Below are 243,729 nucleotides of genomic sequence, written 5' to 3'. Positions count from 1 at the left end.
GAATATGAAAAAGTTATGGATTAGGATTTGGATTTGAAGGTTAGGATTTGGATTGGATTAAAACATAGAAATTTCAAATCCGCTCATCTCTGCTATACATCACGTTGCAGCAGCGAGCGGCGCATCCTCACCTCAGCAGCAGTTTTGTGGCCAGTTGACAAAATGACGTCATGCACTCCCGTCTCCCGACATGGTGTGCTTCACTCATCAATTCATTTATTGTTATTTATCAATTTTACTTGGGTGATATCGTAGGGTCATCATACGTCATATCATACCTCGTTATGATACGAGAATTTGTCCACTTTTTTGAGAATTTTGGTTAAATTACGCGGAAATAGAACTGAGAAATTAGAAATCAGCGGCCAAGTCACAATCCGACGTGCATTTCGGGACTTGAGCCAGAAAAATTACCCTTTTTTAATCGACCAACGGAAAACCTGTTGGGTATTTCAGGAGTTGAGCTGGAAAGTTGACCTTTTTTTAGTCAACCGGCCAACAAGTCGAGAAAAATTTACCATTTTCTCAAGATTTGACTCACTGAGCTATAGAACACTCCACTATTGTGAGTATGAACATTTTTTCAGATTCCCACGATATGGTAACCCTATGATATGGAATTCTTCGTCATCATAATAATGTTATTTTTTCACTTTTTACCATGTGTATTCCAGAGGTGGTCAGTAACGAAGTACTTCTACTTTTTCGAAGTACTCAAGTAGTTTTCCTCTACTTCTGGTACTTACTCAAATAGATATAATTTTCGTTACTTCTACTTCGTGATATTTGTATTCTACTTACTTACCTTTCGCTATTTTCAGTTTGTCAAGTAGAAGTATTGTAACCCTCCAATAAGAAAAAAAACTGGGGAATTTTCGAACTGTTATCACAGAGCTCTAACTTTCAGTTTTAAGAAAATCCAAGTCAAACCCAGAATTTCCGTCGCGCCTCACACAAAGCAGATATGGAGTTACAAACATGTTTTCACGAAAGTGAATATTATTTAGGTAGCAGGTTGTGTGGCCGCTTTCGTGCCACATTGTCGCCCATATCAGTGGTTCTCAACCGCCGGTCCACGACAACTTTCCTGTCAGTCGATCCGCCAGATATATTACAATTTTATACCTTAATTCCAAAATGCAATGTATGTTGAAGACTTTGTCCATGGATAAAATATATAAAACATCGAATTCCAAACTGATTCAGAACTTCGTGAGGTAACTAGGGCGGGGAAAAATCGAGTACCTGAGTGCAGGGCCGTAACAGCACTTCGTCAGCCCCCCCCCATAAAACGTTGGTCTGGGGCCCCCCGTAGGGTGATAAACCTAACTTCTGGGGGGCGAAGCCCCCCAGACCCCCCTCCCACTTTTCCCTGTTTATACCTACTTATCATCTACATGGTGGGGGGTTTAGTGAGTCAGCTGTTGTTGCCTAAGCGCGCCAAGCGCGAAAAATTTCTAGAATTCGTGATTGAATCGGTCAGTATGATCGGGAAATGCATATATATTGTTATCAATTTTTATCTTCTCTCTCCTCACGTAATCAGATTTGACGGTAGAGCTGAGTGACGTGAGTTCGAAAAGGTAGGACCACTCAATAATAATTAAACATCTTCGGGCGTATACCCGTTGGCAGGAACGAAACAGCACCTCGTCAGGAACCCAAAAACTTGGGTCTTGGGCTCCCATAGGATGATAAAACGACCCCTCCCCAATCACGTTGTTCGCGTTTGTTACGCAATGAGCTGTGCTGTATAGTGAGCCAGCGCGAAGCGCGAAAATTTTCGGTAATTTATGCTAAAATCGGTCAATCAGATCGGCAGTTGCATATATATTGCTATCACTTTCTTGTCCTCTCTACCAGGGTTGTAATGACTCGAGTCATGACTCGACTCGAGTCAGACTCGAGTCACGATTTTTTGTGACTCGACTTGACTCGAGTCATTTTCTTGAAATGGGAAAATGACTCGACTCGACTCGAGTCCATATTTGGATTGACTCGACTTGTACTCGAGTCATTACGCATGACTCGACTCAAGTCATTGACTCGGCTTATTTTATATGACTTGAAGGTGAAGAAATTTGCGAACCACAATGGTTAGATCAACGCATGTGACGAATTCGGTCGACATCGCTATTTGTCACCACTGCTTTCGTTGCACTCGTCTGATATCAGATATGCCGCCGTAAAAACAAAAGACAATGGTACAGTAGCAAAGAGCAATGCATTGTACAAAATCATCCAGTAATGAAGAGGTAATAGATTCTCCGCCATCAAAGTACTCAAGAATTTTCAATTATACAAGCAAACAATCGAAGCAAAGTCCAATTAAAGCCAATGAAATGACTCAGATGGTCAAGTAGCCTACTTGGAAGAGACTGATATGATCATATGTAGATCTGAAGGCGATGATTCTTTGCATTTTCGGGCGACTAGAATGGATGAGTATCTAATGCTCTTCAGTGTGGTTTAAAATTCCTGCATCAAATGCACCAGTGGAACGTGTATCCAGTGGATGTGGATTATTCTAAGGCCATGCCGCCTCAACATATATAAGAATCTCCTTTCCACTTTAGTATTTTTCAAGTGTAACTCATTGATTTGATCTGCTGTCTGTCAAAACACACAATACCCTCCGTCCATTTGACGTTTTGTTAGGTATGTGCATTGTGCACGTGAGTAATAATGAATGGCTAATGTTGCGTGATGTTTGTACAATAGGGCCGATCAAAAATAACTTTTTTTATTATACTGGGTGGCTTTGATAAAATTGTTACGTCGCATAAAAAGAACACTGAATCTGGCTTAATTTTAAAATGTGGAATCAATGATATGAGAGGAGAAAATTTTGGATTTGGAAATACACGGAGTATTTTTAGTGAGAAATGATTTCATATAATATAATTACATACTAGTTGTAAGTCGACTATTTTTTCATATCCAAAATATTCCACTCTAATAACTTCGCTTCTTCTAGTTGGAATTGAGCCAAATCTGCTATGAATCATATTTTTACACAATCTAACAATATCATGAGGTAGCCGGTAAAATCCGAAAGTCTCTATTTGTAATTAACAGTGTTGGGATCAAGTCACTACCTTCGAGTCACGAGTCATTTCGAGTCATTGCACATTTTGACTCGAGTCAAGTCAAGTCACTAAAATTTTGGAGGTGACTCGAGTCAAGTCGAGTCAACTCAAGTCAAGTCACGAGTCAAGTCACAATTCAAGTCAAGTTGCTTTTTCGAAATATGAGGCATGCTTAGATCATTGCATTTTGCTAGCTGTCTGAAATACAGATTGAGTGGATATTGATTCTGGACCTATGAACGAATATAGAGTTGAATATAAACGCAAGAAGGCGCTTCATTGCTCACATATACGTAGAAATGCTTAACTACCTAAGTAATTGCATATAGCCTCTGATTATAGTCACCAGCCAAAATAGAGAATTGAGAAACGAATTGATAAGATGCAATACATTACTCATTTACAACTTGATATGATACAATTCCAGCCTGCGCCGATGGTTGAGGACTCTATAAATTATATTGGAATTCGATTTCAATAAAACAAGAGGTTTGGTCAAGTTAAGAACAGAGAACAGAAATAGACATTTTGCTATTAAATTGCTTTACTATACTAGTTTACGACGACATAAGCTGTAAGCTTCGATCACTTCGTTTGCGATCAATTTATTTGTGAGAGAACAATGGAGGGTCAGTAAAACGCACGATCATTGAATGATTGGTCGCTCTCATCGTTTACACCCGCGTTTCGCGAACAATCCGAACATATGCAAGATACAATGATTTTTATCAACATTGACTGCTTGATGACTCGAAATTGACTCGTGAATTTTGCTCCGAGTCACGAGTCAATCCACATTTCTGATACGCCGAGTCAAGTCAAGTCAAGTCATTTTAGCAAAGTGACTCGAGTCAAGTCAAGTCATACGAAAAAGGTGACTCGAGTCTGACTCGAGTCAAGTCATGACTCGAGTCATCCCAACACTGGTAATTAATCCAAAATATTTTCTCTTAACATTGCTTTCTACTGGTTGGAATTGAGCCAAATTTAAGTTATTTTAGATCATCTAACAATTTTAAGAAGTAGCCTCCTTTTTGAGATTCTGTCCTCATTTTTGAGAATTTTTTTGGTAAATGTAGGGCAAATTCGACTAAGATAACAGTAAATCAGCACTAAAGTAACGCTCCGGCGACTATTTCGGGAGCTGAGCAGGAAAGTTGACCTTTTTCTGGTCAACCACCTGATATAATGTGAAAGCAAAACTGTACCTCAACATAAACGTTTATCTGTCGACTCTTTACCAGCTTGTATCTAGCTAGACGTGTAATTCGTAGGTTCTCTATCAGATAGTATGTAGACGTGAATTCGTTAATTCTCTATAAGCTATTTGTGAGCCGTCGGCGATGTGCTCGTAATAAAAACTGAATGCTTGTATTTGTGATATATCAGACTGACAAGACAGATATTTGATTTAAAGTTCTAAGATTAGTAAATTTATCGTATTGGCGGCCTGTCTCGTTTATCTTTAGCATCGGTAAATGAGGCCAGGAACTGTCTGTTATCTGCCTAAATAAATATGTGCCAAGACTATGATAGGGACAAAATAAGCATGTTTGGCAAGCAAGGAATTCGATATCACCCAAGCAGAATTGAAAACATAAGTTCAACATGACTTCAATACTGTGACTTGGACTCGACTCGAGTCAAAACACTATGACTCGGACTTGACCCTTAAAACGGTGACTTGGACTCGGACTCGAGTCGGTGATGAATTGAACATGACTCGACTCGACTCGAGTCAAAACCACAAAAGTCAGATTGACTCGTGACTCGGAACCATGTGACTTGGTTACAACCCTGCGTCTCTACTCACGTAATTAGATTTACCGGTAGAGCTCAGTGAAGTGTCTTGAAGACGGGAGGGCCCGTAAATAATAATTGAACATCTTCGGGCGGGCGGACCCGTTGATATGACTTCGTTACATGATGTTATTTCGTGACTTCCAGTCTGCTAAATCAAAAAATATAGAATCGCATGAACGTACTAAACTGAAAGACGCACACAATTTCAAATTGGTATTTCTTCACTGGCGTAAAACTTTTCTCAGCGGGATGGTATTTGTCTTGTGAGGTTCAGATTTCCAAGACGGGAACATTCGGCGCCAGTCATTTAGGCGCCTATGGACAATTAAACCTATATGTATTTTGTATATATAACGAAGTCTTCGGTCAGCATAACGGCATAGTCCTTTTCGGCAAAGGTTTTCTCGCTGCCGATCGTTCTGGCACACTTCTTATAGTCTCATGTCATATGGCTTAAAACTTGATTGCATGTCTTGGTGGGTCGTGGCGCGGTAATGGCCCAATACCCAATAATAAAGATAAATGGCATCTTGAATTCGAAAATAATTGCATAAATTTTGAAAAAAATACTCTATAATTTATGCTAATTCACGAAATAATTTTGGGCCCCCTTCGAGCTCGCCCCCCCCAGTTGGGGGGTTTGGGGTGCGGCAGTTACGGTGCTGCCTGAGTGATTCGATTCTGAATCACGTTTACGCTTCGAGTTGAGTATTCGAGTATCACTCATTATGACGTCATAATATAATGTAATATGTTTTTTGTTTTGTTTTTGGGGTATTCATGGTGTTTGTCGACTACTATGGTCATTTACACCAGGCCGATATTCTTTTTTATTTTCCGTAACTGCCGACTTATAGCACGGCCCACCTCTAGGCTTTTGTAAGACACCGCATACACGGATGAGGTGACGAGGAGGAGCCTAGGTAAACCTCCAACACTTAGGTATCGGAATACGGAAGTCGACCTCGGTCGGACTCGAACCCGCACCTATTGGTGTTGCAGCCGCGGATTATACCACTGCGCTATCTCGCCACAATGTAATATGTTAAAGTTCAAGTACCTTTTATGCCAGCACAAAGAACATAATGCTTGTTATCTGTCACATTAAAGATAATTTGGTATATTTTTTGACTATACCAGGGGCGGGCAACTTCTCCAGCCGGCGGGCCGGATATAGGAAAATTATGTACTTGGCGGGCCGGATTGCTGAATCGATGCATTATTCGTCCATTTATCCACATATACAAGGTGTAAATCGCATTTATTGAATGTATTTAACGACAGCAATGTCACTTCAAAGCCATTTCTCTCTGATAATGACGAAGACAATGTGAATTTGAGAACAGCATTAACATACAGGCGCCGCCATGTCTGCTTCTCTCTGAACAATCAACACACAATAGGTGACGTGATAGCGTCGTTGTTCAACTGTGTGGCCTATTTTATGGCGATATTGAATTCATGCGGATCGCGGCTTCTACGACATTTGAAAAGTGGCCCGCGACCCGGCTACGGAATCAAAAATAAGGAATATCGGGCTGGTGTAAATGACCATTGTAGTCGACAAACACCAAGATTACCACAAACGATATTAGGGTTGAGTACATCGTAACTGCCGATAATGCAGCTCTTCCCGTTTCGACGAACTTAAGCGTAAACTCCATTCTCGCACGATGCGCAGTGCGCTCGCATGTATTATATATAATAACATACAGTCACTAAAATTTGACGCAGTAAGCAAGTAGCGGGGAATCTCGGCAGACTGTAGCCGCGGGCCGCATCATACAAGACGGAAAACTGTCCGCGGGCCGGACAAAATCCCTTCGCGGGCCGGATCCGGCCCGCGGGCCGTATGTTGCCCACCCCTGGACTATACCGATCTCATTGCACTTCTTGACAATGTTGTGGGGTGATCATGACTTCAGAAATGTGTTATTTCCGGTAACGTTCTTAGCTTTGTAGTAGAATGTCTCGTATGTTGCGACCCGGTCAATTAAGGTTTCGGGGCTTCCTTACTTGAAAATTATAATTCTCGTAAGCAGATTAATTTTCATTTGCGAGGAGCGTATTGATGACTATAATGCCGAATCTCGCTGTCCTGACAATCTGTACCCCACAGGACAAATGCCATCCCAAAGAAAAAAATTATTTGTCAGTGAATAAATCCGAATTTGGAATCGTCTGCGGGTTTTAGTTTAGTAAGCATGGGCGATTTCAATATTTATTCAATATATAAGAGACAGTAGGTCACGAAGTATAGACATGCTACGAAGTTACTATTTCAAAAAGCCCGTAAGAATATGGAACAAAGACGACAGCTCTGCCGCAAAATCTGACATTTCTGATGTGAGGATAAAAACTAATAGCAATATAGGCTATACATGCAATTACCATATTGACCGATTCAGTCATGAATGATCGAAAATTTTCGCTATTGGCGCGATTAGGTTACATAAACTCTCTGTTTATACTGAGTTGAATGAATGTGCTCATAAGTACTGGTTAAAAATCCATCCCCCTGTGGAGTCTGGGCAGGGCCGTAACTGCCGCACCCCAAACCCCCCAATTGGGGGGCGAGCTCGAAGTGGGCCCAAAATTATATCGTAAATTAGCATAAATTATGGAGTATTTTTTGTAAAATTTATGCAACTTTTTCAAAAATTTTTCGCGCTTTGCGCGATTTCTAATTGCCAAGTATCCCGCACGGAAGAATAATATGCCAGTGAAGAAATACCAATTCGTCTTTTAGTTTAGTAGCCTATACGTTTGGGCGATTCCATATTTTTTGATATAGCAGACTGGATCGAGGTCACGAAATATCATCATGTTACGGAGACACCTCACTCAGCTCTTCTGGTAAATCTGATTACGTGAGCAGAGAGAGGATAAAAATTGATAGCAATATGTATGCAAATTGCCGATCATATTGACCGATTCAATCATGAATTATATAAATTTTTCGCGCTTCGCGCGTTTAGGCGAGAAGTTCGGGTTATCATCATATGGGGGGCCCAAGGTCAACGTTTTTTTTTTTGGGGGGGGGCTGACGAAGGGCTGTTACGGCCCTGGGTCTAGGGGTATGAATGTCGTATGAATATCGTCGGCCCCGGGCGCATTGTATTTGTTAGTAGTCAGGGTAGCCTACGTCTGGTGGTAGTGGGCAATGAGCAAGGTAGCACGATAAGGTGCTTGGTTCGACTCCGAAACGCTTCTTCTGTCGATATTGTCAAAGAGAAAAATATTATTCGAGTTGACGTGGTCGGATAAACCCACGGCCTTCGGCGCGAAATACTGTAACCATAGGGGTCGGCAAACCCCGGCACGCGAGATGATTTGTCATGGCACGTCAAATGATTTGATGAACTTGACATATTCATAACCATGTTTTGATGCAAAACATAAGATTTCAAAATGGAAAAAGCGAAAATTATTTGATATATCATCATAATACAGAGCCTTTTTGGGGCAGATTTTAGGTATCCTGAACATTTTTTCACGCTCCGCGCGATTTCCCGTTACTCAAGTTTTTGTTTCGGAGAATCAACAGGCAACCGCAATCGTATGAAACCATTTGGATGCTTTAGTCTAGGAGTGTGCAATGTGCAGCCTGTGGGACCGCGCATATTTTATATGAACCAGCATTTTGGCACTGTGCATTTTCACCCTAGGAGACACACGTTTCGGCAACATGCGAATCCGTAGGCTGTGTGGGTGGCCAAAATGATTTGGGCGATAAAACATTTAAATTCAATAACTGCTGCTTGTCGGCCAACACGTTCGACATTGATATGTCCATTTGGTGGTAACATGTTGTGATCAGTTGACTGGTCCGGCCCGCAAGCTATCTACAGGATTGAATCTGGACCGCCACTCCAGTTTAGTTCGACACCCCTGACGTAAACCTTTAATAAAAATTTTACCTTCTGCATTCAAAGACCAAGTCCTACCCTTACAGATCAAGGAAAGGCTGGTAACGTGTGATCACACTTGACCCAAGCGACTATAGAAATTACATACACCCGCCATCAACAGCGCAACGTGTCTCTGGAGCCCTACACAACAAGCGGGCTAAGCCAATCGATATTACAATAATCTGACATAACCAATCAGATGTATACAGCTACCTAGACGAAAAGATTTCTGTAAGTTGAAGGAGAATGCGCAAAAATTCGCATTTCCCTAATGCATTCTGTGGACCAAGTTCTACCCTTACAAGTCAAGGAAAAGCTAGTAAGGTGTACTCGCTTTTACCGAAGCGCCTATAGAAAGTATCAACAGCGCAACGATTCTCTGCGACGCGATTGCACTTCGAAACACAAGGATACTCAAAGGATCGGCAATAACAAACCCGACTTCGATAAAGAAATTACTGCCTTGATCATCAAGTGACGACCTTGAAGCTTGACACAGTATTACATGATATCATGAATATATAGCCTACCATACGAAATCTTGTCACCCATCTCAATATGAAACATCGTTAAAATCAACACTTATAGCCTACCAATACCGGCTTTTCCATTGAATCAGTGCTGAAGACGGACAGAAAATAACAATGTAGACTATACCTAATTGAAGCGTGAACGTAAGTTGTAAATACATTGAGTAACAATCCTTCACTTTTTTTTCTCTCTGTCGGTCACTTTAGACGAGACAATTTCATGAAAGATCAAGGGGTAGGAGCATAAAAAGGGTTAAGAAACACAGGAATAAAGAAAATATATTTAAATGGATATGCATTTGAAATTGACGACTCGTTTATTGCTATTTGTGCGCCTTGTTGATTTCGTTGATAACCGTTAATCGAGTTAATAATTCTTTATTTTATCATTGTATCGTATTTTCGCGGTTAAATATGATGATACAAACGTGCAACACAGTGCATGTGATGAGATTATGATAAATAATGTCCAGTTACTCAAGTGTCAATGTTATTGCACAATAATTGAATCATACAATTCCCCAAAAAGTCAGATGACATAATTTATACAAAAACTAGCAAGAAAGACAGCAAATCCACTTGATCGTAAATTAGAATGCTGTAGGCTAGCATTAAGAAAAGTAAGAGTGAGCTCATCGTATTACCAGAAATTCCATAGCCACGAGTTTGAGTAACAACCCCAGGGCAAATCTGCAAAATGTTCAATGTCTATGAATAGCTGCCAAGAATCATGGCTGCGGTCTTCTCTCCAATCATATAACATGTTGCTTGAAGCGGGCCGGAGATAATATGAGGCATCACGGATGCGTCTGCAAGGCGTAAGCCATCTACTCCATAAACCCTAAAAAGAGTACAATTCAACTTCCATAGGTCGAAAAGACCTACTAGAAATAGAAACGAAAAAATCTACTCGAGTACGAGTGGAAGTACTTCTTCTATAAGCCACCTAACACTACTTGAAGTAGAAGTAGAATTGACTGACTTTAAATCTACTCAAGTAAGTAGATTTGAAAACAGTCTTAATTCGTTCGCATGGACTGTCAAAAGCTGCGAACTGAGCTATATGGAAGGTGCAGAGAGCTTGATTCGCATTGATTCATCCCAGGAGGTATCAATTTTCGACAGAATAAGCATTCTTTTGTATCATGTGACGCAAATTATAGTATTGATATGAAAATGCGATATTAACCCTTTGTTTACTAGATAACCCCATTTTAGAGAATATCATGGCATGGCGCCCTACCCCATATTATAAGGCCCCAAGTTTAGGCAAAGAGCAATACGCAGAAGTTGTATCAGATACGGTTTCATCACTTTGAGCGATTAGTAAACGATAATAACAAATATTGTAGATCGTAAAAGTTAGATTTATTGTAGCTTTATTTTCGGAAAATTGATGCATTACTACACTTGCTTCCATGCTTCAACATGTATGATCATATGATACTCGGAATTGAAAGTGAAATACGAAATTTCTGGGTTTGACTTGACTTTTATGAATATTAAATGTTGGTACTCCGTGAAAACAGCCCTGCAATTCCTCAGGCTATCTTTCGTATTGGGGGATTGAACTGCTTCTAAGTATGTAAGTAGATCACAAAATATTACGAAGTAGTAGAAGTAGAGAAAATCAGATCTACTTGAGCAAGTACCAGAAGTAGAGGAAAACTACTTGAGTACTACCAAAAAGTAGAAGTACTTCGGTACTGACCACCTATGCAGGCTACTATATGTTAGTCAAACTATAACTTGTTATTGTCATGGGAAAATGTATTAAGAAAAAGTATTGCCAAGTTGCTGCATAAATTACATTTTTATTACGCCGTATATTTTATTGAGGCTTTCGCGGGCCGCACAAAACGGTGTTCCGAGTCACATGCTAAGCTATCAAAGGTGATCCTGTATGATATGTTACATAAATGCCATGACGCTGCCCGCCATGACCAAACACAAGCTGCCAAAGTCTTATACGATACCTTCCTGTTGGTAAAATAACTCTTCAACCTTCATTTCATAAGCAACTTGATCAACACTTGTCTATATCATGTGTTGCAACTTTTTGGATTGATGTTGATATTAGAAAACCTGTACTATTAGGAATTGGATACTTCGAGATAGCAAGCAGGTAACCAATTCATCAAAAAACAGTAACAAGCAAATGACGAGGAGGCTTCTGTCAGTGTTGAGATGACTCGAGTCACATTTATCGCATGACTTCACTTGACTCAAGTCACTGCCCTAAAATTACGTCACTGGAGTCAGAATCGCCATATGCAAAATATGGATTTACTTGTGAACGGGGTAGATTTTTAAGTCATTGAATTTTTTACCTTGGAAAGCATTCTAACCTTTCAGTCACACTACAACATAACTATCTGACTACTAATTTGGAGTACTTAGTGAGATTTGCATACTTCTGTTACATACTCCGTTAATGTTTTTAGACTAGAACTAGTTCCGTTCTACCTTGAATATTTTTGGAGCCAAGGAAGAAAGGAGACATACCAAGCAAGAAGCTGGATGCTCCACCATTACGCTATCTAATAACCAACAATAACTACTTTTACTATCTCTGGTAACCTCAACGAGTGGTAAAATCAATTCGACAGTGAGACTATGTAGACACAATTTGAATAGGACAGTGGTAATGCCAACCTTAGTTGAGGATCTACAACTGCCAACTTGTCTTCTTGTTTGCCAACTTTTGCTGTGCAGCAGCCATGATACAGCTGTGATTCGCTCATTACAAGACACTTGTAAAAGCTGTCGCTAAATCGAAGAAAATTGATCAGATCGTAATCTCAAAAGAATGTGCAGAATGATTTGAATTTACTCTTTCATAGTCGCATTACATTGCTTAACGATGTTAACAAACTTCGCTTTCTTCAACTTGAAGGATGGTGTATTTTCCGCCCCGATGATCCACTTTATTCCTGAAATCGAAATATGTACAATCAATGTCTAGGTACTGAAAGTTACAGAATAGCGACACACCTACCTGCTATCATGGTTTTCAAATCTTCTGGGTTGGAATACAGATTTGGATCAATCAGTGGTGGATCAAATGGATTCGGCGATCTGAGTGTCACTGTCCCAGAACTTTTGGGATGAAGTAATATGGAGTAGATGAAAAATGAAAACAAAACCCCGTCTCTGTCAGAGTATGCACTTTCGTAATCGAAGACCTGGAAAAATCGTATCGCTACGAACCAAGCAATATTTGTACCAGCAAAACAGCACTCACATCTGATGAGTAACTATATGAGTGTGTAACAATCCTATGCAGTAATGGGCCACTTTCGGCAGGCAGAAGTAAGGCCTGGATATCAGGCAAAGATGTAGTTCTGAAAAAACATTCTTGTTCGTTAAGAAGATATGACAATATTAGGGTCAAATTAGTACTCACTTGGGTGTTTTAGGAACCATGAAATTAGCTGCTGCCATGCCCATAGTGCCTAGAGGCCCACGGCCATTAAGAATCCAATCAGGAAAACTAAATAATATCTGAAATACAAGCCATCTTATTTATTATGTTGCAAAATGTTCTTGGTTAGATCACGGCTTGCCCTTACTTCTTTGAATGATGCGGTATCTCCATAAGTAAGATTACGAGCATGAAAATTTACTGGGAAGAATATGTGATCTTGATAATTTCGTCCAACTCCAGGTAGATGGTGGACGACGTTAATCTGTCAATAAAGTATGAAACAGACAATAAAAAGAAAACTTAACACAATCCAATATATATATTTATACATGTAAATTACCCCATGTTTTTGCAACTCCACTCTATCTCCAATCCCGGACAGCATTAAAATCTGGGGAGTTCCAAAAGTACCTTGGGGCAATCACATCGAATGGTAGAAATGATATGGATTTGTATCTTAAAACGTACACACCAGCACTGAGTATCACTTCCTTTCTTGCTGTAATGTTACGTACGATTCCATTTTTCGTAAATTCCACGCCAGTTGCGATTTTCTGACCCGACGGTCCGGTTTTGAAATTGATTCGCATAAGATGTGCATTGACTACAATATGCAAATGCTGTTTTCTTTAAAAGGATTACGAAACTATATTGTTTTCATCTATTCATAAGGTATTGATGACTTACCTTGAGCGAGCAACAGGGTAAAGAAAGGCCTTATCTGAACTTTGACGCATACCTCTGTGTACTGTTGTTTGCTGTGGCGAAACGCCGACAATACTTTGTGAGTTATGATCTTTGATACTGGATAGACCTGAAATGATTTCCAGTATTCGTTTCAGAATGACATATAATAATACTGGGACAAAACACTGGTGTACATGACGATCAATATTTTGCGGATTAGTTGGATTGAATTAAATACAACCTAACTGTTCAGCTGCGGAAATAAATGCTTCAGTAAGTCCCATTTTTTCCATGTGATTGACTTTTAGCGGCCCGTCATTTCCATGATAATAATCCTCGACGGGGTAGATGTGATGACTTTTTTCAGACTTCTTAAAGAAAGGCAGTACACTGTGATAGTCCCATCCTTCTGCTCCATGACGTGACCAGGAATCGTAATCCTCAGGGCTTCCTCGTGAATATAATTGATAATTGATGGCACTGCTCCCTCCCAAAACTTTTCCTCTGCTGATATCGCATGCCTGTAAAGTTGGGAGACGTAACTCAGAATCAAGAATTGGGTGGAAAATTTGACATTATTACATTGTCCTTCATGATATTCGAGTACGGTTTCGTGCTTTCCGTTTTGAAAAGCCAGTCAACCCATCGGCCACGATTCAGCAATGTCAAAAGTGGAATGTTTACAAAGGGATCGTGCATGTATTCCGAACCAGCTTCAAGTAACAGAACTCTAACGTAAGCAATTACAAGTGGTTAACAACTAAATCAAGATAGCCTACACTTGATGTTATAATGTTGAGTCTATTCACAAGACAAGTTAATCCTCTCACTTGAAAATATTTGTTTCTGTCAAACGTCTGGCTACAACCGATCCTGTTGTCCCGCCCCCAACTGCAACAAAAAATATTTATTTTCATGATACACGACAGCAGTACAGTGCTTTCATGCTTAATACTATACCCACCAATAATAAAGTCGTATACATCATCAGGTTCGTCAACGACAATGCTTAAATATTGTGCATGCATATCAAGTAAAGCAAATCCGATGATTGGCACAAGAAGAAATGAAGACTTTTTCATTTTTCTGAAAGATCAGAAGTCCTGCTTTAATTGATTGGAAAAATCTATAGAATTGTAATACCAGAAATATAGTCCGCTAAATCAATATTTTCATGTTTAGTCAAGGCATGGCTGTCCTTGGTATGTTGCAGATTGGACAGATTCCCAAACGTTTTAACATTTGCACGGTAGGCTATTTGTGTACCAACTACATACAAACATCGTCAGATGCTGCAACATGAATACACAAAATAAATCGATATCTTTAAATCTAGTCAGGCTTACATACTATATAAAAACATGTTTGTGGCCAGTGGCCATGGTGGCTTTAAATCGCACGAAACACATGAAAAAATTGGGGATATTTTATTATGCTGGTATAAAATAAGATAAAGGCTATTAATATTGTGGAAGTTTGTATCCGTGCTTGTTTGCCACAAAATTTCCGTTCTGTGGTGGAACACTATTACGGTACTGCTGTTTCATGACTAGCTTGATAACCATGAGCCATCATCGACAAACGATCCAAACCCTGCCAAACTTAAGGTGAAATTTCACAATGTAACAAAGTGCGCACTGCACAGGCCTAAACAGGTAAACTATTAATTTACTTTTCTCAGTCAAGTGGGGTATGACGAAAATCAACGATATAACTTGGCTATTGAGTGTTGCGTTACTCGCATAGCAACTGAGAAATTCTAATAGCTTGGGAACCACTGCTGTGATAAATACAATGTTGATACACACAGATTTGATTTGATTACTCAAATCCATAGTGCATCCAGATTGATGTTACAAATTACTGCAACTTCAATTCAACATGAATAGGCATACAAATAATTTTCAGTTCAGTATTTCAATCCCCATATATAGATGAGTAGTTCCATCTGATACATTTACAAGCAATAGCTTCAAGAATCAAACAATTTTTCTGCTGAAGAAGAAATACTCATTGATTTATGAAACTAACCCTTTATTCAAAGAGGTTCCAGCTGTCTGCTTCCAAATCCTATTCCATGATCAATGGAAAACCACACAAAAGTTTAGTAACAATGTGAACTTGTATTTTCTGTTTTAACTAAAACTGAAAGCTGTAAACGAGTGAGACTTCTTGGAATTGACGACAAAATACTGGTATGTTTCTTAACAATGCAACCTCGTTTAAGTCGTACATTAACACCTGAATAAAATTTTTAAGCAACTATTCTTCTCTTGTAAGAGTGCCACTACTGTGCCCCTAGCTTAGTTTGGGAACCACTGCTTCAAGCACATCGAAGGTGTTCACAAAAATGAACTGCTTTCCTCCTTCCATAAACTGATGAATCATAACAGGCTTGATTCTTATGCACAAAACCACCTAGCGAAATTCAAATGGCACAATGAATTGCCAAGGAGCATTTTACTATAGTGGGAGAATAATAACACTGGTCAACAAAGTAAAAAATTTAGGCAGAACATCTGAGAGCAGTTTCTGGGTTTTTTGAGGTTGCTGATAACGAAAATCACATTAGTTTTGTCAGATTGGCTTTTTGTCAGAAGATATTTATACTCCTAAAAAAGCCTAAAATTACTGTATTTACCCTTAAATATTTCACTTGGTTGGAAGAAAATCGTAGTTTTTTCTAATTTTATACTGCGCATAAAAAGATAATTGACTATGAAGAACCCTCATGTCGTTCTCAGTCATTCTATCAATATTAACATGACATGATGCGAAATATTTGTTTGTCAAAAAAGCAGTTTGTCAAATTGTACTTTGCACAACTGAAATACATATTCTCCTGTATCAATTGGTCATTCTACCAAGATTAAAGAGGAGTGTAAAACTATAAAATTTGTACTTGAAATTCTTAACAACAATACTCATAAGCATTTCATTTCTTTTGACTGGTAAATGGATAATTTTCCGCTGAGTCAACAAAGTGGGTATAGCTAGTAACCGACAAGATAGCGTAATGGTGAAGCGTCCGGCTTCTTGATCTGTAGGTCGTGGGTTCAATCCCCGGCCGGGTCAGACCAAAGACCTGGTTAGTAACACTGGTATCCATGACTTCCCTGCTTGGCGCTCATGCATTACTGGGATAGCTAGGGGCGGTGCAAGACTTAGAAAGCCGTACAAGGCTATATCTGTACCTTCCTTGTCCAGCGGCATATGCACATCAGGCACTCATGGTATACATATGCATAGATCGTATGTATGTCTATCATGAGTCAGTGTATATGCCACAAAAACATCAATGACAAAAATAAGCTACGTCCTTTCCTTCCTTCCTTTCCAATCCTACCAAACGAGAAGCTTCAATCTAGTATCTGGTATATTAGAATACCGGTGAAAGATTCCAATTTCACATTAGGAAGTAGTTCATTGTATGTTATTTCTCCCAAAATGTAGTAAATAAAACATTTAGATGAACACAAAGCACCCAACTAGAAACAGTTGTTCCGAAAATTCGTATCTGCATATCGAAAATTTGAGCACAAACATGAGCATAAAAGTTCACTTCCTGTTCAGTCATCTTGATATATTTCCTGATCATCTTGTTGATTAGCAAGGGGAGAGGTTCTAGCAAGACATCAGAACAACAAAAGAAAGATATCAGGGTAGACGAGATGAACAATTGAACATATAATGGCGGACCATTGCCGGAACCTTTCAAGAAACTGCACTAAATAGCTTACAGGCGAAAATCGTACAAAAAACAATTGTGCTTTAAAATAAATTGATATTATTATTATTAATAATATTACATTCCAACTGATTATTTTAAATTTACAATAGGTGGTTGACGTAAATCTGATTGAATTAGTGCCACGTTATTTGAGTATCTAGTTAAATACTTATATATATGACTGGATTTCATTTATGTACAATTGTACATGAAATCCGTGAAAGTCTGTAACTATGATAAATCTATTGCCCCTAAATATAGTGCTTTTGCTGTATTTTGATTTAAAAGAGTCTTCTGTGTGTAAAAATAACAAATAGATTGAATTTCTAAACTTTATAGTACGACTGAGCCGATTTTATATCTATAGTCATTACCAGGAAAATGGGAGATTTTGGTCGAAATAGCCCCATGGGTTATCTCCACAACAAGAGCCAATTTGAAAAAAACCAAGGTCATATTCGGAATCAGTGCCCTTCAGAACCCCCAAAACCACTCTTAATTTGTCTGCCTAAAAATATGTGATGACCAGTGTAATGATCTATTTCAATTGGATTTGCTAGGGAAAAAATAAAAAATATTCTCTGCGAGGTAGAAAAGGAGCAGTCACAGGCTATATGATAAGATGAGAACTGAGAAGGCTGCATCGTCAGCCAGTAACTACCTGTAATCTTATAGCTGGCAACACAAGTACAAAGATAGATTTGATAGATTTCCTGAAGCATTTTGCAACTATTCATCAAATTGTATCGCAATATTGTGATGCTCAATCAATCAATCAGGTTTATTAATATTTTAATCGTTTCAAAAACATCACAAGACTGCGATGCAATGAAAAGATAGGAAGGTGTCGAAACAACTTGGAGTAGCCTTTAAGATCAGACACCCACCTTAGCCTAGGCGAAGTAAATAAGAGGCATGCACTGCACACTGAATGAAAAGTAATGCAGAGAATATAAGGCTTTCAATTGAAATATTAGGCCTACATGCAATCTGCATCTTATTAGCCACATGTTAACGGTAATACCTATGACGAACATGTACAGTAGCTGCACAGTCATAATCATAATATTAAACAATCATCCTGGGTACCAAAGAAAGATCAGCAGCAGCACCGGCTTCACCGCCACATTAAAAAGCCTGAACAGTACCCGCTTCACCACAACATTCCGTGGCTACTATTCTGCACGCATGGATGCTCATTGCTCGAAGTTGTGATCGGCAAGCGGCAACCGAGCAGCAGCAAATGCACGTCTTGCCATTTTATAGAAAAATGCACCGCACCATAGCCTTCATTTACGATGAAATCATATAAAGCAGTGCTTTTCAACCTTTTTTGTCGTGGTAGATCCTTTTAATTGTAATTCAAAACTCGTACACCCCTGACCACATAATACACCGATTCCGTAGCCTTATCCGATGGTGAACAACCTTCTTGCTTGCGGCCGCATTTCGATTATTACAGCATGCGGCCGCATTCCAGTAGATAGCCGCAGCGTGAACTTCGCGCCGCGGAGAGACCTTGTGCTGCATTGTGTCATTACTGCTTTGTTGAGATATACCTTGCGTTTGCGTATTTGAGTTTCTTATTGTGGAAGCAGAACGCACCGACAGGCATACTAGTTACTTATATATCAGTGGTAATGAACCTTTTTTGTCCGAAGAGCCATATAGGCCCTATCTTTTCCATCTCAACTTCCAAAGAGCCATACATGCCAATCAACTGTTACGTCAAAATTGAAAATTCGTGACGTCATGGCAGCACTAATTCGAACTCACTGGACGGGATTCCTCGTGTACGCCATATTTTCTCTGTAAAAACTGGTATGTATTGTTCGAAAATAAAGCTCGGAACGAGAGGTAAGGCACAGATGAGACGGGCCAAGCCTCACCATTGATTACGCAATGCATCGTAACTAGCTTCGAATTTATTATAACTGATAATAAACGAATGTGACTGTCACACTGATTCCGAAAATCTAAATGCTTATCGACTTCTCAATTCTCAAAGTATTCGGCGGTAACATGACGTTGCGCCACACGCATACATTTTATCGCCGGTACTACACAGAGCTATATACATATACTTACCAATCAAGAAAGTAGATAGCTATGGCGTTGTTTGTAATTCGAGTTTGTAATTTGTTAATGTCACATCCACTGATCCACAACAGTTCATTTTTCACCGTAGATCAAGAAGACAATGTGTATTTGAGACAAAAGCGCACAAGTACAGCACACGCGCGTCATCGAAGAACAACTACCATATGATCAGGACTGAATACAAGAAAACGCATTGCTCTATCATGCCGGACCCCAATTGTGGAACAGCATCTCGCCGGCTATCCGACAGTCGTCGAGCATGTCCGTATTCAAGTCGAAATACAAGCAATTCCTTCTAAATCAATACTAGCCAGTGTTCAGGATTACCGGACCACGACCTAACATCGACCTCGCCCTCCGCCACATGCCACCTCATTTTGTCGCTTGCGTCTTATATTCTCTGCATTACTTTTCATTCAGTGTGCATGCCTCTTATTTACTTCGCCTAGGCTGAGGTGGATGTCTGATCTTAATGGCTACTCCACGTTGTTTCGATACCTTCCTATCTTTTCATTGTATTGTCTTGTGATGTTTTGAAACGATGAAAATATTAATAAACCTGATTGATTGACTGAAAACTGCGTTTTTAAATGGGCGTCGTCATGTCTGCTATGCTCTTTGATTAATCAACGTGTCGTACAATTCAAGATTTCGAGTCGGGTGCATAGAATTCGCGAGTGATATTGGCCGCCGGCGTGACAGTAACTTAGATTTAATGATTTTGAAAATAGGAGGTCCGAGCCCCTAAACCTGAGGACGACATTGTCATTACCTCTCAAAGACATGTTTATTGTTTATACTGCCACGAGAATAATTATTCTGGCCGTGATGAAAATTTATCAACTAGTCGCTGCAATATCGATCAATTCAGTACAAAAATAAATATTTGGCAAAGAGCCATATCTTATACCCAAAAGAGCCATATATGGCTCGCGAGTCATAGGTTCCCGACCACTGCTATATATGCACCTAAATCGCAAGCATTATTGTTAGAAAAAGAGACTGGGTGTCTTCGAAAATTTTGGTTCAGATCAAAAGCAACTTTATGGCCATTTTTGACCACTTGCCGAGCGCTAAATTCGATAAAACGGGTATCGATGGAAAGCTGCTGCATTACTGATTACGAAAATATAAATTTTATTCTGCTCACGGTCCTGGAACTCCCCAAAACCAAAGAATATATTCTTTGCTCAAAACGAGCCTCGAATTTTGCATTGTGATCGAGTTCTTTATTGTGACGCAACAAAGCTGTCTGGCTCATCTTTGCTTCACTATCGTTTTGTCAGACAGAATTGTTTCGTGACAATGAGACATGGGGTAATCGCGATTAGTAATCGTAATCGATTACGACGATTATGGCATTTTCAAGTAATCGTAATCGCAATCGATTACATTCGAAAAAAATCCGAAGTAATCGTAATCGACTACTTCACATATTTAATCGATTTCTTTGTGAAAGAACGATTACTTTTATTTGTGCAAGGACTACGAAATAAAATGAACATTCATGAACCAGAAAGAGATATTATATCAGATTATAGTGACAGCACAAACGTCTGATATTCAAACGCCACTGCTCATTATTACGTCATAAGTATTAGCTTTGCTGTTCCTTGCGTAAGAAGTAAATAGATATTTGATGAACATTGTAGTGTGATTCTAAGAGCACCCGCCATGTTATATATCAGGTCATCAATACTCTCCTGACGCCACTGCCTCGCAGCAGGATAATAATCACCACTTTGCCTAGTTTCAAATAGTAACTTATATATTGATGTTTGATTATGCTTAGTTCAGCGTAGTTTGACTGTTACTGCTTGGCGAGCAGTAGGCCTATATACGTACGTTATACCTACGTACACCGGACAAAGATGTGTGTAGGCCTACTCGTCAAACGAAACATTACGATTTCCTCAACGAAGCATTAAAAATCGACAGCTGCTGATATATATCAGAACTGGGCCGGTATATGCCATTTATCTTAGCGGCTGCTTGCAGTATCTGTATCAAGTATCTTATTCTCATATGACTCGAAACAGGCACCAATCGCGATTCTTTACTCAACATTGGGACTTGTCGCCAAAGCCTACCGCTTATGCACCATGCTAGCGTGGGTTGTAGCTTGAACTAGGACGAAAAAAGCAATTAATACCCCACTCCAAACGTAGGTCTAGGGCCACCATAGCGTGGTCAATTTTCCAGTTGATGACTGAATTTCGTCAAGAATATCGATAATTGCATTATATTGCTATTCAATTTTAATATTCTCTCATCTCCCAATGGTAGGCGAGGCCAAACGTAGGAGACTAAAAAAAAATTTCATGAGGTGCACACAGAAATTGTCTTGTCTTCAATGCTCTGTGGGTACCCCCGGTGGAATTTGCATTGCGAGGCTCAGATTGGAAGGACATGACTATTCGTGACGCCCCCTAGCGCGGGCATTGGCAATGGACACATACACAAAGTCTCGGTCAAGGTCATTCTTTAGTAGCACACTTCGTGAAGTTGCGTGTTGGCCGAAACTGCATATATCTTTTAGTATGTCGTGGCGCGGTAATGACCGACACCGAAATTAATATTCTCATATATTATGCATGCTTTTTTAGGGGAGAAGTATGCATTTCAAAATCAAGCTATCTAGAGCAATTGTTCTAAAACTTTTTTCGGCACGCCCCTCTTTATGACAGACAAAAATTTCGCACCTCCTAATCGTTATATAAAAAAATAATAAAAAGAGCAATCCGCATGCTAGCAATCCCAACGGATAGTTGGGTGGCATTGAAGGCAGTGGCTGTGGATGGGAGAATTCCTAAATACGAAATTTAGACAATATACCAAGCAATACCCATGCAGTGAGGGTAAATAGCGCACAGCACGAAATTTTCTAAAGTTAACTGCGGCTTCGCGCCTCCCTTCAGAGCAGGGGTGGGCACACTACGGCCCACGGGTCACATGCTGCCCGCAACGACGTTCTGTGCGGCCTGCGAGAGTTTAAAGAAACTTATTAAAATCGAACAATCGCTACAATCGAATTAATGCAGAGACTTGATGAAAATTTTTCTTAGCATATTTCTCCATGATAATTCTAAGGCAGTAGTTGTCAGACTGAGGGCGGGCCCCCATTGGGGCGTGAAAGCATCTGAAGGGGGCGCGAAGCTGAGCTCAATTGAAATTTTTTTGGGCTCCACGCGATTTATATAAATTCAGAATTCTTGTTCTGTAAATAGTCTGAATTACTTATTTGAAAATCTCTCATCCACAGTCGTAACCAAGCTTCCATGCCATCAAACTACCCGTTAAGTTTTCTAGCAACCTGGTTGCGTTTTGTGATATGACGATAAGGGTGTGTGGGGGGGGTGGGGTGGGGGGGGGGGCGAAATCCTTCACCAACATAAGGCGGGGGACGTGTCCTATAAACAGTTTGAGAACCACTGTTCTAGAGTAAATACTTTTTATGTTCAATTTCTGGCACGACAGCCCGATCTCAAGGCCCACGCAGTTTGAAAGGTTTCAACTGCTAAACAGCACAGAAATCCTAAACGAGATTGACATAATTCGGATCACGAGTGTGATTTCAGATCGGCCACTCCAGTTTTCATTATTTCAGTGATGTGCTTATAAAAACGATTCGCGCGTGTCTTCGTTCTCGGTATGCGTAGAATTAGGGTATTTATATTTTATCTACCCATAGTAGAAGCGTGTTTGAAGCTAACATGGTTATAATGCTGTCAGCATTGTGTGTCCTGGAACTGTGCGAAAGTAGAATTAGTAAATATATGAACAGATCGCTGCTCACAGATTCAAATTTCAATCCTGTTCTAAGAATCGGGACAACCGACTTTCATCTCTATATAGTTTTGACAAATTGGTACGATATCATCAAAGCAATATTTGGTTTGTTTTAAATAAGCATATCTCCATTTTATCACTATATAATCAAATACCAATATTGCGTTTTGGTTAATAATCCCAATTTTATAAGTGCGAATGGATTCAGATCTTGAATGCGGCCCTTGAGCTCAAAAGTTTGCCCACCCCTGCTTCAGAGGCTGTCACGCCCTCCGGTTCGAGAACCACTGATCTAGAGACAATAAATCGCGAAGCTCGAAGAAAATTTTCAAGTTAATCGAATCTCTCGAAAATACTCTATAATTTATGTTGATTTACGATATACTTTTTTCAGACCCCTTCGAGATCGCTGCCAACCCTACTGGGGGGTTTGGGGTGCGGCAGTAACGGGCCTGTCAAGAGAGTAAATTGCCGGGAGCAATAAATCGTCCCCTATAAAGTTGGACAGTGGGTTCATTAGGACATAACGAGCAAATGAAGTATCACTCATAAAGAAAGCTGTGTTCTCATTAGGCCTTTACATCGCAATCCTTATATTGTCTACCAATATAGCTTATATGAGTATAGTTCTAGGAAGCAAAATAAATGTAATCGTGAGTAATCGTGATTACTTTTCCAATCTAATCGTAATCGTAATCGACTACATCCTTATTTTGCTGTAATTGTAATCGTAATCGTAATCGCAATCGATTACATTCATGATGTAATCACCCCATGTCTGGTCACAATGTCAAAACTAGATCACGATGCAATTTTTGAGGCTGATTTTGGGAGGTTCCAGGACCGTGAGCAGAATAACATTTATATTTTCGTAATCGGTAGAGCAGCAGCTTTCCATTGATACCCGCTTTATCGAATTTAGCGCTCGGCAAGCCGGTCAAAAATGGCTGTAAAGTTGCCTTTGACCAAATAGAAAGTGTGACGTAGACCAATTTCACTGAGCCGTGAGATTTGCTGGTGTCCACACCAGGGTTGTAACCAAGTCACAAGGCTCCAAGTCACAAGTCAATCTCACTTTTATATTTTTGACTCGAGTCAAGTCGAGTCATTTTCAATTCCCACCGAGTCAAGTCCGAGTCCAAGTCAGCGAACAGAGGATCGAGTCCGAGTCATGGTATTATGACTCGAGTCCGAGTCCAAGTCATTGTGTTGACTGCTCAGTTTCCAGTTATAGTCTTCCTAAACCCACTTTTTTAACTCTGTTTGGTGATATTGAATGGTTCGCATTTATAATATATCAATTTTCCTCACTTTTAGCAGTTTCTGGTCGCACTTTCAAGCACCAGTACCAACAAACGAAATCCCAATAATGTGTTGGCTTCGAAATTACAATGAAATGTTGGTCTTGGCCGTCTGAATCTCGAGTCAATGACTTGCTTCGAGTCATGCGCAATGACTCGAGTCCAAGTCGAGTCAATACACAGATTGACTCGAGTCGAGTCGAGTCATTTCCGTATTTTGAGAAAATGACTCGAGTCGAGTCGAGTCATCCGAAAATCGTGACTCGAGTCTGACTCGAGTCGAGTCATGACTCGAGTCATTACAACCCTGGTCCACACCATATAGAACACTATGGTTAAATGATGAGGAGAAACATTTGCTGATGACATCACAAAAGGAATGGAATTTCTAAACTGCTAAGGCCTACAGTTGATACGAATATTGTAAGATATTGTCTTTATATAGCTCAGTGGATATTGCACATCCGGTCAACCTGTTGTGAAGCATGAACTTGCGTATTTATTGTGATAGCTAGTTATAGGTCCATTGCAATGCAAATATGGTACACCCCAGTACACCACATTCCAGTGGTACGCCCTTTAAACATTTTAGTAAGCTACACCCGGTTGAAGAGCCCTGATATAAGGCTATGGTGAAATCATAGCATAATTGGCTATATAGTTATGAAAAAAAATCAGTGCATAATATGACACTTTTCAAAAATCCTGAAAACTGGTGATATTGGAAATTTATCGACCGTTAAATTATAGAGGCGTCGTGGTATAGAGGCGTCGTGGTGAGCGGACGCGTTTTCAGCGCTCCCGTAATGTAGCTATGATAATTGTCGAAAATCCAGGATTCTAGAAGATAAGAAGTCGATTTATCTAGTTAGATAGACAGAATTTTCACCAACCAAATTGATACACCAACGATACAGCAAGAAAATCGGTTGAAGACGCAAAAAGTTTGATGAACTGGATATATCATTTGGAAATGGATATCAAGACTGAACAGAACTGTGGTTGCTACATCGGGAAATTTGCCATTGGCTGCAATACTTCACCAACCGTCAGACAATCAATACCGATTTGAACCCAGCTTCGCCAACCGTTGGACAAAATACATAGCAATTTTGAACCGAAACTCTACTTGATATTATTCATCCAAAGGTTTGGTGCTAATATATTTCGATATATGCTACTGTAAAATCGCTATTTGTAGCGCTATTGTAGCGCTCTTCGCCCACATAATTGGATTAAGCCAGTGTGGCGTGACGCGAATCGAACTGCGCGAACGCATAAGTATCTCCATTCGCTGACAAGCTAAAATGGAAATTTGGGTCAACTCGGAATCTAATTCCCACCATGATGAGTTAAAAGACCTTATCGTTGACCTGAAGTCACCTACCCTCGTAGCAATTTCAGAAATAAACTTTTCAACCAAACCCACGCAAAACGTTGATATATCGGGCTACAACTTCGAGTATACTCCGGCACCGAAGTCAAAGAAATCTTACGGAGGTGTTGGTCTTTACATTGAAGAAAAAATTCCTTACGAAATTTGCACGGACTACGATCTGAATGTCAAAGATTGCGAAGAGCTATGGCTGGAAGTTGATCACCCAATTGGAATTCACAAATCTTTTCTTGTGGCCGTATTATACCGTCATCCCACGAAAAACATGAACCAATTCGCAAAAGCGTTGGAGCGCTCACTGGACAAAGTCAACAGCGACAAAAAGATGTGTTTCATTGCGGGAGATATTAACATAAACCTTCTAAAACACAAAGGCAACGCATACTCCAACGCCGTCAAATCCGCCGGTCTCTACCAAATGATCACCGAGCCTACACGCATAACCGAAAAGTCAAGGACTTTGATCGACCACATATATACCAACTCGCGCGACATGGAAATCATTCCATTTGTCATTTCGGCAAAAATCAGTGACCACAACCATATTGGTTTTCTATCACAAGAACAACAAAGGACACCCCCCGAAACATATCACCTCTGCAGACGACGAGAGTTAGTGGACGAAGAAGCGCTCGATGATGCCGCATTCAATCAATTTAAAACATCAGCCATCCCCCACATCTCCGTAAACAACTTTGACGAAAAATTTGTAGAGTTTATGTCTGCTATCAAATCACTGCTGGAACAATTTGCGCCTCTACAGCGCCTTTCGAGAAGTCAAAGAAAATTGAAGCGAAATCCGTGGATGACCACAAAGCTGATTCAACTTATCCGTAAACGTAACCGGTGGCATAACCGAAGAGACACCAAGAACTGCCCAGAACATGAACGAGAAAGATTTCGACGTTTCAGGAATCGCACCGTGCATCTCATTTCCAAGGCAAAAGCAAAGTACAATGAGAGATTTTTCAACAGACACATAAAGGACACTCGAAAAACATGGTCAGGACTTAACTCTCTCCTACATCGAAAACAAGGCCATAAGTCTGTTTCGGAAATTGTGAATTCGGATACCGGAAACAAACTTTCAGACCCGGCGGCCATCGCGAATCACTTCAATGAATATTTTTGTAACGTAGGCCCAAATATTGCTTCTTCTATTACAAAACCTGTGTCGGCCAGGTCAGAGGTGAGATCGATATCCCAGTCAATTGTGCTTGAACCTACGACCAAATACGAAGTAGAAGTAGCCATCCACAAACTGAAATCGCACAAGGCCGACGGCTATGACCAAATCCCATCATGGTTTTTAAAAATGATAAGCCTGCATATCGGTCAATATATGGCCCATTTTTTCAACTTCATGATAGAAAATGGAGTCTACCCAAGCTATCTAAAAAAAGCCAGAGTAGTCCCTGTACACAAAGCTGGGGATAGAACTAATGTCACCAACTACCGTCCGATATTCGTTCTCCCATGCATCGGGATTGTATTCGAAAAGTTGCTCCTCTCCCGCCTGTCCTCATTCCTCGCCAAAATGTCTGTCATTTCCCCTCAACAATTTGGCTTCCGAAACAAACACCAAACCGCTCATGCCCTCCTAACAGTGGCCGAACAGTACTATGATATCTCAGAGAAGCGAAATGTGGGATGTAGCATTTTTCTCGACCTAAAAAAAGCGTTTGACTGCGTAGATCATAAAATTCTCATCTCGAAATTGGCGCGTTACGGACTTCGGGGCCCACAACTTGAGCTCATGAAAAGTTACCTCACTGGACGCCAACAAATGGTTGCGATCTCAGACACCTTGTCCTCTCCTCACCCGGTGACCTGTGGTGTGCCCCAGGGCTCAGTACTTGGACCAGTCCTTTTAACCTTATATGTCAACGACATTTTTGAAACCTCCTCATTGAACACCACACTGTTCGCTGATGATACTCATCTCCTCTCTTCCGCATCTTCGACGGCAGAGCTGGATGCCCTGACTGGTGACCAAATGCCCAAAGTCCATGAGTGGACGGCCCAGAACAACCTTTGCATAAACGCCTCGAAATCGCAATTGCTGACAGTAAATTCAAAAAATAACCTAACCGGTAATATCGCTGGTCAGCCCGTTTCCAACACAGATAATGCCAAATATCTCGGAGTTTTACTGGACTCGAACATGTCCTGGAAGAGTCATATTCAGTCCCTAGATTGCTGGGCAGTAAATTCCGCCGGGCAAGCAAGCGTGACGACGGGTGTTGCGTATCTATCCGTAGGTTGGTTATCTATAGATATATAGTATTGTGTTGACTAAAAAAAAGTCATGCCTTCGGCTCGACTCCAGCTTTAATAAAAATAAAGACTCTCTCTCTCTCTCTCTCTCCCTCTCTCTCTCTCTCTCTCTCTCTCTCTCTCTCTCTCTCTCTCTCTCTCTCTCTCTCTCTCTCTCTCTCTCTCTCTCTGAAAGGGAAAATAGTTCGCGGAACCCTAGCACTTCGAAGTTCGAATACCATGATTGAGAGATTTGGGAAGCCGATGACGAAATAAAAGGTCATCAACCTACGCCAGGTGTGTCAAACTCAACTGGTGTCGCGGGCCGGACTCAAACCTTCAGATCGCTCGAGGGCCGGACCAGTCAAATGATTATAAAATGATACCTCAACTCCATGTTCTTGTTTTCCATTAGAATGCTTAGTTATCAAGCCGATATATACAATAATATATTACATTCTATTACGGATCTTGGCGGTTCTGTTACAGCACCACCTTTATTCGCAAACAATGGAATTGGCAAAAATGCGATGATTGAAATTGCAAGGCAAGGCCAACGTTTTTCAGGGCTGTCGAAGTGCTGTTTTCGTTCTGCCCCAATAGAATAGTCTCGCCGCGCCCAGTCTCGCAACAGGGGTTAAACCCGCTCAGACGCCAACCCGCCACACGCCAAACGCCGCTCTGCGGCTGAGTCACTACGTGGCGTCTGGTGTGTGAACGAATTGAAACGCAGACTGGCGGCTGAATTGCGACATGGCGTCTGACGTGTGAATGGGTTGAAACGAAGAGTGGCGGCTAATTTGCTATATGGCGTACAGAAGTGAACCAGAATTTTGTATTTCTTTGTAATTCGTAATTTAATTCAATTTCCAATCTTTTGCGAAATCAGTAATTCTAATATAATTTTTTAAAAACTGCGTAGCATCATTCAAATTTGGACGATGTTATTTCGATTGCCGACCTTTGACTAGTATCGGCGTTTAGTCTCTCCTTCCCCTCTTTACACTTGCAGCTAGGGTTACATTTAAATCAAATAGTTGTTTAAAACACTTTGTTTAAAACATGTTTTAAACAGTGCTTTGAACAAAGGCCTTTTTAAAATAAACAATTTTTTTTCAAGTTGTAAATACGTTCCAAAAACATGTTGTATGAGCCTATATACTCTATAGTATAGAGTATATAGACAATCACCACCCGATATAGCCGACGTATACGATATGGGATGGTTGGAAACCTCAAAATAGTCTGTTCAACAGCTATAGTACGTAGATATTTCGTCCAAGGAGCTATATTTACCCTATCTTTTCAATTGGCAATGTCAATCCACTATGACGTCACAATTGAATATCTGTGACGTCATGGCTTAAAAAATAAAAAACATGTTTTAAACAAGGGCCTTGTTTTAAACATGTTTGCTTTAATTAATTTTTGTTTTAAATGCAACCCTACTCGCAACTATCTCACACCTAAGACTGCATATACATGGAAATGAATGACAAAGTAAGTAACTTTATTCAGATTATTCTCCAGTCTAACGAGCACAATAAAAATGACCAGGAGGTAGCTCTTGCCCTGGGTAACAACAATCCTTGTGTGTCCGCCGGTCACAGCCGCCACCGATAAAATACTTGGATCATCATACCGGACAAATCAACTTTGCAATTCCATACCCAATCCGTTATCATTGCTTTCGGCTTTTTACTATTGCATTTATTGCAATAATTTGCTGATTCCCCCTCATCTGTGAAGAAAATAGTTCAATATTAGAGTTTTTTTGCCTGATTCACATCAATGTGACATGGAGTAACATACCAGTCCCACCAAGTAGAAGTTGGCCGTAGTAATTTCGGTCGCCTTCACAACCTCGTGCAGGATGGTCGAATTGTAGATATACATCAGGATTTTTGTCATCGAGGGTTGCGAAAATTGATATGCAATCTTTGTCCTCACACCCAATAATCTCTTTTATCGAATGTTTTGTAACATGTAATGGAGCAACCGAGCCCGATGATACATGAGAAACCCTTAAAACACCATTTGTTGGATCAATTCAGATAGGAAGGGTTGCTATAGAAGTTTGTGGGCATCTCGCCAATGTCTAGTTAAGCAGTAAGATCGGGAAATGTTTTCTGGCATTCTTTGCATTGCTTTTTACTTTTGCGATCCGCCGGTACATTGAAATTAGGAGTCTTGCTCTCCATGCGCGAAGTGGCGGATTGCTAAAGAAATTAGCTAAAAAAACCTGAAATGATACGCGACGCCCAAGAAGTTTAATGCAGTGGTAGTGACTTCTGTGTTATGTCACGCGTTGCATACACTTCAATCGACATGATACAATGTAGCCTGGAAAACAGAAGCATGTATGATAAATGGGAAGTGGGAACTTGGTTCAGAAAGCAGTCCTAAAATAATTCAGCTGTATCGATTGACAACACTTTCTTTGTCTGACAATGATATATATATATCTACAAATTACAATGTCATTCTATAATATTACAATGTCAAACTCGAGAATTGAGAGGGCAAAGGTGCCCCTGAATTTGTATTTCACTTAGGCATCGTGATGCGAATACATTTACAATTATCTTAGGAAGATGGATTTTAAACGGAGAATTGAATAAATTGCATTTTGTAATTGAGATATAAAATTCGAAAATATTTGGCAGACTAGAAGGAAACTTGCCTCGGACCGGCATCGGTCTGCGGACCGGTGTTTGAGATGAGTAAGAACCACTGGTATAGTGGATACTGGATATCAGGTTAGCACGGGGTGTATCTAATTTGTAGATGTCGACGTCTGGCGTCGGATATATCAGCTACCAAGACGCCACGGGCTGCATCTAATTTGTGCATGTCGATTGTCGCAGTTTGGCGTCTGGATGGATATATCGACTATCAAGACGCCACCAAATGCCTCTAATTTATATATTCCGCCGTTTTGCGTCTGATATATCCACTATCCAGACGCCATGGGGTGCATCTAACTTGTATATGTCGACATATGGCGTCGGATATATCAGCTATCAGGACGCCACTGGCTGCATCTCATTTGTAGCCTACATGTCGACGTTTTTCGTATGGATATATGTCGGCTATGCCGTAACTACGTCCAACTTAGTTGGTGGACAGCAAGCGCTAGCTCCGTCATACGAGGATGAATGAATAGGCTAGTTCGAAGAAGTCCGAAGGACGGTATGCAAGTAGTCTATGTAAAAATCTGGACAAACCTTCTAATTCTGGGCTGACGTCGTGTTCTACACGGTTAGTCCAGTGTACCACCTCAACATGATCATGTAGCTTTCAAAACTGATGTCGCATAGACTGCAACTATTTTCTTCAGCTGTAACGATTTTAAGAAGGTGCGTAAAGTCCTCAGCTGAAGTCATTGCACCCAATGCTACAAGGGAGCTCGAGCAGAAATCCAACAAATAACTGCAGCAGACATTATTCCTCTATCGACGAAGATAATAATGCAACCATCCCTTCCATCTCGATAAGTAACTTTGCCTATAAATCAAATCCTATACACCAGGCGCTGTGTAACTGGCTAGTTACCAGTGATGAGCGGATATTGATTTCTGAGAATCCGAACCCGTCCGACAGCTCGAGTCTCTTAGGTACCATCCGTCCGAATCCGAGCAATCACAACCAAAAATCCATGCGAATCCGAATAATGCCTGCCAGAATCCGAAAATTCCGAATCGAATAACCTTTTCGAAGAATCCTATCTATTATCATCCGAGCAGAGTAGTCTCTACAATGGCTAAGGTTAGGGTTAGCTGAGTTATATTTGCTTGGACCTTAGACAGAACAAATTTAGAGTGCTACCAGTTCTATCAGAACTCGTTTGCCGTTCGTTTACCGTCCGCGTTTACCGTCCGCGGTTATCGAGCGGACGATTTTTCTCTTTTGACTAGAAATCCACTATCCAAAAACATCCGATGCAGAAGTTACAACTATCTGAAAATATCCGAAACAAAATCTGCAATAGAATCCGAATCCGATCTGACTGTCTTAAAATTGTGCAAAATCCGGTCTAAATACTATATCCGAGTCCGTCCGATGCTCATCACTGCTAGTTACACACGTCTCAAAATTACAGACGCCCTGTGGCTGCACGGCAGAGGTCGGCTGCCTTTTGCTAGTCACTGGCCAAACATCGAGTATACGACTCTTTGGCGGGCCAGAATTTTCATTTTTACTATAACTCACACTCACTTTAGTATATTACGCTACATTGCTCTAATCTCAATCGTACCAATCACAAAAAGAGCAAAATATATTCTCTGCATTACTTTTCATTCAGTGTGCAGTGCATCCCTCTTATTTATTTCGCCTAGGCTAAGGTGGGTGTCTGATCTTAACGGCTACTCCAAGTTGTTTCGACACCTTCCTATCTTTTCATTGTATCGCAGTCTTGTGATGTTTTGAAATGATGAAAATATTAATAAACCTGATTGATTGATTGATATGTAGTCACACTTTAACAACACCGCATTAATGGGACACTTGATGCTGCTTGCTTTGTGAAGGTTTTTAACATCTAGTAACAAGTCAGATGAAGCAATAAACAGAACATTTTCTTAATGGGCGTCGAAAATGCATGATCTTAGCTTGCTTTTCGTAAAATGTTGGACGCCAGATGCCATGTAGCAATTCATCCGCCAGTCTGCGTTTCAACCCGTTCACACGCCAAACGCCAGCATGTAGCAATTCAGCCGCCAGTCTGCGTTTCGACCCATTTACACGCCACACGCCACGTAGTGACTCAGCCACAGGGTGGCGTTTGGCGTGTGGCGGGTTGGCGTCTAGCGGGTTTAACCCCGTCTCAAATTCTTCCTTAATGTCCAACACATGAATCTTCTCAACATACATGTGGCATCCATTAACATTCGAGGACCGATATGGATTCATGTGTGTAAGACTGCTGGCAATTGCTACAAAATCTCTACAACATATATAAATAATACTCTATATATGCTGGACATATATTTCGATGCCAATGATTGCCAATCGAATCTATAAATCTAGGGGAGATAAAGTATAAATCCATTGCTTTCAGCGGATTGCGCCAACCTCGACAAAACCTCGACCTGAAGCAACAATTGCAATTCACTCGTCGAGTTTACAATATATATAACATATTATTTATTCGTACCCTCACGGCAGTAATCACATTATAGGTATGTTAGGCTACATACAGCGTATATATGTTTCGCGCTTTATGCTTCATTCGTAAATTATTTCGTGTATGCAATAAGGTGTTCCGGCATACGATATATTCTTGAAGGTGTCGGCTCTTATTCAGCCCAGTCTTGTTTGATCATATCAGCAGCCTTCTCTGCAATCATGTAGCAAGTGCCTTGCGGATTCCCACTTATCTCATGTGGCATAACTGAAGCGTCTGCGATCCTCAGGTGTTTGACATTTCGCACTCTGTCAGCAAAATATAGATTCTGACTACGAATCTCAAAATGATGTTTTCTAATCGACAAAGTTCTATATGATTTTGTATATACACAAACCGAGGAGGCGAGGCGAAGTAATTTAAAAATAGACGGAGAGAATATGCGATTTAGGAGATTTGGCCTGCGCGAAATGTTTCAATTAGTAACAACCGATCTACTTCTACCAATCTAGTTACTTGAGTGTTCGCACTATGCCAATGCTTCTTGATCGGTGTTCCATGGAACATTGTTGGGGGTTCCGTGAGCCTGTCTCAGGGGTTCCCCGGGGTTCAAGACACACACTCAACACATATTATACGTATATGATTTGTGGGTAGGCCTACGTCCCTTGGACATTATTGGTTGCAGGTAAAGTCCCGATCAGTAGCCGAATTGAGACTGTTGTGGCGGTAAGTCGTGTACATATCGTACTCAGGGGAGATTGGGATTCGCAATCGAACCCCCGTCCTTCTGAAAAGCCAATTTTATCTCCAATATTTATAATCTCATTTGTAATTAAGCAATTGGTATCGTGCTGCGGCTTTAAGACCGAACAATACGGTGAAAATTTACAAGGTGAAGCCTCACATTTCTGAACAGTATCTTAAGGAGAACAGAAGAAGTCACACTGATTTGCAATAAATATTCATTATGATGTTTTCGTTTTGCTTGAAAATTATATTTTAATGGTTTTGTTCTTTTACACACTGTTGATGCACAGTTCATTTTGAACACCATTAATCTATTCTCTAATAATTTATCAGATGCGTAGTTAGATGTGGCAGACGTTCGTTTTTATAACTCTAGAAAAATTTGGGGTCTCATGGAGGCTGGCAGATTAACGTACGTGTTCCGCAGCCGTTGCTAAAGGTTAAGAACCACTGCACTATATGCGTTTCCTATTAAAACTTCAATAGTTTGCCATGTCTTAAAAATCGCTACTTCTAACTGATTGTAGTGGAGTAGAAATGTAGGCTACGGCAATGCTTCTGCTTGTATACTTGAGTATCGTCGATGAGTACTTTGCCCATCTACGGTACATGACTAACACTATCAGGACTTTTTATGCATGTGGTGCTTTGAGCATTTGACCAATACAGTAGACCTCATGGAGCATTCAATATTCCAAAACACGAATTCTCTTCCCAAGATTTGACGTTATTAAATTGTTATGCCACGATACATTGCGCAACCTGATGATTTATCACCCAACAAATGTTCATTCAAGGTATACGATCCAAGATATAAAGGCGGAAGGTTTAATTAAATTTTGAGTAAAGAATGTCGAGATACCGATTTCTGATCGGTCTATAGCAGAATACAACATAATGAACAAAAAATAACGGTCATCCCATAACGGTTAATGCTTGCCGTAACGTAACACACGTATGTTAGCCAACGTCGGACACCTAAAATCCTCAAAATACGGATATCGGGAGCATGTGCATTGTGCAACCAACAATTCGTTACTCAAAAGATTTAGTGTCATAGCTAGATATATGATATATGATACATTTTTCATTTTAATGAAACAAGCTTTATTAGTATTTATTATATAGGTTATACCTCAGACGCTCATCAACCACAGCGCTAGGGTCGGACTCTCTGCCAATTTTTGCAGTGCCGCATGGGTGATATTCCGACGTAGCGACTTGTCGTAGCCAGCATTCCAAGTACTCAGTGGATCTGTAAAATGATCACCTCGATGGTTGCTGCTTCGAGTCGCGACCCTGCCAAGTTTCTATGTGTCGGAGGTTTATCTGGGCTCCTTATCGCTAACCCCACTTCCATAGCAGTGATTCAAAAAGCCCATACTGATGGTGAACCGAGCCAAAAATTTCGACAGTTAGGATCGAGTTACGGGCGCATTGAAAACGAGAGACACTGATGGTGGGAGAGCGCGAGCATGGAAGTCGTCCGTAATATGACAAAGACCTAAAATACACTGATGTTACTGAAATTACTGTGCGTGGCGCAAATGACCATATCTAGGCGATAAGCACCAATGATGTGTTAATAAAACAAACAAAGAAACTTCAACTTGAATCAACCTAAAAGTTTGATTCTTCTACCTATAAGACCCATCATGCATGCATACCTTGGCGGCTCATTTCCAAATTCGTTGCAGTAAGGTTGGAAGACATGTTTCACGTTGAGTTCTTTAAATTTTTCAGTTTCGAGCAAATTCTCAACAAATCGGAGTCCTTTAAAGAATCAAGCAACACAATACCGCGGTAATTGTACAGCTGATTACATGAAACGGTAATAAATGACATAAATTTAAAAATATTCGGAGCGGTAGAATCCGCACATTACGCAATCTTGATCCTATTGCAGAGACACGCCGCTCCTACCCAAGGAAACTATAAAATAAAATAAATGACATTACCTTCTACGTAAACTCGAACGTCATCTTCATTTGAAAAGAAGGCGGGGTCTATTAGGGGAGGTTGCAGTGGATCGCTGGACTGCAGCGTGATACTTCCCGAGGATTTGGCATGCTGCAGCCCTACTACCATAATCAAGTTCGTGAGAACACCATTTCTCTCAATTAAAGCCTTTCGTACTTCATCAGCGTAGTCCTGGTCAAAAACGCCAGCGATGTGTTACTTGTACTTACGATATAATACATATACATAATTGCATGTATAAAATGCCGCCAAAGAACTGAAATTTTGAGGTAACAACAACGTTTCATAAATTGCGTCATCCGGTCAATATAATCTAACAATGTCGCATATACGTAGTAGCGTCCCTTCACTTTCGTAGACCGCGGTCCATTTTGTGTGCAATTTGCGCGCTGCATATCTATTCATTTGCATTACAGCACCATTATGAGTGACCACCTATCACTTCGAATACCGGCACCGTTCAGTCTAGGGTTGCATTTAAAACAAAAATCAATTTAAAACAAACATGTTTAAAACAAGGCCGTAATTTAAAACATGCAATTGTGACGCCATAGTGAACTGACATTGACAATTAAAAGTATATGGTAAATATATCTGCACTATTAATGTTGAACCGACTATTTTGAGGGTTTCAACCATCCCATATAGATATACGTCGGCTTTATCGGGTGGTAATTGTCCGTAGCCTCATACAACATGCTTTTTGGAAAGTATTTACACAATTATGGCATGATTTTACAACTTAAAAAACACATTTTTTTAAAGGCCTTCATTGAAAACACTGTTTTAAACATGTTTTAAACAAAGTGTTTTAAAACACCGTTTGTTTTAAATGCAACCCTAGTTCAGTCACGTCAGCGAATGTGGGCTACAGCATCAGTAGTACAACTGTAACTGCAGAGCAGTAGTTCTACTCTTGTCTAAATCGATTAGTATTAGAATTCTTTTAATAGGCACTCGCAGTTACAGGTGGGAGTACGACCATCCTGCGCCGTATTTCTTCATTTTCGTGACACCTTTACAATGAAGATTACCATTTCCTCTCTAGAACGCGACACCCCGCACACGCTCACAATCAGGGTTGCATTTAAAACAAATGCCTTTAAAAAATTGTTTTTTTTTCAGACATTGTATAATTATGCCATAATTGTGTAAATACTTTCGAAAAACGGACGATTCGCACCCACGACGTATACGTATACGGACCCCCGCGGACTCCTCCCCCCCCCCCCGACACACAAGTTTTAGTTCAAATTTAGCTCCATTATCGCGCAACCGTCATATATCTTGTGCAAATATTAACTGTAGTCTGGTGATAAACAGCAACAAAATGACTTTTCTTGAAAATAACATCACACTATTTATGTAAAAATTGGGTAGACTTTTATTACTTCGAAGCGAATTCTGAATCTTCATTTCTTCAAATACGTGTTCGTGTCTTGAAAATTCGCACCTTGGATTCGATATAAACGAGTGCCCAAAATCCATTTCCATCAAGATAGGTGGTGGCGAATGTAATAATAACGGGTAACGCTTTCGACGACACCTTTCGGTAAAATCGCAACATATCTGGCACCAAGATTGAGAAGCAGGTTTTTAATGAACCCAAAACGTCCAGCCTAGTCATTTCTATCTAGCAGTTCATCCCCTGATTGATCTTACTACTCCAACTTTTTTCCAACAAACCGCAACAAATCATCTCTAAACGGAGATTGATTTTATCATTAGGCAATTTCGCGATTAAAATGAGTTTGGGCAGTAGGATATTTCATCTCAAACGGCCACTTTGTCGATGTCAGTCATGAAGTTTTAGCAGTGATGAAGCAAAACTGACTAGTGATTTCCTTTATTTAAAAAAAGAAATTAGTTTATCAACCATTTCGCGGACCCCCCGAAAAGGCTTCGAGGAGCCCCGGTTGAGAACCACTGCCTTAAACGATTCATCGTCAGCTACGAGGATTATTTTCAGAGTTGTTGTTGTTGTTTGAGGTATATTCATGGTGTTTGTCGACTACAATGGTTATTCACACCAGCCGTGATAGCTGCCGACTGTAGCACGGCCCACTTCTAGACTTTTTAAGACACTGCTTACCTGGATCGGACGGCGAGACTTTCAGAGTTAAACTCGATCGCCCGTTGGAAAGAGTGCCATTATCAAATCCGACAGTGACACGGTTACGGTTTCATTTGAAACAAAATCAATTTAAAATAAACATGTTAAAACATGGCCCTTGCTTAAAACATGTTTATTTTAGCCATGGCGTCACGGATCTTTAATCGTGACGTTACGGCGGATTGGCATTCACAATTAAAAAAAGGGTAAATTTGGCCCCTTGGACGGAAAGGGCTTCCGACCCCTGTCATAAACAAACAAATATATCTTTAACAAGGACTGCATTGTTTTGCAGCATATTTACGGTCGGCGGTCATCATCCTCAGAACACCCATTCTGCAACAATTTTCTATATCTACTTGTTCGAACTGTTGAACCGACGACGAATTCGAGCGTTCCAGCCTCTCCATATCGTGTACTTCGACTATATTGGTTGCAAATCGTCCGTAGGCTCATAATACATGTTTTTAGAAAGTATTTAAACAATTATGGCATAATTATAAAACGTTAACAAAAATTTTTGATTTGTAAGCCATTTGGATAAATCACTGTTTAAATCATGTTTTAAACAAAGTTTTTTAAAACACCGTTTGTTTTAAATGCAACCCTAGCCACGGTACACCAATATAGAAAGCTTTAGACTCACTTGCAAATAACTGCACAGAAGTTAAAAATTTCATGTGAATGAATATTAAAGATATTATGAAGATTCTTACCGAGATCTTATATGTCGTTGCATCGTAGACTGTGCTAAAATCTGAGAGTTGCACTTTCATGGGGTGTATTCCTATTTGAATTTCCGGAAATGGTCTATTTCTATAAAATATAAATGTTATGTTCGCTTAATAGGCGGGGTAACATCCTGGTGCATTTTCACGAAGATCTCACTTAGTGCTCGCACTGTAGGGCGTGCCTGATAGATTTGTACGGAAGTGAATGTAAGAAGTAAATCTGGTATTGAGCAGAGGTCCTAGTCCCATGAGTATATATTCATCATCAGCTTCATCAATCTATGTTTGAAATAGGTGTCGGATCTCTGTTTACCTCGAAACATATTCTATACCTCGTTGCGGGACATCGAATAATCTTCTGGAAATTTGTCAGAGTACAAATAATATTGCATGCGAACGTGATCTTTCAGATTCGATCCAACTCCTGGTGAATTCACTATCACCGGAATCTGTAACGAGATTAATTTTTGAGTCAACTCCTTAGAATAGAAACAACACCTCTTACATCATGCTCATTTAAATGTTCCTCCGGTCCAATGCCAGATAGCAGCAGTAAATGCGGAGTTCCTATCACCCCAGCCGACAAAATAACTTCTTTTCGCGCATACGCTTGACGAGTTTCGCCATCTTTTATGTATTCGACGCCGGCAGCAACCGGACCATTTTTCGTGATGTTAAAAAGTACTTTTGTGGCAAGTGATTCACACAGTACATGAAGTCGATCTTTCCTAAATTACATATCAAAGTGTTACGTTACTCCTTGCGTAATATTTATAGGCCTTCACAGTACCTCTTATTATAATTGGTATTTGTTTGTTATATTCATGGTGTTTTCGACTGTAATGGTCACTTACAGTATGGACAAATATTATTTAATATGATTCCGTAGCTGCTATTAATAATAATTGGCTACAACATACGCCAGTGGGACCCTTCGCTTCACTTTTCGTTGGACAGTATTTCTGTAAAGCAGGGGTTCTTCAGTATGGGTCGCGACTCAAACACGGGTCGCCGAGGGTATAATTTTGGGTCGCGACGACACCAGAGCGATCTAATATGTATGCAATGTTTGTTGAAATTCTTGCAACGAAAAATTTCTTCGTGCTTCGCGCGTTTTCCTGTGTATAGTTCGTAGTATAATCCGAGGTCACTGTGTTGGGTACTATAGCCAATAAGCGATAGTGTGGAGCATGGACCGGAGCCGGATTGGATATCCGGCCGTTTTTTTTTCAATTTTGGCCGGACCGGATCGGAGCCGGATCAGTACTTTTTTGATAAGGCCAAAATCTTTACGGATAAGCATGACGTTTTCAACTAAATAACTACCAACTACCGCCAAGCCAGTGCGAAAATAAACGAGTCATATTTATAAATTCACGGAACCACCGTACCGTGTTGGGCCGGATTTCCGGCCGGGCTTTTTCATTTTTGGCCGGAGCCGGATCAGTACTTTTTCCGGATACGACCGGAGCCGGATCGGAGCCGGACCAGAGAATTGCAAAACCGGATCGGAGTCGGACCAGAGAATTTGTCGATCCGCTCCGCACTAATAAGCGAGATATGCAGAAAAGTCGTCACTACAATATGACTTATTGATTGTGAAAATACGTCGACCTTTGTAGTACATAAATTGGTTTGAATTCATGGCAAGATTTGTCTGACGTTGGATTCTCTCGAACAAACAGTCGGAGACCGCTGGGATAATTTAGTGTAGGGCAGTGCAACGATTGGATGCAGAACTATGAGACACAGGTATTTCGAGAGCCACCCGCCTTCCGCGCCGGAACACACGGAGACGTGAAGTTTTGGCCAACATACGGATGGCAAAAGTGCGGTGCCTACAAGATTTGCGGCGATGAAACGTTGGCCAAAAATTACCGTCGCTGGTTGACCAAAACCTTCGATATTTATATGTTCGCTCGTCGAAATGGTACAGTCCCGACCTCACAATATGAGTAGATAGTAGTAGAAATAATAGATGAGCGTATATTGATTTCTGAGAATCCGAATCCGTCCGACAGCTCGAGTCTCTGCAGAGGAACTATCCGTCCGAATCCTAACAATCCAAACTAAAAATCCACGCTAATCCGAATAATGTCGTCCAAAATCGGAATCGAATAACTATATTCCGAAGATTCCTTTTTTGTAGATCTGAGCAGAGTAATCTTTTCAAAGGCTAAGGTTAGGGTTAGCTGATATATATTTGCTTGGACCTTTGACAGAACAACTTTAGAGTGCTACCAGTGCTATCAGAACGTGTTTAATGTCCGTATTTAGTTGTCGAAAGGACGATTTTCTCTTTTGATTTGAATTCAAAAGTCATGTCTGGTTAGAATTATACAAAAATATCCGAAGCAGAAGTTACAAATATCCGAAAATATCCGAAACGAAATCGGCAATAGAATTCAAATCCGATCCGACTGTATGAAAATTGTGCGAATTCTAGTCCTAACGCTATCCGAGTCCGTCCTATGATCATCACTGGACTAGAAATGCGACCCACAGAGGATAATAATGCACCCCAATTTCAAATCGCGTGTGACAAAAATGTTTCAAAGAGCTGTGTTGCTTACAACTGTCGTCTGCGCGTTCGCTATATCACACATGCCCGTAAAACGTGTAGCATACTAATGGAGGTTTTAGGTCGCGAGATGCCATTCAACTCAGATTTGGGTCGGGGCCTAAAAAGTCTAAGAACCACTGCTGTTAGGCCTAGCGTTCATAACTGCTGTGGTCCTCTCCGCTACTCTTCTGTCTCTCGCTGACCCAGACATCAATCTCCACATATGTTATTGGATGTCCAGTGTCCACCGGTTTATAAGGCCAGATAAACCTTCAACACACAGAATGAGATTGCAAAAGAGACCCAGATTCACGTCCAACGGTACTGTAATGGTGGCCCCGGTTATATAATATATCCGTGGCTTTAATGGTTTTAATCGTGGTTAGGGCTGGGCACAATGATTCGGGTACTTGAATCTGAATCGAGAGAGAGAGAGAGAGAGAGAGTTAGAGGAGAATTATAGTCTCGATACCATTTTCAACTTTGGAGCCATGAGACTTCGGGTGGTGGTATCACAGCATACGAAAGAGTACAAAGCTACGCACGTTAGCAGAAATGACATAACTGTTAATGCGTGATCGACCCACAATGGTAGAAAAACTACCAAATTACCTTTAAGGTGAATTAGAACTGGCACCGTATTCTTTGATGTCCACGCTATTCATACTGTTTGACATCATAATGACCGATACTCGACTTGAACCGAGATAAATACTCGATTCAAAATCGAATCACTCAGGTACTCGACTTTGACCACCCCTAATTGTGATACACTGGTTGTCTATGGTACAAAAACGCACACAACGCAACACAGGCTGCACAGAGGCTATTTGCGTTAAGGCCTTTAGATTTAGAACGAATACATGGAACCATTATTGTTGAACAATATGACCAATTGACCATCTCTGTTCGCTTCGAGAGCGTCACTTTAGTAGGTATCCTGGTTTATATTCGGTAGGTCGGGGCCGAACATTGTAGGCCCCGGGCAGGTCTTTATTACCTGTGACCCTACCTGTCGGGGAAATGATCCCGCAAATATGCTTCGATCGAGTTAATACGAAGTCCACGGTAGATCGTCGCTACCAACTTAGAAAATCCTTCGAGGCTCTCAATGTAGTCCGTTGTATTGATCCCTTGCAGAAATATAGATGATTCAACGAAAATGCAAACAATTTGCATTGCACACTTGTTTGTTCGCTTTACACAAACTCCTTCCAATTCTTGATCACAATTTTATCAAAAGAGTTAATGAAAGTCTATATTTTCAAAAAGCCTTATTTTTGGTATTTTCAAAATTTTAAGTTTGTCAGTTTTGGAATCTGGTTCCCGAAATGCCAAAAATAATCATGCCTGGATTGCCCTTACTATTGCTGGCCATTGTCAATAATGCCGAACGAGGGGTCACCTGATGTCACTGACACTTTTAGGGAAAGCATGCGTGCCAAAAGTACGAACGAAAGGACTGTAACCTATGAACAGTCTAAAATATATAGAGGTTGATTAATGAACAGAGCTGTATGCAATATGCATATTGCTGTCATGTATTTCTTAACCTATCTTATAGCAGTGATTTCCATCATACCGGGTAGAGTAAGCGGTTCACTACGTATATTACCCAATTCTCGTGCGGCATCCTCGATTATATGATCTACTATTGGTCGATCGTAGGCTTTGGTCAATTTCAACGGCCCATTTCGCCCTAGCTTTGGAGACAATCTGGGATCTTGAGAGCCTTCCGCCTTCACGAAGTATTTTTCAACGTTTCCCCAATTCCATCCTTTAGCTCCCTGATCTTCCCACGAGTCAAAATCGTGAGGACTGCCCCGATGATAAATCATGTGGTTCATTGAACTTGTTCCACCTAATATCTTCCCTCTTGGCCATCTTTCCGTCTATTAATACATAAGTCACAGATTATATAATGCCAGAGTTGTTGTTGTTGTTGTTGTTTAGTATTAATGGTTGTGGTCACAGTCACCTTAAAACATACCGATATTCCTTAATACAATTCCCGAGCTGGTACTTAGCATGACTCAAATTCGTTGTAGACTTTTTTTAAGATACTGCATATTACGAGGATCGGATGGCAATGAGTGACATATATAAACCTCCAACGATGAGAAAGCCGTTCTATAGTTCGGACTCGAACCTGCAACCTATTGATATTGCCGTATTGAAGCAATGAAACGTACCACCACGCTACTCGCCAAAAGAAAATATCATATAGACCTTTTTCGACTAATCGCCCCCTTTATCAAGCTCGACTCAAATCTTACCCAGCCCATATTTACGGATGCGAGAAATATGACATATAAACGGGAATAATTTATTCACCCAACTCTGATCGCCGGTGAATTGACTAGAAAAGGTCATTTTTCCGAAATGGTATCCGGAAAACCGGTTCCCGCGACTACTTTCCTTTGGGTTTACCTTTATTTTTTTAGTCAACGTTCGCGTAATATGCAGAATGAGACGTCTTCACGTACATTTTTGGCCGTGTTAATTAAATATATCTCGCTGGATGTTATAACATTTTCTCGCCCTATCGCCCCCCAATCGCCCACCGATCGCCCCTTCGGTATCCCCCTCCTTGCTTCTGAAAATCGCCCACGTTGGGAACCACTGATATATGGTAACGGTCACAGCTAAATTAAAGCTTTCTACAGTTTTCTATGATACAATTTGTGAATTATTATGAAAGGATTATATCAGTTGATGTATCATACTCTTCTTGTGGAATAATTTTATCCGATGTTAAGATGGCTCAAAAGTGGGCATATATGTGCATGTTTTTCAAACCGACCTTGTTGACAAGAGCTTGACCAGCCACTTTCTGCGGAACAGTTCGAAAGTCCCAATTAGCGTCAGAAAACATCAAACTTTCGAATTCAGGAACTCTGATCTTCGGGTATGCTTCATCCGATTTCCCGGCCTCGATAACCAGGATTCTGTTAGTCGTGTAGAAACCTATATTATATCTATAACTGGAGCTATATCTACCAATATATCTGTATATGTATAATTACTTAACATTGGGATTTTCCGAAAGTCTTCCTGCAACAGCAGCACCTGTTGTTCCACCTCCAACTGAAAGAAAATATACCGTATATCACATTGTGCAATATCCCCGTTCGGCGTTTTTGTTGTTAGAGAACCTGATATATGGTATCCAATAACATAATATCAGATTTTTGAAAGTTATTCATCCAAAATGGTTTAATCATAGGCAGTGGTGGCCCTACGATTGGGGGGCCCCTGGGCGAGACTTCCGGGGGGGGGGGGCTATAAGTATGTAATGGCAGCTTCTGGGGGGCTTGGCCCCCCAGACTCCCCATTCGCCCACCAACTTAAAAGGCATGCAAACTTGCAAAGACTTGATGATTCTCGTGATGTGGGACTTTTTACTCATCTGAACGCAATCATCTTCTTGATTGGTACAAGGATTTCCCCGTCTTTCCGCTACAAACCCTTGAAAAAAGCGCTAAAACCAAAGAGGGGGGCCCTTCGACCAGGGTGGGCCCCGGGCGACCGCCCACCTCGCCCACCCCAAAAGCCACCGCTGATCATAGTGTCCTATATGGTGTCGACACAAGCAAATCTCACGGCGCAGTGAAATTGGTCAACCTCACAATTACCATTTTGCTACAGGCAATTTGACGGTCAATTTTGACCGGCTTGCCGAGCATTAAATTTGGTGTAAACGGGTATCAATCGAAAGCTGACTCTGCACTGATTACGAAAATATAAATTTTGTTCCGCTCATGGCCCTGGAACCCCCACAATCAGCCTCTATTTTTCATTGTTACGGAAATTGGCATTGGGACGCAACAATGCTGTCTGGCGAAACGAAAGAGTAGTTCAAGAATAGTTCAAGGAGCGGCTGCGCGGCGAGAGTTGGAGTGTAACGATTGCCGATTGAGAAAACAACGTTTTGAAACTTTTGACGCCATTCACAATGATAATGAAAATGATATATACAACTCGGTGATGATTTGTCACCTGTCTCAAACTGCGTTTGACGAACAAGCATAACCAAACTCCAATAATTCCGATAATATGCGAAAAAGAGTAATTATCATCATATCTACGAGCTAGCGGTGGCGGTATCTGTTGATGACCAGACAAGGTCGACATATACGACGGTGTACTTTATCAATCATACTACTACTACATCGGATAGCTGAATGCCGACTATACGTGTGGATAGTTCGTTACTTACGGTGAATTACAGCTGATACTTTGAACAATATGCGGTTTAGTTTACAAATCCTACGTTTGTACTGTGAATAACTTTCAACAACAAACTATCTTTTGTTCTAAAATTTTCCGTTTACCTGACATTGACCTATAGTTATGAGGAGTAGGTAGTATAGACCAGTGGGCTGGGCCAAGTCGAGAACTTGAGTGATTCTGAATAGAGTATGAGGCATCGCGTCGACGCTATAGTATTCGAGTGAATATGGCGACATACCTAAGGTCGCATTATACTATTGAGCAAATTCACGTACTCGAATCATTGCGCCCAGCCCTTATGCCCATATGGCCTATAGAAATTTCATATAGGCCTACTCGGTAGTTCCCTTCCGAACTTACCAACAATATAATCATACTCTGCATCGGCCACGCTTGTCACGATTGATCTTCGTATCCTGTCGTGACATATTATCAGCAGCAAAAGCAAGATCGAGCCTTTTAGAATCATATCCCTACCACGGCGACAGTCGACTCCAACTATAGAGCGTAGACCTATTGCTTGAGTTATACTGTCGTTTCGATTTCACTTGACACCAGTCAGCACATCCGCTATCATTATGTTATTTATTACAGATCAACATGTTAAGTATCGACGAAAACGACTTACCCCCAAGCTATATTCGCAAGATACCGCGATTTTAGATACGCCGAATTATTTTGTTTGAATTTGGTATCACGAAACGTATATGGCAGAGCTTCTTAAATTTTTGTTAACTGGGGAATACGCTATACTCTGCAAATCTTCGAAGACCTCAAATATTCGCTAAATCATAAAAACAAAAATATACCACAATAAACTTACACATCTAATACATTTAGTATAGATTACTGGAGCACAGAATGAACTATGCACCTACAGAGTGCTAAAAGAAGAAGAAAACATTATAATATGATTTTGACACAAATCGAAAACATTATAATGGATATTTATTGCAATCAGTGTGACTTCTCATGTTTCTTTTCAGACACCAGTTCAGAGATGCGAGTCATGTGAGCTTACGAATATTGGAGATATAATTTGCATTTCAGAAGGACGGGATTCAGATTTAGTACCCCAACCTCTCATATGCCATACATACGCCACTGCACACGGCGCACCGCCACAACAACAGTCACTGTCACTATACTGATTAGGCCTGCAACCAATGATGGCTAAGACTTTATACCAACTATATCCCAAATCTAGTTAGTTGAGGGTTAACTATAGTTACTGTCTTTGAGTAGTTCTAGTTCTAGTTCAGAATTTTGAAATGTGTGTAGTTCTAGTTTTAGTTGTGTGATGTTCTTGCGGCCATTGCTAGGGCTAGCTCAGTCATTACTACGAACGCTGGCGTAGCCAGGGTGGAGTTAGGGAGTTGAAAGCCTTCCCATTTCCAACTCGAAACCCCGTCCTTTTGAAATGACGAATACATCTACAATATTTCTAAGCTAATTTACAATGTAGTAATTCGTATTATCAGTTTTTATTAGCTGGTTAGTAGGGGTAAAGGTCATTAGTTCTAGTTCATGTTCTGTTGCGAGTTCTTGAAAAGTGAGTATAGTTATAGTTCTAATTCTAGTCGCATATGTTGGTAATCCAGCTGTCGTAGCAGTAAGGATTAGTAGACCGTACCGTAATTATCTATAAACAAATGTGGTACATGGTCAAATAAGTAGCGGGAGGTAGCCCATGTAATCGCAATCGCAATATTTAGGACTCGCGATCTTCTGTGGATACTTTGAACGCACCATCTAGGCCTATATTTCCAAGTTTACTATGTTGGGTACAATAGCCAATAAGTGACAAGCGCGGGAACGTTGTTGTGGTAATGTGTCTTCATTATGAAAAAAGATGCCCATTCCAACCGCTGTGAGCCTATAATACACAAGTCAGATTAATTAGTCTGGCATTTGGTTGGTATGGCTCTTGACGATATAACATGGCTCTTTGATAAGTTCTTAATTCGCCACTCAATTCGCATCTTAGCTATCAATTTGCTGAATTCATTTAGTAAATTTTCATAACCATCGGAATAATTATGCTTTTGGTAGCTGAGACAAGTCTTTATAGGGTCTTAAGGTGGCATATCTAGGTGGTGTTAGGGGCTCGGAAAGTCCCGTTTCAAAAATCTTAAAATTTATATCCAATATTGCCGGCTGATGACTGCTTAAATCCATATTGGATTTTTCCCCATAACGGTGAAAGCACCTATTCATCGGAAAGATCTAATCCATCGAGCTTAATACAAAATTTGTTTAGACGCAAAATCAAAGTTGCCATCGCGCAGGCAACCATGCCATCTCATAATTTGTTGTACCTAACATCGCACGCCGTGAAATCCTGGCTGACACAATGCGTTGCCGTTGATTAATGAAAGAGAAAAGCTAACTTGGCGTCGTTGGCGACGCCTTTATAACAATGCTATTTTCAAATCCACATTGTCTTCCTGATCATCGGCGAGAAATAGACTCTTGGAAATTGCATTGTTGGATACAAATTCATCTTACTAATATAATCATCCAAAATCGCGATTTTTCGGTAGCTTGCTCGCAACGGCGTTAGAATGTAGGGTTGTAGCGCAACGTTATGTTACCGCCGAAGAATTTGAGAATTGACTGGTTAAGTTAACCAAATGATATCGGTTAACAATGATATCCAACGCTGAAGATCTTCTCTCGGCTTGGAGAAACTCATTGAACAGGGCGTCACTTTCAGTAGAACAAATGAGGTGTGGCTACCCTCGCGCGTTCAGGCACGGATTCCGTAGAAATTTGTGTTACTGAAGAATACGCAGTAGATTTGCACGTGTACTGTTGTCTAAAATTGTTTGTTTTGCTTTTAAAATGCACATCTTAACTGTATTAGGTTTCGAGAAAGAAATATCACGTGGTTCTAACGCAGGGGTCGGCAATTATGTTTCCCGGCGGGCCAATTGAGAAGCAAAAATACTTTGACATAACTAGACGAAAGTTGAGCTATTTTCTACGGTGTATTAGTTTTATTTATTTTTTAAATTGGAACTGTTAAATGACTTTGTGAAGACAAGCGGCTAACTAGATGTGTTAAGTAATGAGAAAGTGGGGGTTAATTCACAAACAAAAATTATACAGTGTCATTACAAAATTACGAAATGGTAAGTGTGAACAGTTTCGAATTAATCACACTAAGCCCCGGAAAGGTCTTTCCATAAGGACACCAGAATGTATTTCAAATATCATGACCAAGATATATCATATTATGATTGTCTAACGGCCACATAGTGCAGACAAAAATTAAAAGGAACTCATACGTTGGTGTTATCCAGTCTTAGTTCTTTAGTGTGAGAAATCTAGCCTCTACCGAGCTTTAACAAGTGAATCAAAGTTAGGTTGAAATTTGAAATTGAGATGCAAAGCAGAGCCGACAGATGGTTATCAGTATGAGGGGGTCTTACGTAGGCCACTTCCACACGGTACATAAACAAACACGCTTCATTAAGACATATTTCCGCTTCAGTTTATACAGCCGATGGTTTTATTTTATCTTTTAATATTTAAAAGTATGCCTCGTGTTCTAAATTCCAAGCAACTTGTCGAGGGCCGCTCAGAATCACGTCACGGGCCGCAGTTTGCCCAGGTGTGATCTAGTGGAAATAAAAATGTAACTTTCAAAAGGTTACCGAACCATATGGCAGACTTGGACAACTAGACAATTCTAGTTGTCTAATTTCACTAAATTAGAGCGAAATGCAAGTAATCTAATTCTAATCTAATTTGTGAAATGTTTCTGTGCTCTAATTCTAATTCTAATCTAATTTGTGAATTGTTCCTATACTCTAATTTTAATTCTAATCTGACTTATTGTTTTCCTTAAAATGCCTCTTTGTCCGAGTCATTTTGCAGCTAGTTAACAAGAATATCCCTCTCGCGCAGGAAAATCCAGTGCCTAACCGCCATGGCTTTACTTACACCGTACGGGCATGGTAGTTATTGTGACGAATAATAGCCATATTGGCATAGTAACTTGTAGTCTGCGAACAACATTCTAGTTTTGATCACAAGTGGAAGTGGAAAAGGAAGTGGAAAAATATTTCGAAGCAGAGAGTGAGAGCATGGACTGTGAATCTGTGATGTTTTGAGTTACTGGAAAAGACAAAATCGTTTTCCTCGCCTCAAGGTTGCTGCCCGAGAACTAGTAAACATGACTGGAACATCAGCTCCATCGGAAAGAGTTTTCAGCCATGGGGGATAACTCTATAGTGCAGGGGTCGCCAACTCAAAACGAATTGCGGGTCACTTTTCAAATTTCGTAGAGGCCACGGGCGCAAGAATGCAATATCGAGACAAAGTAGGCCACACAGTTGCGCAACCACGTTTTTAAAACTTTACGTTAGTACAACGCCATGCTCACTAACATGGGCGATGGGCATGGTTACCACAAAAGAAGTAATATTATAAAGTAGTACAAATGCAACAAGAAATATCATGATCATAAACCTCATTATATTTTGAACTATGAGCTGCGCACGATACCGGACCTGTGACCACGCTTACAAATCAATTTCAGCATTTCAAATGCTTTACTTCGCGATCTTCGAAAATCACAAATCAGATCACCGGCGCATGTGGCACTCGCGTTGGTGACCGCTGGTATAGTGCAAAACGAGCCAAGCTTGGTGTAAAGACGGTAACCACCATCATGCTTGTGGGAATGCACTGTGATTCGATATGAACTGAACTTCCGTTTGGCTGTAAATATATTTCTCATTTAAAATTTCATTCAAATGCAAAGTTTTTGCGAATTCAGTAATTCTAATTCTAATTCTAATCTAATTTGGAAAAGAACTGAGTAGGTCTAATTCTAATTCTAATCTAATTTGGAAAAAGCTGTGTAGCTCTAATTCTAATTCTATTCTAATTTGGAAAAATGTGTTGCTCTAATTCTAGTTCTAATCTAATTTGGAAAAAATTGCGCAGCTCTAATTCTAATTCTAATTTAATTTGGAAAAGCTGAAAATTTTTTGGTTGTCCAAGTCTGCCATATGGCGAGGGTAAAGTGTGACATGCTCATTTTCTCAACTGTCATTTTCTTTTGTGTCGGATGCTCAAATGTAACGGAGTCGACTTGATTAGTCCGCGCATTTTAACATCTCACCAGTGTTAAGTCGATGAATCCGATGTAGTTACCTTTAATTTCGTACCCAAATGACGTCTCGAATATTCGATTGTGTCGTAACAGTTGGCACTGAAGTATAGCTCTTTCAGAATTACAATTGAAAATTTCGGGTCGATATGGCTCTTTTGTCAAAAAAGGTTCCCTGCTCTACAACATGTAAATATGAGGCATGTACACTGGATTTAAAAAAGGGTAAAATAAAAGGAAGCGACGAAAATGAATGCGGCATGTGTCGGTAGGCGAGGTCGATATGTCAGATTGTGGTCCTGTAATCTTGAGGGCTGACTAGTATTTAGTAGAAATTGCATGAATTTCGACTTGAATGTGGACATGCTCGACGAATGTCGGGTATCCGGCGAGATGATGTTCCACACTTCAGGTCCGGCATACTTGATAGGGCGATGCGTTTTCTTATATTCCGTCTCGATCATATGGTTATTGTTCTTCGAGGACGCGCGTGTTTTGTACTTGTGCGCTTTTGATTCCGAAGTGAATTAGTCGTTGAATTTGTGGGACAGTGACTGCAACGGAACTGATACGAGGAGATATAGTCTTTCAGCTAGTACCGTGTCTCGATAACCCCATTATTGCTTCCTTGGTCGCTGAAAAGTGTTGCCAGCTATCGTGCGAAGTTAATAGTTAAAAATGAAATGAATTTGATGATGATGATATTTTTTGCTGTATATTTGTACTTCTTTAATAAAAATTACTTCTTTTGTGGTAACTATGCTCGTCGCCCATGTTAGAGAGGACAGCGTTGTACTGACGTAAAGTTTATAAAAAACGTGGTTTCTAATCTGTGTGTCCTATAATGTCGTCATCATCATACCGCCGGTCCCAGCAGTCAATACCACTAAATCACTGTTTTTTTGTTTGTTTGTTAAATGCTGCATATTTATACGTGTTCTATTTGTTTTGGCGTCATCGGTTGACGAAATATTTATCTCTCTGTACTAGTTTGTCTCTATATTGCATTCGTGCGTCCGCGGCCTCTACGAAATTTGAAAAGTGTCCCGTGACCCGTTGTTGTTGTTTGAGGTATTCAGGGTGGTTGTCGACTACCGTGTTACTCGTGACCCTCAATCGATGCAAGTTGATGACTCTTGTTACGAATAACCGTGCTACACGAGAAACAGACAGACATAAAAAAATCATCGCACTTACAGATATCAGAAATCACTCGCACTTGGAGGGCGCCGATACACGTATGCTCGAATATAATATCAACCCAATTGGGTTAAGGGGCAGAACGAAGCGAGATTAAACAAATACGTGCTTTATGGGCAGGGTAACAATATAGTTCGGGTACCAACTGTCAGGACAGAGCAGATTATATTGTCAAGCGCTTCACTTATTACAATTTCAATCAAGATCTATTTATCTATTTATTTATTGAATGAATGGATATATTCGCGATATTCGGATTTATATTCGCGATACTTGACTCTTGCGTAAGTCATAACGATTTACCTTGTAAATCGGAAACTCATATACGCGATTGATAGATAAAGACCACGGCGATCTCCGATGGACTTTGCCATTTAGCCTTCATCGGATGCCACGTCTTTTGTCGCGAGTATTTAGTGATCGTAGGCAAAACGAGATTAAGACGCAATTATTCCTGGAAACTTTCTCTTGAAGCGATAAGTTCCATCAGCACAAAATTTTCGTTCCACGCGATACGTATGACTCACTTTAACAGGAAGCGATGAACAAACGCGTAAAAATATCTCGACCGACAACCGCACATCCAGCGCGCCCGAATTTAGCTGAAACGAACGTCTTTCTTCGTCATCAGCCGACATAAGCTTCCTTTCACGTAACCCGTAATTTGCGGGCCGCAAAACCAGAAACAATTATCATAAATTGATCTCATTAGACGTGGTTTTGGAGAAGTTCTGAAGACGATAGCGGCGCGGACAAGTACATTCTTGGTCATTGATATCGCTAAACGTTAGTAACATCATCTCTGACTCTACGAGGGATATTTCATGTTTTACCATACACGATACGTAATCGAAATGGAGGTATACAGCACCAGGCCACGGAATAATGTCTCTCTCCTCCGCGCCTTATGAACCTTCGCCGCTAATACTTATTTCGTCTATTTCGATCTAATAACTCACGTACGATTGATCGAACATCTGCTGAAAAGCTAGAATTTTACGCGGAAATAGATTATATCGGGTTAATCAAGAACTATTGGGAAGCGTAAACAAACGAATCAAATGCCTTACAACTGGAAAATGTGATCGAAGCTTTCTCTCGCGTCACCAGCTAGGGTTTTTATTGGTTACCGTTACGCAATCGCAACGTAAAACTCAACAGCAGTGCCGGTAAAAATGACGCAGTTGCTAATTCGTTGCCTTGACGACAAAAGTCGGGGATCGTGACCGGACGACACTGAGTATAATCCTACAATTCCACTACAAACAAAAACCAGAATATGGCAACAGTCTGTGGAAAACAAAACGGATATTGTACGTTTGGGGTAGGTTTCGGCGGGCGTCAACAAGCCACGACAGCTCATAATATTGAATATTGACGGCTATACATGAGCAATGAGCATCGAGCATGAGTTCGCAAGTAATAGGCACTATAGGCAAGATTTAACATATTGTAGAAACCAGTGAGCATCAGGCGATAGCCCTAAAACCTATTTTCGTTATAAATGGTGTACTTTAATCACTTCGAAGACGTAACAATCACCTCATGGCGTATTTTAGTGTGAGTTATTTTCAATAATAACCTAATGCCGGCAGATCAGTCGCCCATTATTTGATCGACTATAAGCCGGAATTATTCACCTCGCGGATGCTCAGAAACCGATAGGCGAATCATCAAACTAGTATAGATCGTAAAATGTATTCGAAATAAAACTGAACCAATATGCCTACTGTCTGAGTCCAACATTCGTGACAATGTCAAGTAACTTTAGCATTGTATTTCAATGAGCCTGTGAGCTCTGCCGTCGACGATTCAAGTAACCACGCACGTGGTCTTGGTGCGAAATGCTAATCAAGTGTCGTGTCGTCATGTTAGTGTTTACTTACTCAGGTAAGCTCATCAACACGACGCTTAAAGCGAGCTATATGCTAATCGATCTTAATCAAAGCGTGCAGGTTTTCCTTAGAAGAATAACGGTTAAATAAATGAATGAAGCAGGGTATCCCTTCTAGAAGATGAATCAGAATAATTGAGCGATATCGTATTTATCAAGTCAAGGCGCCATAACATGGTTGTATAGGTTCGTGGTTCTGGTGAAAATCGCATCACAGTGCGCCACTCACAGTCGATCCTCGCAATGGAAAGTGATGAAGAGCCATCACCGACCATGAATCATTATCCATATAATTTAGAAGGCGGAATCTGACATTGTACATTGAGCTGTAATTCTGCCTGAACCCGGACGATGATGTTGCAGGCTTGCAGCCTGATCTGAACCCGCAAAGTTGTAAAATTGCATATTGTTGATTAGTTGAGAAATTGCCCAATATCCCATCGCGAAGTCTAACATTCCGCGTATTGATGGTTTGTTTATTTCATACATAAAAGTTGTGATTATCGCCTATTAAGGTCACGTGCTCCACGATAATGATTTGGTAATGTCCAGTATCTTTATTTTCGTAATCATCCAGACGACTTCCGCACTCTCGCTCTTCCAACATCAGTCTCTCTCGTTTTGCGTGCGCCCGTAACTATATCTTAGCTGCCGACTTCCTTGGCTCGGCTCACCATCTCAATCTGGGCTTTTTGAAACACTGCTATGACAGTGGGGTTAGCTAAGGTTGCCATACGTGTTGGCCTCCTCCTCGCCACCCCATCCGCGTAAGCGGTGTCTTGCAAAAAGCTTAGAGGTGGGCCGTGCTGTAAGTCGGTAGTTACGGAAAATAATGAAGAATATCGGCCTGGTGTAAATGACCATAGAAGTCGACAAACACCATGAATACCACAAAACAAACAAACGTCCTCTTTTTTTTTACTTTTCTGAAAGTGACATCGGAGGATGCCCAAATATCCTCTTTTTAAGATGTTGTCCTCTTTTTGAGAAATTTAGTTCAATATAGGATAAAATTCGACTGAGTTACAGAAAATCAGCACTGAAGTAACGATCCGGCGGCTTTTTCGGGAGCTGAGCCGGAAAGTTGACCTTTATTTAGTCAACCAACCAACCACAAAGTCGGGAAAAATTTACCATTTTTTCCAGATTTTACTCCAGTATTGTAAGTCTGCAAATTTTGAAAAAGTGTCCTCTTTTCAAATTTCCAAAATATGGTAACCCTAGGTTAGCGATGAGGAGCCCAGAGAAGCCTTCGACACGTAGAAGTTGGTCAGAACCGGATTCGAACCCACTTCCATTGGTGTCGTGACTGCAATGCCACTGCGCCATTCGCTTTCCCTACATTCCGCACATGAAACACGTACGCCTTTATAATTATAGTGGCGGGTCTCATCGTGTAAATCATATACTTTACCTTCATAGCATAACATCCTGGACATTATATGGCGGTAGCAACAGCTCACAAAATAACGTCGGCGATGCAGAGCAATATGTTGAATGTTATCGAGCAGGAGTTCTTAAACTGCGCATGAGTGCGCAAATCAAACGGGCAATGTTGAAACTACACCTATAAACTATATTTTCCTTGTTTATAAGACCTGCGCATATTTTTGTCATATGTCCATTCTATATTTTCAGTGCTCGCAATAAGCCACAATAGCCGTGGCAATACGAGCACCGTGGGACGATTATGTGATGACCCCGCAAGCACTTGCACTCCAAGTAGTAGCCATAGGCCGTGACGGACCGAGAGAAAGTGATGACATTCTTTAGTTACCAGCTTCCCGAGTTTCGTGACAGCGGCGCTGGTTAAACATTTCTAATATTTTCCCGTATTACGTCACAATACGGGTATCCACGCAATCCCCCCTGAAAATGCAAGACTCCGCGCTCAAAGAAGTTTGAGGCCGCCTGTTTTAGAGGAATTTCGCACAATCACTTTATAAATAAGTATCAGCACGGACCGATATTTGCCATGTATCACCTCGCGTGTTGGAAACACCTGCTTGCCCGTTCGATACAATCACCAAATTTTTGGACGTGTAAATGACTGTTCACTGTGTTCATCTTCAAGTGTTCAGTCGTTTTGTTTGATTTATTGAAACCATCAACGTCACTGCAATCCCGAGATACTGATTCGATCTGTATAAACATATCAACCGCGGACATTTTATTGCCATTTATCAGCATCCATCAATCACAGTCTAAAATTGAAATAATAGCATTCATACGACAGAACGATTCGCGATATCTCTTATTAACCAAACGTTAGAATAGCATAGATTTTATTATATAACGTACCGTACCATGCCTTATTTATACGCAGGGATAGTCACAACGATTTTAGTATTCGAACTGAGTATTAATTGCAATGATTAGAGTCGAGAGATCTATTCTTTCAATACTTTCTACACACTGCGCGAGCCTTGAAATTATGTACGATTATATTCGTATCACAGCATCCAAAATATTTAGTACAGGGGTCGTCAACTCAAAACGGGTCGCGGAGCACTTTTTAAAATTCGAAGAGGCCGCAGGCAGCATGACTTCAATATCGAGATGAAAATAGGCAACGCAGTTTAGCAACCACGTTTTGATACAGTACAACGCTGTGCTCTCTAACATGGGTGACGGGCATAGTTACACCACAAAAGAAATATTATTTTATTGAAGAAATACAAATACAACATCATCACTTTCATTCTATTTTGAACTATGAGCTGCGCACGATACCTGACAACACTCTTCAGCAACTAAAGCAGGGGTGGCTAAACTTTTTGCTATTCACGGCCGTACTTTGATTACTTATGTAGCTGGCCGAGGGTTGCATTCCAGTGCATGGTCGTAATGAACTAACTGGAGGCCATATACACGTTAACTGCCAGTGTCCATTTGTCCACTCGACCATTGACCGTGAACTCTGGACTAATCTATTTACTCATATCGGCTTACGATGCCCACGGAAATCGTGAGCAGTCGTGTTATGAATAGCCACAGGGATATCTATAGTAGTCGCGCTAAGCGCGAAAAATTTTCCATATTCATGAGATAATTTTGTCATTAATATTAGTATGGTTTCACATATTGCTATCAAATAGTTTTCCTTTCTGACCCATGTGATCAGATTCACCGGTAGACCTCATGCAGGGGGTGTTGTCGAAAATTTAGCGAAGTTGATAATTCTGTGCTGCATCTTTGGTGGACCAATTGTTATTAGTCTGCTTTGTTGCTTGCTGTTATTTCTTGGATTGTCGGTATGGTATATGGTAGAAATATATTGGATTCGCCCAAACGTAGAACTACCAGAAACAAATTTCCTTCGTGATTAGGAGAACACGATTACAAATTGGTGTTTCTTTATGGGGCGTATCATCTTCCTCTGCTGTTCGCATCCGTACTGTGGGGCTCATATTACAAAGGACACTACCATATTAAAATTGAAAACCAACTCACATTGAAAGGCGCGTAGCGCGGAGAAAATTTCTAGAATAATTGAACCCTCTCCTTAATTAGGGAGTCAATTCGTAAATTCAATTTGCATATTGACGGCCGCCAACACATCCTAATTGAATTAAGTGTCGACGGCCGCATAATTTTCCTTCTACTGCCGCAGAGTGGCCACCCCTGGACTAAAGAATCGACATCGGGGTTGGCTATAGACGGTATTTACTGGAAAACTATCTCCTGGTAAATCCTGGCCTTTTGCGGAGCCCGGAGTCGTTTTCTAAGCGTCTCGGTCTTGGCAGAGGTGGGCCATTGCACGTCAAGGCAATGCCCATTTATATCAGCAAATTCTTACTCCATGGAATGATATTACCATCACCGAATAAGCCGTATCAGCTGGTGAGGAATAGTGATATTGGCCCAGGAGAATAGCTTGCTTTGAACAACAAGAACAATATGTTTAAACTGAAATAAATTTCAGCATTTCAAAATGCTTTACTAAGCTTTCTTCCGAAATTTCAAATCAGGTCGCGGGTCGCAAAATATGACCTCGCGGGCCGCGTGTAGTGACCCCTGATTTAGCACAAGGAAACGACCGTTCTATGAAGTACACTGTGATCGACCAACCGACAGCAGCACTTTCTCAAAGCGCTATGAATGGTCGTGGTCAAAATATATCACATTAGTTGTAGCCTATATGGTGTAATAGGCATTATTGTCTTCGTGGTTGCGTGATAGGTACAAATTTGAACTCTGAAAGTCTTTCTGATGCTGCTTTCTTACTCCTTACAATGTGTTTATCGCGTCCCTGGATCTGCTATTACGCAACAAAGCTTCGCGACGATAAACCCACTGACGGCATATTGCTGATTTTTACCTACATCGCTGCATGTTCACTATGGGAACAGTGCAGTTGCGCATAGGATGGATGGGATGTTAGTTCCAATCGTAAACGTCACTGGCCTGAGCAGTGGATGGAAGCGATCTATTTATCGTTGCGTATTCGAGACATCGTGAGGACGTGAGCTACTGCGAAAGTTTATATTTGTTTCATGCTCTGTCAACGTCAACATTGGATGTGCCGAGAAAAAAATCGATTTGGCACAAAACTCTCATTCAAATATAGAAGGTCGAGTTTCGCTTTTGCGTCTAAAATTACCCCGTTTAAATTGATTACGGTATCGCGGTCGCAATTGTTTCGTATATCCCGTAGACTACAGCAAACGCTTACGATCGAAACCATGCACTGCACATATATACCGATATGAAGATAAATGAAATGTTAAGGAAATGTTGACGAGGAATGTACGCGACACAACAGAAAGGAGAGATTTTCTGGAGTGTCGGGATATTTATAAATTCAGTGACGAAACTATCGTATTTGCAATGTCAGTTGCGCTATCGGTCTGGTAAAATGCGAAACCTCGATTGAGGTATGGATCTCGAAACTAGAGTGGATATTCTGTTATCTGCGTGAATAAAGCAAACAAACAGGGATGGATATTTCGACCCTTAATTAGATCAGGCCTTTAAATATAACTTTGCGATTATAGAATCACTTGATTCGATTCGGATAGAATCAACAGGTGTTTTTACAGGGCAGATATTTTGATCTACGATAACTGTGCGAAATGCCATTGATTGGCAGTTCAAATAAGATGATGACAACACGACCAAGTAACGTTTCTCAATATTGCATCCTCCTGGCCATAGTGCCCGATGTGACATTGTTCGATATTGATCTTCTGGCTGCATTGTCTTTAGACGCTCTTACTTGCTCTTTTCGTTCGATTCCTTGCATACGTCCTTCATCGGGTCTTTCTCTGGGCTTCTTTTGCCACTGAGAGTTTCAATTACTATAAGAGTATTTAAAAATAGTTTATCATTTCAATTCGAATGAGTATTTTGAAATTAGATTCCAAATGAGCGTGGTTTTATTTTTCCTACCTCTAAAAGAGGTATTGGGCAAATACAACACAAATAGGCCTGCTATTATGGTCGATACGGCACTCAAAATTCGTCAAGGCGAGTCATTGGTAAAGTTATATTTTTGTATACTAAATTACCATACACTAAGATTCTCGAACCAATATCTACAGTACACGCGATGAGGCCACAAGATATGAGTGTGAGTATGTTATACGCTAACAGCTAACTACCTAATTATATGACGAGACCAAATAGGCCCCGCGATGCACTGAAATCATTTGATCATAATAAGTCCCTCACGATTCAACGCCTAATTTCGGTCACTCGGTAATACCCCAATTACTTGTACAACTACAACTACTTGTAAAATCTTATCCATTTCGAGGATATCTTGGTATTCGGCGTAAAACGCTTAACACGAATGGACTCCAGAGATTCTGGAAGTACATACCTATGAAATTAAGCATGCGTTCTCTCTCACAGTAAACCACGTACATTGTCACCCTAACCGCACAATCCTGCATCAAGTCGTGTCACAAATACACCAATCAATCACAGTAATGCCAACACAGATGAGAGTATAGGGCACAGAGTAGAGGTGAGATAATGTCGATTCCTTAGACAGGATCAAATCAAATATCATGAATTCTCTCTCGCAGGCTTGGCTATTAGGGGAGACGAAAAAAGGAACTAGCCGTTCATTTAAAAGCGTCGCGGCGGAGCTTGGCTTCACTCCTCCGGAATTTTAAACTTGAAGGTGGAAGTTGCCAAGGGATAGAGAACGAGGAGACGAGGCAGCTCAAATTAACTGAATCCTGCAAAGCGAGGATTGTGATTGATAGAAACAGAAAGAAAGATATAAAGCAACTTACACAGTGAATGATTCAGAGGATACACAACAAATCTATTCGGTAAGAATCCAATCTAATTTCGGTATTCAATCCGTAAATTCAATGAAGAAGTAATTGTACGAATGTTGTCGTGGGACAATTGCACCACAATGACGCAGGGATGCTATTGGGGATCGATACGATCTGAAAGGGTAGTTAATCGATGCGAAATTGCTCTTAAAAAAATTTGCGCGACGCTCTCGAGATATGTGCATTGCAAAATTTGCAAATTATTGCATTGCTTTGAGCATTGTAATGAACGTGAATGCAGAGCGTATCCGATCCAACCAGTAAACAGTGTGGGCGAGTGATTTGGTTTACCATGAAATAAACATGGCTGGAATTTACATTTCATGGCGAATTCCGTGCGAGTGGAATTGAATTGTCTTCTTCTGATGACTTTATGTAGTATTATATTATAATAATATTAACAAATAGCCTTTCGCCTAAGTTATATTTAATAAGTGCGCTTGTCTCTTTGTCTATATTTTGACCCTAACTCATATTGATGCGTTATTACTTTAACCTTCGACGACACATGTTTGTTTTACATACTCCGAAACAGAGATTGCTAGCACTATCGCAGATGTATCGGTGACCGGTACGGTTAGCATCAAATACGTTGAGACAAACGATTTCGCGGACTGATTGTCGCGCCCTAAGGCGTTGAGAACCGCTTCTATCTAGAAGTTAGACACCGCTCTCTTTTGTAAATCGTAGACCTTGCTCTAATAAACTTAACTAATGATCGGTCACACTATTCTGCGTTTATGACAGACACGAATCAACATGTGGATTACTCGACTAAAAGATTTACTGTTGGAATTACCAGCGAGGTCGTCACGCTCTCACAAAATGACTCGTAACACGTATACTAATCACCTGTATCCGATATGAACTTCGCAGGGTTACACGCTCTCACCAAATATGATGTGATTAAAGTGTCAAATGCGTCTGTCGCTTCTGCCTCCACGAGGAGTCTGAAAAAGCTACCCGAGTTTTGATCTATGTAGGGTATGTTTGCCGATCTTCAACCGGTCGGCTCGAATTTCATCATTCGATTAAAATTGCCACCAGGATTATTGCGTACCGCTTAACAATATTTACCACGATTACATGCATGCATGTAATAAATGAATACGGAACCAGTAAGTTTCTTGCAATTTGGGACAATAGGTTCCATACACTGAAGTGTTACATTGAATCAAAAAGTTCGGGGTTATCCGAGCAAAATTGCAATGGCGGCATAGCCGTATAATTCCTTTTCGCATTTGCGTAGGTGTAAATAAGTAATATAATGCGATAGTACCAGAGAAAACTCACATTGTATAACCAATAAACCAGATTGGCACTTATGTTATAATCACCCGCCCAAAGCAATATTTTTAATTTCAGTTTGTATATGAGATTAGAGAATCTCAAATAAAATAGTCGAGTTAGTTGTACATTTTAATTCAACATTTCAACGAAAAACTAAGATAAGAAATCGCTCGCATTACGATACCAAACTCCATTCCGCGGCGTCTGAGGGTATGAACAATCGGATTCTCTCGCAACAAAAAAAAAACATAAATGTTCGGAGGTAAAGAATTCGTTATCTTCTTGATCTTTGAACATTTACGGTTTAAAAATTTTGCTATGTACATTGTACAAATTGTATACACGTCGTATACATACACTATCTTGACCTGTAGCTTCAATATCGCGCTTCCTAGTACATTTCAATAAATTCTATTTGATTTAATCTTGACGAAATCGGATTGGGTTCAAATTCTTTGTTCGATGGATTAGGCCCGATTTTTTCAAATCGCGACGTCGGATACAAACTCATATACATTGACAACATAAACAATGAATGATTACAATTTACCATAGTTCGGGAGATGAATGGATATATAGCCAGCCGCATATATAATGCCTCAACATAGGGATGATGTGGTTTTGTCGTTTCGCTTCCAGTGAAAATGTTTCGCACAAATTGAGAAATAATTGAAAATTGCATGGTATTTATTCCAGGGCACTTGAACAACTAAGTTTCTTGTAGGGATCAACCGACCGACCTTGACATTTGAAAAGCACCGCAATATCATGGATTTCTTTCACGAATTGTCATATTTATGTGTCCCAGACAGAAAAATGTGGCGTTGTGTCGCAATCATGAACGATGATGACCAATTGGATGCGCCAATTCGCTGCTAAATACGTTACATGACGCCTGTAAGGATGTCGGCACCTTTGATTCTCTCGTCAACGAATCGTTAAGCGTCCAATCACCGCGACGCAATAATTGAAGATATTTTCCGCGATTGGTCTTTGAATAGAATGCAATTAATTCATTTCGTATGTCGTCAACGCATCGAAATGATGGAGGTAGGAAAATTCCTATTCCACATACTCCTCACGAGCAGTGAACGATTTAAGTTTGCGAATTTTTTTATGGACTAGAATTTTTCGTACATATTTGCCTGTATCCCTTGAAATTCTTCTTTAATGCTAATTATGTTTGATCTCACGGGCAGTAAGTCGTTATGCACTCTAAGCGGAGTGTGTATTTCCACCCGTGAACCAGCCCTGATATACGGGTGTGAATATACACCCATGGCGCACGAAACTAGAACCCAACTCAGACTTATACCGCGGTATAAATCGTGCACAACATTTTAATCCAAATCCTCAATTTTCAAACATGTGACGCATGAAATTGTGTTCAGGAGGATAGGCGTCCTATCTAAAAGCATGGCGACGCTGCGGCACGTAGCGGCGACGTTACAGTTCGTCCTGTTCGTGTCATCGGTATCGGGAGATAAAGTCGAAAGCCTCGCCGATAAAAAGCCAGAGGTGAGAACAATGTTTTGCATCGCTACTAAAATCAACCGTTAAGTTGACCGAATCATGTCAGTATTGGATGTCGTTATTACCCAAGTATATCCAGATGTCCTGCACTGTATTGAATCAGCCACATAGTATAAAACAGTCCAGACAATAATTGCTGGCAGTCATCCCCTAGCACATCTCTCCAAACTCCCAAATATGGAAGACTAAAAACCGAGAGTTGGTGCAACTCGCACATGGTGCACTATTTCATTCTTACATTAGTGGCCTGACTGTCAGACAAAATTCAGATGTCACCTGAAAGCTACCCTTGTTATAATAAATGAACTGACAGGGTGGATCCTATGCGGATTTTTTATGCCACGCGATCTAAGAAATATTACTATTACGATACTACTACTTTTGTGATTGACCGGTATATAGCGATCGAAGTAATTAGCACTTATGCTGTAGACGTAACGATTGGATGGCGTAGGACGTGATCAACTCTATAAGGTTCAGGCGAAGGCCAAGGTCACTCAAGTCCGAACGAGGATTGAGACCGAGGCCTAATGTAGAAAGATATTTGGGAAAAACCAGCTCTAGGCTATATCCAACTCTCATTACACAAGAGTTGGAATTTAATTCAAACATTCGCTTCGATTTTCGACGTTTCAACCACAACCATTTCCTTTTAACTCTCATATATATAATGTAATATGGGTCGGGTAACGCTTATTCCTTCCCTGTTTCTCACCCCTTGCCCGCCTATATAAGCATTCGAATCCCTCTTGGTTCGTTAACACTAGCATTTGATCAAATCTGTATTCTGTTGCAGTTCGACAATTCCGCAACTTCAGTATCGTTGGACCATGTCAGTTATAGCAAGTCATAGTCAAATATGTTAGGGAAGTGCGGGGAATGGGGCTACCCCGAAAACCGTATTTTGCGATACACTAGAACACCGTGTTAATCAACGCAGCCGAACAGTTTCTCTCAGTCCATTGTTATGTAGCGAATTTCATCCGTATTAGTTCAGGCGCTTGGGGACACACCGGACACAATGTCTGACGTATTGTCGGATGATGCTTCAGCCCACATGACCAGTTATTTTATCTGGTGCTGTCTCAAATTTTTGATGAATTCCCACGTTGAAGCCGTAGCACCCATGAACGTGAAATCTTGATATCGATCTACTCTACAATGATATATATAGCCCTTGGAGGAGGGGTGGCCATTGTCCAACCTTTTTTAGGTGAACCTAAGCCTCACCTTATTGTTAGAAAATTGCCGCCTCCCCTTCTCTCAATCTGCTGAGGCCAAATCAGTGGCATGTGTCCTGTTAGTTTTGAGTCTGTAAACATACTTAACATGGTCGTCCTTCGGATGGTACTGGAATATAGCCTACACATCGTTTTGAATGATGTTAGAAATTGCCTTATTGGGGCAACTTCGCACATTTGATAGCATTTTGAACGTTCGTCTACCAGATGTAGTGCGTTTAGCTGAAAAAGTCTTGCGGCGTTTTGAGACGAAAACTGATGACCTTGGTTATGATGCTGTTCAGGACCGCAACTGCCGCAACACAAAACCCCCAATTGGAGGGGGGAGCGAGATCGAAGGGGGCCCAAAATTATTCAATTATTCCGTAAATTAACATAAATTATAGTGTATTTTTTAAAAATTTATGCAACTTTATTCAATTTTTTTTCGTGATTTAATGTTACCAAATCACTTCATTATTGGGTACCCGTCCCCCAAGAAAAAATGCGCATGATGTATAGAAATTGGCATTTCTGCGTCGGCCATTACCGCTCCGCGACGCATCAAGACATGAAGTTTTAGGCCGTGTAACATGCGACTACGAAAAGTCTGCCAGAACGATTGGTAGCGAGAAAACCTTGGACGAAAAGGATTGCCCTTATGCTGATCGAAAATTTCGATGTGTATACAATATACTAACATATATTTTCAATTGTCCGTAAGAGCCTATAAATGGCTAGCGCCAAATGTTTCTGTCTTGGCAATCTACAAGACAAATGCCATCCCGCAGAGAAAAACTATCTCCCAGTGAAGAAATACAATTTGAAATCGTGTACGTCTTTTAGTTTAGTACGTTTGGGCGATTTTAATATCTTATGACAACATTACAGACAGGAAGTCACGAGATAACATCATGTAACGATGTCATTATACCAAAGGGCCCACCCGAATATGTTTAATTATTATTTACGGGCCCTTATTTTCCAAGGCCACACCTCACTCAGCGCTACCGGTATTTATAGCTATATATATGCAAGTTCCGATATTACTGACCGATTCAATCATGAATTAGGCTATATAATATTTTCGCGCCTCGCGCGATAATGACACTGAAAGTTACTCACTAACGAGCATAAGAAATATCGCTTACACGTATCGGTGAAAACGTATATCCTGACGGGGGCAAGGGAGTCTGGGGGGGGGGGGAGAAGCCTCCCATAAGTTAGGTCTATCGCCATATATATGGGGTGGGAGGATGACGAAGTGCTGTTTCGGCCCTGATGCTATAGCTTATGGTTATGTTTCCCTCTACCATAAAATATATATGTGATTTACTACACTCGCGAACTATTTCGCCATATATATGATATGTATTGAATTGTTTAATGTTTATTCATCCGTTCTCAGATTGTCGAGTTTAAAAAGGAGTACCCGAACGAACTGGTTCTAGCAACTTTTGAAAACATCACAACATGTCATTTGGACGACGAATTCAAGACGCGATGTAAAGACAAAGACGGTACTGATTTTTTTGGATCTATTCTAAACGAATTCACCTATTGTTCCACGCCGTTTCATGACAATTAAGTAATTGCCTAACAGAAAATTCTAAACTTGAAGAAGAGGAATTGAATATGCTCACATATGAATCTATAATGTCTAGCGTTCTCCAATACGAGTTATGAGTTTACGATATCTGTAGCCTGACACGTTCGCTTTATGCTTCCCCGATGGCGCCTGATAACGCTAAACGCGGTAAATTCACACGATGAAACTAGCAACTTCATAATTTTGGGGGACGCATACGTGCGATGCGTGTGAAACATATAAACATACTGTCCTATATGATATAACTATAGTATCCTATATGGTGTGGACACAAACAAATCTCACGGCTCAGTGAAATTGGTCTACGTCACACTTTCCATTTGGCTGAAGGCAATTTTACGGTAATTTTTCACCGGCTTGCCTACCGCGAAATTTGATAAAACGGGTATCAATCGAAAGCTACCGCGGTACCGATTGCAAATGGCTCGTGGCCGATCAGCCTCCCATGTTGCATTGTAACGGAACTTGGTATTGTGACGCAACAATACCGTCTAGGAGCAGGTAACGAGCAGCGCGAACCGCAAGTGTATTGGTCATTGCTGCGCAACTGATTGAGCATTCACACTCTCACTCTCGTGCGCACTTGCTCCTGAGCTGCTCAGACGGTATTGTTGCATCACTATACCAAACTCCGTTACAATGCGACATTCGAGGCTGATTTTGAGGTGTTCCAGGGCCACGAGCAAAATAAAATTTATTATTTCGCAATCAATACCGCGGTAGCTTTCGATTGATACCCGTTTTATCAAATTTCGCGCTAGGCAAATCGGTCAAAAATTACCTTCAAATTGCCTTTAGTCAAATGGAAAGTGTGACGTAGACCAATTTCACTGAGCCGTGAGATTTGCTTGTTTCGACATCATATTATAGGACAGAGATCACTGAGCTAATGAGCGAATTTGTGAAATTTTCATGTCCTAATCAAATCCAAATCCGAAGCTTCAAATCCTAATCCAAGTTCTAATCCAGAAATTTTGTATATTCCAATCCTCTCGTAATAATACTCGTAATCATCGTAATAATCGTCGGATTATATTTTCGTCCGCCCAATACACACACACACAAATTGTACTATGCGATATACAAGACACACAATGCGTTGTAATGAACAGATAGGGGGATGCCGATTGCCGAACACGCAACCAGTTGGGGTCTCTTTAACTGGCCTCCCCCTGTATCTAGTGCGCGATGTCACAGTCTTCTTTCTTGGTCTCTTTTATAAGGTTTTTCTTGCTCTTTTTCTTTCTTTATCAAGTCTTTTTATCTTGGCCTTTTCGTCGTAAGAACAGCAACATGGGGGACGAGGAGCCCAGAATAACCCCCAACGGTGGCAATTGAACCCAGGCCGTCCGTGTAGATGGCGCCGACGCTCACCACTACGCTATCCCCCTTAATCCTAATCCTAATCCTAATCCGATATAAAATTAGAATACCTATAGCCTACATCTTATGCCTATAGTTCTGTAAAAAGAAATAAAACGCCTAATCATGAGTGCCGAAGTAGGCCTGCATGAAGTTACTTTAATAGGACGAAAAACTTTGTCGCCATTCGCCACTGGACGTCAATATCCTCGAAATTCGGAAAATCCAATCCTAATCCTAATCCATTTAAAAAAATCTGAAATCCGTATTCATTTTTTCCCAAAACTTAATCCTAATCCATGCCCATTGCTCATCCCTGATATAGGACAACATGATATGAATATAGAATGTAAACATTCTATAATATGAACAAAACCAAAGTCACTCAACTATGTCATAGTTGAGTGACTTATGGATCATCAAATGCAGTGTTACGTCATTGACGTCACCACATCGAGCCCCAGCCTCAAGCCCTTATTCAGTTACCGCGGTTAGAGTGGAGTCAGTGGACAGTGCGGTGCGAATAGGCCATAGAGAGCTGCCAGGGTTTGCAGGATAATCCGCATTTTGCTTCGATTCCCATTCTTGCTGTGACAACATACCGTGGTCAATTGAAGAATTTAACGTGTAGTTCATTGTCCACAGTACCTATTGCTATGAATCTATGATGATGTCAATAATGGAATATCATATTGGCATGATACCAGTATGCTATAGGCCAGTGATTCCCAAGCGCGGCCCCCAGATAGCCTTCTTGCGGCCCCCAAAATATAATAAGAAATCGATTTATGACAAAAAATAAAATTTATATTTATAAAATACTATTGCTTAGCTTGGCCTCTGTAGTTTTTAATTATAGAATTGCAGGAAAGTTGTGAGTATAGACTGCTAACATTACGTCACTGCTGTTTTAATGCAATGTGCCCTAACTTTCCAGTTGATCGAGCAGTAGCTATAGATATAAATAGGTATTGATAACTTTCAAAACTGGAGGAAAATCCTGAAAAAATGGTAATTTTTCCCACTTCGTGGTCGCTTGACTAAAAAGGAAAGAGGCTCAACCCCCGGAAAATACAGTTTTTCTTTCACATTAACAGAAATTAAACATTAACGAAATAGCCGCTTTAGCTTTCCTACAGTGCTGACTTAATGTATATCAGTCGAATTTGGCCCTATATGTAACCAAAATCCTCAAAAAAGAAGACAAAATCTCAAAAAAGAAGACATTTGGGCGTCCTCCGAGGGCACTTTGAAAAAATAAAAAAAGAGGACAAATCATTTTAAAAGAGGACGTATGGTAACCCTATGATAACTAGATGTGCAACACGTGACTCACGGTTGAATACGCCGAGATGCATACTGCTTAGCCGGCTAAAAAAAGCATAATTGGTAGTCCTATAGTCAGGGCCGTAACTGCCGCACCGCAAACCCCCCAATTGAGGGGGGCCGAGCTCGAAGGGGGCCCAAAATTATTTCGTGAATTAGCATGAATTATAGAGTATTTTTTGAAAATTTATGCAACTTTTTCAAAAATTTTTCGCGCTGGGCGCGATTTCAATTCGCCACATATCTTGAATATCGGGTACTCTTCCCCAAGAAAAAATACGCAAGATTTATAGAAATGGGCATATTAGCGTTGGCCATGACCGCACCACAACGCACCAAGACATATAAAGTTTTAGGCCATGTAATATGTGACTCCAAGAAGTGTGTCAAAACGATCGGCAGCGAGAAAGCCATTGGCCGTAAAGGACTGCTTTTATGCTGACCAAAAACTTCGTTATATATACAAAATACATATAGGTTTAATTGTCCATATAGGCGCCTAAATGACTGGCGCCAAATGTTCTTGTCTTGGCAATCTGAACCTCACAAGACAAACACCATCCTGCAGGAAAGAAAATTATATGCCAGTGAAGAAATACCAATCTGAAATCGTGTGATCTTTCAGTTTAGTAGGTTTGGGCAATTCTACATTTTTTGATATAGCGGACAGGAGGTCACGAAATAACATCATGTAAAGAAGTCATACCTAGGGGTCCGCCCGCCCGAAGATGTTTAATTTTACGGGGTCTGCAGTCTCAAAGATACCTCCCACTCAGCTCTACCGGTAAATCTGATTACATGGGCAAAGAGGACAACCGTGCAATTCCCGATCTTATTGACCGATTTTATCATGAATTATCGAAATATTCGCGCGTCGCGCTGTCTCACTACAACTTTAATTTCGTGGCAAAAGCGAACAACGTGATGCGGGGTCAGTTTATCACCCTATGGGAGTCCGGGGTCCTGACGAAGTGCTGTTACGTTCCTGCCAACGGGGACCCCATGCCAACGTATACCCCCGGAGATGTTTAATCAGGCTACTATTGAGGGGGCCTGTACCTTTTCAGACACACCTCACTCAGCTCTACCGGTAAATCAGATTATGTGAACAGAGACAGGATGAAAATTGATAGCATTAGCCTACATGCAATTCCCGATCATATTAACCGAATCAGTCATGAAAATACAGAAATTTCTCGCGCTTCGCGCGTTTAGGCGAGAAGATCTGATTCACTCAACGGACACCCAATGCAGCAGATAAGTAGCGGTAAACAGTGTACACTAGTTTTGAAATCTCGCCAGGGCAATAAAACTACTCCGAAATAGCCATGATGACTGTTTTGGTCCGTTTCATAGCCGTAGTATTCGTGCGGCCCCGACTGTACTCTGAAATTCTAAATTTGACCCTCACTCCGAAAAAGTTTGGGAACCACTGCTATAGGCCGACTTGTTACTCAGTGGCGTTATCACAGGGTTAAGGGGTCGGAAGCAGCGCTTTTCAAATTCTTAAAATATATGCGAAACATTACCTGCTACAGTTTTTTATAGTAGCGTTCTCTATTATGGGAGATGTGGTATTTCTAGTTACTTTGACCACTCTGTGATTTCGAAGAAGCTACAAGGCATTTGTTCGCCGTCTCACGATTTGTAACACAGTTCAGGGTTCATTAGTAGGTCTGGGCTACATTATGTGTCTCCAAATCGAGCATTAAGCTCCCGTGTATGGTCGGATGGATATTAAGAAGCTCTCCTGTAATTACTAATCGACACTGTTCACAGTGATTTCCTAAACTCTATCAATGTACATTGCCGACTGTGGTTAGGGTTAGGGGATAGCATACCTATGTGTTGCAGTGTACGTGTGGCTTCCACTATGCTCTGCTCCCTAGACACATACCCCTGACTTAGGCTAACCCTAAAGAGGGTTAGCATTGCGTATTGACTGACTGTCATTCAAAACACGGTGTTGATCAGCTGTCAAGGAAATGACTTATCGGTATTGTGTGTATACTGTACTTCCTATATCAAAGTGCCGGGATTTGATGTGAGCATCGTCAAATTTTGAGTGTTAGCAATATGAATAAATAGAATCATTCTTTCCATTGTTTCATAGTCAGTATTTGACACTTCCAAACATTTAATCTCATTGGTTGTGATTTATAATAATAAATGGTGATTTCTTTCATGCAGGTAAAAACTTCACGTCAAGTAACTCTACAGCATGTGTTGAACTTGGCTGTTGTTACTGGGGCTACACGAAGGATGAAAATTACGTACGTACCTTCAATAAACACGATTTTGAAATATGATGCCAAAGCTGACTGAATTTATCATTCAGCCTCACTGTTACATGCGGCGAGCAGTGGTTGGAAGGAATCGCAACAATGATGGCGGCTATTATGTCATAGGGAACAGGCCACAGCTAGGGCCAGGGTATGGATATCCTCCTAATACGATTCCAGGACCTGTTACCAAACCTGAGGAACATACTACTGCCAAGCCAACTATTTCAGTACTGAAGCCAACAGGTAGATTTATTTGTATATTTAACACGTAGTCTGCTAAGGTAGTTGGTATTACAGCTGTTACTCAAGTAGAAGTATCGGGATTATGTTGTACTGAATTATCAGATAAATTACCACCACATTTTATTGAATACACAGTAGCCTGCTATAAAGTTGTCGACCATGATGCCTCTTTTGACGCGGATATACCATGGGATTCATTTCAACTTCATTTGCGTGACCATTATGTACGAATATATTTATGTTTTTGCGTTCTCTGTGTAATGCACACTGCGCAAAGTGTGTAACTGTACAATTAAGCATGCTTCCTCAATTTCATTGTTACCATTGCTATGGTAGTCCAAGGTAGATAAAATTGAATACTCTTACTCTTCAAAATTGCATAATATGATTAGCATCTGAAAAAATACGAGTTGCTAAAAGGAGTGTTGGGTTTGAAAACTCTCAGAAGTGATTCACACATTTCCATAAAAGTGATAGGGGCTGCCGTATTCTCTCAGTTATTTAAATAGCTGGTTCGTTTTAGGCCCGATGCACACTGGCCTCGCGTCGCGAGTTACGAGTCGTAAGTCGCAATGCACACTGCTGTGGGATGAGAACTCTGAAGTGCCCACTAGCGGCGACTACATTCCTTGTGGTTACTGCCCGCAATATCGATATGGATACACCACACAGCTCCTAAGACACCACAAAATGAATATTTCGTGAATGAATTAGCTGGCGTCATGTGTACAAACACTTTTTCGTAAGCAACCAATCTCGTATTTCAATGCTGAAAACACCGAATTTGCGGGAGACAGTTGCTGGGGGCCATTTCCAGTTACTGATTGAGATTTCTAGAACTCCAGGTGTACTATGCTACACCTTAACTTTCTGTTTTCGATGGCCTCAGTGATTGCATCAACGGTGATCACTCGTACATGAATTTCGCCACAAGGTAGACAACAACATTCAAATGCATTCAAATTTTATTTTAAATGAAAAACATCCTAACAATATTCAAAGATAGACTCTGGGAGTTGTGCAACCCTGTTGCAGACGGCATGTTGCGAGTTAACAGCCACTTCTGTGTGCATGGCCAAGTCGCAGACAGGCACTATTCACTCGTTTTGCCGGGTCGCGAGCTCAGTGTTCATCGGGCTTTATAGAACTTGAACATTCCTTTCATTACAATATCCATTACAAAAATACATGATATTATAGTCCTAACTCGAAGAGTTTTCGAATTACCAATATATATTGCGACTTACCCTTGTCCCATTTTGTTCCAGTCAAAGTACACAGATTCCGGTGGCGCGATTACACTTTCTCCTTCTTCAAAATGGGCCGGACTTACGGCGAAGCCATGCAAGAATGCCAGAAGGAATCTACACCGTCAATTCCCAGTAGTCTGTTGGAAGTATCCAACGGACAAATGTCCGATTACATTACCGGCATTATAAGATCATGGGAGAAAGAAGTTCCGATGGCTTCCGGCTGTCAAGAATGCATGGGATACTGGATCGGCGGTAACGATAAGAGTGGCCGATGGGTATGATGTCCCCGTGATTGTTCGACAAATATTGCCACAACGTGGCTTGGTATTTTCAGAGATGGGAAAGCGGAAACAACCTCAATTTACCTTCCCAAGGCGGGTACCAAAATTGGTATCGATCTGGTAGTTACCAGGAGCCCAACAGACGAAACGCGAAGAGCTGCTTGACGATTGCCGCCAGCGATCGCATTTCGACGTATCAGGGAACAGTTGGAAGATGGTTTGACGCGGACTGCAACACTCGCAGGCACTTCATTTGCATGAGGGGCTCAACTGTTAAGAGTACAGTGTGTAAGTAAACGGATTTCGTGCGTTTGAATATCGAATATGCGAGCTGCGATGTTGTCAAGGGATATGAAATTGGTGGCTATGACCATCTTACAATTCTAATTACATTTATATTGCTCCGCCTCCCAGTCGCACCAGAAATTTGACCGCTTTTGAGTTTGAGAGAAATCATATAGGATTAGATATTGATTAGATGCAAATTCGATCGATAGAGAAAGGTAGTCATTACTGTTTCTTGAAATGAAGTGCGCGCTACAGCATATTTATCACGAGGTAAAAATATTGTTTCAGTCTCCACCGGAAGTTTGATTTGCGCTCCTGGATCCTGTTTGAACGGCGGCGAGTGTTTTCCATTTTCGACGAATGGAGGGTTCCAATGTCGCTGCAACAATGGGTATACAGGAGACAGATGCCAAATTGGTGAGAATATGTACACATCGCAGCGTTAATATTTCATTAGTATTGATTTTGATATCCCATCTGCGACTGTCCCATAAAAACCCAGCCATTGGTGATCACACATACATTCCGGTGTCCGATCGCAAGCCCGGACATATAGGCAGAGCTGCGGTTGATCCACTATGGCCACCCCTACACGTCATGAGATGATTGAAGAAGAAAAACAATATATTTTACTATCTATATTTTAAGCATGGTCAATATTTTTGGAATACATTTTCGGAGTCATACATTCCTCTATAAATATAGTCCTACATGATTGGTTCACCCATTAGCATGACAATGGTCAGTGTTTTTTCAATAACAGATTGTTTTTTCCAGTTTCAAGTAACTGATGGATAGTCACTACTATTAAATACTAACACCCTTTTGAAAATATCTTAGGAGCATGTGAATTCTTTAATGAGTACATATGTGTCACGCTCCACAAGGAGATTATTACTATATGTCTTTTATCAATCGTGAATAGCAGTATTAACTCAATACCTGTGCTATTTCAGCTCCAAGAGCCACCGTACCGCCAACTCAGGTATGTGTGAAGTTAAAATTATCTCAAGTGTTTTCTGAATTTATTTAGTCACACTAAATGGAATATGATTAATGCAATCAATGGCAGTATTAATTGAATTTTAGATGACTCAATTCACATTTGAAAAAATTCGATAAGTAGCCAAACTGGGAATTAGTGGCAATGCCTCGATAAGTTGTTATTGTGGGTAGGACTTTATATTGACAGGCATATGAGGTATACCTGTCCATCAAAAGATTTGTATACAAACATTTCTTTTGCTTGTAATAAACAGGATTTTGGTTGACAACCAGAAACAAGTTGAGTTCATATTTTCAAATCTAAATCCTTAAATCCCTTGCAGGTGGTTACGACGAGTTCATGTTGCGCAGTCAACTCTTACCGCACGTGAGAATTCTACAATGCAATGGTATCGATTTCAATTTTACCTAACACATTGATTGTTTAGAACTCCGTGCGGGCCCAGGGGCATTCCATCCAATTTATGCAGATTTCAATTAGGGTGCTGTTACAACGAAGTGACGAAGTCATGCTATCATAGAGCTCGTGAGTATTCTGTTGCAGACACTTCAACTTTACTGCTGGAATAGGGTTGCTTGTGCTTGAGGATTTTACTCTTACAATGCTATTTCGCAGTTTATGCGATTAAAACACTTGCCGTATGTATATGCAAGATTTTACTAGGGTGCTAGTTTCGCTGTGAAATGCGTGATAGAATATCAGCCATTTAGGATGAGTATCTATATGGAAATTCAATTTTTAAGGCTACTCAAGCATACGAAGTACGAGCAATGTTGATGGATACCAGGGTTGTAACCAAGTCACAAGGCGCCGAGTCACAAGTCAATCTCACTTTTATAGTTTTGACTCGAGTCAAGTCGAGTCATTTTTAATTCACTACCGAGTCAAGTCCAAGTCAGCCAGCAGAGGACTGCTGAGTTTCCCGTTAAAGTCTTGTTAAACCTGCATTTTATAATTCTGTTCGGTGATATCGAATAATATACTAATTTTCCTCACTTTCGCATTTTCAAGTACTAGTATAGGGTTACCATATTTCAGCAACCCAAATTCCGGACACTCTTTAGCGCCCACTAGTGGATTTCAAAATGAGTTATGACGTCACACCAGCAAAGCTTTGCTCATAGACCAGTGTCGCTGTGTATAGGTATCAGACAACTGTGTATTTCACGCCCATATTAGCATATGACGTAGACTTCCTATTGCGATTATGTCGAGCGTATATAAGCTCGTGCGAGGGCTAAAACGAGAGGAGACTTATGCTACCTACTGAAAATACGTGTGATAAACTGTGTATGAACAATATATCTTTACGAAGAATTCACGAATACAACGCAGGACATTCTCTCAGTTAAGTACCAGACAGTTACAGCCTATACGCGGGACATCTACTTGTCTGAGTTCTACTTACAGAGACATAACCTTATAGGTTGTTGCACCAGAGGTGGTCACGGTCCGGTTCAGGAGTTTGTGGCTGTGTGTTGTGTAACCATGACCGAAAGCACATGTTTTCAGCCCCCTCCCGCCCAAATAACCAATGATTTTGACCCCACACTATAGGGTAATCGATGCAACTTCTGAAGGGGTGGTGCTTGCTATATGAATCTGGTTTCTATATGCATCTGGTCGTTAAATTATTTGAATGAATTCTGTCAATAATATTGGTCGTTCCAATGGATGCTTCCATATATTACTATATAGATACTACTCTGCGCCCATATGATGAGAGTTAGCGGTAGTGCTGGTCGAGGATGATGAGTTCGAAAATACTGGGAGCGTAATTGCACATCGTTAAGTCATGTTCATGTCCTACCGATAAGATTGTTAATCTGCCTTATGTCGGTGCGCACCACGGAGCTATATAAACACCCAACATCCAGTGGTTTCCAACCTTTTATGGTCGCGAATCCATCTCCAATTCAAAAATGTTCCCTGGCGCAGATCAAAATTGAACGAGCTGATTACTAAAAGAAGTCAGCACCTTTGCCCAGACTTACTCACGGGCTATTTTGAATCCTGATTACGTTCAATATATTCGTCAACCCCAGAATAAAGGCAAACGACCCCCCCTCCCCGTTCGGAACCACTTCTTTTTGAATAAAGCATTTAAACGGCCTTAACGATCTCTGGGAATATACCGTTCTCCTATAATTGCGATTTCAATTTGACTTATTCCAGTAAATGAAGGTCGTTTTTATTTATATTTTATGGCAGTTTTTGCGAGGGTGGTATAGTCTCCATATTAAAATCAATAAATGTGATAGTAAATCGCGCGCAGCGCGAAGAAAATACGATACATCAGCATAAATATTCTCAAACAATATTGTTTTTACGCTGATTTACGAAAAAAATATGAGCATACGTCAAAATTCCGGACATTTGGCATATTTTAGAAATTCCTCCCGGACGCTAGTTTGAACAAAGAAATTCCGGACATGTCCGGGAAATTCCGGACGTATGGCAACCCTATACTAGTACCAATAGAGGAAATCCCAATAGTGTGGTTACTTCACTATTCTTCGAAATTACAACGAAATGTCGGTCTTGGCTGTCTCGAGTCATATGACTTGATTCGAGTCGTGCGCAATGACTCGAGTCCAAGTCGAGTCAATACACAGATTGACTCAAGTCGAGTCATTTCCGTATTTTAGGAAACGACTCGAGTCAAGTCGAGTCATCAGAAAATCGTGACTCGAGTCGGACTCGAGTCAAGTCGTTACAACCCTGATGGATACATTTACTTGCTCTTTGTTCTTATTCTTAATCTGGAGTCGATAGTAGCACAACTGTGAGAAGTGTTGGTGTCTAATTTCTGAACCTCTTTATTTTCATTTTCATTTTTTTCATCTTTTATTTTTTTTCAGTTGGATGTACCGGTCCCACTAGAACGACTACGACACTCCGACCAACCACACCGCCCACAACCAAGACAAGTATTGTCCGTCTTCTGTTTAATTTATGAAGTGCTATCAGATTCAATATTGCAGGTATGGCATACTGGTTGAAATGGAGCGGCTGGTCGCAGTGCAGCAGATCGTGTGGACAAGGACGCTGGACGCGTATAAGGGGCTGCATGGGCGGTCTGCCAGGACAAGGAGGATGCATTGGCGAAGCGACACAGGTAATAGTCCGTCGTTTGCATGTTAATGTTCGATTTTGCAACATTATCGTTCAGACCACTGACTGCAATGAGGGACCGTGCGTGGTCGCCGTTTGGACAAGCTGGAATCAGTGGTCGGCTTGTCCTGTGTCGTGTGGCGCTGGGCGCGTGTCGCGGGTCCGTGTGTGCCAGAGTGGCGGTAAGCCTGCCGCTTCTTGCCCAGGGTTGGGACGGCAGGAAAAATCGTGTTCGAAGCCCTGTCCGGCTTGGTCCGATTGGGGCGGGTTCGGAGAGTGCAGTGTGACATGCGGTAGCGGGTTTTATAGTAGGAAAAGGTGAGTTATCGGTGAAGGGTGTGCGTGGTAGCTTCGAGCTATTTAACATTTTTTGTAGCATTTTTAGAGCGTTTTATAGTCAGCATGTGGTGAGTGTGATGCATAGAGATGACTTGATTGTCGTTTCTTTTGTGGAAATGTATTGCTGCTTTTACCCGACTCGTTACACTACATTGGTGTTATTCATATGTAACTATCTGCATGCTTAGTGGGACTAGTGTGACATTTGAATCAACGAAAATATGATATTGGGCATTCGGAAGCTTTGAAGTCGAATGCCTCAACCGCAATTGTAACTTCACAACGGAGACAATAAAGAGACCTTCGTAACACACTAACGACACCTGCATGAATGTTAACGCGTAACAAGATCAAGCTTGCTGGATGAAAATCGAAAGGAAATTTGAGCTAACAAGAGTCCGCTACGCAAATTCATGCTGGAACGCTATCATGCATTCGAACTCACTAAAGAAAAGTACTAACCCATGGACAACGCGACTAGTGACTGAAAGCGACTCCGCCATGCAGGTCTTGCGTTGGAGGCGACAGTTGTCCTGGCGACTCGGAGCAAACTAGAAGCTGCACTCTACAGCCATGCCCAGTAGGAGTGTGGAGTGAATGGTCCGTGTTCCAAGCGTGTACCGCTAGCTGCGGCGGCGGAACCTTGACCAGAGCGAGGTATGACTGGGACACGACATTATATTACGGACAATGTAACGAATGCATGTATCTTTTATCGCAGAGTTTGTAGAGGCGGTGTGCAAGGTGGATCTGGTTGTCCTGGTCTGGCTAGAGTCACGGTAGATTGCAACACACAAATCTGCATCGGCTGGGGTCAATGGGGACAGTACGGTGCTTGTACGAGACCCTGTGGAGGCGGTACCAGACGACGCTCCAGGTAATGTCCTGAAAATTCGGCTGTTAAAGATTCGTGTATCTAATACGTAATATCACGTGTTTCTCGATGGTGGTGTATCTTGATCACGAAATGCTAAGTGATAGGTAACGGTGGAAAATTCTAGTTACAGAATTGTCAAAAGTCGTAAAATTGCTAAAGCTAAAGTTTGATCTATTTTGTACAATTCTAAATCTACTTGGGCAAACGTATGATCGAGACACAAGCTTACACGGGAATTCATTGTCAAAGTTGATTTGGGAGGGTGTAGTAGCGACTTGTAGTAGTCTGTTAATCAGACACACACATCTTGACCTAGAGAATGTAAATATGAGGCATACACACTGGGTGAAAAGGTACGCACTGGCTGACCGGTATTTATTCAGTAGAAACTGCTTTTATTTCAACTGGAATGTGGACGCTGGACATGCCTGACTATTGTCAGACAGCCGTCAAAATACCGTAGATCCTATCACACTTGTGGTTCGGCATTATTGACAAAGTGTCACTTTGGTCAGTCGGTCGGTGCCCGATTACGGTGCAATCAACAGTAGGACCTGTTTTGTTACAGAACTTGCAACGGGGGAAGACCCGGGCAACCTGGCTGTGCCGGAGAAGCCACCATGTTCGAAGACTGCAACACTGGCGCTTGTGACTCTTGGTCTTCGTGGACCAACGTGGGCACGTGCACCGCGACTTGCGACAGTGGCAGGGTGACCCGGACCAGGACGTGCTTCGGTGGAAATTGCGTAGGAGCCAAGTCCGGCACGGTACCGTGCAACACGTTGCCGTGCAGCTACTGGAGTGGTTGGACTGAATACGGAGACTGTAGCGTGACGTGCGGCTCTGGAGAGCGGCTACGTACGCGGGAGTGCCAGGGTGGATTTCCCGGCGACCGGGGCTGTCAGGGTCTGTTTCGGCAGACTGTGCCTTGCACGGCGCCAAATCCATTTTGCGTGGTAATCCAGTGGGGTCAATGGACTCAGACTGGCGAATGCTCCAAAGAGTGCGGAGGCGGAAAAATTAAACGGGTCCGGGCATGCATCGGTGGTACGGCCGGTCAGGCTGGATGTCAGGGTTCGGCTAATGATGAGATTTCGTGTAATCTTACACCGTGCGGCAGATGGGAGCCTTGGGGGATGTGGTCTGCGTGCTCTCTTCCTGCTTTGTCGGGACGAAGATATAGAACAAGGTTCGCATTTCCTGTTTCTTTCTCGGTCATTTATTGGTATTTTCATCGCTTCGAAACAACAAGATTGGGTTGGAATGAAAAGATAGGAAGATGTCGAAACGAATTGGATTAGTCTTTCAATCAGGCACCCACCTTGATCTAGAGTGGTTCCCAAACTTTTTGAGTCATCTCCCCCTTACCAAGCTCAACATATCTATATTGCCAATCAGTAACGAAGTACTTTTACTTTTCTGCAATACTCAAGAAGATTTTAGCCATTTGTTTCGTTGCTCAAATAGTATGGTACTTCTACTTTTTTGCCTACTTATTATTGGCGAGTGAAATGTAGTATTTGGATTCACTTCAACAGCATGTTGCTTCGAAGCTGACAGAATTCATAAGCAATTTCAATTGGTTTAATGTGAAGCAAGTTTCCACGATTCAAACCTTTTCACATTTTGCGGGCCGGGATGAGTCGAGCATTGAGTCCCTTTTCTATCAACATCCATCGATTATACATTGAACTCTGCCAGAAACCAGACTGGAAATCAAATTGACTGAACGTTCTAACATTTTGCCCCCTATTTCCCCTTCAAATGTTTTCACCCCCAGCATACCTTTGTTATTTTCCCCCGCTCTCCGGGGGCAATATCACCAACTTCGGGAACCACTGTTGTAGGGCATGTGGTAGGATTGTTCAAGAATGACTTTTTTCCGGATTTCTGAGATTCACTGATAAAATTGTTAGGTTGCCTAAAAAAGGCTGTACGTCAAATTTGGCTCAATCGCAAGGTAATTACTCGGTAGAAACAGCTTTTATTGTTATGTATATAGTATTGCTTGTGTTGTCCAACTATTTTAGTGACATTGTTAAACGTATTGCAGGGTGTGCACTGGCGGCAACCCCGGCAGTCCTGGCTGCCCTGGCTCAAGAATTGGGACAGAAGAATGCGACGAAATAAAATGGTCCCAATGGAGCGAATGGAGTGATTGTAGTGAGACGTGTGGTTCTGGCACAATGTCACGATTCAGGTTTGAAAAAATGTAATGTGATCTCGTGTAACTTGCTGATTGGTGTGTTTTTCTCACTACAGACGTTGCTTAAAGAGCTCAGGTGAAGTCGCAATAGGCCAGTGCGACGGACAACCCGTAATGACAATGTCATGCCGCACCGGCGTGCCATGCGATGGCTGGTCTACCTGGGCCGAATCGCGGTGCTCTGTTACCTGCGGCGTAGGGTTGATTTTAAAACGGAGGTAGCGGAAAATTTTGACAACGCTGCTGCTACTAACCCAGTTTGCTGGAAAGAAACTCAGAAGAAAGATCGTCGACAATACTAACTCTTTGCATGCAAACTTTTTACGTAGACTGTAGATAATTAGCATGCATGGTTTGAGTAGAAATCTATAGTCGTGTGCTACATCTGTATATCCTTACATGCGTAACTTCACAGGACCTGCATTGGCGGGATAGCTGGCCAAGGAAATTGTATAGGTGCAGAACAGGATACGATGCAATGCCGTGCTGCTGTACCCGAATGTATTACGATATCCTGGGGCCCGTGGGAGAACTGGGCTTCTTGCTCCGTTACGTGTGGAAAAGGTGATAATCTATCGTTAATCAGCGTGTGTCAGCGGATTCTAATAAATTGCCGTCCTTCATAAGGTATTATTCGCCGTACTCGTCGATGCAATTTCGGCAACATTGGTGACCCCGGATGTAGCCCTGCGTCTGGTGCGGAGATGATGCAGGAATGTACGGCAGCTGTTAAAGTATGTTCGTATTATGGGGAATGGTCTCCGTACGGCCAGTGCTCGCAAACGTGCGGTGGTGGAAGACAAACAAGAACGAGGTGATTCAGCGTGCTATTGTAATGTTCTTTAAAATTCTCTACTACTGACAATTACCATTGACTAGTGTCGGCCAGACATATCCGGATTTATTTCAATAAATGTATTATTCAATTGTATATTGTAGTATTGCAAGTGCACCGTGGTGTGGTTGTAACATCTTGTAAATTGTAAATCGTGTTATTTGACATAGAGCCAATATATATGAGCACAGCGGTATGTACGAGCGGGATTGTCTGATTGTGCATTGTGCCCCTGGTTATTGTGGTAGAATTTCGAAATATTAGTGACAACAGTCGTAAACGGATATTGCCCTATGTAATAATCGTGAGGACCCATCCAAATTGCTGCTTGGTGTGGGTATAAATCAACAGTCAACACGCAACCACTCACACAGAAATTTTCGAAGTCCTCAAATCAAGGCCCATTTTCCAACATAATGGTTTTGAGAAGAATATGCATTTTGAATGGCTGGAAATCATTGATTCCTCGGTATATGTTGCTTTCAGTCCAATGTGTGTTTGTTAGTCTGGTTTGATTTTGCATGATCTTGCTGTTTCTGCTATACGGGATATTGCGAGTAGTATCTGTGGGTGCATGAATTAGAGCGTAGCGCATTTGGGTAGAGATGTCATGCATAATGAGTGTGTGTGTATTAAATGTGGGATAATGCCGTGTACATTGCACCCGATTACGAACCTGGTATCAGTGCGAACCCAAAGGCCGGTATTGCAGTCTGATTTGAACTCTATCTGAGCCCGAAAAGACATACTAATTTTATATCGTTGATGAATTAGGTTGGTATTCTGCTCAATTTAAGCCTGAATCAATATCCGAAGTCGAGCGTGAACCCAGCTAGTCTTGAAGTCAAAAGCCAGTCCTAACACCCACCTCTGGCGTGTGGCCACGATCAATCTTTACGCGAGCCTCATGCACAGTTATCAATTTCAGAACGTGCATCGGCGGGACACAGTGCGTGGGCCCAAGTTCTGAATCTGTAATGTGCAACAATCAAGAATGCTCCACGTGGGGAGAGTGGGAGTCGTGGTCTCAATGCTCACAAGAGTGCGGCACCGGGGTTGCGAAACGCGTCCGCAGATGCATCGGCGGCGAAGTTGGCGGTCCGGGTTGCATGGGACGAAGCTCGGAAGTAAGTAGCATTCCGGTCCGATGTATTTACAAAGCTTATTTTGGTATCATTGTAGGAGTCGTCTTGCAACACCCTATCGTGCCCTACCTGGAGCTCCTGGTCTGATTATACACAGTGCGATAGAACGTGTGGCACGGGTGCCACTACGAGAACGCGTACCTGCTTGAACGGACAAATCGGCCAAACGGGATGCGAAGGCCGAAGCCTGGACAGCAAAGACTGTAACACGACTCCATGCGAATCATGGAGCGAATGGGACTCGTGGACCACCTGCTCCGCGCCATGTGGCGGAGGCGTCACGACCAGGACCAGGACTTGCCTATGTATGCGGTGTTGAGATTTTTATTTTTTAACGATTTAGCACTGTGGTGGTCAAAGTATTCAGCTTGCTACTCAAGTTGAAGTAGAATAGAAGCTAATAATTGCAATTACAAGTAGATATTCCAAAATTACCAAGATTACAAATCGAAACAGTAGATTTAGCCGAGGGGTTGCATATCGCATGGTTTTAGCAGTGAATCAGAGCGGGATTCTTTGAAGATTGCAATTCACGACCAATGCAAAATGATTGATTGATGACACCACAAATGGGTAGAATATTCGGAAATAGATTTGAGTTACTGTGATCCGGGACTACTCCATGCTGTTTTATGGCGATTTCACTCATAAAATATATGCAAACATATCAAAAAAACTACTTTCTACTTCTCAAAATCTGAAGTGTAAAAAGTAGGTAATTCAGTTTGCAAAAACTTAAAAGTGGGAGTAGTTCCAGTATCAGTTGAATGATATTTTCATCTTTTCAAAACACCACAAGACTGCAATACAATGAAAAGATAGGAAAGTGTCGAAGCGACTTGAAGTAGTCTTTGAAATCAGACACCCACCTGGGGCTAGGCGATATAAAACCGAGGCATGCACCACTCTGGATGGAAGGAACTAAGGGATAACATAAAACGACTAGTGATCAAAAGAAATGATGCACGTGTCGATAGACGAGGTTCATATGTCGGATCAAGTTCCAGTAATCTCGAAGGCTGACTAGTTAAGTAGGCAAAAACGTATTCTGAAAACCCCCGAAAGAGTAGAACTACTTGGTTACTAAACGCCCCTGTTTCGCAGTCGGCGTGCCTGGAGTGGGAGCGTGCCGGGGCAATACACAGCAGTTGGAAACGTGTAACGAGGAGGCCTGCTCCGAATGGGGGCCTTGGGTCGAATCAAAATGCAGCGTTACTTGCGGCGTTGGCGTCGTTGAGAGCAGACGAGAATGCGTCGGCGGAATTGCCGGCGTCAGCGAAGGATGCTTAGGATCGGCCGAGATGGTGGAACAGTGTAACGCTGGCGTAAGTTTGCCTTAGGCCTGGTTTAGTAGGTGCTCGGTGTGGTTAGGGACAGGTTCAGGCTCGCGGCTGAAACAGAAGACTTTGAAGCATCTCAAGAGCTTGGGAAAGTCTCGCAAGGACAGAGATGGCGCGCGGCGAATTTGCTGAAAAAAAGATGATTCACAGGAATACTTTACAGGAATGCGAAAGCTGGTCCGATTGGGCTCCGTGGTCGACCTGCTCGAGATCGTGCGGCGAGGGCACGGTCACCCGGATGCGAGAATGCCGGTTTGGAACAAGGGGCATGCCCGGTTGCATCGGACCATTGTTGGAAAGGAAGGAATGCGATCCAGATACAGTCATTCCGTGTCCCACTTGGGGCGAATGGGAGGCTTACTCTGAATGCAGGTACGTTTTCTGTTGCACGAAGCCGGTTGGCAATGTGCTAGAACGTTTTTGCCATCAACATTGGGACCATTGAAAGGAAGAGCGCTTCCAAAGAACGCATATCTGCAATAAGTCACGTTGGATGGGCAATTGAATAGTGCGTTTTTTTGTTTTATGGCTTCGAAAGGTTTGAAGCAAGGCAAAAATCGATGTGTTCGAAATTACACATTTGTCCCATTTCAACAGCCAATATTGAAATAACGAAACATCAAAATGCTGTAAACTGTAAAAGAGTGTAAACTGCTCATTGTGGCCTAATTTGCTGTTGCCTTTTGTTGACTGCATTTCACAATTTCGAAAAATTAGCTTATTTAGTTTCTTTCGTATATCAACTGTACCTACTGTCTGTAGCGAATCATGTGGAACTGGCACCAGGATGCGAACCCGCATTTGCTTATTCGGCGTGCAAGGGGAATCCAGCTGCGCCGGATCGGCCACGTTTTCAGAAAACTGCAACACCCAACCGTGCCCGTCCTGGACACAATGGGGCGAATGGGGCCAGTGCACCGCACCGTGTAACGGCGGAACTCAGGTACGCAGCCGTGACATTAAGCTTTTACAATAATGCAAACATCAGTGTTATGGTGCGCAGAACCGTATTCGATCGTGCACCTACGGGCTGGCCGGTCAAAACGGATGTCTGGGACCCCCGACCGAAACTCGCGATTGTAACGAGCGTGTTTGCGCCGCCTGGTCAGAATGGAGCGAATTTGGGAGATGCACGGAGTCGTGCGGCACCGGCACGCACATAAGGTCGCGAGAATGCATCGGGGCCTCGGCAGGTATGAGTGTCTGTTATCAGAGGTGGTCAGTAACGAAGTAACTCTACTTCTCACTTTGGATTTTGACAAGTGGAAATTTTATGAGCGAGATGGTCATGAGAACCACATGAAATAGCCTGTGCATCACATTAACTGAATGAAATGCCTTCGAAGATTGTACCTATTTGTAGTGCCGTTAGTCATTTTGTGTTATTCTCGAATATAATTTTTTCCATGTTGAGAGTAGCTACCTCCGATTACCTGCTAAAAGGGTGCCACCGCTCGTCTGAATGTATTTTTTGAAACTACTTAAGTACTTTTCAGTCATTTTAATTTCTACTTCCACTCAAAGTGTTCTTGGCATGTCTTCAAATCACTACTTCTATTTGAGTAGCAACAATGAGCAGTTTGATCACCTCTTGTCTGTAACGAATTACTTCTACTTTTTTACTGCACTCAAGTAGGTTACTTGCACTACTTTGTTAGGTGGTATAGTCCAGTTCTACTTCACAGTTTTCAGTTTTTTGGACAAAATTAGGTCTCAAATATTTACCTTTTTCTCTCCTTCTATATCCCTACTTCTGCTTGTAATTGAGTCAAAATTGACAGTGTATCTTCTACTACTTGAGTAGTATTGCTGACTACTTTGACTACCTATGTCTGTATATATGGACTGTTATGGTGACTCATCTGCGTCTGCGTATAATTAAGGAGACCCAGGCTGCGAAGGGTCAGCCACGGACGAAAACATCTGCAACGATTTCGATTGCCCCGGATGGGGCGCTTGGGGCGAGTACTCCACTTGCACAGTGACCTGCGGCAGCGGAGTACGTACTCGAGTTCGGACATGTGTCAATGGTTTGGTAAGATACCCGTTGTGCTTGGTGGGGGTAGGCTATAGTAATGCTTGTGTGATGTCCGGTGCAGATCGGCCAGGAAGGCTGTCCGCTCGATGAAGACGAAGAAACGATAGAATGCAATCCGCAAAACTGCCCGAGATTCGATGAGTGGAGCGGTTGGAGCAGCTGTAGCGTGTCGTGCGGTGGTGGAGAGCAAGCGAGAATGAGAACGTGCCTGTATGGGGCAGCGGGTGACTTGGGGTGCCAAGGGCTCGTGGATGAAACGAGATTTTGCAACGGACAGGTATGTACAAGTGATTTTAACTATGTTCTGTGGAGTTGCCGTGGGTTACTAAAATAGGTCATATATTTTTTTAAAGTAAATGGTGACCGACAGGTCTCTCATGCCAGGGCACATTAGCTAGATTGTATGAGTTTGACTGGATTTTGAAATACTATAATAAGATTGGTTTTGTTAACTGGCTGAGAACCTTTTGCAAAATCAGTACTTATAAAGCTAAAATACATGCAAATATTCTTTTCTTTTGCAATAATTTGATTGTAGAAATGCAAATCTTTGTGTCATTTGCTCTGGATTCTTTTGAAGCCATTCTTTTTCCCCGGTCCCTAATAGTACAAGAAGCACGTGCCAAGTCTTGCATTCGGACAGAATTTTACGCAGTTACATCTTTTGACGTGTGGTCGGAATTCCTAGGGTGTAAATTTTATGAAACATATGATCTCTGACAGACGTGTCCAACATGGACGCAATGGAATCCTTGGACCAGCTGCCAATACACGTGCGGCAGCGATGGTACGCGAAGGCGTAGCAGAACGTGTTCCTTTGGAGAAATCGGCGTGCTCGGCTGCGATGGACTTGAAAGCGAAGTTGAAGCATGCAATAGAGTACCATGTCGTAAGTCTACCATCGAGTTATTTGCGTAAGCCTGACTCTTTAAGTGTATCTTTATCGCGAAGCTCGTTTTGTGGAATGGACTCAATGGTCGAGTTGCAGCGCCACATGTAACGGAGGTATAAGGTCTAGGAGCAGAGAATGCCTTTACGGAGTGTGGAGGGAAGACGTCGGCTGCATCGGTGCTGTAAACGAACAAGAAGACTGTAACATCGAGGTACGGAAAATGTAGCTTATGATATCTCGATCTGTGATCTGGAGAGTGTCAGGAATTTAGCAGCTTTTGATCCGTGACAAAATATTTCTTCTTTTTCGGAGTACTCAAGTAGGTTTTGCCTGCGTAGTTATGTTTTTCAATATTTCCATTTCTACTTGAACAGTTATTTAGGCAAAACTTATCATTTTTTCATTTTGTATTTTAAAAAGTAGATTTTGGATAAGTTTGCATCACCGGGATAAGGGATGTTGTCAATAAAACTTCTTGAAATAGCCCAGGTATTGCGATTGCTGAATATATTTTAAAAAATTAGACCAATATGTATTGTCATTAGTCATTTGCATTAGTCTGTAGGTTATGTTTTTCATTACGAAAGTAGCTACCTTCTATTAAGTTCTAAAAGTATGCGACGCCTTGATCAAATTAACTCTTTGAAACTCCCTACTCGACTATACTTCAGACTTTTCACCATCTACATGCACTTGATGCAGTTTTGACAAGACTTAGAAATTTCTTCATCTACTATATCTTGCACTTCTAATTGAGCGGCAGCGCTTGACTACGTTGACCATCTCTGTAATTCAGCCATGTCGCTCGTGGACCCCGTGGAGTGTTGTGGAGCAGTGCAGTGTTACGTGCGGCATCGGCATGCAAAACCGTTTCCGATTATGCATCGGTGGATCACCGGGAGAGCCAGGATGTTCGGGACTTGATAAGGACGTCGTGTCGTGTGACACTGGCGCCTGTCCGTCGTGGGGATTGTGGGGATCGTGGAGCACTTGCTCCGCTACATGTAACGGCGGATTTCAAGTAAGCGTCTACTCGCCAATTTCAAATTTTTTGTTGAATTGCTGTGTCTCAATCGCTATCGATTTCAGGAACGTGCACGATCATGTGTCAACGGTGAAATTGGCGACATGGGGTGCGTTGGTGAAGAATCGGCGGTTCGCGATTGTAACGAATATGATTGCGGTAAGATTCCTATCATCTCTATTGCAAGGATGCCAAACTGATTTTCACCATGGGTCACTTGATATGGAGCAACTTCTATGTGTTGGCAAATCTACTAATTCAATTTGAAATGTGGTATCCATCGCTTATGCATTGCTTTTTGTGATTCTGTGATTCGCCGCAATCACTTGAACATCTTCAGGCCCTTGCGTTAAGCATCTTGAGTTCAATTTGAAGTTCTCCCATTATTTCCCCATATCTAATATTAAGTCTCAACTGATTTTTAATGCTTTACAGATGAAGAAGAAAGGGGTGAGTTCGGTTTAACTTTTATAATAGTCTCGTCGTAGATGGTGTTATAGTGGAATAACTTGTCAGAATATGTTACTTTATCCCATCATTTTATGATCAATATCAATCCTCAAGTATAGTCAATTCCTCTCAATTTGTGCTTTAGCGTCAATAACATTCCATTTTGACTTTAACATAGCTATGAAGTGTAACTGCTGCAGTTTGCGTATCATTTCATCACACTAAAAATTGGTTGTTGGTATTGATTTGAAATTAAAATGTGTTCAAAGTGATGATCGTGTAAATGCGATGTACATGTTTTTAGCGTGTAAGTTGACCTTGATTCTGTAAGAAAAATAAATATCGCGACTCTCGAAATTAGTTTCAGCACAAGCATACCGAAAAGATATGCTAGTAATACTGTTACTTGTAAGCTATCGTTGTTTTGCTGTCAAGTCGGAAAGACAAGGTTAAAGTCGAATAAAATCATATCACATAAAGCATATTAACGAGCAATGCCTCAGTTGAAATACTATGCAATGTCGCTTAGTAAACGAGACAAACCCTCAAAGTGAAGTACCCTTTCTATGTCACAGACTGCGATCTTCTCGACCTGGCTCTTATCATCGATTCGAGCAGTAGTATTCGGGAGAAGAACTTCAATACTGTGCGAAGATTCTTACAAGGCATCGTCCGGCAACTTCGTCTCGGGGGCGACCACACAAGGGTTGGTTGTTGATCACTTTTTGTCGCCACCACAACTTTGCCTCATCGGTCGTAAATTTTGTAGCTTGCTGCCATTCGATACAACCGGAACGTGGAATTACTTTTTAATTTCGCCGATAATTTGAACACGGAACAAGCGCTGACCGCTATTTCCAACATGGTGTACGACGGCAGTGGCACGTTTACGGGTCAAGCTCTCGAGTATGCCGCCAATAATATTTTCGGCGATCGCGACCAGGACAGGAACGACGTTCCGAACTTGGCGATTGTGCTTACTGACGGTAAAGCGCAGGACCAACCCGAATCCAAAGTACAGGTATTTCATACAGTTTTTAATGGTGTCGAGCGCAAGCGCCATTTTGAAAAACCAGCATCTGCCCTTCATACGTATGTAGTGTGGCATTTATGACAGTGGAAATTTCAATGCCCGATGGATTGATTTGGTAATATGAGCAATGAGCATTAAGCATATATGTCAAGTTTTAGAATACTATTCATATATGACTTTAGTAGCCAAACTTGGATGATGACACCTGTTATGAATCTATCGTGCATTAATACACAACACGAGGTCATGAATGCTCCCCATCCCCAACGCTGATTCTTCAACTCTTTCGCCAATAACCATTTCAACTATTAATTACATTGTACAAAACCATGAGGTAATCCTGCCTTCTTGAAAGTCTCTGTCAAAATATGTTAGCGACTGCTAGTGAAAGGAATTGAGTGCTTGCATGTAGTTCATACCGCGAACTGGTTCACAATATGTTATTGAATATCTCGCCACAGGATATATCGAGTCAGGTTCTGCAACTGACGTCTCAGACCGACTAACAGTAGATTTATCTTGATGAATCTGGGCAGAGTCACCAGTGAATCGATCTGTATTTACCTAACATGACGTTTTGAGTCGGTAACTATTACGGAAAATATTTTTTTTCATATTTTGTGATGGCTGTCGAAATACTTCTTAGGCATTGAAGAACCTTGGAGTGAAGGTCGTTGTTATTGGTATCACCGATCGAATTGTCGAATCCGAGTTGAACGCTATCGCCACCGATCCTGACTCGGAAAACGTGCTTCTTGTCGGCGAATTCTCGGCTCTTCTTGACATCGTCTCCGACATCACCGACTTCGCTTGTAGAACAGGTATTTGAAATATTGACCTTAAGTTTAAATCGCACCTGAAGCCTAATGATTGTACCTCTCAAGTCCGAGTGAAGTCCCCTTTTAGATTGCGGCCTGAGTGATTACCGGTTTCACTTGACTCACCTGAGATGTTATTCATCAAATTGAATGATTGTATCACCGCAATCAGACATGAGTAATCGTAATCCACTTGATTGAAGTGTGTTGCTGGCCGCTAATCCTACCCGATTACATCTCAAGTAGTTGATGATTGATCATAATCAACTACATGCTAAATGGGATCAGAATATCCTTAAAATTACGAATGACTCACCTCCCTTCGTACAGTGTATAATTGTTTTGATCGAGACGAGTGTGGAATTACTTGCGATGGTGATCAGAACACGTATATAACATTGAATTCCGATTCTGTATCTGTTCCATTGCGTTTAAACTGCCCACAAGCGTGCGGTAAGCGTTATGTAGCCCAAACATTTCTTTTATGGATACCTTTGGATAATAATAGAAACACTTTGTAATATTTGAGGAGGGAGGGGGGGGGTGCAGAGGTCAATTCTAAATTACGGTGCCCAGAGGTTATCAAAGTAATCATTGCTGGTACATGAGTAGAAGTAGAAGTAGCATTGTAAATTTCGACTCAAGTACAAGTTAAACTAATGATTTCCAAGTAGGTAAAAAAATGAGTATTCTTGGCCTAGTTTTGTGTGAAACAAAAACTGTTAAGTAGAACTGTAAGTAATCCAATATCATAACTACTTTAGGAAGTGGTAGTAGGAGAAAAAATTTAATTGAATACTTTAAAATGTTACTGGCAACGTTTAACGTCATCTGAGTAGGAAGGGACTAGATTGTTATTTTGTGTTTGACCTGTGCCATATGAGAAGACATTGATATTAATTAACTAAATATTAATCATCGATTTTAACTGTGATCAAAATCGTCCTCAAATATCATCGCGAGTACTGACTCTACACACTCCGCGTGTCATTTCAGCCAAATGGTCGGAATGGAGCGAATACACTCAATGCGACGCGGCGTGCGGAAGAGGAACTCAAACCAGACGCCGGGTGTGCACCGACGGTTTCCAAACCCTCGACGATTGTGAAGGCCCGGCTGTTGAAGTTAAGGTACGTAGCCTGAGGCGAGGTGTGCGAAACGGTGTGTTATTCTGTGGTCCTTCCAGGCTTGCAGTGCTGGACCTTGCGCGACCTGGTCCGAGTGGATCTACACCGGTCCGTGCCCGGTGACCTGCGGCGGGGGACGCATCACCCGCACTCGGGTTTGTCTGAACGGACTGGCGGGCGAAGCTGGCTGTACAGGTGTCGCTGAGGAAGACGAAGACTGTAACACAGAGGTGACGTTGTTACGATATTTCTAGATATTTTTACCGATTTTAGCATCTAGGCCAGGTTCTCAGCCATCGGTAAGCGTTATCTGTTGTGCAATCCATATGTTGATTGCAATATTGCGAGATGTCCATCAATAAGGAATAAAACTACGAAATTTCTGATCAATTGAGAACTGCAGCTGTTCTGTAATTTGCGTCAGTGTGCAGTCAATTCCACGTCATTTTTGGACTATGTCCTGTTGCAAGTGTTGTGCCCAACTGCTTGAAGGTCCACTACAACTCGTTTTAGGCCAGTTATATGTGATCACGGGAAAGACTTCTAAACTAGATATACCAATATTTGACAGTGTAATGAATTCTAGTACAGTGTGAATTTTGTTCAAAAGATACCCGATAGTAAAAATGAAGTAAGTTGTTCTGTTGACAGTGGACAAAATTACTGTACTTCAGGTTTGCATCATAGCTTGAAACGGCAGCGCGAACAGACGAGTTAGTGCTGAAGTCAGTGTTTGTAGATATTCTCTAGAACCACGTCTAACCTAACTCGTATGATATCAAAGCAGCAGAAGCGATTTTCTCATAAATTTAATGTTGCTTTCTTTGCTTTTAGGTTGTAAACTTTTGTCGTAATTACATATTGTTTTGATTTTGATTTTCAAGGTTCACCTTCCACCGAATTCCTTTCCAAATTTTACTTGTCCCAATCTGTAAAGGTTTGGAACCACCACTGATCCAGGCGTCGGGCCCATGTATTGTCTAAAAGACTTGGATAGTCGCATACCAATATGATTTCTACATAGTACAGGGTCAATGAATCGATGCTAAAATAACCCCAATAAATACGTCTAGCTTTGTCTGATTCATGGGACGTGCCATTCCAGGCTTGTCCAACCTGGGAACTCTGGACGCAATGGACCGTCTGCGACCGCCAGTGCGGTGGTGGATCTCAAAGACGTTCGCGGGACTGCAGATTTGGAAGCGCCGGCTTCAATGGCTGCTACGGATCTACCGTACTGAGTCGTTTCTGTAACAACGAGGTATAATACAATAAATACAGTGCGTGCAAATCAACGTGAATCACTTATTCAACGATTTTGATTTATTAAAGCCCTGTCCCACCTGGGTCCAGTGGAGCCACTGGGGTGTCTGTTCCGAGTCGTGCGGAGGCGGCGTTCAAGCGCGCGGTCGTGTTTGTCTCTACGGGACTGCTGGCGAGGAAGGATGCGACGGCTCTGAGACGGACCTGCGTCGATGCGCATCCAACGTTAGTGTGCCTACGGGAAAGACCGCTTTCTTCAGCCAGACGCTTGCTTGCAATGGGACTTGCTTACTAACAAAACGCTCCTTTCTGCAGTCTTGACTGATATGTAGAATTGAGTATTGGTGATTCTGTTTTGCAAGGCTTTGCTTCTTGCTTCTCTATTACAAGAGGTTGTCGGTAACAAAGTACTGCTACTTTACCGTCGTACTCAAGTAGTCATGTTTTCAGAATGCTTCCGCTTGTACTTCTTTTGAAGCAAAACTACTTTTTTACTTGGAAATTTCTGCTTCTCACTTGTACTCGAGGGGATATATGATATTGCTTCTACTTGAGTAGCGTTGACCACCTTACTGTACTGCTTTGAATATGTTTCTTTGTTGTCATTTCGCATGAGATGCACTTTTACAAATACTATTGCCGTATGCACTTTTTTCTTTCAACAACAAGCGAGAATGCTTCTCTAAAGTGTCACACTGCTACATGCATGCAATCTTTCACTATTTCCTTTTTATTTGATCACTGCGAGTATAACTTTGTCCGTCCTTTTTTCTGCTTACACTTGCTAACACTGGTGAAATTCGAATTTTCGAAATTGTTGCTTCGTCCATCTTTTTTCGCTTTACATTTGCTAACACTGGTGAAATTTGAATTTTCAAATTTGTCTGCTGCTAAAAAATGGGTGAATCTTTTATTTATTCCTGAAAAGGGATATGACAAATAGTGAGACTAACATGGTGGTGGTTTTTTTAGCAGCCTGATGATAGTTTATAATCAGTTCTATAGATGGTTAGGTGGTTCTAGAGTAGCACTCGAGTAGAAGTTCAATTTATGAGATATGGATGCTGCTTATGCATGTAGAATGAGATGAGTTATCCAACTGCTCGCATCAGTTGTATCAATACAGAGGCAGGGGTATAACTGTGCTGAATATTCCTTATGTTATTCCTTCCTAACTCTCACAACGCACCTCTACATATGTAATGATGTAACATTCTTATAAGACCTAAAACAACTGCTTAAATGTCATGAAAATGAATTGTATTCAAGAATATTTCATGCAGAACCAGTGTGATACTGAGCAGACTTGAGTTTACAACAAGGTATATTACAGCACTCGACTATTGAACATATCTAAATGTAACATTGATTGAATGCTACTGGCAATTGCAGTAAATGGCAGTAGACCTCATCTAGTATCTTGCAAAAACTCCCATTTGTGGGAAAACCTCAGCCGAAAATCTTGTCCTACCACTACATACACTACTACTTTGTCAAGCCATAGGCTATAGTGGCATATAAGTTAAAATAATACTTGGAGCTAAGTTAACATCCTCAATATTTGATGTCATATATAGGTTTTCCACGACTTTATAATCTATAAAGTGTTATGGTTATAAAGGTATTGGCCAAGATAGAAACAGTGGAAAATAGTAGTGGGCAATGGCTTTTAAATTATGTTACATGATTGTCACACAAAAATTAGTCTTGTTTTTTCTGCTACATTTCGATAAAGATGTATTGGTAGCACGTAAAATCAGAAACAAAGAGGTGTTTTGCAACTTAGTTCACAAAACAGCCCGGAGTGTCAGTAACATGTCTTAGTCTCCTTGCTAAGTAAGTGGGACGTTTAAAATACAGTGCTTAGACTTCAGTTCTGTTCAGCATGGTAATCATATCATCCTTTCATAACATCACATAAAATGAAAAGATAGGAAGCAGTCAAAATTGAGAGTAGTTTTTCAATCAAGCACCCATCTTGGACCCAAGACATCTAATAAGAAGCATGTACAATTGTACAGTGTACACTGAATTAAAAGCAATGGAAGATTTGAGATTTCAATAGACTGACATATTCATGTGCACGACACACTTCTGATATCACAGTCAGTATGTATGTGCCATATTTCTCTTTGAACACATTTAAATTTAGCCGTGCGTCACTGTAACACCGTGGTCACCATGGGGTGAATGTTCAACGTCATGCGGCGGTGGAGTCCACCGAAGAAGTCGATCGTGCGTTGGGGGTGATTTCGGCGATGTTGGATGTACTGGGCGTGATTTTGAGGAAAAGAACTGTAATGATCATGTGAGTATATGAGATAATAACGGGATCCGCCAATAGTTCATGGGTATCTGATTCTGCGACAGGTTTGCCCAAGCTGGTCATTCTGGCTGTCCTGGTCGTCATGCTCTGTTCGATGTGGGGATGGTGCAAGAACAAGGACGAGACGTTGCTTAAACGGCGAGCTTGGTGACTTCGGCTGCATTGGCGACATGAGCGAATCGGAATCGTGCAATGGCAATGTATGGCAGTCCTTGTTTCATCTTGTTCCATATTGCAAATATTCACTCTACGCAGCAATGCGCTACCTGGGGAACATGGTCAAGGTCGTGGAGTGTTTGCTCCACGTCTTGCGGCGGTGGCATCCAGTTTAAGCAAAGATTCTGCATCAACGGTGCGACTGGCGACTCTGGTTGCGAAGGCGATGATCAACTTAGTCAACAATGCAATACCCAGGTAATCTGACAATGATTATAATGTTTGCTTAACTTAACTTGTCATACTAAATGTAAGTTTTCGACAAAGTCTCCAAATACTGGTCAATTTGCCTATAGTCAAATCAACGGCATGACATTTATTTTGCAATGAAATATATCTGTGAGTCAAAGTTTATTTGTTAGCATCATGTCAGGGTTCATGACAGTGAACTTGTTAGCATCATGTCAGTGCCTATTTTTTCTAAAATCATAGAAAAATTAATACTAAAAAGGCTAACTTGCTTCGTTGAGAAATTTAGCATAATATCAAGAAAACAATGTGGTTTCAGAGAGCGACACTCAACCCAGCATGCAGTTATAGATAGTATAAATAACATCTCTAAAAACCTTTTCAGTAATCTATCCACCATCTGCATCTTTCTAGATCTTAAAAAGGCATTTGATACAGTGGATAGATCAATACTCTTGGAGAAATTATCTCACTATGGAGTTAGGGGTAACAGGTATAAGCTACTACAGTCCTATTTACGTAATAGATGGCAATTTGTTAAAAATGGTGAAGTCTCAACAGATAAGCTCGAAATTGAAATGGGTGTACCTTCAAGGATCAGTTCTGGGTCCTTTCCTATTTTTAATATATATTAATGATATGGACAATGTAACGGACTTCACAATTCAACTGTTTGCAGATGATACATCACTCATGCTCTCATCTTGTAACACAGCTGACCTTGAGTATTCATGTAATTTAAATCTAATAAAAATATATGACTGGATGTGTAGCAATAGACTAACAATAAATACTTCAAAAACACACTGTATGTTCTTTGGTAAAGGTACTCCAAAAGACATAGTACTGAAGCTCAATAATGAAAGACCTACTTTCCAGACGTCTCTATCCTATCTAGGCATAATTATAGATAATAAGCTATCATGGGGTGATCACATTAATTCAATTTGCATTAAACTATCGAAAGCAATAGGAATCTTAAGAAAAGTTCGTTTCCTCTTACCATTTTCCACACGACTAACAATATATCACACACTCTTCCACTCGCACTTGACTTATGGGGTCGTATTGTGGGGTTCAGCTAAAGCCAAATACTTGAATCGGATTAAAAGCCTGCAGAATAAAGCGATTAAATTGACTTGTCTCGCCAATCGCAGAGATAGTGTAAATCCTTTATATAGTCGCTTGAACATCTTAAAAGTTGAAGATACCCACTTATATGAAATAGGTAAGCTCATGCATGGCTACTACAATGAGAGCCTACCAGAAATCTTCCTAGACTATTTCACTCATCTCACCAGTCACCATTCACACAATACCCGAGGCTCTTCTATGAATCTATTCCTACCCCGAGAACATCTTAAGACTATCAGTTTCCAAGGTCCTCGTATATGGAACTCCATTCCGCCCCATATTAAAGATATACCACTCCATATCTTTAAACAAATGTTTCACGAATATCTTGCAGGAAATTATGAACATTCTTTATAAATTTGTCAATCAGTATCTCTTTGCCTAGTTTGTGTTCCTGTAGCCAGTGCCATTGTGTTATCTCGTCTATTTAGGTTACCTACTGTGATCCCACTTAGTTTTTCATCTGTTTCTGATACATTGCGAATATGTTATATTTTTTGCTTGCAAATGTGTTATATTATGTTATAAGTTTCATATTACAACCACCCTTTCAGGCTGTAGCTGACTTGATGATCTCCCGATCCCTTCGCTAGAGCCTGGTTCTGAATTATATATACTTTGCTTTGTATTTATCTATCTGTGTATTATCAATGTTCATGGACCGAATAAATTCTCTCTCTCTCTCTCTCTCTCATGTTCATTCATTAGAAAGTGCAATTTATCATTTCGAATCTATCGTAGAACTGCCCATCATGGAGTATATGGGGCCAGTGGACTCTATGCAGCTCGGACTGTGGACTTGGGGTTCAAACTCGTTTGAGGTCATGCATGGACGGTAACATTGGGGACAGAGGATGCATCGGCATCTCTCTCGAAGAAACTCAATGCAACAGACAGGTATTGTGCATCACAACCTGACAATACCAGTGAACGAGTACAAACTACTTTATCATCCGCAGAACTGCGCGTATTGGTCTTCATGGGACTCATATTCGGCTTGCACGGAAACTTGCGGAGGAGGTTCAAGGCTGCGTTCAAGAGTATGCGTCAACGGGAACCCAGGAGACGAGGGTTGTGAGGGATCACAAGATTCACTGGAGGCTTGCGCCACAAATGTATGTTTTGACATTGTCTAATGACAAAGATTTGAGTGATCTCATTTCGAGTCGGGTGTCGATGACAATGACTTGAATGTTCCCGGTTGATTTTTGTTGAGCACGGACTAAAAGTATTTCATGACCTATTGTGCTATCGCTTGCATTAGGTAGGACGATTTCAAATCAAAATTTTGTCCTGGATTGAAGCTTCACGCTCCATATAAAATCCCTAATTGATTCTCTGTTGTGGTAAAACCGAAGCGGAGATCAGATGCCCACTCAAATTCATTCAAAAGCTGTGACAAAAAAATTATTCACAAAGTATGAAGATTCAAAATTGCTCCAAATGACATCCAATAATAGTTCAGCATTATTTGGTCTATTATCATTGATAGTCTTTTGCCTGTATGTCATGTGTTCTAGTTCGACGAAAAAATAAAGACTCTATCGTATCTTCCCAACTCAGCTTCATCCGGCAATTTAATTTTGCCCACCTCTCAAATTCACGATTTATTTAGGATTGTGAAACCTGGGGCGATTGGTCTTCGTGGACCGGGTGTTCGGTGACCTGCGGAGGCGGAAGCCGCACCCATGCCAGGGAATGCATTGGCGGCACTGTCGGAATGCAAGGTTGCTCGGGAAGTCCCATTGAATCGGAGTACTGCAGTGGAGAGGTACAGATTGATATACTGTTAAGCGTTCTACAGAGGTGCTGACACATCGCCGCTTTTGAAGGCATGCCCATACTTTTCGGACTGGACACCCTGGGGAGGTTGTTCTCGTACATGCGGCGGCGGCTCTTCAGTCAGAACAAGGATATGTGTTAATGGCGTCGATAATATGGTGGGGTGCATTGGAAGTACAGAAGACTCGAGGGACTGTAACGATAAGGTATGTTTCTGGCAGAGGTTGTCAAAGTAGTCAGCGTTGCTACTCAAGCAGAAGTAGATGCAATGCCAGAAATTTCCACTCAAGTACATGTAAAAGTTGCAATTTCAAAGGCATGTCAAAATTACTGTACTTCAAGTTGAGCAAATAATACAAGCAGGTAAAACCTACTTCCGTACTCAAAAAAGTAATAGTTTGTTGCCGACCACATCTGGTTACTGGTGCTTTTCATGAAATCGACAACTATAAACGATCTTGTCTGATCAGGAATGCACTGAATGGGAGAGATGGTCGTCTTGGTCAGAGTGCAGCTCATCGTGCGGTCCAGGTATCACAGCCAGGACAAGAGGATGCAGCGGCGACGAATGCTTTGGACCGCGGCGAGAAGCCAAATCTTGCCAGAATGCAGTAAGTCATATAGAGTCACAATCGTTTTATTTACACGTGCATTCCAACTACAGTAGTGTTTGTTTGTTCTTTCCTTACCACTATGCACTCCGTCTTTTGAGCATATTGTTATACTTTATATATTTAATTGCCTTTGTGGACAGCGCCCTATTGTAGGGGTGATATATTGCTATGTTCGGATATCTATAAATGATTATCATCATTATTCAATGTATAACTGCTAAATGAAAACACAATCCGGGAGGTAACCTGCCCCCTAAGGAAAACGGCAATATTGAAGTAAACCTTTAAAATTTTAGAAAAGTCAAAGTGTTGTTCCTGTGCTATGCATGAAGTGGTTAGATTACAGAATTGTGGCGATTGTTTTAGAGGTAGAGATAATTGAAAAGGAAGAATCGTAATTAGAGAAGTTGTGCTAATATTTTTGAGTCCAACTGTAAATTAGTTCAATGGTGAGTGCAAGGTTTTGTTTGTTTTTGGGGTATTCATGGTGTTTGTCGACTACTATGGTCATTTACACCAGGCCGATATTCTTCTTATTTTCCGTAACTGACGACTTATAGCACGGCCCACCTCTAGGCTTTTGTAAGACACCGCTGACGCGGAGTGCAAGGTTTTCTGTAAAATATGCACAGTTGCAATTAAAGTGATCTGATGTGAGTCTTACGTTTCCCGGGATCTTATTGGTATGCTTCATCAGTTTTTTTGGCTACAGCCGTTGCAGTGCCGAAGACTACCAGAACAATGAGTGTATATTCATTTTCTCATATAATGACTATTTTGATTGTTTTTCCGATTCATTAAACACCCAGAAAAAAATTGTGTGTCACCATCGAACATACTAATTTAGGAATGCCCTGAATGGAGTGAATGGTCAGAATATGGCACATGCAGTGAAGAGTGCGGAGCGGGTATCTCGGTTCGGACAAGAGTGTGCACTCCTGGCGGAGAAGGATGCCCGGGAAGTGCAGTAGAGCAAACAGCTTGCAACGAAGAGGTATCAATGACAAATGTCACGTGCGATTACTTCTAAGGCTTTAACTATGTATATTTTCTCGCTAGCCTTGCGCAGAATGGTCGAAGTGGGGCAGATGGTCGACTTGCTCCTTCACTTGCGGCGGCGGTGTCTCGAGCCGGACTCGTATTTGTCAAAATAGCAACGCGCGGAACACTTGCGAAGGGCCTGCGGAGCAGACGCAATCTTGCAATGAGAAGGTGAGTTTTCGTACTTTTAAAAAATGGAAAATGCCGTGCACATTAGGGCTGTTCAAAAATAACCTTTTTTCCTGAATCTTGCGGGTTACTTGATTAAATCGTTAGGTTGCCTTAAAAAATGACGCACACCGAATTTGAATTCATTCCAACCAATATTCGCGGATTTCGTAGAGTTTGAAAATTTTGAATTTGCCTAAAAATGCAAAAAAAAATTTTTTTCCAATTTTCCTTCCAACCTTATGAAATTGTTGCTCTGTCTTCAAAAACGATGCAAAACAAATTTGACTCGATTCCAAGCTGCAGAAGCCCAGTTATTCAAGTTTTTTGATGATAATTCTGGGATGATCCCCCAATCAAGGATAATCCCAGAATTATCTAAGAAAAACTGAAATAACTCCACTTCTACGGCTTCGAATTGAGTCAAATTTGTTTTGCATTGTTTTTGAAGACAGCCCAACAATTTCATGGGGTTGGCAGAAAAATTTGAAAAAATATTTTTTTTGCATTTCTAGGCAAATTCAAAATTTTCAAACTCTACGAAATCCGCGAATATTGGTTGGAATGAATTCAAATTTGGTGTGCGTCATTTTTTAAGGCAACCTAACGATTTAATCAAGTAACCCGCAAGATTCAGAAAAAAAAGTTATTTTTGAACAGCCCTAGTGCACATGGTCTCTTTCAGAAATTTTAGATGTTCAAACTTAAACTGGTTCCATATGACTTTCTATATTACCCAACCCATAAGCGATACGTTAACAATGTGAGGCATCTAAACTCCTTGCGCCTCTGTCTTCAAGGTCATCACGATCTAAGAGTAACTTAAGTTATATCCCACACAATTTGCAGTTGTGTCCGTCGTTTACAAACTGGAGCTCGTGGGGCGATTGTTCTGCCACTTGCGGTGGAGGCGTGCGAAGACAGAGTCGTACCTGCAACAACGGGTACTTTGGTGAGCCCGGCTGTATCGGCGATCAACATGAAGAACAAGACTGCAATGAATTGGTATGAGTATTTCGGCGCGATGATATACTTCATCTACGAATTCACGGTTTGTTTTCTTTATCAGCCTTGTCCTTCTTGGAACCAATGGAGCGAGTATACCCAATGTAGCGTTTCGTGCGGCTATGGCATGAGATCACGCTTCCGCACATGCAACAACGGGAATCAAGGGGATATGGGCTGTGAAGGACCAATTCGAGAGGAAACGTCCTGCTCCAGTGATAGGGTAAGTGTATTTTGTCGCAGTTATGGCTGGGCTCGATGATTTGAGTACTCAAACTCAATTCTAGTATTAATTGTAACGAGTGAGCAGTGAGAGACGACTTTTTCAAGTATTTGTACGATAGTGTGAGGAGAAATGAAGAAGTATTATTCTGCTCTCACTTGAACTGGGGGCTGTATGTAAACGTTCCTGCATTCAGTCAAATCTGCAAGTCTCACGATTCAGTTGAACCTGGATGATAGTTAGATAGAATAACGACCGAACAGCTACAATCCCCCTGTCACTACGAATTAATTTTATAAAGTAGAATTTTAGTTTCCATACTTTCCTCTTGCCGTGGAAGCCTTGAAACCATCCCTGCATCCAATCATGTAACATAAGGCTGCGCACCATGGCTGAAGCGATAGTTCTGTGAAATAATGATTTACCTGCGGCATTTTCATAAAAGCACTATGAAATAGATATGGTTGAAGCTTAGCAAATTACCTTCAATGTAATGTAACTGTACGTAACGCACATGGTTGAACTTGACAGATAACATCATCATTACTTGAATACTCGTCTCGACACTTAATACCCGATTCGTTATCGAATCACTCGTACTGGATTTTCCATCGTTCCAGGCTACTATCTGTTCTATTTCACAATTTAGTGTCATCTCTTTCGTTCCAAATTTTGTGTGAACAAATTAAACTGGCAGAATATTTGAATGCCTTACACTACTACCGTGTTGTTATAGGCGTGTGCGTTCTGGTCAACTTGGTCGCAATGGGCCCAATGCAGTTCCCCATGCGGCGGTGGCGTAACAAATAGAACAAGACTATGCATAAACGGAGAGCCAGGCGACCCAGGTTGTCGCGGCGCTGGGGCTGTAGCGGAGAGAGAATGTAATCCCGAAGTGAGTGGGTCAAGCTTTTCGTGAAAGGCGGGGTAGTAAGCGCATTGACTTACAGGACTGTCCACAATGGTCGCAATGGTTCGAATGGGGATTATGCAGCAGGCAATGCGGATTCGGACTTCAAACTAGGGAGAGACTTTGCATCGGCGGAGAAGCCGGCTTTTACGGCTGTTTCGGACTGCCCCAGGACAGGAGGCGCTGCAGAGGAAATGTAATAGGATCCATGACACCCTACAAGCTCTTTTCGATAATATTGGGTATTTTTAGACATGTGCCCAATGGTCGGAATGGGGAGACTGGTCTAGGTGTTCTGTGACTTGTGGATATGGTATACGCACCCATTTCCGTACCTGTAACGGTGGAAGACCGGGCGATCGGGGCTGCGAAGGGTCCGACGAGGAGGAAAACTTGTGTTTTGGATCGGTAATGAAATTTCTTTTCTAGTAATGTGTCCTTTCAAATTCAGCATACTGCTCTAAAGACTACATTCATTGCAACATAATTCTCGAAGAATTTTTCATTGATATATATTGCTATATGTTTGTTAAACGTCTCTCTGTGTATTGTATATTTCTCTGTTATGACTACAGCATAGTTACCGGTACAGCTGACTTCATCATGCCTTCTTTTTCATGTCATACTTTGCCAAATAGGTTATCATTTGAAACTATGTTGATATCATTGTCATCGTGGCGTTATCTTTTAACAAGGGACATACGAAAAGTCTTTGAGTTATTATGCTGCAATGGATTTAGTCTTGAAAGTAACATTCAATTTTACTACCAACAGTCGTCTAATTGAGAATATTATGCGTAGATATGCCCACATTTGTCTGAGTGGGCGCAATGGTCTCAATGCTCGAAGGAATGTGGTGGCGGTGTCACGACCAGGACTCGATTATGCATCAATGGCGACAACAACGACCCAGAATGCCGGGGAGAAACAGAGGAAACTTTGCCCTGCAACTCGAACGTAATTTTCCCCCTTTTCACAATATCGCATTCGAAATAACCAATGATTTTTATCAAAGGCATGCCCGCAATGGGCGGTGTGGGGCGACTGGTCCCAATGCTCTGAATCTTGCGGTGGCGGAGTCTATCAGCGTTTGAGGACGTGCCTGAACGGAGAAATTGGCCACAGAGGATGTAGCGGGTCACGAATCCAGATGGGATTCTGTAACGCGCAAGCATGCCCGTACTATTCAGTGTGGGGCGAATGGGGACCATGTTCCAGAACGTGTGGGGGCGGGTCTCGCTCGCACAGACGCACTTGCTTGAACGGGGGAGAAGATGACTGTGATGGTCCGAATGAGGAAGAACAGCTCTGCAATCAACAGGTTCGTGTCTGTATTTGTGTGTGTGTGTAAATGTTTGTAGTGCATGTAAAATATGCAGAATCTGTATACAAGACAATGTGTGTAAGAGGCTATGTGTAAATTACAATGTTTGAAAAATTTCAGCCGTGTCCAAACTGGACAGAATGGGAAGAGTGGTCGGAGTGCTCTCGCACTTGCGGAGGCGGCCGGGCGCGACGAGTGAGATCATGTCTCAACGGTATCCAAGGCGATGAAGGCTGCGACGGTAACTACCGACAAGATCGGGAATGTAACATCATGGTAAGTATTTTGCGATTTTGTGTGTAAATATTCCATATAAAACACATTCCATTCAAGTCATGCCCGTACTGGGACGCTTGGACCGAATTCAGCCAGTGTACTGCTCTGTGTGATGGCGGCACGACATTTAGGACAAGGATTTGTGTTAATGGCGCCCCTGGCGATATCGGTTGTCGAGGTTTGACGCGTCAAGCGCAATCCTGCGGTCAAGAGGTAATGATTTTACCTACCCGGACACGTGAGCGATTCTCGAATCAAAATATTTGCAGGCTTGCCCGTCCTGGTCGGAATGGGGAAGCTGGGGCGTTTGCTCCATGTCTTGCGATGGAGGTAGCAGGCGCCGATTCCGGTATTGCGTTAATGGAGTGGTCGGCGAATTCGGGTGCGAAGAAGGAGATACTTTCGAAGTCGACGAGTGCAATATTAATAAGGTAATTTAAACGCACCGCAACGTTACTATGACTGGCCACAATGAATTAGTACTCGAACACAAATCGAGTATTCATTGTGATGATTGGTGTCGATTCGAGTCGAGAGAGACGATTTTATACTAAAATTATGCACATCTTTCCAGTAAGAAGTATCTTGTTATTGATATTTATCGATTAGATATTTTTCCCCATTCTGGAAGCCTTGAATCCTCAATTGATCGTATCGCAACATCAAAAATATGTAGTAGGAATCCATTCTCATTAGTGGAAATGACAATCGTGAAATTGCGATCAAATTCTATTTTGTAAGTACAGTCTTAGAACTACTAAATTATAGTCAATGCGTTGTGAAAGTGGCAATATTTTCTAGGTTATGTAATAGAAGTGGTCTGAAATCATTTACACTCAAGTAATTAGTCAAGTAGGCAAAACTATTTGAGTGATGCTCGAGTATAAGTGTTACGAATACTCGACTTGAAGCCTAATACTCATATCTGATTCCGATATGTATATCTATTATTTCAAAACACCGCAAGATGGTGATACAATGAAAAGATAGGAACGTGTATTTTAATGAGCTCTGTTCGCCCAACCTACATTTTCAAATTTAAAAACAGGCTTGCCCGACGTGGTCGCAATGGTCTTCCTTCACGGAATGCACGGTGCTGTGCGGTGGCGGTACGCAAACACACGAGCGTACTTGCAACAACGGTGTAGTCGGTATGAAGGGCTGCGCTGGACCTGCTATCGAGGAGATTTACTGCAACGGCGACGTAAGTCATTCGGCTAGGTACGCTTTGATTGTCACTGATGAAATTCTTTGATTACAGCCGTGTCCATACTGGTCGACGTGGGGCAGCTGGCGAGAATGCTCCCAGACTTGTGGTGGCGGAGTACGTTCTCGTGTTAGGAATTGCATAAACGGCGAAGCAGGCGGATTCGGATGTGACGGATCGGACACGGAAGCGCTACCATGCAGTTCGCAAGTATGTAGACTTGGTCTTCTGACGCTAATAGACGCAGCACACTATATGACGTGGTATAAAATAAAAGTTGGAACTGTGAAATAGATTTTAGTAGCAGAAATTTTGCAGTCCTGTTAGTCTTCGTGAATCTCTGTGGTATAGATCTGTAATGAGAGTCTTTGATGTTGCATCCCGTATAAGCATTATGGGTAATGCTTTATGCATATTTTCAACGTAGTTCCTAAAAAAGTGTGACTATGAGACGGAGGTTGTGCCGAGAAAGTGACACTCCGAAGGAATGCGTGCCATAGATATCGCAAAGGGTTATGAAGCCTTGACGTGTGATCTCAATAACACAGCGATAGTTAATGTGTAATAAGAACATTCATTAAAACTTTTAGCTGCGGTTCGAATACAGTGCCTTTCTAATGAATATGGCTGCGGCTCACAATATTCTCACACCTCAAACTTCAATTTGAGACCGTATCATATTTAGAGCGTGCCCCTTTAAATTCGGGATCATAACATAATCTTATTCACAGCCATGCCCGAGATGGCAACAATGGGGCGAATGGTCTCAATGCAGCGCTTCTTGCGGCAGAGGACTTATCTCCAGGGTGCGTACTTGCATTGGTGGAGTACCTGGAAAAGACGGATGTGACGGAATCCGAAGAGAGGAAGAATTTTGTTCCGTCACGGTACGAGGTGCATCTACTTTCGTTGTGACGTTTGGTTGACGTCTCACCGATTACTTCCAGGAATGTCCGAGATACGCGGAATGGACCGACTGGACCTTCTGCTCGGTCACTTGCGGCAGAGGTGTGCGGTCGCGCGGACGTACGTGTCTCAACAGCGGCGGAGAACTGGCGGAAGGATGTTTCGGCCGGGACTTTGAATCGGTGTCTTGCATCAATGGCGAGTGTCCCTACTGGGGCGACTGGACGTCCTGGACGCTTTGCGAAGGACCGTGCGGGTCTCTAACGCAACGGACACGCAGCAAGATATGCGTTAACGGTATTGCTGGAGACGAGGGGTGCGTTGGAAACGATGCAGAAAGCGACGATTGCGACGTAGAGGTATGATGATTGAATTGAATTAAGTTTGTGCGCTGCGATGTGCGATCTTGTGCAACCCAATCTATTTAATTGACGGTCAATTGACTACTGGTTTTTTGAGTAGTTGTAGTTGTATTTCCAGCACTAGTTCTGGTTGCAGATTTTCAAAAGTGTGTAGTTCTAGTTCTAGTACAAAAAAAAATTCGTTGCCGATCAACTAGAAAATTTGTGTCGTCGTTTGCGGTGTATCGTGATCCCAGCGTTCTGCTGTGTGATGTTCTTGCAGCCATTGCTAGCTCAGATTCATCACTACCAACAGTAGCATAGCCAGGGGTGGGTTTTGAAGGTTGAAACTCCTACTATTTTAAACTAGTACCGATGTTCATGTGAAGAGCCTATTCTGATAAGATTACAATGAATGAGTTGCTTCGGAATTGGATATAGTTTTGTTTTAGTTAGTTAGTTGGGGATTGGTATAGGTTGTTTGTTGTAGTTCTTGTTCTAGTTGCGAGTTTTGAAGAGCCAGTAGTTCATCCAAGTCTGATTGAGCCACGCTCCGTTATGCATGATTGTATCATTGATACTTTTTGTCGCAGGAGTGTCCGTTCTGGGGAGTGTGGACCAGCTGGACAAGCTGCACAGCCTCGTGCGGCGGTGGCTTGCGACGCCACTCAAGAGTTTGCGTGAACGGCAACCCCGGCGATTTCGGTTGTCAGGGGCCACAGTCAGAGCAGAGCAGCTGCGGACATGACGTAAGGCTTGTGATTTATTTGCTTTCGCACTGCAGTCCTGTTGTTCTCCACTTTTTTGACCCCGCATACCTTCTGAAAGGGATAAGTAGTCAGCGCCACCCTAGCACTTATAGTACCCTGAGTGCGAGATTTGAGATATTAATGGAAAGCTGATGACTAAAAATGAAAAAAGAGTCATCACCTAGCACGCTAATGATTGTAGCACCCTACGTGCTGACGCCTCGTTGCCAATTGGAGAGTTGGATTATTGATTACCGTTGTTTTCAATCATCAGCTTCCTGAATGCCATTGAATTCAGATGTCCATTTTTGTTATAAGTCCCTCCTTACCTCATTATCTTGCGGCACCCGGCTTAGAAACACTGCCATAATCTGCAATTGGATAATATATAGATATCGAAATCAAGACAAATATTTTCGGCTGAAAATCGATAGAGGTAATCGTCAGGAAGTTGTATAGATTACAAAAGAACTTTGTCTATCAACAGTTGTATGAACATTGAACAAATATGATGTCACAGGCATAAGAATATTTGAATAATCGAGGTGAACGGATGGCATAAATCCAATTGAATAATAGTCTACCTTCATACTGAAATAAACCCGAATAATTCGGCTGAGACAGGAGTAATTGTTAGCAGCAGTTAGAGATTGAAAAAAGACTTTGTAAATTAATATTCGTATCAGTCGTAACTGCCATAATGGATTGTTGCGTTGTCCTTTGTAGCCGTGCCCGTTCTTCACCCAATGGTCGAGCTGGGGCGCATGTACCGAATCGTGCGGCGGCGGCACCAGAACCCGCAGTAGATTGTGCGTCAATGAAAGAAATTCGGACGATTGTGATGGCGAAAGAATAATGGACGAAGAATGTAATACTCAGGTAAGAAGTTGTGTTTTCGCACGATTTCACCGCTTAATACAATCCTACTGACTTGCATTCGTAGAGATGCCCGGTACTGGACGAGTGGGCGCAATGGACCCAATGCAGTGTTACTTGCGGTGGTGGAGTGTTGAGGCGGTACAGGACCTGCCAGGTCCCGGAAGGTGCTGGCGGTTTCTGCGACGCACCGTTGAGCGAGGAAGCCAACTGTAACAGCGCTGTAAGATTTAGAAAATTGTTGCCTCCTTGTGGACCAGTGGTTCTCGTACTAAAACATATTTTTGGGACCGTGAAGCACTTACAACACACCATATTTCCGAATCCAATTTTATATAGGCTATTTCACATGTAGCCTTGCGAGAGCGTTGTGTGTTTTAATAAAGCTTACGACACCTGCCATCTAACCAAAAGTTCGAAATATATGCAAGAACCAATATTATTGACCAAATCCATTCATTAACTTTAAAATGGCGACTAGCAAATAAATACACACTGATCTCTTATAATATTAGTAATTGAGATATTGGTGCGTAGCAAGAACATAGACATAAACAGATACGACTCGTGTATAAAGGGTAGTGATATAATCCCGTGTAGAAGAATGGGGTCTAGAAGGCCAAGCCCCCAACAAGTATGTTTTAAGCACAACAATTACGGAAGTGCAAGACCAAACTGGGAATATGAGACATATAATAATTGTTTAGGAGACCGAAGTGTGATTTGAGAACCACTAGTGTAAACAATCATTGTCAATTTTTTCAGCCTTGCGAGTCATGGGCTCCTTGGGCTCTTTGGAGCGGGTGTAGCGCTACTTGCGGACTCGGTGTCCGCAGTAGAACTCGTACCTGCTTCGGAGGTTCCCCCGGCGATTCTGGCTGCCAGGGCAGTGGCACGGACGAGAGGGAATGCGTGGAAGGGGTAATATTTGTGACGTCATGCTTTCGCGTGGAAATGATTGACAATTTTCTTGATGTGTTACCAGAACTGCGCATACTGGACCACTTGGACGTCCTACAGCCAGTGTGATGTCACTTGTGGTGGTGGTACGAGGCAGAGAAAGAGAGAATGTATTAACGGTGACGCTGGTGATGTTGGTTGCCAAGGCAGCGCCACTCAAATCACGTCGTGTGGAGAATCGGTGAGTTTGTCAGAAGTAGGCACAAATTTTGTAATTTGCTATCCCTATCAGCTGCAGTATGCTAGATGATGACCACCAGATCACTTTGCTGCTGTTTTAACTTGGAAATTCTTTAAATTTTATCATATATAACAACAAATTCTCACACAAACTTTCTTTTGTGCACTGCATCCAATCAATCTTTGTGTCATATAGTAGTTGAATTTAATGTTTGAATTATTTGCAATGATGAAGAAACTCTCCGTCAACAGGATTGTCCGTTCTGGTCGAACTGGAGCGATTTCACGCAATGCAGCGTTACGTGCAACGGCGGCCTGCAATTCAGAAACAGGGTTTGTGTGAATGGCGAAGGCGGAGAAATTGGTTGCGAAGGCTCTACGGAAGAAGAAAGATTTTGTAACGGAGACGTAAGAGTTCTTTTAAGATTCTATGTGACTACTACCTACAATAATATCGATCTTTTGTTGCAATTTTACCAAGGTAAACACACCATTCATTGATTTGAATGTTGATTTGCCAACAATAGTTGTTCTTCGACCACAATATGTTGAAAAATACCCTTTTTTAAAAATGGTGCTTGACAAAATGAAGTAATGAGTCGAGGTTGAAATGCCGAAAATTCGATTTTCTTTTATTTCATTACATGCTTTGCCATGAAGGGATTCGAGGTATCCCTTCATGTATCGGACCTGAGAGAGATTATATATCAATCTCCTGCTTCAATTTTACTAAAGAAAAGCACAACTTGCAGATCTCAGTGTTGATTTGCCAACGAATTTAGCTTTTCTACCACGAGATGTTGAAAAATACCCTTTTTAATAATCTTACTTGACAAATTAGAATATTGAATTGAGGATTCAGTTGAAATTCCGAAAATAGGATTTTCTTTCATTTTATTACGTGTACTGCCATGTAGCATATGGAAGCATCTCTTTATGTATGCGACTTGCGAGTGAAATCTAAAAGTTCGTGATATTTTCGTAAGCACTCGCGTTTCTACACAGGGATGTCCTTACTGGTCGGAATGGAGTCAGTACGGCCCGTGTTCCGTTACGTGCGGAGGTGGGTCCAGAATGAAAGGCCGCTTGTGTGTCAATGGAGAACCAGGCGTGCCAGGCTGCTTCGGAAGTGACACTGAAGACGAAGTGTGCAACCTAGAGGTATTTTCAATTGGATCTAGCTTTGTCGGACCAGTTTTGTATGGAAATCTGTGCGTTCTGCAGGTGTGCCCAGAGTGGGGATTCTGGACCGCATGGTCCGACTGCAGCGTGTCTTGCAACGGTGGTGTTGTACGTAGAACGAGACAATGCATCAACGGAGTAAATGGCATGCCCGGATGTATCGGTGATGATGACGAAGTCCAGGAATGCAATGCACAAGTAGAATTTTCCTTTTATATCTATCTTCCTTATAACTCCTAGTGCCGCAAAGTCTGATAAGTTTCCCTGTGTATGTAGACTGGATTTTATGTAGTAGCATAAGTATATATCATTGAAGTAGCAGATTGGTTTCTTCACTTATGCTCAGAATTGACACAATATCGTAGTAGATTGAACAAGATCGATAAATATAGTGTGGGCCATCCGTTGGATCGCCTTATACGCGACCCATGCAGAAGTATGTCATCTAGCATATGCAATTAAAGCTCCCAAACTATCGAACACGAAAAACACGAAATGTCCACTTGTCCACAGTAGCACTACATGCTTTACCGTTGAATGTTTAGGCTTGTCCCTTCCTGGAAGATTGGACCAGCTGGTCTGCTTGCTCTGTGACGTGTGGATTGGGTAGCCGATCTAAGAGCAGACGGTGTGTCGGCGGTATCTTCGGACAGGACGGATGCTACGGCCCTGCGGAAGAACAAACTGATTGCGTGGAAGGGGTATGTCTCCTGGAAAATGGTCGCTTTAGACTGCTTTACTCAAATTGTTACTGTATCAAGCTCACACTGTCAACATAGGAAGTCATTTTACCTGATTCTAGCGTTTCTTTCTGATATCTAGTTGCTTTTGTGCTCACTTCTTTGCTCGTTATATTTTCCTACTTGACTGAAGGTAGAATTTGGTTGTTACATCAAGTAGGTACAGGTTTAAAGACAGTTATTTTGGTACCCCTGTCAATATCATGTAATATCTGTTTGACATCATGACTTGCATGGTTATTAACATTTCGTTTTGTATTTCATTGTTGATGAAATACACTATCTCTCTTGTAAATGACCTCTGTGCTGTGTGAGGTAATATCGTTGTTTTTCCTTTTCAACAGGACTGTGCCTTCTTCTCTCAATGGGGAAATTGGACAGATTGCAGTGCCACATGTGGTACTGCAACACGCAGACGTTCAAGATATTGCGTCAACGGCGTGCGCGGTGACGTCGGCTGTATCGGACGAGTGGAAGATATTGACTCATGCGATCTTGGGGTAAATTATGCTTCTTTCATAACATGTATAGTATGATAATAATCAAAATGGTTTGGTAGAACTGTCCGTTTTGGTCGGATTGGACCAACTGGGCCCAGTGTAGCGTACCGTGCGGTGGTGGCAGTCGATCTCATTCGAGGATTTGCGTCGATGGCGAGGAAGGTGACATCGGGTGTCAGGGACCAACGTTGGAAGAAGAATTTTGCAATGGACATGTAAGTGATAACGGTTAACAGTACAAAGCATCCATTTTTCTGCCCGGGGCTGAATTATTAGAACTAAATCAACACGGGCTAAAAGAGTGGGCCAACCTAAACGGAAAGTGACTGAAATAATTCCCTGTCCTTTAAAATTGGATAAAATGAATGCAATATGATTCTTGATGATTTGAAAAATAAAATTTACCTGTGGCAGATGCCAAATCATTGTGAGACTCAAGATGCAGACAGATTTGGTTGAAGTGGTCAGCGTTGGTTCTCAGATAGAAGTAAAGTAGTGATGTACATTTCTAGTGAATTATAACCAGAAGTAGCGATTTTCAACAACTGCTTCAAGTGGCAGTAGGGAATGAATATCCGAAAGGTACTTGTTCAAGTAGTTTCGAAAAAGTAGGTTTGGTCAAAGGGTCGCATGCTGGTAATCATAGCTGGTGCATATTTGCGACTAACACATAGCAACAAATAACTCTGCAAATAGGTGCAATTTTCGAGAATATTCTCCGTTACCTTGATACAGTTGTTAGTTATGACAGTTTCACTCATAAAAGTGTAACAAACATCTATTAATACTACATTTTACGTCCAAAACACAAAGTTAAATAGTATATTCATATTGAAATGAACCCGAATATTTTCGGCTGACACTCGTCAGGGGTAATCGTCAGCAACTAGTAGAGAATTCAAAAGAACAGCGTATATCAACAATCGTAACACAAATTCTCTGCTAGTTGCTGACGATTACCCCTGACGAGTGTCAGCCGAAAATATTCGGGTTCATTTCAATATGAATATACCATTCAATTGTATATTGAAGTTTTGTACCTCCAAGAAGCTGTTAAAATACACAGTGTATAAAGAATGCAATTTGTCTACAAAAAATGTTATGTAGAAGTGAATGTAGTGTAAAAATCAAAACCTGTCGAGTGCAGACGAGTCATGCATTAAAATCAATGCCAATTATTTGTACTGTCAGGCTTGCCCCTACTACTCGGAATGGTCATCGTACGGCGCTTGTTCCGTGTCTTGCGGAGCGGGAATACAGACAAGAAACCGCGAGTGTTTGAACGAAATTCGCGACAGAGGCCTCACATGCGAAGGTGCCGACGAAGACAGCCAAGTCTGCAATACACAGGTTCTGGCATCTGTACGCTAACTGACTATGGTCAATGTTGATGTGAGCATTGTTTCCGAACAGAGATGCGCATCGTGGGATGAGTGGAGCGATTGGACGGACTGCAGTCAAGATTGCGGGTCCGGGTTCCAGTCGCGTAGACGCACCTGTCAGGGCGGTCAGCAAGGTTCTGCCGGTTGTCAAGGCATGTCGAGACAGGAGCAACGTTGTAATACAGCCGTAAGATTTGCTGTTTGGATGTTAAGAAAATCTACTATGCTTGAGCCACGATATCAGTGTGAGCTATGCACGCTGTTACTGTTTTACTTGCTCAATCCACTTCGTTTACATATCAGTGAAAGGTTTACGATTGAATTTGAAACGAAAAAATCTTGGCATATCTCTATTACCCATATCACCTGACCAAATTACATCCAGATGTGGTCAAAATAGTCAGTGTTGCTACTCGATTACAATTAGGAGCGGTTTCCATTATTACTACTTCCACTGGAAGTCTGAAATAAAAGGTCGGAAAAGAACTGAACTAACTAGTTTCATAAAGTAAATTCGGTGGTGTACTTTTAGCATTTACTGGCAACATTAGAAATTGCAAGATACTTCTTCGCAAATTCAAAATACTCACACTACAGGTAGGTGGAATATCCGAAAAGACTTTCAGTAACTGTGATACTGGGGATATTTCACACAGTTTTCATGATAACTTCACTGATAGAACTGCTTTCTACTTTTCAAAATCCAAAGTGTAAAAAGTACTCAGTTTTACGTAAAAATGTTCACGTAGAAGTGAAGTGAAGTAGAAGGGGCGCAAGTAAGGTAATCCTTGACGCGAGTACTCTGAAAAAGAAGCAGTACTTTGTTACTGACCAACTCTGATTATATCTGTTTGCCGGGAAGAAGTAGCAAGGCACAAACACATTTGCATATGAACTGCAGCCATTGTCAAAAGTCTGTTAGTTTAGTTAGACAATAAACTCATTCAAAGGCGCTGTGCCATGGCGTAAATTCGTAGTGCACTCCTGACCGTTTGTGTGAACTCTTCTGTAGGCATGTCCGGAATATGATGATTGGTCGAACTGGTCAGCGTGCAGTGTCTCGTGCGGCAGAGGCACCAGAAGTAGAGATCGCATATGCCAGGGTCGTCGACGTGGCTTGACATGTGAAGGTGACTCGGAGCAAGTCGAATCATGCGTGCGAGGGGTAAGGTCTATTTGTTATTTACGTAACGACTCGAGGTTATCCCTTTTGTGATCTCAGTTCTGCTCATATTACGACGAATGGGGACCTTGGCTTCCATGCAGTCAGACTTGCGGCGGTGGTGTAAGCGAATCGACGCGAATCTGTATAGGAACCGGTCTGACTGGCTGTGAAGGAGAAAGCGTGCGGACGCAGCTATGCAATTCTGTTGTAAGTTGCTATTTTACATTTGTATTTTTTGTGTTGTCGTTAGTTCATCCTTTGTTGGTGAATTTGTTTCTTCAGTTATTAGTTTTGAGTGTAACGACTTCTGTTAGGGCAGCGGTTTCTCTGAATATGGTAAGCTGATTATAAAATATAGACCCGCCCTTCAATCTGATTACTAATACAATGGTAACGACCTACTCCACCACCTCACAGCCTGTTTGGAAAGCTGATTACTCAAAAAAGGGACAGCACGTTCGCGATATTCAGTAAAAGCACTAAAACCCACAGATTCAAACCACTGTGTTAGTGAGATGGGTGACTTGTATTTCATGATAATGTTATATCTAGCCAACCATCTACTTGACTGCTTTTTTGTTATGTATGCTGTTGATTTACATGTTTTACCAATAAAAGATTCATTACTGTTCCAATAACTAATGGACTTGCGACTTTACTACTTTTCAGCCGTGTCCAGGATGGGACTTCTGGTCAGCATGGTCCGACTGCACCGTATCATGCGGTGGCGGTCTTCGAAGCCGACAGCGTACGTGTCTTGCTGGAGTGCCTGGCGTGTCCGGATGCGAGGGCGATACTAGGGAGGACGAATTTTGTAATAGTTTGGTAGGAATCCATCGAGCATCTGCCATACAGATTTCTGTTTAACATTTTGCTACCAATGATTAGGCCTGCTCTTACTGGTCCTCGTGGGGACCGTACGAAGACTGCTCGGTACGTTGCGGCGGTGGACTTCAACAGAAAACAAGACGGTGCATCACGCCGGAAGGGGGACGGGCCACATGTACGGGAGAAGGCGTTTTGTCCAGACGTTGTAACATTCAGGTATGTGTTCAGCGGTGGTCAAAGTTGTCACAGTTGGTACCAGGGTTGTAATGACCCGAGTCTCGACTCGATTTGAGCCAATTTGTGCGTTGACTCGACCTGTACTCGAGTCATTGCACTTAACTTGACCAGGGCATATGATTTGAGACATTCTATATGACTTTATTCGACTCTCATGTATCAGGACCGATACTTGAAATATAGGCCTAGGACCTCTCTTTTATCTCTTCGAGTAAACATGCTAAAAAGTAAGTATTCTAGGCGTAACTTGTCTAAAAAAAACGAAAATTGGGAAATAGATTTGCAAGTAGTCTAATATTATAACCACTGGAATAGGTTGTGCAAGTGCACAAATCCAACCTGAGTGGTCTAAAATACTCTGAAAATAACCCTGAACGAGTAGAAGAAACTCTGAAGGAGTGGAAAGGAACTCTAAAGTAGAAGTATTTTGTTACCGACCAACACTAGGTGAACTTAAAAAATTACTTACGCGCATTCTAATATGTCCAATTACCCGGGAATGCAGGCGTGTCCGTCGTGGACACAGTGGAGCGACTGGGGACGGTGCAGCCTGTCTTGTGGCGGAGGCATTCGCCTGAGAGAGAGATTCTGCCAGGGTGGCTACGCAGGCGAGGAAGGCTGCGAGGGTCTGGCCAGAGACATCGGAAGCTGTTCGAGCAATGTGAGTCGTGATGGATGATCCCGAAACGCTTTGTCGTTCATTGTTTTGTCTCTGCGTTCAGCCGTGCGTGTCGTGGACCGAATGGTCGATTTGGAGTGTTTGCAGCGCCGAATGCGGTCAGGGAACCCGCGAGCGTACGAGGGTATGCTCTAACGGTCAGCCTGGGTCTCCCGGCTGTAGTGGATCGGAGATGGAAGAAGATGTTTGCGTTGTCGGTGTAAGTAGCTGTTATAAAGTACTGGTGTGTGAGGCTGTGCAACTCTGAATGATTCTGTTACGAGACTAGTATGAAGCTCTAGGTTGATTCATTATGACGTCATGACAGTGAGTGGATCTTGAAATGCCCAAATGCCTACCACAGATTAAATAATGCAAATTTTCTGATTATATTATACGAACTCGATTTCAGACAATAATGCAGGTCAGGAAATACTGTGCAGAAATGCTGTTGCAAGGAACATGGGCAGTAGGCCATGCCTTTTGTATGCATTAAAGGATATGCTACCTCATATTCAGGTTTTAAGGCTCTCGTAGGTGCAAGAAAGTTTTGCAACAACAATTTTCGTTCATATAATAATAAGGACGTATAGTTTTGATACTCGAAAACGTTGGATTTCTCTACTCGACTCGATTCATCAAAATATGTGCTTGGTCTGCATTTGAGTAGTCAGATGACAATGCCCAGTGTTACGAGTTGATCAATCCACATTTTGGATTGGAATTTTATTTTGGATTTGATGTTTTGGTTACACGGAAATGGCAGTACATACCTTGTTGACGCAGTTCATCAATCCTGCCGTTATTTCTAGGACTGTGCTTTCTGGAGTCAGTGGAGACAGTGGTCTTCGTGCTCCCGCTCTTGCGGTGGCGGACAATACACCAGGTCCAGAGAGTGTGTCAACGGTGTGGCGGGCGACGAAGGATGTATAGGACAATTCCTAAATACAGACTCCTGCAACAGTCAGGTATGTTTTGAACATTCAGATTGAATGAAATATGAAATGAAATTATCATGGTCGACTAAAATCTGTCTTTCTAAATTGTTAAACGCTTGCCCAATTTGACTACTGTACTGTATGTCTGTCAATAATTTTCTGGATCAGTGGTCTTGAAATCGGTGTCAGCGCGCCCTGTGGGTTTTAGCGACCGGGAAGGGTGCACTCGCTACAAACTGGGTGATTGGGAGGCACCGAGAGTAAATGTGGGCATCATGCACCATAGTAATTGGTTTGGCGACTTGTTAGCTGTATTTCGTCACAAAGAACATTCTACACGGATATTCAATGTTATGCAACTGATGTCATTTGAGGAAAGTTATAAATACATGTGCTACGAAGATGAGGAAGCTTAAAGTGCTTGTATCACCACCAAGAGCACCAGCTTAATTTGCGTGTGCAATAAGCAAAATAAGGTTTTGTCTGTGTTACTGAGTAGGGAGCGATTGGTACCTTAGTCGGTATCCAGAGGGCATGTTGTGTAAAACGTTTGGGAAACACTGTGTTGGATGGTTACCTACAGGAGTCTTGGAGACTATAGGACCAGTGGCGCTTGTTTGAAAACGTAGTCAATATATCCTAATTCTTGTTGGGCTTATATTTCGATTTTCACTAATTGTCGACACTAAGAAATTCATTCTGCAAAGGCATGTCCACGATGGTCCGAATGGAGCGAATACACCTCCTGTAGCGTCAGCTGCGGTGGTGGCATCCGCGGACGTACGCGCACCTGCATAAACGGCGACGCTGGCGATTTTGGATGTACAGGACCCACCAGAGACCAAGAATACTGCAATGGACAGGTATGTAGTAGGGATGGTGTGAACTTGAGGTTCACGTTCGCGTTCTGTGTGTGAACCTCGGAAATTTAGAGGTTCGCGTTCACAACAGAACCTTGGTAGGTTCTGCACTGTGAACCTTTTTCATATATTACAATTTTCACTTCAATATGATATTTTTGGTTCGAATTTATTGCATTTCAACTGCGGGCCACTCTATGCATGACGCTGGCAGCATAAAAAATCAACACAAAACGAGCATGCACCTTGACAATCTAAAAGATTTTACTGGCTTTGTTACAAAAGTTTGCACGAAATATCCAGCTTCCCGTTTATGAATATTTAGTGACTCTCTGCTGTGAGCTTGACCCGCAATCACACAACATCACGAGCGACATGCAGTACCTGTAGTCAGCGAATGATGCTTATTCAACCAATCAATGAGATTGATATCGCTTTCTGATGTGATAAATCTAGCTGTCAATCTTGACTTCATATGTTTACTGTATCATTAAAACAAAATCCGTGCGATTGAGGTGTTGGCTACAGTTGTATCACTTGTGGGGTAGCCTAATATCGGTGCCAAATATGGAAACATGTTTTACGCTCTGCCCAATGTAGCAATAGTCAGCCGCCGAATACATTGTCCGGTCTGGTGAAGACCGTTAAGGCGTAAGCTTATATTCACTGGCAACTCCTCGTCGAAATTGTCGGCAAAGTCACGGATGATATTGATTTTATGGGAGTATCATATCATTTGACTGCCTCAGTTGATACATATAGCGAGGTTTCAAACGCCAATATGTGTTTAAGCATTGTGTCATTATGTGGCCCGAGTTGTCGCTAGGTATCGTGCATACTAATATAGGCTATCACTTAATTGAAATGTAGGGTTGGAATTAGCAATATGACGTCACGTGACGTCATGAGGTTCACGTTCGCGTTCACACAGAACCTTTTAAAAAGGTTCGCGTTCACACGAACCTGAACCTTTCAGAGGTTCACACCATCCCTAGTATGTAGTTAACGACTCATTCTCAAGTGCCAAGCTGAAAGACACTCTCATACGTAGCCTATAGCCTTTGAACTCATAACATGGTCGTTTTAGGTGCATATAGCATAACAATAGATGGATATTGAAAATTTCAGTGTGTCAGGCAAGCTACGCTCCATTACTTATCCAATCATGTTCCCGGGTACGACTGTACAAGTGTTTGTATTATATGTTATTGTAACAATGTGAGGGCTACACCTTCCTTTGTTGTACATCGTATTTCCGTCAATTGCAATTTTCTAATGTAAGATACTGATTTGCATGGTCGACAAATAAAGATCATCTCTTCTTCTGGTTCTGTATGTAAAGCCAATTCTATGTCGCAATTTCTTCTCTCTTTCAGGCTTGTCCTTATTTGAGCACGTGGTCAGCGTACGGCGCTTGTGACAGATCATGCGGAGGCGGTATCAGAATTAGAAACCGCGAGTGTATTTACGGGCAAACTGGTGAACCAGGCTGCGAAGGCGATGTTATCGACACTGCGCCATGCAATGAACAAGTCCGTGACCTTGGTTTGCGATTTCAAATCTTCGACTAAACTTTTCGCTTGATATCCAGAACTGCCCAGGATGGCAACTATGGACACAATGGACAGTCTGCGACGTGCCATGCGGAGGTGGCACCCGTACCCGTCAACGAGTTTGCGCCAACGGCAAGCCGGGAGAAGCTGGTTGCGAAGGTGCTACCACGGAGACAGATGTCTGTAATGTGGACGCGTGCCCAGGTTGGGCACGGTGGTCTGAATGGTCGGATTGCGACAAGCAGTGCGGCAGTGGTCTGCGTAGACGCGAAAGAGAATGTGTCACCGACGCTAGATTCTGCCCTGGTTCAAGCATGCACGAAGCGTCCTGCAATGTTTTCGTGAGTTGATACTCTTTTTAATATTATAGATAAAAACAGTCTGTAGAGTGACACCTACGCGCCACAGACAGAGATGAGTTGATGATAAAGTGCATCCATTATTTATCATGGAAATATCATGCGACACATGTGCATATAAACAACATTTATAGGTTTTGTAACATCCTTTCCATTCATATAACATATTCAACTACATCTTGCAATATTTTTGGATTGGTATGTAGACTATGGATATGAATAGTTATATTATTTACCTCTACATGGTGTCATAAGCACTCTCTTCGGTGAAACGGGTAATGCGATAAATGAAGTGATTGAAGTGACATTGAATTTGGTTGCAGGACTGTCCTGCGTGGTCAGTGTGGGGACACTGGACTCAGTGTTCGGAATCTTGCGGTGGCGGCGTGGCTACCAGGTTGAGGATTTGCTTGAATCAAATGGACTCTCTGACTTGCGAAGGCGAAGCTACCGAAAACACTCCATGCAATTCGGAGGTATGTTTGAGAAAATATATCGAACTTCAATTATGTAGAATTCATTTCTCTGATGATGGATGTGGTAACACTGCACTAGCCTTCGACAAAGTATTGTGTTTGCAAAGCGATTCTCGATTTTGATGGGAGCAGACACTGATTCTACAATATGCAATTGAATAACATATTTGTACTGAACCAAAGCCGGACATTTTCTGCTGATACTTGACAGAGGTCATCGTCAGCAACTAGTAGACAATTGAAAAATGCATATCACCACTCACCAGTCATATCATCAAATATGGCTCTAATGAGTATCCCGACGGGTGTCAGCCGAAAATAATCAGGCTATTTCATATGTAATATTCACTTGTATATTGAAGTTTTCTGCCTCCAAGAGTCTTTCCAATCTGTAATTATCAATAGGAAATACTGTTCGTCGTGCATATAACAACCTTTATGCAAACAAGGTTGTATTGATCAATATAGTTTTTGTCTATTTCAAGATACTACAAGAATTCGAATACAATAGATAGAAAGTAATAAGTGGAAATGCTTTGAAATCAATCAATCAAACTACTGTCATGGCCTACTAATAGATTTCTCTCTTCACTCTTAAGTATGCGTTAAAAAAAGCTGTCCAACACTTGCAGGCATGTCCAAGATGGTCTCTATGGGAAGACTGGTCGGATTGCACCCGCACGTGCGGCGGCGGTTTTAGAACTTCTCTTCGCGAATGCATCAACGGGTTCGCCGGGAAGGATTGTCGTGGCAGACGCCGAAGGAGAGAGGAATGCAATATGATGGATTGCCCGGTGTGGTTGCCGTGGACGACGTGGAGCTCGTGCAGTACCACTTGCGGAAAGGGCAATCGCCAGAGGTCGAGAATCTGCTCGGTTATAGACCAGGGATTGTTCTTGTGCGAGGGAGATTCGGTCGAGAATGTTATGTGCATTGAAGGGGTAAGTTTGTTTGGCCCTGGCACAAATTCAATAGAATCCAATGATTTTTATTGATACAGACTGTTCCCCCCAAATCTAAAATATTAGTTTATAGGTTTCAATAAATGAATGAAATTATATGTTAAATATATTATTTTAGACTTGTTCAACTTGATCAAATTTGTATTTTTCACTTGTTCCGAGATAAGCCTATTGATTGAATCTCGTACAGCGCAAACCCCAACTATGTGACATATCGTTTGGAAAGATTGACTAAGGCAACTTCTTTGTCAAATTGGTTTTAGGTTACAATCTGTCTGAACTACAATTCGAATTGAGATATTGTGTCCAAAAGAGTGGGATTTCCTTACAACTATGCAGTCAGCCTTTTATGCATATGAATTTACTTTTTATATTATCTAGCTCTTGTATGGGAAATTGAGGATGATATATTACTATATTCGGTGTTCTATAAATTATTATAATAAATATTATACTATTATTATTATCATGGTTTGATTATAAAAGCTTGACTAGTTCCTGTATTTGTCAAGTAGAATTGGAAGTCATACAATGTGTGCCTCAGGACTCTCCACTTCTGACTCATCTTTTTGTATGCAGAACTGCGCCTACTACACAGAATGGACCGCGTGGAGCAATTGTGACGCGACATGCGGCGGCGGGTCTAGACGTCGCGACCGGGTCTGCGTCAGCGGCAACGAGGGCGAGCCCGGATGCGAAGGCGAACCCACGGAGCTCACGACGTGCTCCACCAACGTACTCGATTATTTCACGTAGCTTGAGTGGCACTTTCAATGCATAATCTATAACAGAGCTGTCCGGAGTATGGATTGTGGGGTGCGTGGGGATCTTGCACAGCTGATTGTAACGGCGGCGTACGTTCGCGAACTAGAGTGTGTCTGGCTGACGGAAGAGCAGCGGAAGGTTGCAGAGGTATCGATACAATGGGCGAACTATGTAACCAACAAGTAAGTGGCAGAGATATGTAATTGCGATCTGTATTCTCAATCGATTATTTTATACATATGACTCTATATTTGTGAACAAGGAATACTGCAACCTCATATTTGTTACACTGCTCATCATTAAACCCCAAGTATTGGCTATGCAAGTCATTACGTTGTGGGTTATCCTCACGTAGCTGGTAGATATAAGGTGTAGTAGTATTCAAAAATCATTCAAAGCTGAAGTAAAAGGAAGCAAAAGGAATGCAATCATGAACAATCTTGATTTCATTTTCCCATAATCATAGAATTCGCTCTAATCGCAATCGATTACATTGATGCCGTTATCGCTCCATGTCTTGCAAGTCAGCGCAAGTTACGTCAATAACTTGAACACTGCACTACTTTGGAAATCAATCTTCAGTGAAAATGGTGCAACTATATCACGAGTTAATCTTGAGTGCATATCGATTCACTGAAACTTCAATATCATGACAGGATAAAATTTCGTCCACTGTGATGCCATATTTGGTTTAGCTTGTTCAGTGTATCGCTGTCAAAATAGTCATAATCGTAATTCCACACTATTGAGCGGGCTAAGAATATGATTGTTTTCAACACTTTATCTTTAGCCAAGTCAGGCATGTCATTATTGAGGAGTATTGTACTCCTATGTCGAGTAAATTGAACAAATCTATGTTGGTAAATTCTAAGAAAATCCTTATGCACAGTAGCTTTGTAGTTTTGGTGAATATACAAATGAGGCTCTATTCTTACTGCAATCTACAGAATGTATAGAATGTAGTCTAGGGTTGAGATAGAGTCCCAATGTTTGGTAATAAGACTCGCTCATTTTGATGTCACTTTAAAGCTATGCCCTCGCTGGTCGGAATGGTCCGAATTCGGAATGTGCAGTGAAACATGCGGCGGTGGCTTACGAATCCGATACAGACGCTGCATCAACGGAGACGCTGGCGACTCTGGATGTCCAGGCGAAACTACCGAGACACAAAGTTGCAATCAAAACGTAAGTTCTTCCATGGTTTTGTGACTTTTTCACTATCCAAAAATCTTGTGTGTTTCACAGACATGTCCGTCGTTCACGCAATGGACAGCCTGGGGACAATGCAGCGTGTCGTGCAATGGAGGATTACAAGTTAGCACTCGTCAATGTGTCAACGGTGACGTCGGTGTCTCAGGATGCTTCGGTGCCACTGTTCGGCAGAGAGCGTGTAACCTCATGGTAAGACACGTTCTGTTAGGTCAGTTGACATAGGAGCATATGACTCAATAACATGCAACGCTTGAGAATGTGGTGAAAAGTTATCGCTAGGGTTAGATTTAGGCTTAAGTTATGGTTAGGATAGGAGTTTGGGTTATTTAGGTAGTAAACAAGTCGCATGCCGACTGCCTCTGGTCGCATGCTCAAATGATGAGCAACCATTCTCGCTGTCTTCGAATGCAACTATCATCCTCTGGATTGCTTTTGTAGAGCTGCCCATATTGGTCTGCGTGGGGCGACTGGGGCGCGTGTAATGTGACATGTGGCGACGGATCCAGGCAGCGTCAACGTCTGTGTATCAATGGCGAAATGGGATCTGACGGATGTTTTGGATCTGACACGGACGAAACCCTGTGCGATTTACCGGTACGTTGTAAACAAATCTTTGATAGAAATTATTTTATGTTGATATTGAGATAAACCCGAATATTTTCGGCTGACACTCACTTGTCTGTCGTAATTTTAGCAACTAGTAGAGATTTGAAAAGAACCTTGTATGTCAACAGTTGCATCACCATATATGATGGATCAAAGTTGTCAGCAAGTTCTTTGAATTCTGGCTGCATGTCGTATGTAGAAACCCTTAGTAACGACTGCACGTGAACACCAGTTATATTGGAACACGGCCTTGTCTCGTTAATGTGCAACGTGCATATGGTCGAAAATGCTTGTAGACCCGAACAGAGATAGTAGTTTCATGATTATCTTTCTCGGGTTGGCAAACTTTTGTCAGTACTTTCAGATTAGAATTTCACCATCAGGACAGAAACTCTTTGCGAGTCGTATGTTGCCCATCCCTGGCTTAGGCTCTATGTACTGTACTATTTTTAGATTATTGGCACAAGGATTTTGTGTGTAATCTAAAAATAGTTCATCGAGCCTAAACCACCTGTTCGTCTCGATTGTTCAACTTTTTTTTTATGCCAGTGGCGTCATATTTGGTGATACAACTGTTGATGTACAAGGTTCTTTTGCAGTCTATAATAGTTGTTGCCAATTACCCCTGATAAGTAAGTGTCAGCCAAAAATATTTGGGTATGTTTCAATATCAATATATCTTCATTCGTATATTGAAGTTCAGTACCTCCGAGAGTCTCTCGGAATTATTTTCTCACAAATGAAACTCGTCTTCAGCCTTGCGCTTCGTGGACTCCTTGGGGAGAATATGACGATTGTCCGGTGACGTGCGGTGGTTCTGTTCGTATGAGGAGACGTACGTGTCTTGACGGCATCGCAGGCGCCAACGGGTGTGAAGGCCCCGCGAATATGGTGATGGCTTGCAACATCGTGGTGAGTATTTTGTAAATTGTAAATTTGATAAGGACCGAATCTAACTCATTCTTATGTCGTCTGTAGCCGTGCCCGGCTTGGACATTGTGGGCAGCGTGGAGCGAGTGCTCCGCCATTTGCGGAAGTGGAAGAAGGCAGAGACAACGTGTGTGTCAAGATGGCTCGGTCGGCGATCGTGGATGCACGGAGGGTGGAACCGTGGAATATCTATCTTGCAACACAGAGGTGAGACGCGTAGCAGTCACTGCAATTGTTGAGAGAGATTTTGTAGATTTTCACACTTTTTCTGCAGAGGTGGTCAGCGACGGAATACTTCTACTTTTTTCCAGTGCTAAAGTGTGTTTTGCATACTTGCACTGCTTACACAAGTGGCCATGTTTTAGTGTACTTATAGTTCCACTTGACAGTATTTTAAGGAAAACTACTGACTTTTTATACTTTGGAATATGCTTGCATCACTTTAATGACTTGAATTGTCGTTAGCAAAAGAGTGGTAATTGAATCTGTTTTAGAAAGTTGCACGTCTAAAGTGTCACTGGTTTTTTTTTGTCGGTGGCAAAGATGCGAACTGTCATTTCAAAAGTAGCCGCCTACGAGTAACTGCTAAAAGTATAGATCCGATGATGCCCATCGACTACAAGCAGAATTGACTTTTTGAGACGACTTACTGAAGTAGCTTATACTTTGCTTATACTTATAGCTTTGCTTATACTTGTAGTAATTTTGACGTGTCTTTAGAATTGCTACTTCTACATGTGATCAAGTCAAAATTTACGCTGTTACTTCCAGTTCTGCTTGAGTAACAACGCTGACAACTTCGATCATGTCGGATTTTCAGTTACCAAGCGATTCCAGTAGTGTTGATTGCTTGATTTCCATCTGTTTTGCCCGCATTCGTTTCAATTCACACACTCATGAAACGAAAAAGCGCGTGTCGAAGAATGTATAGTGATCATACACTATTTTCAGGACTGTCCAACCTGGTCTACTTGGGGATCGTGGAGTCAGTGCAGCGCCACCTGCGGACAAGGACGTAGGTCTCGCGACCGAACTTGTATCTACACCGGGGCGTTTGATATCGATTGCATCGGCCCCTCGGCCGACAGTCAAACATGCGTCGAAGGAGTAAGAAGCACGTCTATTTCAAATTGCAGCAAATTTTTAAATTTTGGTAACCACCCAGTTTTGCCCGTTCTACGGCGAATGGGAGTCGTGGTCGGAATGCTCGGCTACTTGTGATGGCGGGTCTAGGACTAGGTACAGACGATGCATCAATGGGGACACCGGTGACGTCGGTTGCTTGGAAGAATCTTCGCAGACCGCTGCGTGCAGGAATAACGTAAGTTTCATTTGTACCTGGTCGGATTTATTAACATAATCGCTTCAAACTTCTTATTGTATTGATGTAACTCAATTCAGGTCAGTTTATGGATGTGCTGCATAACTCACCCTGTAACGGTAGATAGTTTATTTTATCCAATAATAATACTGGATTATCAAAGCAGGCTGAAAACCGTAATCTTATTGACATGCTATCTGTCCATTAAACTGTTACCACATTCATAAACCTTGCTGATTTGGTCCACTGTTGGGTCACCTGGGAGTTATTTTGAAAATTAGGTTTTCATTAGTTAATATTATATTTCTGTCATTTGAAAACGTCACGAAATTGCAAGAAAATGAAAAGATAAGGAGGAGATGAAACGATTTGTAGTGGTCTTTTGATCAAACGCCCAACTTGACCTAGAATACGTAAAATAAGAGGTATGCACAATTGAACACTGAATCCAAAGTATATTCAGCTAATAAGAAAGTGGAAAAGCAAAAAAAGTAGAATCTGAAGCGCTCTCAAATAGGTCTGTTTTCGCAACGTTTGAGTATACAATTTTTATTGTAGCCGTGCCCGCGCTACTCTGAATGGGGAGAATGGGGCAGCTGCTCTGTCACATGCGGTGGCGGTCTCGAAATGAGATCGCGTATCTGTCTGTCACTGGACAACGACGGAAACGAAATCTGCCGAGGCTCCAGGACGGATGAACGGTATTGTCAAGGCCAAGTAAGCATCGAAACACCGTAGTTTTGGTCAGAATCGTGACGATAATCTCATTCAGGCATGTCCGTACTTGTCACAATGGACAAGATGGACTCAGTGTAGCGCTCCGTGCGGTGGAGGCATTACTTCCAGAACGAGATCATGTATCAACGGAGATGTGGGAATGGCTGGTTGCACGGATATCACCGAAACCACCAGGGAATGTAATACTCAGGTCGGTCCCAATCTTTTAGATCATCTAGGCACTGATGCTACTCGTGTGAAAGTGCAATTGCATTTAAATCTTCAAGTATAAGTACAGTCACTGCTTGTCAAGCCACACCTAACACTGGTAATTAGTCATGTAACTGGTGATGGTTCTAAAAGCGCACAGAACAATCGCAACTCACATCAGATTAATGCGGGATTGGGTTTAGAGGCGCAAAATAATTGATAGCACTTGTTATGCTTGAAATATGCCGCGTATTGGCTGTTGCTGTGTTACTCGTAAAAACGATTCATCTATCAATGCAGCAATTGACACTTGATTGAAATTCTATAAATTTGATTATAACTCGAAGCCCTTGTCATGCTGGATGCATGTTACATATTGATTGTTGCGGTTTTACTCATAAAAACAATGCATCTATCAATGAACCAATTACTACTTGATTGCTAATTACATTCTTAAATTGGTAAGACAACTGCGTGAATTAGTAGGAAGCTATGTTGAAAAAAAATTCCACTTTAGAAAACTCTCTTGAGTAGTCAGTTCAAGTTGAATCCAATTACAGGCACCCCTAATTCAATTTCGTTACTTTAAGATATGTGCCACCTGGGCCGCTTGGAATCAATGGTCCGACTGCACCAGACCATGTGACGGCGGCAGCAGGACCAGGTTCCGAAGCTGCAATTATGAGCTCACAAGCGGCTCGTATTGCGAGGGATCTAACCGGGAAGTTGGAGTGTGCAATACAGAGGTAGGAAATGGGCTGACGTGGTTTACTGTCCTTGATTCACGGGATTTTTTACATGCAGGTTTGCATTACTTGGAGTCAATGGACAACCTGGTCCGATTGCGACGTGACGTGCGGGCGCGGTTCCAGACTTAGGACCAGGACCTGCGACCAGGACGCTGATGGTGACTTTATATGTGACGGGGACTCAGTGGATTTGGCCAGTTGCATTATTGGAGTACGTCTATTGCATTTTCTACTTGTATACCTCTTTAGTATGTCGTGTTTAAATACCTTTGTCATAAATACTCAATTCAGCAAATCAGCATTCAATTGAATGACTCGGAAACATAAATATCTTCTTCAAAGTCTACCCGTACCAGCCTATAAGAGCCGATATGCAGTACTGTATACTACCTTAGTTTTCACCAGATAATGTCCTATGTTCATACAATTATCCCGGCATCATTATTATGTCCTGTTCTCCGGATATTTGTCTGGCTCGTCGGTGGTTTTGTGTTATATTGTGATTTCGTATCTTCACTGAACATGAACATCATGCCAAAATTGTTTGTAGAAGCTATGTTTACGACTTCTCTGTCAACCTAAATAAAAATTGCCATCGCTGATGGATATCCTAGTTAAAAGAACAACTGCAGGACTTACTGGAAATTACACTTTGATCATGCCATTCCTTTGCAAATATGGTATATCCAGCTATTATGTTATCCAGATCCATTTTTTCTTTACCACCCACCTGGTATGTAATGCCTCACGTTACTCGAACTATATTTCATTCGATCTTGATTAGGGCACTGTGGTCTAGCATTCAACTCATAATAAAAATTAAACATATATGAGTCACATATTCATGTGAATTGTATTCTTTCGAAGAGACATACTTTACGCGTAGGAATGGGGAAACATGATTGTTTCATTACACGTATTGCAATATTGTGTCACAAATGTAATATTGTGTGCTGTTTGAACAGTGAGATTGCATTACGTTGGATTTTGCTATGACCCAATGTAGAAGTAGGATATTTTGCATATATGTATTTCCATGACATTGACAATTCGAACTAACAGGTGTGCCCATATTGGGATGACTGGTCTTCGTGGTCCGATTGTAGCACTACATGCGCGTCCGGCACCTACAGCAGAACACGCCGTTGCGTCAATGGTAACATCGGCGAAGTGGGCTGTCAAGGTCCGTTCGAAGACTCGACCGTTTGCAACCAAAATGTCGTAAGTATCACAGCACGCAACGTAGATTGCCGATCTGTTACCATTGTGCATCTGCAAGGCCTGTCCAACCTGGACATTGTGGGGACAATGGGGAGATTGCACTGAATCATGCGGTGGCGGAACCCGTCGCAGATCGCGATTCTGTAACAACGGACAGCCGGGAGATATCGGCTGCGCAGGATTTTCGTCTGAGGTCGATTTCTGTAATAACGACGTGAGTGGTCCATTTCCGCTACTTAGTTTTCGTACTTACCCTTGATTTTGCCATTTAGCAATGTCCGTACTTGAGTCCTTGGTCTGTGTGGAGTGCGTGTGACGCGACATGCGGAGGCGGTTCTACTTTGAGGACCAGGACTTGTATCAATGACGATTCTGGCAGTGGCTGTGACGACACACTTCGGGAAACGGTCGATTGCAACACCAACGTGAGTATGACAAAGCTGAATCAAGCTTTACTTCATTATATTGAGCTCATTATTTCAATCTTCAAGAACATTCAGTCGGATTACTAATTCGGCAAGAGCCGGCTATGGGACATCGTGCATATGTTGTTGCACGCAAATGTCTGATCTTTTATCGACACAACTTTAATCAATTGGACTTTTGGACTATTTAATTTGAATTTTTTATAAGCCATAAAGCAGAATAATGATGTACTTTTTCCTTCAGTTTAGTTTGTTAATAATTTCATCAATTCAAAACATCACAAGATGGCGCTAAAACCGGAAGATACAAATGAGTAGAAACACCCACTTTCACCTTGCTAGAACATCTAAGTAAGATAACATACACACTGAATTAAAAGTAACAGAAGATAATATAAAAAGGTCATCCATGAAAAGGAAGTGGCATGTGTCGGTTGGTGATATAGATATGTCAGATATTGGTCTGGTATTCTCGTTACCAAACTGTAGCATGATCTTACTACGAAACCTTGCCTTTTACTTAATTTTACACAATTCTAAAAATTACACACAAAATGACGCGGTACTGGAACGCGTATTTTGGCGATTTTTGTCGTAAATCACATTTCAAAATTGCTTTCAATCAGGTCTGCCCGATATGGAACGAATGGACGACGTGGACCACATGCACTCGCTCGTGCGGCGGAGGCAGGTCTCAACGCGTCCGCACCTGCAGATTCGGCATTCCCGGAGATGCCGGCTGCGACGGAGACTACAGCGAAGCCCGCTTGTGCAACACTGATGTAAGATTTACTGATCTCGGTCCCATATTTCAATTGAATGAACTCCGCTCGTTTTGTAAAAGGCTTGCGTCGAATACGGAAGCTGGTCTTCGTGGTCTCTGTGCAGCACGACGTGCGGTGTGGGAACCCGGTCGCGTTCTAGGATTTGCTTCAACGAAGACGTTTCGAATGGAAGGACATGCGTAGGGGATCCTGATGAATCTGAAACATGCTCTGCGGGGGTACGGCGATGACTTGGATTTGGTGTTTTGTGTGAGTGTGTCAATCGGTTTGTGTTTTCGTTGCAGACATGCCCCGCTTGGCTGCAATGGTCTGACTATACCGAGTGCAGTGCTCCGTGCGGCGGAGGATTGCAGAAGAGAAATCGAGTTTGTGTCAACGGGTTCCCGGGAGAGGGATCTTGCATCGGCGATATTGAACAAGTCCTGTCGTGTAATGAAAATGTAAGATTTGAAGTTTTAAAAGCTTAGGTGGCACTCCATGTTGTAGTAATAACGGTAGTGGCAGGCTTGAGATGGAATTAATGTTGTCAATATGCTTGTTCGGTTGTTTGGCCCTAGAGAACTGTTCGATGCAATTCCTTTCATTGTGGTTAACGGTCTGACAACATGTCAACCGGCCACAGATGAATATTTGTGATGTGACAGTGTTCATGACTTTACATTTTTAACGAGTAATTCAGTCATTTAGTTAATAAATGATTTTTTTCCCATGCTAAAATCTTTTTTCGTTTTCAGCCTTGCGCTGGTTGGAGCGCGTGGGGCGCCTGGTCTACCTGCTCCGTCTCGTGCGGCAGGGGAGAAGCCGTCCGCTTACGAACTTGTGACCACGGCCAGGTCGGCCAGCCAGGATGTTTCGGAGCCACGGAAGACACCGCGGAATGCTACTTGCGAGTAAGCTTTGACTCGAGTGCCTACTCCGAGAGCGTGCTAGATTCATAACCCTTCTCCGCGTTTAGACGTGTGCCTCGTGGTCGTTCTGGAGCAGATGGTCCAGATGTTCAGAGCCATGCGATGGAGGCCTCAGTGTCCGAACTCGCGTGTGCATCAACGGGGACGGCGATCCTTTTGCTTGTGGGGTTGAACCCGCGGACGAACAGAGGCCGTGCAATTCGCAAGTGCGTAGCTTTCTCTCGCGCTATATATTCTGTGGTAAATACAGAACTGTTCAATAACAAAGTAATGCTAATTTTCGAAATGCTGGACCAGGTTTTGGGCAATTGCACTATTTATTCAGTTATTTATTCATAACGTATTTCATGTTTCAGTAACCACGTAGAATACTTCCTTATTTACTTACTTGGAAATTGATACTTCTACTTATACTTGAGACTGAATTTACAACTTTATTTCTTCATTTCTCTACTTGAGTACCGACGATGACTACTTTAATCACCTCTGCTCAGTGACGAAGTAATTCTACTTTTCCAAAGCACTGGATTCTGATCACTTGTGCTACATACTCAAGTGGTTATGATTTTGAACTACTTCTATCTCTACGTGACGGTTTTTAGGCAAAACTAGGCCTGGCATGCTTACTTTATGAGCTCTTGATAATTATCATGACGTAACATATTTTTACTTTTCAGCCATGCGCAAGATGGGCGCAATGGTCGGATTGGGACGCTTGCAGTGCTGATTGTGACGGCGGCTTGCAATCTCGTAGCCGCTCTTGCCTCGGTGGCCTTGCTGGGTACACTGGATGTCAGGGCATGAGAGAAGAGACCCGTGCTTGCAATGAAGTGGTGGGTGACTTCAAAATACCGATGCTCCATGGCTACACTGTTACCCGGTTATCTTCATTTGGATTAATGCTGAGATTTCTTGATAATGGCATACTGCGTTTTGTTAAGTTAGTAATTGCGATGCAAACTCAGTTTTGATGCTGACTGGAAGAGTATACTCATAACTGTTCGTGGTGATGAATTATTGTTTTCCTATATTTTAATAAGACACAAGCTAACTTGGTACTTTTGAACTGCCGCTACTACAAAATAGGTAGATTTTATATCACCATTTGTCACCAATTTACATATTTGGATGACTCCCTTCACAAATCAACTTGACTATCGAATTTTTTGTTATAGCATAATTGAGGGCATCGTATTTGTACATTCAATGTCAATATGTGTATCTGTCCTAGTTTCATTGTCAGAAGTCCTAACCACAAGCTCCGACGTATTCAGACCTGCTCTTTCTGGACTGTATGGAGCGACTGGTCTTCATGCAGTGCCGACTGCGGCAGAGGCACGCAATCCAGAGTGAGGACTTGCGTCCAGGGCTTCGGAGAATGTCAAGGACCGGCCGATCAAGATCGCACATGCTACGAAGGCGTACGTGAACTTTCTGTAGGGTTGGGCACAACGATTCCGATTTGAGTAGCACTTGCATTGATACGAGTCGAGTACTGAGATCTGATTTTTTATGTAACGAAAATTACGCCTTTTCAATCTAGGATCTATTTTATCAACCTGAAATATAGTTTCGAGAGTTTTTTCTCACCGAGGTAGCCTTCAAACCCTGGTTGAATGTATCACAATGTTCAAACATGCAGGCTTTATAATACCACAAGGCTTGGAACGTTTGTGGAAACAACATTTCCGTGAAGCAGTGATCGTGCTCCAGCATAGTGAATCTCCATGAAATAGTCATTGTCAAGAAACACAAAAATACTTTTGACCTGTATCTGGCATTGTTTTCCTTGAGGCTACATTTTTTAACTTTGTAATTTTGCCTGTCGGACACTTTGAAATTAATTTGATATTTTGCAACCCTATTATAATCAAAGAATGCCGTGGGACCCAAACCACACCCAAACCCCAAACAGTTGAAAAAGATTATGTATAATTTGTTTGACTAGTACAGTTATAATGTTCAAAATATTCGTTAACAAAAGACTAATAATGGAGTAAGCATTACATACAAGAATGCTTTGTTGTCGAATCGCAGTCATTATAATATTACCTATTAAACTGCTGCACGGACTGCAGTTTGGGAACCACTGTTCCATGCCATTATTACTGTTATGACGTTGGTAATCGTTACTCAAATACTCGACTGAAAGCTTAGTACTTGACTCAGAATCGAATCACACAGGTACTCGATTCTGCCCAACCCTATTGTTACCTCCGTAAGAATGTAGACCTCATTCCGACGTGAATTCTCGACAGGAATGCGCCAGCTGGGAAGACTGGACGCCTTGGCAATCATGCTCGAGAACATGTGGCGGAGGCACTCAACTGAGACAGCGAAGCTGCGTAAACGGCTTACCTGGCGACGAGGGTTGCGAAGGCTCCGATACAGATTCCGCCACGTGCAACTTCATGGTGATACACAGATGACAAAGCGCAGAAATTTGGTCCAGAACGTAACCTTTGCATATTTTTTCTTCAGCCTTGTCCGGTCTGGGACAGTTGGTCCAATTTCACGATCTGTTCCGTCTCGTGCGGTGGCGGAGTGAGACAGCGTTCGCGGGACTGCCTCAACGGCGACCCTGGGCAGTTGGGCTGTCAGGGATCGATTTTCGAAATGACCTCATGCAACGGTGGCGCCTGTCCGTACTATTCGGGCTGGACCGCATGGAGAGCGTGTAGCGCCACCTGCGGTGGCGGCGTACGTCGTAGATTCAGAGACTGTATCAACGGTATCGAAGGACAGCTTGGATGTGACGACACTAGCACCGAGATTGCCCCGTGCAACTCGCAAGTATGGGAACCGAGTTTTTTCACAAGTCTTTTTATCAACCCATTATGCTTATGTTGAAGGTTATTAAAGTGCGACCTGAGGTTTTTGTGCATATATTCTTCTCATGGTCTGACGTGAGATCGTCTTAACATGACACTGAGTATTCTTCCTCGATTGACAAGGCTTCGTTTATGTCAAAGGCCTGGTTAACTTGCTGTATTACGTCTGCCTGTCTATTAGACAATATGCGAATATCGACGCATATATAATTATATATTTTGCACTAGTACGAGAATATTATTCACGTAACACTTCTTATCTGTATTTCTCAAAGCAAGCAATCATGATCTTTTATCGGGTGTTCGTTTCTTGGGAGTTGATTTAAAGTTTTGTGATAATCTTCATGAATGGTTCTACTAAAATTCTTCGGTAAGACTTTGTGCATAACGGAGTATGCAAAACGTCGTCATCACTCCATCGGGCATATTCAGTGTATTCCATTATAGTCATCGGTTTTTTTTTGTGTACAGGTGTGTCCCGTCTGGGCGGAATGGTCGAATTGGGGCGCTTGCTCCGCAGATTGCGGAGGCGGTGTTCAAACACGCGGAAGAACGTGCATCGGCGGATTCTACGGTCAAATCGGATGTGACGATGGATCTAATCGCGAGGAACAGTTGTGCGGCTCTGCGGTAATTGCTTTATTTTGCTTTTCGTTATACAGCATAAATTTAGAGAAAGATGAGATCCCAGTTCAAATGTAGCAATAAGTCCCCGACGGTGGAGCGCACCCGGTCAATTTCGGAGGGCTGACTCAATTATATTGCATTGTAAGCTTAAATTTCAATTGTTAACTACCAATCTTCAGAGTGACATTCATCAAGAGTCAAGTCGGAGAACCATATTTTTGTTTCTCCTTGTCCCTTAATCACCATTCTCAATCGCAGACTGTTCTTTAACTGGTTGATTTATCGGAATCTATAAGAAGCATCACTCTTACAGCCTCTAAAACTAGAGATTTCCTAATGCTTTCCAGAGCAATACCAAAGCACAGCCTTATTTTTCTTCATATTGAACCAATTATAGACAATAATATATATTCAATACATATTGCGATTTGAGCCACCTTTCAACTCACTGCTCTTTTATTTTCCTGCAAATCAATACTCAACACACTGACCATAGCTGCAAGCCAGCTTTCAGGATATACATGATATCTTTTTTTAGGTGTGCGCCTTCTGGGCAGCCTGGGGCACATGGTCAAGATGCAGCGCTGATTGTGGCGAGGGATCAAGAACGAGAATGCGAATGTGTGTTGGCGGTGAAGCGGGATCAATCGGTTGTATCGGAAACGACAACCAGTCTGAGACTTGCTCCCGTGGTGTAAGATAATAATATCGACTATTCAGTTTATCATGTTTACACGTCCAACGTGTTATGTGTTTAGCGATGCCCATTCTGGGGACAATGGAGCACGTTCAGCGATTGTACCACTACGTGTGGCGGAGGCGTGCAATTCCGTAACCGTGAATGTATCAACGGCCCTGTTGGTGAAGACGGGTGCGAGGGTGCCAGCAGTGAAATATCACCATGCTCTCTACAAGTATGAATTGTGGTGCGTTTTTAAGATGGCAAATGTGAAAACTTGTCGTAAATGCAGGCGTGCCCAAGTTGGTCGAGCTGGGGTTCTTGGACTTCGTGCAGTGTCACGTGTTCGGGCGGCACCAGAAGTAGGACCAGGTCCTGCGAAGGCGCGGACGATGACAGCGCGTGCGTGGGCCAGTCTTTTGATGAGGAATTCTGCAACGGACAGGTTCTTATTTGATTTACAATACTGCAGCCGTTATGTCGGGGTGTTCCAACCCTTATGGTCAAAGAGCCACATGCGGTCTATGAATGATTGTATGGGCCACTTGAATGTGAATGAAATTTTTTTCAAATTTATTCTAGTCTTCAACATCCCACATTTCGTGGTCTGGCTATTTTCAGAACTTTAGATGTAACCCTGGATATAGATCAATATACAAAGTCAGTAAAGTGCCAATTTCTTATCTCAATTTGATAAAATAAGTCATTTCAAAAATTACCTCATGGATTGGGCCAACCCTGGGCTAGATGTTTATCATCGATAGGTCACGTATTTTGTTGTGCCCCCCAATTTTCAGAAAGGCATAATTCCTGCATTCTGTATTTGTGTACGATTTTCAGCCATGCCCGCAATGGTCCCCGTGGACTGTGTGGTCGATTTGTACCCAAACGTGCGAAGGTGGTACCACCAGCCGAACGAGATTGTGCATTGACGGCAGAGTCGGAGATGATGGATGTATTGGTGACACAATGGAGAGTGACACCTGCAACGAAGAGGTATGTTGTGTAGAAATGGGCCTGCATCATGTTATGCAATGGAATGGTTTATGGGGAAGATATCATCGTAAGGATTATGGCCGCTCAAATTCAGCTTTTTATCTAGAATTTCCAGGTGCATCTTTTGTGTACATTGTATCAGGTCAAGTTGTGCCATCATACCTCGTTCCCACTAGTGTATATTTGCAAATATTTGCTTACAGTGTCCTTGGTTATGACTTTTCTTTAACTTCTTAAGTATCATAACAACGGCACTCATCTATATCAGCATACAGATAGCTCCTAACTTATATTACTGTGTATGTGTTTTTGTTTTTCTGGCATCTTCTGTTGGACAGAGCATGGCCTGTTCCGGTTTAGATTGAATGTATATTTTTAATATATATATTTGACAGCGTTTGTGTAGACTTTTCAAGCCTCATCTGGAAATGTTTGAATATTATTCATCTAATCTACAGATGCTAGTATGACAAAGAATTTGCGTGTGACTCCCCATACTGTCTTCCGCGGACTTAGCTTGTCCAGTCGGTTCATTTTAATCTTATTTATATTCCAGGCGTGTCCGGTCTACACGATATGGTCGACATGGACTTCCTGCAGTGTGTCTTGCGGTGCCGGAACTAGAATCCATACCAGAAAATGCCTGAATGGCATTCCAGGAGAGATAGGCTGTGACGAAGATTTACAAGAGAACGAACTCTGCTCTACTATTGTAAGAGAGCCAACTTTGCTATCTCTAAATTGCACTCGGCTGTGTCATATGTAGCACATCCATGCTTGAACGACATCTAGACTAATCGCGAATGTGCAAGACTCACGAACGTGGGTCTTATAAATACAACTTAGCATCAACAGCACACATTTCGTTATATTCCCAAAACAAATGTGTGTGAATCAATTGTGCCGTTGTACTAGGAATGTCCGTCCTGGCAACCGTGGGAATCGTGGACACAATGCAGCGAAACATGTGGGGCCGGTACACGGTCGAGGTCCAGAGGATGCGCAATCGGAGAGGAAAATATCCGAGCCAGCATGTGTTTGGGACACTCCGATCAAACTGAAGTGTGCTATGCTCCGGTGAGTTATGTTGTAGTTAACTCCGATTGATATTTAGCAAAGCTTTTTGTCGTGTGTGGTAGCTGAGTGATTGGATTCAGAAGCGAGTAATATGCTTCGTGTATCGCTCGTACTGCACAGCTCCAATATGTAACTTTTAAGGAGCACAAGAAATATTCCAAGTCACACACAGCATTGAATATAATAATTCGATACTTCTTCAACCGTATGTATTTCTACTCGATCACCAACTTGCATTACCATGTGGAACATGTTTTGGATGCCGATCAAGGTTTCAAGGCTTCCACGGCATGAAGAAAGTAGCTAAACAAAAATTCTCGTTAATTGTATAACTCTCACTCGAAAAGCAGTTTCTCACTAATCGATTCTTCATTACAATTAATACTCAACTCTGATTCAAGTACTTCAATCATTGTGCCTATCTCTAGTCATGAGTTATTGGCATGTGCTACTCTCAATTTCTGTCTGGCAGAAATGCGCGTACTGGACAACGTGGCAGTCGTGGAGCGGATGCTCCGTCACTTGCGGTGACGACGGCAGCCGGACCAGGTCACGATTCTGCGTCAACGGAGAAGAGGGTGACCCCGGATGCGAAGGTGTTTCTGTGCAAAGCGACAGTTGTAACGTCAGGGTATGACCACTTGTCAGACTACCCGTCGACGGTTGATTGTGACAAATATTTTTTTTTCAAGACATGCCCGATATGGTCGGAATGGTCAGATTTCACTGCGTGCGATGTCACGTGCGGTGGCGGAAAACGCAGCCATACCAGAATATGCCTCGGTGGTGACGCTGGCGATTTAGGGTGTGTCGGACCAGTTTTCGAAGAAGATTTCTGCAACGGACAGGTAATGACGACTCTGCCATCTAAAGCAGTGGTTCTCGGCCTTTTATTTAGCTCATGACTAGGACCTCAGGATCTTTTTCATATTACACGTGTTATACGTGGTTCTATTGAAATTTCTGCACGGTCAAGTCCTTTTAAAAACGCCAACTCGATCTTGATCACTCGTTTTCTTTTGGAAGAACTATGACCGTACTGTTTGCTAGCCTCCATGATGCAAATGTCGCTAATTTGTACTATTGAAATTAAACGTATTTTAATTAAAAAGTCTTCTTAGTTTTCACGTATATACTTTTAAACTGTTTATTACAGCTCATGCAGCATTGTGACGCACGCCAATTCCAAAGTAGACACTGAACTCAATATTTCGACACAACGCACAGAAAATACATTTCAAATTTTTATTTGTCTAATAACTAGTTAATGGACAAGTGTCCGACTATTTTTTATTAACGATATAAAATTGCAATATATTCGCCGTACCGGCAGAATATTCGACACAAGCTATTGGTTCAGAACTACCAACCAAAATGAAATCTAATGTGATCTTCAATTCGATTCAGGCTTGCCCGTACTGGAGTCCCTGGTCGATAACCGGTGGCTGCTCTACCACCTGTGGCGGCGGAGTCCACGTAAGGACCAGGACCTGCATCGGTGGTGATGCCGGACAAGAAGGCTGCGTCGGACTCATGGAGTCGACCGACGCGTGTTCTACCATGCCTTGCCCGCGGTGGGCTCTGTGGACCTCATGGACCGGCTGTACCCAAACGTGTGGGTCTGGAATGCGCTACAGGTCACGTACGTGTGACTTTGGCAGGCCTTACGAAGGAGGATGCGACGGTGCCATGGATGAAAGCGAGTCCTGCAACGTTCAAGTAAGTATCGGTAATTCTTGTTACGTCGCGAGTAGATTCTACGATTTAATTCTTTTGAAGGCTTGTCCAACCTGGTCGCAATGGGGTGAATACAGCGATTGCAGTGTTCAGTGCGGTAGAGGTGTGAGCACAAGGACCAGGACTTGCGTCGGAGGCGACGTAGGCGTTAAAGGATGTCTCGGATTGGCTACGGAAGACAGGCAGTGCATCGTGGGGGTATGTTTACGACACTTTTCTTATCTAAAGACGGTGAGAGTAGAAGTAGTAGTGACACTTTAAATTTTTAGTCGATTACAAGCGGAGGTAGCAATTATAAAACTACTTCAAGTAGAAGTAGTAAATGAAGGTCTGAACAGAACTCGGAGTTTCAAAAAGTTAATTTGGCATACTTGTAGCAAGTAATCCAAGGTGGCCACTTTCAAAATTCAAGACTAACGTGAAACGACAAATAGGTGCACGAGATATATTGATTATTCAGCTACAGGCGCTCTTTCGCTCAGTTGTCATGACAATATCTAAAGTATTCATGACAATTTCACTTAGAAAAGTGATGCAAGCATATCCCACAGCTACTTTCTTCTTGTATCCAAACTGCACTTAGACAGTAGGTTGGACTAAAAGTATGTTCAACTAGAAGTGAAATTAGTCTAAAAACTTGAGCCTGTTGAAACCACTTTTATTAAGTAGTACATAAAAAAGCAAGAGTTACTTCTATACATACCATCTCTGCTTACGATGCCTTGAGCACTGGTCGACTACAATTGTGAGTGGACTAAATACGTCGCAATAAATGTCCATCTTTATTACACTCAGGCGTGTCCGTTCTGGTCTGAATGGGGCGAGTACTCTTCGTGCTCTGCCAGCTGCGATATAGGACGCCGTCAACAGAACCGTCGTTGTGTCAACGGAAACCCCGGAGACACAGGATGCGAGGGTAGAGACACTCGCGTGTCCGAATGTAACACGCAGGTACGTCAACATAGCGCTTTTTCTGGATTTTGTCGGAAACAAATTTGCTGTGATTTGCGCCACAGGCTTGTCCGTTTTGGGACGAATGGGAGGACTGGTCCAGCTGCTCGGAGCCATGCAACGGTGGACTGAGGATGCGAAGCCGCACTTGCAACGGAGGCGTGGTGGGACAGATCGGTTGCGACGGGCCAGATTCTCAGGAAGAATATTGTAACGGAAACGTACGTGTCTCGACAGAGCACTGCGCTCTCGATATGGTGTGGTCTCAAATTAGAGTTAAGAGTATGAAAAACATTTTGGCAGCGGCCATTTTCCTCAAAGGCGCCTTATTCGAATTACAGCTAAACGTTTTTCACGGAAGGTACCATACCAGTTCACCGATCTTGGTGATATCTAAACCCTTTGATAAATTTTTGTCGCACAGTTATTCACTGTGTTTAGATAATGGTCTGTCGATATCATGACTAAACTGTGCAGGTCGTAGGCGTAGTCTACGGTACCTGCGCTAAACGGACTCAGATATACCTGGATTACCATCATCTGCTGGGCGCCAGTGCCATATGCATATGTTAATGAAATTGGCTAAAATGTATTCTCTACCTTGCCCGCGTCGAACAGTGAAGAAATGTGTGCCACAAATTTCGCAAAGAGTTCAAGAAGCAAAGACTCATCCCCATTGATATTACAGAGATCTAGAGACTGGAATGGTAGCTTTCGTGAAAATATTTGATCCAAGCAGTAATCTACTACCAAAACGTTTTACGCATATTCAACTTTAATTTGAGACCTCACCCTATTTAGTGCGCAGTGCCGTTTCAAATACATTATCAAGATCTATCAGTTGATACCAACGTTTTATTAGCCGTGTGCGTACTGGTCGGACTGGGGCTTCTGGGATCCATGCAGTGCCTCTTGCGGTGGTGGAGACCGTGTGCAGCGTCGCGTATGCATCAATGGCATCGCCGGAGAGCCCGGTTGCGAAGGCGAACCTTTCAATCTGGAGTTCTGCAACCCTGCGGTAGGTGCCTCACAAAACGGGTTTGCTAGAAATTGTGTTTTCGTCAATATTTTTGTGTGTACTCAATAGCCGTGCCCTGAATTTGGACTGTGGGGTAAATGGGGTGCATGCAATGCGCCTTGCGGTAGTGGTATCCGCACCCGTAACAGAGGTTGCGTAAACGGTAAAATCGGAGACGACGGTTGTGACGGTATGACCATGGATATGGAACCGTGCAATACACAAGTATGTGTTTCGTTAATGTCCGGAATTTTCACAAATTTTCATGCTATGTGTTATTATTTGCTCGCCAGTCGTGTCCTACCTGGACTGGTTGGACAGCGTGGTCTTCGTGTAGCGTGACGTGCGGGTCTGGTGTCAGGACGAGGCAGCGGTCGTGTGACAACGGACAAATAGGAGACACCGGATGTGAAGGTGTAGCTGACGAGCAAGACGTCTGCGTCGAAAAGGTACTGTAGACAGTTGATCGACATTTGAATATGTGACTGACGGTTGAGCATGCGATATTTCAGCATGTCACTTTAATGATTAAGTTCCGAATCTGTACCCTTCTGTCTACGGCTTGAGATCCATCTGTTTTACTTGACAATATCTGTTTAATTCAAAAAGCAGAGTAATATGGTAAGACCTGTTTATGCAGCAAGTGAAGTATTGTACTATAAAGACGGAATCACCTACATCAGCGTCCAAAGTAATACCCGAGAATCAAAACAAAAACACTATCAAATCCTGAGTACCAAGAAACTAGAACACTTCAAAATGAATCATCAACAAACGCAAAGCAATATGTACAACAGTTTGACAATATCTCAATTTATTTGCCAAAGAAGCCCATAATCCAAAATCAATTCTCAAGTCTAGCCGTAAATCTAACCCTAACTTTAACCCACATGTGCAACTGGAGCATGTCCCACGTCCATGGACCAAGGCAGGCCAATGAGGACATTGTTCCAAAATACACAATGTTTAAAAATCTCTCTTATACTCAGTTCTGTCCGTTCTGGAGCCTCTGGACGCAATGGAGCGCTTGCAGCCGCACCTGCTATGATGGCATAACAACCGGAACCAACATAAGATACCGAGATTGTATCCACGGCAGGCAAGGCGAAGACGGCTGCGTCGGCCCGTTGGAAGATCAACGAGATTGTCCGAACTTACAAGTAACGGGTGGTCCTGTACATATGCGACCGGTGTCTTAAACCGCCTTCTCTTAGGACTGCCCGGCCATCTCGGAATGGTCGCAATGGGGCGAATGTTCGCGTACTTGCGGCGTCGGAAAACAAGTGAGAACCAGAGAGTGCACGAGGCAGATAAGCGATGACGTGTGCGAATACTCGACTCAAAACGAGAGAGCGTGTAACTTACAGGTGAGACGATAGCGATGATTATCGTGGTGATGATGAATGATTATAATCAGAGATGGTCAAAATAGTCAGCATTGCTACTCGAGTAGAAGTAAAAATAACATCATAAAATTCTGCTCAAATACAAGCAGAAGTAGTGATTTCAAAGGAGTGTCAAAACTACTTCAAGTGGAAGTCCGAAACGCCAAATCTGAAGAGCACCGTTTTGAAAACTAGATTAGGTCTAGGGTTCATGTATCTTTAGGTAGGTAATCTGTGATGGCTGCTTCTGAAATTGCAAGATGTATCTTCACAACTAAGGCAAGATGATTAACGACACTACAAATCGGTGCAATCTTCGACAACTTATTCAGCAGTTACTGTGATGGCTAATTCACGTGGTAATTATGACCAGCAGTTACTGTGATGGCTAATTCACGTGGTAATTATGACGAATTCAGACACAAGAACGAGGCAAACTTACCCAAAATATACATTCTACTTGCCAAAATCTTATATGTAGCAGTGTTTACTGAGAATCTGTTTAAGTAGTAGTGAAAGCGACACAATCTCTTGACTAAGTAGGCAAAGTCAACAACTACTTTGTCACTGGTCACCTCTTGTGATCATGGTCTCTGCTTACCCACTGACATTAATCTTGACCAGGCCTGCCCGTACTGGAGCAAGTGGGGCGACTACGGAGGATGCTCTGCTCCTTGCGGTGGTGGCGAACGCAGCAGGACTCGAGTGTGTGTCAACGGCGAAATCGGAGATGCCGGTTGCATCGGTGTATCCGAACAGACGTTGGCTTGCAACACGCAGGTAATTTGAACGAAAAAACGCCGGAAAAACTCGAAATAATACTCTCGAAATTGCGCAGTCTTGCAGATCGTGGTCGGAGTGGGGAGTATGGAGTACGTGCTCTGTCACTTGCGGCGTCGGCACCTACGAGCGAGTCAGGCAGTGTCTAGGCGGAGAACCAGGCTCCTTAGGATGTGAAGGTTCAAGCAAAGATACAGGCGATTGTGGCAGCGAAGTACGAACCTACTATTTTTTAGTTTCTGTAATTCGAATTGTACTCGTGTTGAAATAAACCCAGGTATTTCCGAATAAAGGTCTTTTGAATTCACTACTTGTAACTGACGATTGCAAGTGACGAGTGTCGCCCATAAATTTTCAGATTTCGTTCAATATGAATATAATATTCAATTTTATATTGAAGTTCTGTAGTTCCAAGAGTCCCTTTGTTATTTTATTATCCGTGTCTCTTGTCCACTGTAGGAGGACCTCTGTCCCGAGTACGGACAGTGGTCGCAATGGAGCGGTTGCAGCGTCACGTGCGGCGGAGGCTTCAACGTGCGGGACCGCATTTGCATCAACGGGAATCCAGGCGACATCGGATGCGACGGCCCCGAGAGTCAGTCGATCAGCTGCAACCAGCAGGTGATTATTCAGATTGATGGCGTATCACCGTAAATTTAACGATGTTGAACTTGATTACAATGATTAGCTAACTGGCAAGTTAGCGTAGTGGTATCATCCGCAGTTGCAACACCAATAGGTTGCGGGTTCTAGTCGAGTTCAACTGCATAATTCCTTCCAAAGTCTACAGCCAGCAAATGTGGAATGATAAAAAAACAATATTGGCATGGTGTAAATGACAATTGTAGTCGAAAAACACCATGAATACCACAAACATCCACAACCAGGCATTTTTCAGCTATTATATGTAGGTAGTATAAGCAGGGTTGCTATCGACGTGAACATATAATAAGCACAGCCAAACAAAGCCACGAAGTCAGAAAACTGATAATTAAAGAATGGTCAACACGCTTTTGCTGTGTCCTAATCTAAAAATAGCGGACCTCCACATGGCTGTTTGTTAAGCTGATGACTAAAGGAAATCACAGCCTCATTGCCGAAAATAAACACAAACTTGCCGCAAATAGGTGCAAAATAAGGATGTATCTGAGAAACTAGGATAATGTAGTAAGCACAAATTTGAGAAATAATAACGGAATGGAAACCCTTACTATAAGACTTGGTAATAAAATCTATGTCTGTCCTCAAATGATATCTTGCCACTGTTTTGGCTATCTGATTTCTCATCTAAATGATAACGCCGAGCCCTTGGCATTGTGTCTATCGATGTAAGACCATCAAAGCGCTATCGCTGTGTCTGGCAATGTGCTTTGAATTTAAGATTTGCGGCCAGTGGGCGACATGGCTTGCATGGACACGATGCACTGTGACGTGTGGCGGCGGCGTGCAAACGCGGGGAAGAATTTGTATCGGAGGCCTGCCTGGTGACGCTGGATGTACCGGATCTGAGGAAGACAGCCGAGAATGCAACGGCAATGTGAGTATATTAGATATCATCGCTACTGTCGTGTTTTTTCAGTGTACTGTCAACTATTTTGTGCATTTTGATGTCGTTGAAAGAGGTCATTACGATTTGATATCTGATTAGGGTGAAAAAAGTGATGGTAATCGTTTGTTTCATCAATGTATCTCTTCGATCACTTCATAAAAGGATGACCACCCAACTCATTTCTTTTACAGAACATAAACTGATCATGTGAACAAGGAATAGTGGGTTCTATCACATGGTTGACAGTAGAAACGTTGGATTTGTGAACTTCTCTGTGCTTATTATTACATGAAAAGTGTTATCTATTCTGGGTATTGTGTTGCGAGTAATGATTTACCGTGTAGTCAGAATACATTAGTGATTAATAAAACCTCCGCCATGCTGTATCTCTGGTCATCAACGGATAACACTAACTCTTAGAGTGTGAAGGATAATTACCACTCTGTTCAACTTCAAACATATCAGAATCATGCATGTCGAGATCATCGCAATTAGTCAGATTGATGATAGGTTATGCTTGCAAGGTGAACGCAGTTTTAACTGTGCGGAGTATACAAACCGAAAGCATACCCTCAACATCCCAAAGATTTGAATTTTCATACCCGTTGAAGTATTTACATTACGTCGATTGTGGATATACAATACATGTGTTGCATTACAAGACACATTATTTGTTATGGCATAATTTTGTGTTCATTTTGTCAAATTATGGCCCTACTTGAAACCTGCACCAATCGGTGTTTTGCAATTCCTCACTGTAAATTTTAATCAGCCGTCTGCTCATACACCATCTTAGCATGGTTGTAGTTAGAACAGAAATTGTCGGAGCTGAGAAAATCGCCAGTGATAAAATTGTGTAAAGATTATAATAGTGACAAGCAAATGACATCGCAGTTTTAAAATATTTGTTATTTCATCTTAATGTCGTCTCTGCGCAATTGTGTTATTTTTTTTTTTTAATATGTGTTAGAGACTCAAGTTTAAGGAAGCAAGACAATTGATATCAGGAATAATCGTGATCATTTTTCCATTCAGTCGTAATCGAGATTTTGCTGGAATCGTAATAGCCTGATTCAGACTAATCATAATCGTAATCGTTAACATTGATACAGTAATTGCCCTAAGTCCGTTCTGCATTATCCTTAACATTACACACGTCTTCACTTCAGATCTGTGAATTCTGGGGAGCCTGGGCAGCGTGGAGCGAATGCTCCAGTACCTGCGATGGCGGAGAACAAGTACGCTCCCGGGAATGCATCAACGGAAAGCCTAACGACCCCGGTTGTCAAGGAGACGATACAGAATTCGTAGATTGCAATGTCGACGTGCCCTGCGGCGAATGGACGCCTTGGTCAGAATGGGGCGTGTGTACGGTGACGTGCGGCGGAGGGACGCGAACTCGTGAAAGGCTCTGCATAGGCAGCAGCCCGGGACTTGGAGGTTGCGAGGGTGCACCGCAAGAAATCGGACCATGCCAGGGACAGGTATGGGGGATGTTTGATTTATTGATCGAGAGATTTACTGGGACATAATTGGATTTCACATGTGTAATTTGTCTTGCTACTTTGACATATTGGATAAAATTTCAGTTTCATCGTGAATCTAGTGTTAGTGTTATTCATAAGCAGAGTTGGTCAAATAAGTCAGCTTTTCTACTCAAGTAGTAGTAGAATTAATTTCATAATGCTATATTATTAGTATAAGTAGCTATTTTCGAGACATCTCAAGAGTATAAGTGGCAGCACAAAATGAAATATCTGAAAAATACATGCTTTAGTAGTTTGAGGGGTGGCATACATTTAGCAGGTAATCCTAGGTGGTTACTTTGGAAGTTGCGATATGTATCTTTGCGGGTAGCGCAAAATGACTTGTACACACAAATAGATGCAATCTTTGAAAATATAATTTTTTACCCCGATACACAGGCTATTTCACGCTGTTCTTGTAACAATCTCAGTGATCAAATGCATGCAAACCTATCACAAAGCACTTTCTACGTCTCCAAGCAAGTAATTTGCCTAAAAAACTGTTCAAGCAGAAATCGAAGTAGTCGAGTAAAGTAATGACCGGAGTAAGTGGCGCAGGCGGTTAAAAACTAATTACCATCTTGCGCAAGGCTGAAAAGTCAGAAAAGTTTACATCATGATATTGACCCTGAGGTGGTTTAAGTAAAAGTCGTTGATACTCAAATAGAAGGAGAAGTAACATTGTCAATTGCTACTTGAGTACAAGTAGAAGTAGCAATTTTCACGTAAATAAGAAAGCAGTCCTGTTCAGTAGAACTGAAAGTAGTTTAAAATCATTATAGCTTGAATATGAAGTGCAGTAGTCAAATCCTACTGGAGTTCTTTGGAAAAAATACAAGTACTTTGTTCATTACCATCGAGTTTTTTAATGCCGCAGGACTGTCCAGAGTGGCTTCCGTGGTCGGAATGGGGCTCGTGCGATGCCACGTGCGGAAACGGACGCCGGTCCCGAGAGAGGGAATGCCTGAACGGAAACCCTGGTGACGACGGATGCCGAGGCCTGGCTTTCGACGGCGGGTCATGCAACCCTCAGGTACTGGGCTGAGATTATACTAGATCACGCACGCTGACCCCCGTGTGGCGAGATAGCGTAGTGATATAATCCACAGCCTAGAAGTGGGCCGTGCTACAAGTCGGCAGTTGCGGAATAAAAATGAAGACATTGGCCTGGTGTAAATGACCATAATAGTCGACAAACACCATGAATACCTCAAACAAACAAACAAACTACACGCTGACCCTGGTCCCTTTTCCAGGATTGTCCGAGATGGAGCGTGTGGCTGGAATGGTCCGTGTGTTCTGTGACCTGCGGCTTTGGCACCAATACCAGAAACAGGATTTGTATCGGCGGCGAGCCCGGCGTCCTGGGATGTACCGGTGATATGATGGAGGAAGGAGAATGCAGTGGGGATGTAAGTGAAAAGTAAACGATTTTGGTACTGCATGCATCAATCGTTCTAAACCGAGCGTTTTAGCACCTTTTTTGAGTGGGTCACCACATTTTCCAGGTTGGTTACTTGGACCCTCGTATTGTAACCAGACTTTGACAACAACATAATTCTAGTCGTATAATCACGGCAGAATACCGGTAATATAATTCTAATCTAATTTGTGAAGTGTTTTTATGCTCTAATTTTAATTCTAATCTAATTTTTGGTGTTCCTGTACAATTTGCATGCTACAGAAAAACTGCCAAACAAGCCAAGCTTGCTGTGGGCCTACCTACAGACATATGCTGTAGTTAAAATTGTTATTCTACTCTAATTCAGAATAAAAACTGTGTAGCAGTAAGTCTCATTCTAATCAAATTTCAAAAAGCTGAAAATTTTTCAGTTGTTCAAGTCTGATTGTGACATTGTCCGAGAAAACTTACTGGGCTGCATAACCAGGGTTGACGCCAACGTGGATAAAAATTAAGAGCTGCCAAAAATTTGAGTACCACCCGCCTAAAGGGGCTATTGTGACCTGTGGTGGAAAGAAGAAAGGACGCAAGTGAAAAATAGGGACAGATTGTATAAATAAGAACAATCCAGTTTTGTAGTTTATAGCAGGGGTCTCAAACACGCGGCCGCAGACCCACATTTTGTGTGGCCTGCGTTGACAGCAAATACAACAATAATTTTATTCAAATATTCGAAAATGTGATTTTTCTCGTACAAGGCGGTAATTGCTACATAGTAAATCACATTTTCGCGATGGTGTGAATTGTCATTCTGCAAGGCCTTACTACTTATCAAGACATTGGCCTAGGTCATCAAAAAGTAAGAAATGGCGCACAAGCAAATTTGAGTTTGAGATACCTGATTTAGATATTCCTGACCCCTTAAAACCAGTGGACCCCAGTATGTAGCAATTCACGCCTTGTACGAAAAGCATCCCTATTCTAAACCCGTTTCCTGTTTTTGTTATCTCATGTAACTTTCATTCAGTGTGCAATTGTACATGCGTATTTACATGTTCCTGGCCAAGGTGACTTTTTGATTGAAAGACAACTACAAGACGTTTGAACACCCTCCTATCTTTTCTTTTAGTCGCATTTTGGTGATGTTTCATGCTGAGAAAATTATGAATAAAATGAATGAATGAATGAATGAATGAATGAATGAACGGAGATACGTCTTTCAGCTTTGCGAGTTTTGGAGCCGTTGGACGCCGTGGTCTGCTTGCGACGCTTCATGCGGTAGCGGCATCCGATTGCGCTCGAGAGAATGCGTAAACGGAGAGCAAGGAGACGCCGGTTGCCAAGGTGACATGGAAGAAACTGAAATTTGCAACTCGCAGGTGAGACGATTCGTCTTTACTTTCCTCGTGGCCATCATTTGAAATCGGCAAATCGATTGGGATTTTGAAAACTAGAAAATTCTTTATGAGTGATGTGGAGGTAGTGTGTTATCTTTTTCGACTTCCGCCCGTACTTAACCGTTCTACGCTTTAGGTTAGGTTTTACAATTTAGATTTTGAAAAACAAAGTTGATTTTGTGATATGTTTACAAAACCTGTATGAGTGATGTGGATGTAGTCAAATCTTGCAAAAGCCTAGAACAAAAGTGGGCCGTTATACAAGTCGGCAGATCAGGAATCATAGTAAAAGATATCGGGCTGGTGTATATAACCACCGCTGTTCTTTTAGGTATGCGGGACGTGGAGAGCGTGGATAGAATGGTCCGTGTGTTCGGTGTCATGCGGCGAAGGGACGAGAACGCGCGCCCGCGAGTGTATAGGAGGCTTGGTCGGAGACCCGGGCTGCCCTGACGAGGATTTCCAAATCGAACCTTGCGGCGGAGATGTAAGGAATGTTTTAGCGTTTTCGCTTCCGTTGTCAACTCGATATCTTTCAAAGGAGTGCGAGTTTTGGGCGGTGTGGGGACCTTGGGGCGGTTGCAGTGCGACGTGCGGCAGCGGCATTTCGATTCGGTCGCGAGAATGTGTCAACGGCAGTCCTGGCGATACCGGATGCGAAGGCCCGGAAGAAGAGGATACGCTTTGCGGCACAATCGTGAGTCGAAACTTATTTTGTGCTCAAATCGAAGTGGCATTAAGGCCTTAAATTCTACTCTATTACAATTGGAAATAGCGATTTCCAAGCCCTGTGGAAAGTTCTTCGAGTGGAAGAAGAAAGTGTATGGTCTGAAAAATACTCGATTTCGTAGTTGTGAAAAGTTGATTTGGTCGCGGCGCTGTAGACTTCTAGTTGTCGATTGTAGCCGGCTACTTTACAAGTTGCGGAATCGGTTTTGGCCACTAGCGGAAAATTACTAATGAATCTCCGAGTAGGTGCTAGTTTCGAAAGTATATTCGTTTACCACGATTCAGGGGCTATTTTGCCCAATTGCTATGACAATTTCTCCAATTAAAGTGATGCAAACTTATCCTATGGTAATTTCTACCTTTCAAAATCCACGGGTGTAAAGTAAGTATTTTCACCTAACAAACTTTCGAGAAGTAGTGGGAGGGATCTAGAAACATGAGCTCTTGAGTATGTAGTGTAAGCAGGTGAATAATGCAGTCATCGTTGGTAGTCAAGTCGAAGTAAAAGTAACGATTTCCCAATAAGTAAAAGCGTAATTATTGCAGGCCTAGTTTTGCACCCCAAAACAGAAAACTGTCAAGCAGGAGTAGAATTAGTCTGAAATCATAACCACTGAAGTAGTACAATAGTGCAAGTAGTGAAAATGGGAAAGAGCTACATGAGTATGTGAAAAAAGGTGGAGGTATTAGTTACTGACCGCAACCGTTCGTTAACGACCACCTCTGGTTTTGGTAATTCTTGAAGCACCACTGTAAAATTGAGAAACAGTGCAAATTTGATTATTTCCAGTTCTGCCCAAGCTGGGCGACGTGGTTCGAATGGGACACGTGCTCGGTCACGTGCGGCGTCGGAATACAAACTAGAAACAGGATATGCATCGGCGGTGAACCTGGAGACGGAGATTGCGTTCTTGGAGATGAACTCGAAGAGAGAACCTGCGATGGACAGCAGGGCGTAAGCGAAAAAGTTGCAATAGCTCTGTACTGCAAAGATGTGATTCCGATTTCTTCGCAGGACTGCGACGTGTGGTCAGTTTGGGGTCCTTGGTCCGGGTGCAGTCTGACCTGTGGCGGAGGATTGTCTACGAAGACGAGGGAATGCGTTAACGGACAGGCTGGCGAAGGCAATTGCATCGGGTTAGCGGAAGATTCAGTCGTATGCAACACCATGGTGAGTGCGTTTCGTGCCTTGCGGTAATGCGGTACAGGATATATCTACAGAAGAAAAATAACGTGAAGGTAGAGCGTCCGACTTCTAGGTCGGTAGGTCCTTGGTTCAATCCCCGACTGTGGCAGACCAAAGACCTGATAAGTTACACTGGTACTATTGCTTCCCGCATGGCACTCAGCATTATTGGGATAGCATGGAGGGGTGGTGCAACACTTGGAAAACCTTAGATCTGCACCTTCCTTGTCCAGAGGCATATCCGCATCATGCACTCATGGTATGCATATGCACAGATCGTGTGTATGCATATCATGAGTCGGTGTATATGCTACAAAAACATCAAGGACATGAATATACGATGCCCTAATCAAAAGTACATCTACGTTTCGGAGTGTTCGAGTAGATTTTTGCCTTCTTGCAAGCATTATTACTTCCTCGAGTGGTTCTGATTTCAGACTTGGGCTTCTTGGGAAAAACTAGGCCTTGAATACTTTTATAGTTACTTGGAAATCACTATCTGCACTTATATCGAAATTTGCAACTTTGCTTCTATGTGGTACCAACAATGACTATTTCGACCACCTCTTTATGTGCACTTCATCTGTTGTAATAGAGAGAGGCGCTTGGTGTAGGTTTTAGTGTCGGTTTTGGGGAGATTTTCAATTTCCTGGATCAGATTCGTTTTTGAAAATTTACATTCCTACCTGTCACCAATCTCAGTTGATAATCCCGATTCTAATCCCTGGATTCCTACATGACTTGAATCCGGCATGTAGGCCTAAATCAGATTTTAGGACTCATGCAGATGTATTATTGAGATTCGATTTTGTATTCCTCCTAGTTCTAATGCTGTGTCAATGCCGTTATTTTTGACATACTAATCATCATGTGACGGTGAATAATTTTTCAGCCATGCCCCGACTGGTCAACCTGGCTGGACTGGAGCGTGTGTTCCGTGTCTTGCGGAGGTGGCGAGAGGACCAGAAACCGAATCTGTATCGGCGGCGAACCAGGCACACTTGGATGCATCGGCGATTTGGAAGACTCCGAGCCATGCAACACTGATGTGGTAATTTTCATCATTGCTCTTCGTTGTCAATACAATCTGGTAATATATTTGTCTACGCTTTCGATAGCCGTGCGAAACGTGGGCGGTGTGGGGCCCGTGGTCCGACTGTGATGTCACGTGCGGCGGAGGACAGTCTTTGAGATTCCGCGAATGCGTCAACGGCAATATCAACGACCCAGGATGTCAAGGCCCACCAATGGAAGTTGTGACATGCAGCACAAATGTAAGGGCGTAAAGGACTATTTAAATCTGAACGCACTCAATTCATATCTGTTCGCCTCGGTTGTAATCAAACCTCGATTATCCAAATTTTCATGCTGGTGATGTCATAATTGGTGATACGATTGTTGATATCCAATGTTTTTTCAATTCTCCACTAGTTGCTGACGATTATATTCTGGTTCACTTCAATATGAATATGTTATTATTTAATTGTATACTGAACCTCAGAGAGTATCTTCTATTCACGAAATTATTACTATTGCAGCCTTGCCCACGATGGGGCTTGTGGTTAGAATACGGAACGTGTACCGTGACCTGCGGAGGCGGAATTCGAACTAGGAGACGTATCTGCGTCGGCGGTCTTCCAGGAACGCCTGGTTGCGAGGGACCCACCGAAGAAGACGGAACATGCTCTGAAAATGTAAGTGACTTGTAACCAGAGGTGGTTGGTAACGAAGTAATTGTGCTTTTTTTGGAATACTCAACAAGGTATTGCCTGCTTGCACCACTTGTCTGGTTATGTTTTCAGGCTACTTCCACACTTAACAGTATTTTTGGCAAAACTGCTTTTTTCAAGTCAGATTTTGAAAAGTTAAACATAGTTTTGGGATATGTTTGCATCGCTTTATTTGTGAAATTGCCATAAGAATCACTGGAAATAGCCCCTGTATCCCCGTAACTGAATATATTTTGGAAAATTGCAGCTATTCGATATGTCATCAGTAGGGCGTTTTTTTTTGACATGTCAAAACTTTGTCAAAATTGTAGCGTTAGGTCAAAATTTGTCAAAATTTTTCATGAAGTCAAAAATATTTTGACGTCTGCATTTCATTTGTATCGTAGATTTTGCACTGTCGGTGAACTTATCATTTGATATTTTATAGCTTGTAGCCTATTTTATAGGCCTACTGTTGTAAACGGCTAATTGTCTGCTCATTGTGAATCATAAACGGTCAAATAAAACAAGTAGGTAAACATGGTGTTATGGTCAACGTACCGCAATATCCTAACTGAAGAAAGACTTCTTGCGCATTGCATCATTCTTATATTAAGAAGCGCATGATGAAAAATTGTGATGTAGACAACATTGTCAGAATGATGCAACACAGTGTGTCACCAGCAGTGTACGCGCAGCTTGAGTGTTGTCAGCCAACAATTGCTGCTGTTGAACGTCCTTGGCAAGCTTCATAGTAAGGACATGCACTTTCTACCCAAAAATGTAGGAAAGTATCTCTCGTTGTACTACAAATTTTTTTCATTATTTTTACCATAATACATATTGTAACCACTGAAATTCTTGATATGGCCAGATTTCGTTGAAATATTGTTTTGTGTAAAAAGTTGCCTGTTTCTAAGTCAAAAACGTTTTTTCAGGCCAAACTACTTCGTTAGGACAGTCAGCTCCAACCAGAAATGAAGATAAGTGGTACAATTTTAACATAATGTGGGAAAACACCTAATTTGCATAAGATAAGTCAAAATTTGGTCAGAATTCATTTTTTTAGGTCAAAAAAGTCAAAATTTTGATTTTTTAGGTCAGAATTTTCCTTTTTAAGGTAAAAAAAAACGCCCTAGTCATCAGTTATTTTGCATTAGTCGGGAAGCTCTTGTATCGCAGTACCTCGATACATTTTCAAAGATTTAACCTTGTGGTGTCATTGGTCATTTTGCGTAAGTTACGCGAATATATCTTGTGACTTGGAAAGCAGCTGCCGCCGATTAACTGCTCAATACATGCTACCGTCGACCAAATCTGTTTTTCAAGCATACTTGCCAAATACCTTTTCAGGCCTTTCATTTTCTACTTCCAGTTGAAGCAGTTTCGACATGTCTTCGAAATTGCTGTTTCCACTTGTAATTGAGTAGAAATCTACGACAATACTTCAACTTATACTAGAGTAGCAGCGTGAACTACTTTGAATGCCTTGGCTTGTCGCACACGAAAGTAATTATAGCGTTGACATGCTTGAATTTTCTCGACAGCTGTGCTCATCATGGCAATTGTGGACATCTTGGAGCGCTTGCGGAGCTACATGTGGCTCAGGAGTGCAAGTGCGAACCCGTGGTTGTTTTAACGGCGAAGTTGGTGATCCTGGTTGTGATGACGGACCTAGCACTGAGTCTCAGGACTGCAACAGAGGCGTAAGTATTCTTTTGTCTTGGAAACTAGAACTCCTCTAAAGGTTGTGGTAGATTTAACCATCCACCGGTTATAGCCAATCAAATACTGCTCTGGTTTCCGCCAAATTTTTGACACATTCATTGTGAGGTCATATGTACTCAATACGTCGCAATGGATTCGTGACGTCACACCTAAAATATTCTACCACGCCTCTCAAATTTTGATCCTGGCTACACCTTTGTGTATCCTCGTTTTTTTCATAAGCCTAAACATAGTAGGACATTTTGTCCCTGACCTGATACGTTATCTCAGCTAACAATACATACCTATCACCACATCAATTCTCTTCACGCCTTTCAACCGACTCTCAAACGATTTCTAGTAAATGCGGAGATTAGAGAATTCAAAATTGAAATTTGAAGTTTCTGAAATCAACTATTCTATCTGTCGACAAAAGGACCGACTCTTTTACTCTTCGTGTATTCCATTAGAGTTGTGTCTTTAGCCGTATATTAAAGCCAATTTGTAGTTGTTTTATTGCTTACGTGCTTAACACTTTTGTTTTGTTAATCTCTCATTTATTGCTTTTTGCCGTTCTTACGTCACAAACACAATGTCTATTACATCATTAGATTTCGAATTTCAATCTCCGCATTTACTGACAATCGCTGCCTGTAAGAGTAAGTAAAAAAGCTTAGAGTAAATGAATGTGCCAATATGAATGTAGTGTTTGTTGTAATATATAAATTCAGTACCACGAGGAACTTACTTATATATATTATCGCAGCCTTGCTCCCAATGGGCAGCGTGGGTGTCCTGGACACCGTGCAGCGTGTCCTGCGGTGGAGGCGTTTCACGAAGAGCGCGTGCTTGCGACGGCGGCGTGCCAAACACGGGCGGTTGTATCGGCGACTTCCAAGAAGAGCGAGCTTGCCAAACACAGATCTGTGCTTTCTGGAGCCAGTGGACCGTTTGGGTCGGATGCGACAGGACGTGCGGCGTGGGAGTGGACCAACGATCGAGGCAGTGCAGATTCGGAGTTGTCGGAGAACCAGGATGCATCGGAGATCCGATTCAAGTGCAGAATTGTAATTTGGGCGTAAGTGGACATTTTGCATTTTGTACGATTTACTTAGGTTTTTCCACTGGCCGCTATCATTATCAAATAATATTATGACTTATTTAACCCTAGCATATCAGTGGTGCCTGTGCATGCCTGCGATAAACAGCGGTGGTCACAGTGGTACTCATTGGTACACAAGTTCCAGCAAAATTAACGATTTACAAGTCAAAAAATAAGTTGAATAGAAGTAAAAATAAAACTGAAAACTGTCCAGTAAGTAGAAGTATTCGAAAATCATAACGGCTTGAGTCAGCGTCACAAGTAGGAGAAACCTACATTTGTAATCTGAAAAAGTAAAAGTACTTTCTCCCTGACAAGAGAATATTCAAATATTCATGGTTGGTTGATGTAAATTTTTACTCAAGTACATATAAAAGTAGAAATAGCTCTGTAAATTCCTACTCGAGTACATGTACAAGAAACAGATTCCGATTAAGTAAAAAAGTCCAGACCAAGTTTTGCGAAAAATAAACGGTAACCGTGTGATAACGGCGCATTCTCATCATCGTAACAATACGTATTCGGATCTTAAATCACGAGAATTAAGCTGTCACACGATCATAATAGATATTAAATAATCCATTGATTAAATAATAGACAGTCCAGTATCATTGATTTTTGCGTTCCAGCCTTGTCCAGAATACGCGCCCTGGTCCGATTTCCGAGAAGAGCCGTGCCCCGTTTCTTGCGGTGGTGGCAAGGTCCAGAGGTTCCGAGCCTGCCTCAACGCTCCGTCCCAGGAGGAATGTTCTCAGTTCGGCCCAGACACTGAAGATGTGCCGTGCGGCACGGACGAATGCGCCTGTAAGCACACTTTGTTTTTTGCGTCACGTTTCGGTTATCTTATGACAACTTCCTGTTTCGACAGCTTGCACATTGAAACTAGACAGAATCCCCATTGAGAATGGGGTCATCAGGTGCAGTAATGCGTCCGTGATCGGGTCCACTTGCGACATTGAATGCGACCCCACTCACCAGCTGGTCGGTATCAACCGAATCACTTGCGGAGAGACTGAGATCGCGAATGTGGGAGTGTGGAACGCCAACACGCCAATCTGTAAAGGTATGCGTCAGCTCTTTTAGCTACGGCTGCACACAAGAGTTTGTATACTAAAATCAGAATTAATTATCAATTGTAGTGATTCGAGTCATGTAGTGGGAGGGGATTTTTGCGACTACTAAAATTATACCCTTTTTTCCGCTTGAGAAATGGTTCCCAACGTGGGCGATGTCGCCCCAATAGAAGATTTTGAGAAACAAGGGAGCAAAAATACTGAAGGGCGATGGGGCAAAAATGTTAGAACATTAAGTGGGATACATTTAATTAACACGACCAATAAATGCACGCGAAGGCGGCTTATTCTGCATACGACGCGAAAAAAAAGTCAACCATACCGGAAAGTCGACGCAGAAACCGGTTTTGCGAGCACCTACACGCTAAAAATGACATTTTTCGGTCAATTCACCAGCAATCAGGGTTAGGTGAATAAATTTCCCGTTTATATGTCGTCTTTTTCGGACCTGTAAATATGGGGCCGAAAATTTGTGTCGAGCTTGACAAGGGGGCGACGAGTCGAAAAAGGTAGGGAACCACTGCACTAGAGTAATATTGTAATGGTTATTATAGTTTCAACACTCGTTTACTTATGTAGAATGCTTTAAATCTCGATTAATCGTGTCACAGCATACAAAACGTAGCACGGATGTGTTTCGTTACGTCACGCAGACAAAATTATGCCATTCGAAAAGCTTTTAGTGAAAAAATTTAAAATGTCAATGTACTGTTTATTGTTATTGTGAAGGCTTGTGCCCTGAACAACATCTTGCACAAAACCACGCAATATTGATGAACAGACCAGCAGCCAACGACGTATGCCAGCATAATATCCAGCTACCCCAACTTACTATGAAACACAAGTTGGATGATATCGATGACAGCAACAGTGGCATCTTTCGCTAACGCATTGTTGATATTTTATTCAGAGCGTTGCACTGACGAAGCTGATGTCGTTTTCGTGATCGACAGCTCGTCCAGTATCGGCGACAGAAACTTTGAACTGATGCGATCTTTCGTACAGCAAGTCGTGCAAAGCTTTAAAGTCGGAGATAACGACGCTTTGGTAACACCCACCGTCTCAAAATTTACTGGAACTTTTCCGCATATACACTTTTTGCTTTGTCTCTTCAGTTTGGTGCCATACGTTACAACGAGAACGTCGAACATCAATTTGACCTTAACGACTTCAAGACAAAAGCGGGCGTGCTGCGAGCGGTGGCCGCGATACCGTACAACGGCAGAGGCACGAAGACCGGCAAAGCTATCAACTACACGAGGGAATTTATGTTCACTCCAGCTGCCGGACACAGGCCTGGCGTTCCGAAGATCGCAGTTGTTATCACTGACGGTAAGGGGGGTTTGTGTAAACCTGTTGATTATAATTGTAGTCATCGTGAATTCGGTCCTTTGTGAATTTGGCATTAGAGAAATGGAGTCACTATCACTATTGGGACAGTGACATATCAATGTTGAATGGCCACTTGGCAGAAAATACTACTAACCCTGTAACTATTATAGCAGTGGTTCTCAACCGGGGGTCCGCGAACCCCTAGGGATCCGCGAAGCATTTCCAGGGGGTTCGCGAAGCCTCTAAATTTACAAAATAGCTGATAACCGAATTAGGATTTTTTTAAGTTTGGAAAATCATGAGTCAGTTCCTCTTCATTACTAGTGAAACTCCGGAACTCACATCAACAGAATGGCCGTCTGAGATGAATTATATTACTGCGTAATTGGTAAATTGCCATAGCCTATACTGATGCAAACATTTTGCTGTTTAGTGATGCTGTATTAGGTATTGTGGAATACATGAAAGTTGGATTAGCAAGGTTAATCACTGTAAGTTCGAAATGTTTACAAAAATCCCTTTCACCTGTGATATAGCCATAATAATTTTAAGAAGAACTGCTACATATAAATGACCGAGCTTGACGTTATATGTTCATTACAAAATTTGTTTGTGAATTGTGGTGCTATACATTTGATGCGATCATACCCAAATGTGTCATCGGAAGCGTGGCGTTATTCTTACATTCGCCACCGCCTATCTTTGTGGAAATGGATTTTTGGCACTCGTTCATAATATATCAATGGCACAGATTTTCAAGACACGACCCGTTATTTCAAGAAATGCGGTTGCAGAATTCGCTTTGAAATAATAAAAATCAGCTCAATTTCTACATAAATAGTACGGTGTTACTACCAAGAAAAGTTTGTTTATCACTATAGCCTACAGTTATTATTTGCACACGACAAATGACGTTTGTGCGATAAATGAGCTAAATTTGAACTAAAACTTGGGGGGGTCCGTGACAGTCCAAAAGGGGTCCGCGGAGCCAAAAAGGTTGAGAGCCACTGTATTATAGTATGCTGCCGGTGTTGTTACCATAGGTTTCGTTTACTGGGTGTATCGAGGATTAGGACTTGGATTAGCTTTGGAGCAGATATCACCCTATTTCAAAAGTTACAATTGGACACGGATCTGACGCCGGAAATCGTCGGTTTCTGTTTCGGACTTTGTTTGAGTGTCCGAACATCTTTAGCTGTCTCACATTGTGAATTTGCCTCCAACGTGAGAGATATAAGCCTCACATATAACGTTAAGATTAACGTTTTGTGAAGTTTTTGTTACCTTTCGGCCATATCTTGGCAATGATAAACCAAAGTTTAAACATGGATCTCAAAATTTGAGAAATGGACATTAGCTACTTTGATTTCACTGCAACAATAAGCGTTGCGATCGGCGATGGAGTGATGTAAACTATAAATTTCAGTCCCAGAGCTGCAGTTGAGATGTTTTCATATTCTGAAACATTCTCAAAGCCGGATCTGAGTCGGAAATCAGAAACTTGATAAAAAATTTTGTTTGGTCGGATTTAGATTCACAGATTGCAGAATCCGCTCGCATCGTAAATCGACACTTTTTAAACAAATGTGATCCGTATTCACACAGGTATTGCGTTCGACAACGTCTTCATCCCGTCGCAATTGCTGAAGGCGGAAAACACTATCGTTATCGCCGTGGGTATCGGAAATATCAGGATTGTCCAGATTTACGAGATCGCCAGCGACCCAGACGTTCTGTTTGCCACCACTGTAAGCGATTTCGACGCTCTTGAAAAAGTGGTCAAGGTCATTTCAGATCAAATCAAATTCTGCCTGGCGGTAAGTTTTGTCACGTTTTATTTCAAAATTGTCGTGGTTTTCATGATTGATCGCACGCTCTTTTTCCACGTGCTCGCATGCTCCTCGTGTATCCTCAACAGAATTTCTCAAACTCAAAGACCTATGAAAATCTAATAAGGGCCAGGCAACGACGAGGCCTTAGTTGTTACTAGCCTTCGTGTTGGCATTTACTGTGAAAGAAATATATAAGAAGAGACACGACTATAAAAAATATGCTTGAAAAATTCTTAGTTTTGGATAGAATACGAGATATACACAAACCAAGAGACGATACAGCATTCACGATATGATATATAACGCGTGTGGAAACGAATTTAAAATTATCATTACTATACTATAAGTACGGAATGTAGTACACACATTGGCATATAAATGTACATGAGAAAGCGACTGCGAGAACTATTCAATACGTGTCTAAGATATATTTGGACACTGCTTTTTAAATTGACGATCAAGTATATTTCTGAATTCGACTGGTGGGGTGTTCCATGTTAACGCACCATCATTGAATAAACTTTTATGGTAGGACAATGTGGATACAAGTGGTATTAATAACGCATCAGTCCAGTCAGTCTGCAATTGAGGCAATTTTCTGAAATGTCAATTTTGCTTTCCAGCCTCCAGTATCGGTAGCACCGTGTCCACCGCAGGCTGTTATGGACTTGGTGTTTATTCTGGACAGCTCCAGCAGTATCGGCGCAAGCAACTTTGATATTGTCCGCGATTTCCTCAGGAACGTAGTGGGGTCCTTCAATGTCGGGGTTGGGTCCGCGAGGGTGAGTAGGGTCGATCTGGGCGTCTCCGATTCGTGATGCTTGAATGCGGCCTTTTTGCAGTTTGGTGTGATCAGATTCAACCAGAATCCGACCACGGAGTTCAACCTTGGCAGATATGAAAATAAGGCCGATGTCTTGGACGGTGAGTTTAGCTGATATCCTTATGGGTAAATACATAGCTCATACAGCATCTTACCTATGCGAGCCTGGTTGCTTCGTTCAGTAAGTTTTGACTTTGTTTGCCCACAAATGAGCAATCACCAATGAGTCAACGATCTAGCATTTAGCAAAAAGGTTTCAAGCCTTCATCAATGACCCTCTGCGATATATCCCTGGCACCAAACTGTTCAAGCCGTGGACACGTGAGAAATTGAGACGGTTAAACTAAAAAGATGCCAAATCAGAATCCAAGGCCATGGTCGATAGCCGACAAACATAGCCGAATCATTTTTAAATCACGGTAAAAGTCCAGAATTTTATGGTTGAAATCTAACTGTGTGGCACTGGAACTTTGTTGTAACAGCTATGGAAGCATGTACCATTCCATTTCTCTAGTATGAACTAGTTTGCTGCTATGCTAGAGGAGATAAAAGCCCTTTTGGCCCCTTAAATGTTTGATTTGCTTATAGTGACGCCATTTTTGTGGACAGTAATTAACACCCAGCTACTTTCTTTTCACAGTTTACATTTTGTCAAGTGTATAGTAGTGTTTGTTGGATTTTCATCACTTTTACGATATCAGACTGTTGCAACGGCCAGTCGGTGTAACCCCTGTTTCGCAAACAGAGGTGGTCAAAGTAGTCAAGAAAGCTACTCAAGTAGAAGTAGAAGTAGCGACGAAAAAATCTACTCAAGTACGAGTAGAAGTTCTTCTTCCATAAGCAACCTAAAACTACTTGAAGTAGAAGTAGAATTGACCGACTTTAAATCTACTCAAGTAAGTAAGTAGTTGTGAAAACGGTCGTAATTGGTTCGTATGGATTGTCAAAAGATACAAATTGAGCTATGCGAATGGTGCCGAGCTTGATTCATATTGACGCATACCAAGAGGTATTGAATTTTCGACAGCATAAACATTCGTCCGCATCATGGAATGAATATGATAGTATTGATATGGAAATGCGATACTAATCCTCCGTTTAATCGAACAGCCCGTTCTAGAAAATATCATGGTATGGCGCCCTCCCCCATATTATAAGGCCCGTGGTTTAGTCGAACAGCAATACGGAGAAGTTGTATTGGATGCGGTGTGAACACTTCAGGTGATTAGTAAACGTGAGTAAAAAATATGGTGGATCGTAAAAATGCCATATTGTGCAGCTTTAACTCCGGAAATTAAAGGCATTAATACAGTTGCTTTTATGCTTCAACATGCATGTTATCGAGACAAAAGAACTGATAGTAATTAGAGCTCAAAGTATATGATACTGGGAATTGAAAGTGAAATATAAATACTACTTCTAAAAGCGAAATATGTATTTCATGTCTAAAGACAGAAAGTTTCAAAGGTGGTATGCTAAAACAGCTCTGAAACTAAAAAAACTCAGAGTTCACTTTACCAGATTAGGACATGCCATGGACTGCTAGATTACGATATGATAAGTAAATGCTAGATTGCAAAACGTCAGTTTCAAACGTTATGATGAGCCATATATACTGTGGTGAAATATTCCATAGCGGCAAAGGGCGACAATGCGGTGTGAACAGAGCCACGCCAACCCGCTAACCAAATTATATTATCCGATACTTTCGTGAAATCACACTGGTTACTCCGTATCCACTGAGCGCGAAGCTCGACGAAAATTATGGGCTTTACCCAACTTTTATGAAAATTAAATGTTGATACTCCGTGAAAATAGCCCCGAAATTCCTCAGGTTATCTTCCTGATTGGAAGATTGAACTACTTCTACATGACAAACTGAAAATAGCAGTAAGTAGATCACAAAATGTTACAAAGTAGAAGTAGCGAAAATCAGATCTACTTGAGTAAGTACCAGAAGTAGAGGAAAACTACTTGAGTACTTCAGAAAAGTTGAAGTACTTCGCTACTGACCACCTCTGTTCGCAAAGCATACTGTAATATGGCAAATTTGACAAAACTACTTCCTTTTTACACTTTGGCTTTTGTAAAGTAGTGTTGGTGATGATTTTGCATCACTTTTACATGCGAATTCGTCATAAGAGCCGCGTGAAATATCAATAACGGTAACTCCTGGGTATATTTTCGAAGAATGTGCCTAAATATACTTTTCGAAAGTACTTGAGTACTTTTCATACCCTTCATTTTCTACTTCTACTTGAGTAGAAATTTATGGCGTTACTTCTACTGAAGCACCGACGCTGATACTCTTGACTACATCTTATGTTGGGTACGACTAATTATCCACGTTTCCGTTTCCAGCCATTAGCAAGATCCCGTACGCCGGCAGCGGTACCCAGACAGGCCGCGCCATCACGTACGCCGTACGTAACGCTTTCACGCCCGCGGCCGGACGCAGAGGTGACGACGTGCCGTTGGTCGTAGTCGTCTTCACGGATGGTAAGCTAGACGCTCGCGTTGACGCGCGTCAAACGCATGCGTTATCTAGCGTCTCTCTCGTTTTCCGCAGGCAACGCGCAGGACGACGTGAGACCGCCCGCTAGAGCGTTGAAGCAATTGGCGGATGTCGTGATCGCTATTGGAGTCGGTAACGTAGACAGGCGGCAGCTACGCAGCATCGCGTCGGCGCCTGTTGCGTCTAACACTTTTGAAATCGAAGACTTCAACCAGCTCAACGAGTTCACCAGCAGGATCTCGACGACTGTGTGTTTCGGCACGCAGACAAACCTTCTTGAAGACCTCTGATTTTTTTAAACTTTGCCTTGTACATAAAATATGGTTTTGCCCGCGGAGATTGTGACTTGTTTGCTATCGCGCGGTAATGGTCACAGTTCATGTGTTGCGTTTTAAATTGACATATATCGACAGAAGAAAGCCTATTGAGAATTTATGTCTAAACTTGCTTTTAAGTTATCTGCGTGTTCCAAAAAGTTTAGAGTAGGCGTTTTGAAAGTTGCAATGCTGTACTTCGCGCAATATTATGATTGCCTGTATTATGATGGCAATAAACAAGATTCGAGATGATTCCGTTTTGTGTGTTAATTTCGCCGACAGGATAACCAGTCCAGTGTCCGCACTGTTCCAATGCAATGACAATGAGGTAAGACACCTGCGTATGCATGGTTATAGAAGCCTTCTGTACCAGAACAAAATTTATTTATTGAATCCATCATACATGGTTGGCAATCTGATCATATTAATACAACGGACAAAATGTAGGTTAGTCAAGAAACTATATAAGGTGATATCTATAGACATGGAATTTTATAACTACAACGAAACTTTAGCTTTGTGCAGCGGCACATATAGCCAATTTTAGTCCCTCCAGTGATCCGGAAAGTTGATCAAAATCTGTAGTGAAAACGTCTGACTCCGCCGTCGCTATCTCCACTAATTCAGTTCGCAATGCTCCCTTGATTCCAATCACTATAACCTCCGCCTTCTCTTTCAGGGCGGCTGCGGCCGCTGAGACGTTATCCTGCGATTTACCTGTATGGAAAAATTAACTTGATCTTACTATATACACAGTGCACGTCGTACATTGCGTGCTTTGTGACTTGCAGGAACGATATTATTCATAACTGTGGTAGGCTATGGGTAGCAGCGACCAATTAAAGATGTCGCAACGATTTCATGAGCTATGTCCAAATCTATGCAGTGCCCGATGTCCATTCAAGGCATTCATTCATCTGGTTTGTGCTACATCGACCAGGATTGTGCAGTTGACATCATTATCACAGCATACGGCGCGCGCAACTTGTGCTGATAAGTTTTCGTGTGTGACTGTGCGGGTGACCGACAATTGACCAAACGCCAATACTTTCTACTTACCGTCGGTTATTACGACAACAACTTTGGGTACGCCCGCTCTCGCGCCAGAAGACTCCGTCAATGAGTTTCTAGACGCATATTGTAAAGCGCTTCCAGTCCGTGTTCCAGATCCCGAGTACGGCATGCGATCAATTGCTAGAACATAATACAGCATGATTACGAGCGAGCTGCTTTCTTTGAAATCGGTTTTATAAGTAGCAACCTATAAAGATATCATCCGCTTCATCGTGATCTCTCAGAGTGAAATATTCGTTCACATTTCTGTTGTACGTAATCAGGCCAAACTGAAAAAAAAATAACGATTGTTTAGTAGGTTGTAGGCATTGGATGGGAGTATTTTATCCTATAATGAACTTTCAATGGAAAGGGTATTATTGGCTGTTGCACATTTCTATATCTCATTACAGAAAAGATAGTTTCTCTATGTTAACGCTGCGACATCGATGGTCATCGCAAACGTTTCAGAAACTGTTAATTTTATCTCACTTTGAATCAGGCACTCTAATTCTCGAAGATCGACGTGTTACAGTTGATATACAGAAAATATTTGCTGTGAATACGCCATCTGCCGCCACGCGGAGGACAAAACTATTCGGCGACACAGCTTAATCGCCTTAATCCAAGGTACATGGTCACTGGTCATAAGTAGTGTTTAGCATCATTCACTGCTCCCAATAATGTTTTTGAAATGATGAAAATGTTAATAAATTGATACTGATGTACGAGACACGATAGGCTACTTTAAAACGAAATCACAGATATGATCTCGATATGATCTCCACACAAGTAATATATTACCAATTAATTAGTTCAGACAAACACGAATAGAATTAACCGTTCTTATAAGCCTCCTGACCCCATCCGCCAAAATAACCGGCTCGGAGGAAATCCTGGTACCTAACGGGTCAACGTCGAATAGTCCCGTCACCATCTGGCTCCGTACCTTCTGGCTATCACTAAACTAAACCGACCCATTTTCAGAGCGGGTCAGTAACGAAGTACTTTGGTTTATCGGAGTACTCAAGTAGTTTGTCTACTTGCACATTTACTCAAGTGATTACGATATTATACTACTTCTACTTGTACTGGAGTAGATATTAACCTCGTTACTTCTTCCATACCAAAGATGACTTTGACCACCTCTCTCTATATACCCATGTCCATCGTGATTGACTATCGAATCGACTATATGTATCACAGCAAAACAGCTGAGTATCATCCAGTTGAACGAGATGAGATATGTAGCCTAATCATCATTGGACGATGGAAACTTTTGCTCACCCTCGCAGCCTGCGGCCCCAAGTTGAATTCACCAATCACGTCTTTGATGAATCCTCTCACAATGTCGAAATTTTCGTTCCCGATACTGCTGGAACTGTCCACGATCAACAAAATGTCGGCGAGTACTTGAGGCGGGCAACTGACTGGAGCATCAGTTTTCTGCAAATACTCGAGCGGTTCAGATATAAGACATAGATCACTGTTTGCCGCAGCATGAAAGACATGGGCTCTCACAATATGTTTTAACGCAGCACCGCATGGTGAGGACTTTTTTTTGCTGCAATTCCTACGAGATATTCAACGTATTCTTCATAGTGGATGCGAGTGAGTACATATTATGAAGGCCAGTCGCGTGCACACTGCACAGGTGCACAGTAAGACAGTGTCGGTAGAGTTACCATATCGCCTCCTTTAGGAGGATTTGATCTCCTTTTTTAGGAAATCGAAAATGTCCCCGAGGACGCTTAAATGTCCTCCTTTTTGGGAATTCATCCTCCTTTATAGGTTTGACAGCCGCCGGCCAATGGACAGGCACAACGAAAAAACGCCCTAAATGACGCGAAATGTGTTTGTTTGTTTGTTCGAGCAAGTCTATTTTTTAGTCAACACAAGTGGATTTCCAGTAAAAAATTTAGAATCAGCTGTTTCCTAGTCCGGTAATCTAACTTTTGTGATTTGTAAAAGGTGTTCTCCTTTCCGGGTCCCAAAATATGGTAACCCTAAGTGACGGATAAAATCCAAATCTTTATTTCAGACCTAAATGGCCCCCTATATTCACTCTAGAATCAAAATAATATTTTTTCCATATCGAAATTCACATCCAGATATCATATCTGAATATCCAAGTTTTGAAAATCTTTCAATAGAACAGATGTCGCTATAGCCACGATAAGGGAAATTCGAACTATCATAGAGTAGAAAATAATAAAACCACTTGTACTTATAACTGAGTAAAGTCAATGGTTACTGTGATAACTTCTGAAAAAAAAATTCGGTACGTAAATTGTACTGTCGATATTACAAAATATGAAATTGCAATTTTTGATTGACCATTGGTATGAAATTTAAATTTTCATCATACTAAAATTTCAAATTTTGAAATCGGGACTTGTAAAAACGGACAGATGATGGGCAAAATCTATAAATTTTCATTTGAAGTAGAGATCTCTATTTTGTGCGCGTACTGCCTTATGGTGCACGTGGCTGACATTCCTCGTACAGTGTGCAGCACTCATTCGCAACAAGCCTCCTCAACCTATTTCGCGTAAGTCGGGTGTGCAATTCATTGGATATTTTGGCATTGGCGTACCTCGCACAGTTTGATTTGGTTTGCAATGGTTGAAACTGCCCCAGGCAAGTCCGCGAAGTTCTCCACGACCGTTGAAAAATCTCTGTCCGGTTCGGAGGCGATTTCGTTGATTTGTTCCACTTTGGCGCGGCCCACGCCCACCGCGACCACAAGGGCACCGCTGCCTTTGATACGGCTGGCCGGTGCGGACACGTCGTCGAATGAAACACCTGGAAGAACAAGATATATAAAACACTCATGGGACAAGTGCAATTATAATACCAAACGAAGTTAAAGTGTCTCATACGACCGTGATAGGCGTACCGTACATGTGTTGTGCGCATTGCGCAAAAGGCAACTAATTTTAAGAACATTTGTCTCCAATCAATGTTCATGTTACAAGTCATCAAGCGACAATGAGCATCTATCAATCTTACTCACAGACAGGTCTACGGTACAATATATAGTCAGAGTAGCGGCAAGGTAGTTATTGTTTTGCACTTGAACAGTAAGGTCGCAAATTTCTACTCAAGTACAAGGAGTAGTAACGGCTTTCAAGACATGTCAAAACTACTTCAAGTGGAAGTAGAAAATGAAGGTCTCGGAAATACTCAAGTGATTAGTTTCAAAAGTAGATTTAGTTGAGGGATCGCATATCTTAAACAGTATATAGTAGCAGATTACTTTTGAAATGGAAAAGTAGGCTACATCTTTGCGACTAATGCAATTTGATTAATGAAACTACAGATGAGAACAATTTTCGAAAATAAATTCAGTTTCCGTGGTACAGGAGCTATTTTGCAGTTTTTATCGACAAATTCACACATAAACACAAATATATCCACTATACAGAATCCAATGTCTTAAACACGAGTTGTCTAACAACAAAACCACTATAGTATGCGGTGCACGGTAGGTAAAACCTACTTGAGTACGTTGAAAGAATTATAAGTACTTCGTTAATGACTGCCTCTCGCTATAGTCATCACGTAACGTGCGTATAGCGTTCTCAAAACTCGCGGTTATCAATAAAATAGCACGAAAACTCGAACTCTCAAATGTTTACCGTCAGTGATGACGACGGCGATTTTCGGAACGTTAGGTCTTCTTCCAGCGTCGGCGGTGAACATGTTCTCATCCGCATAGCGTATAGCGCTACCAGTTAGCGTGCCTGATCCATCGTACGGTATGTTGTCGATCGCATTTGCCAATTCGGAGTAGGTAGAATGTTCGTTCAAGTTCCATAGAGGGGAGACTTCTCTATTGTAACGGATGGCGCCGAACTTGAAATAGGATCACAGATTAACGACATTATACTTGAAATTCACGTCACCAAAGTGGGGTAATGAGCCAATTTGGATGCCACAATATCTGAATCACATCCTAGAAGATATCCGAAAAAACGTTACGCAGCGCAGCAATATGTAGTTGCACGCGAATGGCGAAAGCACTGGATGGAACGATGTTTTCGTTTCATTAATTATCATGATAAACGTTAGAGTGCTACAATTATAATCGCTGTAACACGAAATTACACAATGTTATATGGGTTACGAATTAGTTATTAATAAGTAAATATATTTCTATTCCGTTTCTAAGTAGCCTATAATACTTTGACTCATATCTGACATTGCTAGAAAATGAGCCTAACTTTCCCAGCAGTAGCGAAGTTATAATGGATGACAGATGCAAGCATAGAGACATTTTTCGAATGACACCAGCAATATCTTATTCAGATAGGCACGTATATTATAGAACAGTGGTTCTCAGCCTTTTTTTAGACACGCCGCCTTTATGATAGTGAAAAATCTCGCGCCCCCCTTATCGTCATATCACAAAATCCAACCGGGATGCTAGCAAACCCATGGCATGGAACGTTATGACTGTTGATGAGAGAATTCAAAAATATGAAATTCGGTCTATATGTAGAGAAACACGCGTGGATTGGAGGTAAATCGCGAAAACAAATTTCAGTTGACCGCTTCTTCGCGTCCCCCTTCAGATACTTTCACGCCCCCCCCCCCCAAGGTTGAGAACCACTGTTATACATCGAGAGGCAAAGAGCGAGCTGTGCTTCAATTAGCATTGTGACGTAGCCTGATTGTCAGTGCTCACAATTGCGCTCACACTTCACATAGATAGAATATAGACCATTTTAGAAAAGTTCGTGTTCACAAGAACTCCAACCTTTTAGGACAGAGGTCTCAAACACGAGACACGCGGCCCACATGCGACATTTTGTGCGGCCCGCGACGGCATTTTGGAATTCCAAGTATTCAACATATATTCATGCGCCATACATCTTTTTTAGATATAAGAACTTAAAGTTCACCCTAAAACTACTATAAAAATCACTGAAATCTCACTAACTTCACACAAACTTCACTATCACATCACTTTTAAAAGCTACCTTGAGGTGGAAGATCAACTGTTACATCACATTTATAGATCATGATGATAAAACATGACCCGTTGATGATTCGTGACTGAAAATTGTGATTTGGTTTGGTGCGACCTTCTCGTAAAGTTAATCGATTTCGGATTGACTGGGTGATTAAATAAAAATGACTCGAGTTGAGTCGGGTCAAACGTTAAAATCAGAGAAGGACTTGCGACTCGGATCGGTGACTTAGTAATCCTACGGACGCAACAAACTATGAAACGGTCATGGGGAATAGTAATATATCAGAAGGTCGTAGCTTGTGTTGCGTAGGGTATATAGCTATCTAATCTATGGCAACCATTGGCATTTTGTGACTCCCGTGACGTATAGTTGGTTTCATGCTGGGTGTTGTTTGTTCTCTTTATCCATGTTATTATCGGTGGCGAGTAAGGTAGTAGATAGTATAGTACAGTGGTTCTTAAAGTATGGGTCGCGACCCAAACATAGGTCGCGAAGGGTATAATTTTGGGTCGCGACGGTACCAGAATGGTCCTAATATGTATGTAATATTATTTGAGGTCATTGCAACAACAAAAATATCTTCGCTTTTCGCGCGATTCACTGTAGTTGGTTTGAGCATATCGGAGGTCACTGAGTTTGGTACCACGGCCAATAAGCGAGACACGCGTAGAAGTCGTGACCACAACATGACTTGATCATGAAAATGTGCCGACCTTTGTATTAAACAAATTGGTTTGAATTCATGATAAGATTTTTTCAACATTGGTTTCTCTGGAAAACACCGTCGCAGACCTGGGACGCTTTAGTGTAGAGTTGTACAACGAGTGGTTGCCGGTTTATGAGGCCAAAACCCGTCCACGCTTGGACACATGAATATATGACGTTGGGCCAACATAAGGCTGGGCAAAGTGCGGTGCCAAAAAGTTCGGTGGCGATAATTGACCGTCGCCAGGTGGCCAAACCCTTCGTTATTGATATAATTGGTCGGCACCCAAATGCATTCATTTTGGTGTGTCTTGCTCGGGTCGCGAGATACAACTAAAAGTCAGATTTGGGTCGCGGTCTAAAAAGTATAAGAACCACTGGTATAGTACCTTAGTAATACCTCTACAGCTGTAACACCAATGAATTCTTCGTCGATTGGACATTTCTATTCCAGGGGTTCTTAGCCAGGGTCCGTAGACCCGATCGGGGCACGAAGCATCACATCAGGGTGTACGAGATGCATTGTGGAATTAGGCCTATATGCTGTGGAATATATCTTCTTGGCCAATTTATTCAACTGGAAAATAGTCTTCGCGCTACGCGCGATTTTATGTGAATGGGCTTTCTGATCAGAAATTGTGTTGAAAATGGACAGGGGCTACGAGAAATCTCATTTGAAGCACAAGGGGTACGATCGCTAAAAAGGTTAAGAAGCAATGCTATTACTGAGGCTCAATAATAATTATATTTAAGTTATTATTGATGTGTTCCAATAATAATCGAAGGCAAAATTTAACGCTGATTTAATTTGACTTTGGCAATGACAGTAACAATATTCTCACGACTATATCAAAACCAGGACTATGCTACATCGCTCAAATGCTCTGGTGTCAGATCAATCTTCAGTAGATTTAAAAGGTCCACTAGCTGCAATATTATGAACCGACAGTTTTACGATGTCATGATGCATCCTCTTGTATGATGTTTTTAACTCATTAATTTTGAAAAATTATGCCCGGCACAAAAACAAGTTTATTCAAATATTTGAAAATGTGATTTTTTTCCGTGTCAAGAGTGAATAATACAATAGTAAATTACATTTCCACGATGTTTGTGGAATGCCTGTCTGCAAGGTCCCGTCAAATAAGGACTACTTGGAAATTATACATTGAATATCCCTATTATTGATGCTGCGACCCGCGTCGTCATCAAAAACTAGTAAATTGGCCCGCGAGCACATTTGAGTTTGAAACCTCTGTTTTAGGGGTTCACACATTCGTAATGAATACTAATAGGGTTAACCGATACAGCGTACATCCTATCTGACTAACTATACAATTTGCAATTGTGCAATGTGCATTCATGAAACTAACGGTTTGCTGCATCGCATTGATGACTTACCTGGGTTGCATCCGATCCTATAGTGAATTTACTAGTGATTGATTTTAGGAAATTTCTGATGATGTCAAAATTTGCCTCCCTGATACTGGACGAACTATCGATTATGAAGACAATATCGGCAACTTCATTGCATGCTCCTGTGAGTATAATCATGGTGAATATGAGACAATGATGTCGGTAGGCACTATGTTGATCCTACCTATACAGATCGGGGGATCGTTACTCCATTGCATGTCGCCATCGGACTCGCAAAGCGCCGACGATTCTCCAAACACTCTGAAGCCGTCGTCGCAGATAAATGTACACGTCGAGCCAGCATTCGCACCGTCAGAGCAAGACACGTTGCCATTCGACACTGCGTCCAAAACCGGGGTACATGCTGGAATTAAAAATGTAATATTGAAATATATGTATGTTTGTAAGAGGCTGTAGCCTACATAGAGGTACAAGCAGAAGTAGCTATTTACAAGACACGTCAAACCTGCGTGAACTGGAAGTATACAATGAAGGTCCGAAAAGAAGTAAAGTAGGTAGTGTCAAAGAGTAAATTTGGCCGAGGGCTCGCATAAGTTTTAGGTGTTTATTAGAGGTTTTTACTTCCGATATTGCAAAGTGCATCTGATTAATAAAGCTACAAATCTGTGTGATTTTCGAAAAGAAATTCAGGTGCCGTGATACAGGAGTGATTTCGCCCAATTTCGACTCAACAAAATTAAATCTGTAAAAAGTAGGCTAAGTAGTTTCGCCTAAAAGACGCGCAAGTAGAGGGGGATCAGTCATAGCCTTGGAGTATTGTATGAACATAACCACAACCACCCAAGTAAGTAGTACAAGAAGGTCAACCTATTCTAATAGTAAAAGTACTTCGTCACTAACCAGTGACCGTCGCTTAAGATGTTATGGGCTTAGAGGTTAAGTTACTCTAAGGGTGGAGATCATAAAGTTAGCCGATACAGGAGGATGTTAGACGTGTGATTAAAAACTGCTAATCTCGACGCATAAAATTGAATAGGGTTACGCGCGATGATCACTCGAGGTGTCCCGAGTTTTTAATTAAGTGGTGTTATTTGTTGCATCATAATGCGAAAACGCAGTCTTGGCTGTAAGTTGTCATTTGTTGAGTGAAACGGCAGGCTGCGACTGTAATATAGGTAGAATTATCATCATCGGGAAATGAAAGTCGTACGTAATCTGTTATATACACTTTGTGTAGCGAAGAAACGGATTATAGACTATCGATAGATGTATTGCTCTGCGTTGGTGGGTACATAGTTCGTTGGTTGCCTGATGGTTTAGTGAAGGACCTAGGACCTAGGACACAATCGTCACAGTCATATAATCGAAAATAAATGCGCGTATGAATGTTACGCAGTTTTGATAGATAACTATTATCTATATTCTATAGTTTATTACGGTTTGTTAAATCGTGAGTTAAAAATTAACTTTATGCGCTGCGATCACCAGGTATCCTTAATCCTGGGTTGCTAAATCCTGATGAACTCAATAATCGACTTCATCGATCATAATCCAACTTGATGATATCCGCCCTGAGTCTAAAGCAGTGGTCTACAACCTGCATGCTGTATGCGTACCACTAGGCGAGAAGATTCATTTTTTCGGCCGAAGGGAGATATTAGTTCAGGTTTTTTCTAAACCTCGTGAATGAATTTCGTCGATAATATAAGTAGTTTCAGATATTACTGTCAGATATTTATCCATTCTCAGTCCACGTGATCAGATTAACAGGGGTATAGCTGATGGAGGGGGTTACCTTCGAAAAACTTGGGCACAAAATCAGTGATGATGCACTTTGTTGCGTGATGCTATATTTCTTGACATCCCATTCGGGTTTTCCGCATAGTAGAAATTTATTGGAATCGCCGTAACGTACCAGAAATACCTTCATTCGCGAGACGCTCACGAGTCTAACTTGATATTTCTTTACGACATAACTTAAGTAGGTGGTACGCGAGCACCGCATAAAACCTCGAAATGGTAAGTGGGCGGGATAAGGTTGGGAACCACTGGTCTAAAGGAAACAAGTATTCGGCTACATTCGAGGGAAAGGACGATGTACCCTCCCAACTCATTCAACACGCAACGTACTTGGACATTCGATTTCCGCGCAACTTTCCGTTTCCATCGACTCGTCTTCGCACCCTTGACTTCCAATTTCTCCGTTGGCGCAAATTCGAAATCTAGACCGAGTCGCTTCGCCACATGTACGTGAGCAAGAAGTCCAAGTCTCCCATAGAGACCATTCCGCCGAACATGACTAAAATAAATCGCGGTTTGTCACAACTACGTTAGTTTCATTCAGCATATCTACGAGCGCACCTCCTCACTGCAGGTACGCTCTTGAAAGCTTTGACCACCACAGCCGGGACTCCCAGCTTCGCCGTTTATGCAAAGCCTCAGCCTGGTTTGGACTCCGCCCCCGCAAGTCCTGCTGCATTCGCCATATTCAAACCACTCAGACCAATATGCACACTCGGGTCCGGAACACGATTGGTCTTCAGTCACGGGGCCTTCGCATCCGAGCTGACCGATCTCGCCGTTCAAACAGACCCTGCTGTGAACACGAATGCCTTGCTCGCTGCAAGACGCGTTACATGCGCTCCATTCACCCCAGTCGCTAAATTGGGGGCAAAGCTGAAAGAAGATTTGAATTACCCATACATAATTTCATGCAAAATCTAAATATCCATGGGCAATGGCACATACTTGCTCGTTACATTCTGAGAAACTGTTATTTCCAAGGTTATCTACAACTTCACATCCAGGATCGCCGGGCAAGCCGTTTTCGCATTCTCGGTACCGTTCCATGGTACCTCCTCCACATGACGTCGAGCAGGATCCCCAGTCCGACCATTCGCCCCACGCCGCACACGTCTGCTTGCAAAATTGCACGTGTCAGCAGAGATAATCCAAGTTATTGGCGTTGCTACTCAAGTAGCAGTAGAAGTATAACATCATAAATGCCAACTCTACTACAAGTATACAGTTATAAATTTCATAACCATGTCAAAACTATTTGGAGAGTCATTAGAAAATGAAAGGTCTGAAAATTATTAAAAAAGTAGTTTTATTACGAAGATTTAGTCGAGCGGTTGCATACTTTTAGCAGTTGATCATCAACGATAATGCAGAATGACTAATGACACAATGCTACACAGTGCACACAGGTGGAACCTTCGAAAATATTTCCAAGTCAGCTACCGTGAATATAGGCACCATTTCAATCGGTTCTCATGAAAAATTCGCTCATAAAAGTGATGCCAACTTATCCAGAATCTACGGTCTACTTTTCTTAATCTAAATAGCAAAACGTAAGTATTTTGCCACAAACTGTTCAAGTAGAACTGGAAGTAGTCTAACAACATAACTGTTTGCGTAAGGACTTCAAATAGGCAAGACCTATGAGTGTTACACACCGTCAATGTGCAGTTGCCTTCTTCGTATTCACCAATTCCGTCGTCAATTTCACAGCCGGCATCTCCGACCATACCGTTGGAACATATTCTAGTACGATCGCGGAATCCGTCGCCGCATGTCGCGGAGCAGTCGCTCCACTCTGACCATGGCGACCATTCTGGGCAGGTCTAAAAGGCGAATTACGACTCAATTATCCGTTCATCTCTAAGCACTCGGACTCGGATCTTTCTACAACGTTTTATTCTACGTGATTAAACATATCGTCGCGCTTCAATATTTCGTGAATAAACTACTTTGCATTAACTCGCTAACCCGTTCCAAACATTCGTTCTGCTCTATTTCGCCCACGCCGTTATCCAATTCACATCCGCGCTCTCCCACAATCCCATTGACACAGGTACGCGTACGTTGCGTCTCTCCCCAACCACATGTCTTGCTACAATCCATCCAAGGAGACCATAGAGACCATGACGCACACGCCTGTGATTTGGAAAAAAATATAAGTAAAGCGTCAAAGCTTCTATATCACTCCTATCTTATCGTAAGACAGACCAGAACCAGGATTGCTATCATTCGAGCCCAATTTTTCGTCGACTCGACTTAACTCGAGTTATTTTCTTAAAAATCAAAAACGACTCGACTGGACTTGAGTCACTTTGTGTATCGACTCGACTTTTACTCGCCTCGACCAAGTTATATGACTTGATAATATCCATGTGGATATATTCAAAGATCGTGAATTAGGATTCAGGACCGATTCCTGAAAATAAGCCTATAATTATAATCTATCTCTTATCTGCTTGAATAGACATGCTAAAAGTGATAAAAATGGGTATATTATGAATGCGAGGCCTTCGATATCACTCAAGAGTTTTATTAAAGTAGGTTGATTTGACTTGAAATCGATAATTGACAGTGAACACTATGACTTGGAATATAGGACTCGCCTCTAACCGATATGACTCGGACTCGACCCATTGCTCTCTGACCAGGACTCGGACTTGACTCGATATCGAATGGAAAATGGATCGACTTGATTCCAGACAAAGTACCGAAGAATAATCGATTGACTTGCGACTCTGAACCTTGTGAGTTGTGACTCATAGCTACAACTTTGTTAGACCAGATAAGGTATGACCAGTGACGTGCGGTCCAATGAGACAGGTGAGGCAGTGCCTCACCTGTCGTCTGGATGAGTAAAGGGTAGGCCACACGTACAATATTCACTAGTGATGCCACTCGCGACAATCTCACTTTTTCACCAAGATGAGTGTTACGTCATCATGGGGTGGGAAAAGGTTAACTGAGTACGGTAAGTCTTTCTCGGAACGAGAAACTGCGCCGGTACGGTAATTATTACAAAGGTATTCTGCCGTATACAAGATATGTTAGCCGACCGGATGATATGGTAGAAGTTGAAAACAACAATAAAATGCTATATGCCCATTGCACACACAGTCCAAGGCATTACTGACAGCTATTTGTTGAGGCAATACTTTCATTGGCAGTGGCATTCAATACGTTACCACTAGGGTTAGTTCGGATATCAATAATTTTCACTATCTCGATAACGGATATATCCGGATATTTGGAATTTAGCTAACCGGTTAACCGGATAATGAATGCAAAGTGAGATAATCGATTTCACGAGGTCTGCATGAAAAATGGATCGCAAAATCATTACGCAGTGTTATAGTAGATTTATACGTACACGCGCAGTACGAGCGAATACGAGAAAAATCAAGCACATTTAATGTTCACTACTTCTGCAACTCCCTCCTTATAAAGTCACTGCATCAATAGTGGCATCCTGTAGCCGGGACTGGAGTTTTGTAACAATGAGTCCACACGCATTAAATGCTCTTTCTGCTTCAACAAAAATGGGCTGAATATAGTAAAGCAGCGCTTCCTTTTTGCCCATTCTTCTGTTTAGGTGTCCAGTGCTGTAAGGACGAGTAGTTGATACTGGAATTGAGGCCGACATGATAGCTCGCTCTAATTCCTCCATGGGAAATTCACATGATCAGGCCCGTAGACAGCGGAAAAATAAGTGGGGGGGGGGTGTTTTAAATAAAACGAAGGGGTTTCGTTTTTTTTTTCGAATTTAGTATCAGTGGAAATTAATTACGCTTGCACGCAGGAAATGCGAACATTCGATGTCATCAAGTTACGCGATGTCACTCATTAATGACAATCGCTGATCATAATAGTCTTGCCGGCATATTGTCTCCAAGTCACCAAGAGATAGGAGCCAACGCATGCCAGGCCCGAGACTCGATGGTTACGCCAGCGATGATATGATATCGTTCGTACCATGCCTATTGCAGATGCGATTGTGCAGGCCAGCGATAATATCGTGAGCACCAAGCCAATGCAGGTGTGATTATGTAGGCCAGTGATCTTATAAAGTCCACAGAGCCCATTGCAGATGTGATTCTGCCAGCGGAACTATAGGCTTGTTGAAGACTCGAAAAATCAGGCCAGCAACGATAGCCGAGCTCGCGGCAATCAATGACCTAATTTGGCGATCTTCACAGCGGGAGATTGCGTCGCGTTACACACTGCATTGACGTATCCCGCTAATTGGCGACACGGTTCTCGCTAATTGGCCGAGCGCAACACTGATAATACGACTTATTGAAGCTTCCTAAAAGTGTAAAACGCATTATTACCGATACTATTCTATCCGGTTAACCGGCAGATTTATATCCGGATATCGGATAATAAAAAAACCTGCGGTTAACCGGTTAACCGTTATCCGGATAATCCAACCCTAGTTACCACATATATTTCAGCAGTCAAATGCGGTATCATAGTGATTTATTTATCTGCGATTGGCTTGGTAGCCTACTGGTCTGCTGCCAAGAGCTTTGTAGGGCACAACAACTGCTTGATGATCAAGTCGGAAAATCGGCGTAATAAAATATCCAGTAGTAGCCCTGATATGCACATTGCACAGACAGTCCAAGGCATTACTAGTAGTTATTTGTAGAGGCAATACTTTCATTGGCAGTGGCATTCAATAAATGAATACATATTTCAGCAGTCAAATTTGGGTATCATAGTGATCTATTTATCTGCGATTGGCTTGGCGTTAGTCCGTTGCAGAGAGCTTTGTAGGGCAGAACAGCTGCTTGATGAATGAAGTGACCACGATGATCAAATCAGAAAATCGGCGTAATAAAATATCCAGTAGTAGCCCTGATCCCTTGATATCATGCATGGGTTGGGTATCCGTGATAGTTTTGATCAGATTTTGTAATCTCCTCGTCTATCATTGTACGGCCCGTTTCGTTATCGTTGTACATCGTTTTACATACCTTGTGTTATAATTTAAACATTTTAATTCTTGTGCCTGCAAGAGCCAGCATTTGCACCCATTTCAAATACCATACAGGTCTGTATGCTACAATGTATCACCTTCCAGGCTAGGTCCGTACACGGCGGAGGTCTCCGAACAACTGATCCATATATTTCACAATAATCTTTTTGTCGGCTGTGACGTAATACTGTCACAACAAGATTCACTAGCGAGCTCGCGAGTGAAACGCATCGGTAGCGACTTCACTATAGCGACCTCGCTAGCGACCTAGCTAGCGCTCGCTGGCGACGGAGTGGAGCAAAGAAATAAACGGAGTCGCTAGCGAATTTCGGTACCGTGTGGCCGACCCTTGAGTGAAAATTGTGAAACCCCTCCATGAGTCGATGATTATATTGATGTTACACATCCACGTTCATAAATAACTAAATTTGAACATCCTTTTCATCCAACATCATCAATTTACATCATTATTATCAAAAATACACCGCGAAAAGAGAGGTGAGGCCACTGGCGTAGCCAGGGAGGGGCGAAAGGGGCGGTCGCCCCCCCTCAAATGTTTGGAAAGTTTTCGTAAAATGTATAGATATTACAGTATTTATGGGCAGATGTATGTAACCTAAAATTTTTCTTCGCGCTTCGCGCGATTTATTGTTCATTAATGTCCTGATTTTATTATCGGTATCACGAACTCTTTCCGCAAATACCCATTGTAGAATTTAGCTGTATTCTCTATTATGAAAATACAACAGTACCAGTAGATACACACTAGAGTAGCCCGAGGTCGTTGGGTTGATTGAGTCTATAGGAGTGTCGGTTCAGTATGGGGGTTGGGGACTGTTAGCCTAGGCCACTTCCGTTCCGGGACACACGAAGATATATAAAGTAGGCTACATGCGACTCCGCAAAGTGCGCTCCCAAAATGATTGACGGCCATAAAACCGACCCATGTATTCCGAAAGCCTTCGAGAAACATTTTCGGGTACTTAAATGGCTGCATGGCGGTTAATGATCCTGTCCCTGCAATCAGGCCTCACCAACACAAATGCGACTGCATGGCATAAGAAAATATCACCACTTCACGTTAAAAAGTGCTAATTTGTAATTGAACGAGTCTGATTAAAGGAGTTTTTTTTATTTGGTCTGATTTGTATCAACGATTTCAATCTTTAAAGTATAGCGTCAATCTGTACCAGAGGTTACGAACTAACCGTGCTTCAATGAAGTGATAAGAATGGACACCACTTGTTCATATAGACGCACCAATATTATTGATCAAATTAATCCTTCATTTATTCAAAAATAATTACGTTCTGCACGTTCTATAGAACAGGGGCGGCCAACCCGTGGCCCGCGAGAAGGTTTTGAGAGACCCGCGGGTTGATTCTCGAAAATACTAATATTATCAAAAAATAAATCACCAAAACCAAATAACCAAATTTTGTTTAGCTTGACCGCGAAATTTGGGATTTTGACGACTAAAATAACAGTTCCGACGCACGCCACATTTTTCGTAGATCGTCCTATATAATGTACAATATTTCGCGCGGCTAGGTCGGGGATCCACCAGAAGTTTTAATGTCATAATTGTTATTGATTTTGATAGTATAAATATAAGTATTGTTTTCACCGTTACCTATTATCCGGTACGCTCCTGTCGGAAGAGTAAAAAAAGTTCATCAACATTCATATGGAACATATAGTTCAAGATGTATAATTAAGCGCCCCCCGAATGTTTGATGACACCACTTCTATCAGCCCTGCCGGTAAATCTGATAATGAAAACGTATTTGCAATATGCAAATAACAATATAATGAACCAATTTCATTCATTAACCAAGAAAAATGTTCGCGCTTCGCGCGAAGGTGTTGTCGTAGGGGTTTTCCACAATCATCATACTATCACATCATTTCTGTGAATGGAATATATATATAACGATCACCCCAGATGTTGTGTTAATCATCCAATAAGGGTTCAAGTCCATCGTTTTATTTACCTATTTTTCTTTATCTTTAACGTTCATTTAGCCTACGTCATGGAATTTTTCGCCCCCCCCAAATATTTTTTCTGGCTACGCCCTTGGGTGAGGCACAGGTGAGGCACGGGCGGGTCGTGCCTCATCTGAAACAATGCAATTGATCATAAATAGGTCGGAATTATTGATAACTGGTATCAATGAAACGCTATGGTCACACTAATTCCGGAAATCCAAATATTTACAGTGTCAGGGCACCAGAACCCCCAAAAATCGCCAAGGAAGGTGACCTTCGCCTTTATTACAGACAATGCCATCGTAGAGAAACAATGGCTAGGTGAGGCACAAACGAATCTGCTTCATGGAGTATTCGCTAACAATTGAACAATCGAAACATTTTGAAACGCGCTATCGATTTCGGAATCCAACAGTCTTATGGAAATTATATAAGAAGCGACGGCCAATGCGTAATGCGAAGCTAATACATTCCCTTATACTTATGTAGCTGTTATGCATTTTGCATCCATAGCTACGTTGTGGTATGTAAGATCCGTCCCAGCAGGGTGCCAGTAATCTTCCCGCGCAGCACCCGATATCTAACCTCATTTCCCACGACCTTAATCTCGTATCGATAAAGTAGTCTGCGAAGCACGTGCTTTGAGAGATCGCCATTGTAGCGCCGTAGCGGGCGTGCTCGCTCCAGAGTCGTATACAGGCAATTAGATACATCTAACTTTGTTCTTTCTATATTCCTTAATATATTGCAGTATGATTTGAACCTGGTAAATCTACAAGTTTCTGACCACTAATTAGCCTACTACTATTTGGCTGTTCTGTGCTATTAGAGAAGGCTCCTTGGATCTGCGTGTGTGATCAGGATTGCAAGAGTGTACTCAGAGCGGTCATTAGTCAGTGACTAGTGCGTACAACGGGAACTGTAGCTGTAGCGTCGACTCCAATCAAGCACTATACCAGCGTGTCTTGCAACAAGTCGTTGCAGCGACCGCTTCATGGTATGTACTTGCATAGGCTTCATTGTCGTTGTTCGTGTCCTTTATGCTGTGTTCGACTGCAATCCCTTTAACCCCCTATTATGGTATGTGATAGCCATAGCCATATACCTACAAAGCCTGCGTTGTTGTTTGTGGTCAGTGGTGCCACTCCTAAACACTGGATCTAGTGTATTTTGACTTGACCTATAGTGCATTTTCTTTCGAAATTCGGCAAATCTAGTGTTTTTTCACTGAAAAAAATGTAAATGAGGACGTTTATTTGATTTTCTTCGAATAATTCATACCGGAAGGCCTACTTGAAGAGATAGTAATTATTATTTGTCTGAACGTGCCCATTTAGCACAATAGGACCAGTCCTACATGTATCATAGAATGTGGAATTGCAACGGCTATCAGGGTGCAAAGAAAATGCTCTCTATACCCGCTGCTGTTGTTATTATTCACATTTTAGGTCTCTTTATCAGGTGCTTTACGTGCTTGCGTGCTTGTTGTGTGTGTATGTGGGGGGGGGGGGGCGTGACTCACCAGCCATGAACCTCACCGCACGTCACTGGGTATGATATACTTGGGGTAGGCAAACCGGCTCGCGAGCCGCATCTGGGTCTTTAATGATTGCGCAAATGCACATGCGTTTCGCCATTTCTGGTAGCGAGAGGTTTTACCTGATTATATATTGATGTATTCAATCACGTAATAACAATATGGTTGTTTCTTTCCTTATGGTTTACGTAACACTCGTAAAATACAGGGAAAAGTGTCAATGCCAGGTTATAACTCTGCATTTGACCTCTCGAATCAAGTTCACGTAAGCGTTTCACCCGCAACAATGGGGCATGGTCATTGGTCATCGATCGATCATAAATCATTGTGTTCCACAATGAACTTGATATAATTAATCACGGTGGCGCAGGTCACGATCATTTTCGGACTAACAATGGTGAATACGGCTCTTCCATTTGTATTATAAAGGCTATCAATAACTACGGAGTTTGGCCAAGTAGATGTCGTTGAGCGATAATGGTATGAAAAGAAACTATGAACAGGAAAATTGAACTTTTAAAACAGATTGAGGGTATAGAGTTTGCATTCAGTGATAATGAAGGTCAGCCGCTAGCGCCTTATCTGTCAAGATTCGCTCAGTAAGTACAAAGCTAATAACTTGAAACGTCATTACGAAACTAAACACAAAAACTTTGCCACAAGTTGCCCAACGAAAACAGATTTACGGAGCAATAAGATTACCGAGCTGAAATCTTCCTTAAATGCTCAGCAGTACTTGAAAGAACTGCTCCGCATGGCTTTGATCTCATATCAGCCTGATTTCAAACACCTAGCAACCCAGGTCGAGACGCACAGTATCACCGCACAATAATAAACTTAATTCGATATAGCCTAGCGTGACGGAATAAATTCGTATTTTTGAATTTTTGTGTTGTGGCTCTTTTCAAACTAAGATTTTTGATATGCGGCTAACGCATGAAGCAATCTGCCCACCTCTGTGATATACTAAACATATAGATAGAAAAATGAATGGATTTCATTTCATTTCACTAATGAAACAGAAAGCTATGAGAGTCAGTTGTCATCAGTTGGTACTAATGAATCGAGCGGCATCGAAAGCCTGCCTATCATTGTACCGACAGCTACACCAATGATCTTACTGCTGTATTGCATTCCACTTCCTGTACATAGTCTCCTTCGCCACACCCTTCACCCAAATGTCCGTTGATGCATATCCGAGTCCTCGATTGCACACCGCCACCACATGGGGTATTACAACCCGACCATATAGACCACTCGCTCCATGTCGGGCAATCTTCAGCGCTCTGGAACATTTTCATTCTTTACTATGATACATAAGAAGCTTCCTATGATTGGGATACTTACAGCACCGCCACACATTTCAATTTCCTCGCGCTCTCCTCGACAACCCGCTTCGCCCGGGGTCCCGCCTGTGCATTCCCTCGTACGGCTTCTGTCGCCGCCACCACATGTCGCGCTACACGATGACCACTCGCTCCACGAGTCCCAGTCGGCGCACGATCCATTCGAGCAAACGTCTCTTTCGATAGACTCTCCCAGACAATCAATTCCCGGTTCCCCGTCGATGCATACCCGTTGCCTTGTTGATTCACCTTCTCCGCATGTGGTGCTACAAAGCGACCAGGGTGACCACTCGCCCCAAATTGGACAGTCCTTAATATAAGGAGTAATTTAACGAATGTTTTCTGACAAAGCGATTACTCTTCCAAATATTCATAAAATCGATACAAGTAGTATATTATGGAGCATGCGTTGCTAGTGTGTCAGCGTACCGATTGAAATGTATTATATATAACCTAAATCGTAATTAGTAAATTATCGTACGATGATCATTATATTGCATTTTGTGTATGTTCAACGTTTTCTTTTCAGAACGGATCAACTTCGATGCAGACTGATCAGATACGGCCAACCTTTTACGAAACATTACGTCCCCCTATAGAAAAGAATGGCCGCCAGGTGGAATCATAGCGGGTAGTATTCAAAATTTGAAATCTGAAGGACGTTAAAGAAAGATGATTCATTTCGGCTACAGCGAGCGCAAAAACAATACGACTGTTTGGCAACATAGCGTATGTGATAAATGCTATATATTTTTCGAAATTACGCGAAGAGATGGGTTGCCATACAAATAACGACCGCATCACACACTTCGAATACTAGTCAGCCCTCCAGATGACCAGGCCACAATATATGACCCATCGATTTCGCCTACCGACACATGCCGTATTCATTTTTGTCGCTTCCTTTTATGTCATCCTTTCTTTAATCAAGTGTATACATACCTCCTATTTACATGCTCTAGGCCAATGTGGGTGTCTGAATATAATACTATACTTCGAGTGGTTTCGGCACACTCCTATCTTTTCATGATATCGCAATGTCGTGGTGCTTTGATTTGGTGATGATGATGATGATGATGATGGCGACAAAATAAACTACTAGCCAACCTCGGCTTCGCGGTCATTATTTGTAATTGATTCGGCGGGACATAGCGATCTAGCTATGCTAAATATTCATGCCTAGTTTCGATATCTGAGATGAAATGACATGACCATGAAAATGACTGTGCTGTACCGGCTCGATGCATTGCGTAAATTCGATCATGCCATCGAAACACGTAATGCCAGGTATCCCGGGTACGCAATCCTTCAAACGGCTTTTGGCGCCGACACCGCAAGTGACCGAACAAACACTCCAGGGTATATCCCAAGAAGTCCATTTCTGGCATTTCTTAAACTAAACCAGGAATATATATAAATTGGTGAAATTTGGTCTACTCTCCCGAGGATCTGATCTAAAAGTTATGCAAATAGGTATTATGCTTTTTTATTTATTTATTACCAACACGACTTGTGACCTAAAATCGCGAATGAAAAGGCAAATGAGGGGGGTTAAAATATCAATCATGTCTAATATCTGTGTACCTTTATGAGAATCAAAATACAACTTTCTTTATCCTTAACGACTTTCAGAACCAAACACAATTTAACAGACTCACAATTTATTCACGCTGACTTGGTATTGATTCAAATCAAATGCATTTCCCCGTTTCTCGTGACGATGATATGTGCTCATCGCTCATTACGATATCAACTTGTATATAATGCGTTAAACTGAGGTGGTCAAAGTAGTCAAGGAAGGCTACTCGGCTACTCAAGTAGAACTAGAAGTAGCGACACATAACTCTTGATGGCTGGCTTGCCCCAACGAACAAGATTATCCCAGTACTACCGCAAAAACAAAATTCTAAAATTTGACGATATTTTTACATTTGAAGTAGCTAAATTTATGCATCAATATTTTTAAAATGAATTGCCTCCTGTGGTTAATGATTTCTTCGCCCTTGCTCAAACTGTTCACTCACATAATACCAGATTTTCTTCCCAAGGTAACATCTATTTTCATCGACCCACAAGTAACCTCACAAAGAAATCGATCGACTATGCCGGTCCTGTCATATGGAATGCTATACCCTCATCAATACGGGACCTCCTATACCACTCCTTCAAAAAGTAATTATTCAGTCACCTCATCTCCCGTTACCAATGATCCGCTTGTCTCACACCAATTTTTTTAGTTTCTTCAGTATTTTATTTTTATGCTGAGCTGAATTGATTGATCCCAACCAATGCATCCAAATTTATGACACGATATCTGTATTTGTTAATGCAGGGTGTGATCAGACTAGTTGACCCTACCCAGAGTCATATCGGTCACACCTTGTCCTATACCGTTAAGTTCATTTATTGTTGTTTCATGTGCCAATGATGTTTTCTTTACGGTTGGACAAATCAATAAATATCTCTCTTTCTCTCTCTCTCTCTCTACTCAAGTATTAGGAGAAGTAGTTCTTTCAGGAGCAGCCCGAAACCACTTGAAGCAGAATTTAGTGTCTTTGAAAACTACTGAAGTATATAAGTAGTTTGAAATGCAGTTATAAATATACGCTCTCGTGGACCGTCTAAATCAGGAAACTGACAATTGCGAACGGTGCAGTGAGCTAGGTTTGTGCTGCTATACATCCCATACAGGAGGTCCTGGTTTCAAACGGTATACGGATTTGACCGCATCATGTGATACAAATAATAGCTTTGCTACATCTTTTTCACCCCAGTCTCATGTTTCAGCGTAAAGTTAACGTTAACGTTAACATAACTGTAACGTTATGGCGCACTCCCTCGCATTACAGTATAGCGGAAAATCAGAAATACTTGCGTACTGCAAGTAACGGAAAGCTACTTGCGTACTTCGAAAAAGTAGTAGTATGCTACTTCGTTACTGGCCCCCTCTGGCGTTCAATTCTTCATTCGGAAGACCAAATATGAATGATATGCCAGAATAGCGTTAAAGACACGTGTGAAGATTGGACTATCCTACTAGGAATATATATAATAACATGCGTAAAATATACTTGAAGATATATTAGTCTACCCTGGTGTTGCAATCCTTATTCTCGATTGATTCACCGGGGCACTGTGATCCAGCAAGTCCGTGCTCACATATTCGGAAGCGAAGAACGCTTCCTTCGCCGCAAGACGAGCTGCAGTCGGACCAATCACCCCACGATGTCCACTCGGGGCACAACTGGAAGAAAGATTACACTCACCGATGTATTGTTCACTGATGAGTGTCACCGTTTCAACGTATATTCTACCAACAAACCTGTTCGTTGCACAATCTACTATCGACCGGATCTCCAATACAATCCGCGCCTGCATCTCCTCCTATACAGGTACGGAATCGCATGTTTTGTCCGTCACCGCACGTGGATGAACATTCTGACCAGACTCCCCAGCCGGACCAACTCGGACAGAGCTGCAGAATAGAACCGATATCCATGATATGAGTCTCAATATCTAAGATAATGACTGTGTTATACCTTTTCGGAGCATTGCTTTTCTTCCGTGGCGCTACCTACACATTCCAGGCCAGATATCTCGGGTTCGCATTTCCTGGAACGACTTGCTACGCCGGTACCGCATGTGGCCGAACAAACACTCCAATTACCCCAGACCGTCCATTCAGGACATTTCTGAAACGGAATCATGAATTTCTATAAATAGATGGAATTTAGTCTGCACCTCCCCTAGAATGCCCTCTACGATTTACGCAAATAGGCGTCGTTATGATGTTTTGTCTTTCAGGCCATTATGAGAACGATTTGTGATCTAAAATTGCTCAAATAGGAATCCAAAATTAGTTCGGTTCAAATATCAATCATAGCAGTTTCTTCAAAGCGATCAAAATATACTCCGCGTTAAGAAACTTCATAACCAGACGCAATTTAACGGAATCATAATTCTATTACGCTGAATTAGTATCGAAGCAGATCAAACACATTTACCCGGTTCCGTTCTAATTCTCGTGACGATGCTATGCGCTCATCGCTCATTAAGATATCAGCTTATATATAGTGCGTTCAATTCGTCATTCGCAAGACCTAATCTTAGTGATATTCCGGGATATTTCCGAGCCTTTAACGGTGGGTGTCAAGGGAAGATTGGCGTATTCGAGTAAGTCTATGTAATAGCCAGTTTAGAAATATATTGATCACTAAAAAACACGGAAATAAGATGCATTTCGGTAGGCGCGTGTAAACAACAATACCAAGACTTCACAACTTGACGGATATTGTTATATAGGTGATATGAAGACGGCTCCAGAACAACAGTTAAAGACAAGGATATGTAAGATTTACACCGCTTGCAAATCGTATATTTGTGACAGGCACCATAATACCAAATGTCGCGACGCTAAGATAGATAAACGTTTACCACACATATCGTAACATACCATAGCAGTACATGTCTGGATCTCCATCGATTCACCCTCGCAGTCTTCGCCGTCGGTCCCTCCTGGACATGTTCGCACTCTGACCTGACTGCCTTCGCCGCAAGTCGCATTGCAAATAGACCACACACCCCACCGCGACCAGGTCGGACATAAAATCGAGCTGCATTGTTCTGTTTGAAGGGATGAACCGACGCATTCATCGCTTTCTTCGTCGCCCCTGTTACACGTCCGACCGCGAATGCGTGTTCCGCCACCGCAAGTTATTGTGCATCCCGTCCAAGTACCCCATTCCGACCATCTTGGACACGGCTGTGTGTCCAGAGCGCATACTGTAAATTATGCTGCCACCACCGAGAAATGTTACCGAGTGTTTTACCTGTGGGTTGCAAGTCGCTGTTTCGGCAACTTCTCCGATACAGCCTTCCGTGCCCGCTTCCCCTCCATCGCACTGTCTCTCCCTTGCTTGAGTACCGCCGTCGCAAGATGATGAACATTCGGACCACTGTAGCCAGTTCGACCATTTCGGGCACGCCTTATAAAGTACATGTATATATAATATTAATGGTGACATTACCAATACCAAAACACAGTCAGAAAACCATATGATCAAAAAGTATGAACGTGACGATTTTTCAATTTGACACGATCAAATCCACAACCAAAAATACGTGAGAATGCGAGTGGCTTCGTCCTATAACTAATGCAATCCATTATGGCACCTTTTCTCCGCATGCGATATCTTCCTCAATGACACCAAGACAATCTCCGGATCCGGGCTCCCCTCCCATACACGATCTGCGTCTCAGTAATTTCCCTCCTCCACACGTAACGGTGCAGGATGACCATTCTCCCCAATTATCCCACACGGGACACATCTACGATACAGCTTGCATTTTAAATACCATTCAATGAATGAAACACAATATGTTGTTTGCGAACATCCCGCATCCGAAATTCTAGACTTCCTCACTATTATGAACTTGTGTGTATCTAATCGGTAACCGCAAGTGACGTTCGGGCAAAACATGACTAATAAATAGTCAAACTTACCTGAGTACCGCAAGCTTGAGTTTGCTCTTCAGGGCCGCTACATCCAAAATCGCCCGGCTTTCCATTGACACATTCCCGCATACGACGTGTTGCGCCTCCACCACACGAAACTGAACATTCACTCCATAATTGCCAAGGTCCCCAATATTCGCAGTCCTATATCAATAAGAATGTCCATTTCATTGAGTTTTTTTAGGCTGCGATTATGCAAGGCGTGTCGAATAAACATGCAGATTAGGTGCTCGGTATGGTTAAAATAAAAAAGAAGTTTTGTTAGAACCTGTAAAACACAATGCATTAGTTATACCTGCAAAGCAAAGTTATGATTTTCCTGTAACAAAAGATAAGTTAATGTTTGAAACGGCTCTTCGAAATTAAAACGTAAGCTCAAACCTGCACCCATGTAAATTTTAATTACACATAGGCTGCTGACGTTCCAGTCGTTAGTACAGTAAGTCACTCCAGAACAGCGTTTTGAAAGAAGCGAAGGAAAACGGACATCGTCGACAGGGCCGTCTAGGTCCTGAAAAGTAAGCAATCGTGCATATAATCATATTCTTTTGCTGAATGATTTCTAGATAGCAAACATGGACCTTTTGAGAAACACTGGAGGCAATTTCGTATATGAAAAAGAGGAGTTATCTTATTTGCCGACGGCAAGTCCATTGAATGGGTATTGTTTCATGATTCAGCGATGCATGTTTAACGACCTCATACGAATGGGTCTGCGATCTGTACACTGAAATAGTAGAGCCCTCTGTCTTCATTTACATCGCATTCAGAAAGTCGTCGCCATGGCCATTAATATGGGTCTATTCGATTATTATACATTACTACGAACATGGCGACGGATAAATGTGTTTCCGTTCCCTATGTCCTGCTACAGAACGCAATAACCAAGACACGCATTTTAACGACGAATCTGATAACTGACTTCGTGTTGCTAAGATAGAAGAGTCAGCGCTCACGTCTGGCTTTCCTTAATATGTAACGTGAATGAGACTCGAAGGCTGGATAACAAAATATGAAGTTTAATCTTGTCTAACGAACTTCTGACTCAATCACGGAGAGAAAATACTTCCCTGATCAAAAGCGCAATAGGAGAATCGCTTGACTCATTGTGATGACATTGACCACCTGTACAATATGCATCGTCTACATTTCCAGGATTGCGCAGTGTAATTCCAGATTTGATTCTGTTTTCTGCTGTATTGTGTCAACAAAAGCGCACACGATACCAGGGCGAGGATATCGCTGAGCATGACTACAGCCTTATACCGGCAAATCCAACGAAGCTGAAGTATCAGAGAGACCTTCGACTTCCTCCGCGCGCGCAGCCGCTTTACATCACTATTTGATCGAATTTCCACGCTGCAATCCACGTCCGGCGCAAGGGTAGTGGGGCTTGGCTCGCTACTGAGTGGTTCTGCGAACACCAGCGGGAATCGCTCCTGTGGCTGTGTAGCGAAGCCTGAAAATCCCTGACGACGCCGGCCCTACCACGCTCACCAAGCCTATGGCCCTACGTACATACCCCACGGCAGCCGCATTCATGAGACGTAGTACGTATAATCTGCCTATAATTTTACACAAGCAGCCGTCGAGTAAAAACATGAAAATGTGACACGAATCTTGATTAACACGATCTACAGCTAAAGGAAGCCAATTTCATTTCGGCACAACCGGAGAAGCACGAAATCCCCCCCGCCGACGGCGGGTCCAAAAAGGTAGTGCAATGATGGCGAGTAAACCGCAAAAACAAAATGGAACATGGCGTTACAAAAGGAAGCTCTTGATATGGCATGAAAATCTTTGGCCGTGGCGTGTAAAATATCCCTTTGCCACAAAGAAAACGGATGCGATCTTCGTAGCTGCCTTATGGAAAATCAGATACGGGGTAAGGATACACTGCAGACTACGAGATTCGGAGTGTAACAAACTTTTACTACATTTACGCCACTTCGGAACAGCTGCAGCGTAGGCGCCGCACAAATTTACAAGGCACCGCGACGCGGCGGAGATTCGCGTACAAAATATCAAAGCAAAGTACGGTACAATAAAAACGATCCGGACAGTGGTGAATTCGGGAAGCGAGCAAGGGCGCGGTGTCAAGTCCCGTGACCGATATAACGTCGTTAAAAATTGGCGACCGGGAAAAGGCTTCATTCACCTTGCAGCGTCGCGCTAGCTGTGGGAACCGCTAATTTAATACGCTGCCGAAATGTCCCCAGGCTACGAAAGTCCGTTATTAGAAATACTAGGGGGTGTTGCGTATTGAGAGCAAGATAATAAAGAGACAAAGCGTTAAAGTTGTAACAATCCGAGTCCGGTCAATCAAGATTTCTTAAAAACGCGACCACGTACACATCCCCGAAACTAATCCAGCAATAACTGGCCATCATCAAAGCGCACGATAATACCGCGCAATCGTTTTAGAATGGTGATGTATACGCTACTTAACTGCGTCATACGGCGTGTACTATCACGGTGAATGCCCACGCAGTAACCAGAAATCAAAGCGATTCCAAATGCACAACGTCTAATCACGCAATAGGAGTGTGTACTGTATAGCGTAGTTGCCGTAAATAGCGAATCTCACCCGATTGATCATCCGAAAAAACCAGTACACTACGCCGGGGACAGAAACCGAAACGCGTAACATTTTAGAACAATAGCACGGGCGTCGGTACAGAGAATTTGGGCGCGGCTCGCGATGATGGCCCGTAAATATTCGGAAAAGACAAACTCGACCATTTGTTAACATTTTACAGGTCTCCGGTCTACCTAATGGACAGTAACAAAACATCGACTCTTGAGTAAAAGGATTTAGAAATCACGTTCGTACGTACAACACCAGTAGCTTTTCAGCGACACCAAACGGCAGGGGCGCATCAGTAATTATCACCATAATCCCAGGCACCTAAAATACGACAGGAGCAACATATGGCAAGTCTCGCGATACGGAACAAGAGCAGCCACCGTTATATCTACGGATCTTTGGAAGAGAGAGTCAACATGTCGGGTATCGTACAAATACTATCACATAACTAGATTTTGTTACGAATTTCAGGGTGCTCGATGACCCACAATCATTCAAATGCCTCAATTTTGGAGAAACCGCATCGTAAAATTCTCAAGCCATATCTTGCACCTATCGAACAGATACATATACTGACATCAAGGCTTTCGTGCCTGGGGGCGGATGGCCATCGATTTTACGCTGATACGGAATGCTGATGATAAGGTACGTGGGTGACAGGTAATACTAGACCGGTGCGCCAGACCGAAAACGATCAAAAACCAGCCGATAGGCAGCGAGTCGATTGATAATTGCACTTTTCCGAATCGAAATTGCTCCATTCGCAGTCACAGACAGTTCCCTCAATGAGGCGAAGGTACGTAAAACGAGATTTGCATCGTTTCGCGATCAACCATTGTTTTTTCGCGGGCCCACACGAAGAAAAGGTCCCCCCGGGCTCAAAATTTACACCCCGCGGGATACATCAACGTCGTGGTTAGGTTTTCGTTGTGTGGTATCAGCGAGTTCTGCGCGTAGTGCAACACCAGGTCATCGACGGTTTGGTGCAGGTTGAAAGGCTCGGCAAATCCGTATCCGATGGCGGTACGCTGTATCAGGCAATGGTGGACTTTATCGTTGGCCCTGTAACAGAGGCGGTCAAAGAAGTCAGCATTACTGCTCAAGTAGAAGTGACGTCGCAATTATCTGCTCAAGTACACGCAGGAGCACCTACTTAAGAGATATGTTTAACGTAGTAGTGTTGAAATAGAACCGCCCGAGAGATAAAAGTGGTCAAAACCTATTCGAGTACTCCATTATGGACAACCTCTGTCCTGAAAGCAACCCCGAAGCCACTACGTCATCCCTAAAATGTGGGAGTGTGAATGCCCGGGAATTTATTTCTTATCTGTGCATTCCAAAATCTTCAGATGACTCTTCTCTTGGTTTGATTCTGTTAACCACTGATAGCGACGCAAAACCTCAACACAACTCCTAAGTTCAACAGTATTATCCTGCTGACTATAGCCGACTGGAAGAAATCAATTTCCAATCCAAACAATCCGTCCTGCTGTCACATATAATGGATCCATATTGAAAGGAAGTCGACATGACTAGAAACGGTTTAGTCATTGTGCATTCAATTTGAATTAGATACTAGCAATGGCGGTGATATATTTATATTGAAATCTTTCAAAACTACCGTATCGAACATAAAATACACACAAAAACAAGGACGGAAATGTGAAAGCTGGCTTGCGGACCAGTAAAACAACAAAACAGCTTGGGGATCAGTGAACTTTCTTGGAATGTAATTATGACGATGCAACATAAAACAAAGAATTGGAACTGAAATTCAATGAGAGATTTACTGCTGTCTTTTGGTATTATATCCGTTTTGTGCGGTTCTATTGAAGTTTGTGCAAGGCGGCGTCCTGTTAATGCCATGGACTGGATTTTGAATGTTGGGTTTCTTCAGACAGAAATGCAACAAAGATGTTTGATTGAATGTATTTATTATACCACAAACTTTGCTAAATTGTACCGTCGAAATTCATCGAATTTTGTTCCACAACTCCTCGTAGCTTTGACATATTACTGGTCTCGAACGGAGTTGCAGGTTAGTTTTGGCACTACACTTATGGCATTGTGTTGTAAGATAAGTCGAAGGTAGACCATGAACTCTGTATCATATCAGAAAGTGTTCTAAGCTATGTTATAAATCAGTTCAAAATTTGGTGTTATTTTCCTCTAATTCAGTGTTTCTCAAACCTTTTCCCATCACCACCACTAAATTGTTATTTACCACACGGCGTACCACCAACTTGTTTTACTACACGGAGCACCATCTGAATAACTTATGTTACTTGAATGTACCGGTGCCCATTGGTTATTCCCGTTAGTACTGTACCGCAACACCAATGGACAGCAAGAAAACACCGTTTAATGAAACAATTGCAACTGCTTCCTATGCAGAAGCTCACCAATCCGTGGTATGACATTACTAGTAGCACTCTTCGCATACCACCTATAAAGCTCCGCGTACCATAGTTTGAGAATAACTGCTCTACTTAATGGACAAGCCCTGAACCGTTTCCATTTTGCAATTGAAAACAAATTGAAATATATTTGGCAGACTGGCTCTAACGTAGACTCAGCCAGTGCCAGAGACCATACGACGATTAAAAAAAGAAGTCGGCAACCGATCGTTCCGAGTACTTTTAGCAAGAAGTCCAAACTAGCGATGTTGAAAATCACGCCACTATATTTTATGGCTGGGCAAACAAAAATTCGAGAACTCGAACAACGTAACTGCCAGAGAGGAACCGACACATCGACCAGCGATACTCACACAAGCGAACAGGCAAAAGCCGCTCTCCTGCTGGGGCGTATCAGAAAGGTTCCAGATTTCCGACCGCTCAGTTCAAGCTGCGCATCTTCCCTGCAAAAAAACCACAAAATCAATGGCGCTTGCAAGTCTAGCTTTGCTGTAGGACTCGCATCACCAGACTGATCTACGTTCGATGCTGATCTGATTATGGCCAAATTGTTCGATCATCCGATCGCCGATTATTCGTCGGATTAAATTGGCTGGGTTGGGTTAATTGACCTTACATTAATGAGACGTTTGCCGCAAATTTCTCAGATACGTGCATTACATGGGTCATGGGTGTGATATAATAATGGCATTGTCAAGTGTCTTCTATTCAATACTTGACTACCAGTAATGACTAGGGCGAGTCAAGTATCAATTGTGCGGATTCAAGTTGAATCGGTTATTTCCAGTAACGAATTTATGTGCTGTTGGCAATATAAGTTTTACATCAATAAGAAATAGACTTCCGATACTTATTTTCAGTCTACAGGTAAAACCCAGATTGGTAATTATATCGTCGTGATCATTGAAGCATAGCCGTTAAGCCAATAGAGAGCCGTGATTTCGTGATTGCTAGTCTTGTGGCCGTTCTATGGTCGCTGGCACGCCTACTCGTCAGTAGCTACTTTCAAACGCTTTACGACATATCTCAACGACTCTCCTATGAGCTTATTCCAGGCTCATTGCTGTTTTTCATCAATAATCTATAGAATGAGACATTGATATCCACCATTTTTGAGATTTTCCAAATTTTGGACAACCCTATCGCCCATGACTCGTCTCCATGCACTAGCCCTGAATTAATGATTAATTCCCTACAATATATACAAACCGTAAAAATGGGAAGATAAACATTGTTTGCGATACGATACAGAACAGAAGTTACTTGCGTTTTCCGTTTGGCTAGTATTAGTATTATGAAATGGAAACTGTAGTCATCACTTGGAAATATTGATGACAAAAACATAGTGATCGTTATTCGTTGTTACTGTACTGAAGTAAAACCAAAAGTAGCGACTTACAAGCATTCTAAGTAACCAAGTAAGCATTCTAAGGTTCGTTTTGCCTTCCTTAGAAGGCAGTAGAAGTGAAAGTAGCCTTAAAATCACCAGTAGCTACTTTGTTACTGACAACCTCTGCGGGCACAATTTTTCATTACCGAAAGAAGCAGGTTACCAATCGCAGTTGCAATGACGGGAGTAACACGCTGTCCTGTATCGTCACGCTAAGTTCGAGGAATCTCATAGGAAACGATTGTCTTGTAAAAATTACGCAACAGCGCAACCGTTCATACTCTGGCGACGTACCTTTCGAATTTGGGAAAATACCAATTCTCCCGAACAGCGTGCAACGGAAACTTTCTCCGCAAGTCTTCCTCCTCCTCGCCGGGCCCCAGGACGTCGTAAATGTCTTCCTCGCCCAAAATGCTCTGCAGCCGCGTCGTCATTTTCGCGCTGGAGATGGGGGCTGTGCGCACTTGCCTGTGTGTACAGAAGCCGCCGTGTAAATCGAAATAGCAATAACGGATCAGCGAGGGTAAATATGGACAAGGCACAGTGTGCGTTGGTCGTCATTCAATCGCTATGAGTCACCAAGTCTTAGTCAAACAATTCAGCAATATAATGTATATTTCAGTGGTTCTTAACATTACTAACCCACGGAACACTTACGCGAATCCGCAAGGCTTTGTGGAACCCCAAGTTTTTCAAGTCATAAAATTGAATAGTATATCCTTATTGAAATGAACCGAAATATTTTCGGCTGACACTCGTCAGGGGTAATTTCCAGCAACTAGCAGTGTTCTATACTATTTAATTGTATATTGAAGTTCTGTTCCTCCAAGAAGCTCCGAGTCGTAAAAACAAAACTCAACCACAATAGGCCTACATATCTAATACATTACTTCTGATTGGGCCTAGTTGTATGCAACCAATGATGACCAAGACGAGAGTATCATCGCAAATTATATGTAACCTACGGTATGTCTTGAACTCCACGGAACCTCTGACACTGGCTCATGAAACCCGTAGCGTTCCATGGAAAACCCGGTCAGAACCACCGGTATATTTCCATCTTGTAACAGTTGTAGATTACGACCCCACAAAAACCCGTATTTGTAGACCTTGCGGCGCTGAGATGCGCTAGCTTACCCCGTTATTGAGAATCTTGCGGCACAATACATTTTATGAATAACTGAAAACCTTCTGTGAAAATACTTACCATCAAAATGTTACTGAGCGCTGAAAGCTGGCCATGATAAATACGACGAAGGAATTTGGGCCCATCATTGGACAGTGGGTAAACAATCTTTTGCTTTTATACACCAAAAATCGTTTAGACAACCCCATAGACACAGACACAGCAGTAAATCGGCTACCGGTATCGATTAGAGTTCGACCGATTATCGAAATATCCGATTATCGAGGCCGATATTTAGAGCTTTCCCGATTATCGATATCGGACTATGAAGGTCGATATTTTATATTAAAAAAAAATTCAAAAATATTGAAAATTCAATGCCCCGTGTTCTCAATCTCAAGAAATCGACGACGCAAAGGGTGACATATCACAGATTCTACCTTTTCTGAACTGATCTGCAATTCTGTATCATGTTTTGCTTTTTGGGTTATCCCAATTTTCAACGAATGTGCACAATTATGCAATAATTCTTTTCAATTTCAGTTTTCTCGTTTGTTGTTCAGCTTTCTGTGGCATGAACAAGTGCCATCTTGCCTGATATATAATATTTTTGGTGAAATTGTTCTCTGCTCCTTCCATATTAATATCGGCCTTGTGAGTGTGCCGATATATCGGTGTCGGCCTGTAAAAATCAATATCGGTCGACCTCTAGTATCGGTATTTCAGAAAAAGAGCTTAGGGTGGACTGCAAATCCAAATTTTCACATAACCGCGCCAGTATTATCAAGTGTTATCCAGTACTGTAAATGGCACAACCAAAAATCACAAGCACACTCACATTAGAAGCTTGTCTTTCAGCTTTTTGTCTCTGTGAATCTCCCCCTTGATGGTATTAGCCTGGAACTCCTGCAGGCGATTCTCCTGCATCTCATCCGACAGGATGATTTCCAAATTGTGTCGTTCGTCGACGATAGTCTTCAAACGCGACTGCAGCCGCTTGAAATTGTCCATGACCCTGGGAGACGCAAACCAAGTTTAGACAAGCGAGATGAGGAAGGCAGTATATTTTGATCTGCACCTTTGAAGTGCTTGTGCGGCGGGGACACCAGTGTTGTGATCAAGTATTCTGACTGACCAGGCCAGACAAGGTCACTGAAACTCAAAATACAGAGCAAGAAGTTCTATTGTTATGCCTCTCATCAGTTCAGGCACAGAGAACAGTCGCGGAGGGATTGTTCTGTGTAGCGCGTAGCGACAAGGCGTGATTTGTAGTCGATCACTATTCACTGACTCGCGACAGCAAATTCTAGGGTAGCGTGTAACGAAAAAAAGACAAATTCAGCATTTTCTTGTGGAACCAGTCAAGTTTTCAAGAGAAATAATCAGTTTTATCAACACCTTCGTGTCTCATTCACTGCTGTTAATTTTGTATAACATATTCACCACATTTATGCACCACGGCACATGGACTCTCAAGGACATTGTTCTGCACAGACTTGTCATTGAGTGCTATAGACACCTAAGAATTTTGCCTTCAGTGCTGTAAAATTATTCTCTTATAAGCGAGAACCAAGTAACTGTAGGCCCTACTCCAAGCCGATGCAAGTGACACGCGGTGACCCATTCAACTGAATATCAAATAGCACTTTTCCGTGAATGGCAGTACCGACGAACAGAAACACAAAGACCGTGGACTACGCTGCCACGTTCATCTTGCTAGTTAACAAGGATAACGATGTGAATTTATAGAAAAGACACACTACTCGACAGAATCAATTTAAGTAATTAGTAGGGCGGTTTTTTTTTTACCTAAAAAAAAGAAAATTTTGACCTAAAAAATCCAAATTTTGACTTTTTTTGACCTAAAAAAACTGAATTTTGACCAAATTTTGACCTAGCGTATGCAAATTAGGTGTTTTCCCACATAATGTTAAAATTGCACCACTTATCTTCATTTCTGGTTTGAACTGACTGTCCTAACGAAGTAGTTTGGCCTGAAAAAACGTTTTTGGCTTTGCAACAGGGAACTTTTTACATAAGAAAAATATTTTAACGAAATCTGGCCCTATGAAGAATTCCAGTGGTTACAATATGTATTATGGTAGAAATAATTAAAATATTTTGTATTACAACGAGAGATGCTTTCCTGCATTCTTGGGTAGAAAGCGCGCGTCCTTACTAGGAAGCTTGTCAAGGACCTTCAACAGCAGCAGTTGTTGGCCGACAACACTCAAATTGTGCGTATAATGCTGGTGCTGGTGACACACCGGGTTGCTTCATTCTGACAATGTTGTCTACATCACAATTTTTCATCATGCGCTTCTTAATATAACAATGATGCAATGCACAAGAAGTCTTTCTTCAGTTAGGATACTGCGGTACGTTGACCATAACACCATGGGGTCAGATCATGTCAAGTGATCCAGAAAAATTTCAATTTATGCCCCCACCATCTCAGATTATCATGGAAATTGGTATGCTTAGAAAACTTTTTTTTCTGAATTCAGAAAAACAAATTTTATGAAAATCGGTCAAGTAATACTGAAGATGTGGCCGTTCAAAAATTGCTGTTTTTGTGATCGCTCAAGCGGAAAAAATGTCAGAAATTTACACATGTAATTGAAATCTGCTATATTTTGGTCAAATTAGGGTTGTTGAGAGTGACACTTTCACACTTGTTCATTTACATCCTACTTGATACTTTGCCCCCTTCTTTGACACCTGGGGTTGCATTGTCTGACCTTTAACCCCGCGAATCTGTTAATGTCTTCAAAAATCACTCATGTGTGACGCCATTTTTAATTGCAAATATCTTTTGGCTAAGACGTGGTGTCATCAAGTATAAGGTGTCATTGGAAAGCTCTTGGCAAGGACTTTCAAAATCAAAAATAACATTCCTCGCTAAAGAACCATTACACACCGTAAGAGTGCAATGAAACTAACCTGCAAATAGCATGTTTTAATGAAAAATTCTCACATTGCGTACTTATAGAACAAACCGATTTTCAAATATTGAAGGAATTTTTGCTGCACAGTTTGTGGTGAATACACAAAATACTTCATAAACATATAAGAATTCCAAATTAACACAATGATGAGATACAATATTTTTTGTGTCTACACAATAGATTTGAGTGACAATCAGCACTAAGCATGACAATAAACATCAATGTCCTGTGGGTTTTGTAGTTTTTATATTGTGCAGCGATGATTACTTTTCACACATCAGATACATTTATCTTTTATGATATTTTTCCCAACCTCGATCCACTTTCACTTTTGATTCTTTTGACAGTTCATACTGTCCCCGACTATTGACTAAAGAAGGAACGTCTACTGTGCACAAAATGTGCTGGAATGGTGTCCAACAACAGTCTTTATTTTGTGGCCAGTGAAAAAACAGAGATGGACCTTTACGGTGCATGAAGTTAACCAAAGCATCGTTGTTTAGCTTATCCAACTCTATGACCATGCCAATGTACCACTTTTTGTCATAAACCGCGCATACAAATTGGTTTTGAATAATTTCACTTTGAAGGATGTGTTCTTGGTTTTCAGAGTCTTCATTCAATTCAACTTCCAACGCATAGTGCTCATCTTGGCTGACACGTTTTGCTCCTAGCTTTGTTGATGACAATGGCCTAAAATGATGAAAGGCTCGAGTACCTTTGACTGTGGCTGCGAGCTGAAATCGAGTTTCCAGAAAAGATTTTGTAGCATCCAATTCGTCTTTGAGCAAATTTATAAATTTTATTTTTTGAAGATTTGGCACGCAATAAGACATCATTCCTTCCACATTCAAAATCTGATCATTCAGTGGGCGTCTCAGACTTTCCATTGCTGTAGCTCTTTTGACAGTGCCACCAACTCCATCACATGGCGATTTACCATGGCTGGTGGCAAAAAAGGACCAAGCGGCGTCCACTTTAAAGTCATCATCGTGCTTGCACAAATTGTAAAAAGATTTTCTGTTTTTGTACTGCGCAGCACAACCATCGCTAAAATATTCAATATTGTCCAAATCGGGAATTGTTGCTTTGAGAACTTGAATTGTTTTACGCTGAATCAAATAAACCATGACTGCATCATGCAACAACTCTTCGGATAGAAAACAGAGACTAAAATGCAAAATTTCATTGCTTGCAGACTTGTAGTAGCAAACTACTGGGTGCACAGTGCAACTTCGGTGGGTCCAATGATACCCCTGAGCTTCATCCTGAATGTGGAAAGAGTAATTTTCTGCAAAATCCATTAATACAAGAGCTGTTTGATGATCCATATCTTGTTTACGTTTTTTCAAATATAAAGACTGTGAATGCGAAATGTGATGATGTGGTGCTAAATTCGCAAGCCTTTTCAATAATAATTGAATAAACTCAGTTACTGATAAGGTTTGAGTTATAAGATCAGTTCGGTCAACTGACACCCACTGTTTGAAAGAAATTGGTTCATCCACATCTTCAAATTTTGAGTTGAGTAATTCCTGAACTGGTTCAAATCCGGGACAGTTCGAACAACGCTGCAGCATGCAGTCTCTGTTTTCAATATTGCAGACTGACAATTGAAGCAAATCTTTATAAGTTTCTTCAATGTGGGCAGCATGCAACATAAGAACAACGTTTTGATGTATGGTGCAGACACATACTGCATGTGTTCCAGATGATCCTGCACTAACACACCATTTTGGCCTCAATTCACAAAATTTAGTGAATCCAATCTTCACATGCGGGTTTTGCTGTTTAAACAAGGTATACAATTCTTTCAGAGTACACAAAAGTAGACGTTTTTGTTTATACACCTTCTTTTTAATGCTAACTCGGTCTTTCATCCCTGGCATCAACCTGCTGTGTTCGTTGTTTTCAAAAAACTTCACAACTGTTTCAATTGTTTCATCTGAAAGCATCTTCCCTTTTCGTGGTGGTGGTAAAGAAAAAACTCCATTGTCTTTTCGTTGCTCTTTCGCATGTCTCACTAACCTTTCACTTACTCCAAAAATTTCCGAGATTTTCTTTCTTGGCCAATTTTCTGGAGCCATTGTTAAGACTTGAATTTTTTGAGCTCTTGTTGAATTAGGGCTACTGATTTTTTCTTTCATTTCTGATATGATATTTTCAAAAGCAGCTTCATTTTCATATTCCTCTTTTCCCGTCTCTACTAATTCTTGAATCTCATCAACATGTAAAACCGTGGCAAGCTTTGTTCTAACATTGAGATTCAATTCTTCTAATTTTCTTTTGCCGTATCTGATTTTCCGATTACCAGAAAGAGCATGCAGCTTTAGTGGAGATTCACCAACAGCATGAAGATTCTTATTTAGAGATGATAGTGAGGAATCTGCTTCAAACTGTGATTGTATTTCTTCCAACTCACTTCCACTAGTACTCAATGATGTATCAGGATTGCCTTCAAGCTTTTTTTCCATTTTATATCTGCAATTGTTGCACAGTTTCCTGCCCGGAATTATATTCAAGCTACTGTCGTGGTGCTTAATTCGTTTAAACCAGTTCAAAGAAATGATGCCTAGTTGTTTTTTGATAGGTCTTGTGTGGCCTTCAAATACATCACAGCAGGATTTATATGATGCAGAATAAGTGTCAAGAAATTTATACTTGTGAAACGTGCAAATTGTACCAGTAGTCAGAAGATCAGCACCGGTACTAGTATTGATGTTGCATTCTGCTCCAACCCGGATTTTCAGAAGCTCTCGTTCTTCATCATTTAGATCATCCAGTGACACTAATTTTTGCTTTTGATATCGGTAGGCCTTTATGTGACAAACAGCTTCCAAAACAGAGCCTATACTACAAGTATCCATACTACAAACATAAGTCTTAATCCAATACCGTGCAGCCTGTAAAAGTAAAATTGTAATAACATTTCAAAATACAAATATTTTTTCAACACTTTTTTACAACAAATTTTTCTAATATAATGATTCTTTAGCGAGGAAAGTTATTGTTGATTTTGAAAGTCCTTGTCAAGAGCTTTCCAATGACACCTAACACTTGATGACATCACCTCTCAGCCAAAAGATATTTGCAATTAAATATGACGTCACACATGAGTGATTTTTGAAGACATTAACAGATTCACGGGGTTAAAGGTCAGACTATGCAACCCCAGGTGTCAAAGAAGGGGGCAAAGTATCAAGTAGGATGTACATGACCAAGTGTGGAAGTTTCACCCTCAACAACCTCAATTTGACCAAAATATAGCAAATTTCAATTACATGTGTAAATTTCGGACATTTTTTTCGCTTGAGCGATCACAAAAACTGCAATTTTTGAATGGCCACATCTTCGGTTGTGCTCGACCGATTTTCACAAAATTTGTTTTTTTGAAATCAGAAAACAAAGCTCTGTAATCATGCCAATTTTCATGTCGGCTCGAGATGGTGGGGGATATGGCTTGGATCACTTGACATGATCTGACCCCATGTCTACCTATTATTTTGTTTTTTTTACCGTTTATGATTCACAATGAGCAGACGATCAGTCGTTTACAACGGTAGGCCTATAAAATAGGCTAAAAGTGGTAAAATATCAAATTATATGTTCACCGACAGTGCTAAATCTACGATACAAACAAAATGCAGACGTCAAAAATTTATTGATTTAATGAAAAATTTTGACAAATTTTGACCTAACGCTACAATTTTGACAAAATTTTGACAAATTTTGACATGTCAAAAAAAAACCGCCCTAGTAATTAGTAATTGGACTCATGTTGAAAAAGGATGTTATGAACTGCCGCTCGACAAAGTAGCGCAATATAGCCTAGGCTAGTAAAAATTAGCTCGATCGGGTAATGAGAAAAAGTAGGGTTTATAACATTGTATTGTAAACCCTGTTTTTCTTGGAAGTTATTCATGGATCAAGAGTGCAATTCGGCATCATATCTCCAAACTTCTAAATTAAAGAATTCAAATTATATTCTTGGATAACACATTGAAAATTAAATCAGTCGAGACACCATCCAATTAAAAAAAATCATAATGAAAGCCAGTGTGTGATCGTCAATGTGAGGTTGAGGCAATCACGAAGGGAGTGAAGTAATTTGTTTCATAGGAGCCTATTGCTGCTGCCGCCAAATCTAGATTTGACTTTGATGAGGTGAGACGCCGAAATTACTCCCGTGGATTGTAGCCGCGCTGATGAAAAATAAAAAAATATACCGCAAGTTGGACAAGGTCAAAGTACCTACCAGTAAGTCTAGCCAAAAAATCATGCAATTGTACGGCCAATGAAATCATTGAACAGCATGTGACACAGACATAACGCTAAAACGTTATGGCGTCAAATAGCAGAATGACATCACAAGGCGACAACACATGACGGACTGATTTCATTTCAGGATCAAGGGTCAAGTTACGACAGCAAATTGCACCAAATACCCAGGGATCGAGATTCGCGGCACACCAACACCGAAAATAATCAATTCCTTCTTCGTTTCGAGCAGCTTAATATAATAAGTAATAACGTCTCGCCTGCAATATTTATGAGACAGGCCCGGATGCAGAACGTACTAACCAAAACAAAGTCTTCGAAACAGAAGCAACCAAATTATAACCTCAATTTGCCCAGTTGATAGCCTCCGATACTGAATGTATATTTGGAACGGCAAATGTAACGTATTAGTGGTCAGTGAAATCCGACATCAGGGATTGTCCCCCATACCGATACTAAATGTGTGACAAAACCTATTTCAAATTAACTGAACAAACGAGAAAAATGTTTCAATTCAAAGCAGACGTACACTCCATTGAGCAGCACGGTCACTGTGTTTCACCATAAGTAATCTGCGCTGTCACAATAGGCTAATATTTTCATCGCACATACAAAATGAACTTTCCGCTCGCAATCCATTCAACGCAGGAAGTAGCACCGAAGCAAGTGTACACAATATTCCTGACACATAGCACCTATACGCCAAACATCGTCGTGAGCAAATTCAATGACACTCGAGACATAAAACGAAATGCATGAAGCATTATTATTATCACCGGTGCCGTAACTTACTTGGAATCGTCATGAGTTCCCTCGTTGAGCCTTCGTTCAAGTACCCTGCATTGGTTTTCAAAAATGTCTATTGTTTTTTCATAAGAAGCAATGACCGTCTTCTTATTCTGTATGCTCTGTCAAAGTACACGCGGGGTGTAAATATTATGAAAGATACGAAACCCGCGAACAAACATTTAGCCAGGGCTGTAACATTGATTTCGATACAGTCGTGTACGTCCAGGCCTGGGAGGGAAGTCACGCATAGACATAACTACAGATAGAATATCAATATCCAGTCAAACTATGCCCGAGCATTCAAGACTTGATAACGCCTGTTGATGTATTGAATGAGCTTGCCGTGACTCACACTATGACACAGGCTAAGCAAAGCACGGGCCGGTAGCGATCAGCCAGCATGATAGACGCTTTCAGTTACTTGGAATCGAAACGACTTCCTTTTGCGCCGAGTCACAAAAACATGAAAATACGGATATTGCAAAATGTACAGAGGATGCTACTGACCTGCTGACCAGCATTGCACTTGGTTTGGATATCTTCTAACAAATTCGTGTTCTCCACTACTTTGTTGTGAACTTCATGTAATCTTTTGTAGACGTCGTCGATGTTAACCTGCGAGGACACAAAGTGATTACAAAAAGGTGCATCGGTTTAGAACCGGGAATCACGTACGTCCATCGTTCTTGTGGCTGGAAATTGGAGACATATGTCCAAATCACCGTTATACTGCCCCAGCGAAACTCTAGTGTGGTGTTCGACTAGTTCTTTTACGGAACGGAACTTATACGGCGGTGAAAATCCATACATGCCATTACGATGGTGAATTCGGATCAATTTATTTACGCCATCTGAAAATAACACAGACTTACAAAAGCAGAATAAGATGTAGACTGCAGGGCGAAGAAATGCCTTTCATCGTCGCACAAGCTTGCTATCATATTTACGACGTTTATGTCGCCTACTTTGCGCTTGGTAGCCATGTCTCAATTCTGACATGTAGTGATGTTTCAACTGGCCCAGGTTTGGTTTTCCATATATTGACTTCCTCACACCCGACACAGTATTTCCTTTTCAGATTATCAGAATTCTTTTGACCATTCGTATTGATTCAATCAATGTAGTTTCTCGGAAATGGAATTTGAATTGCAGAGTTTATGGTATAGTTTGAAGGGGCACTATTGACTATGCTCATTGTATGGACTTTCCAAACAATTGCACGGCTTGTGGATTCTGTGGAATGTAACTATGGGCCTTGGTATCAATCTCAATATTTGACTAAGCTTGGTCTTGTAAACAAGCTTGAATTTTGGCTGTCTGTAATTCATGATAGATCTAACCAGATTGGTTTCATGACGGTTCAGTGGGATTTGGGTGACTCGATAAAAGTCCCCCAAAACGTTGCCCGTGTTTCAAGTAATGATTGTGCAATTCGAAGAATTGACTGGAAATCAGCAAAAAAATCTCTATCCACGAAACGTTTTTGCAAATTATTGTATCTATTGTATCGTGCTGTGCTGTACCACGTCAGCAGTAGCAGTAACAGTATTCACAGATTTTAATCTAGTCACCGATCTATTTACAACTGGTGGATATAGGCCTATGCAGGTTACGACACTCGGACACTGTATTTTGTTTATGCTGATTAATGAGAGTAGATTTGTGAACCTGCCAATTCACATCTAGGCTACTGAGAATATGCAGGGTTTCTTAGTCAGAACAAAATAAACATCAAACATGGTTGATATATTCCCTGTATCACTAATGGGATTAGGCGAAACCGTACCCGATTCACTGGCATGTAGCCTATTGGAACAACAACTTTGCGATCCAGCATTCCATTCCTAAGCTGACACATTCTTTAGTGAATTGGAGCATGAAATTACATAAGAATAACATAAGTAATAAGATCGCAGTTAGTGCATGGTTTGACTGCGAAATACAGGTCAAAACTGCAGTACTGACTTAAATGCTTTGATGCGATCACAATAACTTCATGCTAGGCAATCAAAATCAGAGACTAACAGCAAGTGACAAGATTCCATTCGTGACCGCTTTTCTAGTTAAAGTGTGGTTGAAAGTGCAGTATAACTTCAAACCAGAGAATGTCATGGAACTGGTTAATGACGACCTCAAAAGGAAATTTCATTTGGACTACGGTAATTCAACCACACGGCCTGAGCAAAAATGTAAAAATCTAACGTTTAATGAAAGTATCTTAATCACAGCAATCTGGAATTACAGTGCCAATTAAAGTAATTATCCATACTATGCTGAAGACACAATCACTAAGCCTGACATTGATTAGAATGATCAGTCGGCAATCTAGGCATACATTGTCGAGTACGTTCATGTTTTGAAATAGCCGATTGTTTTTCAATATGTGCAAAGCACTAGAACTGTAGTGACAATACCACAGCAAATGGAAATTCTGTAGAAATCTTTATATATATTACATTTTATTCCAATGATGTTCAAATCCAATAACCACTTTGATGGTTTTACTGTTACACTGGGCACCATTTCTTTCATCACACAGGACCCCTAACAATACTGTAACCATATAAATCATACAGTAGTGTGATAGGGGAATAATAAGGTTTCAGATCATCCTAACACCACTGAAATGAAAAATCATGTGATTATTTTGAAATGCCCAACAATGCCAACATAACTATCAAAGTACGTCGTAATCATAAGGGCAGCCACAGATCTAAACAATCCAACATTCCTAAAACATGATCCAGAACAATCCTGTAACCAAATCTACTCCCAGACTAAACGGACCGTATCTTTCAAGGGAATTCCGATCATTGCAACACCGCCGCGAAATCATGCCCTAACATTATTAGGTCTAAATCGTACTTTGTTGTGTTGCAACTCAACTCAAATGACAAACTTGCTCATCTGATTTCTCAAATCATGGACGAAGCGCAAAAGTTGTTCGACATCTGAGATCTTATTCGTTACCATGCTGTTTCTAAACAGACTATAAACTAACGCATCCACTCGTAGTAGGAAATAAACGCAATAAAATCATAGTTACTTTTTCGTAAAGTCAATGTGTAATCTCCGGGAGTGGTCGCTGCATCTCTTACAAGATATGTTCCGTCTGGCGTGTCTCTTAAAATATCAGTAACCTCGTCTTTTGATATCTCGCCCCAGTACCAATCTTCTTTGGGGGTGTCGTATTCCGGAATGCGAGGGAGCGGATTGGATGGCATTGGTGCCGGTGGCAGAATAGGAGGCTGTATCGTTTGAACGTATCTTACGTACGCAGCTGGGACATATCCGCAATGACCTGTCCTAGTGTTCGTCCCGTACAACCATCCCTCCGGGTTCATTTCAGTGCCCTGAACAAGCATATTTATGTGTTACGAGGTAAATTTGATTCGGCTTATATCAAATGGAAATATGTTGCAGGCGACAAGATATCACTTACACTCGTTCAAGTAGTTGTGGTCTGGTTTACTGATGTAAGACATAGGCCTACTATTTAAAATGCAGACCGTATTAAGATCTGTCTCATAAGGAGTTCTACTTCATAAACCTGTGATTATCCAATTCATAACGACACTTGAATCGCTCTCAGTCCATGACTTTGCTACAGCAAACGTTACTTCAGTGCGGTAGATTCATATTCGCATCCCCCGGATAACTCTCAATACATAGGTTTGGTACAGAAAACGGTACTTCATCGTGGTAAATTCATGTTCGGATTCCCCTGTATCAGTGTTTCAAAAAACTTTTTTGAGCTACCGCCCCCTGGGCAACGAATAAAGTGCCAGCGCCCCCGACCCCCCTCACCACGCCTAAACCATAAAACGAAAGTTGTTCTGCATTTATTACAGCTAATAATGAGATGGACGAAGCTGGTGTAGACCTCTTATTATTGTCATCGTCATATTGGGTTTGAGTTTTGATTCTCAAATCTCCAGTAATGTCAACTCAGTAAACATGTTCTATCAAATATGAGCGAGGAAGGGCAACGAGTGATTGGATATCTTGAACTTTGGGTTGAACTTGAAATTGTTCTTCACTACAATAAAATCAGCTCCTCAAAATCGTATTGATTATCCGGTGAGGAATTTCCAATTGGAATATATCCTGGAATCAAATCACCATTATCCTCGAGCAGATTTCTGAGATGATTGATTCATGTTTCTCCTTGAAAATCGGGTAGTCGACCTGGACGGTAGCTCATGCAAGATTGAGTTCACGTGACGCAAAATTTGGTGAAATATCAGGGGCTTATCACTGAATCCGAGAGTGTCATTTTCACCTTTATCAGGTTTCATCATTGTCAAGAACCGATATATTCTACTCATAAATTTTGGAAAAAGATGCCCGTTGAGAACGATATCGTTTCTCGCAACCAGAATGCTGTATCAAAGGCCATGGTCGCAGCACTGTGGAAAATCCACGATCGTTTGAAACAGATAATAAAATCACACAAGACAGTTTCTCTTAAAAAGCTATCATCCCTTGCAGTGAGCAATAACTGTTCAAACACTTCGTAGTTCTCATAGCACGCAAGGAAACACGCTTTCTAGGGAATCTGTCGACTCCTAAATTAGTCCATTGATGGGCAGGATCAACATTGCTATGAAACAATGGACTCTTCCGGTACAGCTGAATACATAGACGGACGGCCCCTGAATTGCCCGCCCTGACTGAATCGATTTTACATTTTTACTGCGTATTTAACTGCTTTATTTACCAATCGTTTCAACACTACTGAGCAGTTGCCTTCTAAACCTACATTTGCTCTCAGCGCCCCCTACCGGCTACCGCCCAGTTTTATAGCCAGCGCCCCCCGTCAGGCTCGTGAACGCCGCCAGGGGGGTGCTGGCGCCCACTTTGGGAACCACTGCCCTATATCATAGAACAATACATTCAATAACACGCGTAAAGGTGTAGTATCAAAAGCGCTGCAGCAAATTTCTCAACAATTGAACTTTCCGATATTTTCTTTTGAGATGCATACATTTGCTGTGATTACGTTTTGGGTTACTTTTGATTTTAAGGTTCACCGGTCCCAACATGCGGTTTTAAATTTTACCGGTCCCCAAGCTGAAATGGTTGAGAACCCCTGGTCTAAAGCATCTTACTATTGCTCCTAGGTCAGCATATTACTTCAAGCTTTGCCATTTTTAAATCACAATGCCAGCATATTCATATACCATTTATGGCAGTATTACAGATAAGGTTTGAATTTGGGATTGATTGAAACAAGAAAGAAAATTTTCCGATAGGTAAGTTTTCCTAGCCAAGTTGGTGCGATTCTGCCGATGTTAGCACTTTGAAGAATGGGAAATTCAAGGCATTTCCGCGTCTATCTAATACAAAAGCACCGCATACCATGGGTGCCATGTTTTGGGCTTCATTGGTATGGCTATTGTGATAAACGCAAGTGTGCAAGAGTGAGAATGCCAAGAATTATCAACAGTTATTATAAATGTAATATACTTGAATCTCAAATCTCACAAATCTGCACCAGTGGACCAGAAATTTACTATAACAAAGAATAGAAAGATCCAGGAGATCATTTACACTGATACAGTCCAACTGTGTCAATCTCAATATCCAGTATCCGCAATTCAAGCTACAAGCCCATGCTACATTTGAAAGGACACTTCAATGTCCTTGTTTACAGCAACTTACTTTGAAATCGAATACAACTGGCAGCTCGATGAAAATAATGTCATTCGCCTCGCATTCAATGCATCTTTCTGGTTCTTGTGGATCATATCTCGCAACAACTTTGTACTCGATTCCTAAACATAATAACAATCGTCACTCGAAGGATAACTGTATCACAGTCCGAGCGAGATAGTGTAATGGTTATGCGTCCAGCTTCTCGATCGGTAGGTCGTGGGTTCAATCCCCGGCCGGGTCAGACCAAAGACTCTAAAAGTGGTATCCACGGCTATCCTGCTAGGCGCTCAGCATCCATGGATAGCGTGGAGGAGAAAAATACGGTGGTGCAGACTAGATGACCTTGCTTAGGCTAAAGGTCGTATCGCATCTCCATCGTCAAAAGCATCTCGATGGTGCCGGCGAAAATAAATCTGATCTCTCTCTCTCTCTCTCTCAGTCTAACCCCAACATAAAATCTAGTTTATGTGACACATCTGTGTCCTGGAATAGATGATAAACCAGTCAAGTTTTAGTAAGTAGTCCCGACAAATTTCACTTCAAATGACCCCAATCAGTTATGTTACTTCGTGACGATGTAGAAAATGGATGGATCATGAAAAAATGTGATAACACATGAAGAGAAGTTTGCGCTGGTGTTTATACATATAGGCCTAGGATAAGGATGATTGCATCCGGGGCATACACTTACACTGCACGCCAGGTGAATTGAATCAAACTATAGGCACTGTGATGCTTAGTAAATTTTCACTCGGACAATTATTATCGATCGGGTCAGATGCTCAGACTGACAAGACCATCTGGGTAGCAGCTTATTCGTTCTATAGGCATTAGTCCACTGGTGAGCATTTTCTCAATTATATTATCAAATTAGAAATTTTTTTATATATACTGATGTTTCAGGAACAACGAGAATTGAATATTGTGTTAGCCGTTTACACGGTTGCACCAACAACTTATATGATTAGCATACAACGCTGGATACAAACATAGAAGAGCTCAAAAATGGCTGAGTAAGTCACCTATTGAATCTTGAAATTGCTGGCACATAGACGCATCAGTGTAAAAACAGGTCATCGTTGGAGCTGATTTTCAGAAAAAAAATTCGGCATTTATGATGCAATCATATATTTTTCAAGAATGGAGCAAAATGATAAATTGAAAATGCATTCCATGGTGCCTTTCTTCAGAAGTCAAATTGGAATGAAAGTTGAATCTTATAAGGAAGTAGTTATAGCACGCATACATATATTGACAGCGAGATAAAAAGAAAGAGAATTTATTTATAATCACAAAGGTTTGAAATGGTGCCGTGTTCTTGTATTTACATACAGCAACTATAAAATACATCTACTCAAGTAAGCTAGTACTGATTCAATGACAACAGCGAATTTCTAATTACCTAAATTTTGTGCGATATGGTATGTTGAAATTTGGAGCCTTATTCCATTCAAAATAGCTATTTAATGGAATAATGTCTTTCATGTACCCCATGAAAAACATTTTCAAATTAGTGAAATCTTTATTTCACTTTCACTACTCAGAAAGTGGTAACACAACAGCCTACGATATCGAATTACCCTCCCTTGATATGTGTTTCATCTGCGTTAGGTCGAACGGTTAGATTACAATAACAAAACAGCATACGGTAGGCTTAGTCACAATACAAATTTAGTAACATATAGTTACACCTACCTGGCATCTGATGAGGATACAGATGAGGTGTGTGCGACATCTCAGTAACTTTTAATGAGATCTAGTGGCTCAAGAAGCAAAATGTATTTCCGAGAAATGTGTCCATTCTACTGTTTGATACTGGAGTAATACAACGACTGACAACGGATCACTAAATTCAAGCCATGATAGGCCTATACATCTAATTCAATGCAAATAAGAAAACATCAAGTAATTCAATACAGGTAACAGACCGAGCAATAAATGCGGAATGCCTAATGTCACCATTCACCAATGTCAAAATTTCTTACATCTTGAAATACATCTCAGAAAATGTGATAATACCTTGTGGTTTTGCTAGACTCAAAGATGTCCTGGAAGAGTCACATTCGGTCGCAAGAAAAAAGAAATTATCACGGAACTGTGGTCTGTTATCCAGCCTTAGAGACTACATGCCAGTCTGGATCATTCTGATACTCTAAATCATTATTCCAATTAAAGTCACAATAGGGCACCATTTGTTGGGGGGCTGCCAGTGTTAGCGCACTGAAGCCACTGCAAAATTACAACATTAGGTCGTCTTTATCATAGCCAGGGCAACAAAGGGACCAGAATGTGTGTCCAACAAGTCACGGCTCAAAAGATTCGGTGTCCTAAATTTTAACTAGAGATTGCCAAGTATAATATGTATCAGTTCCACAGCGACCACTGCACCGAAAACTGCAGTAACTTCTATACCTAGGTATCAAAAGTATGACACACGCCGTCCAACTACCACATGGTAGACAAAAGAGATCATCTCTCTATCAAATAGGCTATTCGATAGTCATCAAGCATGTCCACATTCAAGTCGAAATACAAACAATTTCTAATGAATCATACTATATTCAGCCCTCTAGTTTACCGGACCATGGCCTGACATATCGATTTCGCCTTCCGACACATGCCACCATCTTTTGTTCATATTATGTTCTTTTACTTTTCATTCAGTGTGCACTGTGCATGTCTCCTTTTTTACATGACCTAGGCCAGGTGGATGTCTGATTTCGAAGACTACTCCAAGATATTTTGACATCACAGTCTTGTGGTGTAATTCAATCTTGTTCCCGCCACCGTAAATGGCGGGTATTGATCCGTTTATATTCATTTATATTCGAGGTGACCTAAGTCGCGAATGTATTTATTTTCAATTTCATGTTTCCTTTCCCATGATACATGGATGAATAAAATACTTGAAACCCAAAAAATGATGAAATTTTTAGCAATAAATTGAATTTAATTACATTTCAACAATCCAATTTCAATCTAAACCTACAAATCCAGATAAGCATCAGATGCAACATAACCAAATTAAATATCAAGCGTATCTTTTAGCTAATAATCGCAAACTCTAGAAATTGATCGTCTGACAATGTCCATTAAATTTAAAAGCTAACTTCAATCAGCAATGTCCATTAAATTTAAAAGTCAACTTCAATCTTCATACAATTTCAGAGATTATTGTATCAGTGTCAGTTTGTTAATATTTTCATTTTCAAAACACCACAAAACTGTGACACAATCCTAGTGGAATCTAGGTACGTTTTGCCTGATATATATCAGGTGAGCAGCGATGATTTATAAGTTACAATAATTTAATAAAAATGATTAAAAAATAAAAATAGTGTGAGCACATGACACTGATTCCATACAGGCGTGAGCAGCGATGGTTCTGAATTTGTTTTTTTGTGCCTTTGGAGACGGATATTAGGGTTGGGATGGGGGTATTAGGGTAGGGGGAAGGGGAGATTGGAGGTGGCTTAAACCCCGGTTAGCGTTAATCTAACCCCAACCTTGATCCGAACCCACCTCCAACCCCTCTTTCCCCAACCCTAATATCCCCCTTTCCCCCAACCCTAATATTCCCCCTTCCCTCTAACCCTAATATCTCCCCAACCCTAATCTTGGGATACCCTACCCCACCTCCAATCTCCCTCTCCCCCAACCCTAATATCCCCCTCCCGCAACGCTAATATCCCCCCTAACACCAACTTTGATCCTAACCAACCTCCCACCCTAATATCCCCCTCCCCCACCCTAATACTCCAACCCTAATCTTAGGATACGCTAAACCCAACTTTGATCCTAACCCTCTCCAAACGCCAAAACAATACATTTTGACATTTATAAATTTTTGTTCATGTTCATGGAAAACATTCATTGGTGATCATGGTGAACACTTTTCGATCTCTGACTGCCATCGAAGAAGTGCCGATTCTCCAAGTTTAAGTAATTAAATAAAAAATAAAACGTATAGTGTGAGCGCAGGACACTGATTCCATACAGTCACACAATGAAAAGATAGGAAGGTGCCAAAACGACTTGGAGTTGTCTTCGAGATCAGTGATCACTGATCAGATCAGACACCCACCTTGGCCTAGGCGAAGTAGAGAAGAGGCATGCAAATTGAATGAAAAGTAAAGCAGAGAATATAAAAGGCAGAGACAAAATGAGGTGGCATGTAGCGGAAGGCGAGATCGATATGTTACGTTGTGATCCAGTGATCCTAATCCCGAAGGCTGACTATAGCATTCATTTAGAAGAAATTGCTTGTATTTCGGCGTTGAATCAGTTCATAAAGTAGCCTACACTGTCAGTGACGGGTGACCTAATGTTTTGATAAATAACTTAAAATTGTTAGTAGAATACCTATCGACGAGAAAGCATTATCCCTTGCGAATGTAGATGTCAACGTCTGCCTTATATATCACCCTGGTAATCGATTTCAGCTGGAGACCTGGAGCTGGAGTGGTCACATTAATTCTTTAACCACTAATTTCTCTTTTTAAACATTCCCGAAGAGTTTTGCATTCTAAAATTATTCAACTCATTACATGGTTAGGGTACAAAATCACTACAACTGTTGTTATATTATTATAGTGTTATTATAGTAGTACCAGTTATTTCCTTACGAACATACTCCACGGTCTCCACCCGCTCCCTCATCTAGCATTATTTTGTTTGCATTTTGTTTAGCTATGGATTAGTCAATTTTGGTACTTTTCAAATCCATATTTTGCGATTCGAATCCAAATCCAAGATCAAAAGAAAACCTCGACTAGAATGTCTTTCATGGCATGCCAGAAAATAAGTCAGCATCCAGCTATCGCTTGAATTCATGTAAGTATCACGTAAAAATTAAAAATTATTACAAATTCCATGTATTTTCTGGCTGGAAAAAATCTCAGATCAAAATCATATAGCATAGAGCAGAAATAGTTAATTTTTTTGGTAAATTTTTCAATTCGGTGAAATCCAAATCCAAATCTGGGCTTTTTGATGAGGGCCGTGATGCTTGGCTGCCTACACCTGTCCTGTCTGCTTTGAGACTCACTTAATTAAAAGATCTGCACGGAAAACTAAGCTATATAGAAGGGTAGTCATCATCATCAATTTTAAAGTTATTTTATTTCTACCAATTCATGATACCAAAAGACTCGCAATACAGTGAAAAGAAAGTAGGCAGTTGAAACGACTTGATGAAGTTAACTTATCCATGCTCAGCTCATTGCTCAACCAATATCGTGGTTGTGGTATATGAGCCAGTTCAGTTCAGTAAACTTTACCAATATAATTTTCATCTAATTCAATATTCCACAAGATTGAGATACAATGAAAAGTTAATAAGGTATCAAAAGGATATGAGTAGTCTTTGAAATCAGACACCCATCTGGGTCTACCCTAAGCGTGCTAAGGAAGAAGCATGCAGAAGATCCAGCCTACCGATCGAAAAGCCAGATTAGCAGTCATTCCATGCATTCATTCGTTGTATTTATTAATTCAGAACTCCTCAATACAATACAATACAATCGGCTCTTCTATTATATTTTCATCCGCTCAAATCACAATAGGTGTACAATGCAACGTATAGATATAGGAGGTGGGTGTCTTAACTTCATATTTATCAATACCAGAATATTGTAAATTTTGCTGGCGCGATCATGAAAGCTGCCCATCAAATTTGGCTCATTTACAATCACGCAACTCGGAGTAGGCCTATACATATAATCCAGAAGTTCGACTATAGTTGATGGTCATGGCTTGACTCAAGTCAGATTTTTCGAAGGTCTGATTCGACTCGACGCACGAAAAATATGGAGTGACTCGTGACCCAATTTGAATTTTTCGCAAACTTTTGTTGTCTTCATAAAAGTGTTAAAGTGACGAAGCTATCATTATGGGGGCCGCCAATTATAACTGTATACCGAGTAGAGAGTAATAGCACTTCGTCAGTCCCCAACACTGGTCTTGGGTCCCACATATGGTTATGAACCGCCCTCCGTGACCCCCTTTGCGTTCTACGGATAGGCGCCGACTTGATACAAAATGCTCAAACGTCCAAGTGATTCGTGACCAGTGATTAGTAATCAGGCGAATCGATGCGACCTCGTTAGAGACGTCTTCGATTTCGATACGCGCGCGTGGCAGGCCCGTAGCCACTGTGGTTTCGGGGGGGGGGGGGGGGTCGAACTTCCCTATTTGTAACGCGAAACCCCGTCATTTTGAAATGATAATTCTAACTCTAATATTCAGTTGCAATTCAATATTCGTGTTATCACTTATCAGTGTTCCGCGCTTAAGATTTGCGAGAAGAGTCTGTGATGATCTCCTGCTGAGATGGTCGCGAAATTAGGTCATTCATTGCCGCCCGCGTGGCAATCCTCGCCAGCCTCATTTATCGCGTCTCGAGCGCCTGGTTCCGAAGGCTTGAATAATCGCATCTGCAATAGGCCCAGTTCACACTATATTATCGCTTGCCTGCGCAATCGAATATGCATTGGCGGCTTCGGCATGGTGTGCACAATATCATCGCTGGCCTACACAATAGCATCTGCAATAGGCCTCGTGTGAAAGATATCATTGCTGACATAACTATCGCGTCTCGGGCCTAGCATGCTTTGGCTCCTATATCTCGCTGGTTTGGAGACAATGCGGTCGAGTTTACGTTAATTAGTGATCGTTTTATATCATATTGGTTAAAAAGCGACATCGCGAAACTGAATAACATGGAATCACTGAAAACAGACTCTACCGTGCGTAATTGATTCCAACTGATACTTGAACGTAACGATCAGAAGATGTGTATCATGGCTCAAGTTCTGAAGACGAAAAAGGTTTGAAATCAGTGCCATCAAGTTCGGACATTTTGATTTGTGAAAACTGTCGCCGAGACTGCGTGATACGCGCGTGTATTGAATTGTTCACCAGAGATCAGGGACTCGCAAATTCACAGCACTCCCTGACTCTTTGGCAAGCTTATCATACGCCCAAAATCGTCAATATGAGGGGATTATATGATCGCGATTTACACATGTACTTGACCCGAATTGAATTTATCCTGTGTTGGTAAATTTGAAAAAAAATCCAAATCCCGCTTTTTTTCGACTGGCTACGCGCCTAGCGTGTGCTGAGAAGCACCATCCTAGATCTCCACTCCCGACCAGAGGCCCAATTAGACTTTCGGCTTTTCTGATATCTAAATTATGTGCGCCCATATTCGTTTACAAAACCATTCATGAGCTAGCTAGCTACGTGAGGGTCTTGGTAATCGCAGCGCAAAATTGGAGGGTGTGTTGGTGTGTGCCTGCAAATTGGAATTCATTTCTGCGCAGATTCGTTTCTCTAACAAAGGCTTTGCCAGTGACATTATTCGGGAAACGAAGCAATACAGCTTAAACACCGATATAACAAGAAAAAAATTGTCGCGACGTAAGCTACGGTACTTAATACGGTGTCGGACTCAAAACCCATTCGTGGTGATACTGATTAGAATACATGCTTTCTCATTTGCCATCATCCATATTTCTTGTTATCTACTTGATACATTCGCACTCCGAAAATGTCGCACAAATTCATTTTTCAGTGTTTCTTTCATTATTAACATGCAGTAGGACATGACATGCCATTGTCAAATATTGATGCGTCAAAAAATCCTGGGTGGCACAAATTCTGATTTTATTCGATTCGTTTGAACAGGGAACCTTCCACATTCCGATAAACTTGATTGCTGGATGTACTCGTATCGAGAACAACAATATCTAATATTACACTATTAGGTATTAGATAGACAGTGGATTTCTATTGATAAGATCGCGGCATGCGCCCGGAAGTGGAATTAATTCTAGCCCAGGTGTGGCCAACATGCGGCCGTAGAAGGAAATTTGTGCGGCCGACAACACGTAATTCAATTAGTAGCCTATGTGTTGGCGGCCGTCGACATGCAGATTGAATTTACGAATTGACCGATGTACTCCCGAAATGCTTCGCGAACGTAAATCGGAAAATGCATCAATGCCGCCCAAACTGCTGTTTTTAATCAGCAGACAATTGCCGCGATGCGAGTTGGTCAACGCGAAGCAAGAAACTGCAAGAGACAGTTAATGATTGGCTGCGCAATTTCGCGTTTGTAATCATTATCGTCTGCTTCAAGTATTCGAGAGTTGTGTGTTACTTGCAATTGCAAGGCCACACGGCGCATTGCGCGTGAATAACATTGATGCAACTGCAGATTCTCAGTGACGTAAATTAAGATTTTTGTCCGATGCATTCGATCGGACGGACTGGTAGGGCAGGCCGCAGTTACACTTTCGAATGATCGTACCGTTTTAAGATTCCATTTAATAACTCCACTGCATGGTTTGATATTAATGAGTGCAGGGCCGATATTAAAACGTCACGCGAATGGTTTAACTCTGTACACCAGCGACATGTAGTTAAGTGCGTTTTCGTGCGACGATGACGTCATCGATATGGATCAATTATGACGTCACAAGACTTCGCCACCTCGTAAAAAAAATAAAAGTCGGCGCCTATGGTTGTACGTTATTACTACGATCGTTTTCTTGTTAGAGTTGGTTGCTGTGGGCTACTGTTGTTGTTTATTCGCGCGTATCGCGAGACAAATTAAATACATGGTTGGATTAGGTCAATAAAATTGGAATTGCATATCTGGCTGTCGAATTGTAACTATGTGCATGTGCAGCCCTGTCTCCCTCTCCTGTCTGTATTTATCACGTGATTATGTATTTCATCTCGTATGACGTGACTTACCATATATTAGCCCGTGTATTTGAATTATACGCCGGAGTCATTTGCCATATCCTACTGTATATATTCCATACATATTCGACCAGTATATCTATCTGAGGCAATACTGTTGTTGCATTCACGTTGACGTAGTCATGATCAAGGACTAACGCAAGAAACATTCGTCTGCCAATGCCAGTTAGTATTATCTACCTAGCCTAGAACTCAGATTACAACACTAGCAGGTTCATCAGACGAAATACGCTTCTATACCTACTAGCCCACATGCTCAGATTGACCGTTATTGTTACTGACGGCATTGCTGTATTTGAAAATTTAAGGCCCGTAATTAATACTTATGTGCCTTCGGGCCGGCCAGTTGTTATCAATTAGGCCTACTTTGTTGTGTGCTGTTATTTCGTGACCTGCCGTCAGCTATATGGTCAAAAGATTTCGGAATCGCTGAAACGCACCAGACCTAATGGACTCCTTCAGTGGGGTGGCTAGATAGCGTAGCGGTATAATCTACAGCTGCAACAATAATGGGTGTGGGTTGGATTCCGACCGTGGTCGACTCCAGAATTCCTACTAAGTGTTAGAGGTTTATCTAGGCTCCTCCTCGCCATCTCATACATATAAGCGCTGTCTTATAAAAGCCTAGAAGTGGGCCGTGCTGCAAGTCGTCAGCTACGGAATAAAAATAAATATAATCGGCCTGGTACCATAGTAGTAGACAAACACCATGAATACAATAAACAAACAAGGTTCTTCAGTGCGATTCACACGACTCAAACTGGCATTTCTTCAGGGAGCGCATACTTTTTCTCCAGGGGTGGCATTTGTAAGGTGTGGTTCAGATTGCCAAGACACGGTTATTTTACGTCATCCATTTAGGCGCCTATTGACAAGGGAAAGTTCCACATATATATACCGGTTTCCGCCAACATGAGACGGTTCTTTTGGGTCAAGGTATCCTCACCAATGAGCCTTTTGGCAGCACACTCCGCATTCGCATGTTAGCTAGGGTTAGCACACACCCTCTTTTAAGAGGATTTGTCCTCTTTTTTGAGATTTTGTCCTCTTTTTTGAGAATTTTGGCCAAATTTACGGTCAAAATCGACTGAGATGCCGTAAATCAGCACCGAAGTAACGCTCATGCGGGTGCTTAGCCGGAGGATGACCATTTTGTTTAGTCAACCACCTGACAATGTGAAGGGAAAAACTGCATTTTGGGCACCGAGAGAGAAAGTTGACCTTTTTTTTAGTCAACCGACCACGAAGTGTGAAAAATTTACCATTTTTTCGGGATTTTCACCGGTTTTGCAAGTCTGAAAAAGTGTCTTCTTTTCAGATTTCCCAAATATGGTAAGGCTCCGAAACGTCATTGTCAACGTCTCTGTGTTTCGTGATGCGGTAATGGCTGACGCCGAAATGCTTATCTCTAAAAATTATGCGTTTTGGGGGGATGGGTACCCATATTAACATCATGACAGCTAGGTACAATAAATCGCGCGAAGAAAATTTGAATAAAGTTCATAAGTATATAAAATAGCCCTACTCGTATAACTTGTGTTAGTTTACGAAATTTGGGGTCCCCTTCAAGCTTTGGGGTGCGTCAGTTACGGTCCTGCATTCAAGTGTCCTCCAAGGACATTTTCGATTTCTTGTAAATGGAGGACACATCCTCCTAAAGGACCCAAGGCTTGGCGTTTTCTACCGTTAACAGCGACATCGTGAACAGTGTAGCGGCCGGTATAGTGATATTTGCTGGAATTGTAGCTTTGCGCTGATGAACAATCAATATCATTTTATCACTCATGTCCGAATTACAGATTGCAAATAGGATTTAAATACATCAATACTTGGATATAGTTTTGGAATAGCGACACAGTTGGCGCGCTTCTTGGAAGTTAGTGATTGAATAATGCATCCAAACTGAAAGGCCTAATCGAACATGAAAATAGGTGCACGGTCATATGACGACTTGATAGCGAAAAATGACTCGAGTTTACAAAACTTCAGATGACTCAATTTGACTCGAGTCACATTAGGAAATTGCGTGAGTTGACTCGGATAAAATTCGAAATGGATTGTAACTCAAAGGCCTTCGTTATAGCCCTGCTGCAAAGTCAGTATATTCCTATTTTTGTGATTTTAGCGTTATGCTGGTCCTTCACTAACCTCACTTGAGCTTAGCCCAGACGTACCAGACCAACCTAAATTCGAAACCGAAATATCGTGCCGCACACCATTGAAAATTGACAATTGTCATGCAGCCGGCCTCAAGTTGCATGCACCTGGCCTGTGATATGAATGACCCACATTCCACGGCTCTAGGATAGTCAAGTCATACATGCATTGTGCTGGTGATTGGCTACTGCATTTCACAGTAGTAAACATTTTTTCGGGTAGATGTAGCCTATATAACATTAAATTGTCGTACATATTCGAAAATATCCTGCTTTGAACCTTAACTCGGGAAATACGTAATGTCATACTCTCACACAAACAACAAATGCATTAATCTTGCAATGGCTGGATATGTGCAAAATATTACAGATGTATTTCAATATAAACTGAATCGAATAATTGAAGGCTTGGGTGTCAGGGTACACAATACTACGTAACAATTTGCAAAGGTAACGAAGGCATACTAGAAAATAAAAAATAAAAACAGACTGCATAGTCCAATTTGCCATGTGGTGACATCTGCATTAACTTTTGTTTCCCGATTCCCACATCTGAAAAGAATCACACGCAGTCATGAACACAGCAATTCAATGAAGTCACATTGCTTGCTCATTGCTCTAACTATATTCAAAGGTGGTCAGTAACGAAGTACTTCGACTTTTAGAGTACTCCGATTAGGTTTTTCCTACTCACATTAATTCACAAGTAGTTATGATTTTAAATTAATTCGACTTCACAGTTTTCAATTTTTCAGGCAACGCTAGGCCTAGAATACTTACTTTTTACATAATTGGAAATACCTACTTTTACTTGTAATTGAGTGGGCATTTACGAGGTTACTACTACTTGAGTAGGCCTAATAACGATAACTACTTTGACCGCCTCTGAGTAAATTTTCATTGTAATTAACTACAATTTCGAAGTGGATTGATCACCTGTGCCCGCGCCAATACATTCCCGGTACGACCCGAATTAACCTGTGGCAGTTCCCTTTTCGCGTCTCTCTTCACACTTGATCTCTGAAATGTAAATATGAAATTGGATTTCACGGTAACACAGTCATCATGATGATGCGACGGAAGCCATTTGGAATCAAACAATATTCATAAATTCTATCTACTTCGTCAACGTTCACAAATGGTCGTAGTCGCTAATCGAAACCCTACAGTTTCGAGTTTCACTCTTTATTGAATTCCGTGAGCGGTGGCGCATTACATACGTTTAATAGGTTAAAATGCGATTGGTAAGTTCCAATTCCTGGAACAAGCCCTACTAGTAATTGAAGAAACTGTTTAAGGTAAAGGCCTTCAATATACACTGGAATAACACGAATATTTTCGGCTGACACTCGTCAGGGGTAATCGTCAGCAACTAGAAGAGAATCGAAAAGAACTTTATATATCAAAAGTTTTATCACCAAATTTGACGTCACACCAGTCGATAATTGAGAAGTATGGGGAAGTAATCCCGTCTGCATGGGTTTACCTTATCCGCTGAAGCGCGTTGCTGCGCGGTTTGATCTTTCAGGCCTCGAAGTTCGAGTTGTAGACTGATGTCATCTTTTTCGAGCGCGCTGTATTCATCTGACACTTTCTGCAGCATCCGTTTCAGCCTGCCTCGCTCTTTATCGGATGACGCGGCCTCAATATATTTCCGTAACTCATCCTTTTTCACGCTGCAGTGGACACGGGAGTAACGGTTTTACGACAAACACAGATAAATAGTAATAACTGTGATACGATGTGATAAGGACCACTATTACGATTTCACCAGACAAACAATAATAACTATGAAAAGGAGAACCCGTCACGCAGTATACTTGTGGTTAAAATCAGAGATGATCAGTACCGAAGTACACTTTTCCGGATTACTCAAGTAGTTTTTGCCTGCTTGCACTACTTACTCAAGCGGCTTAGGTGATTCGTACCCTCAGGACCTCCATGGACCCCTGGTTAAGAACCCATGATATAAGGAACAGTGTAGCAAAGCCAAAGCAGACTTACTTCAACGAAAGCATTTTCGTTTTTATATCCGCCTTCTCAGCCTTCAATTCCTTCTTTCTCTTCTCCCGTGTAGCGTTTTCGCCGCGATCGTCCGCGGTCGGTTTGCTGTCGCTTTTGCTAGAGCCGCCGACGTCGGTCCTTTCCACAGTTTGTATCTCCGGCATCTGAGTCACTTTCGTGGGCAAAGTAATGTCGGACGTGGTCAATTGCCGTTTCTTGTCCTTGTCCTTCTTCTTGGCCTTTTGCTTACCTTTCTTCGCGGCCCCTTTCTGTTTGTCTGAGTCTTTACTCTCGGCGGCAGTGTCAGATTTTCTGGTGTCTCTCTCCAGCGTGCCGGCGCGTTTTCTGGGCTCGCTCGAAGACGTGGAATTCTCAGATCCCGTGCGAGAAGGCGTGGCGCTGGACGGAGGCTTAGTGACGAGGGCTCCGTCTTGATAGACGCCGTCCAAGTCCAGATATACGTCTTCCGCGCCGTCTCCACCCGATGTCTAGAAACAGGAATTCGCAATAAATACTAAGTAGACTATAGTGGTTCTTAACTTGGATTCTCTAAGCCAGTCTCAAGCGTTCCCCGAAGGATAAGCAAGACACACACCCGGCTCCTAATTTCGTGAAGACATGCCCCTCTTTGGCCATCATTGGCTGCAGAGCATGAAGCACGATCGGTAGCCAAATTTAGACTGTTGGGGTGGTAGGTCGTTTGCAGTGGTGTACGCAATCGTTTGAAATTTGAAACCCGTCCTTTAGATTCTATCTCAAATATTATTTATTAGCTCATTTGGAATTCAGCTATTCATATCAGACTTTGGCGAGGTACTTTCTAAAGAGAAGCCTCGCATTCATGAGCTGGTCTCTGAAAGGGAACAGTGGAAGTCACACTGATCTGCGGTAAATCTTGATGTTCTAGTTATTGTTTCTTGTGACAATCTTGTTTTAATGGGTTTGTTTTGTGCACAGGCATTCTATAATAATGTATTACGTGTGAAATATTATGCTTGGCGTGAAAGGGTACGATAATTCGTCTCTTTTCCGATATGTTGTTTTGGTGACATTCTAATCTGGTCTGTATAATATTGCCTATGTTCTAATCATCGTATAGGTAGTCCTTTCTCTCATAGAAAGTGCGGACATAATTCTTGGCAATGCGTTGCAATACTCACTTGGGATTTACTGGAATCATTTCTGCACTTTTCTGGTTCAATCGAGCCTAATATTTCGGACACTGGCATGTAAGTGTTTTCTTCTCCCGGCCCGGGCGCAAGTCCCATTTCCGACACTAGCACCTCCACCCACTTACCCATTTCGGATATGGAATTCGCCTTGAAAACAATTCAAAACGCACCGTCACTAATTATACATGTCGAGAAATATTGTGTAACCCTCACCTCCATGAATACCACTTCTTGCCCGTCTTTCAGTATTTTGAATCTGAACTGTTTCTGCGGGGGCGGGTCCGAAAAGGGTAGCAGAGTGCAACCGTTCAGCGACAGTTGCACCTCGGGCCGTTCTTCCTTGCCGTATATGAGCAGCTCATTGTTTCTGATCGAGCACCACTTTTTGCACCATTTGTTGTCAAAGACAGAAAGATATCCTGTAATCAGTGTAATGTAATGAAGACCATCGTTTCATATTATTATTCTGATCAGTTTTCCGCCTTCCAGAAAATCCATGGTGTCATTATCACCAGAGATGGGTGGTAACGAAGTACTGCTTCGGGGTACTCAAGTAGGTTTTGCCTACCAGCAGTACTTGATTGGTTATATTTGTTGATTACTTCCACTTCTACTTGACCAGTTACTTAGACAAAACTACGTATTTATTATATTTTGGATTTTATAAAATAGAGAATCACTTTGTGATATGTTTATATCGCGTTTGTGAGTGAAATTGCCGTAACGATTGTGTGAAATCGCAAAGGGTAATTGAATCTACTTTCGACAATTGTACCAAGCGGTATAGTTGTAGTGATTTTGCGTTAGTCACGAAAATGCATCATGGAGTTTCAAAAGTAGCCACCTTCGACAGCTACCAAAAGTATGCAGCGTATCGACCACATCTATAACTTTTTGAAAGTTGAATGCTTCATTTTCTACTTCCTCTTCTCCACTTCTCCACTTGAAGAACTTTGACATGTCTGGGAAATCACTACTTCTAGATCAGAGGTTCTCAACCGGGGGTCCGCGAAGCATTTTCAGGGGGTCCGCGAAACCTCTAAATTTGCAAAATTATTGATGACCTAAATGACCTACTGTGCGAATTCATTTCAATTGCCAAATTGCCAATAGCCTACTGATAGAAACATATTACTGTTTAGAGATGTTTTGTTGGGGGTTTGTAGAAAATCTAAAAAGTTGGAGTAGTGAGGCTGACTTCGAAAATCGAAATGTTTGCAAAACATTTTGGATGTGAAGTTGTCAACAAATTAGTGAACAGTCGTTTTAAATAGAAATGACCAAAGTTTTCTGCTGAATCTGTTCAAAATAAGGGATCGATACCTTGCCGCGGAATCCATTTTCTCCTGTGATATACATAACCACTAGGGTTGTCCATAAGTTGGAAAATCTCAAAAAATATGCGTATCCATGTCTCATTCTGTAGATTATTGATAAAAAACGTCAATGAACCTGCAATAAGCTCAGAAGAAAGTCGTTAACATTTGTCTAAATGCGTTTGAAAGTAGCTGCCGTAGAGTGGACGACTGGGCGTGTTAGGGACCATAGAACGGCGAGAAGACTAGTAATCATGAAATCACGTCACTTGATTGGTTATTCAGCTATGCTTGAATGATCACGACCACGGCGGCTTGCTGATTATGTGCTTCTATTAGTCCAAGGAGATCGCTTACGGCAATGATTCTGTAAGCGCAGGGCCGTAACAGCACTTCGTCAGGCCCCCCCCCAAAACTTTGGTCTAGGGCCCCCCATAGGGTTATAGACCTAACTTCTGGGGGGCTTAGCCCCCCAGACCCCCCCTCCGGCGATACACTGTTTACCACTATTGATCATATTCATTGGGAGTATGTTTAGTGAATCAGCTTTTGCCGCCTGAGCGCGCGAAGCGCGGAAAATTTCTAGAATTCATGATTTCATCGATCAGTATGATCGGGAATTGCATATATTGGTATCAATTTTTATCTTCTCTCTGCTCACGTAACCAGATTTGCCGGTAGAGCTGATTGAGGTGTGTTTGAAAAGGTAGGACCACTCAATAATAATTAAATATCTTCGGGCGTATACCCGTTCGCAGGAACGAAAGAGCACCTCGTCAGGCCCCCAAAAACGTGGGTCTTGGGCTCTCATAGGGTGATAAAACGACCCCCCCCCCATCACGTTGTTCGCGTTTGTCACGAAATTATCTGTACTGCATTGTGAGCCAGCGCGAAGCGCGAAAATTTTCGATAATTTATGATAAAATCGGTCAATCAGATCGGCGATTGCATATATATTATGCTATCAATTTATTGTCCTCTCTACTCACGTAATTAGATTTACCGGTAGAGCTGAGTGAAGTGTCTTGAAAACGGGAGGGCCCGTAAATAATGATTAAACATCTTCGGGCGGACGCACTCGTTGATATGACTTCGTTACATGATGTTATTTCGTGACTTCCAGTCTGCTATATCAAAAAATATAGAATCGCCCAAACGTAGGCTTCTAAACTAAGAGACGCACACGATTTCAAATTGGTATTTCTTCACTGGAATAAAAATTTTCTCAGCGGGATGGTATTTGTCTTGTGAGGTTCAGATTGCAAAGACAGGAACATTCGGTGCCAGTCATTTAGGCGCCTATGGACAATTAAATCTATATGCATTTTGTATAGCCTATATAACGAAGTCTTCGGTCTGCATAAGGGCATAGACTAGGCCTACCATATTTCGGAAATGAAAAAAGAGGACACTTTTTCAGAAATTTCAGACATGCAAAACTGGAGAAGAATTCTCAAAAACCGGTAAATTTTTCCCACTTCATGATCGGTTGACTAAAAAAAAAAGGTCATCAGTTCCGCTCAGAGCTCAAAATCACGTTTTTCACTCCACATTGCCAGGTGGATGACTAAAAAAAAAGGTATTCTTCTCGCTCAGAGCTGAAATCACCACTTTTCCCTCCGAAATACCCGCCGGAGCTTCACTTCTGCGCTAATTTGCGGCATATCACTAGCAATTTCCTCTAAATCTGACCTAAATTTTCAAAAAAGAGGACAAAATCTCAAAAAAGAGGACAAAAGGGCGTCCTCCGAGGACACTTTCAAAAAAGTCAAAAAAGAGGACAAATCCTCTTAAAAGAGGACGTATGGTAAGCCTAGCATAGACCTTTTCGGCCAAGCTTTTCTCGCTGCCGATCGTTCTGGCACACTTCTTGGAGTCGCATGTTATATGGCCTAAAAGTTGATTGTATGTCATGGTTGGTCGTGGCGCGGTAATGGCCCAATACCCTACAATATAGAGAAACGGCTACATGAAATCGCGCGCAGCGCGAAAAATTTTGAAATAATTGCATAAATTTAAAAAAAAATACTCTATGATTTATGCTAATTCACGAAATAATTTTGGGCCCCCTTCGAGCTCGGGCCCCCCCCAATTGGGGGGTTTGGGGTGCGGCAGTTACGGTGCTGTGTAAGCGCATTGTACATTGGTGATTTAATAATAAAATGAGACATCTGGTCATTGAATGTTTTAGTGTTAAAACTAGGTAACGATGGGTTTAGAGCAACAATAGCCTCTTACAGGCATGACACAGGTGAAACAGCGAATGATTGTGAACTTAAAGAACTAAGTATAGATCCAAGAAATACCTATATGATATGCTTGAGAATACGCCAAGTGGTCCTGCTTTTCTGGGTGCAGGTAAGGCATATTAGACATCACCAAACTGGTGCAGCATAACATGTGAGATGGATGCTGGACACAATCCTGTATGCTCAGAAGATATGTGGGCCGACCAGGTAGCTTACATTGGATTTCTGAAGAAGAGTGTAACTACCACACCGCTTCAATCCATCCTTTTTATGTCCATGTCTGGTTTGATTCAAGCATTAGTCGTTATACAACCGGTAATGATTTAACATTCATTAAGGACATGCTAAGCAAAGCAAGCAAACTGTCTTTTTGCTGGTCCTACCAGCATAGTCTTTGCTTATCTTTAGAGCTCTTTGCCCGGCATCATTGAGGACTTTGACAACAGTTGCGGGTATGATTCATTATGCTGCAAGAATCTGACAAGTGCTAAGCATAAATGACTGATTCATCCAGCCCTCAACAGCATTCAAGACCTCAATTATGTGCAACGAAAACAGCCTAATAAGATCAGACAAAGTAGTGTCAATATCAAGCTTTATATTTGTACTCAATGATGGTACATCCCCCCTGAAACTAGAAATTCGTTTGCCACTTGCATAAGCGCCCTTACACCATTTTCAGCGTGTTTTTATGCTTTCCATCAATGAAATCAAGGCATACAGGCTTCAACGGTTACCTTCACATTTCACAATATGCCATCCAGTCATGTATTTAAAGATATTGTGAAGCATCTGTTCTTAGTTCATCATATATTTCGTAACTCAACATGTTCCGAATTAACCCTAAATCATTAGCTGCGGACCAACCTACAATGCGCTTACGGAATCACCGCCGTCAGCCGGCTCCTTGACCGGCTGATCAACAAGCCGCCAACGTCGTGATCATTAAAGCATCGCAGATTAGCCAATCAAACGCCGTGATTTCGTGATTACTAGTCTACTTGCCGTTCTATGGTCGCTGACACGCCCACTCTGCGGCAGCTACTTTCAAACGCATTTAGACAAATGTTAACGACTTTCCTGTGAGCTTATTGCCGGTTCATTGACATTTTTTAACTATAATCTATAGAATAATACATGGATACGCATAAATTTTGAGATTTTCCAAATTATGGACAACCCTAATAACCACTATTCCAGAATACCTTCAAAATGAGCGGATAGATAGAAATGACTAGGCTGGACGTGATATGTTCGGTAAGAAATCTTTTTCTCAATTTTGGTGCCATAGATGTTACTATCCTATCCAAAGGAGTCGTGGGAAGCGTTACGCGTTAATATTACATTCGGCACCACTTATCTTTCTAGAAATGGATTTTCGGCACTCGTTCATTTCAAATCAATTTTCAAGACACAACCTCGTATTTGAAAAAATGCAGCTGCATAATTCGCTTTAAAATAATAAAAGTGTACCCAATTTCCACATATAGTATGATGTTATTTTCAGTAAAAGTCATTTTTTGCGGTTTATCAGTAGCCTACAATTAATATTTGCACAAGACAGATGGCGGTTGCACGATAATTGAGCTAAATTTGAAATAAAACTTGTGGGGTACGCGGGAGTCCGTGACGGTCCAAAAGGGGTCCGCGAACGTTAAAAGGTTGAGAACCAGTGTTCTAGATATCACTCAAGTACCAATAATGACTCCTTTGACCACCTCTGATAATGACGCCATAAACATACTGATGTAGTTGACCACCTAATTCAAAGTTGGGCGAGGTCAAAATCGCCTTATTGGCTTTTGTATATACGACTTGAAATTCTATATACCATGAGACTTCGCATATGCTTTTTAGTCCAGTCGATTGGAAAGAAGCGATTCTTTGTTTTATTACTCACAAGCTTACTGAGATCCGCTCCTTCGTCGGGTGATTAAAATTAAAGTCTCATAATATATTATAATGCCATCGGCACGTTTCTTTCAAAAAGCTGTACATATGCTCAATGTTATCGGTCATACCACTTTTTTAAATGTCTTATCACGTGTTATTCGCTCATAACGTAATTGGAAACGAGTCATAATTGGAATATCCGACATAAAAAGTCATAACGACTAATTGCCGGAGGGCTAATATTCAACTCGGGAGAAAGGGAAGCATTACCACTAATGTCTGCACCAAGATTTTCCGCGGTCATCATCCGTTTTTTTGTCTTATCCTTCTTGAATATGTCCGTGACTGCGGTCTTTAAGCCTTTGCCGATATCTAAAAATAGCTAGCGTCTTTGAAATTGCGGAAGCGTACAGATCCCAAATATACGAATCGAAGAATTGCGCGATTAGCGATTAGTGAAAAATTACAAAATTAGAAAAGCGATGCAATAATTACGATTTGACTGTTGGTTTTGATTGATGGTCGGATGTCCCGGAGGTACCGGAGGTGGAGACCTGGCTTCTTTACCCGTTGTTTTGTCGGCGTCGGTAGCTTCTGCTAAGGCACGGTTGAATAAAATATAAAAGAATGAAATATATAGCCCTGCTATCTCGGTTCAAGCGAAGAAGGATGTCCCTTAGTTTTGTTTACGAGGAATAAATTGCTCTGTCATATCGCAGCAAGCGATCTATCCAAAGTACTTTATTGCCATTCATAAAGTGAGATTGCTTTGGACAATATTGGATAGCATCTCTATCTCTTACATGTACGATTAAACAGTATTTCTACTTTCTGTAATGAGCATAGGTGGTCAAAGTATAGTGATGGTACTTGAGGTACTTAATGAGATATTGAACTAATGTCGAAAATTCTATGCAGGCACAAGGAAAAGTAGTAGCGCAAGTATATAATCTTACTTAAGTATTTCAAACCAATAAAAGTACGTTGTTACTGGCCTCCTCTGGTAGCGAGTCGCACAACAATAATTCGAACAAATTTAATAAAAGGCAGCGAACAATTACTTGATCTTGTAATTAACAAACTCTGTGAAATGAGACGTGCAAAGTCACAAATTTGAATGAACTTGTTAATATCTTTCATATACCACATATCAACGAGATAATAATGTATGTGTGAGTGATTGAAATTATTTTGATGTCTAAGTGATCTTTTGGCAGGGATATATAGATGTTCTAGAACAGTGGTTATCAACCGCTGGTTCGTGGCAAGTTTCCTGCCGATCGGCCAAGTTTTATATCTAAATTTCAACCTGCAAGAAGTTGGGCGCTTGTCCATTATTTGGAGAAATAAAACATCAAATTTTAAATTTATTTAGATATGTGGAACGTATTTTTTGTATGGTGACGCAATAGAGAGTTCATGGTCTACTTTGGGCGTAAACGTCACAATGGTGCGAGTGTTATAAGAAACTATTTAAAAGTAGCCTACAACTCGTTTCGGACAAGGTATATGTGAAAGCTCCGGAGACTTTTAAACAATCTTCGTTCAATTCCGACAGTGCAATTAAGCGACACTTGGCTGTACAATATATGCTATCGCAAATAAAAAAATCGCATTTCTTTCAAACGATAACGGGTAACGTTTAACAAGACTTCGCCTCACAGAAGCTTCAAGAGAATACATATAAATATCTAGTATCACAAAGGCATCATCAAAAGAAGTTCCCAATATTATATTTGAGTTAAATGAATTTGTCATGATTGAACTTAGGGTGAATTTTAGTTGTTGAAGGTTCACCGGTCTGCAGCAATTGTGTTGAAGTTTTAAGGGCGCGCGGTCAAATTTTGATAACTACAGCTCTAGAAGGAGTCCTATATATCCATGATTCTGATTTACTATGACGCGATTAGTGCCCGCATGTGTACCTGACGCCACGGATGACTGGGTCCTTTGAATCGGAGCGAATCGTCCAGCAGGGAGAGGCGGCGGCGGCTGATTTGGCGGGGGAGGTAGAGTATTGGCGGGCCGGGCGACCACTGGCGGCGGAATCGCAGCAGATGTCTCGTCCTTGAACGACTGCGTGATGTCTTTCAGTACGCCGGCCCATTCCACAGCCTTTTCTCGGTCAATGTGAAATCTGAGAATCGTTAATAGGAAGCATGTGCCATTGGCTGCTATTTGCGAAGCGAGTGAATTTTACCGTTTGGTGGCTTGTCCCTATCGATTCCTGTAGGGTTTCTTAACTGGGGTACACGAACTAGATTTAGGGGTCCATGAAAAGACAAAAAGTTATCAAGAAATTACAAAACAGTTTATTCTGTGAGAATGGCGTGATGAGCGGGACTGTGACTACCATGTCTAGTCTTATTTTAGCCACGAAGTAGCCGAAGTAGAGTTGATAGCTTGATGTGCAGACCTTCCGGCCATCGGATCCTGAAATTTTGGGGGTACAAGCAACCGCTCACAAAACTTGAAGAGGTCTGCGATCAAAAAAGCTTAGGAACCCCTCTGACAAAACACAATACTGTGAAAAACTGACAATAAGCTAGGGTTCAAAATCTGAGGCTTTGATCAATGCGACAACACGATAGATTCGGAGTGCAAGAGGATGTGAACAACAATGGAGACCTTCTAATAGTATTCAAGTAGATCTTACTCCCTCCCTGGTACTATTTTTATCATGTGGTTTTGTTTATTGAATATTTCCTCCTCTACTTAACAGTTTTACGGGTAGAACTAGTTTTAACACATTGCATTTTGTCTAGTCTTATTTTAGCCACGAAGTAGCCGAAGTAGAGTTGATAGCTTGATGTGCAGACCTTCCGGCCATCGGATCCTGAAATTTTGGGGGTACAAGCAACCGCTCACAAAACTTGAAGAGGTCTGCGATCAAAAAAGCTTAGGAACCCCTCTGACAAAACACAATATACTGTGAAAAACTGACAATAAGCTAGGGTTCAAAATCTGAGGCTTTGATCAATGCGACAACACGATAGATTCGGAGTGCAAGAGGATGTGAACAACAATGGAGACCTTCTAATAGTATTCAACTAGATCTTACTCCCTCCCTGGTACTATTTTTATCATGTGGTTTTGTTTATTGAATATTTCCTCCTCTACTTAACAGTTTTACGGGTAGAACTAGTTTTAACACATTGTATTTTGTAAGTAGAACATATATAGTTTGGGTTGTATTTGCGTCGCTTTTGTGTGTAATATTGCCATAACAGCTGGGAGAATTAGCCCACGTATCACGATAACTGAAAGTGTATAGTTGTAGTTTCATTTGTTATTTTACGTTAGTCAAGAAGATCGACCCAGTAATTTCGAAAATAGCTCTCTCCAATTAACTGCTTAAAGTATACGATCCCGCGACCAAAACTACTACTCGAAACTAGTTCTTGAGTGATTAAACCTTCATTTGCTACTTCTGCTTGAAGTAGTTTTAACATGTTTTAGACATCGCCGCTTCTACTTGTGACTGAGTAGAGATTCACGGCGCTACCTCGCCGAAACTAACCACTGCGAGTCTTCGACCGCGACTCTATGACGCCATATTCTTAGCGAAAATAGTGTGTGTTCACATTCACACCCAAAGGGCTGAAAAGGGTGGTACACAACAACCGAACCAACTTAGAATTATATCGCGGTCATATATCCTACCTACGTGCTTCGTGCTTACAAAAGAATGACCACCAATCGTTTCATCATCACAATGTCGTTGCACAAAAGTATCGACTGCCGTGTTAAATACACCAAGTGACATAACAACGTTTGTCTAAAGCTTAATCTGCCGCTTGCATGAGTAATACAAATGTTCTCACTTGTAAGCTTCACTTGAATTGGGTATAGAGAAAATCACTAAAACGAAGAGGCCTTTGCCGTTCTTGAACACGCAATTATACGCTCGGAGAGGGAAATTCATCACTGCTGAAGCATCGTTTGGTTTCTTGAAGCACTGAACAAAATGCAGACCATGTAAAAGACAAGTCCAACAAATCAATGCCTTGCTTTTAAGTAGGGATGGTGTGAACGCGAGGTTAACGTTCGCGTTCTGTGTGTGGCCCTCATATATTTGAGGTTCACGTTCACAAACGAACCTTGGAAGGTTCTGCACTGTGAACCTTTTTCATATATTACAATTTTTACTTCGTTATAACGTCTTTGATTGAACTTTATTGCATTTCGACCGCGAGCCACTCTATCCATGGCGCAGGCAGCATAAAAAAAACAACACTAAACGAGCATGCACCTTGACAATCTCAAATATTTCACTTGCTCTGTTACAAAAGTTTGCTCGAAATATAAAGCTTTCCCTTTGTCTGATGTAAAAAATCTAGTTGGTTTACGGGGTCAATGTTGACTTCATATGTTTATTGTATCGTAAGAACAAAATCCGTGCGATTGGGGTGTTGGCTAGCCTACTGCTGTATAACTTGTTAATGGGGTAATATCGGCAGCGAGTATAGAAACCCGCCGTTTTACAGTCTGCTCAATATCAACGTTGTAATACTCGGACGCCGAATACATTGTCCAGTCTGGCCTAAACCGTTACCGCGTAAGCCTATATTCCCTTGCAAATCCTTGTCGAAATTGTAGGCAAAATACGGAAGATGTTGATTTTATGGGATTAACATATCATTTGATTGTCCCAGTTAATACATTTGGCGACGTTTAAAACGTCAATATATCCTTCAGTATAGTGGCATTACGTGACCCGAGTCGTCGCTAGGTATCGTTACAATAATATAGGCTATCACCTCACTGAAATGTATGGTTGGAATTAGCAATATGACGTCACGTGACGTCATGAGGTTCATGTTCGCGTTCACACAGAACCTTTCAAAAAGGTTCGCGTTCACACGAACCTGAACCTTTCAGAGGTTCACACCATCCCTACTATAAGTGTGTTAGCGACTGATTCTAAGCATTGATTTTCCACTTAACGAAGATGAGTTAAATTCAAATCATTAAATTTGGAGCATATGTTCGTCAAGTAAGCAATATCGTTTCGCCAAACCGGAAAACCATGGCCAAGGCCAGAGTCGCAGCGCAGTAAAATATTCACGATTATTTGAAATATTGAGTGAAATCGCGCAAGGAAGTTTCAGTTAAAAAGCGATCGCACTTCGCTACGCAGCAATAAACGTTTAAATGCATCGTATTCTCAATATAGCGGGGTTGTCAAACATGCCGCCTGCGGGCCACATCCCTTCCGCCAGACGATTTCATCCGGCCCGCGAAGCAATTTCAAGTACATAGAAAAATATTATATTATCCAGAACATTTGTAACAAATGTTGAGATTCGCAGGAAATACTTCCTTCATGCTTAATGCTTATAGGCCACAATATAACTTCCGGGCTACGGCGTTGTGTTTTCACTCTGGTATCAACTAGGAACAAATTGGTGACATTAACACCCAATTTCAAGAAGGCAAAAAGTGCACACTGACTTCATAGTTTTATGGAAAATGGACCAAAATGTAGTTATTTACAGAAGCGAACACGCCAATGCGAAACCGTCGTATATGCAGTTAATATGGAGAATATATATGTTGCACAAATATATAATTGAAATATCTATGGTCGCACAGCTGTGTCACTTTTAACCCAATGAGTCCCCGGACGAGAAACCCGACTCGCGATTTAATAATAATAATAAACCTAATTCCAACGTCCGCGTTTACAGTTAGCTATCTTGTATTCATCACAACGCATCGGCAGGGCTAACGTCAGATTATGACTAAAGCAAAGGGAGCATAGCAATAAGCCAACTTCTATCGTTGGTAACGCAACTGTTTTTGTGTATTCAAAAAGATAATCATTGTATTTTTGCCAATTTCACTCTTCGGGAATAATGGTATTGCGATTGCTAGAATAAAAACCCTACGACCCGTCTGTTATCTGTATATGCTTTATAATAAAGTATTCAAGTGAGAAGCAATGGCACGAGGTAACATTTTGGATTCAGTTGACTACCCGATTTGAAGGCTTGGATGCGGCCAGCGATGCAATTTGAGTTTGACACCCCTGCACTACACACACACACACACAATAAACCACGATTTCAGCTGATTCTGCCGAGTATACCGACAGCCGAATCTATCCATCAGTGTCCATTGATGTGCGGGATCAACATTGTCAAGTAACAATGGACTTTGGGGACCATTGGTCTCTAGACCAGAGGTGGGCAACCTTTTTGCTAATCACGGCCGCATTTCGATTACCTATATAGCCTACGCCCGCATTCCAGGGCATAGCCGTAATGAACTGACTTGACGCAAAATACCCATGATAAACTGTCCATGTACATTTCCAGTGAACTTCGGACCATTTTACTTTCAATATCGGCCTATTATACGCACCGAAATCGCGAGTAGTAATGTTATGAATGGATGCTGAGATTGGTATGATTAGTATGATATCGTCAGTAGTCACGCCAAGCGCGAAAATTGTTCAGATTCACGAATGGATTCCGTCATTAATAGTAGCAGGTAGTATCACATATTAGTATCAAGTATTTATCATTTCGCAGCCCAAACGATCAGATCCACCGGTAGAGTTGATATAGAGGGAGTGCTTTCGAAAATTTAGGGCAAGTTATAAATTAAATGCATCTGCGGGTGTGCCAGTTGTCATTAGTCACTTTTGTTGCATGCTGTTATTTCTTGACCCGCCATCAGGATAGTCGGTATAGTAAAAATATTTTGGAATCGCCCACATTTACCAGAAACAAATTTCTTTCGTGAGGAGCACACGATTCTGATTCCGGCTCAGATTGCAAAGGACGCTATTATATCAAAATTGGAAAATGTCGTATTGAATCGCGCGGATCGCGTAGAATATTTCAAGATTGAATAAAATCTCTCAAAAATTCGGGAGTGAATTCGTAATTTCAATTTGCATGTCGACATTGTCGACGGCCGCCAACAAATACTAATTGAACTGCGTGTCGACGGCCGCACAAATTCCCTGCTACGGCCGCATGCGGCCGTACGGTCGCAGGTTGCCCACCCCTGGTCTAGACTCTAAAACTAGAGCTATAAAATTACTTTGGGTGGTGTGTAACTGTCCTTACGGCAGCAAAATATCATTGGAATTTATTAACGACATTATTACTGTGTGATGCCATAATATGCGTTGTTCGAATATTCGACTCGACTCGTAATCGAATCATCGAGGTACTCGATTTTCCTCAGCCTTGATATTCATGGACGATTGGACGTATGCATAATTGCATATTGATAACAGTTAGCACGCGGAAGTCGTTGAGCGTGCGATAGCAACGGACTCGCGATCTTGCTCACGCATGTTGACATCGAGTACGGATTACAATGAAAAATTTCCTGAAATGCCATGACAAAGTGGGGTCGGTAGCTATTTTAGACTGGTGCTACTATTGTTCCACGGCCTAAGGTCAATTACACAATCGGGTTTTGATTGGCGCGTGTCATTGCGACTGAATTACTTTATTTGGACTCAGATCGACATCCTGCCTTGAGTTGGATTTGCAGATATTTGATAAATTGCGATACCATACAGATATGTAACAGAATTCATGGTTATCGCAATCAATCGTCCTCATTACTTGGGTATTACGGGAACCGATGAACTACGTCCATATGGAATCTACTGCATGCGTAGGTACCGTACAGCTTAAAAAAGTCGGGACTTACGTATGAGGTATGGCTATGGCCTTATAGAGAAACTCCCTATGGTGATCACTATGCAGTATGCATGCACTATTTAGATTTGTAACAATGTCAAATAGGCGGAGTTACAAACGAAAACAGTTTCTGTGGACTTTTACGAGACTTGTGTACACTGTACGGTGCAGTGTACAATGTACATTTTCTGCATCAGAATGTAAATGTTTGCGAATGGCGTTTCCAAACTATGTGAGATCAGGATAGCTATATTGCTAAAGACAGTCGCCAAATTGGTGCGCTTCTGGTAGCTAAGCAGCGTAGGCTACTATACATTTCCACGATATTGATATTTCCATGTCGTTGATAAATGGGACTGGCAAGGTCGTTATCGTTGTTTTTTATCATAATTTATATACATACAAGATGCTACAAGAATTGTAATGCAGTAAAAACATAGAAACGGGTAAACCCGACTTAGTGAAGTCAATCATTAAAGCGCCCATCTAACAAGGTTGTGCTAAATATCGCGAAACGCAGAAACAGTCTACGGTACAGTGCTCCGCGTCGTATTGGAGCATTCAGTGCGTAACGCATTCCCGTTCAACAAATCTTAGTCACAATGAGTCAATAAACCAGACATAAGTAAGGAATGACATACAGCAAGATCGTGAAATATAATGATATGTTCTATTTACATAACGGTAGACTCTTCGTGAACTCTGCGCATAATTCGACAGTATAAGCAGTAGGCCTATAAGGGTTGTGATACGCTCAACATCATCGCTGATCATCAATAATCTCATAATAATCGTAACATAATAATAATTATTGTGTATGCATTTACAAGTTTTATGTTCAATACACTGATTACACTGATATCACAACTGCAGAACTCACTAAAAAATGATTTTCCTTCACTACTCCGATTCTCTTTTGCCAGCTTTTTCCTTTGAACATCGACTTATACTCCAGATAAACGTAGGAGAAGACAGCGTATTCCTGCACGGTGAAATACTTGCTCAAATCTTCTTCCTTTGCCAGCTTGGCCCTTCAACGTAAGCGTCCATGTACTTTTTGGCGCTCACACACATATTGCGATACGCGCAACTAGAAAATTAGTCTTACCGGTTTGGCAATTCTCCGTCAGAATCGTAAGATTCGTAGCCGGAGCCTGATCCGCCGCTGGTACCTCCATCTGCACGGAAGTGGAAATATAAATCGTATAAATCCACAAGCAATAAATTCAGAAATTTGTGCTCACTTCTCATGCAAATCATATTTGATAGTTGTTCGCCATCGATCTTCGATGATGACATGAGAGAAAAATATTACTGTTCTGTTCGATTCGCAACAACATTCCCAAATAAAAAAGCATTTATAATATTTCTTTTCGTTGTGGAATGCCCATTCCCCTGTGCCAATGTGACAGGACAAAAGACATGTAACTGTGGTGCATGTTGTTACCCATGGCGTACAGTAGTCAGAAAAAAACTACCGTTCAAATGATCGTCGGTAACTTCAAGTATACAGTACACGGTTCCCTGATTACATTACGGACGAAATTTGAGGTGCGTTGTCAGAAGTCAAGTCTGCTTGCGTTTTAGCATTCTTCGTTCGTTATTTCTAATGCTTTCTGAAATTCGATTACGTGTATGGTGAAAATTTTATAGAAGGATGAGTGGTATTGCTTCATTGAACTATCGGCATATCATCCCTGGTTGAACCTCCTATAATATCTTCTTCGCATAATACTTTTATTGGTGATATTGATGAGCAACGGCGTACACTATACAGGCATTGTACTGAATCAACTTTTGACCTGACTATGAGCACCCAAACGCAATGGATCCATGAAATTACGTCTTTGCTAAAATTCGCCCCCCTCTCTCCATTTTCATTCTCGTTACGTCACTGTGCATTCCACAATCGCACATTAATACGGTACGTTGTATGTAAACGCGTACCTTCATTAGCTGGTGTCGGTACGGAATCCGGCTGAACTTGCGATAGGTCCATATACAACTGAAATTTTTCAAGATACAATTAAAATTATTATTGCCTATGGCTATTATAATGCACACAATCAATTATAATGCACACAATCTCACGTCATCATCGCCCTCTTCATAGGAAGTTTCCTGCCAAATAAAAATTCCGTACGTAAAATGCACAATTTCGATCGTCTACCGCACGCATATTCAATACATACCGTTGCGGGTGCTGTAGAATTGCAGTTTTCTGGATTTGGTAATTTCGACGCATCCCGCTGTTTTGATAGAAATGAGTCTGTAATTACGATACACGAAGTAAAGCATACGAAAACAATGCGACAGTTCTCGAAATGCTCACCTAACTTATCTTGTTCTACCAGATTCCGTATACATTCTGAAACTTTACCGAGCAAACTTTTGATTTTACTTCGTGATTTTGAGGAAAGTTTCTCCGACACTACATCCCTCGACAGGAAGTCTTCCACTTCCCTGAGCACTGCAAGCGCTCCCATAATTATATATCGTCACGTTGCTTATCAAAAACTATTTGCCGCTAAAAGTTGCGAGATACACCAAACCTGAGTAATAGGGCTTCGCTACATTGCGTTTTACGAGATTTACGTCGAGGCTTACTTATTCAGAAAGGGATGACTCGTGAAGCAGTCCTCAGATATAGGTACTCTACAGCACGCATTTGGAAGTATGCTTCATGGTGTAAGCACGATAAAGTACTTTTTGTCGATGACATCTAAGGATATGACCGGTTCGTGATTAATGTTGGGCCGTTGTTCTCGCAATATCATACTAACCTATTCCAGACTGCCTTATTCATGCCGCTGTAGTTACATTATTATACTCAGAAGCCGTCACGGCATGGAATATACTGCCAGGAAGCACGGAGTTTAAATATAGCAATGCTATTCCCATGTAGGTTACAGGGTACGGTTTACCGTCGTGACGAGGTTCCTGTGTTTCAGCAACATTTTACCGGATAATTCTGATATGCAAAGCCTTATCCAATCGAATACAAATTACCTCGCCGTAGTGTAAAAGATAACCTGTAATCACTGACCTTTATGAGCCTACATTTTAATGCCTGAATCAGTGTTTCAGAACAATATACGAGTTGCTACAAGTTACATATATTTATGAGGTTATACCTGCAAACACATTGCCTGGAATACAAGGAACCTAGAACTTTGTTGTGATAGACTCGAAGAAACTTGACATCTATACGTTAACTCAGTTGTCGCAAACAACTCAACTTGTTACGCTACGGCGCGTATCCGACCTGTGCAAATCTCCCTGACATTTTCCATCACGCTCAAATCGTCTGCTTCTGCTTGTACACATTCATAAGTCAGCGATCGCACGTTTCGCGATTGTTTGCTATCATGAACACTATTAGTGGTGGATGTGTATGGGCTAAGTGGCGTCGAAAAAAATAAACTATATCTTCATCGCTCAATATCAGAATGTTATTGGCGTAATCGAGGACTAGAACCACAGTATGCCTTCGGCAATTACGGATTTGCGTCCTTAATAGAGATACGTAAGCTCGTGCTTCACGCTTTTGTGTCATTCGTGTCCTGTAAATGTAAATGAATAAATAGGCCAGATTCTATTATTACAGGATAATTTCAAATGATGTTTGACCCTAATATCATGAGTTTGACATGCCGATTTGGAGGACAGGGAATGTTTTTAGTCACGCCAATTTTACTTGCTGAATACGCTACCCTTACCGAATTATCAATAGGTTGTTGTAATTTAATCAATTGAACTGATGTAACATCTATCCATGACTAATGCATTATACACACTACTACTTCTATAGATGAGACATCACAGTATGCAGTACACACTACTCTGAATCTACTATTCTTCTCGGTTTATAATACTATACCTACATGGAAGATAACATGAGATACGCGATAACCCACTAAAAATGTCACGGTGTGACAGTGTGTGCTTCTCAGCCGGCGTGACGCGTCACCGTGTCGTGCCGATCAGGGGTGCCGCGAGCAAATAAGGTAATGGTTGTTGCCAGCGACATAAAACAGGGGTTCTCAAACTTTTTAGGACCCGACCCAAAGCTGAATTTATTCACATCTAGCGTCCCAAACCCTCGCATATGGAAAGAAATGTACATCTAACGTGAGAATGTGTGAAATATACATGTGTGAAATAGAGAAACTGCAGACAACCACTCGTACGCTCCGCATTTCTGTGAAACATATATTTCATTACAGAAAATTCATAGATTCGGCGATGTTGATGTCGCTGATATTTCTCCTTTATATAGTATTTTTAATGCGCGACTTTTTATTATTCTCCGCTATATGCATACGTAATTGGTTTCCAAGCTTTTCTTATTTTGTCGCGGACCTTTTTTAATTTTAATATGAATATTCCCCCAAAGCATGGAAAATATATAAATATATATTATAACGAAACTGTATTCACAATTATGAGAGAACGGTATATTCCTAAAATCGCATGAAGTCATTGGAAAACTTCAGTCTAGGAATGTGCGACCTGAGGGCAACGTGGTCAAACAGGTTGGGAACCACTGTAATAACATATTTCTTGTAAGAACTGCAAGTGACGAATGACCTGTGAGCGAGGTTTCCATCGACATTCTACATGTATTATATATTAAGGCAGGGTTGTGACCAAGTCACAAAGCTCCGAGTCACAAGTCAATCACACTTTCATAGTTTTTACTCGAGTCAAGCCGAGTCATATTCAATTCACCACCGAGTCAAGTCCGAGTCCAAGTCATCGAGCAGAGGTTCGAGTCCGAGTCATGCTATTATGACTTGAGACCGACTCCAAGTCATTGTGTTTGACTGCTGAGTTTCCAGTTAAAGTCTTGTTAAACCTACTGTTATAACTCTGTTTGGTGATATCGAATGGTTCGCATTTATAATATACTAATTTTCCTCACTTTTAACAGTTTACGGTCGCATTTTCAAGTACGAAGTACCAATAGACGAAATCCCAACAGGGTGGGTACTTTACTGTTCTTCGAAATTACATTTTCAGTATTTTGAGAAAGTGACTCGAGTCAAGTCGAGTCATCAGAAAATCGTGACTCGAGTTTGACTCGAGTCGAGTCATGACTCGAGTCATTACAACCCTGTATTAAGGACAGAAAAGAGTACGTGCTCTATATCAGTGGTTTTCAGCCATTTTGACTTGGCGGACCGGCGAACCTTCAAAAACTAAAATTAACCCTAAATTCAATTACGACAATTTGAATGTAATACTGGAAACTCCATTTAATGATGCCTTTTTCATACTAGATCTTTACACGTGGTTTATTGAAGTTTCTGCCAGGCGAAGTTGGCGAAGTCCTGTTAAAGTCAAGTAACTTAATTGTAACTGTTCGGTGTCCTTCTAAAGAAATCCGACTTTGCTATTAGCTATCGTATTGCAAAGAGTTGATTAATTGGAGTTTGTTCAAAGGTCTCCGCATCTTTCACATGTGACTTGACAGAAACGAATTGTAGGCTACTTTTTGACAGTTTCATGTAGGCTAACACTTGTACCATTGTGACGAACGCATGAAGCGTCCATAAACTCTTTATTGCAACTACATGCAAAATACGTCCACCACTTCTAAATAGATTTATAATTTTATGTATATTTGCAAACATCCGGCTTCTTGCATTTTGGAATTGAGATATAAAATCCTAATATATCTGGCGGACCGGCACGAAACTTGCCACGAACCGGCGGTTGAGTACCACTGGTTCACTGCTCTATATGCAACCTAACTAAATCATCACAATCACCCAGTCTTATTCGCCCAGTCAATCGACCTATCTTGGTGTTGTGTTCCTCTATAGTCTAAGTCTGAAGCTAGTCCTTGATCTTTTACTGAAGAAGGCCAAGCAGATGCAGTCATAGGCGCTGAACTCAGGTATGCTAGGTATGCCGGGCATACCTAGGAATTTTTTTAGGTATGCGGCATACCCAGAATTCGGCTAGGCTGGCTGGTGAATTGATCGATTTAGAATTAATCAATGTATTTCGTACTGCAGCTGAACACTTAATCAAATCAGAAGCAATACAATCATGCGCGAACCACAACCCCGTCCTTTTGAAATGAACATTCTGACGTTAATATTCAGTTGCAATTCCGTAAGTTTTATTTTATCAGTGTTGTGCGCGGCCACGGCCAATTAACGAGAAGCGTGTTTCCAATTAGCGAGAATAGTTTGTGCACGATGTAACGCAACGCGATCTCGCGCCGAGATGATTCCGAAGTCATTGATTGCCACGCGCTCTGCGATCGTCGCTGGCCTGATTTATCGCGCCTCCATCAAGCCTCGTTCCTCTGGCTTGAAGAATCGCATCTGGAATAGGCCCAGTACGCACTATACCATCGCTGGCCTGCACGCGATACCATCGTTGACCTACACAATTGTGTGTGCAATAGGCCTGTTACGAAATACATCATCACTAGCCTAACGATCGCGTCTCGTGCCTAGAATGCTTTGGCTCTCGATTGTGATTAAAGATTGACATCGCGAAACTGAATGACATCGAATGTCCGCAAGCATTTGCGACGCGTGCGTACGCCGTACATGCGTACTTGATTTCCGCTAATACTTAAACATAATCATCAGTAGATGTAAAGATGTCAATTTCTATTGGGCGAAATGTGGCGACTGTCATATCCTGCTGTGTCGGAATATGATATGATACGCCGACCGGAACTATCGCGTTTTCTGAGATTGTGATGTCAGACTGGCTCAGACATTGAACAATGAACATGGACGCAATTGATTAAAATACATACTGATCGTGAACAGACAGCGGCGTAATTGATTTTGATTAACGCTAATACTAAAACAGAACATCAGAAAATTGCCTTGCAGGCTCTTGATATCGAAACTTCTGACTCCCCTGAAATCAGAGTGACTAATGAATAGGGGAGATGTGGTCCCGATGGATCAAAAATTGCAAAATGATCTCTGGCCCTCTAATCTTCAGCGGAGAATAGCAGATCTTTTGCTGTCTCGACACTTCGATACAAGCTCTACCTATCGCGGACATTTACATGAATAATATCCGACTTTTCAAAAAATATTTATAAACATTTAAAATTTGTTGCTCGAACGTGTCATCGGTCCCCACCCGGTGGGTCCAAAGGCACACGACCATGGGACCTATGAGACATACACTCAAAAACTCAAATTTGTTAACTTGTTTTGTTGTGTACTTTAAGCTAAGCTACAGCAAGCCAATGAAGAATGTTTCGTCGCGACCTTCAAGAATAAAGTAGATTATATCAACTCAAATGTTGGCATAAAATCATGTTTTGATTTACGCCTAAACTTACAAAATTAATGCCACATACATATTACCCCCAAATCGACATTTTGACTTTCAAATGCCTCGTAATAGCGATAAAACACCAC

The 243,729-nt window shown here is 41.7% G+C and overlaps 6 protein-coding genes across 17 annotated transcripts; 1 reads left to right on the top strand and 5 right to left on the bottom strand.

Moving 5' to 3' along the window:
- Positions 1 to 8,243: 8,243 nt before the first annotated feature.
- Positions 8,244 to 18,399, bottom strand: LOC145441319 (glucose dehydrogenase [FAD, quinone]-like). Of its 3 annotated transcripts, none has more exons than XM_080319152.1 (15): positions 15,479 to 18,399; positions 14,412 to 14,550; positions 14,278 to 14,338; positions 14,030 to 14,177; positions 13,689 to 13,968; positions 13,448 to 13,574; positions 13,233 to 13,387; positions 13,101 to 13,171; positions 12,906 to 13,022; positions 12,740 to 12,837; positions 12,578 to 12,677; positions 12,332 to 12,518; positions 12,167 to 12,266; positions 11,989 to 12,102; positions 8,244 to 10,174 (listed from the first exon to the last, which is right to left on the bottom strand). In XM_080319152.1, exons 2-15 carry the CDS (start codon positions 14,527 to 14,529, stop codon positions 10,042 to 10,044), a joined length of 1,809 nt encoding a protein of 602 aa, XP_080175278.1. In that variant the 5' UTR covers positions 14,530 to 14,550; positions 15,479 to 18,399; the 3' UTR covers positions 8,244 to 10,041. The 3 variants fall into 3 exon arrangements, with proteins under 3 accessions (XP_080175278.1, XP_080175277.1, XP_080175279.1); XM_080319151.1 differs by having other exon boundaries at positions 14,412 to 14,533; positions 15,479 to 18,398; XM_080319153.1 differs by lacking the exon at positions 15,479 to 18,399 and adding an exon at positions 14,591 to 14,868 and having other exon boundaries at positions 14,412 to 14,533.
- Positions 18,400 to 29,516: 11,117 nt separating this feature from the next.
- Positions 29,517 to 46,225, bottom strand: LOC145441317 (glucose dehydrogenase [FAD, quinone]-like). 4 transcript variants are annotated; one of them, XM_080319145.1, is made up of 13 exons: positions 45,878 to 46,219; positions 44,311 to 44,371; positions 44,088 to 44,232; positions 42,900 to 43,176; positions 42,297 to 42,417; positions 39,227 to 39,449; positions 39,054 to 39,170; positions 38,879 to 39,000; positions 38,707 to 38,806; positions 35,856 to 36,048; positions 35,565 to 35,670; positions 35,033 to 35,152; positions 32,839 to 33,455 (listed from the first exon to the last, which is right to left on the bottom strand). In XM_080319145.1, the coding sequence occupies exons 1-13, from the start codon at positions 45,984 to 45,986 to the stop codon at positions 33,320 to 33,322; spliced, it is 1,830 nt and encodes a 609-aa protein (XP_080175271.1). In that variant the 5' UTR covers positions 45,987 to 46,219; the 3' UTR covers positions 32,839 to 33,319. The 4 variants fall into 4 exon arrangements, with proteins under 4 accessions (XP_080175274.1, XP_080175272.1, XP_080175273.1 ...); XM_080319148.1 differs by lacking the exons at positions 32,839 to 33,455; positions 35,033 to 35,152 and adding an exon at positions 29,517 to 29,760 and having other exon boundaries at positions 45,878 to 46,224; XM_080319146.1 differs by lacking the exon at positions 35,033 to 35,152 and having other exon boundaries at positions 32,836 to 33,455; positions 45,878 to 46,225.
- Positions 46,226 to 59,819: 13,594 nt separating this feature from the next.
- On the top strand, positions 59,820 to 162,871 carry LOC145441307 (uncharacterized). 2 transcript variants are annotated; one of them, XM_080319132.1, is made up of 159 exons: positions 59,820 to 60,017; positions 62,708 to 62,834; positions 65,478 to 65,589; positions 70,557 to 70,639; positions 70,705 to 70,894; positions 72,163 to 72,422; positions 72,482 to 72,716; positions 73,005 to 73,133; positions 73,673 to 73,701; positions 74,045 to 74,088; positions 74,150 to 74,247; positions 76,584 to 76,652; positions 76,707 to 76,840; positions 76,895 to 77,154; positions 77,683 to 77,832; positions 77,897 to 78,052; positions 78,621 to 79,241; positions 80,106 to 80,252; positions 80,315 to 80,476; positions 80,674 to 80,822; positions 80,886 to 81,072; positions 82,022 to 82,220; positions 82,276 to 82,543; positions 83,343 to 83,563; positions 83,742 to 83,950; positions 84,341 to 84,521; positions 84,582 to 84,771; positions 85,462 to 85,613; positions 85,678 to 85,893; positions 86,340 to 86,505; positions 86,568 to 86,719; positions 87,305 to 87,529; positions 87,598 to 87,691; positions 87,968 to 87,982; positions 88,558 to 88,688; positions 88,752 to 89,003; positions 89,662 to 89,836; positions 90,830 to 90,963; positions 91,020 to 91,190; positions 92,066 to 92,221; positions 92,293 to 92,448; positions 94,376 to 94,531; positions 94,594 to 94,749; positions 94,805 to 94,963; positions 96,830 to 96,985; positions 97,048 to 97,203; positions 97,704 to 97,859; positions 97,921 to 98,076; positions 98,341 to 98,481; positions 99,332 to 99,478; positions 99,544 to 99,696; positions 100,543 to 100,698; positions 100,763 to 100,921; positions 101,658 to 101,816; positions 101,872 to 102,027; positions 102,084 to 102,239; positions 102,633 to 102,788; positions 102,847 to 103,152; positions 103,276 to 103,431; positions 103,489 to 103,644; positions 103,701 to 103,862; positions 104,480 to 104,635; positions 104,693 to 104,848; positions 105,370 to 105,525; positions 105,586 to 105,903; positions 106,479 to 106,634; positions 107,361 to 107,513; positions 107,578 to 107,733; positions 108,276 to 108,431; positions 108,496 to 108,651; positions 108,903 to 109,058; positions 109,656 to 109,811; positions 109,875 to 110,030; positions 110,378 to 110,533; positions 110,917 to 111,072; positions 111,132 to 111,287; positions 112,264 to 112,422; positions 112,486 to 112,641; positions 113,467 to 113,619; positions 113,677 to 113,826; positions 114,289 to 114,444; positions 114,508 to 114,663; positions 115,190 to 115,345; positions 115,407 to 115,562; positions 116,155 to 116,310; positions 116,988 to 117,143; positions 118,517 to 118,672; positions 118,732 to 119,034; positions 119,376 to 119,528; positions 120,161 to 120,469; positions 121,070 to 121,225; positions 121,282 to 121,437; positions 122,285 to 122,440; positions 122,501 to 122,656; positions 122,906 to 123,061; positions 123,830 to 123,985; positions 124,052 to 124,210; positions 124,955 to 125,110; positions 125,169 to 125,324; positions 125,883 to 126,041; positions 126,097 to 126,252; positions 126,842 to 126,997; positions 127,056 to 127,211; positions 128,063 to 128,221; positions 128,280 to 128,435; positions 128,494 to 128,646; positions 129,273 to 129,428; positions 129,491 to 129,649; positions 129,716 to 129,871; positions 130,166 to 130,321; positions 130,387 to 130,545; positions 131,017 to 131,172; positions 131,614 to 131,760; positions 132,598 to 132,753; positions 132,821 to 133,132; positions 133,642 to 133,800; positions 134,336 to 134,491; positions 134,556 to 134,711; positions 134,769 to 134,921; positions 135,317 to 135,472; positions 136,029 to 136,184; positions 136,388 to 136,549; positions 137,022 to 137,180; positions 137,242 to 137,397; positions 137,957 to 138,268; positions 138,329 to 138,484; positions 139,082 to 139,237; positions 139,303 to 139,458; positions 140,100 to 140,255; positions 140,325 to 140,480; positions 140,549 to 140,704; positions 141,245 to 141,415; positions 141,470 to 141,622; positions 142,265 to 142,420; positions 142,479 to 142,634; positions 142,880 to 143,041; positions 143,802 to 143,957; positions 145,139 to 145,453; positions 146,373 to 146,528; positions 146,752 to 146,907; positions 148,121 to 148,276; positions 148,626 to 148,781; positions 148,836 to 148,991; positions 149,814 to 149,978; positions 150,039 to 150,194; positions 151,102 to 151,260; positions 151,328 to 151,483; positions 151,748 to 151,903; positions 153,466 to 153,624; positions 154,392 to 154,703; positions 155,357 to 155,531; positions 155,596 to 155,790; positions 156,711 to 156,847; positions 156,916 to 157,132; positions 158,738 to 158,949; positions 159,588 to 159,746; positions 159,807 to 159,888; positions 162,149 to 162,286; positions 162,357 to 162,871. In XM_080319132.1, the coding sequence occupies exons 1-159, from the start codon at positions 59,986 to 59,988 to the stop codon at positions 162,590 to 162,592; spliced, it is 26,652 nt and encodes an 8,883-aa protein (XP_080175258.1). In that variant the 5' UTR covers positions 59,820 to 59,985; the 3' UTR covers positions 162,593 to 162,871. The 2 variants fall into 2 exon arrangements, with proteins under 2 accessions (XP_080175258.1, XP_080175259.1); XM_080319133.1 differs by lacking the exons at positions 77,683 to 77,832; positions 77,897 to 78,052; positions 78,621 to 79,241; positions 80,106 to 80,252; positions 80,315 to 80,476.
- Positions 162,872 to 162,981: 110 nt separating this feature from the next.
- On the bottom strand, positions 162,982 to 188,786 carry LOC145441308 (A disintegrin and metalloproteinase with thrombospondin motifs gon-1-like). Of its 3 annotated transcripts, XM_080319136.1 has the most exons (24): positions 188,283 to 188,786; positions 187,890 to 188,045; positions 187,559 to 187,714; positions 187,216 to 187,371; positions 186,840 to 187,148; positions 185,926 to 186,078; positions 185,709 to 185,861; positions 185,478 to 185,630; positions 183,621 to 183,776; positions 182,388 to 182,696; positions 182,162 to 182,326; positions 174,505 to 174,672; positions 174,192 to 174,359; positions 173,482 to 173,649; positions 173,095 to 173,409; positions 172,864 to 173,032; positions 170,957 to 171,136; positions 170,758 to 170,894; positions 167,314 to 167,530; positions 166,269 to 166,477; positions 164,960 to 165,118; positions 163,881 to 163,962; positions 163,679 to 163,813; positions 162,982 to 163,336 (listed from the first exon to the last, which is right to left on the bottom strand). In XM_080319136.1, the coding sequence occupies exons 2-24, from the start codon at positions 187,968 to 187,970 to the stop codon at positions 163,131 to 163,133; spliced, it is 4,104 nt and encodes a 1,367-aa protein (XP_080175262.1). In that variant the 5' UTR covers positions 187,971 to 188,045; positions 188,283 to 188,786; the 3' UTR covers positions 162,982 to 163,130. The 3 variants fall into 3 exon arrangements, with proteins under 3 accessions (XP_080175262.1, XP_080175260.1, XP_080175263.1); XM_080319134.1 differs by having other exon boundaries at positions 187,890 to 188,786; XM_080319137.1 differs by lacking the exon at positions 183,621 to 183,776 and having other exon boundaries at positions 187,890 to 188,781.
- A 666-nt stretch (positions 188,787 to 189,452) lies between these two features.
- LOC145441310 (phosphatidylinositol 3-kinase regulatory subunit gamma-like) lies at positions 189,453 to 211,401 on the bottom strand. Of its 2 annotated transcripts, XM_080319139.1 has the most exons (11): positions 210,790 to 211,401; positions 210,117 to 210,179; positions 209,101 to 209,213; positions 206,483 to 206,789; positions 204,112 to 204,287; positions 203,944 to 204,051; positions 203,440 to 203,555; positions 196,260 to 196,436; positions 194,590 to 194,763; positions 193,259 to 193,348; positions 189,453 to 191,550 (listed from the first exon to the last, which is right to left on the bottom strand). In XM_080319139.1, the coding sequence occupies exons 1-11, from the start codon at positions 210,827 to 210,829 to the stop codon at positions 191,367 to 191,369; spliced, it is 1,548 nt and encodes a 515-aa protein (XP_080175265.1). In that variant the 5' UTR covers positions 210,830 to 211,401; the 3' UTR covers positions 189,453 to 191,366. The 2 variants fall into 2 exon arrangements, with proteins under 2 accessions (XP_080175265.1, XP_080175266.1); XM_080319140.1 differs by lacking the exon at positions 210,117 to 210,179 and having other exon boundaries at positions 210,790 to 211,386.
- An 8,972-nt stretch (positions 211,402 to 220,373) lies between these two features.
- Positions 220,374 to 240,170, bottom strand: LOC145441305 (uncharacterized). Of its 3 annotated transcripts, none has more exons than XM_080319129.1 (16): positions 238,656 to 240,170; positions 238,516 to 238,592; positions 238,415 to 238,444; positions 238,271 to 238,328; positions 237,432 to 237,501; positions 237,204 to 237,354; positions 232,481 to 232,614; positions 230,582 to 230,793; positions 229,152 to 229,253; positions 228,927 to 229,028; positions 223,412 to 223,617; positions 223,187 to 223,345; positions 222,027 to 222,514; positions 221,509 to 221,698; positions 220,959 to 221,042; positions 220,374 to 220,574 (listed from the first exon to the last, which is right to left on the bottom strand). In XM_080319129.1, exons 1-16 carry the CDS (start codon positions 238,807 to 238,809, stop codon positions 220,548 to 220,550), a joined length of 2,244 nt encoding a protein of 747 aa, XP_080175255.1. In that variant the 5' UTR covers positions 238,810 to 240,170; the 3' UTR covers positions 220,374 to 220,547. The 3 variants fall into 3 exon arrangements, with proteins under 3 accessions (XP_080175255.1, XP_080175256.1, XP_080175257.1); XM_080319130.1 differs by having other exon boundaries at positions 229,152 to 229,250; positions 238,656 to 240,168; XM_080319131.1 differs by lacking the exon at positions 229,152 to 229,253 and having other exon boundaries at positions 238,656 to 240,167.
- Between the last annotated feature and the right edge of the window lie 3,559 nt (positions 240,171 to 243,729).

Source organism: Botryllus schlosseri, chromosome 6 (genome assembly GCF_051294905.1).
Source record: "Botryllus schlosseri isolate E-star chromosome 6, Bs_hap1, whole genome shotgun sequence".
Lineage (NCBI taxonomy): Eukaryota > Metazoa > Chordata > Ascidiacea > Stolidobranchia > Styelidae > Botryllus > Botryllus schlosseri.
This window is presented reverse-complemented; position numbering and strand designations above follow the sequence as displayed.

Bases quoted from the DNA above. Each gene is read 5' to 3' on its own strand.
- LOC145441308 (XM_080319134.1), bottom strand. From the start codon at position 187,970: ATGCGGGAATGTGTCAATGGAAAGCCGGGCGATTTTGGATGTAGCGGC. The intron at 165,119-166,268 runs GTACGCCAATGC...GAGTATTTGCAG, and splicing joins ACCAAATCAAACTGTGCGAG to AAAACTGATGCTCCAGTCAG. The intron at 163,963-164,959 runs GTGAGCAAAAGT...TTTTTTTTTCAG, and splicing joins TGGGGCCGCAGGCTGCGAGG to TTTGGCCTGATTACGTACAA.
- LOC145441310 (XM_080319139.1), bottom strand. From the start codon at position 210,829: ATGTCGCACACACCTCATCTGTATCCTCATCAGATGCCAG. The intron at 206,790-209,100 runs GTAAGTTGCTGT...ATGCTTGTTCAG, and splicing joins CAGTTGTATTCGATTTCAAA to GGCACTGAAATGAACCCGGA. The intron at 204,052-204,111 runs GTACGTGATTCC...GTGTCCTCGCAG, and splicing joins CAGCCACAAGAACGATGGAC to GTTAACATCGACGACGTCTA.
- LOC145441305 (XM_080319129.1), bottom strand. From the start codon at position 238,809: ATGGGAGCGCTTGCAGTGCTCAGGGAAGTGGAAGACTTCCTGTCGAGG. The intron at 232,615-237,203 runs GTGAGTTCTGCA...CATTTTGTTCAG, and splicing joins TGAAGGAAAATCATTTTTTA to TGCTTCAAGAAACCAAACGA. The intron at 229,254-230,581 runs GTACACATGCGG...ACCGTGCCTTAG, and splicing joins CCAGTCATCCGTGGCGTCAG to CAGAAGCTACCGACGCCGAC.
- LOC145441319 (XM_080319152.1), bottom strand. From the start codon at position 14,529: ATGAAAAAGTCTTCATTTCTTCTTGTGCCAATCATCGGATTTGCTTTA. The intron at 13,969-14,029 runs GTAATAATGTCA...CCAACTTTACAG, and splicing joins CGAATATCATGAAGGACAAT to GCATGCGATATCAGCAGAGG. The intron at 13,575-13,688 runs GTTGTATTTAAT...AAATCATTTCAG, and splicing joins TTCCGCAGCTGAACAGTTAG to GTCTATCCAGTATCAAAGAT.
- LOC145441307 (XM_080319132.1), top strand. From the start codon at position 59,986: ATGATTCAGAGGATACACAACAAATCTATTCG. The intron at 116,311-116,987 runs GTATGTTTTGAA...CATTCTGCAAAG, and splicing joins CAGACTCCTGCAACAGTCAG to GCATGTCCACGATGGTCCGA. The intron at 133,133-133,641 runs GTATGGGAACCG...TTTTGTGTACAG, and splicing joins TTGCCCCGTGCAACTCGCAA to GTGTGTCCCGTCTGGGCGGA.
- LOC145441317 (XM_080319145.1), bottom strand. From the start codon at position 45,986: ATGATTCTAAAAGGCTCGATCTTGCTTTTGCTGCTGATAATATGTCAC. The intron at 42,418-42,899 runs GTAATATACGTA...TATTTCTGCAAG, and splicing joins GGATGCCGCACGAGAATTGG to GGATCAATACAACGGACTAC. The intron at 38,807-38,878 runs GTGAGATCTTCG...TATATTTTATAG, and splicing joins CCCTACAGTGCGAGCACTAA to AAATAGACCATTTCCGGAAA.